Source organism: Phalacrocorax carbo, chromosome 3 (assembly GCF_963921805.1).
Source record: "Phalacrocorax carbo chromosome 3, bPhaCar2.1, whole genome shotgun sequence".
Taxonomy (NCBI): Eukaryota; Metazoa; Chordata; class Aves; order Suliformes; family Phalacrocoracidae; genus Phalacrocorax; species Phalacrocorax carbo.
In genome coordinates, this window is record NC_087515.1 from 6,738,715 (window position 1) to 6,966,033 (window position 227,319).

A 227,319-nucleotide genomic window follows, 5' to 3' on the forward strand; every position below is an offset into this window, starting at 1 on the left:
ATACCTTGTAGCCAGGGACTTAAATCCATGCATTAAAGCTCATACATGTAACTGTAGATAGCAACATGGTGAGCTGCTACTAGAAATGGAATGGGATTCAAACCAGGTAACTTCAGGACACCAAATTGGTGCAGGTCTCTTTAATCTCTGCTTGTAGTTGAGAGGGACTTCTCCAGGAGTTGATTCATAATTCACGCTGCATTCCTGTTCTGAGTTGCTGTCTGGAGGCATGTTATAGGTCTCTCCAAAGAGACAAGTTCTGTAATTTTTTGCTAAAACAAAGTTCAGTTCTTGTTCTACAAGCTATAATACCACTTCAGTTTTTTAAATTGCTTAAATAGTGCTTTAAAATTATGTATACAGACATCAAAATATAACTGGAACTGAGAGCTAGATTGAGGGGGGAGTGCTGGTAAGTGACAAACCCCCCTGTGCATCTCTGTGTGTGTGTATATATATGTAAAGGTGAACAAAATGTAAGCGGAGATGCTTGTTTTTTCTTGGCTGGGCTGGCTTTAATCAGGTTCAGTTCCCTTAGTCTTCCCAGCCACATAAAGCTTTGCTTTGGTGTAGGGAGGTAATGGTTTGGATCAAAGGTAGGTCTGGTGCTGTCAGAGGTGGTGTTAGCTTGAGCATATTGTCAAAAGAAATAGCCAGAAGTACTTGGCTTCTGACAGCTGAAGGATAGTTTTTTTGCAGGTGTTCATTTACTGTACTTGGAAAGCAGGGAGAGTCATGGTCTCAACCCACTGAGAAAACTAACTGGAGACGGTTGCTGTAATGTCTTCCCTGGGCAGCATTAAGATTCTTTTGAAAGTGATCAAGCGTGGAAAAAATTCAGGATGACTGCTTTCAGTCAGAGACATTATGTAGTTATGGATGATAGCCTATCCCTTTTATCTGCATGCTGAGGAGGAATCTTTGTCTGCTCTGTGATTAGGCACAGAATAACAGCCTTTTCACAGAATGGACCTGGTTGCCAGGACTGAATAGCTTAAAGTTGGTGAAAGGTGTCTTTTCTTTAATGATAATGACTGTGAATTGTAATTCCTTTTTTTAATAACTTGCAGCGCTTAGTAGTAAGCCTGTACATTTTTAATATTTTATGAGAAAATACTATCTGCAGCAAAGTACAACATTCATTTTGTGCCATGTCTTGGGAGTTTCTAAGCACTGTTGCAGTTGATGTTGAGTGGGGGAGGGCACTGGGAAAGCTATTGTTAGGAGAATCTCCAAGTCTTGCTGTAAGAGAGACCCTTGTGCCTAGTCAGATATTGTAACTAGCATATACAATGCAAAGTGCACTTAGTGCCATTTCACGTCTGCTCAGTTGCTGGATGTAAACAGTGCTGTGTAATCAAACTTCCCTAATGAGGTAGCTTTTCCTTATTTTTATATAAAACGTCTCTACCATCTGAGAATTGTTATGTTTTCACTTCTTTAATTCGTTCTGGCAACTCACCTCAGTATTTATTCTAATACCATATCTTGTAGAATGTGCCTCCATTAATTTAGAAAAAAGTACACTGGAAGTTTTCCAGCTGCAGGCCCTTTAAACTGCAAATGGGTATGAAGGGAAATATATCCCGGGAAAAAAAAGCTGGACCAACAAGAAACCATATAGCCCTGTCTTACCCTTTTGTCTTCAAGGCTTTTGATACCAGTATTCAAAGCATACCCTGAAGGTATGTCTTCAGAGGCCCAGAAGCAGAGTATCTTTGGTTAGGATGAACTGAGGTCTTTGACGGTTTTCTTTATGTATTTGGGAGTTGGAAGAGGCTGGGATCTTTCCCCTTCATCTCAAGCAGGTAGAGCATCTTTAAGTATTAAGCATCAGCAGTGATGACGCTTCATAGTCGAGGTCCTTTTATAATTGATGCCATAAGATGAGACTGCACATCCTCATCAATATTTTCCAATACTGGCTCTGGTACAAGCTTCTGGTGTAGGCCACATTAGGAAAATCACTTTCTTAAAGCAGTATGAGAGTTCTTGTGGCTGCAGAATTAGTTCAGTTGTGTTAGTGCTGCTCTCTGTTGCCATGCCTCCCACAACACAGGGAGCAGGGTTTTTCCTCGTCTTCACGAGAGATGCATTGCTGTGGAATGGAAGTCTGAGTTGAAGTGGCAATGCCCGTGGGGAAATAAAGGGGATGCTGATTTCAATGTCAGTCCCTTTGAGCCAGAACTGTTCCCCTTATTATCTTCCTAGCATTGCCAGCAAGTTCTACTCCAATCAGGTTACCAGTGCATTTCTTGGGGGTTTAGTCCTTGCAGTGCGTGTAAAGAGAAATGCAGATACTGACTAGTCTCCAGCATTTCCCCCTCCCCCAGTCTGTTTTCTGACTCTGTGCTTGCTTGGATGTAAATGAATGCTGTTGCCTGTCTTTGAGTGAGTGGCCAGCCATTGGATGGGACATCTGTCTCTGTTTCTTCAAAGGCTGATGTTATCCCCATCAATTATAGTGAAAATTGCAATCATTTCAGGACCTTCCTGAGGAGATAGCTTGTCTTCCACCTCTCCCCTTGAGCTTGGGCTGTTCAGGTACCCACTAAGGGCAACATTGTATGTGTTGGCCAGTTGTTGATACAAACAGCCTAAAAATCTTCAGGGCAGTGGGAAAGTAGCTGGTGATACTTCTTGTGCCTTCAACTTAATGGTTGATTTTGCTAATTATGAAATATCTAAATGCCTCCATGTGCTATGGAAATTTCCTGTATTAGTGGCTTCTTTTCCCAGTTATTGTTAAAATTCTAATAGGATATGAAAACATGGGATTCGTGTATTTTTTCTCACCTTCTTATATAAAACTGGTTTACACTCCAATGGATTGCTCTCTACAGCTGTTTTGCCCTCTACAGGTACCTGAAAGGAGGTTGTAGGGAGGTGGGGGTCGGACTCTTCTCCCTAGTAATGAGTGATAGTACAAAAGGAATCGGCCTCAGGCTGCGCCAGGGGAAGTTTAGGTTGGACATTAGAAAAATTCTTCACCAAAAGGGTTGTCAGGCATTGGCACAGGCTGCCCAGGGAGGTGGTTGAGTCTCCATCCCTGGAGGTATTTAAAAGAAGGGTAGATGTGGTGCTTGAGGATATGGTTTAGTGATGGACTTGGCAGTGGTAGGTTAGCAGTTGGACTCGATGATCTTAAGGGTCTTTTCCAGCCTTAACGATTCTATGTGTCTTTAGCACCAGATTGGCTCAGGGTTTTATTCATGTGCAAGAGCTATACAGGTGTCTATTGCTTCTGTTTGTTCTGTCCTAATCTTACCATTTTAAGTTTCAGGTTTGATATTTACTATGTTCTTTGCATTATTTGCTTAATACTTTCATTGTCATTCTTCTCTCTCTCAGCTATATTTCTATTCTGCTACCAAGACCATAGCACACAGAATACCATTAAATTCATTTCTGATCCTGGACAAGCAAAATCGTCTGGGTCCGCTTTTGAAACATTAAAACTTGGCTCATCGTATGCCTTCACAAAAGTAATCCAAGACTTTCTGCAGTCTTGAAATGCCAGAAACTTATTTTCCAAGAAGCTAAAGCCTGTAACATACTTTATATTGCCATAAATTACTTTTGTCCCATATAGCCTGAGCTCCTTTCCCTCTGCTACCCATTTGCTTTCAACACCTATTTTGCTTTGGTAGTAATGCTCGTTAGGCCTTTCTGTGAAACAACATAACTCACTAGCCCTGGGGGAGAGGAGTTAATTTTTGTCTGGGTTAATGAACTATCCCACTCAGCAGGAGTCTGACGAGTGTCAGAGCTGGCAGGTAGACAGAGGCAAGAGCAGTGCCAGGGAAAGGATTTGGGAGAATAAGAGAACCCATTTTAGGCTCCTGAGGCTGCCTCATGTAATTTCACCTCATTTTACAGCATCTCCTTCACTTTGTTAGAAAAGACTAAAGAGTGTGGTTAGTTTCCCTGAGCTTCCCTTCTTGCTTTCCAAATAGAAGGTAAGAGATATTAAAGTTAAAAATTATTTATTCTGATAGTTATTTAGATAAATCATCTTATGGTTTTGATTAAAGGTACAGATAAAGAGTACATTGTTTTATTACTGTATTTTTCTTTAACAATTTTCTATTCTTGAAGCCAGGGAAAAATAATCTGCCATGTGCCTACTTGACTTGATCGTTACCTCACATTAACACCCTTCCTGAATAACTTTCATCATAGCTGAGCACCAGTGTTCACCTTTCCTGCAGCATTTTTAAAATTATGTTAGAAGGTACCATTGTGAGGTTTGGCTGGGAGTAATTCACGATTCATTAATTCACTTCCATTCAAACATATTATCTGCAAAATTTGTAGTAAAGATGCTGGTTAAACCACATGAATCCCAATAGCGTTCCTCACCTGTCTGCTCCATAGAACAAATAAGTTCTCGCTTAACTCATTGAAAAGGCATTTACTGAGCATCTCGGTTTACTACAGTGTAGAAAACTCTGGGAGATGCCCCAGGAAGGCCTAACATCAGGTTTACAGGGAGAGCACTGCAAAACCTGACGTGAATTTCTGTGGAAGACTAACTCTGATGTGAAGGGAAATCGTAGATCATTTTCTGGTTTTGAACTCCAAGACAATCCATGAAAATAGTCTCTGCTCTGTTGGTGTATGAACTATATGCTGTCAGTAAACAGTTGCATCTTTTCTTAATCACAGTGGATTATTTTCACTCTCTTCATAATGTTTCAGTTGTTATTTCTGGAGCATATGGTATAAGTTAATCACTCAGTAGAATAATTATTGAAGTCTGTAAAAAGGAAGATGGGCTAATGCTTACATTTTTGGTTATGCTGTTTTGAAACGCACATAAAAGCTGGCCTGTTCTCTTGCCGTAATCTAGTATATGTTACTCTGCAGTGAACTTCTGTTAGCTGAGGGAGGCATAACAACTTTTCACCAACTTAAGTTATTAAAATCAGGTTGACACCAAGGCTGTGTGAATAAATTTAGAGGGGAAAAAAAGTGTTTGCAAGGAAAAAAATTACAAAGTTCTTTAGAATTTCAGATAATTGCAGAGTTAATACAGAAACATGGAACTAATTCCTGCAGTTTTTCTGTGGCTTTAACTCAAGAACCTACTACTACTTACGCTGTCTTCTATTTGGGGGTCAGATGGGGTCTACAGGTCAAAGTAAAATCATACAGAGGAATTGTTGCTATTCCCAGAAATGTAAAAACTGTGCTATAAACCTAATCTCTCATATTTCACACCAACCAAAATGAAAGTTCAATAAATGCTGAAGTTAAATCCTTTTTCACTATGGTGCTTATAAAATGCCGAAGTTGCAATTCTAGGTAACGAGTTGAAAATGTTCAGTTGGTCTAGTTGTTTCATTGGCATTGGGACTGTGCTGTTTCTCATCAAGTACATTGGATGAACTATAGCTACTTGTTGATTACAGTGCTGAAACAGTATAAACAAGAAAAACAAAGAAATAGAAAGAATAGAGTAAGTTATTCTCATAATTTCAGAAATACTAAATACATAAATTCAACAACATGCATGTAGATTCTGAGAATGGCTGAATTGCCTATCAGACATGCTGCTGGGGTCAGAAAGATAGCAAAAAGTATTTTGTGTCATGTTCCCCCCCTCCCTGTTCCTGACATGCAATCAAAGAAAATGGAGCATGCTCTTGGGTTTGTACTCGGGAACCACGACAGAGTCAGAGGACGGCAGAGGGGCTTACTGCCATTGTTTCTACCGTTGTAACGCTATCTACCTGTGTAGCTTCAGCATCACTCAGAACTGGAACAGATCGTTCGAAGGGTGCCCTCTGCGGGAGATGAATGGGCTCAGGAGCCCAGGTGAGACAGCACCTCCACCACCAAAGATGTGGAAGAAGGACTAGGGTAGCTCTTCTCCAAAGCCGTTAGTTTGCCTAAGAAAACATTACCTTTGGCAAAGCAAGACTCTAAGGTAAAGGCACAGAGATCTTCACTGGAAAACCCCTTTGGGGAGCAGCTGCTTTACATCAGACAGTAAAGCATGCCCTTGAAGCCTGTTGCTTGAAGATGCAAGCCATCGGCGTGCGTGCCAAAGGATTATCCAGATTACATTGATTGGAATATACTAGTGTTACCAAATACCTGTACTGGATTTCCGCAATCAATATCACGGACTCTGAACAGAGTACTAGTATGCTGCCTGCCAAAAGAGTGCATGGGATTATTTAATGTAATTAGAAGCAGGGACACAGCACTGAAAAAGCTTCTTGATTACTTACTGTTGTGATTGTTTCAGTCTTTATGGTCCCAAAATTCAAATTAAATTGTTTAAGTTACGAGACTCAGAAATATGAAGCACATCAGAGATGAACAAGAGTGGAAGATGTTAACTAGGATACTTTTGATTTTATAACCACAGAACTATGTGAAAGGTGTGTGATCTTGACAGACCTGTCCCTGAAACTTACATGCTTTTACTAAATTTCTGTTCCCCAGCAATTGCTACTTAATACAGTCAAGTCTTGCAGGTTTTGCTGTTAATCTGTGCCCATGGGACACATCAATTCTTTTTTTTAATAAGCTGTGTTCTCAAATTGTTATGGATTTTCTCCGGATCCTCTTTCAGTTAATTGATATTTTTCTCGAATTGTGGATGTTGTAATAAGTGCAGCAGCTGTAGCTGCCAAATGCGGAGGTAATACACCTTCTCCGAGCCCAAGCAGCACCAGTTCCGCTGGCCAGGCGCTGCACCGGCGGAACTGGCCGCCGCCCGCCGAGATGCCCGCGTTCTCCTCGGTCGCCCTCCCAGGAGAGCGCCCAGCCGTTAAATGTGGCCGTTCGTTCCACGCGCAGCCTGCGTTTAGGCGGAAAACCGGGTACTGCTTGCTCGCTCCTCGGCGTGCTCCGCGAGCCGCGTTAGCTGAACCGAACGAAGGGGTGGTCTGATCCCAGAGAGGCCCGGCCAGCGTACCCGCGCTGGATCAGGTCCTGTGAGGCCGTGCTGCTCGGCGCGGCGTCTATCGCTATTGCTCATCAGCCCCCTGCCGAGTCGGCTATCACGATATCTTGCTCGATGTCGGACTGACGGTTGTGTGGCTCGTCTGCCACACGCTGCTCTAAAGCATTAACACGGCAGCAGCGCCCTGGGGAAACGCCTCTGCCTCCTTGCAAGGCCGCGGCTGCCCCTCGGCCCCGCCACCCCGCGCTGGGCAGGCCGGATCCCCTCGGCCTTGCGCCGCGCCTCGGGCCCCGCTCGCCCAATCACAGCGCCCTCTCCTCGCCCCGCGGCACGCTGGGAGGTGTAGTCCGGGACGGTACGGCCTCGCGGCGCGCCCGCCCCGGCGAACTGCACTACCCAGAAAGCTCTTCGGCAGCGACGCTTGCCCGTGAAGGCGGTGACGAGCGGGTGTCGAAGACGGGGGCAAGCCAATAGCGGCCAAGCTGGGGCGGTGCTGGGGGATTGGGGCCAATGGGAGCGCGCCGATGGCCAGACGGGGCGGGATGACAGCTGTCAGTCGCGCAGGACGGAAGAGGGAGCTCGTGGGGCTGGTCGTTCCCGGGGCAGTGGGTGTCGGTGCGAGGAGGCGGTGGCTCGCTTTAACGGCTCTACCGGCCCGGCGGGCGGGGCAGGTCTGTGGGTTGGGAGCGGCCGCTCCGTACCGGGGGTGGGTCCTGCGGCGGGGGGGCGGGCGGTACCGGGAGCCGCAGGCGGGGCAGGCCGGGCGGCGGGGTCCGGCGTGCTGGGGGGCACTGAGGTACCCGCCCGGGGGCGTGGGGCGGGAGCGGCTTGGGGGCGTTACGGGGCGGCTGCTGCCCCGGCGGGCCTGCGGGCAGCCCCGGCCTTGGCCTTCCCGGGATGAGCGCCCCGGTGCCTGCCGATGCGCTGGGTCGGAGAGTCCTGTGTGGCGCGGAGTACGCAACGGTGCGCTACGTGGGCGGCGTCCCTCCTACGGCGGGTAAGTGTCTCAATAGCAAATAACCTTTATCTTTAGTGGTCGTTTTCAAAATTCTAATTGTTCTTAATTTAAAGAAAATTGCCAAGTCGAACGTGGCAATTTACAAATTATTTTTTTCCTCGTTGTTCTTGTGTAAATATGGCAATGTCTAATCTAGATAAGTTATTGGGGTTTTTTTTAGAAGTTGGTTGTCAAAAGGAGGGTAAGAAGTACTTTTGGTTAAAACGGGTTAATTATTTTCTTACAGATCTTAGAAAAGATCTTAGTGCCTTCCTTTTTCCGTTAGTTTTCGTGAGCAGTCTGTTCCCTGATCTCTGTGTCCTGGCACACTCTGAAGGAGAGAGGCAGGCAGCAGCAGCAGATCGACAGAGTAGGCACTCCTTTGATAACGTACTCAAATTCATGGGGACAAATAAGCCTTAGCCCAGTTTGCCGAAAGATCTGACCAGTCTGATTGTGGGAGCACTATATTTCATCTCTGAAAAGTTGTGGTGACAGGATGGGGAGATTGCTGATGCCTGGGAGGAGGCCGGCCTTGCATATAGTTCTGGAAGAGGCAAGAAGGATGACCAGGGAACTGCAGACTCATCAGCCTCACTTCGGCTCCTGGAAAGGTCATGTAGCATGTTCCCTTGGAGTCCATTTCCAAGCCTGTGAAGGACAAGACAGTAGTTGGGAATACTTGATACTTGTAAAGAGGAAGAAGTTGTGCTTAGCAAACCTAATTTCCTTCTGTGATGCCGTGACTGGGAATGTGGGCAAAGGGAAAACAGGGGATGTAATACTTCTTGACTTCAGTAAGTCTTTTAACAGTGTCTCTATAAAAAAATCTTATTTGGAAGCTGGAGGAATACAAGCCAGATAAATGCACTGTTACGTGGGTTGAAAGTCCACAGGTCTTGTCAAGTGGAAAAGTGGTCATCAATTACTTTATATCCGGTAATGCACTAGCATGACAGAAAGAAATGCCAGAGTCTGTACTGTTTAACATATTAATCAGTGTCTCGGATAATGAACAGCATTCACCCTCAACTGGCTGATGTGACAAAACATCGAATTGCAATCCAGAGCAAGCTTTACGAATTTTAGGTTTGGGCCTGAGAGGTTCAAGAAGGACAAATTTCTGCATGTAGTGTGAAATAAACCCGGGTACCAGTACAGACTGGGAAGCACTGGCAACCCACACGGTCTGTTGTGAAGGGCTTGGGAGTTAAGGTAGATACTGTCATGAACATGAGCCAACAGTGAGCTCTTGTCACAAGCAAGGTATGTGTTGTACTCGGTTACCTTAGAATGACGGACGTGACCAACAAATCAAAGGAAGCTGCTATCCCTCTCTGGGGGCAGGGGTTCTTGATAAGGTTGTGCTTGGAATTACGTATCTGGTGAGGGACCATCCTAATTCAAGGGGGATGTGGATAAACTCAAGAGGATCCAGCAGGGGCTGCCAGGGTGGTCAAAGGCACAAGGGCATAGACCACGTACGTGTGTTGTGAAGAGAGGTTGAGGGATCTGGGCTTGGTTAGCATGGTGAAGAGAAGATTTAAGTGGCATCTAATAGCTGCCTGCAGCTGGTTGACAAACAGTTACAAAGATGACAGAGCCACATTCTTATACTAGTATGATATAGGAAGGGACAACGGCCACAAATTGTGGCTGGAAAGGTCCAAATTGGACATCAGGAGAATTTTTTTTCTCTACAGAAGTAATGCAGCACTGGAGTAGGCTGTCCAGATAGGTTGGAATCTTTCTCTCCTTGGAGATTTTCAAGATCAGCTCAGCAAAGACTTACCTGGCCGACCTGTTTTAGTGCTGGTAATAAACTCCTGCTTTGAGAGAGAAGGTTAGGCTAGATTGACTTCAAGGGTTCCTTCCAGCCATGATTTCTATGGCTATGATACTTGAAATTTGTTCATAAATTTGAAAAGGTATCTACCATATTTTTCAGGGATTTGGCTTGGCGTGGAATGGGATGATCCTCAGAGAGGAAAGCATGATGGTACCTATGAAGGAACACAGTATTTCAAGTGCAGGTGAGTTGATTGCCAGTGTTGGCATGTCATGCTTATTGACAAGATGGTCATGGGAAAATGTCCTTTTTCAATTCTTAGGGCAAACCCTTTTGTTATCAGTTGGCCAATATTAAAAAGATAATAAATCTGAATGCTGTGACTAGCTGTGCCATAAAGGCTGTTGTGTTGTTATTAATCCAGTTACAGGGATTAGGATATGGTAAATACTTAGAAAATACAAGTCACGTTTTCAGAGGTGTGTAATAAAATGTGACTTTTGGATGTTATTAGTATTACCTTTAGTAGATTTACACCTTCTACTTTAGTAAAGAAATCGGTATTTCCTACTTACCTTCCTTAGGTAATTCTGAAGTGAAGTATCGGTCCATATGAACTGTCTCCAATATAGTTTAGATTTGGACTCAAGAGGACTTGCATGTATCATGTTAAGGGAAAATACCAAGTTCCTGACAATTATTTGGATTATATTTGTATCACCGAGGAATTGTTAAGTATGTTTGCTTGCATTTATTACACGCAAAATACTGCATAGCTTTGTGAGGTTTTTTAAGCATATACATGCATTATGTTTAAGTTTAAAGACTCCAGCACATAACATGTTTGAAATTGAGGAATACAGGACTCTAGAGTTGATGCACACAGCAGCAAGCTGTTGATTTCCATGTCAGAGGACACCGCAGCAGCTAAAAATTTGTGATTTAGAAAAACAGCTGGATGAATTCGTAGAAGAAAAGTCATCAATGGCTCTTAAATGCTAAGGGCTGCTAGCTCAGTAAGTTCCTGAGCACTGAAATGGAGAAGGGTGAGAGACTATTCTTGTCTATAAAATACTTGCCCTGTTGTCGTATTTTTCCCCGCTGTTTTCTATTGGCATCTTTTGGAGAAAGGATGTGGCATTACATGGATGTTTGTTTTGACCGCTGGATCGCAGCCAGTCTTACGTTAATGAGATGAAATGGAGAGATTTCTAGGTCTTTTTCCACCTCCTGCTTTCCAAGGCTGGTAATGGCTGTAAAAGGGTGGTTTGATTACAGTTTGTTCCTAACTGTTTAAGTGCTCATTGAAGTGAAATGAATCTAATATAAATCAAATCCTGTGACAGCGGACACTCAGAATTAATAGAAGACTTTTGAAAATATGAAAGAAAGTGATAAATCAAGAAAATAAATTAAAAATTGTCCACAGTCTTGCTTTTGGATGTGTTTTTGGTTTGGTTTGTTGGAAAATGTAAGAATACTTTTCTCTGAAATTAATTCCTCATGTTAATTATCTTGAAAAAGGAAAAGCCATCGATGAGAGGATAAGCAAATCATCTTTTTTTTTTCAGCTTGTGTGTAAATGAAAGTCGTAAGAATAGCTGGATGAAGTCAGTCCAAAGATTTGTCTTGCTTAGTTTCCTGATTCTGACATTGGTTAATAGCAGATAACTGGAGAAGTATGAAGGAACAAAAGAAGTACGTAGTGACAGTTTTCCAGAGTCCCACTAGCTTTGGCTAGTCATGGTTCAAAGGTGTTTCTAGAGCTGGAGTGTTGTATTTGTACATGTATTTTGTTTTGCTCTCAATGGATGATTCAACGGAGAAAACTTGTAATGAGAATTTCCTCCAAAAGAATAATTAACAGCATGTAGTAACGGTACATGTGTTTGCTAACCTTTGAGCATGTGTGTTCAGCTTGTGAAAATTGTGATCGTTTCCATTTTTATTGAGTAGATGAGTCTTGTCACTTTCTCCTGTCTGAATACAGGAATATGATATGGAAGGGACTTAGAACCGTTGCTGTAAAATGTCACATTGAAGGGAAAAAAAAGAGATTAAAATTATTCTTTCTATATTGTGGGGAAAGTAGGTCTAGTTCTGTATTTCCCAAAAGGTCTTCTGGAGACAAATGGAATTCCCAGAGGTAGCAAAGGAGGCTGCTGTATATGTATTGAGACCTGACAGCAGTTCAGGTCTTGTTAAAGAATATAATTCATTTAGCAGTTCATATCAAAGTTGTTCTCAAGCTAGCTGTTTGGTCTCAGACTGAATCAGCTGAAGAATTTATCTGTTAAGTAATTCAAAACAAAAAAGTAGCTATTTTGAAATGCTTTCTGGGAATACTGTCTCTTACCTGTAGCCAAACAGGCATAAGCAGGGAAGGGGTAGATTACGTTCAGGAGTGCAAATCAGAATTCTAAGTCTGTATCTTCTTAACTTCTACATTTGTGTAAGATGGAAGCCCTAGAGACCTCATTATCAGAAAATGAGATGATAAAACAAAATCTGTTCTTCAGAAAAGAAAAAAAAACCACCTCTGAAGACTGGATATGTTTTCCCTTGTACCTAATAATCATAATAATAGAGCAAGGCTTAAGGAGGATAAGCACACTTAATGCAAGAGGAAGAAATTCATCATTGCTGGATTTTTCTTAGCTAAAGAATTGGAAATTTTGATCTTAGAGCAGCCATGTTGTTTGAATTAATGTATTAGCAGAAGTTGCGTCTTAAATAGTTTGAATTTAATTGAAGCTAGTTATAGCCTGCTGTAGGAGAAATAATAAAGGTAGCTGGCTGGCCATCCGAATGTCTCTGGACAGAAGAAGCAACTGAACATGTTGTGGATGTTTTTTCAGAAACTTTGAGTGCTTTACATTTGTGTGTGTATAATACTTATACATATATATATATATTTTTAATATATATATATATGTATAGACTCTTGCTTTTCTAGCAAGCGTTAGTGTGCTCCCAGGAGATGTGATCTCAATTCTTGTTGTAAGAATCAACTTTTTAGGTGAAGCTGCATATACCCATAACATTTAAATGTAGAGTTCTTCAAACATGTTGTTCTTATGATACCTGTTCTTTGTACTCTGCCTCCAATCAGAGAAAGTCCTTCTGGAGTCTGACAATAATAATTCTAGCAGTCAGCCATGACTCACGGGCATAACTTCCTGTGTGCAGGCTGGTTTGTAGTTCATGTACCAATTGTGAAGATATAGGCAAACTTAAGTAAAAAAACGGTTACCTTATTTTATCAAAAAAGATGCTTAAAAAAATAAGAAATGCCACAACCTACAATGTCACCTCTTTAGTACTACTGTTGGGGAGGATGGGGAGATTGTTTCTTTATATGTGTATATACAGATATAAAAACAAATAAAATTTTTTTTTTTTTTTCCTCAAACCTTACCGGTAGTGCCCTTTGCTTACAAGCCTACTCTGCTCGCTCCCTGAATTCTGATAAGCAGAAGCAGCTGATGGAGTTGCTTGTACTGTAAACAAATGCAATGAAAGGAACTTTCAAAAAAAATTTTTAAGGTAATTTTGAAAAGTATGGTTTTTTTAAAAACAATAATAAACCTTTCAGAGTGAAATTTGAAAATGAGATCATAAGAGGGAAATAAAACTGAACTTGAGGTTGTCATTTCCAGAGGATCTTCTTTGTAGTCTTTATTTGGGTAAATCAATAGGTCTGCTTATAGCTATATGTGATCTTTGTACTAATTTTTTGGAAATATGACCTAAACTTCTATTTTTCATGGCAGTATGTTTATCTGGGTCATATAATATATGTTGCTAATTAAACTTCTAAAGAATGTGAGAACCAAAGAACAAAACAGCCATACTTCAAGATATGCTGACATCATGAGCATGTTCATCAACTCTGGATTAGCTGGAAATGGCAAGTCATACTCTAGTGCGTTTTTTGTGATTATTTCCCCCCCTCCCCCCCCCCCGACAATAAAGTCTTGTTTCCTAATAACTGAGGAAGCTATTAATTTAGCTGTCAGTTGCAGTATTTTATCATGTAATTAAAATAAGCTGTGTTCTACAATCCTTCAAGAGAAATGAGGTGTAATCAAACCTTAAAATAGTATAAAAATTTATCTTCAGCTTTTGAAACATGAATATCCTTTCAAATAAGTTCTTGTCCCACAGATCCGTTCACACAGCAATACTGTGTGAATAATAGTAATAAATGACTAATGAACATGTATACGCATGCACTGTCCTGCGAGATGTGGGTTAAAGCACACGCACCTCCCCTGGGAAGACGAGTGCCTTAGCGGCACACACCTCCTGTGGGAGAGGTGGGTGCTCCGGCTTCGGCATCCCCGCGCGGCTGCCTGCAGACTATTAGCACGCATGCTGCTAGAAAGCACCCCTGAGGCTGCAGGCACACGCTGAGATGTGAGGCCTATATGTTGCTCCCCACGATGTCTGTCCTTGCTGGGAGCAGGCTCACGTCGCCGTCTGGCCTAGGCAGAGACGGGCTGCTGGTGGGGTGACTTTTGATGGCATCAAACCAGTTTTTGACTGCTGCTCTGGTACCCTCTTCTTTCTCCCCACAGTTACAGATGTTCAAATTTCTTTTACACTTCCCATCAAGTGGAGTCCTTCCTGCCCCCCGTTTAATCTGGCAGAAGGGTCATCTCCTCCTTAGCCCTCCTCAGTCAGTTCTGGGTATGCCGGTCACACATAGTGTTTACACAGGCATTGCTATTTTAGCAGCTGTTTTCATCCTTGCTGTTTTGCTGGGGGAGATGTGTGGATTCCCTAGCAGTAGATGACATACTTCTCTGCTTACCTCACAAGATGGGAGTAACATTCTGCTGTATCATACATTTAAAGTACTTTGAGTCATAATCGAAAGGAACATGTTGCCCCCTGCTAAAGAATATATTTTGTTCTTCACAGATTACTTTCCAGAGGAATCCTGATACTTCAGCAGATACTGTTACTAGAAGTATTGACCACATTAAATTGCAATCTGTTTCCCCAGGTTTGGCTTTCACAGCAAGCCAGAGAAACGGAGGGAAGTATAGTAAAGCTTGTTCCTGTGATGTTTTCAGCCTGGCAGAATTGCAGTTGCTTCTCAGATCTTTGTGGCCTTTGTGTTACTAATTTTTCTTCTGGTGGGAACTTTGACTTTTGTATATTTGTGTAGTCCTGGAATGCCAAGTTATCCTGGCAAAGGCATTACATGTTTTCAGTTTTTCCTTCTTCAGCGAGTTTTATAAGTTGCGTATGGACATATTTTTAAATTTACAGACAGCAGTTGTGACCAATCTGAAGTTATTGTTTGCATGAAGTTTATGTTCCTGCCCAAAAGATGATCTGTTTATATTAAATTAGATGATCTCTCCTTCAAGAATGACAGAGTCACCTCTGGGAACATCTACTTAGAGCACAAAGAAACTCTTCAAATACAGGAAGATGTCAATATCGTTTTAGCGTCTAGGAAGAAAAAGTGATTGCCATTTAGCAAGGGGAGAATGCATTCCCAAGATTCGTTTTAGCCTCAGAAGGTCTCTGGGTCTCTGTTAGGAAGTTTTGATTGTTTCACTGTGTGTCACTGTACCCATCAGAGAATTCTGCTCTCTGCTGTCAATAGAACAGTGTTGAAACAGAACTGTTCTTTGAATAGTGGTTAGGGACGTGTCCTGTGCACCAGCAGAACCTTAAGGTAGCATCTGGAACTGCAGATGTCTGCCTTCTTGCCTTGTTTTGTGAAAGTTCAGACTCAGCTTTCATGTCTGTTTGGCTAAGGTAAACTTGCAAGAACTTGCAGCTATTTGCAAAGCTTCTGCTGTGCAGTCAGGAATTTGATACACCATAGCAGGTAAGTGTTAGGTGTCGCTTATAAGTGTGTTTGATGCCACGGCTGCTACAGGCTGTTCTAAAACTTGAAGGATTTTCATTAGTGCAGCATGTAGGTTCTTGTAAAAGAAGTCTGGTCTGTTGAGCACCTTCCCTGAAAAGGAAGAGATCTGTTTGGAGTGTATCTAGAAAGGATGAGCATGGATTCAACCGCCTGTATTTTAGGACACCTTATGAGCTTTGTAGTGTGTGTGCCCCAGTAATGATGATAATTGCCTTGAGGTGATCATTGTAAACAGCCAATACTGGACAAAGAAGCTTTTCCGTCCACCTTTACTATCTGGGCTGATAAAGCTGAGATCTCTCTCCTTGGCTCAGAAGCTTGCTTCTGCAGTCAGACAGCCCAAGTGCGTAACTGTTGGCAGAACACAGTTTATATACTACTGCATTATTCTTCAGGTACTGAGAAGTGTATGTGTGTGACATTTCTCTGGCATATGAAGAGCTGTCATGTATCTGTAATGATGAGCAGTGCTACCACTTTGTTTTACACTATCAAAGAAGAATGATGTCAAATCTCCTCTTTGTTCAGGGAAATCGTTAACCAGTGGAAGATGATAGCAAATCTAAATTTTAATAAATATCTTTGAAGGGCTCTGGGCACGCTAGCAGATGGGCCGTATTTCTTCAGGCTACTGAAGCATGAATAAGAGGTGTCCTGCAAGCTGACTTCTGAGATTGGGGTCAACCTCTCTATTTTAAAAGTCAGTAAGAAGTGTCAGTATTAACCAGAGCCAGCTGGTTGTCAGAGCCCCACTTGAGCATATTACAGATTTTCTGCTTAAGGAAATTGGGGCATATCTTCTACCGCTTCATTTCTCCACAGTATATTGTCCTGGCTGCAGGACCTTTTAAACACATGGGAGCAAAATCCCTGTTCTCAAACTTCTGAATGTTCAGATTAAGTCAGGTTGGTCAGGAGTCTGTAAATTCTTCCATGTCATGATATGCATGCTGGATGTCTCTTTGGATTAGGATTTATCTGTTTAGTTCCCACTTACGGAGACTGATGCTAATAGGTATGCTTTTTCATGAGTCCAGGTGCTGTACATTAGTTGTTTGATATGTACATACGGCTTGTACAGTTCATATTCCCTAGTGTGAAAGTTAATACAGGCAGGGTATTTTAGGGAAAACGAGTTACAGGTAAGTGACCTCTCTCCCTGAACACACAATCACTTTGCCTGAAAATAGGTTCCCATTGCAGTCTCCTTTTCTGTCCTTCTCTCTGACAGTTCTTGAAAAAGTAGATCAAATTAATAGAATGGAACTGAAAAAGAAACTGAGGCTGTGGAATGGATTTGAGCATACATTAGATATGATAGCGTGCATAGTGCTTGGAAGTGGTAGGAACAAGAGAGAGAAACCCTATGATCTTGCCATGATCAAAACAAAAAAATACAAGGGTCTTGAGAGAGAAATGCACCATGCTTTGCCTGTAGCTTCAAATGACAAGGGGCAAAGTAGCTAGTTTCCTTTGCATTTTTTCCTAGGGTTAGAACTGGCTCCTGCAAAGACGATGAGGAAGGAGATGCCAACAGAAATGGTGATCTGAGAGGACAGAAATGGGCTTAGGATCAGGTACGGTGATGGAGAGACACAAAGGGCTTGGCTACACCAGGGATAAATGGCATGATAGCAGGGATGCAGGCGTGGGGGTCTAGATCAGCTCTTGTGAGAGGGTTTGGGGGAGCTGAGGAAGAAAAGTAGCAGAACTGGTGAGTGCAGAGGGATGACGATGACAAAATGGGGAGAATCAAGGTGAAAGGAAAAAGGGCAGGAGATGTCCAAATTAACATACAGCAGGACCTAGGGTGAATTACAGGTGGACAAGACTAGAACTTTTCTTTCTAGAGCCCCAGGGAGAATCCTGTACTATCTGCCATCTGTGAAGCTTTTTGACTTAGTTAAATGCAAAAGTGCTATACTTCACAGGTAAGAGATGCTGTAGTTAAGATGGTGAAAATCACAGAATCACAGAATGGTGGGGGTTGGAAGGGACCTCTGGAGATCATCTTGTCCAACTGCCTGCTTGAGCAGGCACACCCAGAGCAGGGGGCACAGGAACACGTCCAGGCGGGGTTTGAATGTCTCCAGGGAAGGGACTCCACAGCCTCCCTGGGCAGCCTGTGCCCCTGCTCTGGCACCCTCACGGGAAAGAATTTTTTTCTCATGTTTAGCTGGAACATCCTGTGTTCTGGTTTGTGCCTGTTGCCCCTTGTTCTGTCATTGGGCACCACTGAAAAGAGTCTGGCCCCATCCTCTTGACACCCACCTTTCAGATATTTATAAGTATTGATAAGATCCCCCCCTCAGTCTTCTCCAGGCTGGACAAACCCAGGTCCCTCATCCTTTCCTTGTAAGAGAGAAGCCATTTACTGTTTTAAGAAGTGGTGTTAAGAAAGAGTCACGTAGTTTTTACATTTGTGTAGGTTTAACTTTTAAACTAGCCAAATGTTTGCAAGCTATGAAGAACTTCAAAGGAATGGAAGAAAAGACTTAAGAGAAGCCTACTGGATTAAAAATGTAGAGAATTGAAAATGCATATCAAACATGAAAGTGCACACTGGATTTGCATTCTCTAAGAGTACACCTTTCTGCTTGTTTTGTTATCATTGTGCTCTAAATTTAGTCACTGCAAAACTAGACTGTAAATATTTTGAAAGTATATCTAGTTTCTACCCAGATCTTTTGTTAGGATATGAGAGTACTTAAATAAGTATTAGAAATGTTAATGAATGAAACTGGCACAGGCAATTTCCAGTACTGATTTTTTTAACAAAAATGTGATTGTATGGTGCCCAAGCTATTCCATCTACTTGTAATAGGTCCATAGGATTCAGGATCTTTAGTTACTGTTTTTCTGAGAGAATTTTGAGCTCTGTAGGGCTGGTGGTTTATATTATGGTTTGCTAATTAGCCACTTGACGTTTACATGCTGTTTTGAAAAGAGAAGTTTTATTTACATAAGTGATTTCTTCCTCCTGGGTGCTTTCCAACCAAAGTCTGTACTCTTCTCAGCTGGAAGGCAGACAGGTAATCATAACCACCAATTTTCTTCCTGCTGTTTTCTGGCTGATCGTCCTATCAGACCCTCCATCTGCTCCGTGATACCATTCCCACAACTTGTCTCTGCCAGTTCCTCCTAGATACTGTGTTTCCTTGCTAACTTTGATAGAAATTGTCAAAGCAATTGCATGGCAAGGAATTGTCACGCAATGAAGTTTTTTCAGTGCTCAAGAAACCTAAGAACTTTCACAGGACGGTATAGAACATACATTAGCTGGATAAATCTGCTGAATATCAAATTTCAAAATTATTACTAAGTGTCAGAATTTTTAAAAGCTTGAGTTTGTATAAGAGTTCCAAGTGATACAGTTTGCATCTTGTTTCATTTGTGTGGATGGAAGGACAAGGCTGCGTTCTCTTAGAATTACAAGTGAATTATTCAAGTCAAATATAATGAGGCAATCACTGTTCTGAGTACTCCTATGAGCCTTAGGCTGTGGTAGGACTCCAGACACATTTGATGTATGATTTAGGTAACATCCATCTATGGATAGACACATCCATAGGTAGAAACTTAATTTTCTGGAAAAACTGAGTTCGTAATGAGTTTGGAAAGAACAGAGCAGTTATTTCTAATAATGGCACTGACGCTGTAATTTTTACGTGTAAGTACATTTGGAGATCTGGTGCTTCAGTTCTCGTGGCATCTCACAGTGGGAACTTGTTGGTCAAATGCTGTCACAGATACTTTGCAAGTCTTACCTGGTCTCACTCAGTGGGAACAGTGATGTCTAAAATACACCTGGAGAATTGTCTTTTGACTGCTTTGGTTCTCCGTATTTTAAAAAGGTAATAATTAGTACTTCTGAGACTAGTCACTCTTGTGATAAATTTTTATATTTCACCTTTTCCTGTCTGCTCTGTTCTAGGCATCCTAGAGGAGGGTCATTTATCCGGCCAAACAAGGCAAATTTTGGAGTAGATTTCCTTACTGCAGTAAAGGATCGGTATGGACTGAATGATGAGCACGATGTTCAACATGGGACAGACAATACATTAGTATTTGGAAAGAAGACTGTGGAATTTGTTGGCATGGATTCTATTGCAGAACAACAAAGGCAAGTGTAATATATGAAAATATACAGTCTTAGCAATTGACTAGTCAAGTAGTAGTTCAACTGTAAGGAAAGGGAGCTGGCTGCCTTGCATATAATATTGTTGTATCTCTAAAAGTAAGCCAAACTGCACTATGGTGGAAGAGACAAGAAATCTTCCTATTGTGACATCATAATTTACCAGTTTTACAGATAGGAACTGGAATTAAGTCGTGTTTGAGTGCTCACAATACTCATTTTGATGATATTTAGGGAGGAATGAGTGAGATAAATTATCATGACATCGGAAATCATTATACACTTGCATAGTCCTTTTTAAATAGATGTATTTTAATATTTTCTTAATATTGTACAGTATTATTTCATCGTTGTTTACTCATATCAGTAATGACTTTGTAACTAAGAGGGGGAAGGCAGAAAGTCACTGTACTGCTAGTGAAGAAGTTTTTCAGTCAGTTCATGTCACGTTCATTCATCTGGAAGGGTGAGAAAGGAAGTAACTTAATGATGTGTAATAGATTGCTGTTTTAATGACCTCCAGCAGTACAGAGGTATCAGTTCAGCAGGCGGCGGTCTCCTTCTGAGCTGATGTTCCACAACTATTCTCCCTTGGTCTCCCAGAATGTACCGAGCAGTCAAAAATATTCTTTTTTTGTCTTTTTTGATAAGCGATTTAAAGAATGCCCAAATAATTTGCAAAAAGTATTACAAGAAACCTGTTTAACTTGGAACCTCTATTTAATTCCAATTTGCGTAGCTGTATTTTGTCTCTTTTATCACTCTTTTTTTCAGTTGGATGTGGGTTGGTTGGGGTTTTTTGGGGGTGTGGGGGTTGTGGTTCAACCAGACCTATTTTGGTCTCAAAAATAAATCGTTCCGTAGCAATGTAAAGGCAAAAAATAGCAGAGATGTGTCTGTTTTCGAGGGAGAAAGACACTGCAATGTAGCAGTCTGCACGTTGCTAATTCAAAAGTAGATGGTATGTATGAAAAGGATATTATTTAGTTGTAACAGCCAGGTCTTTATATAATGTACCTATTTCTGTTTGAAGATTACTTAACAGAATGTTCTTTCTCATTTAGCCAACTGAACCAGCTGGTAGATATCTCAGTGCGTGAGTGTGCAGTGAGCCATGCTGGTCAGAAAGAGGAAATCAGCAGAACGTGTACTAGTATCCTTTTTTGGTCTATTGCATGGTACCGCAAATAAAGTACATATTTTAGCATTCCAAGTGTTCAGTTAATTATATTTGTATCCTTTTATTTAAAAAAATGCTGAAAACTGCAGTTTATATTTAGAAGCTTAATGGAATGTTTACATAGTTAAAAAGTAGACACCTACAGTTTTTGAGAGGGAATGCAAATTGTAGATAAAAATAGAGATACTGTCATAGGTTGCTGCTGCGACTGCGATTTCAGAAGGCTTCAGCAATGGGGTTTTTTTTAATTTAACTCTAGAATAGACAACCCCATAAAAATACAACTGATATGGTCTGTAGGCACTCGAGGTTTCCAATATATAATAAATAATGTATTCAATATACTGCGTGTTGCAGCAATGTTACAGAAATACAAAGCAGGTATTATTTGTTCATTTGTAAGGACTGGTAAGAGTTCCTGTCAATACAGAAATTAATCCACTTTAAGATTTGTAAAGTTAAGCTGTTTTGTAAAACTAGAAGGCATTTCCATACCATAAATGAAAATAAAATTTGCTGTAACTGAGCAGTAGTATCTCTTACCCCAAACAAGTGTAATCTATTTTTGTTTATTTGATTCAGAAACAAACCCTAATGCTAATTTCTGTAAAGGGAAGTTCAGATTTGAGATAAGTTTCTTTTTCCTAATGTGAAATTTCAGATATCAGGCATATAAATCTATCAAAAAATCTGATATCATCTTGGGAGACAGTAACAGCTATTGCTTCTCAAGTTCAAAATCTGGAAACACTTAATATCAGGTATAAATACTCATATTTGGGTTTCTGCTCCTTTGGGGTGGGGACAAAAAAGAAGAGGCTCTTTTAGATATGAGGTCAGCTTTCTGAAGGTACCTGGATGCCTCAATACTCATTTTAACGGGAGCTAAGCTTTTAAATGTTTTTTTTTTTTAAATCATGTCCTTAAACAACTTGTGTGTGTGCTATATTTTTCAGACATCCCTTTTCAAGTAAAGACTAGAACCCTAGGAGTTTAGCACCTATGTAAAACTAAATTCTGGAGAAGTGCTTAGGACAGATGGATGTCGACTGTAGTTTTGTAAAAATAGAAAAATCACAGTTGTCTGAAAAACAGAATACCGATTTCAGCCATTGAACACTTACAGGGATTTGGGCATTTGTCAGTGTGTTCTACATAACAGATTTTGTCATTTTTAGGCAAATTGGCTTGTTGGCTATGGAGACTGGGTTAAAAATAGCCTTGTAGTGTGCTGTAGTCTCTTTTAAGCAGTTACTCCGAGTAATTTTTTTACCTTCACTCTACTTTTATAGAAATGAGGAGACAGGGAGCATAGACAGCATTGTAAGATGCCCTTACACACTGCTGTGACCTCTATGACAATTAATTCTCCTGATTCTAAAGCTCAGTTTGCCCCAAGGCAGAACTGACTTAACGTGTGTATGCATCCACATTGCACCTGTGCAGTGATTCTGGTTCGCAGCAAGGAGACCACCTTCCCAGCAGACGTAGCCAAACTGCTGGGTGCAGGTGAGACGCTGGGTACTTGTGCGTAGGGTCTGCATGGCACTGGCGGGGTGTGGGACTCTGCTGGCAGACGGGCCCCTCAGAAGAAGCCACGTCCTTGAGGTGACACTGCTGCAGGAGTTTGCAGCCTCCCTGTGAAAGCACTAGTAACACATCCTTATCACTTGAAACTCTCCACTAGCATTTTTTAGTTAGATTTAGCAGTAGCTATCTGTTTGCCTTCTGAGTTTGCAAACCTGTTTGAGTTTTTTTGCGTAAGTTAGAAATGTTTTCTACATAGAAAAACTGTAAAGTTAAATATATTTTCATTTTCTTTTAAAGCCATTCCAAGTGTCTTAAGACTTTATCTCTGTTTTTTATTATTGCTGATATATTCTGATTGTCTAGGCAAATCTTTATGTAAGACCCCACTTTAGTTTAAGAGTGATGCTTTACCAACAGTCCCTTGACACCAAACTAAAGTATCCATATGGTTTAACCAAACCTTAAGGATCCCAAGACCCAGTCTATTCCTGTCCTGAAATGGTGCTGAAAAGAACTGTGGATCATGGTGACAGACCTAGGGGAAAATCTCTTGTACAGTGATGACATTGTAAAAGGAGGGAGGATGTTTCGATGCAGTTCCATCGGAACAAAAATCACAAAATAATTCCAAAATAAAGAACATGCTAGTACACACCTATACAGTGTAGCTGGCACATGCCAGAATAATTTTTTGGTGTAAATAGGTAGTAGCCTAAACCTTTAATTTTGAGAAGTTAATGTTACAGCTGCAACTTTAGGAAGCTTGTTTCATTGTCAAGATCGGCACCTTGAATGCTGACTCTTTCAGCAGAGTTGTTCAGCTGTTTCGGAGGTCGTACTTGTCATTGAAGGCAGCAGCAGGGCAATAGGGCTGAAGGCAGAAACCCAATATATGATTTATTTATTTTTTTAGAGTCTTGGGATCTGTGTTGAGATTAGAAGCTTCCAAAGCCTTTTTTGTACAGTACACAGAACGTAGCTAAAACAATTGAAAGTGATGCAAGCTAAATCGAAATAAATACCAAGTTACTTTAATAAAATACCAAGTTAATTTAATAAAAAATTTACACCATTTTTTTTATTTGTTCTTACAGTTAATGTGACAAAAATGTGTTTTTAAATAGTTGTAGGTGTTCCATTTTCTTCAATGTTTAGCACTGAACAGCTGTGTGCAACCTGGGTGCTATTTGTAAATCTAACTGCCTAGAGCATATGTTGTCATGATTTATTATTATCAGCATGCATGAGAATACCGAGAATTTATTTTAATTCACCTAGAAAAAATTTTTCAGTCTTTCATTGTTGAGAAGGATAGTCTAGACTGAAGGGTTTTCAGAAGTTATTTGTGATATAATTGGAAAGCAAATGGGATTGATGCTGGAATCTGACACTTATGACTACAAACTGAAATAGTCTGAATTTGGTTTTTATTGTTTTGACCTTCTGCTTACCTTAAAAAAGAAAGACATTAGCAGGTAAGTCTGTTACTGAATTTTTTGTGCAAGGAATGTTGGAGGAAGAAGAAAAGCAATTAGCCATCCACTAACTCTCTAAGAGCTTGTTTAAATGGGGAAATTTAACCAGTAAGTATGTACGTGTAATTACACTGAGGGTTTTTTACCCTAATATGCAGATAGATCAGACCTTAGGGAAGAAATAAAAACTTCTGTTTGGGGTTGAGTGATGAAAACTAATTTGAGGTCTGCAGATTTGAGAATCTTTTAACTATTTTGTAGAGATATTTTGCTGCTGAGAGTGGATTTTACGTCCTTTTGTTTTACTGGGGTCTGGATAGTCACGGAGGCTCTTTATTTTCAATTGACACTAAAGAGTTTAAGCCCAAAATCTGACTTAGTTTCATGTAATATTAATGAAAATCATTCTTTCCATATTCAAAAGTTAGGGGAAGAAAAGGTGGGAAGGAGGCCACTAAATATGCATTAATGAAGTAGGAAAGTAAATTAGGAAAGAATACATTTAAATATGACTAGAAGGATATTTTATAATATTTTAAAATATGTGACACCTTGGCAGTGACTTCTTAAAATTTTTTATGTAAATTATTTATGTCTTTAATGCGTAATTCCAAGTTAGTGACTTAAATCAATGCAATTGTTCTTTATGCTAATAAGTTTTATTTCTACACAGTGAAAACAAAATGAAATTTCCGTCTACATCAACATCTGTATCCAGTGTATTTCCAAAATTGAGGATTCTGGCACTTAATCAAACTGAGATAACTTGGACAGAGGTAATAACCATTCCTAGTTTTGTTTTTACTTAAAATTTTAGGGTTTTGAGGCAAAGAAACCACAATAAATATTTATGCATTGTATTATTCTACTGTAATGTAATCACCCTGAGACAAGGTGCAGTGGCGTAGCTATTAGTTACATAGCAACTGACGTAGTTCCTTTATAAAGGAGGAAGTTATATTGGCACAGGAGTCTAATAAGAAACATTTAACTTCATCTACAGTTGTACAGTAAGGCAAGATAAAGCATTTGGAGTATAATATAGCTGCATGTGCCAAAGGTTTGTGCGAATGAAAACTTTTTGTTTCCTGTAGTTATTAACGTTTTATCTGTATTTTTGTGCATGTAATAGGAATGAAAATGGAAAGAGCATATGTCATTATGACATGAAGTACCTGTTTTGGCATTGCTTTGCATCAGCAGGACGTTGGCTTAATGTCTTTGCACATACTGACGATTCTTGAAATGCCTGGTTATGTGCAATGGAGATATAGCACAGGAAGAACAAAGCTCTGACTTGTTTCAGGGACTGAAACCCACAAACATTTAAATGACTCTCCCCTAATATGATGTCGTATTAAGAATGAAGTCCTGTTGTCAAGTGTGTTAGAAGTGGGCCGTTTTTCAGAGATGGGGTTTCAGAAGCACATCTCAGTAGTGCCGCGTTACTTACAACAGCTTGTAAATTCCAGCCCATTATTTGGATTTCTCAGGGGAGCAGATTATATATGTATGTACTGCATAGTGAAATTACCTGAATTTTCAGATTTTTGTTGCCAGCCACTATGCAGTTATAGAGCGCTTACCAAAACTGGGGTTTTAAGTAGAGAGGAACATCTTCATTCTCTTCTCTTGCAGCAAGGCTAGAGGAGGATCATTGCTATATTTTTGTTTAGTGTCCATTCACTGTGCCATTAAACCATCAGTGGGGTTTATGCTAAGACAGTTGACAGTCCTTCCGTAACAGCAGCAATACAAATAGTGAAGTGAATGGAAGAATGAAGTGGCTACAAACGCTTTAAATGTCGTCTAGTGCTCATCAGAGTAAATCTGTGCATTGCGGTGTTTAAAATGTTGGCAGCTGCCAGCAGCTCCTCTCCATAGCAGAGTGGCCAAAAGGCTGGTCAGAGCCATTGCTTCGGGCACGTTACAGTTCTCCAGGGGTAACTAAGTTTCAGGGAGAAGCCCTGGGTTAATCAGAGCAGTTTAAAATTACATAGGTTTTACATTTGTTTTTGAAACTCTGCTCTAGCTGACAGTTCATCATAAGCGGTAAAGACATTTGTGGTTCAGAAATCTTTTTTATGAAATTAAAATTTGTTCAATTCATTCTCTTATAAGTGGGGAGACATAGGCATATGCTTAAAAGTGGTGTTCCAGGGCAGGCAAACAAAAGGGAAAAAATACAGGGACCTACCTGACATTAGTACTCTGTGAACAAACCACTTGAAAATGTTACTGCTTAAGCTATAATGGGAGTTACTTTGAAAAGTCAACTTTTAAACAGAAAATAATAATGAATATGATCCGGGCAAAAGAGAAATACAGTGATTGTCAATGGGAATGTAAGCAAAGTCTGAAAATCCTAGAAATGTCTTCATTAAAACAGTTTAACGGTGAACAGCATTTCGAAGTAACTTACTGCGGTATGTAAGAATGTATGGCATGGGGACAGTTTTAAAAAAGAAGAGACGACTTTTGGGATTTTTTCATTTGTTCCTCTGTTTTGAAATAGTTTTCACAGTAGAGGGACATGCTTAACTGTTACGCAATTAAGCATAACTCCACATTTACATGCTTTGAGCACCAGTTTTCCAAAAAGGTCTCTCATTAGTGTGTTGTATGTATACATCTCAATATATCTGAGATTTCTACTAATATGTAAGTAAAAGAGTTTATTACTGTATAATTGTCAATTGATTGTTCAAAATGTAACATGTAACTTTCAAGGGGGAAAGATGACTCATAAAATATCTTACAGTTAGAAACCATTGACTTAGAAATTGCATTAGTGCATTTGAGAGTAATGAATTCATATTTATGGCTCCAAAACCCTTTTTTCTTATTCAGCATTTAGGTCCTAATGTTATATTTGTCATTCTGGTTTCAAACTAAGATCTTATATTTATAAAATAAACTGTTATACAGCGGACAAGAAAAATCTGGGTTAGAGCAGAGGTGCAGGTTCATGTTTCTCACAGTGGCAAGGAGCAGGTAGCCACGCAAAATTCTAGGCAAAGGGCAAGCATAGGGTAAGAGCTTCTTATAAAGTAATCTGGAATTCTGCGGCTTCCTGAGCTGGAAACTATATATCTGTATGTAACTAATCTTTGTAGATTTTTTTTTTCCATGATTTATCTAACTGTATGAAGAGCCTACTTGAAAATTTTGATGTCCACATCTTTTAATATCAGTTCAATTATGTGCTGTATGAAGAAGTAGCCTTTTTTGGTTTTGAGCTTGCTGATCGTTTCATTTAATAATTCCCAATATTTTGTATGCAAGTGACTGAGAGCAGCTATTCTCTGTTTCGTAGCTTTCATGATCCTTGCCAAGCTTCTTTGTACCTTTCTCATTAATATTACTTGCTTGCTGGGATAAAGAGACTAAAAGTATAGGATCATCATGGACTTAAATGGTGACAATTGTTTCTTGTCTTTCTTTTGCAGTAGGTCTTGGGTTTCCATTTTTCTTTTTTGATCAGCAGTGGCTGCTCCACTGGCTATTCGTCCCAACCTCCCCACCAGCCATCCACAACAAGCCCCCGGTCTTCCCCGAGTGTTAATTCGGTGTCAGATCTATGAAATTCTGTTTCTGCATGGAAGATGTTTTAAGCAATAGTTAAAAATTCAGCAGTTTGAGTTTCTTAGAATTGTGACTGTCATTTGGTTTTGGCAATTTTCTACTCGTTTGGTCCATCTATTGAAAAGTCTTCTGATACTTCAGTTTTGTGCAGTTTTTCTATTCCATCCATCACCATGCAGGGCGTTTGTGGGGGAATCCCCCAAAGGTTCTCTGTAGTGAACATGCATCTAATTTCTCTCAACTCTGCAGGTTTCTTTCCATGCTTCCGTCACGCTTCCGTCACCAGTAAAGAAACTGTTTTGGTCTTTCTGGTGGACATAGGGAAACACTATCCAAATTAAAAAGATAAAATATTGGTGTTTCCTGTTCTTGCTCTGGAGGAGGAAAAGTTGTTATATCTGTATTTATATGTTTACATGTGTTGCAGATATGGCAGCAGGATAATATTTCATATTTTTAGGTGTGAAGCAGTTGCGCCCCCAGTCATATGCTGTTGCTTGAAGGGATCTATCTCACTGTTAATATTTCGTATTTTATATATAATGAGAGTTATATATAAATCCAGCTATATAACTTCATACAGCTGTAACAGAGAGAATTAATATTCAATATTCATTAAGAATATTTAATGAAAGGAGGCTTTTTGGTGTCTAGGATAGCAGACATTTATAGGAAAATCAGTTAGCTGATTTGTTAACATAACAAATGGAGTTTGATTGTCCAGATCTCTGAACTTCACGGCTTTGTAACCTTCATATCCTCCTGTAGACGCAAGCTGTAGGCGATTATGCCATGCGTGTGTATGTCTATGTTCTTGCACCTCAAATATGTTGAATCTGCTAGCCAATTTCAAACACATTTTGAAAAGAGGTGGGTCTTAAAAATAATTTATTACCTACAAGTTCCAAGAAAATTGGAATGTAGATGGAGAAAAGAGCCCCTTTAAGTTTCCTAACCAAGGAAGTGTGAGCAGATTGAGCTCACACTGAACTCGACTGGAGAATACACACAAGAAAAATCTCAGTGAAAAAAGTAATTTGCAACTCGCGGGCACAAATCTGTAGAAAACCAGTCAGTTCCAGTGCTTATGGAACTCCATTTGCTAAAACTGCAAATTTTTTGACGCCGTCACAATTGCATACAAACCTGGGGTTTATGCCAGCAGTTCCTGTTGCTTTGTTGTAAGTGTTTGTTTTTAAAAGTTGTGTTATCTGCTGAAGAAGTTTGGAAAAAATACATCTTTATAAAGTAAAATGATGTTTATGTAATTTCAGGACATAAGATTTAAAACAAGGGCATCTTTGTTAGATTTGTAGTCTTTCTGAACTAAGTACTTGAAAATGGCAGGATATGTGCTGGCTTAATGCAGTTCTTGGGTTTCAGTGGTTTCATGTGCTGGCACAGTCCCATGACACAGAAGCCTTCAAGCTCTCGTAAATTAAGGCATTTAAAAAGTCTGTCAGACCTGATGAGATGTGCAGAAGATACCGCCATTTCCTCATCTCATCATAGGGAAACTCTGATCGCTCCAACCCTGCTGAATAAAGTAAACTCAGTTTCTGGGTGACGCAGTCTGAGGTAGGGCAGCTACTAGCCTCGAGCCTGGAACTGTAAGTCCTGTGACTGTGCAGAACCCCCTGTGTCATCTGTGCTGGTAGATCCAGACACAGGAGAGGGCCAGCTGGGAGAAAGGAGGGGCTAGGCACTCCCTAACTCTTGTTTCGCTGGGTTTGGGAGCTGTGGCTTCTTCAGAATTTGTTCTGAGGAAATATGCATAAAGTGTAATTTCTGGAATGATTTTTCCCAACTTATGTTATATTAAATGAAGTTTTGCTCTTAGGCTCTTCTTTGTGCTCCAGGATGGCCAGCACTTGAAGAATTGTACCTCACTTCTAATAATATTACAGTTTTGGAAAGGTGAGTGATGTATTCAGTCGTTTGTGACTGATGTACTGCAAAGTTATGCAGCAACTAAAGTTACATTCCTGTCATGTTTACATCATCATGACATAATTTTACAATAAATTATGCAAACTTCCGGCGATGTACTTAAAAAAATTTATGAGCGTACATGATTATTTGCATGCAGTTATATACTTGGAAAACTAGTGTTTTTATTAACAAATAACTCTAAATGTTCCGCGTTTGTGTTTGTTTTTTTCCAATGTGGCAGGCCTGATAATGTCCTGCAGACCCTGAAGTCGTTAGACCTCTCAGACAACCAGTTACTGGATGGAAATCAGCTGCATCTAATAGCACATCTTCCCAGGTAGCTGTTAAACAAACTTCCTGGAAAAGCTTTGTCCTGGATATTCATCTCCGTAGTCTTTGTTGACTGGAATATGACAGTATTGATGTTGCATGGAAGATTTATGGAATCTTGAAATAGGGGCGTTTTGCCCTCTCAAGGAGCGTAACTGAATTATTTGAGCTATTTTAATATAATCTTATTTTTGTTGTATAGCAACACACTCTTAAGCTGTATGTTACTAGGTTTTCACTATATACTTACAAAATGAAAGTGATTTATCATGTTACTAAGTTCTTTATGTATTAGTACGCAGAGGGGTTTATCCGAGATGACAGGATTGTAGAGTTTGTGTGGAGTGGCAAAGCAAAGGAGCTATGGAAGTCTTTTCTTACGATCAGTTTTCTGACCATGACAGCGTAATGCAGGTTCCTCAGTAGCTGCACAGCCATCTCAGGGTCGCGTGAGCCTGCAGAAAGCCGTTGGGCGGCTTGTTGGAAGGTGTCACTCCTGAGGCTGACACGCTAAAGGTTGCTGGTGATGGGCGCTTGCCATGAGCGCCTTCTTCTTTGTCCTTTGTAAAGAAAGCAAAGCAAAGAGGGGTTGGAGGGAGGTAAAGAAGTGTGGTGATAATTCTTCCCTGTCTCTGTTACGCGCTCTTGATTATTAACCACAAGGAAGGTTACTGTTGTTACTCTGCTGGTAGAAGTGTGTGGCATGTCATCGCACAGGCAGTCTCTTGGAAATTTCAGTGCTTCTTTGGGGTAGCTTGAAGACTTTGAAAGAGACATGCTTCAAAATTGTTGTGGTTCAGCCTCAGGCGGCAACTAACCACCACGCAGCCGCTCGCTCGGCTGCGACATGACAAAAAATGACACGACAAAACCATGACAAAAATTTAAAAAACAAAAAACCCCATAACCCCAACCAGTGGAGTTCCCATACTGCATTGGGTAAATGTATTTCCACTCTCTCAAAAGAATGTCTGTGGTACTGCCCTTTATCCAGATTCTTCTGGTTTACTGTACTCTCAATAGCAGGGTCTTTATGGTAGTTACAGGCTTGAGCTGTGATTCCTTGCTTTGGGCTTACCATCCAGGGAAAGGAGGTGTGTGTTCCTTAAGCACTTCAGTTATGGTGACTGGAAAATTGTGGGACAAATTAGCAATAGTTTTGCTCATTTGTGGAATTATTATCTTGCACTGTACACCAAAAGAGCAGCCATGATTTTAAATAGCCACAAGCTATTTAAAGAAAAATCGTTTGGAAAATCACATCATTTAAATGCAGGTGCCATTTTGAAAGCTTGAAGTTAGTGCACTTATTGTCTGAAAAATTTATTCCCTTAACGCTCTGCTGAAGTCTGGGTACTCCCTGTGAAGCTGCTGTTCATTTGTCAGTGATTCTGCATCATGTCAGAAGTTTATTAGATCTTTATTTTTTTAAAAAATGAGCTAGTATTTCTTTACAAAAACTTTCTGTGCCGTGTACAGTAATCACTGTATCTATTAAATTTCAGATTAGAACAGCTAATACTTAGAAACACTGGAATATCTTCTATAAGCTTTCCTGATGCTGGATTTGGTACGTAAAAGAAGTAATTTCTTTATAGCTTTATAATTCTGTTTACTTAAAGTTTTCACTATTGTTTTGTAAATTTACTCTTTTTCCTAGGATGCAAGACTAAAATGTTTCCTTCACTAAAACGCCTTGCAATAAATGACAACAAAATATCACAGGTAGGTTAGACTGTGATAGTTTCACATTTTGTAAATACATGTATCTTTGTTAAGAGTAACTGGCAATTTGCTTTTTTAAAATTTCTTGGTATGCCTAAGGTCCTGAGGTAACTATTGAATCCTTTGATCAACACAGCGGCATAATTAAAAAATTTAAACACATTTCTTAATGTCTCAGTTAAATATGTTTATGTTAACTAGTCATATCCCTCTGCTACCTCATAATTCTTCTCACAGGATTCTAATGATCTAAAAAGCTGAGTAGTTCCTCATTTGTTTGTTGCTTGTGGGGTTTTTTATTTCAGTTAATGTAATGCAGTTTTTTCCTTAGCTAAACGAATAGGATAAAAGTACTTGGTTCTGCTGACAAAAAGAATAGTTTCAGTCACGGTCATTGTACAGGAGAAGTCACTGTTGGTGTGTATTGGTCTGAAATGAAGTATGTTTTACGATTCCTCAAAAGACTGTTCCCTTCCATTCAGTGGTCATCTATCAATGAGCTTGATAAACTGCCAAGTTTGCGGTCACTGCAGTGTCACAATAACCCTTTCATGGACACAGAGAAGAACCCAGAGACCCTGAGACAGCTGATTATTGCCAAGATAAGTCAACTGGAGGTTTTGAACAAGTCTGAGGTACATGATATTTCAACAAATGGCATGAGTCTGGGGAAACATTAAATTGTTGCCTGAGCAATTGTTTTCCATTTCCTTTAAGATTACCATTTGTTTGGGTGCAGGAAAAGTAAAGTGTGCCGACTATTCCATCACGTAGTGAACAGGGTGATGGAACAGTCGGCCTGTTTGTGAATGCAGCTAATGCTAGTGGGGGCTAGGACAAGGTGGAGGAATGAATGGACTTTTATTTCAAGTGCCCAAGTCGCCTTGAAGATGCAGGACTGTTAGCAAAAACCATACTCTGGCCAACAAAAAAAAAGAAACAGCAGCATAGTTGAATCTGTTTCAGTGACAGTAATACAGGTATTTGCCTTCTGTAATAGGAAAATAGCATTACCTAAACCAAATCAAACTTTCAGCAAATCTTTTATCATAAGAGAGAGCAGAAGCAGCATCTGTTCCATAGCTACAAAAAAACATCCTTGCGTCATCAAATACAGTGACATCTTTGCTTAGGTACTCATTTATGGCTTAGTCACTACTTGGAGATAGGGGTTGTGAGATTCCCGGTAGCATTAAAACATACTGAACACCTAAGTAGGAGCAAGGCGTCAGCGTCATTAATTAGATTTTCTTCTCTGGCAAGTTGTATAATTATATTATGTGCCATTGCTGTGTCAGTACAGATCCTTCCTGCTGAAAGAAAAGGAGCAGAGCTTGATTATCGCAAAATATTTGGAAATGACTGGTTAGCAGCTGGCGGGAATTGGAACCCAGAGAAAAACAAGCCAAGTGAAGAATTTCTTGCTGCCCATCCCAGATACCCATCACTTTGTCTTAGTAAGTACCAGTACAGTAAACTTGGCATTTCCTCACTTCTGGTAGTGCTGGGTCGGTCTCTCGCCAGTTACCCTTCCCCTTGATGCTTTTTCCATGTGCTTCTGCTGCCTTAGGAAAGCCCACCCTTGGCCAGCCTGACTGCAAATGGCTTTTGCTTCTGTGGGGCAGCCGCATAGTACTGCCCCCTTCCAGGCACTGCTGCCTCAGGGCTGACACCTGTGAGCGTCTGCCCCATAACTCTGCTGGGGAGCAGGCAGCGGTAGCCTCCACCTGGGGCTTTTTTTTAAAGTGGGAATGTTAAGCAGCATCTCCATGTGCCTGTCACCTGCTCCCCCATCCCATGTGCCTGCGCACCCTCCTAAATATGCTAGCATTGATCAAGGCGCGTGTCTGTGGCTCAGCGTTGCAGGAGCCTGCTGCTTTCTGTGCTCTGTATCCTAGCTGCTGAGGGAACCTCAGACACAGCAGGCTTGTGTCTGAGCCAACAGGCTCATGCCTGATCCAGCACCACGGTGCTGGTAGCTCCATGGCGGAGTTTTAGTCTTTGAAGGGTTCATGTCTACGTGCACTTTCCTTCACACAGAATATGGTGCACCTGAAGAAGGAGAACTGAAGGGACGACAGCCTTTGACGCTGAAGAATCAGCTGCTGAGTAAGAGGCCAGAAATGGTCAAAAATTATTCCTTCTGCATTTAAAATATTTTGAGCTTATTGTTTCTTGGCTGTATATGGAGACCAAAAGGTTCAAAAGCCTTTGAGCCATCACAGCGGTCCAACTTGTAATTCTGCTTCCCTGAACTCTGTATCAACACATTTGACTGGATACCTGCTTCTGTGTCCTCTGTCTCTTTTCCCCTCACCCTAAGCCAAATGATTTCTTAATTAAGACTTAATGGAGAATAGAGATAATAAATACTCTATTCTGACAGCATGAATGGCATCTCTACAGATTACATTTGAGATTTTAACCTCAACAGCTGCACTGTTTTATGATAATTTGGTTTTTATAGCTTCTTAACTTCAGGACAGCCAAGGAAAACATGGGTAGCTTTGATATTTGGGACTGCTAACATACTTAAACTAGGTTACATCCCAGACTTAAATTCACTCAGCTCTGTTTCCCAGTTGATAGAAGAACTGAACCTTTTTTATTCCATGGGAAAAACAGTATTTTATGGCATTATTCTAATGCATTTAGGTGGCAGACTAAATAGAACAAGAAAGCTAGTTGGCAAGACATAATAGAAACCTTTTTTAAGGATGGGTCTTCTAATCTCTTTAAAAGAATTAGGCTAATAACTTCCTTAAAATGGGCTTGTACGCTGCTTTTGAGATATTGAGGGTCAAAAACCTGCTTTAAACTGAGTAAGCGGTTTCCATTCTACTGCAGGTTACTTTAAAAAGTTAAATAGAAAATAAGCATTTTGGGTAACTACTCCTTTTGACCAAAAAAACACAGAAGTATTAGGGAGTTACTTTAAAAATATTTTCCCTAATTTAATAAAAATGCATAAAAACCTGATTATTTTAATGAAATTACTTGTATTTTTTCAGAGAATGACTAAATGCTGTCTTAGCTGCTCAGAGACAGGCTACATCCTAATTTTTTTTGAAAGATCAGGCTGAGGCAGGGGAAACAATTTGTAATAAAAACAGCCTAGAAAGCCCTGTTCTGTCAGGAGCACGTGGTCTTAATGTTCTTTCACTAATGCCTCACCGTTCTTTCTTAAGCTTTGACAATTAAATGTCCTGAGAAACCTGAACAGAAGCCTGTAGAGAAAAAGCTACCAGGTAAGGAGTCTTGGCTTGACTTAAAGCAGTTGATTGTAGCTCCTTTTCAAATAACTATATTAGGCATGGCAGCTGCCTCCGGCTTTGTGAGCTCCTGGAGGTTCTCCCCTGAGGACTCCGTCATATGAAGAAATTACGAAGGTGGAAAGTGTTTGAAAAAGTCATTATTTTTCTGACCTTCATACTTAATTTCAGTCTAGCTTGAAGATTGAAAGTTGATGCTTGTCTTACGCGATCTGCTGCTTGGTTTCATTGTTCATGTGTCTGAGGCACCCAAAGGCTAATTAACTGCTGTGAAATCTGGTGGGTGTATTAACCAAGTAACAAGAATGTGAAGTGGTAAGAGCCAACTCTGTAGTCTGCAGGTCTAGATATTGAGGTCTCATACCTAATAGATTAAGTCAGAAATCTAATTCTGACCTGTATCAAAATGGTCTTTTGAAGTTTTAGTGCCTGCAGTGAGACTAGACTGAACAGACTTTGTTCTCAATGAAACTGATGTTTCAGGAGGATGTGTCAGAATGGTGTCTGAGAGAAGAGACTTACTCAAGCTTTATTCTAAAATAAAAATCACATTTATTATCACAAGTTGCATAAAATTATTAGATACAGCTTTTACAAAAATGTTTGATAGAAAAATATTTGTCTAAGTACAATGTGTGGTATTACAGGAATAACTCACTATTGCTGTGCCTTTAAAGCTTCAAAAGAAGTCAAAGTTCAACCAAACTATTGAGTGTATCTATTGCAAACACAGGTATCGCCTCTGGAACAAATGACACTTACTCATTCAAGATCCATTACAAAAAAATACCCCTTTGTGTAACTGACTTCATAATATAAACCACTCTACAACTCTGCTGGCAATTTGCTTGGGACTAATGAATGTAATACCATTTCTAAGAATGGCACTAGTTCCACAGTGACATCCGTTTATTTGTGCCGGGAAAGCCAATTCCTGGTAATGAAAACTTCAAGGAACAGTCGCCAGATGCAAGTAGTCAGAACCCGACTGGTTTGTGTCCCAAAGGTCACTTAGTTTAGCACGTAGTGAACACAAACTCAAGAAAGGTAAATGATGAAGCTGTAATGCTTTAATTTGGTATATGGGATCAATGCGCTTAAACCGCAGTAGTGTATCCTGTCCTATCCACCAGATTAAACCATTTCCAATTTGATATTAGCAGTTACGGTTTCAGGTACAAAAGACGTTATTGCAGTGTTAGAAGTGAAGCAGCAGTACAGCCTTCTGCTGTTGCTATAAGCAAGTATAGTTGAAACAGTAGTACTTTGCTACAGCTCAGTGGTAGCAGCATTTTCCTAACAACTTTTCTTTCTTTCCCCTTGACAGACTCTATGACTATTCAGAGGGTCAAAGGATTGCTGTATCGCCTACTTAAAATTCCTGGTTCAGAACTGAAACTGTCCTACGAAAGTTCTAAAGTGAGTTAAAAATGGGTAATTCGACAATAAAATACTGCATGCTGCTAAAGGTCAATAGCATGTTCTAAACTACTACCTAATGAAATTGCTTTCACTTAAGGAGGGCAGTCTTCATGCTGTAATTTAGGACCTAATTTCATTCCTGTAATATGGCAGATGCTCCCTGACTGCAACTGCCTGATCTGTATTTGGTTTACATGAACAGATTTCAGTTTAAGTCTGATTGGGTTTTTTCCTTTCTCACTCTAGCTGGAAGGAAAAGAAGTTGAACTAGACAATGACCTAAAGCCTTTGCAGTTTTACTCAATAGAAAGTGGAGACTGTGTCTTAGTACGGTGGTAAGAAGGGACTCTCTTGATAGACCAAAGGAAAAGCCAGCGCTGGAGCAGCAGAAGAGTTACGGACTGCCCGCAGACAGCACGGACAGCCTGTGCCTGAACACACATGCAGGAGAACATGAATTTCATACGTGGCACCAGAGGGCTATGCAGAGCCTACGCAATAGGACTTTCAGCTCCTGAACTGAACCGTCAGTCTCCGTGAAAGCGTGTGGCTTTTGGCTGGATTGTCTTACTTGAGAGACACCAAATAGTGCTGAATGCTTCCATTAAATAAAACTCAAGGTAACCTTTGCCAAGATTTTATACCACCTTCCCATCACAGTGAGAATTTGTTGTACTGAACTGAGTACTTGATTTAGTTGTGATCTCTTTGCTTATAATAGGACAAAACTAGTGTTGCACTGAAAGAGGCTACTTGCTCTTTTGTTTTCACCTACGTCCAAAGACCTTAAAGCAAACAAAAGTGAAACAGCAGTAACTGTAGAAGTAGCTACACAGCCTTAGACTAGTTAAGGTCAAAATCTGACGGACCTTTATTCTACCCTACAGTGTTAACTTACCACCGTATAAATAAGTCCTCAGCATACTGCAAGGGATTGCTATTTGTTTGACATTCTTTAGTGCGCTGTTCCTCAACCTTATTTTAACTTTCACTTGTGTACCCTCAGATTCATATCTAATAACATATTGAGCTATCAGAAATCCTTCCTAATCAGGCCAAATTTGCAGTACTTCAAGATTTGGTATAAGCAAACTTTGAGGTTTTTTTTTTTAATCTAAAATGACAATGGTATGAACAAACTGCAGATAAATCCTAACCCCGAGCTGTCCCAGCCCCTGCACAGAGGAGGGCAACCCCTCGGACAGCACAGAGGCTGCTGCAGCAAGACTTACCAGATGCCCTGGTGCTGAGCACAGCTCCCCACTGCATCCTGGTACAGCTCTATACTGAGTTAAATCAGTAGTACTTTAATTTACAAAAGACAGGCTAGTTGGCATTCTTATGTGCATTTATTAATTACAAGTAGGTCTTTGACTTCATATAAAAAGAATTTTTTTGTCTTAAACATTTTGGTTTTTGTCAGATCAACATCTATACTATAGAAAATGAATAGTATCAATACACTTGTAGTTATCAAAAGGGATGTGCAAATATTGTTATAAGTTAGTTGAAACCCATCATTAAAAGATACCTCAATATTCCTTATTGTTCCAAGAATGAATCCAAATGTACACTCTTCCATGATCAGCATACGCAACCCTGTTTTCCAAGGCAAGTTCGTCATCTTTCCTCACATCTGCAAGGATCTCCACACAGTTCCTTTAATCTCCAGAGCTCTCTCAGTTCCTGTGGAGAATACTGGGGGGAAGAGAGCATGCCACTCTCGCACGTCTTCTCGCACAACCAGAGACTATCCTGTTAGAGAGAGAACCATTTCAGTACTTTTTCTTACAAAGAATTTAGTCTTCAGCAATCTTTACTTCCAAGATTCAGGTTTTCGTTGCCTCCAGCACAAACTCTGCACACAAAGGTCACCAGCTAGAGGTATATGCCCCTCTCTGATCTGCTAGCCCTATTCAGGGAACTTGGGGAGGGGAGACTGGTTTGTGGGGTTTTTCTTTTAAATACATTTTAACAAGTGTTTTCTGGATTTTAATCCAGTGGCTATTTTGGGATTTGGGGCGTGGCGGGGGTTGTGGGTTTTTTTGGTTGTATTCTGGGTTTTTGTTGTTGTTTGTTGTTTTTTAAGAAAAAGCATTTTCTCTATTTTATGCTACTTGGAGTAACAGGCATGTTCTCCTTGCATAAGATCAGAGAGTATCTTCAGACTTACTTGATATCGCTTGGGTCCTACAGCTGCCATCCAGATGCCCATACTCACATCTTCACCCTGAGACAACACATCAGAATAAAAACGGTCAGGTATTAGCACCAGGAAAGCAGGAAGGCATGACTCTGACTACAGTAATTTGCATCATCTACCAGCAGTAAAAATATGGTAACTACAAAAACCTATGTCTGACTGTTTTAGAGGTATTAAGTTAATCCTCCCAGCTTTCCTGTGATAATACATTGTTCTCAAAAGAAGACAGTACAAAAACCAAGGTTACAGCTCCAGACTTAGAACAGACACTAAGCATAGTGACCAAAAGCCCAGCAAAAAGCATCAACCAGGGGAACCCAACACTAACACATAAGCAATGTTCTTTCCAGCTCATCCAGTACACATGGTGCTCCCCAGGCCAGTTTAAGATAGTAAAACTGAACCAATGCTTTACTACCTGGTACGTCTTTAATCTTTCAGAGTTGCTTGCCAGCCACTGAACAATGTCTTTGGAGATGACGTAGCCGGACCCACAAGCAAAGGCTGGATACGCAGGACTTGGGTACTCCAGCTCTTGCCATTTCCCAGTTCGATCAACCGCCCAATTCAGTCTAAAACTGAAGACCATGTTAGATGTGAGATGTTTATACAAAGCTCTCTGTGAAACCTATGAACACTGCTAATAAGTAACACTGATAATAAACACTATTAAGAGGAAGAAGTAGGTGATCCTACTTATAGCTCCTAGCCTTATTTCTCTAGGGCGTGCATCTAATCCAACACAACAGCTGAAAGTGTAACTGTTGTTTCGTCTCACTCTTGGGTAATAAGAGAAAGTTCTCAGAACAGAACCAAACAACACTGACAGGTCTTCAGCACACCTGCACCACTGCTGGGTTTTGATACAGGTAAGCACAATCATCCTTAATTACCTTCTGGTAAGAGGCACATCTGGGTCCAACCCCCTTTTGTTTCTCAACGCGACAAAGCCCATGCCTCCAGCAGGCGTGCAGTTACAGCAATGTTGCGCAACCCATTTTCCTGATAAAACTAGTGGCTACTTAAAAACCATCTCTAAGCGCTTTTCCATATGAAATAGAACAAAGCAGATGTTCAACAAAGGCTTCCATCACTGAACTACAAAAACCCCTTCCTGGCTGTCATCTCTAGGGAAGATTGTACTTGCTACTAGAGGCCTGCGGGAAGCCAGCAGCGCTCTGCCCGCGCAGTCTCTGCGCACTGACTCCCATCCCCAGGCAGCGTGGCTTAGACCGCTTTAACACGCTGCCGCACGGTGTGGCGCTACGGACCCTGCTGAACCGCTGTGTCAGGCGGCGAGAAACGCCCTGTTTTTCCTGTTCAGGAACAGGCTGGCATGACACTCCCGTCACCTTACAAGTACTTCATGCACTCACAGCTAAGTGGCACAACTGTGTCAGTGCAGCAGGTTCTCCTCCTTTCTGCAAACAGGTTCAAGCGTTGCTGAATTCAGTCATGAGCACAAGCAGCTAAAAGCTTTAGTGAGCTGCTAAGAACTGTCACCTCAGACAACAGGCCCGTAAGGGAGGAATTACAGTTCAGTCGCAGATCTGTTATCAGACTCTTACACATTCACAGCTGAAGCTGACATGTTAAAGGACCAAGTAGATAAAAGTCACATCTGATACCTGAATTCATTTTAGACTCGGTATCTTCGACTCTAGCAAGTTACAGCAGGAAGAGTGCAACCCCCTCCAGGCTGAGGGGCACCTGCTTTGCTAATCATTTAATACTTCTGTAGTGTATTAGCATTATTCCCTACATCTCACACTTGCCTTACCTGTAAGCTGTGACTATTACAGAATTTACACTAGAAGATGTCACCCCTACATAAAGTTCTCCACAGACCTACAGAAAAGATGACATTTTGTCCAACTCTCCTCTCCCAGCATGACTTGTCTCTTCTGTCAGTAACCTAATAAAATTACTTCCTTGATACCTTAACACACCATTTCTAGAGCAGGACTCAGCAAAACTCATTCCTCAGTCTGCAGAAGAAAGTATCATCAATCTTCGTAATCTCACTCAAACAGCTTGGTACATTCTACCCTGTCATAAACTTGGTCATTTGCAGACGTGATCAGGGATCCATAAAAGACTTCTCTCGTGCCTGAGGGAGGCTAATCTTTTGACTGCAGTTATAAAAGAATAGAATAGCAGTCACTTCAGATAAGTATGTTCTCTCCAAGATGAGCCAAAGTTCTGAAGTAGGATCATTTGGTTTCCCAGCCTGCAGTCCTGAAATGCTCTAGATTAGCTAGATAAGCTTTTTAAATGGTGTTTTTAAATTAATGAACGAAATCACCACCCCATATGAAGTCAGAGATAGAAAAGGGCTATTAAATGACAGCACACATAAGCACTGCTCAATCCAAAGCATTCACTTCCCAGTTTCACTGAGACCTCAGCCTTGGCTTCTGCCAGAGGAAGCTGATAATTTCAGAATTCACAAGAGCACTAATAAGTTTCTTTAAGAATACAGAAATTAAGTATCAACAGATTATAAGGAACACTGGGAAACAAGAAACTTGAGAGTTTCATGAGGGAGCTTAATAACATGTAGATGAAGAAGGCAAAGTTTGAGTTCTCAGACACATGCTCCAAAGAGCAGAAAGAAGGGAGACCATCAATAAAGTCACCTCAAGGTCCCGATATATTGACCTTCTACTCAGGAAGTTAAGGTCTTCACACACCAGAACCAGCTCTCAGAGAAGCCTAACGACATTTCATTTGCACTTTCACCAGTGCTCAAGTCCAAGTATACAAGGTGTCACTCAGTCGAAAGGTGTAAGAGCTTGGAAAGATTCCCCAAAACCACTCGGAAGACTCCGCTACACTCAGTGGTTACCCACAAAGCTGAACACATAACCAGAAAGCTCTAGCCAAGGAGTAGGCCCATGGTAGGCAGCAACACAAAGGTAGGGACACCAAGGAGGAGGACTGCAATCTCTTTGGTATCACATCCTCAGCTCTTATAGCTGAGAATATGCTCCAGAAGAACTTTTCCTACAGCAGCTGGAACAGGAGCCCAGGCAGCTTATACATAGTGCTGTTTTTCCTTTTGCAAGTTGATTTCCATCTTGTTGTCAAGATCCTGACCTTTTACATCACTAGAATAAACCTATCTTACCTTCACTTAACAGTGAACAGCCTTGTCTTGCAGTAAAGATAGTCCCAAGAAAATTTAGCAGGCACTACGCAACCGGTGTTTTTGTACAGGCTAGAAAATGCAGGCGCAGGCCCAGGCCCACCACTCAGATCTCTGAGATCACCACAAGATAGCCAGCTATTCCACACGCTTACACACACAAACACTTCCACGCACTTTATTAAATCGCCTTAAGAGTAAGCAACAGTCAGTACCAGATCCCATGAAGCAAGACACCTTTAGCAGCAAAGGGCAGCTTTTCTTCAGTAAGCAGACGGCAACAGGAAGACACGTCAGTGTTTTCACGTTTTCTTTGCATATCCGCAAACAGGAAGATGCATCATGCCGTTGTGCTATTTGGAATGTTATAGCAGCATAGCATTTCTGCTGTAGTGGGTGTCACACCAATGCATTCCACGGATGGACTGTTTTGATCCTCCTAGTTATTCACAAGTGTAATGCAGGCTGGGGAACTTCATTCAAGAATTCGTGAATCGGACCTACCATTTCAGATGGCAGCAAAATGTGCAGCAATGCCTGTCATTCACAGGCTTCAAAATAAAGTGCATATTATGGAGACAATTTTGTTTCTCCCATTTACCTCATTTCCTCAAGCCCACCAGAAAAATCACAGTGGTTTCAAAAAAGTAACATTTGCAATTCTAGTATGTGCTTGCATTTTAACTTTACTGTACTGCTGGAATGCTTGTATTTACTTAAGTACCACGACAAAGACATATACAACACATTTTAAAACTAGGTAAGATATTCAGCAAGTTCAACTCATTGTAAAGGCACGCTCTGGAAAGCTATTGTAAAGTACTGATTTCTGTATTTTGAGATTCAAAGTTCTACACATACAAAAGTCCTGCTTTTTATCACTAACTTCCATAGGCAGAAAAGGGAACCCACAAGAAAACAGACTTAAAGCAGTAAACCATTCACTAAAGACATGGTATCGCTTAAAGACAAGGTGTAAAAAATAAATAAATAAATAAACACAACTCACTTTCCCCACCAAATGTTTGGCCTGTCCAATTTTTTCTGCATTATCCTGTTAAAAACAGCCTCCAAATCAATGTAACAGTCATCATCTGTCTTCAGCAACAAATCAAAACTCGTTGATTCAACTGTCCTGTAGCCAAAAAGAAAAGCGATGAGATGCTGAGCTGCAGCCCACAACAGAATGCTCTGCAAGGGTTTTTTGGGAAGCAGAGTGGGAAGGAAGAGGGAAGAAATGTCTTTCCTAGCCTTGACTTTTAGGTGTGTTCGCTATTGACTGAGGCTGACTGCTTGTCCTACAGAAAGGAGATGCAGCTGCGTCCTGTGGTGATCTTGCAACATGGGTTTGTGTACGAGCTGGAGAAAACAAACTTGGAAGTTTTGTTCTCCAGGACAGAACTCCACTGTCCATCTTAAACAGTGCTGACCTCAGAAGGACATGAATCCCTTCTGACAATGGTAGCACAGCTTTTTGTTAAAAGCCAGTGGCTACATGTCAGTAGCCTACTCTTCAGGACGAGACAGTCAGTTCAAGGGCAATAGAACTGTAGAAGGTTGTAAGAAACATCTGTGGAAACAACTTGGTACTTACTCTTCCTCAATAAAGCACCCTTCAGATATGAAAAAAGTAATCTAACTGTCTGAAATAGTTGAATATCTGTCACTTGTAAAATAACCTAAGCAGCTTAAAATTCTAGGGATTATTCTTTGGCTAATTAACAATCATTGTTTTTAAGGGTAATTTCTCTTCAGAAGAAAGGCATTTTCCTTAAGCCTTTTATTACTAAACCTTGAAAAATTTGCTAACCTGTAAGAGATTACCAAAAAGATCTAAGTCTTCATATTTAAACTCCCTTTTTAGAACTGAAAGCATGGTTCATTTTTTCAGTTCCACTCATAACCATGAAATTTGTTAAATAAGTGCATAATCTTGCAAGCAACTAGAACTGTCAGCTATATTTCTCACTCCAGAGCAACATCAATTAATTGAAACAGTTGTCTCGGAGTAACAGAAAGAATGGCAAATTAGAGGTAATAATTTACTAGATTAACCACAGACGGCGTAATACACTATGAAAATTCTTCCTCTCAACCTTCTGTCCCCCCTGTACACAAGCTTCCTATCCTTCCCCTCTACTCAGCACTGGCGAGGCCACGCCTGGAGCACGGTGTGCAGCCTTAGGCTCCACGGTTCAGGGAGACACAGACATATTGATGGAGCAAGTCCTGCGAAGGGCCACCAACATGACTAAGGGGTGGGAGTGTCTCTCCTATGAGGCTGAGAGAGCTGGGACTGTTCAGCCTGGAGAAGAGAAGACTCAGGGGGGGAGCTCAACGTGTATAGATATCTGAAGGGAAGGTGTAAAGAGAGCCAGGCTCTTTCCAGTGGTGGCCCGTGATAGGACAAGAGTCAATGGCCACAAAGTGAAACACTAAGTTTACACGCTGGCCAAAAGCCATCCTTTAAAAGACTGAAGCTGCTAGTTTTCAGTCAGAAAAAAATTTAAAGAAATTACAAGGAAACATGGAAATTTTCACACCTGGACTCTTGGAGCAGAAGCCTGTCTTGCCAACTCATGCCTATTTGAGGCACCAAAGGTCAGGATTCAAGAAATACAGATCCTGTTATTTTATTCATTAGATACACTACATGCCCCAAAAATTTTGAGAGAGAAATAGAACTTAATGAGGTAAATCATATAAGGTATATATTTCATGGAACCTGTCAGGTAACGTAACATGCTGGGTCAATCTTGCACTACAAACAGCAACATTCCTAAGAGAAAACGCTCTCTTTTCAACTTACCATCGGTAGAAGTTCAGCAGTTTGGCTGGAACATTTCTGTAAGTGTCAATAACATCTACAAAAACAATATCGTCATAGGTACTGCTTTCTTCCTTCAATAAAGCATCTTCTTTTTCAAGATTTTTTATGTGACTTGCAAACCTTTCTGGGCGAGTATGGAGGCTTTTTAAAAGAGCATCACCTTCTGAAAGAAGCAGCACCCATCATTAAACAAAGATGCATACCCACGTACTATTTCACATGTTTCTCTTGGATCAGACACGACATACTGACAAAATGAATCTGAAGTATTCAACTCAACAGGGTTATGAAAATCCTGCAATTAGTTTAAAAAATATCTATGAAATGTTAAAAGTTTCATAACAACAAATAAATATATTTTTGCATAAGGTCCAAGACAGGTTACACAAAGTTCAAAGTAAAAAAGTATTATCTTCCTTTTCAGTAATAAAAGGATCCAACTTTTTAAGGTTCTTTATATTAAAGAGCTGTCTGGGACTTCATTATTACTCTTTTTGGTAGAATAAAAAGGCTACAGTTATATCAATTACTTCTAAGCATATATATCTAGCATTTATAAATAAGACCCAAAACAAACAAAAAAAATCCTATGCTAAATATAATCAAACTGGCATTGCTTTGATGTAGCATAGGTAGTCGCTGCTGAATTTCATCATATAACTGACTAGATAAAAGCTAAAAAGATATTGCAAGAATGCTGAACTTCTTGCTAAGGACATAGTTTGTGGTACTAAGAACTTTTTGACAACAGGATAGAAGGGCTTTAGCCTAAACCTCAGTTTAGGCTCCTACACAGATGAGAAGACAACGGGACTGCCCAATTTATATCTGCCAGGCCTAACTACAAAAACACAGGGATAATGCTCTGAAAGTCACTGCTTATGTTGACTACGATGGACCGACAAAAACACATCAACTCTAGCGCTACGTGGCCAAAATCTTCGCCATTGGAAAGGACTCTTGCAGGGTCTGCAAACATTCCGCTGAAATAGGTGTAAGCAGGCAAAAATAGAGGTGGAAAAGCAAGCTATGTTAGGTAGGTAGTTACTGTTCGTCAGTAACTACAGTACTTCTAAAAGTAGCAGGACTGGAAAAAATGTGAAAATTATCAGGGAAAGATCTAACTTGGGTTTGAGTAACAAAGAACAAGGACAGAGAAGAGAGTCTAGATGAAAGTGGTATTTCTGTTAATAAAAAGACAAAGGGATGCAAGTCAATTGGAGTGGCTGACAAAGAGCAAGCAAAGAAATCATATCAGGACATTGACATTAGGCATAAAAAAACCCCAGAAATAGATCAATTGTTTCTACTAAAAGAAAACTTAAGTTGATCAAGTTCATAGAGATAGCATGAATTTTACCTCAGAAATGTAAAGTTCCCATTTTATCATAACATCAAAAGTGAGGCTATGATTTGCAGACGTACCTTGAATAGTGTAGATAAAACCACCTGCTATTCCCTCCACACCTTCTGTGAGTTCATGTGGCAGTGATCCTTCCCCTGCCTGCTAGAGACAGATTAATGGAAAGAAATAAATTAGTTCATCTCTTGTTCGTGATGTGTTTTTCCCTGTGACTTTAAGGTGTGACATTTTCCAGCAACGGAGAATGAAATTAATTTAAAGCCCTTCTGGTTTAGGTACCTGCATAATAAAAGACTAAGATTTTTAACTGTAATGTTTTGTGGCATTTTTTTGAAGTTTCACCTGAAACTAGTGGTACCACTGAAACTTCTAGAAAACTGGTTTTGAAGTTGAGAGCAAAATATAAGCTTATTCTGGCTAAATTACACCAGCACAGCATGTTTAAGCAAGCAACGTTTTGACAGGAAAAGAGACACACCGCCAAAAAGCAAAACAGGCTCAATCCCATCAATTGGGATTTAGCACAGGATTTCTGACCCACATTTTGTCATCTCTGATATACTGATACTGCTTCATATCTCACAAAGACAATAGGTGAACTCTACTCCCTTCAAAATAAAAGAAAATGCCACTTATTAGCACCATTTTTTGCATGCCCTTGTCTTTTTTCCAGGCAAAGCAAACTTCCCCTCTGAAATAACAGGAGATGCCCAACTGAATTAACAATTTACAGAGAAACACAGGAAAGCAAAATGCTAAATACCCAAGACTTACAGGAAAAACAGAAATATAGTGGAAGGGAAGGTGAGGTGACTCACTGTAATGACTCTAAAAACACCCCCTCCATCGTTCACCATCACTTTATGAAGATTTCTTGAAACAAGGCCCTGAAGATCCTGGCTTTCCCACACAATGGTACCTTCAAAACTCTGGTAAGAGAGCAAAACACTGTTATGCAGGTATTCAAAGACTTCAAAGGACAAAAATCAAAGAGTTTGGGGGTTTTTGTGTTAAAATAGACAACTTCACACAACATATAGCTTGAATGTACAACATGTTTTACTTATACTTCAATATAAGTAAGTTACACATAAAAGAAATACATCTGCAAAACTCAGTAACACAGAATCATTCTTTTAAGGCTCATCATTAATCCCTATATCAGGAACATTAAACTTTTAACAGAAGTCTAACATAAAGGGCTATGGCTTTCTAAATCATTAACATGGCATTTAAAGGTGACCTGAAGTGAATTTTTAGAAATCAACTATAAAATCCTGCATTACAAAGAGAATATGTTAAAACAGATTCGGAAATAAATGCTGCTTTTTAGTTATCTGCCAAAAGCAGAGATCAGAGACTCGATCCTCACATCAGCAAAACCCAGAGAAAAATACAGCCACCTTTATCCTGGCAAAGCTGTCTGAAGCCACTGTAGGAGAGTTGCAGAACTCTGACCTCACATCTTGGCTGGCAGCGAAAGGAGTAGAAAGACAAATGAATATCTTCAAAATTTTCTGGTTTTAACTGTCAATTTAAGTATGTCACTCCATGGTTTTTATATATGTGTGTGTGTGTGTATGCAAATTCCTGCATTTAAAAGCATTTCATCTCAACTTGAAACAATCCAAACTAAGACTTTCCTGAAGACCCCTGAGAACATGCAAAGGGACATTTTGTACAGTTAAGAGTACTGGTAGTATTGTATTTTTTTAAAGCAATTTCACCCTTATGACAAGGTAGTATAGAGTAGTTATAGGGTTGTTATACTCCTGACTGCTAGATTAGCGCATTCCATCTTGTTTTTCTCAATTTCATAGGAAAAACATCGGTAGCTAGTGTGGACCTAGGAACAGAGAAACAACTTGTTTCAACTATTTGTAGATGCATCTCTGTTGCTGTAGAAAGTCTGTTTACTTGTACTTAACTTCTCAGCTCTTCCCCATTTCAGCTTCCTTTTACTTCAGAAACTCTCCCGTTACTGGCACACTACTAAGTCTAGCTTAGAGTTCAGCTCAGTTCTTCGCTTTTCCCTAGAAGTAGGTCTTAACATCTGCAGCAGCCTCAGTATTTAATGACAGCTGTGTATTTTAGAAGTCTCCCATCTATTATTTATAATGCCAGCTTTATCATCTAATAATGGAGCTAGGATTTATTCAAGCCTGACTTGCATGCTCAAAACCTTCCCCTGGTTAGTTTAATTACCTGTCAGTTATCAAAACAAATGGACCACTGCTAAAACTTTTTTAGTGGCAGGACCCCTGGACACCCTGCACAGTAAAACTGACATACTCAGTTTATCTATTTGGGGTGGCTGCCATCTCCCATTCCAATTTTTTTTTTCTGTAGGGATTGGGCTCTAATCCCACTTCTGCATCTTGTTTACAGATGCAAACTTTGGTAAGTTGCTTGGTGAGCCTGAGAGTCCTTTCACTCCTCAGCAACCAGAGACATTGAAATTCTCACCACGGGCTATTACTGATACTGACTTCAAACATGTACCAAGAGTCTTAATCAGCCATTACCAGTGAACCTCAGCACAAGGTGTTCTAAAACAGCAAACTATCATTATTTTCCAGGTTGAGAGACTTGTAAGCAAATTTTCTAATGATTTCAGCCTTCAGCTATTCTTACTCTAAGCTGCTTAATGAAAGTTGAGGCCTGAAAACGCTTAAAGCAAAACACTAGTGGCACACCTGAGACTATATAATTTGTTTTTCCCCCATTTAAATTCTAGCCTTGTTGCTGCCAGAGCGCAGTGGCATTCACAGTGAATACCGAACAGGTGTACTGACATGATGCAGCCCTGCCAAACTCCTTTCCTAATGTTAAACAGTGCTGGGCTTTTTGTTTCTCCAATTACTCCCCATTAGTAATACAGAGTACGCATAGTACGAAGTCCCATTTTCATGCAAGCGGCCCATGGCTTTTTGACAAAACAAGTGCATTGCTAAGACGTGGCTGTAAGATCCCTGGGTGAGTTTGAGTTATCTGCTAGTGGTTCTGCTCTTCTGCGCTTTCAGCCGTTCCAAAGCTGAATGATCAATCCTGTCTTTGACAATCTGGCCTGCCAGATGCTTACTCTAATGCTGCATTTCCCTCCCTTTCCCCAGGACGAGCAGAAAGAGCAGCACTTCAGCTGGAAGACGAATGAAGCTCTTCAGCAGCCTGTACAATCCATTACTTCTTGAAGGTGGAAAGGCAGAGACTAGATACTGTCTCAGAAACCATCTTGCAACAATTAAACAGTTCACTAAATTTACTGCTCTCAAACAAGCAGATAGGAACATGTGGGCGTTATATCTCCTCTGAATCATCTTGCATGGTTCAGCATCCTAAGTATCACAGTACATGCTGTGCATAAATGCTATTAATCTACATTAGAAACACCATGTTATCCTGTAAGCATTCAGCGCATGACACGTATCAGATTAAGGAAGCCCACACAAAGAAATATATGAATACTAATACTCCCTTTCTAAATGAAATACTTCCCATCTGCCTTTCAGGAAAAACGCATTCATTTACAGGAAAATTACAACTGCCTAGAGTTTCAGTATCGCAGAACAGTGTCTTACAGGGAAAAGGCTTACACATTATACTACCAAATTACTGGCTAACCAATACTCCTTTTTACAAAGTAAAAAACACCTGAATCATTTTGCTGTCAAATTAGATCGTCAAAACATATGTAGAATATACTGCAAGAGGTCTTCTCACCCAAAAGGCCCCTGCCAGCATAACAAACTTGCATTGTGTTCAGTAAAAACTGTTTAAGATGATAAACCAATTAATCAGCTACAGATGCCCCTTAAGAGGAGCAGGTTTCCAAATGCATTCATTCTTATAGAGCCAGGGGAATAAATCAGGGATTAAACTGCCCTGTCCTCCCCCTTCAGTCTTCTCTTGCTCTATTCTTTCATAAAACAATTTCTTGACTAACAAAACAACCCAGACCCAAAGACAAATTACAGAAAGAGCAGCAAGGGTCCAGTCATATAGGATAATATTTAAATGAAGGGAAACAGCCTAAAATGGCAGCTGACATATCTAATGAGAGATCACTGGTCCACTGGGAACAATTCCTTGTACCTGGGAGAGTCTGCTGAACTAGAATTCTCATTCCGAGCCAACTTGTGTTCACTAAACCCTCACTATAATAATACCAGGTTTTTTGCTACCTATATTTTGCTCCTTCTGTGCTTAATCACCTTCCTTCCTAAGCAGCCACAGGTAGGTTCTATAGCCCTACACCAAAACCCTACTCTGCGATTAGGGGTGCAGTCCAAAAGAGGATTTTAAAAACAAACCAACCCACAAAACCCAAACACAGAAAAAAAAAAACAAACTCCAACCTGAGACCCTGTCTTTTTAGCTGAGCTAATGGTGTCTCAGGACAAGCAAGAATGCTAACGCTTTCATTACTGACCAAAAGCAGTTCTCTCCCAAATTTCTGAGGGGCACCCACTTAAAAAAAAAACAAAAAAACACCCCAACACTTCACACCTAAGATGGTGACAGGTTCTAAAAACCAAAATGTCAGTCTTCTCTGCATCACGTACTCCATCTAGTACATGACATACAGACTCTACTACAGATCTTCCTGAGGTTTTGATTCTTGTTTCATTGCGTGGCTCAGTGAATGAACAGTTCCTCAGTGGTGCTGCCAGGAAAGTAATAACCAAGATTTCAGTAACCCTCAAGTAAGTGCTTCTTGATTACAACTATTCAACTAAAACTGTCATTGCAAATGTAATACACAATATCTTGCCATTAAGTCCAAGACATCAGAAGCAGAAGCCTATTTTTCCTAGAAACCTGTGGCATCCTCCACTCCCTGTCTTGTGTACTAATGTCTGAAAAAGCAGGAAGGAGAAAGAAGTGTCTCATTCTCTGGTAAACTCTCCCACAGAATCAAAGCAGGTACAATTTTCACTCAAAAACTGAAAAGGTTTCTGAAATTGCTGCTATTTGCCAATGTAAATTTTAATCAGTTTGTATTTTTCTGGCTTTTACTTTATAACTACTGGTGATAATGAGATGGTGAAGAAGAAATTCTGCATTTCAGCATATCCCCCTCAACTAGACGTCTTCACCCGCCCTTTTCTGCCTCAAGCAAAGGCCAGTTTTATCAGTCTCTCCAGCTGACTTCAAAGAACAGTTCTAATACTGCACATACCTCTGGCAAAATGAACTGCTCTACTGGCTTGTACCACAATCTGTTCACTTGCACTCCACAGCTTGGTGGGCTAAAGCGAGCACTGAAAAGAGCTTCCTGTGAACAACAGAAATTAAAAAACATATAAAAACACCCAAGGATTAAACGTGCTGTGAGATTAGGCAAATCTTGATCATATCAGTTAGTTACAATGGAAAGAGGCTTATTTATTGTATAAAACTTCATGAAAATTTTATTCTCACAACAGTCTCACAGACTCCACAGAATTCAAGTGTTGGACTGATATGGTGGAAGCAAGCAATAATGGAATAAGAGTGCAAAAGTTCAACTAGAATCCATCCAACAGAGCACTTCCTTCTGGAAGACTGAGACTTATCTCCCAATCTACACATTTTCTACCTTCTGTTTACAATAGCTGACTACTATTGATCGCAACAGAGGATGCTGTCCCCTAAAACTTAATTGCTACTATATTACATAGGCCACCAAACAGCTCTTAGATAACAGAAGACAAAGATGCTGCATTGCCGGATTCCCAATCCTCAGAAAACAGTCTCCAAGCACTCTTATGATACTAATTTTTCTCCCTCACTGGAAGTAAAAAGCTAATGCAGATCAAGTTATTAGGCTCTCAACTTCTAGAACTCTACCATTTAGCAAACAAACCTGATTACGGTATATTTTTTTTTCTTGCTATCATAAACCCAATTCTTTGGAAGTTCATCATAAAAGCCATACTTCAATATATTTTTTGTACTTAATTTTAATTATTAGCTTTAAAGTTAAAATTCTTTCTACTGTAGCCAGAAGTCTTGAAATTGACCTACCAAGTTATTGGTAGAAATAAATGCAATATACCAAATGCAACAATCATGCTCAGAGATTATTTTCCTCCAGATTAAGCTATTCTATCAAACACATAACAGCTTAGGAGTGGGGGGAATGATAACTGAAGTCTGATTATTACCTGTAAATAATAAGTTTCTAGAAATCTCAAAATGTCTTGCCAGAAGACAAACAAGAAAAAATTACAGCTGTCCTGCACCTCTCTGCTTGAAGGCACCAAATGTCTCTTTCTGCCCATGTGTTTTAAATATATTCAACAGCTTATTTTTTATCCCTTAATACCTATCAATACTTTAGAACCTCAAATGCAATCAAAATTGTGTAATGGAATTAGATATAAGCGGTTTCAGAAGGACATTTAAATTAACACTCTGTGAATTTCACCTTGTGTGTGTGTATATATATATAAAAGAAGAATTTACAATGTAACAGAAGAAAAATATAATTCATATGCTTGTCAGTTAAGTACTTCTCTTCAAAATCATCAACACAGCATGTCACTATCTGTAAGAATTTAATCCGCAATAAAGAGAAAACATGCTTTAGTCCACTTTCAAAAGACAACTACAATACTCTACCTCATGTTCTGCCTGGTACAGTTTTACAGTGATGTTCCTCTGGAATCCCACCCCATCAGACTCATAAAATACCCCAAGACTGGTAATGACAATGGGGTAAAGTACACGGAAGTTCACACTGACAACTCTGTCTTCAGATAGCACAGAAGGTACGTCCTCAGGGAGGCTGAATGCTTCAATCTCCTGATTCAAAACTGCATGAAGAAGAGATGACAGAGGTAATGGAAGAAGTAGTCATAGTTCTTGAACTGGATACACACAAAGCACACAGAATACATGCAAAGCATTCCAATTGATTAGCATGGCTTGCAAGTGCGGAAGGATAATCAAACACTAGAGGAGAAAATATAACTGCAGCAAGGAGAAACTCGGAGAGATGCAGCAATCTGCCGGCTACCAGCAATTGCAAGCCAATGCCTACATATCCACAGAGAAAATAAAAGAAACACAATAAATCCAGAGTGAAGGCAAAAATACTATTTGATTGCATGTATATCTGTATATTAGCATATTAAAATAATTATTCATGTATCAAAATGGCATACACCTCAACTTAATTCAGCTGCCTGCTTTTTGGCATTATCTCCTCCCTAAGCCCTGAGGTACCATTTATTCGTGCGAGATTGGTTAAGCAGTGGATGTTGCCATTCAAAGAGAAAGAAACAGAAGTTTCATTTTATGGTGAATCATAGCTTAAGTGCTGAGCAGTCCTTAGTTAACATACAATTAAAGAACAAAAATTAAATAGGAAAAAAAAATGGTGACAGGAAGAATTTACAATTTTAGTTAGGAATTCTCATATGTCAGCAGTTCATTTCTTCCTCCATGGTACATTTCTTAATTGCTCCCTCTCAAGGGTGGAATCCGAAAAAAACCTATCAGCCAAACTTGCTTAGAATTCACTTTGCCACCAAAGTCGTCCACCTGGCACTCAGGACTCTGGTGCCTTCACACATGACACTGGATTGGGTCATTCCAGCTCTTTCCAACTTCATTTTACAGGCGGATCAACTAAAAACATATGTTATATGGGAAAGACTGTCCCCCAAAGCAAGGAAAATGCAAATCCATCAGAAGTCAATGGCCTCCCCTTCATATCCCCAAAGATACCTCACTTTCTTGCCCGGACATGGTACTTGAAGGTTATGGAACTGCTGAGACAGTAAGTTCTAGGTGGCATTTATTTTCAAGACCGACTGTCTCAGTTAACCACCCCGAACCACTCTCATAACAAAAGATGATTAGTTCTATTTCCGATCAGAGAATTTTTAAAAGTTTATTTCTGTACCTGGGTTACTGATATTCAGAAGTTTGCAGGAGTAGGGGTCTTCTCTGTCCTCCACTGGCACAGCACAACCATGCGCACCTATTATAAACTTCACAAGGACACTAAAATAATTTGGTTTTATTAACACCAGTTCTCTTCCCTCCTCCCTCCATCTTCAATAAACTTATTTCATCACAATGGTCTGTTTTTCACAGGATTAAGATTTTGAACCCCTTAAAAATCAGCAATGAGTGCCTCCATGTAGTGCAACCCTGTTAAATCCCCTCATAGGGGCTCAATTCCAAACCCACATTAGACTTTTACATTTCATAATGAGGGCACAGGAAGACTGGCAAGTAGGAATGGGATTCAAGACAGCCAGCATACTAAACAGAAAAAGATCTAAGGCAGCACTGAAGGATTCTGAAGCCCTGCCTTTCCCTGCCTGGGTTTGTTATTAATTCAAGATTGTTTCAATATTCTGCATTCAAAAGGCAATGAAAAAAATAATAAGAAAAAGACACATAGCACTGAAGGAGGAACAAGGACTCCACACTATCCATTATGATGAAATACCCCAACTTTGGGTTGTAGCAGAACAACAGGTTGCTCTTTCCAGCCCCAATTACGGCTGTGCCACAGTCAGGAGACAAGCAGTATGAAGAGCAAGAGCATTCACCTTAGCCCAGTCTTTCACCTAATAGCTAAATATCCTCCTGGCACTCCATATAAGCTATGAAAGGTCACATTTTTAGATGCCTGAAGTAGCTATGCTTCACTCCAAACTGCACGCTGACACCAAATTTGTGAACACTAAGTGGCTTTCAGTGCAAGGCAGGTACCAAATGTGAGGCCTATCAAGATGACAATGTTTCCAAGAATGAACTGCAGCAGAACTTTCTCAGCAAGAACAAGCTCTCTGGTCTATGCATGCAATCAGGAAGGGTTCTGCTCGTCACTCACACTGCAGCAGCTTGGTGTACCTGGTGCAGTGGGAAACAAACCTGAACTTCACAGCTGAGGCTGTTGTAAGAGGGTTTTTTGTGGTCTCTCACCAAACGTGATCCTGCCTGCTTTCAGGTATCCTGGATTACTAAGCATTTCAAGTTGCACACTGTACAAAGTGTACATTGGAACACAAAAAAGGGAAAGTCTTATACATCACTAATGAACAGTGGCAACTAATTGCAAAAACAAACAGCAGTGAACAGTCAGTTACATTTTATTCCTTGTATAAAAAATAGTTCCAGCCCAGAACAAGCAGTATTCTTATGTATTACTAAGCAGATTTTAAAAATTATCAGAGTACAAGATGCTTACAAATAAAGCAAAAAAATTAAATACTTTTTTTAAAAAAATTACATCAAGATATTTAAGCATCATAGTCCTTCCCCACTACCCCTCACAAAGCCCCAAATTACAAAACACTAGAAATTACCGTTGGCTCAGTGCGGAATGTTGTTTCAGGTGCTTGAACCAAGTGTTCCTTATAACACTGCGCAGTTCATGATTATGTCGAGCTGACAAAACACCTACAATAACATCGTAATGTTTCAGCTTCCACTGAGGAAAGAAGGCCAGTGGACCTACAAATACAAAGTGACAGAGATTTATTATATGCACATATTTCCACAAGCCTGAGTTGCAAGCAATAATTAAAATGCATCTCAAAAGCAAGAGTACTGTGAACCTGAAATGCTAAAAACAAAAGTAGAATTACTATTGCATTTTTTGTTCAGAATCAGGGAAACATTTTCAACATCTCAAAACCTTCACTAGCAATTTAGGAAAACTTTACTGCAATGAACTACACAAGTCACTGCAGGTAAACAAAACTAAAAAACTGCGACTCACAAAGCATGCAAGAACATAAGCCTTGGTTTTTGTCTGACAGTATCCTCCATTCTCTAAATATTTGCCTGCCTGTCTTATGAACAAACTGCCCCCTGAGAACATACTTTTGCTGAGCTTCTCTTCCCTATCAGCCACCAGCCACCTTGTGCACTAGACACAAGGTCCTACTGTTCCCTCTGCAAAACTCTTGAGACAGCCTGGACCTTCTGCTTGCTCGTTGATACCCCTCCAGCATGATTTACCCTACAGCCTGGGGGCTTGTCATCACCGGTACCAGGCTGTCACTATTAGAATTCACCATGATTCTACCTTAAAAAAATAAATATAATTTTAAAAAGGTCTGTTGGATTCAGAAACATGCCCATTTTCCCCCTTCTGTCTCACCATTTCAATCTAGTATGATCTATCTATCATTTCTAGCCTTTAGAAGTCGAACACCACTCTGTCTTCACGCCGGGTATTACATCCCTACACAGGGGAATGCTCTGGCTCTATTCATAGCTGGATGTCACCACCAGTGCCCGTAATCCATGATTTAGCTTGTGCTGTTCTAATTTAGAGATCATGGAAGGTGGACTTGATTTCAAGCAAGATTATGACCAGAGAAAGACCTGGCAAGCTCTGACTGAGCCTGCAAAGTCAGGCAAGTAGCTAAAGTGAATTTGCATAGTTGAATTTATCAGACATTCTACAGTTGAGGGATTTATATTTAGCTTTAGCAAAGGACTGCTCTCCTCTCACTTTTTTTGTCCATTAGGCTGCGGGTAAAGAAAACAAATGTAAATGTGAGGGCCCTCTAAACTACTGCATACATCTTAGCCAAGAGTTTTTTAAACCTAATTTTAAAAAGACAAAAAGTATCTCCAAATCTGTGTTGTAGACCCCCACTAGAAAGAACTAAATTATTATCTAGATACTACCTTCCGTACCAGCATCCCCTTTATCCACTTTGAAACTAAGAAGACAAATAGGTCTTGTTAAACTGCTCACTGACCTAGTACCTCCCAGCACCCGCCACAAGAACTGCTGTGACAAATCACACCAGACATCCATCTAGCCTTATATTCCACCTTCAGTGTGCAGTACGCAGTGGAGAGGCCTTGGCCTTGCTCTGCACTGAATCAACATCATGAGAATTCAGAACGTTGCTTTTTTTTTCCCTTCTTTAGGGGCCATTGATAATGGCTTGCACCTGACTCCCCAGTCCCAAAGCCAAATAAAACAGTGTTCTGCAACTGATTCTCAGAACAGTACAAGAGCAGGGAAAGCAGAGTGATGTACAAGCCTTTCCCAGACTATTTCTACTAAATATTTTTGTTCTAAGCGTGCAAGCACTGATTTTCAAGAAAAAGGTTAAGTCCCATAATTATTTAAATGAATCTGTACTGACAACATCTACAAGCTTATCAATAACTTAAGGTGAACATTAACCTATTAAGAAAGCTTGCATCAACTTATGCTCAGAACAACTTAAAAACCCAAGCAGCACGCCACTAGTTTCATTCCTCACTTTTTCAGTAAAGTCAACTATTACATCTCTAGTAACAACCATACACTGAATTGGTGGCAAGGTTCAGGAATATGATTTGTTTGCTGACAGAGCTAAACACAAACCTACTGCCCTATATAACATCTGAAGAAACTTGTAAATCAAACATATTGCTCAATCTGAATACAACTTTAGTTTTCCTTTATGCTGGTGAATACCAACTATCCAGAGGCTCTGTCTGTCTTCAGAGGCCATTACACAACCAAGATCCGCCAGGTCTCCACAACAGCAGAGGTGCATGAGACAGCCACACATTTATAAGACTACAACATTAAATTCCTCTATAGTCTCAGAATTCTTTCTCAAACATCCCTTTTCTTTCACGGCTTTTATTCCACCCTTTGACCCTTTGATTATTTTTTAAAAAGCCTCTGTAGCTTTACCTGCAAGCCTTCTGATATAAATCTCATTAGAGGTCTAACATGTTTGTAGACTGCATGTGAGGTATGATTTACACAGATTAGTTTTTTAAGATATCACTTTTAATTAGAAGCAGAACCATTTCATTAAACCAAATTAGAGAAAAACAAAACTAAGAGCAAAACTCTATGGAATGACTTGACTCAGAATAACATAAGTTGGCTTGAATCAGTTAAAAAAAAACAACTAAAAATGAGCTACTCAAATCAAATATACATACTTTTAATTAGTTTATATTCTAAAATAAGCAGAGCTTTTCCTTATGAACCATTCATGTGGGAACCATGTTAATGTAATGGATGCTTCAGAATTAGTATAATACTGCCTTTAGAACAGAAATCTCTCTCTTGTTTTAGGCAATCTTCAGGTTTAGTAAGGTAGCATTACAGCAGTCTATATTCAGAAGATTGTCTTCTCTGTCCCAAATGCCATTTTACTTTAAAAACCACTAAAAATTGGGGGGAAAAAAAGCTTACTTTTACAAAAACATAACAAATGAGCTCTCTGCTTGTGAGCAAAAAGTTTCTACTTACTATGGAAAAAACATTTGCTAAACTTTCAGGAGAAGAGATTCATATATGTCCCTCTGAACTAGCACTATTTTAAAAAGGGGAGATAAAGTCAGAGGCATGGGATAAAAAAAAGACTAAAGCTATCATTTATTTATAAGGATAATTCAGATATGTGCATATATATACTCTGATGCAGCATAAGTTGAGAAAACTCTGCTAACCTCCAAATTGCAATAACAAATTATTTATACAAGCAATCAATACTTGGCACTGAGGCCCGAACTTACTTATCGTACGTTTTATTTTGTGCATTCTTAGGCCAAAATTTTAAGTCTTGGTAATAGGCTTAAAAATACATACTATAATCGCTCCTATCTCACACTGGTTATGTAACATAATTAAGCCTTTAATTTTTCCATTTACAAAGACAAAAAAAACCCTGTACAATCTGTGGTTTCTGAGGGGGAAGAAAAGAAAAAAAGCCACATACCACATTCCATGATAAACCATAAAACTGTTGCTAACAGAAGGGGTGCAGAAGAGGAGGAAGCCTTTCCAATTCAAATGTCACATTATCACTAGTTGCATTGCTTTTGAATTCTTACTGTCTTAAAGCTGTATCACAGCTGCATCACGCAGCCCAAGCCTTGCCAGTGGAACGTAAGTAACCAAATGTGCAATGCCTACCCTACTCTTTTAGCATCAGGAACAAAATTGCTTTCACTTTGCTGTGATGCTTGAGGCTGTTAACCCACAGCAAAAGCTACAAAAACATGAAAGGAAGCAGCCCTCTCAGCTGCTGAGATCCATTTAATTCTGTACAGCAACTGCAAAGAGTACTTCTGTAAGATCTAAGACTACTGAAGTCCAGCCTGGCAGTCTTGTGTCACCTGGTGAATAACAAGCTCCTACTGAAGCTTTCTCAGCCTGGGGTATTTGTAAGGACAGGCCACCACATAATTCTCTGATGCCTGACCATGCACATATTTCTATTAGTACAGTTTTTCCACCTCAGTATGAGCCGCAGCAAACTTTCACAGGATTGCTGGTCACCAATTTTCATGAAACTTGGTGAAAATGCTGGTCTTTGGGACCTCCACCTGTCTGTCAAGCTTGTCTGAGAACTACCAACAGATCAAAGTTAGGGAGAGATGCAGAAAGAGGTAAACAGGTGCATGTACGGAGCGCAAAGCTGTGCCCACAAGGCTAAAGATGCAGAGGTGAGTCTCCTGCTGAGTTGGCCAGGGAAAGAGGCCACTGCTGACAGGCAGCCTGCTGGCCCTGGTCAGATTTCAATCGCCTCAGCAGTAGTCAATAGCTCTTGAAGTTTTTCAAAATTCCAAGCTACAAAGATTAACATGCATCATCATCTTCCTGTGAGACTGATTCTCAAGTAAAATGTCAAGTTAAGCTGTTAATTTACTGTCATTATAAGGAGATTAAAAGATTGAGATAATTTTTGCTTGATTTTGTCAGTAAACGGGGTAAATATGATCTTGCTGCACATATCTCCGAGTCCCCTACCAAATACTAAGTTTGCCAGTCATTTTCAGTCAAGTTTGACATAGTGTGCAATCCCCAAAGTGATTAAGTTCCCATGTTTCATGGAGCTGGGCAGAGAAAAGACTCCTTGTTAGTGCCCACACTGAGAAACACAGCAGTGTAGGCTTACCTGTGCTGACAGGCGCCAGAGAACCTCCACTGGAGACTGCTAGAATAAGTGAGCTCCACAGAAGGCTGAGCTTTGTATTTTCTGCTACCCATGCAGCTATTTTTTTTTTCTTAAATCAACAAATGGAACTAAGTAGGCCAAATGTAAGTTATTAAGAATATTCTCAACTAATCCACTTCATACCATAAAACTGAAAAGGAACAACATCCTCTCCCCCTCAAAAAAACTCACACTTTCCAGGTTGTTATCTCTACCTATCCTTGTGACTCTGCAACCATATTCCTGTTTTTAAATGCCTTTCCCTTTCTTCTGTGCTGCTCTGTGAAAGACCCAAACAAACACGAAGAAAGGAATTAACTGAATATAAAGAGAGTTTGTATTCACAGAATGCTGACACACAGAGAAAAAGAACAAACCAAAGAGCAAAAGCAGCTCTTTTCCTCTCTCTAATCTTCACTTTAAGTAATCTGCTATAGCTCATCTGCACTACAGGTTTCTCTGCAAGCAGAGCTACATGACCCCCCTGCAGTACCTACTTTATATGAGAGCTAAAATGCACCCCTGGTTGCTGCAGGAGCACAGTACTCCTTGGGACAGACAAGCCTTCAGACAAGCTTTTAAACAAGCTTTACAGATTCAGAGAGGAAAACCTCTGTAGGCAATTTTTTTTCCTTTTATTTTTTCTTTTTACATCAACAGCATTCCCTTAAAGAAATAGAACAGCAGGGCCCTTCTGAGTTGCAAAGTGACAGCCCAAATACTGGTGAGACGATGGTGCTCTAAACACCACTAATGATACAGCATTTCTACACAAATCTGGGAACAATGGCTAAAGCATCAGAAGCACAGACACAAAAGGAATATAGCAAATCCTTTCTGCAACACCAAAACTGATACTTTTTTTCCTTTTTGCGGGGGGGGGGGGGGGGGGGGGGAGCACAGCACCTTTATCCTTTGAAAAGTAGTTACCAATCCCTGATGCCATGGAAAAAAAGCTCCCAAGGAAGGCTTCTTGCTCCCTTCTGCTGTTCTACTCAGTGGGCAATTTAGAACCAGAGCATCAGTGAGGAGCTTCCTTCAGCAGCAAACCATGCTCTCCAATTCTGGCAGAACTGGTACTCCTTGCCCCCTGGTCCAAAGCCAAAGCACAAAAACGCAACTCCAGTGCTGCTGTTAGTAGGTTGCAATGTCTCAGACAGCAGAATAACTGCAAACTCTAAAAAAAAAAAATCCCCATTCAGTTGGAAAATACTGTCAGCTTTGTTGTGGATTCTTTGTCAATTATTTCACGCCCAAAGGTGAGGGGGTTGTTTTCGCTGAGGATGGCCCATCCCTGGAAAATAATGTTAAAGGAAGATCCCATAGATAAAGGCTGTGGAACAACTAGCACTCTAGGCAGAACTGCACAGCTACTGCCAAAGCCAAACCGGACCTGTTTTCAGAAGGTTTCAGTTTCCGAGGCCATCAGCCTATTAGCCTTTACATGCTTACGAAAGATGAAATAGCTTTGTGACCAAGCAACAGACTCCCTGACAGACAGGCTTGACAGATCTCAAAAAACATCTTAAGCACCACATTTTGCCAGAATTTTTCTCTAGGGAGCATGGCAATACTTATGACCTCAGAGGTTGATTCTACATGTTGTTATTTCAGTACCAAAAAGCCAACAGCAGGTTAAGTTCTCCCTCCTTCTCTCTCACCTGTCACGTACCCAGGCTAGTCCATGATGGGGACAGCCCTAATTCTGCAAAGCAGATCACTAAACGCTAGCCTAACCAACTCTGTATATGGTTCCTTCAGGCCAGTGCATGAAGTAGTACATGCTGAACCTCAGGACAACAGATGGCATTCAAGCAGTTTCTAGAAAATGGTGGGTTTTAATCTGTTGCATAATTATTCGCTCTAACAAAACCAAAAGGGCCCGTTCTTAGCTGCCACACGCCCCCAGGAATGAAAAAGGAATAACGTCTTAAAGGGCATTAGCATCAGCAAAGAAGCAGCATATTCCATTGAATGTGTGGGGCTTCCTGATTAGGCACTGTAACTGAAGCCCTACAATGAGTAATTTCCTACTCAGTAAGACTTGTGCCATCAATTAAAACACACAATTAGCAATGAATGCACCTGGAGTGCTGAAAGCAGGTCTGTCTGTTCTTTCTCAAGTTTCTGAGGTCATTTTATAATTAGCATTTATCTAAGATTTTTACAAAAATTAACTAAAGCTTCCTACCCACGAACTTCCTTTGGATAGCACTTGTTTGTAACCCGTTAGACAAGGACTTCAATTAAACTGAAAAGCACGTCCTTGCACAAGTCTTGCTCAGAAGAATGCATTACAGTCCCATTAACTGATAAACAAAAAGAAAGCAGTGAGGCACCAAAGTCAGGACACCAAAGCAAAGGCCAGTGCCTTCGGTCTTGGAAGCACTCCTTTTTTTTTCCTCCAATTAAAGAGTACTGCCTACAAGAAGTGTGCTCTATCTTCTGTGCCACCAAGGTGAAAGTGATCATGAACACAGAGAAAGTCAGAATACTGCACTGAAAGAGACACAACTGAGAGCCAAAGCATGCAGGCAGACTGCAGGCCTTTCACGTGAGGTAGTTAAGAACAAGGTTTTATTAAAGGCGGTACTTCCAATAGAGGAGGAGAAGCAGATGGAACCAGTGAAGACTGGAACACTGTTTACATTTAAAATCATCTGACCTATAGACAACAAAAATGCACTCCTCTCCAGAAACAGAAAGCCTGTTTTGCCAGTAAAAATTAGAAGTACCTGAATTGCTCAGCTTAAGAAAACAAAGGTTTAAAACAGATACCTTTGATCTCTATGGTTACATGATGGAGGTGTACCTGAAGGAGGAGAAAGACCCTTTTAACTGAAAGGCTTAAGAACATAAGGGCATAAACCAGTTGTAAGTTTAGGCCAGAAATAAGGAAATATTTCTAATCAGGACAACAAGCTTCTGGAACAGACTGTTCCTAAGTATCCAAGTGAACAAACAAAAAGCCACACCGACCCTATGCTAAATAAATGTAGGCTGCCCAGATGCCATTTTAAGACAGAGATCGAGAGCTGCTTATTAGAAAAAGTAAGCACCCTTGATGGCCAGAGATGTCTATTCCAGTCTTGTGCTAACAAGTCAATGATGTCAAGGTAAGTAATCACTAAAACAGGTTATCAACTTTTTAACAACTTTATTTGTGTGCATGTGGATACTACACAGAAATACCAATGAACACACAAATGATACATTTATGTCACAGCTCTTGTAAAACACTGTCCCATGATTAGATTTAATTTTTGTTCATACCCGTGATTTCAGGTAGTAGGTAATAAAGAGCAGCTGGAGTGGTAAACAAGGGGGGAAAAAAAAAAAAAGATTACTCAATAATCAAATGAAACAAGACTGGCTTTATCAGGCAGTACCAGAATCTCTTAAATAGTTTCAGATGCAAGAATCCTTTTAATAAATAGGAACTTTTCTTACTCTTACGTACGAAGTCATTAATGCTCCTAAACCACTCTGAATAATAAAAAATAACACAGAAGACATAGGAGATAACAAGAGGACCCTCAGCTCATCCTTCTTTCCTCTGCCAAGGCAGCCATATCTACAGCTCGTACATATTGTGGTACTTTGAAGGCTAAGAGGTAGGCTCTTCCTTAAATCATGATGCAAGGACCAGGCCTACAAAGAGACAGCACGTGTACTAGTACTGAGTATTTCTGTACGCATGATGGAAGTTCCCTTTTGAGGCATCAGTTTTTCTCTCCTCAGTGTACATTACTCAATAGATTATAACTAAATATTCCTTGCACAAACAAAATGTACACTTACTCTTTCAGTATTAAAAAGGCACTGTTTTTCATCCTAGTTATCCTAACATTATTCGATGCAACAATAGTTTCACAGTAACAGACACAAACTCCAATAATAACTGCTTGAAACAGTGAATCTCTGAAGAGCAAAGCTTCTTCCCTCCCTCCTCAACTGAGAAACTTCTAGATTTTCTTTAGAAATGTTTATTAGTGGAAAAACACGTTTCTGTGGGAAAGGTCATCGTGAGATCCCACACTGCCGCTTCCAACTCCAAATTAATGCTCTGAAGTTACAAAAGCAGCACCGTGAAAGACGAGGAACAAACCCCGCCGGACAATTCAAACGCACTTCAGGCCAACAACGACAGCCCCGGTTCTTTCACAACGCAAGGGTGACCGTCGCTCCTTCGGTAGGCGAGGGCCAGAACACAGACCCACCCGCACAAGCCCGCGGCCTTCCCGCTACCCAAACGCGCCCACCGCGCTCCTTTCACACCTGCGTTAGTCACCACGCCGGAAACCGGCGGGCTCTCGCTGCCTCACGCGTGGGCGCGTGCGCTCTGCACCGGGAACAGGCGCCGGTCGCAAAGCCCGCCTTTGCTCGCGAGCAGGCCACGGGGTCGCCAAACAAAGCTCTAAGCAGATCTCAAGAGGAAAAAAAACACCCACCATTTCTTCATACGTCCTGTAAAGTATTTCTTCGTGTTCTCCAACAGCACCTCCGGGGAGCTGACAAAAGTTTCTGTTCCGGCAGATGCCTGTTCCGACCAGGCACGCAGATCTGCAGCCTCAAAACGGCGCCTCCTTCCACGCGGGGCGCAGCGTGAGCCCCCGCGGGGGTGCTTTCACCTGCGCCGCGTCACGCCCGGCCCTACGAACAGCTTTTTGCACCACCGGCGGTTTTAGAGCCCGCCAAGGCAATCAGGGCGAGTGCAAAGAGCCATTCCCGGGGCTGGGGACGGCGCGACACGGGGAAATCGGTGGGGATTTGTTCCCCACGCCTCTCGGTGGGAACAGGGCGGAGGGGGATCAGGAGGGGCTGAAAATCACGGAAAGTGGCAATCGCGGTCGGTACCTTCAGTTCAAGCCGCAGAACCGGCGCTGCTCTCCGTGGCTCGGCGTAGCGAGCCGTGCCCTCACGGCGATCCCCACGCAGGCACCCCCCCGACCCCCGCGGGCAGACCCGCCGGCCAAAGCGCTGCCCACGGCTACAGAGACGCCGGCGCAGCCCCCCGACCCGTCCCCTCAGAACCCCTTCCCCGCTCCCCGGGGCCGCCGCCGAGGGGCTCCTCGCCTCCCGGCCCCGCTCCCTGCCCCGGCCACCCGAGGCGGCCCCGCCGCCCGGACCTCTCCTCAGCAGCCCCCGCTCCCGGGCAGCCCCAGCGCCTTCCCTACCTGCCGGCTGCCTGCCGGGGCCGCCGGGGCAGCTGAGCAGCAGCCAGAGGTGCAGCGCGACCCCGACCGCACAGGGGCACAGCAGCACCAGCCAGTTTCGCATTGGCCGCCGCCGCAGCCAGCCCCTTCCCCTCCGCGCCGGCCTCCCCCAGCGGCGCCGGAGCCAGGGGCCGACTCGGCCGCCCGCCGCTCCTCCCCGCGCCGCCGCTCGGCCCGGCCGGGCGGGCCGGGCTCCGCTGCCCCGCGGCCGCCGGGAGCTGCAGTCCCGCCCTGGCCCCGGCGGGCGGCGGCGGCGCGGGCGGCGGCGGCGGCCGCCTACAGCCCCCACAATGCCGCGGGGCGGCGCGGCGCGGCCCCGGGAGGCTGAGGGGAGCGGGGCGCCTCTGCCGCGCGCGGCGAGCCGGGGGGAGCCGAGGGGGCTTTTCCCCCCCCCTCAGGGAAATGCCGAGAAGGCGCGGGTTTACCTCACGGTTTGCATGGCGGGGGAGCGCAGGCGTCGGGGGAAGGGGGAGAGTCGCCGGGGGTGGTCGCAGCCCGCTGTCCGTGCGGGTCAGTCCCTTCCGGGGAGCCGCGGGGCTGCCCCGGCCCCCAGCTGCCGCCGGGTTGGCTCCCGTCTTCTTGTGTGCAAGGCTGGGGTCATCTGCTGGACGCCCCTTCTAGAAAGTCACCGCACGGTAACCGCACCGCTTTCCAGAACAATCCTAACCCAGTAGAGGAGAGAGTGCTTCGCCGTGGGACAGGACGGCAGCGGCGTTACAAACTCTTCCTGGAGTATTTTATTCCAGCAAAGAGCACGTTATGTGACTGAAATGCTAAGGGAGGGGGACTTTAGACAAAGAGTCCTTAACTGGGGTACGGCCAAGAATTGACGGCAGCATTTTTGCTTTTGCAGAAAGGATTTTATGAGATGTGGAAGAGCCCGAGCTCAGCTTCGCGCCTTTGCTGCAGCCACGGCTGCGAGAGGCTGGGTGGCTGCAGGCTGGCCCGCCGGGAGGGCCCCCTCTGCAGAGCGCCAGCCTGACCGAAGAGGTTTAAAGAAAGAGTATTGGGTGGAGGAGAGCGGAAGATTATCAGCAGCTTGAGAAGCTCCTTGTCTCTGGTCCCTCTGAACGCAGATAACAGAGAAATGTTTCCTGGGCTCCTGTAGGGTGAATCTACCTGAAAAAAAAGGTGACGTGTATAAATAAGCAGAGGCTTCTGAGAAGTTAATGTGTGAACTAGAAGTTTATGGGTAATAGCCATAAGGTTTAAATGAACACTTGCCAATGCTGTTCTAGCAGGAACATATAATTTAGTAAAGAACCTGATACGTATGAAGTATAATTGAAAGAAAGGATTGAGTTTTTTGGAACAGAAGACTAAAATCTGCTCTTGAAAATCCCCAAGCCATGAAAAGTGCTTGGAAAATGCTTAAAGTCCTTTGAAACAGCTTAATTAAGATACATTTTTCATCAACTGGAGAAGATATTAGAAGGAAAACCGATGACTTTAACCTTTATATATTTGATTTAAATAGCAAAAGGAAGATATTTTGGAAATACATGGAGTTTAGTTTGTTTGCATACTTACACATATTTAATACACAACTGAGCGTGTATTTGTCCTAGCAAATGACAGTGCTAGGAAAAGTATTTACACAAAAATGCTATTGTTATTAATCACTATTTACATTTGACTTGCCTTGCAGCAGGTTCAGCTGCAGAAATAAAAACTAGTCCAACTGCTAATATTATTCGATATTTGCCTATATTCCTTGTAGGCAGTATGTTAGGTTCTCTCCCCAGGCCTTACCCCAGGCCAGGTGAACTGATGGGCATTGTACTTATAAACATGTCTGGGAGTGATTACTTCCTTGCAGACAAAACAGAGGACCCGATTCCTTGACCTGTCGGTTTCTGTACAGTGGTATACTTACCTCACTGAAAGATAAGGGAATTTATACTGTACAAAACAGGAGAAATCCGTTCCTACTTTTATCTTCCACATTACAGAAACAGGGTGTCCTGGTCAAAAGGATAGTATATATGCATTTTTGTTAGTCATGCAGGAAATTATGTTGTTTTGTTTAGTTTAGTTGTAGAGGACTGGACTTCCCTACTCCATTTTCTGTCAGATTCTCTGCAACATTTTTAAAGCCAAAGATGTAACCCAACCCTCCCAACTTCACCATCTGTAGAAGATGCAAGCGGTGGTACCTCTCATGTTGTGAATAACATTGAAAGCGTGCACCTCTGTATAAATCGTGAGATGATCAGACCCAACCATTAACCTGGTTTTCAGAAGTTCCCATTAGCAAAGCAGTTGCAGTTTGCAATCTTGAGGGCTTTTATGAGGACTAGTATTTTGGGGAGGCAACCGGATATCGGAGTGTCTAAACATGGATTCCAGGCACCGAGTTTTAGGCACACTTTTTGAAAAGTCTTGGCCCATATGAAAATGAGATTTTTCCAAAGCTTTTAGAATCATGAATATATATACTATGAAAAGACAAATGGATCTGCTATGTAACTTCTAGATTATGTCAAATTACTTTCCTGAAAGACAGCAAATTTAGGTTTGGGTTATGCCAATTGGTATCATTTACCAAAACCACACCATTTCCATCTGCACTGTCTGAGCTGATTTACTGACATTTACTCTCCTGACGGGACAGACTCAGGTTGTACCTCCAGCACACGAAGTACAGTACAAGCACAACATGTTGGGCACAAGAGCTGGAGGTAGAAGAGACAGACATTTTAGTCCCCGGGCTCTTGCAAACTTAAGGTGCTGTTGTTAAATTTGCATTATGTCTCTGGATAAGCATCTCCTGTCTGACCCGGAGGAGACGCGCACCTTGATGGAGACCAGAGCTGTAGTTTTGTACCACAGCTAGCCAGTCGGTAGCATTCAATTTTTTAATGTTTGTTCACCTAATTATTGCCCCAAGTGGGTGACTGGGATTTTTTTAGGAGACTAGCAGCAGATGAGAGGAGCAAGAAGCAGAGTGGAGCTGCATGTGTTTTAGCAGAGTTTTCCCCCGGGGAGTTATATGTTTTGTTGAACTGTGTGTGCTCCATCCGAAAGCAGAGGAGGGACTGGTGAGAGATTCTGTTCTGGGGATTTGGAGCTTAACTTTCTCCACACCTTGCAGTAGTACTGATATATTGCATTCCACAAAATCATAGTGCCTTCAGTTATTTCAAGAAAAAATATTGAAAGAGATTACAGCTCAGGGTATGAAGCATTTTATTAGAGTTTAAAGGGTTGTAAACTTGCATCCCAAGAGTGTGTCTTATTTTTTTTCCAGTGTTCATAATCTAAACAGATTCACTGTCTGTACTGAGGAATTATCAATCCTTTCCTTACCTTCCCTTGGATCTTTAGAAGAAATAGATTTTGTTTATTTTCCCAAACAGAAGAGATGTCTCCCTCCTCCCCTTTCGGCTTTCCGATCCAGATGAAGTGCAGATGCAGAGGAATTCCCAGACTCCTCGGCTTAGGCTATTAATGCCGTCAGTGTTGCTGGGGTCTCCTGAGGACAGACAAAGGAATCCTGCGAAAACTGATCTCTGGAAAACAGGCTGTCTTGCTGACGGTTCTGCCAGCTCATATCATTAGCAGCAGCAAAGTCAATGGTATGTGACCAGCCAGCTCTAAGGACCGTGATGGATAGGCAAGAAGAGAGCCGCTATTAGAAAGCTTTGGGCAGCACGCAGCATGCAGCCCATGTGGCGCGAGGCCTGTGCTCATTTGTACACTGAATGGAGGCAAGAATCTAACAAGATTTTGCCTAAGGCTATATTCCTTAATGATCTCTTAAGGGAGACTTACTATTCACTTGAAAAAAATCCAGATACGGTATGACTACTAATTCTATTCTGTTCTCCTTTACTAAGAGATTCAAAGGACTAGAAAGGTCAAGGAGGCAATATTTCCTTTAGAGAAACCACGTTGATTTGACTCTTTCACAGTGGTTAAATGCTTCAGGGCATGGTTGCAATGGAACTTAATCTTGCATCCCCTTCATACCAGTTGATCATAAAATAGCCTGTAGCTGGCATCTGTAAGAAGCTCTGAACCTAGAGAACTGTGGGGTGTCGTAAGTTGCACTGAGGTTGTTTTTTGTTAAGGCTGCCCAGTGCTTCCCATTTGAAGAATAGACTCTCTTGAAGATATTCCACACTTTAGTTCTTTGGGCTAAGGGTTGCAGCGACAGCAACCTGTTTCACACTGCAACGTTTGGTAAGTTCCAGCTAAAATAATTTAATAATTTCTGAAAGAAATGAATAGAATAGAATAGAATAGAATAGAATAGAATAGAACTGTTTCAGTTGGAAGGGACCTACAACCATCACCTAGTCCAACCGCCTGACCAATTCAGGGCTCACCAAGTTAAAGCATGTTGTTAAGGGCATTGTCCAAATGCCTCTTAAACACTGACAGCCCTGGGGCATCGACCACCTCTCTAGGAAGCCAGTCCCAGTGTTTGACCACCCTCTCTGTAAAGGAATGCTTCCTAATGTCCAGTCTAAACCTCCCCTGGCAAAGCTTTGAACCATTCCCGTGGTGTCCTGTCACTGGATCCCAGGGAGAAGAGCGCAGCACCTCCCTCTCCACGTGCCCTCCTCAGGGAGCTGCAGAGAGCAATGAGGTCACCCCCGGCCTCCTCCTCTCCAAACTAGACAAGCCCAAAGTCCTCAGCTGCCCCTCTCCTCATAGGACATCCCTTCCAGCCCTTTCCCCAGCTGTGTTGCCCTCCTCTGGGTGTGTTCAAGGACCTTCACATCCTTCTGAAATTGTGGGGCCCAGAACTGCACGCAGTACTCCAGGTGAGGCTGCACCAACGCTGAATACAGCGGATCATCACCTCTTTCGACCGGCTGGTGACGCTGTTTGATGCACCCCAGGATGCGGTTTGCCCCCTTGGCTGCCGGGGCACACGGCTGACGCATGCTGAGCCCGCTGTCGGCCAGCACCCCCAGACCCCTTTCTGCAGGGCTGCTCTCCAGCCACTCCTCTCCCGGTTTATGCTTGTGCCTGGCATTACTCTGTCCCAGGCGCAGGATCCGGCATTTGGACTTGTTAACTTTCATCCCGTGAATCCTAGCCCAATGCTCCGATCTATCTAGATCCCTCTGCAAGGCCTCTTGTCCCTCAAGAGAGTCAGCAGCACCTCCCAGTTTGGTATCATCAGCAAACTTGCTAATGGTGCCTTCAACTCCTGCATCCAGATCATTCATAAATATATTGCACAGAACTGGCCATAGAACCGAGCCCTGAGGGATGCGGCTGGTGACCGGTCGCCAGCCAGATGTAGCCCCATTCACTAACCCTTTGAGCTCTGCCCTTCAGCCAGTTCTTCACCCAACACACCATGAACCCACTCATCCCAGCCAGACAGCTTGTCCAGATAGATGCTGTGAGGGACAGTATCAAAAGCCTTACTAAAGTCCAGGAAACCGACATCACCCACTAGGCAGGTGATATATTTGATATCATAGAAGGATACCAAATTAGTTAAACAGGACTTTCCTTTTGCAAACCCATGTTGACTGTGCCTGGTATTTGCATTATTCTTTAAATGCCTTTCAACAGTACCCAGGCTAATCTCAATAATTTTTCCAGTTAATTTTTCCAAATTAACTTCCAGGTAAGGAAGTTAGCTAAGAACATCAAGAAAACAATGTTCTTTCTCTGGCTAAAAAAATTATTTGTCTATTATTTTGCTGACCCTTTTTTTTTAATGGAGTTTTTGCATCATCGTGGGCCATTTGGAGCAGTGGCTTTAAGTTTTGCTGGATTAGGTCAGCAAAACAGTGTTGTAACTGGCTCTTCTTCCCTCATGTTTTCTGTGCAGAAGTTTTACCAGTTTTGGCACATGGCTTTGATTTGTGGCAGAAGCCACAGCTCAGACTGACTTCTCTGAGGTCCAAGAATATTCTGTAGGGTCTTCCCTTCACTGGCGTTACAAGAACCTAGCAACAAAAACAGCTGACATCATTGTATTCAGACAAAGATAATGCAACCTTCCTCAACTCACTTTCCTTCACAGAAAGGTGGAGCTTCAAGTTTCAAGTCCCCTCACAAAGTGGTCACTTGAGAATCCCAGTAGATGACCAAACCACCATCTCCTATTCTAGAGAGGGGTAAATTAGAATATCCTTGTTGTCTTCTGGGAAGGAGGTCTTGTTCAGTTTGGATTTTTTTTAAAAAAATCAGACCCAGCCTAACCTGCACAAGGGTTGATAACTACCATACAGGATTGGCTTGTGGGACCTCACAGTTGTCCAAACATACCAATACACCAATAATGAATTTCACGGTCTTAGTTGACTCCTTGTCGTATTCATGACAATCAGAAATAGGAATGAACTCAAAACCACTTATATGGTACAGCTAAATCTTGACAGGCACATCTTAGAGAGTGAACAGGGGAATGTCTTGCAGAGATGTGGACCACCACCAAATATCCAGTAATCAGGCAACAGCCAGCTGGTGGGGTTAGCTACCTTGTGTGCAGCTGATGTACAGCTATTTTTAACAAGTGGCACAAAGACTTCAGGATGTGGGTACAGAAGAAAATAAGGCTTATAGGAAGTCCTGCCGAGACCTATGACAGCATATACACTTTTTAATCACATGCCTGATACAGAGTTAAATTGCTGGGGGGATTACAAAGCAGATTGGCCACATATTAGGATATAAGGAAGTGTCCTGGTTTCAGCTGGGATAGAGTTAAATTTCTTCGTAGTAGCTAGTATGGGACTATGTTTTGGATTTTTGCTGGAAACAGCGGTGATAACGTGGAGATGTTTTAGTTGTTGCTAAGCAGTGCTTACACTGGTCAAGGACTTTTTCAGTTCCCCGTACTCTGCCGGGGGCCCAAGGAGCTGGGAGGGGGCACAGCCGGGACAGCTGACCCCAACTGACCAATGGGATATTCCATGCCATATGACGTCAGGCTCAGTATATAAAGCTGGGGAAGAAGAAGGAAGGGGGGACATTGGGAGTGATGGTGTTTGTCTTCCCAAGTAACCGCTACGCGTGATGGAGCCCTGCTTTCCTGGAGATGGCTGAGCACCTGCCTGCCCAAGGGAAGTAGTGAATGAATTCCTTGTTTTGCTTTGCTTGTGTGCACGGCTTGTGCTTTACCTGTTAAACTGTCTTTATCTCAAACCATGGGTTACCTCACTTTTACTCTTCTGATTCTCTCCCCCGTCCCACCGGGGGGGAGTGAGCAAGCAGCTGCGTGGGGCTTCGTTGCTGACTGGGGCTAAACCATGAGAGGATGAAAATTTTTACTATGATGGTGGTTGAAGCGTTGGAACAGGCTGCCCAGAGAGGTTGATTGAGGCCCTATACCTAGAGACATTCAAGGTCAGGTTGGATGGGGCTCTGAGCAACCTGATCTAGTTGAGGATGTCCCTGCTTACTGCAGGGCAGTTGGACTAGGTGACCTTTAAAGGTCCCTTCCAACCCAAACCATTCTATGGTTCTGTTTACCATTTCATTATAATCTATCATTGAATCAATAATATTGAGTCTATGTTTCATTAAAAAAAATTATATGACGTGGTGCTATTTTCCCCTCCTGGTGCTTACCCTGCTTTAGGATGGACGTGCTCTGCTGGAGGATGCACCAGCTGCCTGCCTCATTTGTCACAGAAGATGCAAGGTAGATGCGGTGGGACCACGAACTAGTGTTACAAGGCTAAGGGTTCTTGCTGCTCAGGAGAACTGGGTTCTGTGATCGCCTCTGCGCGATACCAGGAAAATCATGAAACTAAACATTTTGCACTTGCTTTTTTCCCCTTAGTTTCTGGGCATTTGACTTGCAAAAGTCACTCCGGTTTGTAGAGTTGAGGATTCGTAGCTGAAGCCTGAGCAAATGGGAACATTGTTTGAGATGCTGAAAGAGGTAAGGACTCTGAAGAGGCAGGTACTGACAATCTCACCTGTTCTGTTCAGACTCTGCCTCAGCTTCCCACTGTAAGATGGGAATAGTTCCACCCTTGCATTCCGCCAGGATACTGTGGAGACACGTTCTGAAGCAGCCCATGATAAGCAACACAGAGAAGCTCATCAGGGAATAGTTCTACACTGAAAGCAGAAATTTGTGAGTAAATCAGGCCCGGGGCTACACAATGAATAAAGACACCAAAATAGTATCGAGTAACTGCTCATTAACTGAGCATTGCCTATACTGTGCCTTGTGGGAATTCCTGCAATGGCAAGCTGGAATAGTAGTGCATACAAATGAGAGGCACATGGAAGATGCAGAAGCAAATTTAACTCTGTCATTTCTTAAACAAGGGCTTAACATAGCTTCTTTAATGATCTTTTAATATATTTTTTGCATTTATTCAAATTCTGTTTAAATAGCCTCAAATGTGCTCACATTGTTGTTGAAAGTATTGTTTAGCTAGTACGGGCAGAACTGTGAGGAAATATACTCACTTTTACGGCCTTCTAATTTCTCATTAATAGATATCTCATACTTGCTCTCTATAGTTATTTTCGAGAGTCTGAAGCAAACCCCCAGAACCAAACATGCACATCCTGTCTGAGAAAGAAGAAAAGGCCTCAGAAAGGTTATTATTTATGACATTTCTTATAACCTCAAAGTTTCCATTAGCTATTTTTTCACAAGAGTCTTATCATCTGAAGTTTTTTTCATCACTTGATCTTTTAAGGATATGACTAACTTACATATCAGCACATATCACACACCTGTGCTGTGTTCTGATGAGTAGGCTAAAACCTCTCAGACAATAAGCAGTACAAGAACCATCGTAGTGAACAGTCAAGAAAGTTAAGGATTGCTGTCCAGCCAAAAGCCGTGTGAGCCACACTTGGCAGAGAGAGGCTGTTACAGTGTAAAGATCTTTAAAGTTGCTGCTACTTGAAAGGTTTTTAGAAAGTCACAATGGTTCTTTTCTATAAAGTTTGGCTCATTCCTTCCCTTTACTGAAGGAAAAAAAAAGGTGCATCTCTTTAGAGCATACTGTACAAAGAATACAGGGCTCGGGTATGCGCCTAAAGGCAAAACAGGCTATGTACAGTGAGAGGCTATGCAACAAATAGATTTTGTGGATTGGGTGGTCTTTTGAAACACACCCATACACCATGCCTAGTGCTTTTTCCATAAAATGCTATTCTACGTGTAAGCCTAACCTCTGTTCTGGTTGTATACTTAAGCTGTGGCATATGAGGAAGTATTTGGCCTCCAGTAAGTGGAAAAATCTCCCACCCTAAAATAAAAAACCCGAGGAGCCAGGAGCAAACTTTGAATGCGAATGAAGAGCGCAGCGGTCATTCACGTGACAGCTCTTGCGCAGTTCTGTGAAGAGGAAGGCAACCAGGAGAGATCTTTGGTTTCTCACTGGGCTGGGGGCCCGCTCGGCCCGACAGCCAGGCCTTACGGCGCCTGCAGTCACATCGCCGGCTCAAGGGAGCAAAAGGCAAAGCGTAAGTGGTGGCACAACTGCTGGCATGGCGGCAATGGGGAGCCGGCATCTGAGTTACATGCAAAGCTGGAAAATGAAAATCAAGGAGTGAGTGCAGAGCAACTCCAACCGATAACCCCAAAGATTCCACAATTTTTAAAGTGTTTTTTAGCTAAACACCTGACGTATTTAACCAAATCGTCTATTTGACTTTCATCTTTTCCTAAACTGGGAAGCCTGGAACCAAAGCACGAGGTTGAATCGCACCCCAGCAGTACCACAGTGACAGGCCAGGCCTTACACAATGCAGACAGTGAAAACAGAATTGCTGGCTCTCCATTTCTGAGAGCACGCGTATTAATTTAAAATCCCCCTTTGCGGTCATTTCTAGTTGACGATATTTTTTCTGTTTCAGTCAGCTGTTTATCACTTTAACAGTAGGTGGCAGTAATACACGGTCCTGTGTTATTTCTGCTTGGAATTTGGGAAAGAAAAGACCCTGTTACAGGGTAAAGCTGCTCGGTTTGTTTGTTCACAAGTGTGAGTGGTGTAAATGTACTTGACAAACTCAGACATACGTCTTCCTCTAACAGACAGAAAAGTTGCTCGCATACCAGTTCTGGTATTTATGGCTGTACTTCATTTAATAGTGCTGTAAAGCTGAATTCAATTAGATGTAGATGTACAATATTTATTCCAAATATCATTCTCCTTAAGGATTAAATATGCAGGTGCCTGTGACATTTTATATAGCACTTATTCCAGTAATCTTGCCTACCATTTTTTACACATCTCAGTACTATTTAAGTCAGTCTAATGACTTTAAGTATTATTAGTTTTCATCTCTATTTCTTAGGAACCACTCCTCCCCCAAGTTTTCTTTAGTCTCCTTGAAGAAACAAATCCAGATTCTGATGCCAAACCAAAGGAGAACAAGAACTATGGCATTTTCTAGGACAATGATGTATACAGATTTTTACCCCTATACAATGAAGACGTAGGAAAACTATATAATCAGCTCCTCCCAAAGTACATCTTTTGTTACTCCGTTAATATCAGAAATCCGACTGGGTAAATGACTGCTATATTAGAGTTCCAGGCTTTAATAAGCCCTTTTACAGACTGTTGTTCTTTGTGTTCTTTCCTTCTGCTGGAGCTGATCCTATTGTAAGTCACTGCAAAAATGCTTTGTTACAATGTCCTTCCAAATCACCGGCAACTCCTCCTGTATTTACCTTTGTGTCACTGACAGCAAAGTTTTTATTTATTTAATCTATGGTGTGATCTAGAATAGCTTAATTTAAACTTCCTCCCATTTTTTCCCCCCTTTGACCATAACCTTGTAGAGGCTAGCTTAAAAATCTTGCCTATTAGCAGCCAAGCACCCTGCTGCTAATTTAATACACCGTGTAGGAAGCAAAGAAGGGGAATTTGGTACGTAATAGAGGAAGGAAATAGTTTTCAGTACTGCGATGATAACATTTTAAATTCAAGGTAAACCAAGGAGATTAATCTGAGGAATGCAAAACAGCCAGCCCCACAAGTGCTACTGATACTTTATAATCCATCATTAATCTACCACTGGGAAGTCTCATTTCATCAGAGCAGCAAGCACTAGGATATGAAGAAAAATTTGCTAATAATATGTCAAAAACTCCTTGAATTCAACTTCTGAAGTTCCCATTCCGTGAGATGACAGCACCAACAGTGACAGCACTGCTAGCAGCGAGCCTCCAGTATTTTCTGGGCCTGAAATAAAAAGTGACAAGCTTATTGGCATATGAAATAAAACTGAGGGAGAGAAGAGTAGGACGCTAGGAGGGTAACAGGCCTGGTCTTGTTCTCACTGAAGTTAGTGGGAATCAAACCAGGCAGTCTGATGAAAATAAAAACTCACTGCTTCAGCCTACAGGATACCTTACTGTGAGACACAGCCACATTTTGGAGGGCATTCTTTTTTTTAATCATGCTATACTTCATGGTATAATATGTATTTATTTTTAGAAAAACACCCAAGATTTTTCAGATCTTTTTGTGTAGAGTTTGAGGCAAGATCAGCATGAAACTCAACCTTCAGTCCAAAACAATTACGTTCACTTCTTCTGAAATAGCAGGTTATCTAAACTGCCTCAGAGGTCAAAGCAGCAAAAAATATATATTTTTTAAAATTGTATTCTTGTATCCAACAAAGACATTTTATGGTTTGGAGGGATTGGAGGAAAATGTTGATTTGTGGATCAAGCTGGCATTAAAAAACCAGATGAAGCCATTCTCTTCAGAGAGTCAGTATTTTGATGGTATTCTGGAATACAGTCATATGTTCTTATGTGATCCAAAGCTGTTACCATTGCGTTGAACTGCTGATTTTCCAGGTGTACACCCCCCCCTTCAAATTAATAATTTGCCAGTAGTATATATTAATTCAGGGAACTGGTAAATAAGACCCAATGGCATTAGAGAAAGCTGTCCTGTTTTCCACTAAGGAGTTATGCTCATACAGTTTAACCTCTTCAGATATGTTACAGACATCTGCTAAAATACATGTGCGGTACTTACATTTACGGTACTCTGTGTGTTTACTTTTTTAAAACTAGAAGCATGAAACCATCTTAACAATCTTTTTTTACCTGCTTAAGCTATGAACTGATGAAAGAAACCACAAATATGGGAGCCAGCTATTAAAGACATAAGAGGTCCAACACCTTCACTACTTCAGGAAAAATTCTGGATAAAAACCTTCAGTCCAAACAATGACGTTCACCTCTTCTGAAAAACAATACCGGATTTTTGTAACTGCAGCTCTTACAACTAGTGCTGCTGAAAACTACTGTGAAACATTTCAATCTCAGGACCTCAGCTGCTAACGCTAACTGAGAACAGAAAACAAGCTGTTTGCAATACTGTAATGAGCTGTGGCAATTTTGTTATTTTAGATGGGAATGTTAATGATGAGCCACAAACGCAAGTCGTAACAAAGCCGTTGAGAAGCAAGCTGTATGCCCTATATTCCCCTCCCTTGCTGTTCCAGTTAAAACCATACATGCGGAAGGGCAAATGAAAATGTTGCCATGGTGATCGGAGCAGTTACCAAATCATGTACAGTGTAGGAAGGATTCCCTAAAGAACCTTATTAAGCTTTTTGTTGCTCCTTTTTAACAAATATTTTCAGAAAGCCATTTTAATTTCACTGTCAATAAAATAGCTACTCAGTTAGCTGAAGCCTATTTCTCTACCCCCCAAAATAAAGCTGAACACTCCATGCATTAAGAAATATTCTTGTTAAAAGTGAGGGATGGGAATCTTAAGCTGAAAACTTCAAAATAGGAACCAAGGACAAACCTAGCCCAGACAAGACCTGGTCAAGACATTTGAGTGTTTTTCAGAATGGGTACTGCAAAGCCGTTCTGTGCCTTCAAGACAACGGGTGTCTGCAGCTGCCAAATTAACAACCAAACCTTTAAAGGAAAGGCATCCCAGAAGCTATCAATTAGAAAGAATATTGGTTTTTTACAATAACATTACAGGAAGTAAATGAACGTGCAGGTTCTCTGTTAGGCAGGTGTGGTGCATGAGCCGGCCTGCAGCACAGCCACAGCCCAAAGCCACCTGTCCCGTGTGACCGGACTGCCAGCTGAATGCAGCTGGGTGCGGTGCGTTATCCAAGCTGGTCGGCAAAGGGAACAAAACTTGTGCGACGCAGGCATCTTGTATTTCTACCGCTCAAAACAGTACAACAAACATGGGTGGAAACTGCTAAAAATAAGCTGGAGCAGGGATGTGCACTTTGGGCTAAATGCAAATGGCTTCATTCACCAAACTGCCCCTTTTTTAGCATCTAAATTCAGCATTTCAGTATATCCCAAGGCCCTCAGTTCCTCAGCTAGTCTTTGCCTTACAGCTATCAAAGATGCTTATGGAATACAAGTTTGTGCAGAGGAAGCACCCTCTGTTATGGGTGGCTGTTCAGAGCCTCAATCCAATCAGACTAGTGCAACTCTCCAAGGAAACTGCCTCCCCCCTTACCTGTGGGGCTGACTTGACTGGCGTTTCCGAGGAGTGACATTTCCATTTTACTGACACACTCCACATATAATGTACTGCAGTGAAAAATCATATATATCTGTATATATATAACACATATATCAGACCAGAGAGGAGTGTTAACTTTTTTTTGAAGAATTAAAAAAGTCAATAATGTAAGTTATTTCCATCAGATGCCTTGACTGAGCTTGATTTTACTTAATGAAGACGACAGATCAGTCATTCCATACCTCATTCTTTTCCTCTCACTGCACTTTAAACAAGCTCAAAACAAAAAACCTCCCAGAACCTCTACAAATTACTTGCTGATAACTTGTTTGTGACTAATTTGTGGCTTCAAAATATACAAACTTAGTGGCCATCGATGGCCCAGTGGTCTTGATGCATATTCCAGAACAACGTTCATTTACCGTTTCTCTCCATCCCCATAAAGTCTTGCTCTCATGAGCAAAAGCACATAGAGAGCTGCTCAGGAAGTGTAATCCCCCTCCCTGCACTGACCAGTGCAGATTTACACCCTCCACTAAGACCCTCAGGAACAGCTGATATATTACAGTTCAGTTTACTTTCTAAAATAATTTAAATCATTATCATTCAAAATAAGATAGAAGCAGCCACGTTTTTCTACAGTTTTATTGATGCAGTCCTGGTGCGTAACTATACATCTTCATTTTGCTTGTAGTTACAATGCTGCTTTACTAAGATTGGTTTTATAGTCAAGTTTATTACAGTCTTCACAAAACATATTTATAAACATCACTTACTGTATAAGACTGGTCGTTCCAAACATCGTAAATCACTGCCATTTTTTTCCTAAATAGTGCTACTTGAGGAAAGGTCACACTACTCTCGTTAGATAAAAATTTTTAAAAGCAAATGAATTAAATTCATCTTCCAAAGAAAATAAGAATGTTAAAAATAGCTTCAGAATTGGTATGACTCATTTAGGTCTCAGAAAAATCTATGACTGACAAAGACATCACAGCTAAGTTTTTCTCATTTTTAGGTGGAACTTCCCGCGTTCCAAACTTGTGCCCATCGCCCCCTGTCCTGTCACTGGGCACTATTGAAAAGAGCCTAGTCCCATCGTCCTGACACCCTCCCTTTAGATATTTATAGGCATTGATGAGATCCCCCCTCAGTCTTCTCTTCTCCAGGCTGAACAAACCCAGGTCTCAGCCTTTCCTCATACGGAAGATGCTCCAGTTCCCTGATCATCTTTGGTAGCTCTTCGCTGGGCTTGCTCAAGCAGTTCCCTGTCCTTCTTAAACTGGGGGGCCCAAAACTGGACACAGATTCACAGAATGGTGGGGGTTGGAATGGACCTCTAGAGAACATCCTGTCCCACCCACGTGCTTGAGCAGGCACACCCAGAGCAGGGGGCACAGGAACGCATCCAGGCAGAGTTTGAATGTCTCCAGGGAAGGGACTCCACAGCCTCCCTGGGCAGCCTGTGCCCCTGCTCTGGCACCTGCACAGGAAAGACGACATCTACAATTTGATACTGTAATCAATACTCTCATTAAGACCAAAAGAATCTTTATGAAGAACTGAAATTAAAGTTGTACATTGGTCTGAAAGATAAGGATTATCTTGCATTTTTTAGGACTTCTAAAATTTTTCTTTTTACCAGAAAATGCACTACCTCCTAAAAATATTGTACTTATAGGCTAAGTATTGACATCTGAAGAAAAAAAAGCTAAAACTAAAAGCATGCAACATTGATACCAAATTGTAGCAGAAGACATTTTTAATGGAAAACTGACTCAAAGGATAGTACAAAAGAGTTTCTTCTCCCTAAAGGGATTTTCGGATGCAGGCACTGGAATAATAAGGGGATCTTCTCCAATATGAGCATCACAATATGCCAATAAATCTGCTGCAGCCTTGGATACCTAATAGAAGAGAAGAGAGAACTACTGTAATACTTGATTCTGAACCAATCCGCATTGCACCAATATTCTTCACACAACATATGATAATCTATCACAAAATAGGAGTAGATTAGTAATTTAAAGGATAAACCAGAGACCAAACACTGAACTTACTCTTACTAGGCCTAGTAACCTTACATACATATTATTTAACATAGTGACATGAAATGGTATCAGTTTATATGATTCGTGTTCAGCTGTTCCTCTCCATCAGAAGGAAGGTCAGGAGCATATACTCATTAAAAACATGCATGTGCTAATGGCCCATAAGCAATAGGGACTCTCCCTGAAGCGTGTTTCCGCTGAGGCTGCCTGCTTCAGTGCCTATTTCCAGTCATTAGAGCAGCAAGGCTCTAAGGTCTTCCACCTTACACTTACACGCTCTCTCTACCCTGTGCTCCTCTGGATGCAAAACAAACAGTTCTTTAGGCACATGACCGTGGGATTAAAAAGAGAAAATAAATCAGGAGCAAAACTTGATCATCGTGTGTCATAGCTCTCATTTAAGCTAAATACTGCCCTTTTCAATGAAGTCAGACTAGTACCTTCTGCTTAGTATGTTGTTATAAGTAGTACTTTATTCATTGCATTAATTTAAACTTGAGCATTACCTTAATATTTTTATACTTCTAAAACAAACAATTCTATAGTCTCCAAATTCAGAACGTTTGTTTATGCTTAGTGAAAAGTCCTACAAGTGTGTTAGCATACAGGATATTTTGCATGAAATGAAAAATTAAATATTAAACCCTTTCAGCTGTAGCTGAAACCAGCCTTGTGCCATAAGAATACTGGTGACATTAGGCCACTGTGGCTCATTTATTTTTTCAAGAATTTAGAATGTATATATGAAATATTTTTGTTCTGCACCATTAGCAAGATATTTACAAGTATCTGTATGTCTTTGCTTTGTTTAATCATTATTAATATTATGACAGAGTTGAGAAAATGAGATAGGAAGTCTTTACAAAAAAGCCTTTTCTCTGAGCACCCTGAGAGCTTCTCCTGAGTCAAACACTGAGGTCAGTGTGTTTGCACAACTATAGTGAAGTGGAAAAAAAAAAACAAAACTCAGATTTCTGCTGTTTTCCTAGCAGGTGTGTCATCACTGTTGGCTTTAGCATCCCCACACCCTGCTTGCTTTGGCACACGTCCAGCCTGTAGTAGGCTTCAGATTAGACCTATGAAGTCAATGGATGTTGGATCAGGATTCACATGAAATTTAAATACACTTCTGGAAGAAAATAACTGACATTTTATGTTTTAAATATCCACTAAAACATGCCTTTGTAGGATGCTTAAACCCATAAAGTACCTATGGTTGGCATCCCAGTATAGACTAGCCTGCTAGCAGAGGAAGCAATGGTGTTTGGGTGTTCAGATTACTTAAACTTAGTTTGCCTTTGAATCGGCCTGTAAGACAAAAGTGTGGGCAGAGACATCACATGTGAACAACAGATTGCTGGGCCAACGCCAAGCAGAAGACTGAGCACTGGACTGAGCAGATCAGAGATATTCAGAAGGACCAGTGCTTCCCAAAAGAGAAGGAGGTCAAACAAAATATGTGTGGAATATGATGGACTTCAAAGTAAAAAGAAAGGATTGTAATTATTTTCAGACATAGTTCAATTAGCAACTTGCTAAACAATGACAAAAGAATGAGGCTTGGCGTGTGAGGGCACTGTCTCGAACAGAGAGGTAGAACTGTAATAGACAAACAGAAAACTTAGGAATCCTACCATATTCCCAAATTTCATTTAAATTTACTTGTGAATCTTTAAAAAGCAGAATCTCCAAAGAGAGGCACAATGGACATGGACTACAAAATTCCTATCAAGCCCAAGAAAGATCAAAAGACATCAAACACACTTTTCTCTGTTAATGACTGATGCTGTACCTCAGCAAAGTATAAGCTAGCATAGAATGCATCCACTGAAAAGGAGGTTAGCATGTTTCCGGTAATGTCAGGATGAATGTACCACCACAGCATTCTGGACAAGTATTTTCAATTAATGGCAATCACCAGTACATTCATAATTATTTAACGTACACATTTTCACTTTTCTATTGTCCTTCAAACTCAGCTGCATGTCTCAAATCAAAGCAGTTCTATGCTCTAACTAATTTATTAGCTGGTCCTGAACTCTTGTGTTCAAACCAAGCAAGTCAAGCTCAGAGCCACAGGTGCCCACGAAAAGCTCAGTGACATTTTCAGTGCTATGTCATAACAAATGTTACTGCCATAAAACCTAATGGAGAGCTAGTCTAATTCTCTGGGTCCCAAAGACAGGGTTTATTAAAGATGCCCAGCACATTTTGTCTTCAATTATTAAGCTACTGAATAAGTTATTTTATTCATGAAACCAACAATCTTTTTAAGTAGACTGACCCTACAGGAGCAGAGAACCAACGCTGCACTCAAACAGACCCGACCTTCCCATAACTACCTTGTTTGTTCCACATACGGATAAGTGGCATCAGACCAAGTACACTGCTTTTCATTCGATGGAAGAAAAGTACAATTTCAATCATTACTCTTAGCAGCGATAAACCCAGTAATATAATTTTCTGTTTCTCTACCCATTACTGTGCTTTGACATCATATAACAATGAAAAGGATATTCACTAGCAAAAGCACAACACAAATTTTTGTATCTAACTTGTCCTCCAGCGTGCTGGCAGGAATGCCAAACATCATGAACAGATCAAGCACTTTATTCAATGTCACAGTGTTTAATTCACAAATTAGTTTGCTTCTGGACAAACCATAATTCATAGTACAATTTAGTAGAAAACAAACCTGCAACTAGGAACCGAGGAACATGATCACATTTCGGCACATTGTCAAACTTCCCAGGCTGTACTAGGCCATGTATTTTCATCTTTTAAAAAAAATTAAAAGTCTGGGGAGGAGGAAGCCCCCCATTGGGGTTACAAAACTGAATTATGGCCCTTTCTTCACTTAAACTGGAGTAGCTTAGGCTTGTGCAGAGGAATAGTAACCATTTACTATGGGGAGTTAAGGTGCTGATGACATTCCAGTAGCACTGAAAACATTGGTTCCTGTGGCTGTGAGCAGCATTGGCGAAGTCAGAACTGTGGCCAAAAAAAGGGCAAAATACAACATTGCTTCCAGCAAGCTTCCTGCTCAGTGTTGTTATTCAGAACAACAGCGGCGGAAGCCCCCCGCATTGAGCATTGCATCAGGGCTACAAGCAGAAAGGTCAGCATGCAGAGGTCGCCTAACAGCCAATACTGTGGTTTGTTACTACAGAGTAACATGCTGATCATCCAGTTTGTGTCATGGAGGAAGTTAAATGAAGACCGCCCCATTACAGCTTTTATTCACTTTTAGGTTTATTTGTAGCTGAATGCTGCCGGACAGTTTCAGAATAGCTTTTATCAAGAATTAAAATAAACATGTGTAATTTGAATATTCAAATGAAGTTAACACATTTATCATGTCAGCTCTCCTACGCAAGACAGCTTGGTCTGCAGATTCAAAGTAATTCATACATATTGCAGAAGCAGCTAAAGAAAAAAAAACCAGACTTGTTTGATTGATGAATTCTAACACAAAGTTAACATTTCTTTTTTTTTAATCTTTTAAAGCCCATAGATAGAGGTGATAGAGTGTATATGTATCACGCCGGTCTTACATTTTATACAATTACTTTTATTCTGTGTAGTGAAAAATTCGTCTGGTTGTCAAATTACCAAAATGAAAAAAACCAACAAAACACGCAACCCCAATGCTTTAAAGAATTAGTCTCAGGACAACTGTGGAATTTTGCCATTATGTTTCAGAACAACAGAGGTGATAAAAACAGCTAAAGTTAGAATATAATCCTGTTAGCTGCGCTAATAATTATAACCTTCAATGACAGGGCAAAATGCTGCAATTACTGTGTCATCTGTCTTGTCATAGATTGTGACTAATTACCATCCTTGCTATGACACCCACTCTGCTTATCCTTTACATCTAAAACAAAGAGATTCACACATATTTATTGGCAGTCCCACTTCTTACCTCCCAACACTATTCAGAACCACTTAGGAATATTTTCTACCTTCTTAAGAAAAAAGAAAATGGAATAATAACTGATACACCACGATTCTTAAATGTCAGAGCACCCCTTGCTTTCCTGCTTGCAAAGAGAAGGTTAAATAGTGCTTTATTCTGGGGACAACTGTGAAAAAAGCACCAATATTATCTTTGCTTTCTCTACTTTACTGCTAACATCTTTGGAAGACACATTATTCTATACGTCATGAGGCTACTGTTTGTCTGATTTCATTTTTTATGTTTCCTAGCTTGAAACCAGCGCCTCCTGCTTTCTGCTGACTTCTCCATTATAATTCTAGCCATTCCTTCTGCAGGGAAGTAAGGCAGGTTCAATTTATGATTCTTCTGGGATTCTTACAGTTCACAAAAACCCACCACAGTCATACTCCTTCCAACAACGGATCAATACACCAATAACTTCATCCTCCCCTTTTAAGTTGTCCTGTTTCTTTTACACCTCAACAGCAAGTTGTCTTTGTGGAACCTCAAAACACTGCATTGCTTGCTGCTCTGACTGGTTATGGGACTTGATTTTTGAATCAGTTGAAAAATCCAGAACACAGCAGTGAATGGGCAACTATCATCATACTTCTAACTACAAGATTTTAACTGAGCAGGCCTAACTCTTGCTGGTTACAGCAGCAACTATGCACAGGAAACAAAATGGCTTTGTAGTAAAAAAGTGAGCTGGAACTTCTGATTACCTTAGTCAGCAATGCAGGCACCTTGAAAATTTCCTTTTTAATGTTAACAATGTGGTCTTGTCTATAATGGGAATAACTGCTTGCTTATAGCTACTTGCAAAACAGTGTTTAATTAAATTATTTGGAAAGCACTGACCTTTTGTTAAATGTCTAACTAGTTCAAGCACATGCAAAACACCAGAAAAAAAAGGACGTAAGTTCATTTCTCTACCTTTACAGTTATGATCTGGGAACTCAAAAGCTCCCACTGAAACCACTGGAAAGTCTCTTGGTAAAATCTGGCTACACTGAAACACACACTTAACTGTTTCCAAGATTAAAAGGCAAGGCAGATCTTGAGGGAATAAAAAGCCAACCAGTCTGTTCTCACAATTCCTCCTATAATTTCTAGATTTTCTTTGAACAATTAAGACATCTGGTTTATGTTTGTACAGTAACCCTCAGAATACTGAAACACATCAGATTCTCTTTGGTGTCCTTTTGGTCCCAAGCTGTTTTGAAAGGTGAAATAATTGCACTTTCAAGCAATCTGATTTTTAGGTCTGCCACAGTTGCTAATAACTGTGTTCTTTTTAATTAAACTAACTAAAAATAATTACATATGTAAGAAAGACATAGGTTAAGAACTTTATACATTTAACTAATCAAGCTGCCTGCATAACTGAGCTAACGATGTGGTATGTGACAGTTATCACTGACTCTATAAAAGCAAGTTTAAGACAATCTACTAAGTATCAACAATTTCAAATTCCAGTAATCTGGCTCATACTTTTCCAACCCCTTCCTCTGCTGCCCATGCACACCCACTCCTTCTTGTCAGTTCTGCTGTTCATGCAGCTGCAATATGACCTGAATAGGGGGAGTAACCCCACCGAACACTGAAAAGGCAGACCTTCCCTTACTGAAGGAAACAGAAATACCTGTCCCTGTGAACAGGCATCGACTACATGATGAATTTGTCAAAACACTATACAGGATGGAAACTACAGTTTTGCAAATTCAGTGCTCTTACAAGACATTGCTGTAAACTGCAACAAAATGAAACAACTGAAATTTGTTTTCATATAAGCAAGATTAACTACTCGTGAATTGCACTATTATTTCTGAATTATAAATACTATATTTCTAATCAGTGAGTTTATAATCTGATACTATTTTTAAATTGTAATTATATACTATTGTCCCCATGCTGACTGCATGCAGGATTTCCCCATGCAGGATGGATAGATGGACAGACTGAGTTAAGACTACATGAAGAATTTAATGTACAACATTTCTAAACTGTCTTACTGAGTTTGTAACCTCAGTTACAAACAGTTACAGTTTGTACAGCTGTTTGCAGAAAAACTGATTATTTAAATGCACTCCTTTTTCTAGTCTTTCCATCTCTAAACTTTTCTTAATTGTAGAAGCTAGATTTTTCATCCAAATAATTATTCCCTATTTTCAGAGGCGGAGAGAGTGTGCAAGAGATGAGCGCTGTTTTCTTAAAACTTTCTGTGACATTACTAGTTTCTAGGTGCTTGATTTAGTCACAAAATTTTAGCATAGTGGAAGGCAGAATGACAGGGAAGAATAACCCCACAGGCTTTTCTGGTTAAAAGTGTTGAGAACCTCTCTTTCTTAGTGCCTTTAGTTAAAACATTTAACCCACATATATTTAGAGGCGTGATAAAACAAAATCTTCACATACAACGGGCTATCAAGTGTGAAGAATCGTAACTGAGCACTGCAATCATACATTTTTTGTGCAATGCTGTCTGTGCTAAAACAAATAAAAGCCATTCAACTCGTCTCATCATTATTGAAAAGTATTGCAATCTCTTAAAGACTTATTCCAGTTCTTACAGGACAGCTTACCCTACACCAAGAAACCTGAGCTGCACTTACATTCAGCTACAGGTGACAAAGAAGAGCACCTGAAGTGCATGTGCCAGCTGATCTTACATATTTCACAAAATACCCCTTTTGACAGATGTAACAGGCAGACTAGAAGCCAGTCTTTGAAAATCACTTTGCTAGAGCCAAGGAGTTAGTATGTAACTAATTCACAGTACTGAATACCAGTTTATAGCTCAACACAGAATTCTGACTTCAGCTGATCGAGTCTTTCTGCAATATTAAAGGGAGGCTGTACCGCAAACTAGCGAGTGGATTCAAAATATCAACAAGTCTACATTTACCTTCATCCTATCCATGTATGCTTCCATTTTTAATTGTTCCACAGCTTTCCTGGCTTGAGATATATTGGTTGTACTGTTTGACACCAATTCCTTCATTTTGTTTTTCCTAGAAGAGACAAAGTTGACACAATTTAAAAGTACAGGTAGCAAACAGAGCAATTGGTGAGAAGACCGTTATCTGGAATCTAACCAACCCTCACCCACCACATTGACACTGCCAGGCTGTAGGTCACAAATACAAACCAAACACATTTCTATTCTCTTGTTCAATAGCACCTTGTTGCACTACATATTTGTGTCCTCAACTGCCAGTATTCAGTCTGAATTCTGCAAACAACGTACAAACGCAGAGCACATGGCATTATTTGAGCATAGAAATGGTTGCCCTGGTTCAGATTACCAATGCAGAACAGCTGTTTCACAAAGAGACCTTGCAGCCATTACACAGGATGGCTCTATACACCAGTTAACACATGAAAACAAGTTCAGAAATGTGTGCAATGGAAACGAATGCCAGACTGCTCTCACCAAGCATCAGAAAGAGAGAAACTTTAAGACAATGAGCCAAAATTCTGACTATAGATTTAGGGAGTTTAGAAATGAAGTAACAGATTAAGAAGTAGTAATGCAGTGGTTTCCCACTTTTTGCTTACACATCCCCAGTGATGTCTAAAGATGAGTACACACCAGTATAGTATACTATGCAGTATAGAAACACATTATGTTTTAAGAGATCTGCAGCTCTTGGGAAGGGACATCTAATTAAGGTATGTCAGTGTTTTGTTTTCTTGCATTGCTGCTCCCTGAGAGCTTGAGGGTAAGTCAACTTGTTATCATGCAGTCCTCAGCACTGTGACCAGATTAGTCAAGATTACTACATTTGAACCTTGAATAAACTTACAACATATATGCCCTAGGTGGTCTGCATGTTAGGAGACGTCACGGTGACACCAGTATGCAGCACCAGTCCAGCACAAGTAAGAGTTACTATTTTGAAGTCAGTGGAAGTTGAGCTCAGCCCATATGGAAAGAAAGATAAGATACAGATGACCTAGAGAGGTCCTGGACTAGTTATACTACTAAGTCTAGGTGCTGAGGTTTCGATCAGCCAAAACACTCGCCTATGGTCCTGTATATATGGTATACCCCAAATGCCAGCAAGATTAGTCTAGCAAGGAGTGTTATAAACCAATACAAAGTTAGGCAATGCAAAGCCAGGGTGTGAGAAGCAGCTGGGATGCAGGATAAAACACACAAAAGGAGGCATTTTTTATTGCTGCTAGAGGAGTTTTAGGCTCAGGTCTTTCAAAATGAATACTTCCGGCCTATTTCTGGACAAGAAGTGAAAACCTAGAACTACACAGACTTCCCTTCTTGAACCTCAATAGCTTACCTGATCCAGTCATGGGGGTATGAGATACAAACAGGAAATAAAGTAGGACACAGGAAACACCCTTTTAAAACAAATTATACATACAATGTCTTACGCATGTTAGAGTTAATAGAAGTACAGAATCCAGAGCACAAAAAGAATAGAGAAATAACATTTTAACTGCTTCGATTTCACAAAACACAGATGCTCAAAGACAAGGCAAAGATAGATGTTTCTTCTTTCTAAAACCAGTAACCTGTGCTGGAAAATGGCATAGTGGAATACAAATACAATGGTGAACCATGCTCAACAATAATTTGAAGAAGCAAAATAATATTTTTCAGCACTTTTATAAGACTAGGCAGGAAAAATGCTACCTTAAAATATATTAATTGTGCCAAATAAAACAAGAGGTTTAACATATGCCAAGATGAACAGGTTTTCTGTACATGTGTGTCATTTGAATGGAACACAAGTCTCCCCCTTGCACACACTCTGATGAATTAAGATCATGTCAGAACACAGTAGCTGCTTCTTTTTTTGTCTTGGTCTTTGTTTACAATCTTTTAACTCATATTCCTCACAAGGCACATGATTAAAGACATGCAGGGGAACTGGCTTTGCATAAAAATGCTCTGTATGGTACAGAACCCCACAACCAACCAACAGCCTCCAAACACTTTTCAGATGTGTTTTGACTTGCAGTGGACAAGTGGAAAGGATACGAGACCTTCACAAGAGCCAGAGTTCTGAATTACAGCTCATCTCTGGACTTTTTGTTCGACTCAACTCCCTAGCTTTTCAGTCTTGACCTATCCATAAAGATAAGAATAAACATACTTATCTTTGTTTACAGAATGATATCCCCACAAGTATGAATAATTTAAATTTTGTTACCATCTCCACAGCTAGACTACTAATGACGACAGAGCCAAAAAAGTCAAAGCTAAATGAAGTCACAGGGCAATTTCTACATCTGCCACAGCCCAAGTCCAAAGGCAAATTAGAAATTTAATTCTGAATAATACATTTAAATTGAGTTAAGCAACTGAAACTCCATGAACAGTCCAGAGAATTCCAGATCTCCCAAGGTTTTCTGACAATTCATTCACTCAAACCGTAAAAGTGATAAACGTTAGAGCTAGACAATTTGACCTGTCACTGGCTGCTTTGAAGTCGGCGAGAACACTGTTTCCAGTTCTTCCAGCTAGTTGTAAAGTATCTACTGAATAAGAGATTGAACTTAGACCATAATGGAATTTTGAAAAGGCTATTAGGCACAAAAATGCTTTAAAAAAAATCCAAATGTTTACAAAACAATGCCACAGACATAGTATGTCCTTACCTATATTCTGAAACAGCAAATGGGGACAAACTAAAAAAAGAAAATACATGTCTTCTCTGGTAAACTATTTCACTATATCAGAAAACAGAGTAAGAGGTTTCATAAAAAGAACTTTAAAAAAGAAAAAAGTCTGGAACTAGGTGTTTCAGACACTGGAGAAAATTTCCACTTATCCCAAGTAAGAGGTTTGTTTATACTCTGAAGCACAAACATTTGTTCTGTTTCAAATCCTGCTCTTACCCTGGCCTTTACACACACTTAAATATTTAACTACCTTATTTCTGGAAGTGCTTAGCATCCATTTAAGTATCTAATCTCTTTTTTCTCACAGGCAGTTCTGGTTCCAGAACTTTATAAGAGGGATTTCTCCTGTTTCACTTCTCACTTACCAAGCTACAAATACCTCTGCCTTCTCTCACTCTCTACAAATATAGTACATATTTGCACATCAGTTAAGGCCCTATTACACATGAATTCATGTTGACAATGAGAATTGTACTCACTTTCAAACCAGGCTGCGATGAACTGGTCCTCTTTGTAGCTCAGCTTTGGCTGAGGGCTGGTTCTGTTCTCCTTAGGACCTGTGATATTCTTTAATAACCTTAATATTCTTTAATGAAATAATATTGTTACTTAGAAATAAAGCTCTGGAGAGAAAAATTTTAATAACAAGAGAGTCTATTACACACCGTCTCCCTGAACGACCATCCCCTGGAAGGTGAGGAAGCCTCCTCCTTCAAACACCCTCTTATGGGATCTCTCTCAGTGGTTCCTTTGAGGCTGCAGCCTGACAAACAGCTCCAACCCTCTCTCCTAAGACAGCTCCTTTTAAAGTTGAGTATTCTCGAGGCCTTTAGACCCCTGGGATGGCACAAGAAGCTTTGTATTGTATCTGGGGGGCAGCCTAACAGGATCATAGAATCATAGAATGGTTTAGGGTGGGAAGGGACCTTTAGAGGCCATCTAGTCCAACCCCCCTGGAGTGAGCTGGGACATCTTCAACCAGACCAGGTTGCTCAGAGCCCCGTCCAGCCTGACCTTGAGTGTTTCCAGGGATGGGGCATCTACCACCTCTCTGGGGAACCCAGGACAGTGTTTCACTACACTCATCATAAAAAATTTCTTCCTTATATCCAGCCTAAATCTACTCCCTTTTAGTTTAAAACCACTTCTCCTTGACCAATTGCAACAGGCCCTGCTAAAAAGTTTGCCTCCCATCTTTCTTAGGGGTCCCCTTTAAGCACTGAAAGGCCACAATAAGGTCTCCCCCCAGCCTTCTCTTCTCCAGGCTGAACAACCCCAACTCTTTTAGCCTGTCTGCACAGGAGGGGTGCTCCAGCCCTCGGATCATTTTTGTGGCCACCTCTGGACGCACTCCAACAGGTCCATGTCCCTCCTGTGCTGAGGGCCCCAGAGCTGGATGCAGCGCTGCAGGGGGGCCTCACCAGAGCGGAGCAGAGGGGCAGAATCACCCCCCTTGACCTGCTGGCCACAGTTCTTTTGATGCTCAAAAGGCATAAGTTCTTCCTATCTTTTAAATTACCTAAACAGCCTTGAACCAGAAATTACCCAGCTGGGCTCAACTAATGTTCATTGCTGTTTGTTTTCCCAGCAGCCCCCTATTAAGTTAGATTGATACACACGTACACAGGTCCCGATAATCACCGTAGTTACAGTAACTATGTTAGCAATCAGACTATGTGCCGTCTACATGTTCTCAATACATGCCAGCAGACCTAGATTATACAGGAGCTCATTTATCCAGCATATTTTTATGCAGGGCACTGGGCTCATTAATCTAGTCCCTGTGACTCTTAGAGAAGAGGAACGCTGATCACGTTAACAAAGAACAGTGACAGCAGCTACACAGCCTTTTTCAGCCAAGTAGTTTCTGCTGACTGTCACACCACGCTAGTCAGCCGTTTCCTAAGCATTGCTCCTGAAAGCTGCATAGCGACAGCCTCCTAGCCAGCTGAATTTTCTGGGGTTTTGAGGTTTTTTACCTCACATGAACTTCATTCTTTTTTCTGGGTGCAGTGAACTCATTTGTGCCAAAGATCTTAACCTCCAGGGCTCATAAAAATGCTCATGAAGAGCAACTTCTCCTTATTTGTTTTTAGAATAGGTTAGCTTGTACCCAACAGCACTTCAAAGGCCAACTTATGATAACCCAGGAAGTTGCATAAATATTTGCAGGTACAGCTTTACCTTGCAAGGGATAAGGCGTGCAACCTACATTTACCAAACTTTATAAACACTTGTTAGTAAAATGCAGAAAAAGTCTGAAAAAATTAGTAATATAGAAGCAAAATAGAATTTAAGCTCTTCAGTACAGATTTCTACAAGCAACAGGGGTGAAAAGCTGGACTGCAAATTTTTGCCTCTCTGCTTCTAAGTACAACCTTAAAAAACCATACCAAAAGAGTGACCTGTAGAATTCATTCTAGAAAGCCCTAAACCCAATTGTTGCCTTCTATTTTCTTTCAGCAATCTAAAGTGATGGACCTGAAATTAGTAGGCAGAAGAACCCAGGGTTCACGACTCTGAAGAACACCTTCCACACAAGCTCTGTACTTCTTGAACCACGCAGCACCATAGAAAAGTTAACCCAACCAAGCAACTAAGTCCCAGTGACATTAGTGGGAATCATCCCTAAATAATGACCTGCAAATCACAGCCTAAATTGTGGAAAGATCCCCATGTTTAATTAGCCACTTGCAAACACAACAGGAATATAAACAGCAAAATTTATAGCCTCACAGCTGTTTCATGCCGGACTAGCGTGTTAAAGGAATTTCAGGGGAAGCTGCTATTAAGATATGAGAAACTTAAGAAACATCCCCATACTAAGAGCACTAGATAAGCTAGCATCACTGTCCACATGACACAGGGAATTTCGTGTTCATATGCATGGCACAAGGGGGACAGGAACAACTGCCTCTGTGACCTCACTCCAAGATTTACCGCACCTGGCATAGCTCTGTAAACAGAGAGGGAGGCTAAGGAATCCTTTTGCTTTCTCTATCCCATGGCTGCATGAAGAAATAATAGAAAATTACTACAACTTTATACTCCATCCACTAAGGAGAAGCTCAGTAGTATGAGCAGAAATGATTAGACTAAAGGCAAGACTATTGCTCACAATAAGAAGAGAATATAATTTTCATTCCATAAATCTGGTGACTTCAAAAAACAACTGCTCATCACGTAACTGCAAAAGAGCCAAACTTCAACAGCTTTCATCTAACATAGGTACTATACCCAGTCCAACCATTGAGTTCCAAAAATTCTTGCCACTGTGCCCAAATCTTTTAATGAAAAACATCATCTCACTTCTCAACATTTAAAAATCTAAGGAGGCAGTGGGTGAACCAATGTGACATTTCACAAGGACAATCTTTTTATGCAATATATTTATCACCAGCATACAGGTTATGGGCTTATGGGCACATACAGTCCAGCAAACCATCAGAGATCCAGAAAGTCTGAGCCAGAAGGATGAGACCTACCTACTCTTTTATCTCTTCCGCTAACTTTAAAAGATAGTTGTGGCATTTTAAAGAAATAGATGGGAAATTCAATTATTCTACTTAAATAATGTTTAAAACATGGCTGAACTGAATTGTAACATATAAAAGTAGAGAAAACGCCTCCGAGAAGCCTGGCACTTTATTACCTGCAGGACACAGCCGTTTGCCAGTTGTTATTCCAGTTTTCTGCCTCACTGCGCTACCTTAACCGTCTTGCTGTGCAGCAGTTTACAGCACCGCACGCTAACAACCACGGCCCGCAGCTGCCGGGCGGTAGGATTTGTCCCTCCACCGGCGCGAACCAGTCGACAGGAAAAGCCGCCCCTTCCCCGCGCCTTCACACCAGCGGCTGAAGGAAGAGGGGTGAGCAGGCTGGGCGGAGACCCCTCGCCCCCGTCCGCGGGAAGGGGTACCTGGGCACAAGGCAGGTTGTCGGAGCAGGGGGATTCCCCCACCGAAGACAACGACGGCCAGAGCCGAAGCCGACTTTTGGGGGTAACAGGGTAACTCCGCAGGGCGCGGCGTTGTTTACCGACAGCCCACGGGACCAACCGGGCTGCCGGCGCGGCGCTGGCGGCGGCCGAGGCCAGCCGGTCGCGCCCCGGGCGAGCGGAGGAAGCCGCGGGTTTCCCAGGACACCGGAGCCGCGACGGAGAAACCCCCGCGCCCAAGCGCCGCCACCGGCCGCCCCGCCCCGCGGCGTGTGCCCCCGCCGCCGCTCCACCTGCCCTCATCCCGCCTGCCCCCCACCCGGCGCCCCCTCCCGCCCCTCCGCCCCGCGGCGGGGTTTGGCCCGGCGGCGCCGGGGCACTCACCGTGCGGGGGCGGCAGCGGCGGCAGGGAGCGAGGGAGGCTGCTGGCAGCCCGGCTCGGCGCCCGGCGGCGGCGGCACATGGCGCGGCCGGCGCTGACGGGCGGGGCGAGGCGAGGCGAGGCGGCCAACGGCTGCCAACGGCTGCCGCCGCCCTCGCGCCTCCCGCCCCGCGGCCGAGGCGGCGCCCCCACCCGCTGGCAGCCCTCCGCCGCCCGCAAGGCGGGGAGCGGGCCGGGCCCTGAGGTGACCGTGAGGTGCAGGCAGGGCTCCGCACCCCGCCCGGACCCGCCTTCGGGCTCTGCCTGCCTCCGTCCCGGGCAGCGGCGTGCTGGCGAGCGCTCGCCGTCTTTCTACCGCTGCAGCCACCTACTTCTCCGATGGCGGCGAACGCTAGGGATCAGTCAGCCAGCCAGGTGTTTCTAATGCATCGAATGAGGAAAGCCTGTGAGACACAGGTTGGTTGGGCTGTCTGCCCCTTCCTCAGGCCCAGCAAAGGAAGGGTGAAGTTAAAAGCCCACCGCGAAAAATGGAGCACTAGGAGTGACCTTGTCAAGGCTAGTATGCCACAGTAAAACGCTTCAGCTTTATAGATCGATTTTTATATACTTCCCCATTACAAATTTGAGAGTCCAGCATAAAGGTCAGTAGCAGTTAAAGTGCCAATTAACATTAACTGAAAAATTAGTCTGCCAATAATTAATGCATTAGCAGGAATACCATCTGCACAATCTAATTTATTTTGTTCCCCAGTAAGGTGGCTGCTCCCTCTGGAAAGACATACATTTGTCACCCTTTTCTCTCACCCCACTATCAGCACTTTCTTTCATTCCATCTTAATAGAGCAGAAGCATTTCCAAGTCACATCTATTTTTTACACAGAACAGGGAAGAAGGTGCTTTGGAACAAGGGCAGCCTCTTCAAAAACTGAGTCAATGGCTTTTAGGGTAGTGGCTTGTGAGAAGGAAACGCAGCAGTAAGAAGGAAAACATTACTGAATATAAATAAGTTCATAAGCTTACTTTAAGTAGAGCTCCAGAAACTGATCAGAAACTTAACTGGCCCAGGGCTGCTGCTGTTTCATTCACATTTAATTGCATCATCATTCTACAAAAGGCTCTATTTATCAAAGGATTTACATGCTATTAGACAAAGAGCAGTTGCTTGATTATTTGAATCATCTGACAGTTGTCACTGATTTACACAATACTTCTACCACTGGATTCTAACAATTTTATTCTTTAAGCTAAGATGTAAGGGGCAAAATAGCTGTTTTAAAATGTATTTTCATTGTACATAAACAAGTTTTCTCTTTAATCTGCAAACTTATATGTTCCACCACAACCAGAAGTTTCCTACCAGAGTTGGCCTACAGGTTTTGAATGCAATGCCTATTAACAGCTAGCATGAATTTCTGTTCCTTAAATCTACATGAACTAACCCCTGACAAGGCTTACATAGGCTATATTCAATTGTGTTAGAGAATCTGGATTTCTTTTTCACTTTCTGAGAATGCTAGCTCAAAGCCCAAAACAGAAACAAAGATCATGTTCTCACTCAACTTCTTTCTGCTGGGTAGCCCAGGATAGTGTAAGAGTCTAATCAGACTAGTCACACAGTTAATCTTCTTTCAAAAGGGACCTGCCCAAATTGTGAAATACACAGCATAGCCTGTTACAGCAATCCAGATGCAAAATCAGTGTCTCTATGACCCCACTCCAGAGCAGTTACAGCAGGTAAATGTCTACCCCTCTTACTATCATGGAGGTCATTTGTCAGTAGCTTATAACTTACTACTGTAGCAAAGAAAACAGTGCTGTCTGTACCTCCAGCAGCCTAACTAATGTTCCAGTGGATATTTTTTCAAGGTAAGCAAGGCTCTTTTTTTTGTGTGTGTGACAGAGTAGCAGCATTTGGAAGTGTGCTTCTATGTGCATATGCAAGAAAAAAATAAGCCAATAAGCCAATACAGCTTTAAACAAAACAAAGCATTAAGAAAAACTAAGAGGTGAACTACAAGTTTGCTAGTAGCAAAGCAGGTGATATTTGCCCTGTTGCTCTTTGAAGTTCTATGCACAAAATGCTTAGTAAATACTGCAATCATAGTAAACACAAGAAATCCTGGAAGGGAGGGGATGCTTTTGCTCAGTATGAAGGAACTCATTTTTAACTCTCTCCAGAGCCAGATGTAGTTTAAATGCCAAGATAATACTTAAAGTTCATTTTTCAAAGGTGTATTTATTAGTCACAGAAACCATTTTTCCTGCAGAAAATTTTATCATTTAATTCAGTTCCATTACAGTTCTCTACTGATTTTTCTTTGTTTCTCCTGTCCCTTGCCATGGGTTTGGCTGAACAGCAGATGTCAATTTTTCAGTTACGGTTTGGAGACTCCTTCTCCTCTCCCTACCACAAGGGACTATCTCGCTATTCTTCCTTCCCTCCAAGAATGCAGAGGGGAACTGCTTTCCTGCCTTGCCGTAGCTCAGTCAGATTTTCAGAGAGGAGGCAGCTGGGAGGAAGGGAAACATCTTTGCTTTGAGAGTCATCACTTCATCCAAATAGCAGCCACACATCCTACGGGAAGGAAGGACACATGCACACATGTGCAAAGTGATATGTCTAGGGCTTCCCAATTCCAATTTTATACCCCCTATTCAGTTTGACAGCCACATCATGCAGTCCATGAACTGAACTTCCCCACTTCATGATTTTTAAAATATGTAAGACATGAGAACCAGCAGAAATTCATCCGGAGCAAGGTGTGCAAAAGATCCCTAAGAGAAGAGAAGTGAAACTAAGTCAAAACCATGTTTCTCAATCTCAAACAATTTGGTACAAAGGTCTGTTTATTACCCAACAATGTGGCAGTGTATACAAAGACAGTGTGGAATGTGACATTTACAGGGAATTTCAGTACATCATGCACAGATACTATTGCAGTGTTATTTTAATAGTTCCAGAATGTTATGCTGAATAAATACTCCTTGCTTCAAAAAATCATTTCTACTTTTACATAAAAATATAATATTGCACTCTTTACAAGGCCAGCAATTTTGCATATTGATTTGTAACAAGTGGAATTCTACTTTATAAAAATAAGCCTTTGTGAGCAACATCCCAAACCAGGGAGCACAAAAGCACCCCAAAACCACAATATTTATATTTCATCTCTTAAATAAAGCACACCACTTCAACACAAGCCAGGAAGCTTTTCAGTCTGTATGTGGACCTTCCATTAACATTTAGACAGTGAAAAACGTGACTAAAGCCATCCCATACAATGCTGCTACAATATACGCAGTTTAAAATTCAATTCATACGGTATCTAGCCACTTGCTTAATTGAATCAAACATCAGCGTTTGTGTCATGGACTACGAGAATATTTTTCTTCAGTTTTTCTAGTTTGAGAAGTTCTTCAGATTGGGAAGTTGCAAGATTTCCAAAGACGGATTGGAATTTTCAAGAGAAGTGTAAAGATTTGTGTGTGTCATCATCATCACAACTTGACAATTCCATATACAGGGTTTTGAAGGCAGATGAACCTTAAACACAAGATCTAGCAGTTCATCCATATGGCAACAGTGGAACATGTCAATGATGAAAAAGCAACGCTATTTAAAAGGAAAATACAACTATTAGACTTGTGTAACATTCCTGTTTTGCCATTCGCATGACTGGCAGGCACTCGGTCATGGTGGCAGGTTTAGAGTTCTTCAAATCCATCAACTGAAATGTTAATTTTTTCATCTGGCCTAAGAATTCAAATTTGTTAAGCCTTTCACAATGGAGGCTTATTTTAATTCCTCAAAAAATAGCACCTAGGAATAAATAACATATTTGCACAGTGTATCTGTGTAAACTCTTCCAAATCATCTGATGCCTATGAACATTGATCATTCAAGCAGTTAGATTCAAACATTTTACAGTGTATTGAACTTCAGTGACACTAGAACAGGCAGCACATCTGTGCCTTCTTTAATGCCTTTTTTAGAGCTCTGGAGGATAAGCTGTATATGTATACAATATATATTCTGCCACAGAATTGCAATAGCTAGGTGTTACAAAGTTCGGGAGTTAATACTACATTAAGAAACAAAACCAAAACGTGATCTAACTATTGCTTTGTGATGCCATGAGGTGTCTACCCACTGCTAAGACAAATATTTTGTCTGTTGTAAAGACTCACACTAACAGAAGATGGCAAAAGTTACAAATATAAAGATAACCAAAATTCAATTTTTAGCATTACAATACCATAAGGTGGTGCAAAAAGCACCTACTAAGTTCCTTGCTTCTCAAAAAAAGCAATTTTACATGATCTTGGATTTTTAAGTTTTGGGTTGCTTATCCCAGAGCTAACTATACTGCACTCAACTAACGAGATATACATATGCTGACATTTTAATAGATATTTACAGAAGTCTATGCTGCTAACATTTTACAACTTACAAGGGGGAATAAGCATTATCAATCAATTTTTTAAATACTTCTGTCCAAGAAGTGATTTAAAAAAATACTATTAGGTTTCGTATTGCAGCATTTTGACTTGTATGTTAGAGCATTTATGAGTCCCTTTGCTGGTATTGGAGTATATGACCAGAGCTTCCTGGTGACCTGGATATGCTTCAAGTTTGTGCATGCACACAAAATTTTACACCACCTTAGACAGCTCTTATTTAAATTTATTCAGTCATTCTAGAGAAACTACTTCAAAAATCCAGTTAAATAAGAAATTCTATTATCTATTTTGGATTTAAAGTGCATCAGAGACAAAGTTAGCAGCAAACGTAGTCATCACCCAGCCGCATAGCTGCTAAGGAATGAATAGAACATGGGTAACTTCAAGCGCTGCTGGTCCTTGCGACACCAAGCTATAACATTTCCATCACTATTAGCTGTGAACAAGTGATGACCATCACAGGAAAATGTAAGGCTGAAAAACAAGAAAACAATCTATTTTTACATCAGGTTTGGCTATTTAAAATGCTAGAAGACATTAAGAAACCCGTACGAGTATAGCCAACAAGAACTAGTTCTCAGGCAAGACCCAGTGCGTACATTAACCTAGTAATATGTTTACATATACCTGCTTACGCATTTTTTGTAGCCAGACTGAACTACAGCTTTGTCCAGCACTTCAGCGTGCTAGGCAGTTCAGTACTCCTTTCTTTGCAGCATCAAAGAACAGGGTAGGATCAGTAGCAGCATCCTACTCTTTCCCTGGGCTGCCCCTTCTACTTCTGAAAGGAAGGCTTTTCAGCTGCAGAACTCTGTGCCCTCTGAACTTGCTTGCTGACAAAGGCAGAAACTAAATCCATCAGATTTCATGGCACAGCACAGGGCTTTTGTTCAGCCGGGCATTTCTTGAGCTATAACAGTAGTAAAGCCCTTCAGTCATGCCACGGGTAATGTTAGAGAGCACAAAGGTCAGCATCCATTTTCTGTCTCATTTAAGCAGGAAACTTTAAATTATTAAACAGCTACTAAATCATTATCAACAAGCTTTGTGAAGTATGTTTCTTAAAGGAGCTAAACAAAAGGCAGTGACTGCTATCAGACAATGCTTTTAATTTCTAAAAAAAGGTGATTAGTGGTTTGGGTTTGAAAAAAGATATTTCAGCAATGGTCAAATAAAATTTTTCAGAGTAATTTGTTACTATGCTAACATTAAGTTTTGGCATAGCGTTAAGACCTCTGTGCAGGTTACTGTACCACTGGGGTATCAGAGACAATCCTTTGAATGTGTTCTAAAAAGATTTTGGCATTAGTATAATTCTGCTTATATAAATCAAGGGGACTCAAGAGAAAATTACACAAGCACTCCAAAATGGCAGCTTCCAGGCTCCTCTGTGTTTCCTTTACTCCCTTCTCCACTGTTTCCCTCCAGCATCAGAAGAAAAACAATGGTCAGCAAAAATGCAGTGTTTTCACTTATTTCTGAGCAAGAAAAAACCTGTCTAATTGGGTCTGACAAAGTTAAGATTATCTAATGATTTTACACAGGTTCTTGGGAAAAATATTATACTTAAGAATATGAAGAGTAGCCATTGTTCAGTTCCCAAGGGAATCCTGCTAATTTCTATCTGCCGGCAGCAGAACTAGTTATTACTGTCATTACAAATACAGTATGCTTGTGTTCATTTTGCTCTCACGAAAAATTAGTAGGATTGCATTGCTTGTTTTAGACATGGGTGTTTACCTCCTTTCCTCACGTCAAATCCATGTTCAGTACTCGCTGCTATTTTGTTGTGGTCCCCTCACCCCCACAAGAAAAATCCATTTATTGTATACTTAACATCTTTTTACCTTACGATAGGTTTGGCTGACTTTGAAAATGTTATTTCTCGTACTGGCTTCAAGTCCCACGTGCTCCACAGTCTGAAAGAAAGAGTAATTTTTTTCGCATTTAATTTCACAAATGATTCAGTGATAAACGTAACCTATTTAGCAACTACTAAGATTGGAAACTGAACAATAGCTTATCCACCTTCTTTAAAGCCAGATATCAGCATGATGTTTGGCTACATGCTCTCACACTGTGAGCCCAAGCTAAAGCATTTTAAGAATTAAAGTTTTAAACACTTACCTTACAACTCCATTTTCAAGTCCCCCTGCAATCACGTTGACAGACACTCCTTCAGGCTGGTTAGAGAAAGCAACAGAGCAAATACTTTCCCTGCAGTGTACATGTCCCACGAGGTCACCATTAACTGTCCAAAGTCTCAAATCACTACCCCCTCCAACTGCAACAGAACATAGCATAGCAGTATTCAAAAATAAATAGACAATAAATATTCAATAATAAATCTTTAAAAAATAGACTACAACTAGGTCTATGCAACAATCTTTCGGTGTTAAAGAATTCAACTTCTTGAAAGATCAGAAGGTTTAAATGACTTAGTGATGCGTGCTGCAGTAAACAATTAACTCTTCCCTCCTTTTGTGACAGGGAGCATGCAAACCACCAAGCCACTGCATTAGAAGACATGACTTCATGTTTATGGAACGTTGCTCTTACAAAATGGATTTACTTTTAATGACCAATTTTCACGTACTAACAGGGAAGCACTAAGAAGGAATTTATACTATCTGCTTTAAACAGCTAGTTCTTGTACCCTGGCTTGTGTTTTAAGCAAAATACTTAAAAGTAGCAAGCATACTTATCTTACCCAGTTATCTGGGATTATTTGATTCTATCAAAGAACAAAAGTCAGCTACTGCTTTCTCTTAAAAGGGATTGAAACTCATGTCTCTTACCAATTAAAGAATACAGTATTTTCTAGAAAAAAAACCCATTGGTTTGTGAGCTACAGAAGTGGAGTTCCAAGTCTCCATGTCAGTTTAAAAGCTGAATATTAGGTTTCTGAAGCTGCCACAATAACTTCCCCTTGTCCTTTAATACTACAGACTGTGCTGTTTTGCCTTTTTCCTCCCCCCACTCCCTGATTTGGAACAGCATTAGTTTCAGTTCAGTCTATAGAGAACTGCAGTAAGTGGCTAAAAGATACTTGAGTATGTAAGACCTACCTTACTCAAGGCAAAAAGAGAAAAAATTGGCCCAAAGTGAGAATTGGGTCGATAACTGTCTTCTAACAATATGGATAGAAAAAGTTAAGCTCTCTTCCTTCTTATCGTGTAACTCCTTGGATCAATGGAAAAATACTCCGTCTTTCAGAGAGAACCTATTTCTGCCCCAGTCTCAAGTTAGCACCATGCACACAGGTATCCTTATGGACAGCAAAACAGCGTGAGGACTCTGACTTGGCCCTGCTTTACCAATACACAGTCTTGTAGCACATAGTCGATCCTCAAGTCAGTGAGCATCTCTATGAAATACTTGGAATTCTCCTGCTCAAAAAGGTCTTAAGGCTCTCAGCCAGAAACAGGACTATCGGGAAAACAAGACAGTACAAACACCTGCTTTAAAATAAGATGACAGAGAATTATTTCCCTCTGTAGGGGCCCTAATACAAATATCTACTATTTCTTTATAGCTGTATAGTATAGCTGTAATTCCTCTTTGTTTTAACCTAGTGAATAGCTAAGCAAATCTGTTTGCTTCTGGGGATACGGAAGCATTTAAAGCGATAAAGTGAGTTAAAAAATTCTGTTGCTCTGTAATACACTGAAGAACTGTACGTTTGACAAGAAATCCCTGTTAAAAATGAAAGCGGCCAACTTCACAGAATTTAGGTCTCCCAGGATTCTGTTGAAATTTCAAGTCTTTATAAAAAGAGATCAAGCTGTTAGCTTTTATATCTCTACAGTTTACTCAAACACCTGCCGAATAACTTCTGGAGAAATATGTATGTTACCATGCAAAAAAGAAGAGCACTCCTATTTTTGGTCAACTGTGTCCTCAGATGATTAACACATACTCAGTAACTAATATAATAGCAAGTCTCCTGATTTATTTGGTCTGCAAGTCAAAACAGCTTTCTTGACTGCCAAATATACCTGAATCACAAACTGTTGCAATATCACCAGTTGTTTCGCTAGCTGAAACTGCAGTCACAGGACTCTTGTGCCCAGCCAGGCTCTGGACATAGCACAGCCTGAAGAAAATAAAAAGAAAACAAGCCTAAAGTTCAGACTCAAACACAGAAAAGGTTCTTTGAGGAAAATATCCAAGCGTTCTATTACTTTCAATCACATTTTGCATGATGATGGTATTTTTAATATTCATTCTAGAATGCCAACACTCTTTATGGGGGAAAAAAAAACCACATTAGGTGTGACTTCACTGTAAGATATGCATGGAACAAATTCAGTAACCTTTAAAAGGGTAAAGATACCCCGAAGTTGGAAAACAGGTATGTAAGAAAAAACATTGGAAAGAGTTCCATATATACTTGTACCTGTTCAAATCCCATATGATGCAGGTTCCATCTTTGCTGACACTTATCATTATACTGTATGGTTTGCATACAAACAAGCTTGTTATTTCTGCTGTGTGACCATACAGATGGACTTGTGATTCCATTTCTATCTCTGAAGTCTGAAAAACAGAAAGATAACACGTGAGCTCCTACAAAAAATTAACGTACTTTTTCTGAAAAGGATAATATACGGACAAGGTTAATTTTTAGATTACAAAAAAATGGTTCCTATTGCTTTTAATGTCATCAGTTTATCAACATTGTTAATGCTTTATGTTTAAAGCTTTATAACGTGATAAGCCATATATATTATTAATGTTCAACTTTTTGCTTCCAGTGCTTTAGTCTAAGCAAACATTTTGATGTAGCCCAGTGAATCGGAACAGAGAACTATTGTACTTCTGTCTCAGTTATACACCTTGAAATCAGCTGATTTGTTTTTCTGCAAGACTGCTATTTCCACATGACAGCAAAATGACAGTGCTCAATATTTTAGCATCTAGAGGAAGCACTTGGAAACACAGATGGAAAACTCAGCTCAGCAGTTATGACTCTGTATAATAAATTACTGGGAATTCCTCAAGTTGGTGCCAAGTCCTTCAGTGATACCAAGTTGGAAAAACATGCAGGAAGTCAAGTTTAAATATAGAAACTGCTAGATAAAAAAGCAGCAAATTTAACACCAAATAACACTCACTCAAGTTGTATCATTTGAAGTGATTCAAACATCTTGAAAACTGTCTAAGTCGAAGGAGCTGCTTAATCAGAATACTAATGCTTTAATTAAGACAACTTGCTGTACAGAGATTAGGATCATCATTGTAAAAGAAAGGAACAGTTTTCTGCTTGTTTCCTCACACGTCAGAGCACATTGTCTGCATTTTTTGTATGAGGCTACAGGATGCATGTAGCAGGTCCACAAGAAGTTTGCAAGTAGAAACAGACAAGATAAAAATATACATACACTTAACTCATTTTGTAGAAAATGTACATGTGTCTGTGCACTAAAAGGGGCAATATATTCTATGTAATACTGCAAAAGTCAATATACTTTTTGACAACAGAAAGACCTGCTATTTTGCTCTTGTTATTGAGCACCTCATCTGAGTAGACAAATGTATGAAAGGATCCAGTGGTCATTCTCAGAACACTGTGGTATCTCACATAGGCAGCTTCTTTAATCCTTGCTCAGTTAGAGGAAAAAAAAATGATACCAATTTTTTCCAGCAACAAAGACTTCTGGTTTTCTGAAGAACAACATATTTTGATAACCCTTTTACTGTGCTCCTCCCATGTCCTTTAAGTGCTTGCTGTTGATCTGCATTTCAACACCTGAACTGAAAGCAGGATTCATCTTTAGCAGCTTCTCTCTATAGCACTAATAGCAATGGTTTGTTGATTCTTCACTGGTTATTGCAAAAATGTTGTAATATTGTAAGGAGATAGGCTGGAATTTTAGCACCAACTATATTAAGGTCTAATAAGTTACTAAATAATTAACTCATACTGAAAATACCATCCCCTTTTTAATCCCTGCTTGCTTTTAGATGACAACCACTACAGCCATATCTAGATGTGGAAAAGCAGGCAGCTATGTATCTACATTTAAATAGCAGTTCTGTTGTTTACTCCAAGTGATCACCTTCAGCACTTGAGTGGAATTTAAATAATCACTGCCCAGTTTCACTCAAACAGATTATTAAAGTGCGCTCTCTGTTTGCAAGACAACCCTAATAGTCAAGAAGTGAAGGCTGGAATAATTTGTACAGCCAGAAAACCTTGGCTGAGGCTTTCCATGAAGGTATGACTTATTGTCAAGATAGATCAGTAATGAAGCACTGCTTTGAAACTAATTTTTTGACCATCTTAAAGACTAGGAAAAACAGAGCACCTGAAGTACAACATTGAGGTATTTTTGAATTCTGACACCACACCTTTGAATTCCCATATCCAATTAACAACATGGTATCTGTTTTACACCTATGCATTGAATGTATATAAATGTGAAACAGGGCAAAATATTCACATTTCAAGTACTGCATTATAACAGACTGCTCACTTTATCACCGAACAGCTGACAAGATGCATACAGTAGAACAGATGCTAGGAAGCACATTTGCATTCCCTGCAGCCCTGACTTTGGTAACTGGCTCAACAACAGGAGCTACAAAATTGGCACAAGGTCAGTCTGCCTGGGGCATGTAAAACTGTCACTGCTGAGAAATTCAGCAAAAATGTCTCAAAGACAACATCTGTACAGCTGAACAACAACAAAAAAAATCACTTATTTCTAGGAAATGCAGGGTAATTAAGAATCATAACCCTGCTACTAGAGTCTCTTTTTAGCATTGCAGAAGGCAAGTATATTGAATTTCTATTTCAGTAGAAATCTTGAAAAATTTTAACTGGTGTCCAAGTTTCAGTACAGGTCATTTATAAGCTCACTGTTCTGGTGAGCAGTTGAGGTGCCTAACTTAAGATCCAACAGACTGAAGCTTGCAGGCTTCAAGCTCTACTTAATATTTTAAACTCAAAGTGCTGCTGAGCTCAGGAAGCCTGAGTGGCAGATCACCAGAAACTAGAAGAAAGCCAGGGAAGAAATCACTATGTTTGTGTGTTTGCCACCGTTGAAAACAGGAAATTGGGTAGGCATAGCACATCATACCAAGGTTCCCTCTAGCCCATGCTAATGTAGGGATTCAAAAGCATCAAGAGTACAATATGACAAATATGTCTGCCAATACCACTATCTGTATCAAGCTAAATTTGAGAAGCTTAGTTTAGCTGTTGCTATGGGTAATCCTGTAGACAGATCTAAAATGACCTGTCAAGGAAGTTGCAAACTCTTTGTTAAAACTATGAAGAATAGAAATTACTGCTGGAGAAAGTCAGACAGAAGCTCAGAAACTCAGTCTGAACCAGAAGATGAATTTAGAGTTCTATTTGTGGTTTTATACAATGCTTTTTACCACATAGTATCAGGGCAATTTCTATTAGTATCTTGATATCTTCCACTAAACACATAAAATAATGCAAGTTACTTTTCTCCCTTACCTCCTCACAGCTTTTCCCCTTGGGGAATATGACAAAGTGAAGAGGCTTAGTGGTTAATACATACACTGCCAGAGATTTCATCCCAGCTCTCTGTAGTATAAGTGCCTTCTGCATTCTAAATGCTGTTTACTTTGGGGAAATGCATTCCACAGTGTGTTCAGGCTTTGAAAGGCTCTGTCCCCTTCACAGAAGGTACTCCTTAGTGTAGGGAGCTCCATTGTGCCAGAGAGCTTCAATTCCAAGCCCTAGCCTGAATAGTCAGAGCTGTATGTGTAATCATTTATGCACCCAGATGATGAGGGCTGACTAAAGGCTGGCAGTATGTGAACAACAAATTAAAAAAAGCCCACAAATAAACATGCTGACATAAATCTATTTAACAATGTCAAAGAGGATCCTTCAAAAATAAATACTAAACAAGCACTTGATCGTTTTAGCAATTGTCCTGAATATAACATGTTCCCCTTTTCTCACTTGTCCTTTAAAAGAGAGACTGTAATAGCGAACACAGCTAAATCCTTAAATATAAAATCCCATCCAATGGAACTTACCATATTGCTAGTGAATCTGTTCATATATGCTGTGATGACACCAGATTTACTACCTGTGAACAGCTGACAACTGTCTGGCACCCAAGCACAACTTGTTACCTCAGAAAGACAAAACAAAGCCAGAAAAATTAGAACAAAAACTATTCTAACTGCTATTTTCATTAGCCATAGCAATTGGTCAAACTGGTTCTTTATTGGTTAGCCTAAGAAAAGCTAAAGAAATCCAAGAATTAAAATATACCTGCTCTCGTTTATATTGGCTATTACTTCAGAAACAAAGTAAAGAGGGAAATTCTGCGTAGCCCAGAATTCACAGCCAAAGAGTAGTGAACTGCTGCAGACTTTTAGATCTACAGCCACATCAGCCAAAGTCTTTTTGGTAGAATCTCATCAACCATTGAAGTGTTACAGAGATTACGTAGTGTTCCTTAACAATCTTTTAGACAGTCTTTTTCAGAGGAATCCTAAACTATAGTCAAGTTCTGTTTCTGATGCAAAGCATCTATAATTTCTTCCTATAATCATTTTTCTTGATCCAGAACATAAGGTTTTATAAATCCACACCAATATTCCATAGGAGGGAAAAGCTGCAAAAATCAACTGCATTCAGAAGGGATCTTTACCTAGTACAGGAACACATCCAGGAGCAAGATACACTGGACCAATGGGGGACCAAAAGAGAATCAAACAGATTAAAACCAATTGTGTTTCAATGCTCATCTCCAAGAAAAACAAAAGCAGGAGTACCTATTGCCACTTAGACTAGCAATATTGAACTGAAGACCAAAAGATTGATTTTTTTCTTTTTACCTGATGGAACTGTGAACTCTGTATAAAATTTACTGGAGGTTCACTTTGCTTGCTTTTCAGTCGTAGAATGTTATCGGCGTATCCCCAGCTCAGGATAGCTGACCACTGAATATCAGTACTGTGCATGCTTCTCACACCTGAAGGAAGGCATATAATATTGTGTCACATATGCAACCGAAGAGTTGCTCACCTTGAGAGTCAACAACAAATATCTCAGGTCCATGTTCTACCACAAGCTAGGATATAAAAAACTCCAAAGTTTCAAAATAAGACATTTTCTGTTAGGCTATGGCTTAATCTGCAATGTACTTTAAACAAAGTTTTCAGAGACTATGTAAACATTCAGTGTTCTCCAAAGACAGTTTGCAACCTGGACAAAGCTTTTTTGCAGAAATGTTGTGTCTATTGGGAGTGGCTGCCAATACTTCTCAGCTAGAGAAATGATTGTTCATAACTTCAAGGAGAAAGTTACTTATTTTTGTTGACTAAATGTGAAGCTGTTTATTTTTAAGAAAAACTTTCACTAGTGCATGTTACAAACAAAAGAAGAACATGAGAAACTTTATACATTATCAGTAAGAATCCCTCAGAGAAGTTTATCTGAAAGCAGAAGACCCTTCACCTCTGCTTTTTACTGATAACTTCCCTCATTCTTTGCCTCTAAAAACCATTCCTTTAATTCTCCTTTCCACTGCCACATGTTCTTTTCACCTGTTCTTCAGTTTTTCTTTGACTCAATCTGCTGGAAGTAAAGTTAAACCCTCATGCTCTGGTCTCTAATTGCAAAAATCAACTTAATTACAACATGCCTCTAAGTAGTTTTAAAAATTAGAATACCCACCCCTCCAGATATGATATCACATGTGGAAGCTGTTACTAGGTTTATAAATCATTCTTTGGCAAAAGACTAAATTTGGGAAGTTTTCTGGAAAATTAGATTTAGCATTAAAATTGTAAATTAAACATAGCATTAGATTTAAATTTTTTATGGCTCATTTTCATATGTATTGTCCTCTACATGCACAAGCACAAATTCATACCTTGCTCCTTGCTATATATCATCAAAAGGCAAAACTTGCGGGACAAACCGCAGATAGCTTTAGTTGGTAAAGCCTGGAGGGAGCCAAACCTTTCTCCATGTGGTTGGCTAAAGCAGACAACAGGATCTGGAGCACTTGGGGAACCAACATATTCTCCCCACTTCAATCCTTTTATCCATGGTAATGGACTCTAAAACAAGTACAAATAAGATGGAAATTAAAAGCTGGTAAAAGGTTTTCAGAAAAATATTATTTCTTTAAGCAAGGGAGAATCATTCATATCACACTCCTGTAAGCAATCACATGGTAAGGACTGCTGAAGTATTCCAAAAATACTAGGAAGATACTACAGTGCTTCCTACTTGTCATCAGCTCAATTGTTGGCTTGAAGAAGTGCAAGAACTCCCTTAAAGGGCTGCGATGGAAGCTTGTAGCTCAGGTAGTTTAGTGAAAAATACAGATCTCTTCAAATGCAAGAATTCACTTTCTCACTGGACTTTAGGGAAAACAAGTGTTTAAGTGAAGAAAGTTGAACTGTCCTATGGACAATGAAAAGTTGAGAATGGAGGAAAGCACAGTACATCCTTACCTACTGTAGGTTTGCACACAGATTCCAGAATTCATAACTGAAAGTATGGAACTGGTTAAGTGAAATGCTTTCCAACACCTATTTGCTATGACCAAGATAAATTAAGATCTATCTTAGTTTGACACAAAATATATCACAAATGCATGAAAATAATTTTCAATATCACTTTTCTGATTTCATGTTTTTTCTTTACAGTACAATATGGGCAGTAAATTGCAGTTTTAAGAAGGAAACTAAACATGGGGTACAATAATTACAGCATATGAATATTAATTAAACCATCTTGCAAATCAAAATGACTTACTGGATAAATTATTTCTTTAGTGTGTTCTCTGGTTTCTCTGAAAGCAAACTGCACTAGTAATCCCATGGCAGCAGGGAGTTCTCCTTCCATGATAAGCCTGGATCCAGGTCTGCTAACATGTGCTGCATGGAACAGCTGGCGAGGTGTTTGACCATATGTTTTTATCATTGTTTCAAGGGCTCTTCTCTGAACAGGATCTTCAACAGCAGAAACATCCATCCCAAAATAGGTCTAGAGAGAAAAACCAGGAGGGGCAAGAATAAGCTTGTCCAAGCATATCTTTGGGAAAAGAGTTGTCAACACATGCACACAAATTGAGAGGCAGACTCTTCAGCTGTTTGGTTAAGACTTGGCCCAAAAGCCATCCCACAACGGCTGTGCTGACTAAAGAGCCACTGGGAACAGTAACCTCATCTCCAATAAAGAAGTGGTGACAACCACCACTTCAAGATTTATCACGTGAGCTGCTCCTGCCTGTATTCCGTGACTAATTTCTGTAGTACACCTTTACCAATCTGTGCAAAACCAGAAGGGTTGCCAATGATAAACAGTAACTTCAAAATGTTTGTCTTCTGTACCTCTTTTTGATCAAGCTATTAAACTCTGGTTTGGGGTGGAGAGGGAAGAACCACCTTCATACTTCAGGAGTGGAAATTCTTTCCTTTCTCTACTTGTCTTTTTCACATCTCACTGTGTACCACATACTTTTCCTCAGACACACTGACAAAGGCCTCAACTTTTCACTTTGAAAAACAATGCACACACTCAAACTTAATATTTGAAATTTAAGGTAACAACCACCATATCAATACTTAAGCACAAAAAATGGAAAAGAAAGGAAAGCATTTGGATGGCTACTTGAAAAGAAAAAAGCCACCACTGCCAAACACTAGTGTTGTATAGCTCTTCCAGCTATAGAATGCTATAGACCAGAACACATCTGAATGCATTTGACACCAGGACCGCCTGGCTGAGCAAACCTTGTGATAGTAGGGACTGAAGCTAAAGAATACAGTCCAAGATATCTGCGTTACAGTTTAGTGAAACTCTGCAATTCTTTATAATAATTGAAGCCTTATTTGAAATTAAATTTTCTGAAGGGTTAAGTGCTTATTAGAGGCATAGTACACAAGATGTATATGAAGGGAAGAACACAAATAAGGAGCTCAGGACAAACTGAACTATTTTAATCTGATCAAAAGCTGCAGCACAATCTACCTAAACGAAAGGCTTCTTTTGAATGAGATGGAAGCAAGTACACACAAAACAATACCCATGTGCCACTGCAAACAACTACCCAGAAAGCCTAAAGCCCACACTTGCTCAGCCCCATGCCCATTCTCAAGGCAAGAATGACAAACACAAATCCACAAGGTCTTACGACAGGCCCTGGGAGCTTATCAGTTCTGTATTGAACTAGTTAAAGCCTTTTCTTATTCTTCAAGACTTCACAAGCAAGGGATCTTGCTTCTTGCTGGATGATTTCCAAGCAAGTCAGACTGAACTTTGCCCCATTAAGTTACCAAGTACAATGAACACACACACTGGTTAACAAATACTTAATACTTACTGCAGGATGAAAGACGTTAATAGCCTGAACAGAGGCCTTGCCTTTTTGCTTATAACCGAACACCAAGTCAATCCAGTGACAGATTGTCTGGGAAACATGGTCAGACTCCAAAGCCTGACGATGAATCAAGATGAACAGACGAGGGTCGTTACGAGCCCAAGGTGGAAGGTTGACATGGTTAACTCTGTCACCATTTTGACGTACTCCAAAATCAAAACCTAGAAACAAGGGTGTGAACATTCCAACATTTTAGTTGACAGTAACTTCAGAAAGGTCTTTACAGGGCTCTACGAAAGCTAACCATTAAGCACAATGACTGATTGCTGATCAACAGGACAGCACCACTAACAAGCGCCCCCAACACATTCAAACTGTACACACTCAATCAAATAGAAAAATCAGACAATAGAAAACTCCTTTGCACCTCTGAAATAATTATGGAAAAACTTCCCTTAAGTCCTACATAACGGCTTTTGTAGTATATCCCACAAATTCGTGCCAGATTTCTCCCATACATCTACTGCTTGGCACATTCAGTCAAGGGATATAAGCATCTTCAGTTTCAACCCATAGGCTCAACTGTACAGCTGTTTTGGAGATACAGTTTTGGTATCCTCTTAGTATACCTTCTCTGTTAACCAGAAAGTCGGGGAGGTAGAAGAATTCTGGGATAAGCTCCTTGACATCAGTCATTGATTCATATGAAGAGAGTCGCCAGGTTGTATTAGTAGAGTGAAAAGTTCTGTCTGGGATGTCAAAACTTTGATCTGTAGAGAGATCCAAACTGAATTTGTTGCATTGATGATGGACACGATAACAGTTGCACATCTGCAGCTTCAAGTAGGTAACTGCTGAGATCATTTAGAAATCTTATATTTCAATTACTATGTGTTATATGTGGACTGCAAGTCAAATAGGTCAGCTTTTTATTCCACATACACTAAGGTATAAATACAAGATGTACAGCTTTATGGACCAGCTTGATAATTTCGGAATGGATCTGTTGTGTAAGCCTACCAGATTTACTTGTACTGAACTCTGCTATTTGGAATTTATAAACTGTGCTAAACAGAGTAACATACAGCATTCCTGGGTCACCAGGGCAAGGCCCAGATGTGAAAGACAAGTGCAAGCAAAAGTAGCCTTACCCTGATAGGCTAAAAACATTTTAGTAAAAGGTGGCAGCCTAACTAGGAAGTGAAGCACAGTTCCGCTGTTGGAATAATGAGATCCGTAGTGATACGGTTGTACTGGGGGCATTGGATCATCTTCTCGTGCTCCTTTACGGTACTCTTCTTCCAAATACTAGAAAAGTAGTACAAAAAAGATATCACAAGTCTCCTGCTTAGAGACTGCATTCGAGTAACAAAAATAAGAGCTTACTTAAGTTTTTTTTTAGGAATAAAACTTAATTTTTAGTGGAACATACATTTAAAAGTAATCAGGAACCAAATACATTTTAGTGTCTAGAGACATGTGATCACTTTTACAATCCAGTTAGGTATCAAAGTTTTAAACCAATTTAAATGACCTGTTTTCCGTTAGTTATTACTTTTGCTCCCCTGCCACCCCCACTCTTTTCTAACACTGCAGAGTCATTTTACAGGCTCTTCAATACTAAGTGGAAAACAATATTTGCAAATACACTAGACCATGATGATACAGACACAAGTTTGAAAGTCCAGCTGCAGACGCTTTCCATCCACAGCATGTTGTTGTTCCCTACAGCCTTTAAAACATTCTAAAAAGCAGAAATCAAAAGAGCACTGCAATCATAGTAGGGCATGTTAAAATAACAGAGTACTGGAGGGAAAACAGCTTTTCCATTATCAAATGGAAAGAATAGCTACAAAATCCACCAAAGCGGAACTCAAAGAGCAAAAAGTTATCTTCCTGATCCTTAGGGATCTTTAAATATATATATGTTCATATGTAGGAAGATATGAATTTAACCTCCCCAGCAATATCACATGGAAAGACTAAATTGATTTATGATTTCAGGTTACACGAACAGAAAAATACAGGTTCTGAGCATGTTAAAACAATTACCAGGAAAGATAACATACTGAAAATGAGAATTCCATAGACATAGAATACTGGATTTGTGGTTTCTTTTCCCCCATCAATATACATTAAAAAAAAAGCTCCATATCATTCATACACAGGAAAAAGGCAAGAAGCAAAGTTATCCAAATTACCTTATAAGTATCCACATAACGATCCTCTTTTTCTTTCGACTGCACAGCAATTGGTTTAATCAGATTTCTGTAACAAAAGTAGTACTGATATCTTGTCATTTTTATAAACATGTTGAGTCACACCATTTAATAACACGTTATTAAGAATAACACCTTTAGTGCCATGAAAAGGCCAAGCAAAATTTAATAGCCAGTGCTAAAGGCGAACTCAGATCCACAAGCTGCCCCATAGGACAGTAACAGGCAAGCAAACGCTAAGCACCTCTGTCAAATCAGAGGCATCATACAAAGGCAAACATTTGTGCGCACAAATGTTAAATTAGCTTAACAAATTTATTAGGGTGGGACAATTCACTTCAATCTAGTCACAGTGAACAGTGTGATTTTGTAACTGGCCATATAATTTACAACATTATCTCCTTATCTATTTCATTTTTGCTAATTGCCCTGGAAGTCTAATCACACAAATTTAAACATACAGCTTCTATTTAAATCTATGGACTATACATATCATATTAAGACAGGATCTAAGTCCAATTCACAGCATCCTTTGAATATACACACTCATAATAGTATGCATTTTATTTTAATGTCTGAGGTGAAGCAGCCACTTATAAAAAGCCCAAGTTACTGTGGATGAGGCTTGTCCCTGCATAGTTCCATTCATGTATGTGCGCAGCTTAGTACAACGAAGTTAAAAAGCTACACTGCACGATCAGTTCAAGTATTTGGAAATAACCAGTTCCAAACATTTCATATTACCTATATACCGATGGATCATTTAGGTCCAGCGTTTCACTGGTGTAGTCAGAAAGTATAAAAGGAAATACTGGATATTGCATGAGATCATTGAAGGAACGGCCCGCATGTTTGTTTAAATGAGTCAGATATTCAAAGTTAGTAATCTGTCCTGTGCACCACAGGTGGGTCAAAGCAGTAATGTTTCCATATTCCAAAAGGTTAGGCAAATTGTTAGTTAAGATGTTGTGGTACACATCATCACGGACCTAGAAGAAAACACCATAGATTTAATAATTTCAAAAGCTTCAAACTACCAAGACTTACTAAGTTTCTCTCATTTTACAGATTTCTGCTGTAATGGAATAATGCTTAGTAGTACTAAGATCCTTTAATGTCTTAGTACATCGGAGATGCGTTTTACATTATTGTAATTGCCCAGAAGTCTAGCTGGGCAATTTTTTTTCCAAAGGTATTAAGCAGAGTTTAATTAATCCATACAACAGGTCTCATTAAAAACTAATGCACAAATGCACAGGATAAAGACACAGCAAAATGCTTTGGTTTAGTATTATCCATCAGTGCCACGCTACCTTTGTATTATCAAAAGCCAAGAGTAAAGTTCTGCCGTTTGTTAGAAATATTTCCACAGCATTGTCTCTTAACTGCCACCAGCGCTTATGAACTTCCTTAATTTCCTCATAGGTCCAGGAAAATGATGCCGGTTCAGTTTCTCCATGAAAACTCTGCAGAATTTGCAATTGAAAAAGTGATTTTAAATGGTAGGTTCTTCCAAACAAGAAACCCTTCAATGGGGCCAGTTTATAACCATACAGCATAGAAGGCAAACTTCTATTTTGTTGTGATGCTTTAAGACATCGTTGTGATTTTCTTCATATATGTTTCCCACCCTCCACTGTCAAGGCTGTGGGCAGACAGCTGCTCTAGTTCCCTAGCCAATGCTGGCAAGCAATGCCAGACTTTCACTGGCTCTAAAGCTAAAAGTATTGGACAGCCAAACCAGAGCACGCAAAGCTTTGCCATGAGTCACAATTCTGACAGTTCTATGAAGGACAAAGCAGCAAAACAGCTGGTAACGTCTTAAGCCACAGGAGCTGCGTGCTTAGTGGATGCAAAGAAGGGCTGCCTGAAAATAATTTAAGACTTTCAATAGTATAACCCATATCTTGATTTTTTTTTTAAAAACATCTATCTGTAGTATGTATAAACTTAAATATGTCAGAGCCTTTATATATCAGAAGGATTAGGTCAGTTCCAGTTTCCTCCATGCAACAGTCCTCTCTTGTATAGGGTAAGGGAAGAGCTAGAACATCCTATATAATGGAAAATTCAAGAATCAGATGCTGTAGAGTACAGCACAATTCATACACTTGAGAGCTTCTGTACTTCCTAATGCTTCAGCTTCCAGTAAGGCAGGTTCTCAGGTACAGACCAAAGCAAGCTCTGTGCACTTATGCCAATGAACTCGGAGCAGTGGAGAGCAAGGTGCAGAAGCCTCCCCACATCACCCCCTCCTCATTCCCTCCCAGCCCCACAGATTTCCCATTTTCTGCTATCACCACCGATTTCACAGCCAGGGGCAAAAGAAGCAACACTGCACCCAAACTTATCAGTTTGGCTGGCCTTGTCCAGAGACCTCTAACTCTGGTACTCCAGTAATCTCAGTGACAGTAGAAAAAAGCTGCTCATGGTCATAGCATCGGAAAATTAAAGCTGGACAATACATTCTAATACTTACTGAATTTTCAATTGTATCTGAAGCATTGTCTTCAACAAAATACATGCCACATTTTCCTGCAGGAAAAAACAGTTGCAAAAAGGTGCATGATATTACTATTTGTATAATGCATCTTAATATACCATTAATAGTGTCTGGGTGTTAAGAATATTAAGACTAGTACCTGGGCAAGACAGTACTTGACAAATAGAATTTAGCATTCCACATCTTTGAGAAAGTGGTCTGAAACTTTAAAACTTAACTACAGTCCAGGTAACACTCATGCGAACAGTAGGGAAGAGAGGCAAAACTGATCTATAATGTATATAATCCAGAAGAAGTCAGGCAACAGCTCAATTACTTTAAAAAAAAAATCAGCCAAGTTTATATATACAGGAGAATCTTAGACAAAAAGGATATTTATGAGGACTGAAAAGTGTACTTACCCAGCAGCAGTTCACCAGCAGTCTCTCTAGAAGGTGCTACGCTTATACATCTTCGATTAACTCTGAAATATTTGAAGTGTATTATTGCTTATGGATTTGTGTACCTTTCCGCACATACCGAAAATGAACAGCCTCAAAAGCTACAGTTGACAGAAGACTTTTCAACACTATGAGTAATGGTTCAAATTTAAAGGAGGGAAAGAAAACAGAACCTCAACTTTCTAGACTTGCACATCAGTGTATTTGCGTTTGTTTATTTCTTTGTGTGTTCTCTGCAGTTATTTTAGGCAGTATTAGTGCCTGTAATAGGTAGCAAATTGACACAACTGCAGAGTTGAGTAACACAATGGTAAAAGCAGAGAGGATGAAAACGCAGTTTGCTTCTGAACACTGAAGGGAAGACCTACCAGATCTAGTAGCACTGACTGTCTTAGGTATCAAAGTGGCAAGTAAAGAAATACCATCAGGTTATCCCATGGAAGTGCCATCCCCATACCACACAAGATGGTATTTGCTTTTACTGATTTTTGAAGTCATGGAGGTAGACAGTTTTAAGACTTAGAAAACATACATGTTGGTTAGCTGTAATCTTTTGCTTATGAGTATAGCAAAACACCCTACCATTTCTGACATTTGTCTATCTATCCCACTTGATTTTTTTTAAATGCTTATTTAGACACAAAAAAGTGAGGAGGACTGTTTCTTTGGAATGGGAGGAAGTGGGAGAGAGGTAAATGTTACCCAAACCCTACCTTATATGTTCACTTGCAGCTTTGTCCTTCACAGTAGAAGAGTGAGAAGAATGTGTTTTGTCTTCAAATAGATAAGATAATGGAGTTTTTATCACACCTATAACAAAGGAAAACATGCACAAGTAAGGCACTAATAGTCATTACAATTCAGATATACTCCTAGAAGATACTGTAATTACCTTCCTGTTTCTGCCTGTCTGGGAGAAGGTACTTGTTTGGAATAGTTAGGTAGCACCTCTGCAAGCGGCGCCTCTCTCTGTTTGGGCCCTCTGTTGGATCCAGTTGCCAAGAAGTTGGGTAATAGACAGGGTCATACCAGAGTGCTCTGAAAAAAACCAATATATGTTAGAGATGGGCAGCAGAAGCAGTGTATGTTCTTAGTTATACTGGTTTTCTTTAAATAGTAGGAAGGCGGAAGTGTCACGGTACTATACTGGCTATACTATACTATATTTCTGAAATATATATACACACTATACTGTATTTCTGAAAAAGTATCAAAAGATTGAATTATGAAGTTTGTTTTCATGAGCTATCCCACTGACTTAGGAGCTACTGCTGTAAGACTGCTCTTGAAGTTACTAATTCCAATGAAAACAGCAATTCAAAGCGTCTAGTACTATATCTTGAAAACCCAGCTGCTGCAAACATGATATAATACTAGTCTTGCAGTGGCAAAAATACCATTGTTTGGTTCCTTGTCAAAACTTATCTTTTGCTCTATGCAGATTAGCGAACACAGTATCTGGATGCTAATGTAACATTAGCCTATTATGTTACTCCATCAATGTAATGCAAGATATTAAAACTCTGACATTCTGCATTTTATTAGGCACAGCAAAATGTATCTGACAAAGAAAACCTGTCTAAATGGCATAGACATACTATTTGGCTACTCACCCTAAAAAAATAGGAGAATAAATCAAGTATTTTACAAGTCTAACATCAGATGATTAGCAAAAATAATTCTGATTTTAATATCATCTACATTTCATGCGCCTCCAAGTAGAATGAAAAGCACATATCAGGCATTGAGTCTCTCTTGCTTTTTCACTGAGATGACAGAACAACTTACCGATCATGGGTAAGCTGCTGAACAAGTTCCTGCCAATGTCTGCTGGCACTTAGCTCTGCCTTATACATCCCCCTGATGTGCTGGATTACTTTCTTCCTTTCCATTCCTTGTGACAGAGACACAGCCTGCGTGATGTCTCCAGCTATTTTAGAAATGTCTTTAGACTTTGTATCCAGACGTTGAAAGAGACTGAGGAAAAAGTTGTGTTTTAAGATGTCAAACACACTGAAAAGGGAAGGCAAGACACCAAAACCCTTATAAAATTCAATCCATTTGGCAGCAGATATCCATAGTTCTTGTTACAGCAGACACAGAGGAATTTAGTCTACATAATCTTCATGATACTCATTAATACCTTCTGTTTCTTAGCCTTCTAAAAAAGCTATTACTTGCAGCCAAAGACACGCCAAGCCAATCAGAAGATCAATGGCTATATATTAGCATCCTTCACTGATTAGCGTATACTCATTACACTGAAAGTCTGAAGTAAGCAGAGTGATTTACCACTGCCCAAATCTCATAAGTTATTCAACATAAAGTCTTATCTCTTGTCTGGACAGACTTGACTAAACTGACCTTTACAGCTACTACAGTTGCCTGCACTGAAGCACGTGGTGTGTGCGCATCTCAGATCTGATTTTTATGGCAGAGCCTGAAATGTAAATTAATGAAAAGAACCTCTTAATCTACTACAACCTACCTAAATTTATATTAGGCCAAGTAGCAACAGTATGTAGCTCACAGAAGTGTTCAAATACTATGCTGAATATAATGATATTTTATTTGTTCAAGATCAGGGTTAGTTGCAGGGACATTTGCCTTACGTTCAGTTGCACAGGTCACAGCAACAGGAGACATGATCGGACAGATACAACAGCTGTAAAACTAAGGGCAAAATGGCAAATGTGCACAAACAGATTCAGTACTCTGAAATGCATGCGATGCCATTTATTATATAACCTATCAAAATGCATATACCTACAATCAAGCTGTTTTTATAATGGTAAAATAAAAACCAGAAAGCTAGCAGTGTTGTTAGTTTGAAGAAGCTTCTCTAATAATCATATAGGTGACTTTGCAATGGGGTGTGCTGAACAGAGAACATTCTTACAGAGTTCTTGCAGCCCCTTTTAGAAGGCACTTACTTTTGCCGATTATTAGCCATTGTCTTCTCCCAAGCAGCTTTGTTTACACCTTCTTCCATCTCATATTTCTTCTGATCCTGAGTGGAAGTTCAATACATTACTTTTTTTTTCCAGTTGTACAAAATAAGGAAGCAGAAGCTACAGGATATGCCAATTTAAAAAAGGAAGACTGACAAAACTGCTCAACTGAGATCTTCACGGCATTTAAAACCCTCAAGAATTCATTTCAGTTACTGTTTTATGTTTAGAGATTTTTTTTTTGCAAGGAACCATAAAATTTATTTTTCCTGACAGTGAGATACACTAGTAGCTTATTATGAACTCTCACTTTTGCCTGGGTTAAGTAATACGCTTAACCAAGAAGCATTAGCATGTGAACTTGCTGTGAAGCACTGAGTATGTGACAGAAATAATCAGAACCCAAAGAGAATCCCCAAAAGCTTAAGCCATGCACCAAGCAAACAAAACAGCTGTCTGCAGTAAAACTCTAACCCCCGTATAACAGACAATTGTCTCAAATATACCCAGTTTTTGAAGTAAAGTTTTTATTCACAAACCTCTTTCAAAGCTTTTATTAGATCAGGTTTTGGTCGTGGGCTCAGGGGAATGCATTTATAGCCACAACATTTTAATGTATTCACAAAGTCTCCTGCTGCTCTTTGTTCTTCTTTGGTCATTTCATTGCTGTGATTGTGCATTAGCTCATATAAATAGAGTGCTAATTTAGGTCCATGCTAAAAGATTAAAAGAAGGGAAGAGGGGAAAGAAGATGTATGGTCATTCTCATTTCCATAATACAACACAGAGCAGTTTTTTCCTCCAACTTTATTCCCTCTTCTGGTCAGCCTGGACAGGCTGCTTCTACTAATTTTTCTGGGATTTAAAGAAAATGGCTGCTTTAATGTTTGAAGATAAACTGTCATAAAACTAGAAACAACATGCTGGATTTAATCCTCCACATGATAAAGCTTCTCCCAGCATCGTCTGACTTTTAAAATAGCTTACAGGAAAGCTACGTTTCTTTTCCAAATACTCAGCTCCTGCAGCCTTGTTTGTACTTCAGGAAATATGCACCAGAGACTCCTAATTTTGCATGCCAAGATTGCTACACCTTGTTTGATTAACCAAAATAGAGCTGACAGATAATGAAGTTAAGCAGATACAGGCCATAAATGCACTCAACATGACACTCCCAAAGAAGCTATTGCTATTATATTAGCTCTTTTCTTACTGGTGGAAGCGTTAATTGAATAATGTATATGTGATCATAAATGCGTGTCATAGGGTCATCTAGTAAGTACTTTCTCTCCTTAGTATACAGTGATCCAAACAGTGGCATGTTTTGCATCATTTACTTCATTCTTGCAGTTCCTGAAGTTCTTAAACATTGACGTTCCTACCCAATTCCTGATCATGGCTCTAAAAAAATGCTCTCAAGCTTGCACCACCACTGAGTACTGTAAAAAAAAAAACTTTTCCTGACAAGCTGAGAAAAGCAAGGACAAACTATTCAACTATTTAAGAACGTGGAATACACAATCCTACTTTAAGAAATAAATAAAGGCTAAATTATGAAAGATAAAAGTACTACTTTGATCCAGGACTGATTGCCTGTCAAAATCAAGCAACAATCAGTTCTTACAAGTTTCAGGAAGTCTGCAGATAGGGTTCCACGGCAAGAGTAATTCCTTCGTTAACCTGATTTTTCAGGGTACCTTAACTTCAAGCATCTCCAGTACAATTCTTCATGTTAAAACTAGTACCACCTTCTGTTTCTGCACTACACAGACTATATGATGTTTGATGTGCTACAGGGTCAACATACCCAGATTTAATTCTGTCTTGCCTCTTACAAAACCATCCTCCCTCAGGATAATGTAGCAATCGCAGAGGTACACACAGGCATTTTGTAAGACACGACTTTGTCATTACACTAAACATTGCTAGAGCAGCAGCGAACAACTTTAGCCACCCCCCATTCCAAATAATGGTAAAATTTAGGCAAAAAAAATTGAATATAGGTTTCACAGAACTTCTCTCAAACACTTTTGAGCTTACTTGCAAAGTTGGGCTAAGACAGTCACGCATAATCTCTTGATGGTTTACTTCATGTACCATCTCCAAAGCCTGCTTTCGCTCTTGTAGTGGCCTTGCCGGAGATAAGTTGTGCACAAGAAGCCTGCCAAGTTGTGTACGGAACGTGTCCTTACATGACAAGAGGATTCTCTTCCACTGCTGCTTCGGTGTGTTTGTCCTGCTGGTGCCCTAAGCAAGAGAGGCAATTTTTTATTATTACAGGGATAGGGGTTCCTTTATCAAGTTTTTCACATTACAAAACATACACAGTTAATACGATCAAAATGTAAGACAATAAGATTTCTCCACCAAAACAGTGTTTTTGTTTACTGATTATTATTATGGGTTAAAAGGTGTTATATTAAAAGTGAAAGAAGGGTTTTTTCATTCTAATAAAATATGCATTTTTTCTTTTCCTCTCAGTCTGCCACAATATTAGGAATACAACTCCTACCTAAACTGCATATTCAGTTAGAGGGACTACGCAACAAGCCAAAAAGTGAAAATTGTGATGTGGAAGGTTCAAAAAAAAAAATCAAAGGGGTTTTTTGCTTGCTTATTTTAATGAATAGCCCCTCTACAGTAATCACTAGTTTCTCAATGGGTTACCTCAAAAGAATAGAAACCAGGCATTGGTGCTCACAAAAAGAAACCTGACGTCTTTGAAAAGTTCTACAAGTATGGCATGATGGAAAGATACAGACCTAACAAACTTAATTTTCCAGAGCTAGAAAGGAAATTAGGTTGAGCTACTTTTTATAAAGATGACCTAAGGGAAAGAGGCAAGAAGCAGTAAGTTAAGTTTTCCAATAACACCATTTCAAATTACCCAGGCGAAACAGGATCCCCTTGGAAAGGCTGACAAGCTAACTCCTGTATGCTAGAAAACTCTTAGCCCTTTGGCAACAACTGAAAGAAAGAGAAAGTTCCCCTTCCCCCCAGTTACATCACCAACTCTACATCATAGACACGAACTGCTCAGAAACCCTCCATCACCTGTGGTTGAACAGCACATCTTGTTTTATCAGCTCCAGCAAACCTAAACCTTGAGGTTTAAGAGACAAAGCAAAATTGTGGACTAGGCAGACATCTATAACTTGTGTGCTTGTTCAAGGAGCAGAAATTTGCTAAATGTTAAGGTAAAAAAAATCAGAACAGATGCATTTATTGTTTTACAACTGCAGAGTAACTGGGAAGCTGAACAAGAGTTTTTAATACCACAGCTGAATTGACAGAGGGAGTAAGAAAAGCACTTATGGACAGAAGACTTGACGCATAAAGTTCCTAATAAAGGAACCTTATGAAATATGCTTTAATGTGGACTACATCTGATTACTTACAATGGATACTTTGATTCCTTCTACCAACATTTTGAACATCTCTTTAAGAAAAGGATTTGTTCTGTTAGGTGGTTCTTGCTGGCTTTCCTCTTCAGGAACTTCCAGCTGGGATGCTGAAAGTCTGCTTTGACTTGTGGTTTCCGTTATACCCAGTACATCAAGGCACTCTTCAGTAGACGCTTAAAATTTAAGCAGCATATATTGATCAGTACCATCTCAAGCAAGACAATCCTGCGATCCTTTAGGTGGCATTAAATCTAATATTGCCTTTACTCCTATACTTACCATACTTTATTTTAAAAATCAAAAAGTATTCCTTATTTCAATTCCCTTACACACCAATTTATTCAGCATTTCTAGTTAATCACAGAGCCATTCAATTATTTGTCCCACATACTAAACTCTTTCTCTTGCTTCTGTGGAATCTGAACTAGCCCCCAGAGTCTTGTTAATAAATGTAGCCATTTCATAGAAACATGCAAACTGATCCATTTTAAGACAGCAGATGCTCCCTTTGGCAGAGTTAAATCTTCAGGTAATAATTCAGGCAGTTACCACATGAATGGACTAACATAGGATTAAAATAACTTGTTCAGTTCATTCAGATAAAAACTGTATCCAGATTGTCAGTTACATAATACCACAAGACGAATAACAAAATGATGCTTTATGGCTAAATCCATTGAACCAATGTCAATGGTATTACTTTCCTCTCAAACACTTCAGCACTCCAAAAGCAAGAATCCCTTTTTCATTTAGCACTACTTCGGCTCTGTCAAAACAGAAACAAAAAGAAATCCTACCTAAATAAATGAGTCTGTTAACAGCTAGAACAGTCAGCCTCTGTAACCTTTGCACAAACTCAGTCTCAGTGGCTTGGATCGGATTTTCTTGGCTCATTCTCCGTTGCATCATCATGTTGAATTCTTCACTTGCAAGTGAACGCATTTTCATCAGCAGAGCATCAGACTGAGCAAGTGAAAACTTCCTGGAGCCTTTAAGTAGAGAAACATTAATAGCATCCTACTAAAATGTACGAAAAATTAATCCTTCTGCAACTGCTTTCATCCTAAGATTTCACATCATTTAAGGAAAACATCTGAAATACATTAATGTTCGAAGGGAACATAAATGTCATTTGGGTGTTTGCCCAAATGTGTTCTTTTAAAAGCTTTCCTATTTGATAATAAATACATAAAATTCAAGAAGTGATACCATGAAAGGAGTTAGTCTCAGGATCAGATTTATTGTATAACTTGCATATTTTTTGCATAAAGCAGGTTCTAAAAAATTACTTTTATTCCTGACTTCACTGCATAATTAGGATAAAGGATTAAAAATTAATGATATAACAAAAAATTATTGCATATTGGTAACTAGCTTTATCAGCACAAATGACAAGGCAGTTATATTAACAGCTTATAAAAAAAACACATTTTGTATCCTACCTATTACCACTAATTTTGATAGAAGTACTATTTCTAGCTCATAAGAATAGTCCTTAAAACTTTCTTGAAATGAACTGGTAGGCCTTGACTGTACTTGCTTCTTTCCGAAATAACCATATTTTATCTTTAGGGTCTTACCAGATTCACCGATATAAAAATATTTTCACGCTATTTACTAGGCTGCTGAGAGTGGCCTTGAAAGCTGACCATATCAAGAGAGGGATTCCCAGAGTAAACCAGGAATAACAGTGTTGGGTTTTGGGTTTGTTTTGTTTGTTTTTAAACTGAAATACACATCAGGTTTTTAAATTATAACTTCTACAAAGTCGTAAATGCAGCTTCATTTATATGAGAGATACACAAAGTTTCCAGCCAGAAGACTCCAAAACCCTTACAGCATGATTCACAAGCTATGAAATACAGAGAAAGTATCACTGCTAGAGCTAGAAGTGCACAAATGTTTTACAAGCACAACCACAGTGGAATCTAGGAATCTCACATTCCCAACTATTAACTTGGAGTGCCAGGTATTTACTTCAGGATGATCACTAATTAAAAGTTGGGCAACAATGCAATGTCCACATCATATCTGTCTCAGAGTTACAAGCATTAACTTCATTTTGGTATTTCTTTACTGTGAAGATGGCTATTAAAACTACTATGAATTACTTTAAAAACACCTTTACTTAGCAACCTGTGAATTGAAGAGAATCCCAAAAGAAGGTAACAATGGCTTTAGACACTGCAGTGAGAATAAGGTGACTGATGTTCCGTTTTTGTACTCCGCTCCCTCCTCCTAATACAAAAACCCCACAAGTTTAAAATGGGTACAGGCTACGCTATTCTAGAATATACATATTGATTTATAAAGCCAATCCACAGAAAAAGGAAAACAGGACATAACATTTGTTGTATCACTGAAGCTACAGTTTAAGAGTAATACATGCAGGAGAAAGTACAAGAATACTATACTTTTGCTACTCACCAGCAATGCCTTTACGCTTTTGAAACATTGCACGATGGGGTGCAGATGGTGATGGGACTGAACTGGCCTGCTCCTGAGCATCTTGGTTTGCTGTAGTTTTTATTAATTCAATAGCTGCTTGAAGAACTCTTAGCTGCAGAACAACTGCCATATCTACAGAGAGGCATACAAAGGACATGTGACAGAATTTTTACCAAATGTTTGTAAGAAGTAAAAGGACACAGCAAAACGTGTTAAGAGCTGTAAAACTCGATTCCATGGAAGTCCCACAGGAAGTCACCTCACTATTCCACAGATACAGACAGTACACAAATGAGTTCTCATGGAAGAGCCATTGAATTTGATTACTCTGAAATAAGCTAAATGAAACTGTATAGTACGATTCCATTTAAATACTGTTAATGAACTTCTACGGTTAACTGTTCAGATTAGCAGTACACAATTCTTTACCACAAGGCAGGCTCCTGAGGAAAACTACTACTCTGAGAACCATTTAGAAGAGAAAGAAGATCCATCACCAGGAAACTCCCCCTCCTCCCTTGACAGGAATGTTAATTTAAACAAAAATCAGTGGAGAAGGGATTTACTTCTCTAGTCCCGTGACCCCAAAAATAAACAGATAACTTACTTTGCATCCTTGCATTTTTACTATTTTGAAGATGACCCAGCAGCACAATGAGGTCTTCAACAACACGAAAATATTGAGAACCTGAGGAGCTGCAGGCATGAATTGCAACTGCTACCAGCAGCTGTTGTATATCGCATGCAAGTAACTTGTAGTCATTCAAGGGAATGCTGCAAACAAAGTTGTAGTTACCAGAAACATGACAATTTTAGTAGATTGTAACCCATAACAAGACCCATTACTATTCCCCTTGCTACTTCTGCCAACCACAGCTAATATTTTGTGCTTCACATAAAAACGTTAGTACAGAAGGCTACAAATTGTAATCGAAACCACCTCTTTTTCCGTTAACTTCAGCAGATTGGATGCCTGCAAATCTTTGTTACAATCTTAATGTTAGAATGCCTCAAAGTTTTATTGGAAAAGCAACAATGTTTTATTACCAGATTTCCAAGTTAAAGAACAGATCCGAAATCCTGTATTTCTCAAAAAAATTCAGGATACTATCTCACTTTGTAGCCATTCTGAAATAAAACTATACTGGGGTGAAAAGGAAATCTATTTCTTCAGGAAACCAACTTACGAAATAAATTAACAAAGCCCCACCTCTTCTTCCTTCACTGTATAACCTTTCTTAAAGTACAGAATGTTTGTAATTAATGAAGTTGTTTAGTTACTGAAAGTCTCAAATATTAAATCACAGGCAGCACAGGTGAGACTTTTCCTGCAGTTTTGACATTTCCTATAGATAGAGTAGAATGCTGCCATCTCCTAGGCCTTTATCTTACTGTTTAGGTGAGTTTTATTAGGAAAAGCATCCAAAATGCTCACAGTGTGACAAACCTGAATTTTAAAATGTCATTTCACTTGGAAGTTTAAGGTATGGAAACAACATTTTCTATTCCATTCTTTGAACCGAGTTGTTCATTAACTGAACATTAACTTTCACTTACAGGTACAAATAAAGCTGAAAGCCTCAAAACCAGTGTTATGTTGTACATGGTGTATGATCATTTTAGAAAGTAGAATACAATACAGTAATTTTTGATAGACTTAAGGTTGTGTCTAGACTATTTTATAGCAACTGATACAATACTCACTTTGTTTCCAGTCCGTTGAGAGCAGCCAGTGTATTACACAACACATACAGCAAACCATTATCAAGCAGTAGGTCTGCAACTTTGGAGCAGGAATTCATGATTTGCAGCAGGAGACAGAAGCAGTTATGCAGCAGAACATTATCATAGAGAGAGTTCTCTATAAGACCCAGAACAGGAATGACACACCATTTTTGAAAGAGTCCAGCATTCTTGACATCTTCTAGATCAAATCTATTAACATAAATAAAAGTGAGTGACATCCTTAAAACAGCAGCCTGGTATACACAACTGGAATACCAGTCTATGCCAGTGTTTTGGCAAAGATGTAGATGGCAATTTCCTACATTTCACTGGAGTAACAATGCCTGTCTACTAAAGGAAATAAGAGCAAAATAAACACCTCAAAGAGCCATAAGGAAAGGAAATGCCTAAAAAGTGTATCTGAAGCTTCAGCTATCTACAATATAGATTTCATGAAAACAGGAGGGTATTTTTTTAATCCACGTAGAAAAATGACTCACCTTCCAGTAAAAAGTATTACAACTGGCACAGACACTATTAAGAAACCAGATACATCTTACTTTGATAAAATAATATACTGACTGACAGCAGGTTAGATATCCTATATCCATTACTGCTGAAGTTTAATTAGGTTTGGCAACTTCTGGCTTATTGTGACTGCGGAACTCAGAACAGTGCTTTAGACCCTGTATTACTTGTCCATGAATGAAATTGGATTACTTTTCTAAGGTTATCATCTGATCACATGACTATTATACACAATCCTAAAAGAATCTGAGCCATAAGAATTACCTTTCCAGCCCCATGATCAGTCCTGAAGAAATCACAGTTCTCTGCTTTGGGCTAGTTAAGCAGCCAGGTTTACATCTTGCAGTTAAATAGGAACTTTATTTCGGAGGTGAAGATCAAGCCAAAAGGCAGATCTTCAGAATCCTGCACAGGCAACAACTGAGAAGGAGCTTTTTGCAAGACTTTTGCACTGCCAACTATACTTAGATACACATTCTCCCTCCCTATCATTAAGTAGTCAGACAAATTCTAAAAAATATAATTTACTTAGATAATTGTCTGCTTAAAGGTAGTCTGCTTTCCTGTCAGTATGAGGTGGCTCTTTGGTTCAAGGAAATGGTCTGTCTGTGGGATTCTCCCTTAAGGAAATAGAGGTTTAAACTCAGTGCCAAGCCAAGGAAGCAGCTGTGACATCAAGCTTTTCCCTTAATCACCTACCAGAATCCAGCAGCAGAGGTTTAGTGACTACCGCTTAAAACTTCTAAAGATACACAAAACTCTGATGTGTAAGATCAGAGAGAATAGGAAGGGTTAAACTGATTACAGGACTTTCAGAGTGCAAAGGCCTCTGAGGCCCTCAGAAGGGCTGAGGGTTTAGAAGATCCCAGCTGACAGCACCCATCAGATGAAGCTGCTAAAACACACCTTAAGGGCCATACAATAGTCATAAGTTTAATACATTTAAATGTTAAAGCTACGAGCAAAGCATTTCAAAACAGTTTAAGGAATTTTTTAATGGTTATTGACTACTAGGAGAATAGGAATTAGAAAGCTATCACATCCTTGCCTCCAGAAGCAAAGTACACTGCTTGTAGTTTAAATATAAAGTTCAGGATACAAAAGCAAAGCATTACTTACTCTTCATCCAACCCAACAGAGCGACCAAAGAGCATTTCCAAAAAGCACTCTACAACTTCCTGAGTCCCCTGGTGAAGGTACAGCTGGTTGGCTAGCAAGGAGAAGCCACGATTCTTTAGGAATTTCTCCTTCTGCTCCCTCCTTGCTCTGTTGAAATATGCATCCAACAGCTAAAAATAAATGCATAATTGTGATGTAAAATTTAAACATTTAATGTAAATCCCTTGAAAGTCAAGTTGTTTTCTGACTCGAAGAATTTAAAGTAAAAATTTTTAAAATTCCAGATTAAAAACATCATCTGCAATCTACACTTCCCTTGTTACAACTGACACTATCCTCTGAATCTGAAGACTGTTAGGTTTTTAGTCAAGTTTGGCAAAGATGAAATCACATACATAACAGTTACAGAATGCATAAGTATAAGAAGTTTGAATGTGTTTAAATCCCACACTTCGGTGTGTATGCAAGTGCGTGCACAACTTTTTGGATTATTTTTAATGATAATTTTAAAGAATTTTTAATAAAGCCATATAATCTTCAAGTTAAAATTATAAATCTACTCAAAGTTCTTCATCTACAAAATGAACGTTATCATCCTTGTCAATACTACAAAAATCCCTGAAAACATTTTGAAGCCTCAAGTCCATGTTCAGGCCACAAACATGTGGATGACTCCCCAGAATAACTGAAAGTCAACTGTGTTAGAAGTCAAAACTTCACTTGCCCTTAAATTAATATAGAGCTTCATGCATTTAATTTTGAAGAGATGAATGGAAGCAACAATGTAGAAAGTCAGCAATCACATCAGTAATGCTGTCATATTTTCTTAAGCCCTCTGGCTTAGATCATAAATGATATTTATCTATTGAAAGATTCTACGTTTGTCAGGTTTTGTTCTGGTTTGGTTTTTTGTAGTTTTGTTTTTTAAATCTGTGGGGGCAGAAACATATCAAATTTTGGAAGTAAGCCTAGAAAACTGAAGAAAGCAAAATAAAAATACCAACAAAACATATTTCCAACACAGTAACTACACTAGTTTACAACTTTTTAGCTAAAAAAGTTTTATATAGGCCTACTTTAATGACGCCTTGCTGTATGAGAGGAGATGGGTGGTTCACAAGAACTATAAGATAATCTGGTTGGATAAGTTTGTCCATCACATCTTCTAGCATGATATCTGGTAGGATTAGGAGAACTCCACGCAAGAGGTCATATAATCCACAACAGATAAGCACAAGACAGTCTTCTGTACTTCTGAAAACAGAGGAATATGTTTCACCACAGATTATTGTCTATAACAGGAAACACTAAAAAATGCATAACTGTTAGCTACTCCTGGTAGGGGGCAGAGAGGAAGAAGAAATGTGGCAAGCATTTCTCCAATACTCCCATCACCACTCTTTATTAATACTTATTTTTAGATGGCAGATAGCAAAAAGGATAATCTGACCAGAACTGCTGGCCTGAGATTTTTTGTGAGCTAGCATAAGAAGTTCCCATTCCTACCACAGAAAGCAAAATTACTGATTTTTTAAGTTTGCTACGTAAATAATGCAAAAATAGAGAACACCAAAGTTTTATAGACTAAAAGCTTAATTAATTGGTTTATGACAGCCATTGAAAACATTCCCTTGATTTTCAGGCTTCCAATTTTTGTAGAATAGTAACCAAGATAGAGAACTGTGAAATTAAAGCTTATGGACTGAGCTGCTGCTATTTTATTAGTTTATTTATCTACTTACCTGTCATCAGGGCTTTCAGATGGTTTTTGGGTATTCTCATTAGCTGAAGAAAAAGCAAGACTCTCCCAGTCCTCAGGAAGTACATTCTTGTCAGCGAAGCTTGGCCAGCGAGCAATGGCTGACGATCCTCCATGAACAGAAAATGCTAAGCCCAGCCCTGCAAAATTACTCTGACTCTTCTGAAATGAAGGCAGTCCTTTCAGATTGTCTGGACGACACAGGGACAGCTCAGCTGCAGCACCACCTCCTTCATTACATTTCAGGTCTGCATCTGCTTCTTTACTCTCAGATGCATTTTCAGGTAACTCTTCCTCTTTTGCAATATCTTCAAATGTTTCAGCAGATGTTAACTCTGAGTCACAAACTGTTTTTGCAGACTCACAACTGCTAAGAAAGAGTTCTTCCTGTGCTCTCTTTATAGTTTCAGAACTTCCTACAAAACCAATTCTACCCTGGAGGTCAATGTAGTCACGCTTGCCAATGATCTGCAGGTCGTCAACGCTCCTTCCCATTCTTTCAGTTAGTCTTTTTTGATGAGCTTGAGGTGAGGAAGTAGGAGACGGTGGTAAGCTTTTGCAAAGCCTTTTAGGTGCCCAAGAGCTTATCTTCTGCTGTACACTACCCTTGGAAGTGTTCCCTAGAGAAATAAGGATATCTTTAGCATTCCTTTTATACTAGAAACAAGCTTTTCCCCTCAATGTTATGCTCCACATATATTTAACACAGTGATGACCCAAGCTAATTTCACATGGCAAAACTGATTCAACATCTGGCATAGTTCAGATTTGGCTGATCAAGCAGAGATACTAAACTATTATGCAGCCATATATTTAGCAAGTCACAAATCCAAAGAGATATATAAAAAGCAAAATTTTTGCACCTATACTGGAGTTTCTGGATTTACATTATGATCCTTCCAACTATCCGTCAGCAGGAACTAGTACAGAATTACAGAATCATTGAGGGTGGAAGGTACCTCTGGAGACTGTCTAGCCCAACCTCCTTGCTCAAAGCAGGGTCAAATAGAGCGGGTTGCTCTATTGGGAGCTCTTGCGTAAGAACTCCAATCTACCAACGTGTTTCAGTGGAAACTGAAATACTTTCACCAACCCTTTTTCACTAAGGTTTTATCTGTACTTCAGATTTATAACAAATCACTGCATATTTGATTTAACAGTGCTTCCTTTTAAACACACATTTTGACCTGAAACAGTACAACTTCAGAGCACATTAAAGATGTCTTTCATTAAATATATTTTTAAAAAGGGAAATCAGTCTGTAAAGCAGACTGGTGGAGGAAGCTTTCTGTTAGCCTAGGAAACGGAGACTTTGTTCATTCAGAAATATTCTGAAAACTATGCACCATTAGTACTAATGCAATGATGATGCATCAGGATTTTTTTTTAACTGAGTGAGATATATATAAAATATATAAATATACACACATACGTGCAAACATAGCCAGACCAAGCTGGCCTTCAGACGACAGGAAGGATCTATATAGCTGCAACCACCTTACAGCCAAGCTTGCACACACATTAGGAGGTAGAGCAATGAATTGCAAACCCACATGCAGGTAGCAAGTTATCTAACAAACATACCATTTCAAATACTTTATCTAAATTTAGAAATTCAAATTCAGAACCACAACACTCAAACACCTATTTCCACAAAAATTTATGTTGAATATTCCTCTGACACACATGAATAATCTTGATTAAAGAGCAACAGTTTGGTACTATTGATATAAAGTACTCTGTTTAGAAGAGTAAGATTTCATATTTAATCCATGGGAGAATGAGTAATTCCATACACAATTTAGTATTCTGGTCTGTTCTTCATATCACTGCTTTTAGTAAAAGACACTTGAACTAACACTCTTCCAACTGAAGTAGCACTTGAAGGTGCAATTGCTTTTTCTAAGCAAAATCTTAACGACAGCAATTGTAAAAGATATTACATTGGTGATACACAGAGTGTAGCTAAGTCATACATGATCTGAAATATATATCAACTAAGTTATAGAGCAGAGTAATTTGTTCCCACTCCTATTTTGTATATATTGGTAAACTTGCTTAGATTATGCATTTTTATTTAGCATTTATTTTTCACTGTCAACGAGATGAAATACGTATTTAGGCATAAATTATGTTTTAGCTTTTGTTTTACAGGTGATATTTGTTGATGGCCTATGCAAATCTGTAAAAAGTATGATTAAAAATCTAATTCAATAATGATGCAGCATGCCCACTGAAAAAAGTTACCTGCTTGAACTAACTTCACACTATTTCAGCATCTATAGCAGAGGAATTCAAAACTGATTAAAGCAGTTATCTTTATAGACCTCAATTTGTTTAGCATGCTATATAATGAGACTGCTTCTAGAAAGCCATTCAGTCTTAATTCATATAACCAAGGTATCTAACTTGTGCTTTATAAGATATACTTTCCCATCCTCTACCATGTCAGAACAGTATATATACCTACAGTATAACTAAATGCAAATACTTAAAAAATATATTTAGATCGATGTTAACAATCACACACAAATAAAGAAAACTATCAGCTTAATGCTTTTCTGCAGAGACAGGATAGCTGCTTATGGCTTACAGTTTCATCTATCGCCTGGTTAAGGCATTCTCATACATCTCTAGCAGGTCTGTTTAATGAATGCAACTGTTCAGCTCTCTGGTCCCCTTCACTGCCTGGGCCATCGATGTGGCAATTTGTCTCAACTTGAGACTGAAAAGCAGTTTCGGGAGCATGTTCAATTCCATCCTTCTTACTCTGCTGCTCAGGCATCAGGCTCCAAGGGGCAGGGGGAGCTCTGTAGTAACTATCTGTGAGAAAGCAACAATTTAAGGCACTCTAGTCATCTGCCAAAGGACTGTCTTAATGTGCTTGTTTTTCCAGCATGATTTTACCTCCCAGTGGTAAAGCTGTAAATCCAGTTGGAGTTGTAATCACAAATGCAGAACTGTCTACTGACTTCCCACCACTGCTGGAATTTCTCAGGTACATAAGTGATTCAACTTTCTCCTGAAAAATTTTGCCATCTAGAAAGAAAAGATAAGGGAAAAGTTACATAAAAGCTTCTTAAGTTTGCATTCTTGATGTATTTAGACACATAGTAGCCAGGTTACATTTCAAGCTGGTCACTGAAGGCTAACAAGAATTTCTCAACTCACAAGCATCTGAGGAAAAGTACCTGGGAACAATTTGTTATTTTAGTGATATATCGGTAAAATTTACTTCAGAGCACTGAAAATATTATGCTGTTCTAAAGTAATTATATTTCAAGATGGTCCTTCCATACAAGTAGTAATAACTTTGACTTTTTGCCATGTCAAAAACAGGTGACTGTTCTCAAACAGGTTCATCTAATAAAGCTCGAAGTATCAAAAAGTGCATTCTACTCTTAGTCAGTATTTTAGATCTATTCATATTACAGGGCAGAGACAGCTAAACCCAACTGTACTGCCCTTGAAACTGATTACTAAAACTGGAGGTGCACAGGCATCTGCAAAAGTAGAAAGCCTTTCAAACTTGGATGATGCTTTCCATGTTTACATAAGTTATGGCTAAGGTTCTACAATGCTAATATTAAAGCATAAACTATACATCTACCCATTTCTTATTTTTTTAAAATATCAAGAAATAATTTTTAAAGCTCATCATTCATTCTGCCAAAGTGATCATCTAGTACAGATATATTAAAGACAGCCACTGTCCTATATATGCTGCACCCCTCGAAGCACATAGCTGCTTTCGGGAACTCGTATGCAATGCACCGATAGTGCCTGCCAATGACGTCTTGCTGTGCAACTGATCATTTGCTAAAAGTGCTCCTCAGGCCTTTTTTTCTAGGAATTCAGTGACAGGAAACAAGAAAGCAGAGATGGAGACAGGACCATATACACATATTTCTGAAGAAGCTTTGTTTACGGGTAAGTTAAATGTTTTTCTCTAAGATGTGCCCACAGGCAAATGTGTCCATCCAGGCAGCTAACATTATGCACTCCATTTAGCAGCATCAAAATTCAGAGAGAGTTAAAGACATATCCATCAGAGATACTATCTATGGCTGTAGACAGAAGAAAGCCCTCCAAGGCAAGCAAACAAAGGCTAACTATAATGTCGTTTAATACTGTAAACTACTCTTACTTTGCTAAGTCCCAGTAGGTCAATACTTTTCATATTTAGTTATTACAATATAGCAAAGAACATATTTGTAGAGTAGTAATTTATAAGAGTGAAAGAAGTTTTTCCAATATTAATTTATGACTAGATCTTTTGTATATTTCTAGTTAAATGTGACATATATACCTATGTGCAGGGAAAAGTAGAAGTTGGTAGGATTGTGACAAACGTATGTATTAGTGGGAGGGTGAACTGCCAAGAGGAAATTGAAGACCAGTGTCAGCAATTCCAGGTCTGGGGGAGATCCAAGTACTTCTTCAATTATTTTCACAAATGACCTGCAAACCTCCCGAGGCAGCGATGCAAGGTGCCCTTCTTTATGCTCCTAGAAAGGAAGTGCAGTACAACTCTAAGTTATTTATATTTTTAATTTGAAAATTGTCTTTTTTAAAAAAATCTGTCATGCTGTAGTAGAAGACAAGAAAAAAGTTTAAGTAATAAAGCATGTATTCTTTAATTTGAGAGGAGCTACTGTACCTAATCAATGTTACTCAAGTCCAGCACACTCAGAATTCAGGCACAAATAAAATATTAAGGATGTTATGCAAGTTTATTTTCAGGAAATAAACATCATCTGCATACTATACTACGACTTGAAATGCTGGAGCCTTAGGACATGAGTCACCTTTGAAAGTGTAGTTTACTGTCATAGTATTACGTATTTGTAGCAAAATAAAAATAGTTGCTGAAACTAACCTGTCAAACGTATTAAGAACTTTCTGAACAGTGCCACATTGGGTCTTCTGTATTTCCTTTTCAATGGCCATTTTTATGAACATACCCCTTTGAGATATTTTTGTTAATTATATTTATAAATTCTGCTTGATCAAGCATTTGCTATAGTTTGGCAATGGCTATTTGCAACAAATCTATTAACTGAACAATGGTTTTAGATCAGGACTTCAAGAAACTTGTGGGAAACCTCACTAATGTGAGCACTGTGATTAACTCGTTTCTAACTTCTCTAAATTTCACCTCATGTTTTGGTTCCCAAGCACCCTCACTGAGACTGGTGTATGAATAGACTAAAAGTTAATTTCAGTGAGGTTTTTGAAGAGAATAGTTTATATAGTTTTATCTTCCATTCCATCATTCCCCAAAAATGGCCAAATCATTGCTGACCAATTTGAGTATTTTTTTCAACTAAGAAATTAATATTTTTTTTCCTAATAGGCATGTATATTAGTGTTTGTACTCATGTGCAAGAGACAGGGAAAAATACTGTGCAACATTCTGTATCTAGGCATTTGCATTAATATACAATTTAAAGAGTTAACTACACCACTAACAGGTTCCAAAAGTAGGAAATACAACATAAAAATGAAGAAATTCAAAATTTACTGCAATGAAAATTATTAAAGGACAAAAAAAATCATTACGAGAAGGAAAAACAATAAATGCATTTCATGTCTTAGAGAAACTCAGAATAAGAAGGAACGTAAGATTGAAAATACAGTGTAGAAAAAAGGATTACAATACATATTTTCACAAACATGTGTGCTACAAGCAGGAAACCGTTTCAAAATCACATTTCTAAGAAGTGGCTATATCAAAGGGCTGAAACACTTCCCCAAAGCCCTTTTTAGAACAGCTATCTCTGTGCCATGGATGAAGCTACTACTGAGTCACAATTATGAGATGAGCACTCAAACTGTGCTAGTTGCCCTATCAGCCCTGGTGAGACATAGGATAGACAGTTTCTGTTACTTGCACAGTAACTATGTTTTTCAGTAATGAAGATTTGAACTAGTAAGAGACATCTCAGGTCTTTCAAAAAGGGTCACAGTTCATTTCAGCTCCTACTCATGTATGGATTCTGCAAGTAACCTAGTGCCTAGGTTTTCAAATAGTACCAGGTGGTTAAAATCTCCTGCCCCTTCTGTCCAGGAGTAAACAGAGCACCTGGTAGGGGATCTGTATCAGTTTACAGCAACAATGCAGGTTGAAGATGAAAGGGGTCTGGAAACATAGAGAACAGAGTCTACTGAAGCAGTTTTTTTTCTACAACATTTAGTCTCCTTCCCTGCCCTTCCCCTGCTAAGTAAAACCGAGTATTTGCCAAGCACAAAGTAGGATTTCAGAGTGAAAGTACCTGCAGAACCTGACAAGTTAAGAGGAAGTGATGTACCACTTGAGCTTTCAATAGCTGTTTAATGTTAAACATCTGTTGATGATGGTTAGCTCTGATAAGGATTTCTAGAGCTGCTAACAGAGTTTCCCAAACACCTTGCTGAAAAACAAAACCAGAACAGGAACTTGGCTTCAAAAATGCATTTCTGAGTCTACACATCATAAATAAAAACAAAACAATTTACGAACATAACTGACTCAAGTTAGTTTTTGATCTAACAAAAAGACTAAGTGACTGCAAATGATAAGGTCAGAACTGGAAACTATCGGAAAAGTTATGCTCATACAAAATTACCACATTTTAATGATTAAGCTATAAAAAATTATTCCTTGTCTAAAACTAGTTTTGTATAGTCTTTGCTATATTAACACAGAGGGTTATTTTCAACAGTTTAACTCCATAGAGAAGTAGGTCTTTCAAGACTTAAGTTTCCCTAAAAAATTAAGCCATTCAGCTAAGTAGTCATTTACATAAATTACATTTACAGGACTTGATACACTAAGGCTACCAGCGTCATTGATAATGGGAACTTGATGCTACTACCAACTATTCAGAGAAGAATAAGGACCATTAATTTTAGAAAGTTTTAGTAATTACTGACATCTAACTGGAAAAATTAATTTCAGACCTCATAATACTTTACTTTTAATATTGAATTTTAGACTTAAAATCTTTCCAAAATAAAAGTAATTACCTTTGCTTTAGACCATATCTTCCAGTCAAGCAGCAGCTTTTCTAACAGTTGAACATCTTGGATAACTGCAGTAGAGTCTGTGTCAAGCATGAATTGCCCATTCTCATTTATATAGAGAATCTCATCACTGCAGCATCCTTCAAGGAGAGTCTTAAAGAGGGGGGAAGTTTTTTTTTAATGTCATAAGCACAAGGCAGTACAGTTACCCTACCCAATTGATCAGAATTTTAAAAAAATCTTTAAAGAGACAAACTCTTGATAGGGAAAGTATATATCTACCTGGTCAACTTTGACAATAGTTACTGAGTTTAGGAACCCCACTGAAGGCATTTAAGAGGCTTCATTCTAATAACAGCAGTACAAATTTTTTTTAAGATATTTTCAAGTGCAATCAAATCTTTTTATTAGTTGCTTAGGAATTTAAGCTTACTTGAAGATCTTTGCTCTCAGGGAAACAAAGTCGATTTATTGCCCCCCCCCATCTCCTCTGAAATCAGGGTCTCTCAACACTGGCTTTTTCTTCCCTTACCTATCTGCAGTTTCCAATTCAAGGCAAAACACTCCTAGACCAAACTTGCTCCAAGTCACTGTTCTGCCTTTGTGAAGACGGCTTCAAGCATAGAATTAAAATCACAGAAGTTTCTACATGCGTGTCAACATGGAACAAAACACTGAGTTTTAAAAAGCACTCTACCTTCAGCATGCAAAATCCAACAATGCATTTTGGTTTGATCAATGCTCGATGGATCATGGAATAACCATTACAATTGTCCATCTCCTGTATTCTCTGTTGGTTGTATTTTGTTAAAGATAGTATAAGTTGCAGTGCTAAAGCTTGAGTGTCTTCACAGCTGCTGATCTCTACAACCTGAAAAGGCAGATTTAATAAGAGTTTAAATGAGAAACATTTAGAAAAAAGCCTTTAAAATGCCTTGCTGCAGTCTTAAATCATAACATCTGTATTAAATCAGTTTTAAAGGTTTTGAGGTTAGGTACCTAGCCTTCATATTTGCCTCTGTGTGTACATTCAGATATTATATCTGAAGTGGTAATTCCCTACTGTGGTAAATGATGATCTCCTAAGAAAATTAAAGTCCCATTAAAAGAAACCCTTTTTAAGAAAAAAAATCTGTTCTAAATGAAGTCTAAGTAGATGGCACCAATTTATTCTTGCTATACTACGAAGTCACAAGCTCATGAAATACATAAGCCACTAGTAAGAATAAAATCTGTTGTTTGCCCTGGAAAAGTATTTTTCCTAGATGTTTAAGGAAAGCTTTAAATTAAGGTTCCTGAAGGTCTAGACTATCCCTAGCAGGCAGTATCAAGCATTAAAGTTTTATTCTGTCCATTAAGAAATAAGCAATTTGATAGATTAAGACCATGGACCATTCTTGACTTTCTACTTCCTACAGTTCTTGAATCCCAAGAGCAAAAGTATTTTTACCAAAAGTGTATATTCAGGAAGTCTCAAATGGAATTTCAGTTCCTATAGGTTCCCTTGCCGTGTACCCATTATTTCTGCTGCACTTAGTTACACACACGCATACTTGTATTTTCTGACAGCTGTTCCATTATTTACTCGCTTTACTGATGCAAATGAGCCTACAGCAGGATCTGTAGCACATATTTACATAAATTTACATAAATTTACATAATACAATAACACAAATAAGGATTTTCTCCTCAGATTTCACTCTCAATGTTGAAGTTAGAGCAGGTGGTGTCTTCATAACAGAAGACTGAACTGTCTCTAGTCTAATGTGCACTGGTTACTTTCCACACACTTTTCAGAACGCTACCATTCCCAGAGGCATACAAACCAGTTTTAGGCCTACATTAGTATTTTGAATTAACTGCAGTACTTCAGAGACTTCTAGCACAAATACTAGCCTCTTCATCTAAAGGTCACCGCTAAGTAGTAACTAAGTTAAGGCTTATAGACTTAATATTTTTGAAATTAAACTTTTCCTTAGACAGAAGACTTTGAACATGGCTGAGCAGTTCTCTCAAAAAAGCTTGCACTATTTATTAGATAAAATTAAAGCTCTGCACACTATGTAGTTTTACATTTATTCATACCCGCATTGTGAACATCCTGTGTTTAAAGTCTTGAAGGTGCACAATGAATTTAAGTCCTTTTAAAAATTAGATACCAAAAATACAATAAGTTCTACAACAGTCCTAAAAATAATCTCTTTTGACATTTAGAAGCTCCCTCTAAATCTGAACATAACACCACATCTTACATATTAGCAATATTATAAAAAACATTACATAGAATTAAAATTAAGTTTCTAATTTAAGACAAGCTGTATGGTGCAGTCTGTTATGCCACAGATTTTCCACAAATCTTCTTTAAGAAAAAAAAAGGAAGTCACATGTGGACTACAGCAAGGCAGACAGAATGTGATTTGCTACCCAAGACCCAAAGAAAATTTTATTTGGGAGAACAGACACATGCACCCCCCCACCTCCAGCCCCCTTACCCTAGCAAAGAGGAAAACAAATGCACCAGTTCCTCCGATTTCATGTAGTATACCCTGAAGAGTTTTATATTCAACTGGCTGAAGCGTTTTCAGGTGATGAGACTCCAGTACATTGCTCTGAACTTCTTTTGAACTGAAAGGTCTCTGAGAAGGTACAGTTTTCGTTTGACCTTTCAGTCTAATAACAGGTTCATATATGGTGTACTGACCAGGGCAGCATGTGGTATAAACAACAGCAAGACTCTCCTGAAACAAAAGAGGTTTATAAAATTTTTCAAGAAAGTTTAATACAAAAAAACCCCCAACCCTCAAAACAAAGAGCCACACACAAAAAGGCCACCTAACAGCAAGCAGCAGCAACTTCAGTGGTTCATTTCTACTTTACCATTAGGCATGCTCTTAAGTTTCATGTGGATGCACATGCACTAAAACGCAATGTGATTCCTAAATTTTAGCAAATGTATGCAATAGCTGCAGCACAGAAAGTTAAGAAAGCACTAAAAAATTCTACCAATGATCCCTTTATCACCTGAAGAATAATTACAGCTATTTTGCATAAAAACAAAGTTACTGACAAGTTTAAAGGAAAATGAACATATGAGGTATTGGGCAAATTGTTTCCCTTTCTAAAGCGGAGAGTCCAAAACAGAAAGGGATCTATTTTTTCAGAAATATCTCAAATATTATGTTTTAAGTCTATCCTTTAACCAGCTTTGCTGTAAGAAAAAGTATCTCAACAGAAGACGTTTCACTACTTATGAAGAGACTTAAAGCAAAACCAAAGCTCCTATGGAAAGTAACCAACACATTTTCACAGAAGATGTAAAGTGATCATATTTGGGACGTTATTTAAAATAGAGAAATAATTACATTTAAGGCACTTGCATTCTATGCAAAAGAGCAGAGATTAATTCTTCACTTGAGCACATAGTTCTTCTCTCCAGTTACTTGGTGTTTGGTAAGGCAAATTAGTCTTAGAAGTTGCATGGCTGATTTGTTAGGTTTTTTTTTTTTTACTTATTCCATTCCTTCCTTCCTAACCTATTCAATTTAGTACCATTGTTTACAAGGATCACATCCAGACAGAATAACCCTTTGCCTACAACTACAGAGCTGCTGTAGAACAAGATCAGAAATATCCCTCTAGTGGAAACAACTCATACAGCAGGAATTACCAGTGCATGAAGACAATTCCCCAAATATAGCAGGCTCCACTGATAAGAAAGTTCTATTTTATTCTTTTTCTTGTGTAACTGTATTTACACCAGCATCAAGCATGGTTATTTCAGTCAGGGAAGATGAGAAAAAGCTAAGGTCTCCCAGCTGGAAAGTGACTTTTCAACCAAACTTGATGCAAACCTACTGCCTCTCTAAATACACTTGTGGGTGCATCCCATCAGGGCCCATGGATTTGTGGGGATCCAGTTTGCCTAGGTGATCTCTGACCCAATCCTCCTCAACCAAGGGGAAGTCTTCCCTCTTCCAGATTTTTTCTCTTCTCTGCGGGCTGGGATGCCTGAGGGCCAGTCTTAGCAGTGAAGACTGAAGCAAAGGCAGCATTCAGTAACTCTGCCTTCTCTGTATCCTGTATCACCAGGGCACCCACCTTGTTCAGCAGCGAGCCCAGTTTCCCCAGCTTTTTACTACTGATGTATTTGAAGATGCCCTTCTTATCCTTAACATCCCTTGCCAGATTTAGTTCCAACAGCTACTATTCATTCTAGGGCAGGTACTTAATACACTTTTGGAGGTGGCTGCTTCTCTGACAGATGAAATATGCAGTATTATAGATGCTGGAACACCTAGAAGTAGTCAGAGTCCAACCTACAGCAAGATGAAATGGTTACCCTGTGTAGCATTCAACTCCCATTGAAATAAACGGGAAGAACCCTGCAGTGATTTTAATGAAAATTGCATTTGCTCTTGCCTGCTTTGAGCACTTTGGGAGACAGCAGGAAATACGTTCCCAGTGTCTTAATCAGTTCAAAGAGATTAAGAACCATTTTTCACTAGAAACTTACAATTAAAGGCCCAACATCCACTTCCTTTTTTGCCATGAAGAGCTCCTTAATTTGTTCACATTGTAGAATCTCTTTACTTATGTACTTAGAGCAATCAGTCAATGTTTTGCCATATTTACAAGGCATTACAGATGTGAAGTCTGGCCCACATGTGTATAAGTAAAATGCTTCCTCTGGTCCAATCTTTGCACCTAAAATCCAGAAAATAAGCTGTTAACTCTTTAGTATACAATGAAGCAGAATTCATACATTGGCTAGTACACTGCAGAGACTACAAGGAAGATCACTGGCTGTTTTTTGTTTCTTATCAGCAGGTCCTACAATCAGTACAGTCCAATGCTTTCTATTAGCTACTGTAGATCAGTGACTTCTGATACATCACAGGCCAGATCAATTCAGTGGCAGAGGCAACCGAAACATGATCAGGAGAATGATCTGCACGAACTGAAGACCAACAGCTCTGAATAATCAATTACACTTTTTTAAATTAGGAGGACATCTATTCAAGCCTCCGCAAAGTTTTCAAAGCATAGTAAGATTACAGAGAGCAACAACATGCTACAACATCATGGAGAATAGGGTAGAGCGACCAAGAAGGACACAACAACAATAAAAACTCAGTAGAACTAATAAGGAAGAAAAAAAATATGTGGGAAGTAGAAGGCCAGATGAACCTCCCTCCCCTTTCCAGGCAGCACATCACCTCAGGTCATGTGTTTGAGAATGCAAATTCCAAGAAGCATCCACAAGGACCCAAGTCTGTGATGTACGGGTGGATGACAACTGTACAGCAGTAAATCCAGTGCTCTCTGGATACATCAATTATTCTGCCTGTAGGCACAGGGCAATTGGACCCTGTAGATTCACTAGGTCAAGCTGACAGTTATGACAAGCATCTCACCAATAGCCTGCACAAATACGCTATATCTACGTGCACACACACACACACCCCCCACATACCCTGGCAAACCAATCTGACTTGTGTAGTAGTCCTGTCCGGGCTACTGCACGTGAAGAAATGCCAGATGATGACCAGCAGGGTTTCCAGCCTTCAGCACTAAGCAAACACCCAGAAGTCCTGAGCAAAACTTTCCAAGGAGGGAGGAGAACTACACATCTAAGAAAACCCTGAAGTAACTTCAAGCAGTTTCAGAAATAAACACTCTTAACTCAGTATTTTGTGGTTCAGATTTTGTTTACTTTTTAATGTGCTTTAAGTATTTTGAAATTAGGAGTTTAGAAGCAGGTAAGTGAAATTAAATTTTCCATCTGGGAGAGACTGAGTGCTCTAAAAAAAAACCAAACAGAGCAAGTACCACCATCTCTCCACCCCCGATCCCAAAGTATTATTTAAGGAAATTTAAAGAAACACTAAGGTAACTGGAATTGCCAATTACGGCACTAAAAAGAAAGCAAGAGAATAGCGGCAGAAGAACGCATTAGGAAGTACCCAATACTGAACCATTTGCCTACTTTCTCCCTCATATATCATGCTGGTAAAGAATGTATTGTTGCTTTTACTATAAAAGCTTGGCATGTTAAAGAAATCAAATTAAGCCTTTGATCTTGGAAGGGGAAGAAATGAAGACTTATTGAAGAAAAAAGTATACAAAAGTACCATTAAATAGAAGCAGATTTCCAAGATTCCATCTACCCGACAAGCGAAGCAATTCTTCTTGAGATGATGTACAATGGCCAATCATACAAAATGTTTTATTACTGTCAGATAAGCTTGATTTCCTTGGTAGTGCGTAATCTAAATTGATTTCACATTTCCTAAAAATACATACAAAGAAACAAGTTTAAGCAATTTTGATCACTTCTTGATGTTACCTAAGGCATTCAGTTTAGGCTTAAAATAGATTTTATTTAGTAGATGAGAAGCCATATAGTTAGATATTTAATTACTAAAGCCATCTTCAACTTCTAGGCACCTTCAAACTCAGTTACATAACAATGTGTATATTCGAATACCACTCAGAGCAGAGGAATACAGTCCCAACTAGGGCTGCCATACAGTCAATATTTACTAGATCTGAAATTCCTTCCTCCTTCCCCCCGACCTCAAAGAAGAAACTGCATATAACACTATACACACTTCTAAAATATCACAACTTTCAAGAATTTCTACTATTCCTAAAAAGTCAAAAGCCTTTGAATATGCTAATGCACATCATGAAAACTGGTTCACATATGCTGGAAAATAGCATGCTGAGTATTTCCTTATACCAGGGAACATTGTCAGAGCTAGTGTGCTGTACAGCCACGGGCAATAAGCCTGATGCTTTCAGAAAGCATCCAATTAACCTTATGTGCATTTACATAAGCAGACCAATTGGACTGTAAAGGTCATCCAAAGCTTCCTGGAAGAGCATAAGTATTAGCAAATTGGCAACTAACTATATAGCGGGGGCTCATTGACTGCACCTGTGCAGAACAGTCTTTTCAGTTTCCCCTATATCTTCATATTTGGACTTTATTGCATATCAGCATGCACAGACTGAACAATACAGGGAGGCAATCAAGTTGCTTAAAAATCTAACTCCATGTAGTTTGAAGAACAACATGAAACAAGTAGTATACTTTACAATTCCAGGTTTAACTACAGGAAGAAAAACTGTGCAACAGCTCTTTTTCTAGATAGTTTTAGGTATCTCTTTAATAGCATTGCTCATTGATCGACTGAATTCTAGAGGAATAGTAAAGAATTTTTGTGATACATCTAATTGTTTACAACACAGCAATTTGACCACCTGCTTTATATTTGGGATACAAAAGAAGTCTTCATACTCTGGACTTTAGGAAGAAAGGGTAAAAGCCTGTAATATTTGATAAATTCATTTTTCTCTAATCAATGAATATTTCATTCAGGTGCAGGCCCACCCAACTTAGCATCAGGTAACTCATTTAGGAGCTTGGAGCTTAAGTTTTCAGTGGAAGTAGTACTTCGCACTGCCAGTTCAGATCTCACCTGAAATATTTTTAATTTCTCCCCTCTCCATTCCTCTCAGTGGAGCAATGACTGCCTTCTCTCCATCTCCTCTTCGTTCCAACTTTCAACAATACTACAAGTACCTGAACTATACTTCCTCAGTTCAGATTTTAACTTAACCAGAGATGTTATGCCTACAGCTAACTTAATGCCATAGCTTTTTCAGATCTTACCCAACATCTTTTAGTACTTCCCACTTCCACTTATCCATGATGAAGAAAAACATTGATGTCTGCTTTGGTCCACAGTATGAACGGAAGATTCTCAAGGCAATCAAGACCTTTCTGGATATTTCTAGGGAATTCCTAGCAGTTTAAAGACACCTCTCCCACCCCTAGAAGACTACTCAACTCTAACTCCATCTTCTACCGAAGTAGTGCAGGTGTTTTCCTATCAGAGAACATCTTTTTAGTAAGATAAATATCTAGGAGCAACTAATATATACTTTACCTCTGACCAGAAATCCACAGAAACAGCTTTCCATGGATGTTTTTCTTGCCTTCTGGCTCCTGCAGATACGTCAGTGCTAAGTGCTGCCACCTGCCCACAATGAAAACATTCTCTGGGGATTCAGCCTGTGCCAGCAGACCAGCTTTCATCTCATCATTTGGATCCATGCACATACTATAAAAACAGAGAAGGAAAAACAAGTGTGCATGTTTGTTTTCAAATTTGTATTTTAAGCCCCAAATCTGCAATTTTTTGGCTTCAGTTACTTTGAGACTGCATTCCTTAAGTTTCACGGATAATTTTTTTGATCACAATTCAATATTTAGAGCACTCAACGTAAGCTAGAGAAACCAATGTGAGGATTTCAACTTAGTATTTAATCTGCTTACATTTAAGATAAAGATATTCTCTATTTTACAGAGACGTTGAGTTCAGTTTACTGAAAAAATGCAGGTGCTTTGAATGTCATGAAATAGTGTTCTAAAATCGCAGCTTTCGACCCATTTTAAGGATACATTACTTATGAGAACTAAATCAGGGCTGAAATGTGTTCAGAAGATTAATACCAAGATGGTTGTCATAAGCATTAAACAACAGCAATTCTCACACCTGAGGTGTGAAACCCTACAGCTACAAAAGCTTTTGCTTATCTTCACACATTTATTGTGTCGTTTCATCAATATTTGAATTGCTGCCTTGCATTACATTATGTTTATGACTGATCTTGCGTCTGTCTTTGGGCAATTACATATATATATGACTATGTAAGACATCCAAGATCAGACACTAACATTTTAAGCAAGTAATTCTGTAGATCTGTATGGAATAAACTTACTTAATGTTGCCATCAGTATGCAAGATGACTTTACTACAGAAATTAGTTCCCTACTCTCCACCAGTATTCTCTACAAGCTGCTACTGGAAGTAACAATACATGTGTTCGCCAGACTGCTTTTGGACTAATACACCATACCGAAATATGAATGCTCCAGTGTTCAAGTCTGCCCAGACTTGGATCATCAATGCTTTGGAACCCAGTGAAATTATATGAATACAGCCATCTTCAACAAGTTTATCTCCCAGACCTGGGTATTCCATTCCTATAGACTTCATTTCTTCTAGAAATATAAACATATTTATACATAATTACAATGCAACACAACAATGCCTGTACTACCAGCTGTCAAGTGTGACAAGAAATAGTTCAGGTACTGCAGAGAATTGGTTTTTGTTTAGTTGGGCCTTTTTGGTTGTGTTTTGTGGGTTTTTTGGGTTTTCTTTAATTTTATTTTGGTTTGGGGTTTGTTTGGGGTTTTTTTGGGGGGGAGGGGGTTGGCTGGTTGGGATTTTGTTTGGTTTTTTGTTAGGTTGTTTTTTAAGTGAGCTAATATGTGTGATTCTCTTCGGAGACCTAGGTCTCATACCGAAACAGATGAGTTGACATTAACTCAGCACATCACATGTTTTGTTTGTAATCATGTAAATCCACTCAGCATGAATACACTCGAATTCAATTATGCTCTCAATATGCCATATCATATTACATTCCTAGGTTGAACTGGCAAGTCTTAGTGTGCACCAAGAAATTTTTAGATTTTTCCTCACAAGTCATACTACCCTTTAAGCATGATCTTGCATTCAATATTTTTACTTTACCAAGCAAAAGCACAGACCTTCTAACAAAAGTCTAGTGAGTTCCAAGATTCAGACTTGGGTTTTCCCCCTTTTGTTCAAATACAGTAAAACGCAAAAATAAGTACATTAAAAGGTATTCCAAGTGTTGTGACTGGGAGGCATTTTAAATAACTTCAGGAATTTTTCTTCCTATAAATTATAATCCAAAAGATTCTGCTCTGAAGAGTTTGAGAGCAGGTGGATCTCTACAAAAGTAAACAGAGAAACATTGTACAGCTATGACATTTACAATGGTGCACACAAGGAAAGTTAGGGGATTTATACCAGGTCAGCCTCAAGCTCTGACCTGATGGATTCAGAGCATCTTTACCTAGGAGTTCCAATATTTAAATCCTATATCAAAGATTTACTAGCTCGCTATTAAAGAGAAAGAACACAGAAGCCACTTGCTTCATCAATACGAGACAAAATAAACTTGAGAGCAGTCTTCTCCCATGACCTTTTGTATATGGCACACCAATTAGTAATACTTGTAACCAGAATCCTTCAGTGCTACCTAAACAGAAACAGGAAGTCCTATATCCTCACCTGTGCTGTCAAAGCTGTTCTCTCTTACAGCTATCAGTCTGCTTCTTCTCTTGATTTTTTTCACCTTTTCTCTTGAATTTTCTTTTTCCTGAGCACACTCCAGATGAAACCACAGTGAGACACTGAAGCCTTCAGACATGTGTGGCCAACAGTTTTGTCCAACTAAAGGCAAGTGAATTGGGGCTACATGCCAAGAAGAAAGCAGCTGGTGACTCAAGTTTTCACCATCTGCCTCTTTCTTACTGTGTGAAAATTTTGCTCTTTTTAGTAGTCCAGCAGTTTTGCTATTAGAAGTGCTAGCAGATTTTTGTGAAGAACTACTACTCAAAGTTGTGCCATGTAGCAAAGGGAAGGCAAGGTACTGCAACGGGTTCATATAAATATTAGTTTCTATAATCTTCAATACACCCTTGAGTAGTATCTCCTAGAAGAAATAAACCAAACAAGTGAGGAAATAAAAGATCAAACTTTTTACACCATGTAGTCAAGTGTCATCTAACTAAACAGAATGCACTCTTCATTTAAATTTGGATTCATGTTTTCCCAGAGATAAACTTCCATATCCAAACTGACACACATTTTAAAAGCATGAAGTAGTAACTTGAACAGACTATGGCCAAATAGTTTTGGAGATTTAGTCACAGAAGAGTTACAGTCGGCCAAGTTACCACACTTAGGAATCAGGTGAACCACAGCAGGTGGTCATTGCACAATTTTATCTCATATTTCTTAAGTGCTAACATATTCACTTTACCTCAACAAAATACCACACTTTTTACCCCATGTTTGAGGCTGATTAAGAATGTACACACACGCCACCACTTTGTTATTGCATAGTTAGTAGCAAAACTAGCTGAGCCCTTAAGCCAAAAAGTTTCTCCGGTGACTTAAGTAATTATTGCAAGCTACCTTTGAAAAACAAAATTGTTTCTCCTTGTTTGGTTTGGTACTATTTCAGACTCCACAGTATTTTTATTTCCTTCTATTTGACTTTCTACAGACTCCCACACAAACAAACAGTATTTCAGCAGTATATCCCACACAAGCAGTAGATTCCAGACTTACACAAACCAACTTAAGACAGTTTTGAAAGTAATCCCTGCTGCTATAGCATTCCTGAAATAGTGAGCTGCATTATAACCTTAAAGGAATGAGTTCAAATTTTACAGTATTAGTGTTCTGTCATCCATAACCACAATGTCAGTCTCCTCAAGAGGAATCTTGTTTTCTTGTGCTGAAGAGAGTTCCCAGGACTCTAACATGCACTTCAAAACCCTCTCTTCTTATCTCCTATTTCTTTTTCATGTTTTGAGAATAAATTATTTCAATATTTATTGGACACTAAAGGATTTTCTTTTTGCTTCATTTCTCTCATTTAACATCTGAATTTTGCTATGTGCTACTCCATACATACCGTACAAGGTGTCTTCTCCAAAAATATCCTCAGAAGAAGAGTTAGCTCTTCTGAACATGTCTGTGAACTCATCAAGGAAACTAACAAGTCTACCAGCACCATCTGACATGCTAAAATTAGGAGACAAAATAATATTCTTGAAGAGAATTTTTAAAAAGTTTTAAAAATTCATATTCCATTCTACGAGGAAAGATTAACTCAGAAATCAGAGTGTTCTGCAAAAAAATTTCAAATTGAGGAAGCAGTAATGATTGCAAGATGAATTCTAGAGATCCAACAGTACTTCCTGACACCATCATTCGAAGTTTCATTGAACAAATCTAGATGGCTACAGCAAGTCTAGCTCCTAGGTTTGCAAAGTGGAGTCTGAAAGTCTGGGAACTAGCATCTACATTGCAAAGGCTCTCCCCACAAAGCCAGAGATTAAAGTCCTGGGATGGGTTTACATCATCTCCTGCTGTGGAACCACCTAATTATTTGAATCTATCTTAGGGCAAGCATTTAATTTGCTTCTACATTCTTGGATTAGCTAGCTATTTTCCAATTAGAAATAAAACTCAAGACATTGCTAAGACTTGAGTTATAAAGAAATTTCAAATAAAAACTTATGTTTTGATGGAGTCTGACTCAATCAGTAAGATAACAAAAACTGCTCAGAAAAATAGTTAACACTGTCACCCTAGGCTTATGATTGTCAGATCTGCCAGTATGTATTTAAATAACAGGTTCCCACTAGCTCAGAAATAACCCTGTATTTACACATTAGATACTTGCCACAAGTTAAAGCAGCTGCATAAATTCACACATGCAAATGAATTTGCTTTGTCATTTTTGCATTTGAGTGTGTATACACTGAGTTATAAAAAGAAATATTGAAGTTACTTAAGACCTTGAACTCACCATGAAAACTAGGTTCCGTTTGTGTCAGTATGTTCAGAAACCCTCCCAAAAGATGTTTAACAGCTCCCTGTTAAAAAACATACAGGGAAAATTGATACATGAACAACATACACCAGCTCCAAGAACTAAAATTATTTCTTTCAATCAATTCTTGTCTACTATTGATTTTTAAAGACAATTCCAATTACTTTAAATTTTAGAAGTATTTTTTATACTTGTTAATGAACATTGTTCCATGTTCTGTACAGTTCAGCTGCAGAAGAGACTTTGAAATACAAATGATTCTAGAAACCTTTGAGCCATTATCAGTTCAGCAGCTGAGATCTCCCTTGTCTTCTCCCCCATAACAGAATTACCGGATTTGACAGATTGTGACAAAATACAGCATGTTAGTATACAGTGATGCAATACTGAAAGCCAATTCCACCTTTTACTCAAGACTAAAGAGTAATTACAAATAAAAATTAAAGCCATTGACTTACAAGCATCATTTACAAATGCGTCTTAGATAAGGGTAACTTGAAAAATCTCTAAAGATATCAGAAATCTCTAAATTGATTAGTCCAATAGATTGCTTCAATGATATTGAAGAGTAATGAAAATGAGATTTTGAATTATAAGTAATTTCACATGTCGAAGTTCAGAGAAAAATACATGCGCTACTGATTTAAAGATAACAATTCACACAAACAATTGGAGTACTGAAATAAAACAATGTCTTTTTCTTGCTTTTGGTTTAATCCGTAAAGCACTAACTTTGCTTCTTAATCAAATGATTGTAAACCAGCACTTTAAGCTTAGATTACTGAACTGTATTTTCTTCTTTTGCAAAAGAGACATACTCAATTTAGTTACTAAAAAAGCAAAAAACAAGCTACCCATTAGAAATCCAAAAAGATCATGAGGGCATCAACATGTGCATAACTAATTTCTAATATAAACTATTAAGAATAAAAGCATGAAATATTTTTGAGGTACATCACTGAAAATTTCTAAAAGTACATATTGAATATATATATTCAGAATGTTTACATATATACCTATATACAAGAAAATATTTGCCTTTTTTCCCCTCATCGGCCTGATAGTCATTAAATCTGTATCTATAGCTCTAGGGATTGAACAGTCTTGATAAAATAAGGCAACTGTGAAACTCAGTCTTTGTAGGTCAAATACATTTGTAGGTATAATACATTATAGTTTCTATAGTTTCTGTTAACTTAAATGCAATGCAGCTGGCGATAACAGTCATTTACATCGTTCCAGGTCTTATCAAATGCTGTAACAAGTGTGACTATTTCTGAGATCACTCGATTAGGTATACTGGTACTATAACACTGAAGAAAGATACAAATGCTAAGCTCTTGCCTTTGTTTAATAACATTTTTACCTGCTCTATAAGTAGAGTGGCATTCCTCTCCTTCTGGCTGATGATTTTCAGGCAGCTTTGGAATACATGAGCAAGCACATCTAAACTTGCATTACCAGCTGAGAGCAAGTTTAATTCCAACATGCAGATTTGAGGATACATTAATTCTCCTTGATTGATGTTTTCAGCTAGGTCAGTAAAATAACCTGAAGGACCAGTACATCCTGGTTCTGCCTTTGCATCTGCTCCTGAAAGAAAAACACCTGTTTTACTGAAGCTTACTCAGCTGAATACAGTTTGCATGATTTAAACAGAACATCCGGGGACATATTTTCTCCAACCTTCTCATAGGTACAAAGCAAAAATAGTCACTAGCTTATAAACTGTTTTCAGAAGTTAGTATAATCTTCTATTCTGCTTCAGATTTTCTTATTTTCCTGCCAATACAGAAGGGCATGGATTAGTTTCTCCCATTAGACACTCTTAAAACTCTGTGCCTTCATTTCCTGGGAACTGGACACATGTAGTAATGACAAAATATGCAATTCATTAAACATGACAGTAATATTGTAACAAAGCCTCAAGCTTCTATACAGAACTCTGGTGTCTGCCAAGGAAGGAGATAAGTTTAAGTTATTTTATTTCATTTTAAAAGGTTGGGGGAAGCAGTTTAGTTACTTAGAAAATGCACATGACAGCACATCACAGAATATCTACATGGCAATCAAAAAAAGTAAAAAATTTCCCCCAAATCCCCACATTTAAACCTCTCCTCTTACACCTTGGAGAGACTTTAAAAAAACATTACTTATTTGGTACAGACATAGGTTTCATGCAAATGTTTCATGGAAATATTTCAACTTAAATTTTTAATTCAGAAATTATTTTTAAAATGTTGTATATCATTGATAAAGCCTAGTCACACAGGTAAACAACAGGTGAATTGAGTCCTATTAAAGGCTGTTACTGCTCATGCTGACCTCATACAAGAATGCAAGCACCCAGATGTTCAGCACAAAGGAAAAAAATTGTTCAAAATTAAACAGAATACAGCAAGAGATGTGCACATCAGTCATTGAATTAATATGAAGAGATATAATTACACTATCTAATTTTTACCAGACTTATAATACTAAGTGAAAAATAGTTTGTCTGAAAATCAGTGCTCTATTGATAAGCATCTCTGAAGAAAACTGCTTCTAGACCATGATAATACATTTGAGCAACAGGACTTTAGAGCAAGAGTCACAAACCAAGGAAACCAAGACAGAACAGTTCTTATAACACTCAGTAAGAATATTCGTCATCTCTCCATCTGTAATGGGCATCCTACTAGAAGTAAAAAAGTTAAACTACTTTTGTCTGTTAAAGGTCTCCAATGTTTACCTTATTTTTGTACATCTCAAAAGACAAGCAAGCTTTGCTATGCCATAAAGACTGCTTGTCTAGTCAGAAAGTTCACATTTACCGTCATTCTTGGTTTCACTATCATCGGGATTACTTTCGCTATCTGCTTCATATCCTTCTTCTTCAGCAAAAAGTTTAAGACTACAGCACTGTGATTCTTCAGTTTCTTCAGAAATATCTCCAGGTTGTGACACAGGCTCCTTTTCAGTGTAATGGGTCTATATAACACAAATTTACCATCTTTGATCAGAAAAGCAAGTAATTTAGAACCTTCCAGATGTCTATTTTCTCCAAGCCCACTGGCAAAAACTAATCATACACTTTCAAGAAACTTGTGATACTTTTTATGGATACTTCTTCATTCTTACATAGAAAATGGATTCTGCAAAGATGGATTTTTCTTACCAAATACCTGACCAAAGCTTTGATAAGCAGTTGGCCAATGCATTAAGAATAACTGTGTTTCCAAAATCACAGTTACCATAAACATGCAATTGACATTCACTCTAAGGTGAAGATAAGTCTGCAGCCACTAAGGTCAGTCAACATCCCTGTTTGAAGGTCTCCCTTACAGTTTGTCACACACTGTTGTGGGATGGAAGAATGAAGAGAACAACAGGTTTCATATATGTCCATAAAGCATAGCACAGCTTGCTCCTTTCTGGGGCATGACTCATTTCTGAGCAGTAAATGTGGGAGCATATCAATAACGAGCATTCAGCTTACACATTTACATATGAGAATCAGGGAATTAATCTTCAACAGCTACAATAACCAAGCACATTTAAACACGCCCTATTGACTTTAAAAAAAAATCAACTCAAACAATATAAACCTGACTGAGCAAACCTTGCAGTATTTAGAATTAGACTACTTTGTTGGTGTTTCATACCTTTTCATTTTTTTCTTCAGAATGATCCAGATCCACAGAAAAAGTGCCCAACGCAACACGAAGCAGTGAATCAAATAGAGGCTTTGCCAAGTCAGTTTCTATCACTTTTGATTGAGCGAGCTGCTCTCTTATTTGAAATAAGATATCATCCACACAGGTATTCTGTGGTTTGGGGGAGACAAACACTTTGATTCACTTTACTCTGTTTTGGCTAACAAAAACAGGCTAGTACTTTCATTTAAGAACTTCCCCTTCCACCTACACTAATCTGACTTCTCAACTAAAACCAGAATTCATGCAGTCGCTTGCACTAAGATTCATCCTGTTTGTCATTACAGAGATTTAGTTAGTTAAGCAGTCTGCACACTGAAAAAATCTGGCATCATGCTGTTTCCCAAACATTGCAAGTGAAAGCACTGTTTCAAAAATAAACATCTCTGAAACAGTTTGAAGTACATAGTGCATTCAGATCACACTACAATATTACTAGAGATTAACAAGACAACAGGTGACATGTCCAAGTTCACAAAAATAGCCAGTTTTCTCCTGTACCTAATATCTCCTCCTTTTGTAATGAACTGCCAAGCAAAATTCAAAACAGCAACTAAATCATTAAAGCATAGTGAAGGTGTTTTCTGTGTATTAACAACTTTGTGGAACACTGAATAGGTTTACCTCTAAAGCTTAGCTAAGAGTTTTTTCAGGTGTCCTTTCAGAACCTGTGCCCTCTAATAATAATCTTTCAAGCATCGTGCTCTGCTCAGAACCATCATCAAAAACACCATGTGTGAGTCATTATGCTCACGTCTTGCCTATGCAGCTCTCCTTCAGTCCCACCTCTAGCACACATTCTCCAATGAATACCCTTTAAAAAAACCCAAGAATTTTGGTTCTCTGGAATCCCACAATTCAAAACCCATCAACTCAGACAAGCCTCTGGAGAATGTGGGACTAGACAAAAGGACTACAGGGGAAAAACCAGAAAAAGCAGGCCATAACTGACCAGAAAAAAAAAATACAAGTATAGCCAGCCAGCAATTCAGTTGTCAACATCCACTACTGCCTTTGTAGTCAGAGGAAACCATCCCTTTCATGTAGTCAGGACCATTTTAGACAGAAAAACAAAATCTTCATCTGCCAGGATCACGGTCTTCCCTAAGACTTAAGATACATTAACCCAGAAAACAGGATTTAATGTTGAGTTCAGCCTTTAGCTATATTGACCATGCTGGCCCAAACTCTAACAGATATGTGAAAAATAAACCAGAAAAACAATTCAAAAAAGCAAGCAAGGCAAAAATCTCATCCAGAGCCTGGATAAGTCTGCTGTTCTGGAAGGCGCCCTCCCAGCCCTCAAGAAGCAGACAATTGGCACGGACAGAGATCCAACCAGAAGAGTGGAGGACAAAGATCACGTTGGAGATCAAGCAACACAGTGTAGGGTCCTTATCATCATCTTACTGAATACAAGAAGTGACAAGCTGACATGTCACTCAGTTGACATACTTCCTCAGAAACAGCAGCTGCCACTTTGTTCATCCACCCACTCCCATTCTTTCATGCCTGCTGACCACTACCCCTGACTACTAAGCACATCATTTAGCTGTATGCTTGCAGTACTACACAAAAATATGATACCATAATAAAAGCACAGGTTTTTTTCATGTCTAAAAACTTTTGACTAAATTTCTGTTAAAATACTGTATGTAACAAATATGAGTAAGGTAATCTATAGGAAGTTGCACAGTACCTGGTGAAACATCTCCACTTCCATCTTCTGCTGCATGGTGCTTGCACCATGTAGACAGATTGTCAGCAGAGCTTCTAGAAGTCTGATACCTTGAAGTGCCCACTCAGTTTCTTCTCTTACAGAAGTCTTTATCCCTTCAAGATTGGCAACTGAAGTGTCTTCCGTACTCAAAGAGCTGTCACAGGAGACCCATTCAGGCACCAGCTGGTCTGCACCAGCAAGACTGTCAGAACTATCAATCTCCAATTGCACCACCTCTCTGCTTTTAACCAGCTGAACAGAGCCATCCCTGTTGAGAAGCTCACCACAAGGACTCACATGCAAATTTCTGCTACTTTCAGTCAATACTCTCTCCCTTTTTTCTTGCTCCTTTTCCTTATTTTTTGCAAGTTTCTGAATGATCAGGATTAGCAATCTATGGCATGCTTCAAAGCCTCCAAGTCTATGGAACTGTCTCTGGAAAACGGAACTATATAAATATATGCAACGACACATGGACCAAATATCTGCAGCCCTGTGAATATGTTCCAGAGAGGGCAAAGTAAGGCTTTCCAGTGACAGATAGGGTAATTTGTGGCTTAATGGCTCACTAGCTGTACTATCATATCCTGATGTATCTTCAGAGTCATTAGCTGAATCCAGATCACCATCTGCTTCTTTACTTACACATAAAAAAGCAACACAGAGGAATAGGTTTATTGTGTTGATGTGAATGTCTTGGCTTACAAACTTTTTCTTTTTTGGGTAAGCCTCCCTCAGGCCAGCATAAAACTTGCTTAGGCTTTGAGGAACTTCTGAAACAGCATGCTGGCTGCAAAGAGGAGCAGACAAGTCAGATGTACACTCCTTTTGTTCACTGTTTAGGCCTTCCAGTTCTAGCATTGCTTGGTCTTTCTGCTGATCACCAAGGCAGAGTATCAAAGTCTCTAACACTTTCAAAGAATGGCTTCTTAAAGTATCCAAGTAATTTAACTCAGTCATTTGATTCACTCCATTACAACTCAGAAACAAGTCTCTAATTACCCTGCAAGAAAAAGCATAAGAGTTACCTTATAAATCAGCCACAAATTCATGTAGTTCAGACGACACATCCAAGAATAACCCTCTGTTCTACACACTGGAGTAACAGCAAGGACTGATCATGTTTACTTTAATTACTATAAATTTCTCTAAACTGTACATTAAAGAGAAGAAGAACTTATTTGCAGTACTCCAGAATCCCAAGTAAGCATCATCCATCTGGTAGTAGAAAATTCAACTTTTTTGTGAGATACAATGTAGAAAATATTGATTAGCCTCTAAAATGTAGACCACAAAGATGTATGATGTTCAAAACATTACAGGTGTTTACCTTTATGACATTTGCTCTTTAGTGGTACTTCCTCCCCCTAACATTTTATTGGCAATTGGAGCTAGTAAATATATTTCTCTTGGTTCTGTGACTTCACAAGAAATTAGAGATCCCTTCAAGTAAACTTGAGGTTTTAAGGCAGTTTACTAGCTATGTCTATCTAGTTGCATGGACAACATATTTCAGGTAGAATTCAGCAATACCTTTCAAGCACAACTTTTTGTGCAATTGTTAGGCCAGGATCTCCAATGTTAAAAACCTTTCAGTATAGTTGTTTCCAAGTATATTTTCCCCTTCTTTCTATTCCAGGTATTACAGTGAATTCATACAGAATTTGGGGTAAGGATGTCTAAGCTTCTTAGCATACTATGTTTGCTTGTAGACATCCACCTTCCTTGCCCTCCCACCTCCTTCCCCAGGGTCAGCTTCTACTTCAGCAGTTACACACTCTAGAAGCAGATGAATCCTGTACTTACTTGTATATTCCCATCTCTAAGCCAGCAGGAAATAGGATATCAAACATTTTAAAATCTGAACTCTACTTCTCTTGGCTCTTTGCCACTAAGTGCACTTCCAAAAATTAATACCTTCTGATACAGCTTAGGTTAGGATAAAAGTTAAAAATGTATTAGACAATCCTTTACATAAACTGGAATCCTAGTCTATTCTTTGTAATTGTCTCTGATAACCCTACTACATTCACTTCAGTCTATCAGGACTCCAACAAAAAAAATTAGAGTCTTTCCTGGATGAACAGACACATTCATATTCTGAATGAACTACTTTATATCGTATTAAACTAGTATTTAATCAATTCAACAAGAAATAGAAAAGTTTCTATTTACACCTTGGAAGAATATTTGTGGGTTTTCAGGGTTTTTTTGTTTAAGAAAAAACTGTTTGAATGAACAGGATTTTGTAAATTAGGAAACAGTTATTTCAGGACAAGTAAACATCTCAAACCTTATTTTTGAAAGGTGGTTTCTATGAAGGCCAAAGGGAAACAGATAAAAAACCTAAGTAGTCTATTTCCCACAGAAAAAGTGGCATGTCAATCTGTTCAACATTCCTGACTCACATTAACATGAGGAATGAAGAGGCAAAGAGCATATCACATTGGACAAAGATTTTATTTGTTTCTACATACTTTGGCTTGTTAAAGGCCGTAACTCGTTGGTAGAGAGCCCTCACCTTCTGTGGTTTATGAATCTAGGATTAAATCTTATATTACTCAGGCATTTATCTTACTGCCACCCCTACAATATCCAAGTGCAGTCTGCAGTCCAAATAAAAAAAACTTCTGCTCTGATCAGTAACAAATATATAAAGCTCTGTACATAATTAGCATGCTTTCCATTAATAAACAGAAAATCAACCAACCTGGATTTAAGCAACACAGGGAGTGTCTGCAAATAAACCTGAAGTACTTCAGAAGACAAACATTGGCTATGGTAACTGCATGTGTGTTTATCAGCTGTAGTTAGTCCAAGCTGTTGAGCGTGGCAAGCTAGCTCAACCCCTCTCTGAAGCACGGGATTATAAACACAGTTATATAGTTTCCATTGGACCACTGCATTTCCCTTTTGAATTAAGTTGCAAATGTGGCTTGCAATCTGCATGCCGCGTAGTTTGTCTTCTTCAAAAACAATGTCCTGATAAGTCTCCAGTGCATCCCATCTCAACAACATATCTTCAGATCCACTGCTAGGCAGAATTCCCTCAACTCTGCAAGAGGAACTAGATGCAAGACCAGCATCACTAGAGTTGCCCTGCAAGGCATCTTCCAGCTGAGCAAGTTGTTCGCAGTCAACAGTACAGATGTTGCATGATGCCTGTACAACTTTTGGAGAAACTTCTGCTCCACCCAGCTGATCCAATATAAACTTGTTAAGGATATTAAATACATGCTGTTGAAAGTTTTTTAATATTGGTAACTTGGAAGCATGAAGCAATGGGACAATCACAGACTTTGGATCCATACAACAACATATTCCTACATTATGTACACCCGAGAGAATCTGAACACAAGTACTGCTCAGAGAAACTTGTTGCAGCAAGCGTAAACACTGATGTGCACAAACAGCAATGCAACAGCATCTGTCAGGATAATGAACTTCTCCATCGGCAGTTTCAAAGGGGTTTCTGGAAGCTTGGTTTTTAAAAGCAGATACAGAGAGCCCAGAGAGGTCTCTGTGGTGATGCATGAAGTGGGAGTACTCACACCGTCTGTGCCGCTTTCTTGTACACATCAATTGATGGAGCTGCTCCGATTTCACTTTTTTGACAGTGCTGATTATTTTCATGATGCTGTTGATCAGGGCTTTCAGATGTTCTGAGGTTTCCCCATTTACTCCCTCATTCTTCATACACAGCCATTCCATTTGAAGCACTGTTACTTCAAACAGCTTAAATCCCTGATGCTGTATGAACTCATGAACCAGATCTATAGCTTGGCTAAAGTAAAAGAGATTGGAGGCTGCACTTTGTAGGCAGCAGATCAAAATCTGCAAGACCCCTTCTATAACTTCAGGTAGAAGCAAGGCTCTGTGACGGTATCTAGAAAATACAAAGTCATCCTGAACAGGCTGCTGTAGTGTTTTCTTGTATCCTGGAGCAAAAGGATCAGGTTGCTTTTCCAAGCAAATTCTGATTTTTAATGCTGCTTTAAGTAAGTCTGTTAAATTTCTTCGTAAGTTGTCAGGCATTGTTTCTGTATTGCTAATGTCTAAAGACATAAGATGCAGCACTGTTCGAAAAAGCATCCTTTGGATCAGAGCCACAGGTTCTTCTGTCCACCCTGCAGAAACCACTTCATTTTCTGTGTTACTATTTACATTGCAACAGTCTCCAAATCCTGATAAGAACTCAGTCAATGTGGGCACCACACTAGCTGAAAGAGCAGAACCGTGATTCAAAGTAATATCAAATTTGCACACTTTCTCTAGGAGTGACAATAAGACATGGCATAAATCAAAAGGAGAGTTATCCATATGGCTCTCAGCAACTCCTGCAGCAGGCTCATTCAAAATCTCTGCATTTAGCTCATGTGCTGGAATAATTTGACTAGAATTTTCTAGATTAGGGACATCAGGATTAGAATTTGGTATCACTTCGACAGGTAGGAAATCACTTCTACCTACAAGGTAGCTGTCCCTAACTGGATGTGTTAATAAAGGCTGCAGTAACTGGGAGCGTCTGTATTTCGTTATTACAGTAGCCTTGTCATCAGAATTTCCTTCTGAATCTGAAGTAGACAGCTGAGATCTTCTTGCATCTCGCACAGAATAACGATGGGTGGTTTTACGCAGACGTCCACTTTTTCGGGATCGAGGGTTCAGTTGTACAGATGTCTGAAGTGATGAACGAGTGCTTCCATCTAAGCCTAGTTTTTCCTGAGTAGGTTTCACAGAAATGGAGTTGTTCTCTTTGGTCAGGCATATATCTACTGTAAAGGGTATATTAAAATCTGTTAAAACAGAAAGATAAAAAAGGAACATTAAAGGAACATTATAATATGTAAAGCATTTTCCCTAATTTTACAGTTTAACACTTTCAGCTTAAAAATATGAAATAAATTCGTATCCTAATAGGTCATGGTTTTGCATACACCTATGTCTAACATTTTAGGTGTAAAAGTCAGCAACAGTTCATGTTTAGGAACTGCACTGGCTATTTTCAAAGTCTAGACAAATTAGTTCATTTTCTAACTAGGGTTAGACAAAAACATGCTAGAGATTCCAAAAACTTTTGTAGGCTTTCCATTTGTAGCTATTCCACTCTCTTCAGAAAAGATGTCATCAAGGTAGATGAAAGGACTTTTTGGTAAGCAAAGGGAAGAAAGCTTAGTCTGAAAATCTTTTGGCCTATTTCAAATGGGATATAAAGGAATAACATAGTCACAAGCCTCTAGTTATATTTGATTTAAATTTGGGTAAATTAGACATACTAATACAGGAGAAATAAATTGATCAGCAGGATACCAACTGAGGTCTCCTCTGTTACTTAGCTATGGAAGCAGTTTTAGCCAGTTACTCAAGCCATATTTATTCCACATATACCATTTGATATATTTGAAGTCTCACTATAAGCATTGCCTCACAGTCCTATCTCACAGTATGCGAAGAAAAACTCTAAGGGGAGGAAAAAAGGCCTTTCTCAACTTGATGACCCATTGTCACTGTTTGCTACTCAGCTGCTATAGGAACTGGGTATGTTAACTCAGTCCTCTTAGAATGCATGAAGAGGTTGTTAGCATAGTAGTGGTAATAGAAAAAAAATTCTCTACTTAGAAACAGCACAGATCTTCAAGTATACAGACCTCAGTCTCTACTTCAGCATTAATTGTTCCAAACAAAAAGCAGAAATAGAAGTATTTTAAAAAGGTCAGGGACAAGCAGGAGATTGGAAAAGAACAACGTTTTAGGGTTCTAAATATTCCCACAAAAGCCGAGACAAGACAAAGCAAACTTTGAAGTACGCAGTATAAAATAGCAAGTATAAAATTTAAATCTGACTCAATGGGCAAGAAGATTTTGAAGAATAAAATGCAAGTACCACCATTGGTAAATGCAGATCATAAACTGTCAAAAAAGCAGGCAGAGAAAAAAGTCTGTATGTTCTTGGATAAAAATAAATGGTCATTTTTAAGTAGTGACAGAACCGCACCTGGTTGCTTTGGCTAGTAAAATACCTAGCCTAAAACAACAGCAAGTACCCACCATCCAGTAAGTTTAATATTTACAAAGTGTGATAGTTAACAACAGCCCCAACCCCCAAAAGCCCATGCAATAAATATAATCATTAATCAAACTGAAAGAAAAGATGCTTCCATGTGCAAGCATGACTGTGCCTTGCTGTTTCATAAAGTCATAGTTGTGATGCTTAAGGAAGAAACATCATCTGCTTTGGAGGCAGGAAATTAACCAGGAGTGCTTCATCAAACAAAGGATATTTCCTGCACGGAAAGAAAAAAGCTGCCTAACACAGGTGAGTTTTTCAGTCCAAGAAAAAGTGCACAACTGGATATACATCATGGTTACTGCATCAGTACTAAGCGAGGAAAATTTATAGAAGGCAAAAACTGTACATTATGCAGAGTGCAAAACCAGAACACCTTAAAACCTATTTATACAACAGCATTTTAAACTAACCCTGGAAAAGACAAAGCTTTCATAAGACAACCAAAGTGTTTTTTTTTAAATTCAATCATGCTTACGGGAGCATGATAGAATGATGCACCTGAGCAAGCAGGAAAGTTTATTATATGGAAGTGCTACAAAATTGGCACTTTAAATACTTCAAGCCTACAAACATTAACAGAAGCCTTCAGTTTGCAGGAGATTAAAATAACAAAACCATTGGGAAAGCTTCAAGCGAGAATCCTTAGGAACTCTCTCAAACAGACAGATAACTTCATTTGTTTTATCCTCCAATAGGGAAAAGAATGTATCAGACGTGCAAGAGCCCAAAAACAAATTGCTGCCATTTCCTGGTTCAGTTTTTGTGGAGTTTATTTTGTACCACCCCTTTCATTTCTGTAATTCACTTCAAACTATCTCTTTGTCAGTTGAACCCTTGTGATTTGATTCCACAATTAGCACATCAGTTTCTGACACAGAACATCACCTTTTCTAAGGAATGGAGCAACACTATTTTGCAGGGCCTGTCTCCCTGATATCGCACTTTAATACTCTGTCCGCTGTTTGGCTTTAAGCTTATTGTCTACTTCCCGATTCTTTAATTTCAGAAGAAAAAGTCTGTCTCATTCTCTCTAGTGTCCATGTAACACTGGTTTTAAAATTATTCAGTATGTTTTCCCCTTCTACTCATCATGAAACTCTTCACATTAGCAAAAATATCATATACTCTTTCAAATCTCTTTCCCTCCCAAATCACCTGGAAAGAAGAAAACAATCCTACCACCACCAAGTTCAGCTACACAATAATGTGAGCACTGCCTTTGACACTGACCAAGAGCTTTTACCTTCTCTGTACAATTTCAGTCTTCCTTGTACACTGATAGAATATTAGTATTTTGAGTTTAAATTCTCTGCAGAATCCACATCCTTGTTCTGTGTTAAGATAATAAGTATTACAATGAACTACTACTCCTTAGTCAGGAGTCCTAGGCTCCGTAGTAATACACAGACCACTTCTTTTAAGTCATTAATCTTTAAGTGATAAAACATACCCATTGCTTTTTCTTCTTGGACAGGGATTTTCCACACCAATGGCAGAAGTGACAGGAGGAGGGTCAGAAGTTCTTCCCGACATGTCAGCTCCTATGTTAGAAGCAAAATAGAAACAACAGGTTTTTGTACTTTTAAAAAATAGATTAGCCTTCTTTATTTTACAAAGCTGTTCAACACTCAGTTCCCTATGCCTTTCTGCTGTTTTATGCACTGAAAAAGAATGACCTAACTGCTGAGTGCTACAATCATTAACTAGAGCCAATCAGAAAGCATCCAAGATATTACACCTCTGCAACTGTTTCTATATTAGTATCTCCTAATCCCTCTTGCTGAAGGAATTTTTCACCCGAAGAACAAACCAGAAAAGTCAGAAGCAAAGAACTTGCTGATTTAAACAAAGCCAACATGAGGCCCAAGTTTGAAACTTAAGTAGTTCCAAAAAATGTAAATTTTAAGAACTTTACAGAAAACTTTCTACCTTCATCAAAATCACACCTTAAAGCAAATGAAAAAAGCTTACACTTATCAAGTGATGTTATTGACTCACAACAGAAAGGTAAAGTTTTATGGGAAGAAAGAGGGAAGGTTACTCTTAATTAAAAAAACCCACACACAAAATCCAAAAACCAGAATAGCCACTAGAAAACCCCTCATTCCTACAGGGATTCTAAGCCTTACACACTAAGAATTTCAATGCAGAGAGGAACAGTAGAAGGCACAGAATTCAAAATTCCTTTACTGGGTGCTACACAGCACTATCAAAATGGTTTCAGCCCTAAAGATCAAAAACTTCTAATACACAAAAAGTTGACTTGAGCATTTTGGCAGCTGACACCATTCAGGGATATGCAGCTGAAGCAAAATCCTTCTCCAAAAATTCAAGGTAGCAATGAAATTAAAAAGTATGGAGATAAGCAACTTAAATAGTTACTGTAATATATAAAAATATACAGTTATATATACAGAGCTGTATGTATAACAAAAAGTTAATATTTGTCTGATACTATCAATTTAAATGAAAGTTAAAAATCTAAAACTATTGATACAATACCATTAGACCTGAAAACTAAGCTTTTTCAAAGACATTCTTCCAACTCTCTTCCGCTATTAAAGGTATTCTCAGCAAAGCAAATGAATTAGGAATGGGAATGAGCAATACAGCATTCAAAGCACAATCGTAAGACTGGAAAAAGCAAAATATTAACGTTTCAAATTTCAGCAGTATGCTTCCAGATTTTGACTTTCATCAATAATCAAGTTCTTCTTCCCCCCACCTTTCTTAAACATTCTGTCAACCAATAATTCCTGACTTGTTTATGTTGCGTGAAGAATGACACAAGCTTTTTTCCCCTTCTACTTCAGAAGTCGGTTTCTATTGGAGAGGAGGCACATGGAATCCCTCATTTCCTTCTTACATGGAAGCCAGCTGTTTTTCCAGCAGCCCTAGCCTGAGGCCTCTATTAACAGCAACCATGCAGTACTCAAGTGACATTTAAAAAACCCACAGCTCTAGAAGCGGTAAGGATTCTTCTTAGAAATTATGATTGCAGTCTTGTGGATTTACTGTTTAGCCCGTGCACCTACTGGAATCCAGAACCAAGCCAGAAGACCTGGCTGGAGTCTTATCACAAGTCACCTCATGAAGGAAAGGCAAACCTCCACAATGAATTTGACCAGCATTAACAGCTCACCTGACTTAAGACAACGACTGAATAAACTCAACCAGAATTCACTTGGTTCATTATTTTTAAACACTGGGATCTGCAGTTTCAAAGCACAAAGACTTAATGCACATCTTGTCCTACCCATTGCTTAGTATATATCCAGTAGTGTTGAAGAGGAAGGAGAAGATAATGAAATTGACATCTGCAGCTAGAGGGATGTGTGCTAGACTTTTTATATTGAAGAATAATATAAACTAATCACCTCTTCTAAAATGTTTTCTCTTTTGAGCTAAAGTTAAAAAATATTTACTTTCTATTAGGTTCAAGAGCAAGTTAAAGAGCAAAAATATACCTCATAGTCCATATAAAAAAGTGTATATTTTGATTTTATTTTATTGCCTTAAACCGGAGGACCTTATCAAATTAAGAACTTCCAGTTTGTACTGCAGGTTCAGTAAACATTCATCTTGAAAATACTAACCTATTGCCTCTCACCACCCAGCTACTGCACTTGAGCTTTACACAAGCCTTAACTAGTCAAAAGTTTAGCAATCATCAATATCAGCTGGCAAACAGGTACACAATTAGCTATTTTTTCTTTTTCTATTCTTGCTGAAGGACAGAATGCAACTGCAACATACCCTTTTAAACTTCTAGTCTTCACAACTCACTCATACTCTACCATAAAAAGGCAAGAAAACCAGCACCAAGAACATGAGCCAGACAAATCCAGGGTCAAAGCTCGATACAAAAATTACAACCAGGTAAGAAAAACTATTACCTGATCAATAGTCGAGTTCAGAGTGTTAAGCAAAATAAACCCACGGCCTTGAACCAAATATTGTCCCAGTGCTGCCATATGTGTTTCTTCTTCTTCATCTTCCTTGGCCTCTGCCCGCTGTACCACTGCATTGCACAGTCTGTTGACATCTGTCAAGAATTCCCGTGCCAGTGAGTTACTGGCACTGCTCATGTCTGAGCTGTAAGTAGATGAAAGTACAGAAATTAAGTTCATTGGAAAAATACATTCCTTATGGAAAACAGACTAGGGGAAGAGAAGAATGTTTCTTCCCTGTATCCCGACCCCCAAAGGGTAGAGTGTCTGCAGAACTGAGGAATTGATATACCAATGTAGGGTGGGAGGGAGTGGGAAGGATGAGCTTAGAGAATTTCATTTATTTCAGTGGAACTTTAGCTAACAGCTCATAACCCCAAACATTAATTTTATAAATCTATCAGGTAAAAGCCCATGACATAAGCATTCCCTTCTGCTGCATAAACAAAAACTAATGACACTTTCAGCTTTTCTTTGTAACCCAGATGTGAGCTTCAGCCTTCATCTGCTTCTAAAAGTATTTGACATGAAGCATAAGGCGAAAACAGGCAGTTTTTAACACAGCATTTTACAGAAAACATGTCCTTTAATAGTTTATTTGAACACATTATCTTCTACCATGTTATGTGTTCCAATATCATGCAGATTTTTTCAAGGGGGAAGAAAAATAATGATTTAAGATAAACATGGGAGTTTCAGAAACAAAATGCTTTAGACTTGCCAGCTCTCACAGTGTTTTCCTTCAAGCAAGACTGAGTGGGTGGCAGTCACTACTACAGTGTACTTAATTCAAGATACAATTCTACTGCACATGTTCAGGAGAAAATACCAAAAGCTTTGGCACCGATTCCTAAACTGATTAATTTTACTTTAGAGAATGCACACAAGGCACTCACACACTTCATCTATTCATGCTATCTTATAAAAACACTTTGTTTTCTCTTATGCCACAGCATTCTTTTGTTGGTCAACACTAGTACATGTTGAAACATTTAAAACAAAACATTAAATCAAACAACACAAGAAGCACAAGACTGGGCCACAGAAAACTCTCAAGAGGATCACTGAGGAAGCAAAAAATCCATGATGGCAGCTAAACAAACAAGAACAGTGAATCCACATAAAACCCACTTAATGAATAATATTGCATATTTAACTCCTTTTATTTCTATATAAACAGCTTAAGTAAAGTCTTCGACAGTAAAATATTTTAATCATGTCCAAGCATAGAACGTGCAAAAAGAGAGCCAAATAACTTTCAATATACCATTTAAATGTAACAGGTAGATGAATACTGCTTGATCAAGTAACATCTACAGGCAGTTATTAGGTAAAAAATAAGACCTTGTAAGAAAGAGCAAGTTTGCTAGTACTAATGGTACAGAAAGCTCCTTTTAGTGGCGAGACTGAATACTTGTACATATAACAACATTCATTGTAGAATTAACATGAAAATTCTTACCAGAATTACTTTGCCAGCTTAACACATTTATCTTCTATCTGGAAGAAAAAGCAAATATATTCTGGAAATACCACCCCTGGCTCACCTATTTATAAAAGAGAAATACATCATGGTTCATAAGCAATTTCTTTGTTTTTAAAACTCATTTTCTGATAGCTATTTGAAGTTTAAGAAAAGTCCTTGAGGGGTTTTTGAGCTTTAAGTTCTAGTTTTCACTTTTAGCTTATGATTATGCATAACCAAAATCCTATTACAGGGAAAATAATTGGTGCATGTAAGGTAAGTTAACGTAAAGTTCATTAGTTTTCAAAATTTAAAATGGGCTAGGTATGCAAATTCAAACGCTTGCCTCTAGAAACAGTATGAATTTTTAATGATCACTACCTGCATACATAATACTTGAAGCACTTGCAGCTCTAGGTACAAGTGATGGATAGTATGAGAAACAATTGTGCAGTCAGTTGCTGACGTAAATGCATTTTAAGCCTGGCCTTTCTTTCGTCCTGACAGATAGCCAGTCTTCATTAATTTAGCACTGGGGAAGATGTAGTTAATAAAAGTGGAAAGGAACAGTATTGTATCTGCTCTGTACAGTCCACTAAAACAATTTAAGAGTTACTTCTCTCCTACCCCTTTAACTCCCTTCAGTCCTAACAGGATCAGAACAGGCAATGCATTTCCCCCCACCCGCAAGAGGAGTACTTTAAACTACACCTGGTTTAGCTGTAATTAGTCAAAGAAAAGACTAAGGTAACAATACAGAGCAGCAATCTCTGGATTCACTTCAGAATGGCCAGAAACAGCATGACAGTTACCCCTAGTATATGCTGTAGCAAAAAAGTCAAAACAACACAACCACCAGCCCTGTCTCTGTGAGCTCTGCACAAAGAGCAAAAAGATTATAGCAATCACTTTGAGTTGTTACAGAGACTATTGCATTCATAAAGCCCCAATATCCCATAGTCCTTGCTGTAAGCTAAATCGTCAAAGGGTTTATTAATTTTTCATTTTAAAACTTCAAGTTTCTCATTATCACAATTCCCCTCACATCTGTAGAGTGTATTTAGTCTTAGAAAAGTAAAAAGCTATTTTAATCCTCCTGAAATACTCTTATTTACTAAAACACAGTTGAAGACCTCCTTAAATATGCTTTAAATCCTAATGTATGGTTTCATCTGACTGCATAATACTTCCTCTGCCATTTCCTAGAAGACAGACACCAATAATTGCAGAGGCAATGTTTATTTCTGCAACCTCTCAGGATTTTTTTTTGCTACCATTTTCAAATCTTGAACCCAGTTTCTAACAAAACCCTAGAATTATCAGAAGTTACATCCACTGGCGCATCAAGATTATAAACTGTCCAAACCCACATTTATGGAAGCATCCACAAATTGGGGTGCTCCAGTTGTAAGCTAGCCTAGAAGTTAAATACTCATTCTCTAGACAGTGAAAAGCCAAAAATGCACGTGCTATCAATAGGATTGCAAAGGGTAGTAACCAAGAAAAGCCTCAAAGATATTTAACGACAAAGGTCTCTAGGTGAGCACTCAAGAGACATTTATTACATACACGATTAATTAATTGGGAGAGGGGAAAGATGGGGATAGGAAAAGAAAGAAAAGAATACTAAAATAATGAATTTAGACTTTAGGTGGCAGGTAAAAAAAACTTCACCTTTCAACTTAAAATTGTTATGAGCATGATCATTACATGAAAGACCTCCTTAAGGAAGGAGAGACAAACTGTAGGTTCTCTAGGCAAGCTCCTAATAATTGTACACCCCCTGCTTCTCCCCTTTGAGGGCTTGGGGAAAACGTTTCGTCCACAGCCCCACAGAAAACCAACTTATCTGTACAGCTAATATTCACAATTCATTACAACTTAATAGCTTAAGAAGCTAGTGGTTTTGCAGCTGTACCAGACTATTAGAAGATGTAAAAATACACTGTCCATCATGTTTTAGTGTCCTTCCATCTGAAACTTCGTTCTCCAGGTTTCCAGCACTGCTTGCACTGTTACATGGATTTAACATATATATTGCCATGTTCTAGCAAAAGGGTGAATTCTCAACATCAGTTGATGTGATCAGTGATAGATAAAGTACTATTTTGTTGATGGTAATGCAAAATGACATCAAGCATGTATTCTTAACGCAAAAATTTAATATAGAATTGGCAAGGAATTAAGATGCCCTCATTCCACATTGCAGAAAAAAATGGAAAGATACCATGCTGGAAAATTAAGCTCTTTTAGAAGTACTCGTTCCAACAACTGAGAAGTAGCTAGCACTTGTACCTATTTCTTTTTCTGCAATTACGTTCTGAAACAGACTGACAGCACAAACTTGTCTTTGGAAACAGTTTCAGATATAACCTCATTCATCCCATCTTGAAGCTAGAGGCAGAGAGCAATACAAAGAGAACAGAGAAATTTTAAGAAGCTTTCAGGAAAAAGTTGCATGTGCACAGACAACCTTCTTCACTTCGTATTTGTTTCCTGACAAGTGATTTGAGCACTTGAAGTAGATTGCTTTTCAAAGAACTCCGTGAACAACTTTCCCTGCTGATGCTGTAACATAGCAAACACACTGCAGAGGTGGTTTTTGGGGGGTTGTTTTGTTTTCAAAAATAAAAAAATCCACCCCCACTTTAAGGTTTCAGCTTACTTGTCACCTTCTTTCTGTTGCAGCTTGTCGTATGCTGATACTACACCCTAGCAGCACATCATTTCATCTTACTCCAAGAAAATACGTGAGCCAATTTGCTTTAAGTAAGAACTCTACTGCAGAATTCTTCTTTTGTTTCAAGTGTCACATCTTTAACTGCTGTGGTACCTGGTAATATGGAAGCAGATGCTACACAAAACACCTGTGCTGAGGTAGAGTGCCTTGACCTCTCTTTAGACTTCAGAGGGGATCATATCTAGGGAAAAATCTCAAAACCTAAAACATAACACATGATATAAGCCATAAGAGAGCAGAAAGAAACCTACCAGAATCTCAGTTCACCACTGCTGTGTGCAGTCCCAATGGAATGTCTGCAGCTTTGGAATACACAATGTGTCAGGGCTTCACACAGTAAGCTCTGAAAAAAATAATCACATTCTTAAATTCCATTTCACCCTCTAGAAGAATACGATCATCATATTTCATAAAATCTACCTCTACTAGATAGTATTTATTTCTAAAAGGAAAAAATCCACAAGGTTTAAAAATAAATCACTTAGCCATGAATGATCAGACATTCACATATAATCTGCCTTCTTCATGCCCATCTTTCTATCACCTTCATAATTCAGCCCATTTCATGTCTGCCCTCCGGCCCTGTCTGCACCAGCTCTCAAGGGACTGATTTTCTATTTGCTGTTGTGGTGTAAATTTATTTCCTGCACTTGAAACTTGTATTTTCTCTGAACTTCTTTCCATTTTTATGAAGTTACTCATCAGCTGAGCACCTTAAAGTATAGGAATGCTTTGTACTTACTTCAGTGGACTTTAAGCCTTTAGAAGAAAATACCAAGTGTTCTTTAAATAATTTAAAGGATGGAACTTAAAAATAAGACCAATTTAACAGTCTTGAATACCAAGTAATTAATATACTAACTTTATGTAGTGCTAATGATTAGACGGTATTATCTCTAACATCAGTGCAATTTGGGGAATGAGGAAAATGCAACAAAAACTCAGAGTCAGAGCTAGTACCCTGTATATGAGAGTGAACTAGGCCTTTTACTTGGGTAGGTTTTCAGCAAAGCATTGCCCAGAAAAGCTGGAATGTCCAGTAAAACAATAAAAAGTAGGAATTACTAAGTGAATACAGCAGCATTGTAGTACAGTATTAAGCCAAATGAAGTCAAAATCCCGTAATACTAATTTAAGCTATTACTTTCAGTAACAGTTGTCTAACAACTACAGCAAGAGTAAGGGAGAGGCACAACTTCTGGTGGTGGGCTCCAAATCACACAACATCCTAAAGTAGTGCTCTAATAAGCCTACCTCCCCACAGCCTTTTATTTTTTAAAAAAAGATTTTTAAAATGTTAGTTTTAGAGTACTAGCAAAAAAGGAACTATCCAAACCACCTCTATATGTTGTGCAGTAGATGTCAATAAATTTCTTCAAATTGCTCATCAGTAAATAGTTGTATCAGCCTAAAATGAACGTGCTACTGAGTACTGCTCATACAGCTGCATAGTCAGGCTTGACTGCTTGAGTAAAACAAAGTGATAACATACCTAAGAAGGTACACATGGCAGATACCAGCCACCTGCAAGCCATAAGTTCCTGTAGCTCACTTATTTTCAATAAAAGCAGCCTTATCTACCAGTTTATGAGTACTTTACTGCACTAGAGCAGTGACAGCCAGTCTCATAAGAAAAATAAACTTATAAGAAGCTATTTTACAGATCATGCAGAGATGAGTAGAGAGCATACAGCTACATGAAATTGTTAAATTTAATTACCTTCCCTAGTTTTCTGTTTCAGATAAGAGACAAATGTGGACCAGGCATGACTGCAAGTCCTTCTGGGTACAGAGCACAATGATGCCTTTTTAGTCAGTATTAGAATTAACACTTTGAAAAAAATGTATTTTCTATAAGCCATTGTACAATCCAGTTATTTCTGACCTCCAGTTCAAAACTTGTAGCCCTTCTACCCATTCTCTAGATTAAAGAATATGGGAATATGAGTCGCCACCGGCCAATAAACACTGCATTTACTTCATACAGCATTAATTCCATTTAGCAAATACTTGTTGCAGCCTCATTGCTTGTACTTGACATTTACACTCTGGAGAACATGCTTGTAGCCTCTTCAATGGTTTTAACATTCATATGATTATATCAACAGTGATTTCAATCACATTTACTTTGGCCTTAAACTTTAAATTTAAGTTCAAGCGTCTGTTAGCAGAGGACAACAGGCATAATGAAGAGCATTATTGGCACATTAACACTAAGACACTCCATAGTAGGCTTTTGCAATTGTAGCACAGATTGCCAGGTTTATTATAGAAAGTCAGTTTATCTTGTTAGTAGCAGGCACCAAATCTGACTGCCTTCTTCAAGAAATTTGTCAACATTAAAACTAAGCAAATACTACAATTAACTCCTCTGTGCAAACTGCAGAAGGAAAGGAAAGTAGAGCATGAGAAAGCGCAACAGAGAAATACATATCTAGCATGGCCTGGAACAAAACTGGAACATGTCCTACAGTGTTGTCTTGAGGTCTGTACTTGATGGTGAAATGCAAGTAAAGCCTCAAACTAATGCGTTGCCGAAATCAGCATTCTTCCTTTTCCATCCTTCTAATGTCATTCAAAGCTTTAAACAGGCTAGAAACAAATACCCAGCTGACACTGCCAAAATAGGTTACACAGCAGGAGCAACACACAAGCCTTTAAGAAAACAGGAACCTGCAATTCAAGCAGAGCATCAACAGAAAGCTTGAGACACTTTGATGCCTTGTTTTACCAATGCAAAGCTAACAGCCAAAAAGGTAGCTTATAAAAGGCAGTAAACATTTGCTAACCATCCAACAACTCCGATATTCAAAAACATGAGCAAATGAGCAAAAACAAGACACTTCAAGTTTGGTTCATTCTCAAAACAGACACACCAGATAACACTCCAGCTCCACAGAAGACCTACTTACTCTTCATTTACAACCATTTTCTGCTCTGTCCTTTGCTATTGTTTATTAACTATTTGGGGTTATAGAAGCAGCCAACCTATTAAAACATACTAAGGCAGTGATGCTCCAGCCATTAGGTTGCATATGAAAAACAAGCTCTTAACATACAGAATTTATCATAAGACTGCAGGCAGACATCAATTTTCTTGGCACAGTTCTACTTCTGACAGTCCTTGATTTCACCAAGGAGTTCAGTAACAAGCTGTTAGTCTTCTGTATTATCCACTAGATCAATACTATCTCTAAACAAGTTATTCAGAATCTCTCTCCCCAGAATAAAGAAAAAAGTAAAAAATAAAGACAGTACTTTTTAATGACGCACTGTCCTTTTAACTGCCAGGGAAAAGTGGGTCAAGTTCACAAGATGGTGCACATGTATTATTTTAATGAACACCAGAAAGCATGTTGACACCTTCAGAGCAACTGTGGTGTGGTATATACAAATGTGTTTAAGTATGTATAATCTTACTAATGCCACTTTTATGTAAAGTCAAAAGTATATGTAACTCCCACTTCACCTATGTGGGATGCTTGTCTCGCAACACCCAAAATCTGAGTTTCCTGCCTCTAGAAGCTTAAGCCTCTTTTTAAGTATATAGTCTACTTATGTTCTGCTGCTGAGGTATTAAAATTTAATCCATGAAGCTCAGTGTTTATACAACCCGAGAATTGGAAAATTTCTGCCTCTAAGTGGATGTGAAAGCATTATATCTTACACTGAAAAAAAGACAGAATTTAAGGAATTATATTATCTGTGCTTTCTGAAAAAATAGTCCTTAACAAAATAAAAATACTCATTTTCATATTCTGTATGGTCAGGAAACACTGTTACATGGGTGGCTAAACTAGCCATTCCTGTTGTAGAATAGGAAAGCCAAGGAAAAAAGCAAAAAAGATCAGACAAATGCTATGCTAGATCTGGCCAAATTAAAGAAACAGACACTTTGCAAAATACCTATCAGATATATATAAACAAGTTAAATCTATAATTAGCAAGCATAGGCAGGGCTACAGACACCTAGACATACAAAGTGGCATTACAAATACAGGCTAGTTAACTTCTCAGAAACAGTTTCAGAGATGTCATTTTTCTGATCAAGACCCAGACCTGTGGTGCATCACACTGAATGTGAGGTAAGTGAAGGAAAAAACCTCCTTACTCCCAAATTATTATTTGCCATGTATTTTCAGGCCTCAGTGGTTTTTTGACAGAAGTAAAAACTCACAGGTAATTTCTTTGGGTGCAAAGTTTGTTCCAGACTATACTTCCCAATCTTGGGCAGTCTATTTTTTCACAGGTAACTTAAAGTTTATTTGCTAGAGTTTAATCTGGTTCCTGTGATATATTCTGACCCATAAGTGTTTTAAGTCTGCTCTCCCCAACATGACTTTCTAGAATCTCACTTTTTTCTACCATAGTTATTGCTAACAGCAGCACTGAACAATGACAGAAGTACAACTCAGAAAGGTGTAACAGATTAACATGTATACAATATTCTTGTTTACATACCACTAAAAATCCTATTTACCCACAATTCAGTTGTCCCGTTCAACAGTTTCCAAAGTGTGATCTTCAGACATTACTTCCACTGAATGAACTCTGATTTACATCTCTAGTGTTTCCACTGTATAGTGTCATTTCATTATTCTGTGTATCTGACAAGATGTCAGCCCCTTAAATGGAAGAACTACTAATGGCCCTAAAGTGCATAAGACAGTCTCCATTGCCCTCGTAGGACAAGCAACTCAAACCAGCAAGTGTCTCATTTATTAGCTGCCACCGACTATGAAAAGACTAACTAGTAGCAGCACATAGGTGACAGGAAACCAAAGCAAGAACAACATTAAGATATAATAAACTGCATTAAAAAGGTTGACCAAACAGGGACTACCAAAACCAGAAGAGAGAACGTGACAAGAAAAGAGCGATACAGGATCTGAGTGCCCCAAAAGGAAGCCATCTCACAGGCAAACTAGCTGCAGATGTTTCTACATAAGCAATGCACCCAAGATCTACAAATAAAGTTGACCATATGCAGCTTGTATGATTTGAGGTCTGTAATTCTAAAGGTTAAAACTATAATCATTGTGGTGGGTGTCAGAAGCAGAATATTCGTTATATGCACAATGAAGCTACTGGCAAAACTCAGGATTTCAACAGCAGCCCTAGCCTACCAGGGCCTCACAACTCAGGGAGAGAAGACACAGTACACAAAGGCTGTACTAGAGTAAGGTAGAGACCAAACTGCATATTACTCAAACATAGCAAGCTTTAGAGATTGAGAAGGCTAACATCCCTACCTCATCCAAGTTTCTCTTGGGTGTTAGTGTTCCTTGCTCACACAGCATCAACAGCATAATACCTTCTGGAACTTGGACAACAGCTTTCATGTCTTACATGAAATACCTAGCATAATTCTGTGTAGCAACTTTAATTTAGTTAATTGGTCTACTTTGTCAGGAGAGTTGTTTTTAAGAATGTCTCACTAAGGTCAATTCAGTGATTTTTGATGCAGCTTTTGGTGCATCATAAGCTACTAAAACACTCACAGTAGTGAAACACAAACAGCATTTAATAAACATTTAAACTACAACTTCCTATCTTACTTGATTGTGAAGTATGGACATCATGATTTGTTCTTCATCATTTTAAAGTCTACTTACAAATTCAATTTGTATTACCTGTTTAACTCATGACAGGGCTTTTACAAGTAGAGTTTACTATGTTGCACTAATTTCAGGATGCTTAAAAAGTTAATTTCTCAAACTTAATACATGTAGCACCATCAAACCCTATTCATGCTTCAATTTTACTTCTTGGAAAGTACTACTACCTTGGGGACTAGAATTAAGGACCAACTATCTGCTCCTACAACACACTAGCAAAAACTTTGACTACATGTGCCATCCTGTAAGAAATGGGAAGGGAAGATCTGTTGGCAGAAAAATAGCATATTTAATATTTTAGTTTTATGTCATCCTAGATTTTCCACATATAAATACCTACTTGACATCTGACCTTTATTTGGAAAAGTGTTAGATTAACATTTTTAGGAGCGTTTAGTGCAAAGTTTTAAGAAGTGCTCACTGTAACAATGACCAATGCAAGCTGTCACAAAGGAACAGAGCAATGCAATACCAACTGCATGCTAAGAAGGTGGCACCAGAGATTAAGCGATCAATGCCAGGAAAGCCCTTCTTGCTAAAATTCAGCAGGTTATCAGCTTCTGCCTTGAGCTATGAAGCTCTGTATCCCCTTTACAAGTTAGCAGATTATCAACAATTTCCTCCTTTTGAGTCTGGATGAAATATCATCAAGACAGAGTTAATGGCAAAGAATCTCACAAGCCAGCTGCATGTTACACAAGGGCTTTGGGACAGCTTCTCAATTTAACATGGAATTTTATTTAGCCATCAATGTGAACACCTGTGAATGGATTCTTGTTGAGCCTTAAATCAGGTTAAAAGATGAGAGGTGATTAATCTACAAGATAAAAGTACAGCACTAATGAAAGGCTCTCAGAGAACCACCTACACTCAAGTAATGCATTAATCCTGTACATATGCTACACTCAAGTTTATGCTTAGCTTGTGGCTTATACTACCCAAAGTCAGTAACTACAATATAGTAGTTAGCCACATTAAATCCATTCCAGCTCATTTAAAATTTGCATATTTCAGACCAGTGCATGCAGGCACGAAGAATAAACATTCCTTAGAACAGGGATGGGGAAAGCTGGGGGCCTTCAAAGACAATCGTTGCAACATTGATAGTGTTAGAAACAAATACGCTTGCTATCATGGAAACCAGCTGAAATGCACTGAACACCACCACTATGAAAATGCTAGAGACAAGCTTCTGCAGTATGGCAGATCCTGTGGTCTCTGGTAGAACTGGGAAAAACACTGTAGTTGTGACCACAGTACAAGTATGCAGGCCACAATGCATCTACCTAGAGATTATTTTAAACAACAAATGTACCACTCAAATCGTGATCTGGAGGACCATACAAATCTTTTTGTAGTTTATAAGATTATACATTTTGATTGCACCAATACTCAGAGAGATAGAAGAGGCAAAAAAGTTGAGCAGTATCTTGAGGCACTTCTGCTGAAGGGATATAAGTGAGTAAAGGCTATTCCCAGAACTGAAAGCTTGGTAGTTAGAGGATTAAAACTAGAAAGTGCTTAAGATAAATTTTGGTGTTGTGTCTAAAGAGCAATTCAGTAAGACAGGAAGGTCAATGACCAGAGTTAAAGAGGTAGTTAACGGTCAGAAGACTAATTCTCCTTCTAGGACTTTAAAACTGGTCAGTAAAGTCTGTATTTTCTATTAGTAATCAGATGCAGACAAGAGAGCAGGTAGCAATTCTGAAGGTGGTGTTAAATAAAGTAATTTACCTAAATATCCGAGTTTCATACACTCTTATTTCTGTTAAGCTCAGTCTGACAGCTTCTTTACAAAGTGCTGACAGCTTTGGTTGCTTTAGGGAAGCAGACCCTGTACCTCTCCCAGGCCTTCCAGTAATGAGGCATTTGTTCCAGCTGTGCTGACCCCTCTTGCACTGAACTGGCCCCAGAAGACCCAGTCAACAATCAAGAAACTACAGGCAAAATGACTCACATAACATCTCACTTCAGGTAGCTTTTCTCCAGTGGGAATGCAAATAAGGAACAGCTAAGTTTTTTATTTTATTCTTGAAGTTTAAACAGTACTCAAAATTAGTCAAGCAGTATAGAGTCCAACAGAGAAACTAGAATCAATAATTATACTTAATTTCACATAATAAACACTAGGAATATGAAGTCTCCCAGTATATCCATTACTAGATAGACAAATATTTAAGAAAATCCTGAACCACTGGAGAAAACCCTAAATCCAACCACAATGCAAAAACCAGACATCTCTAGTTTGGGGACTTTTTAAATGCAAAGTTTGGCTGTCACACATGCACACAACGAAGATTTTACACTGGTGAGAGATAGTTGGGGAGATGAATGAAGTGTGCCAGATGAAGGCTACATACATAGCCAAGTAGTATTTCCAGTAACTAAACATTATATGATCATTTTTTTCTGCAAATGCTAAGGATTTTGCAGTACTCCAATAATCTAATTGACTTTGTAACTGAAGTAATTTAGGCTTCCAAAAATAGTTCTAGATTAATTAGGAGTACCTTCAGGAGCATTTCATCTATATATCCAGACATATAAAGGAAATTCTGTTTTCCTTCTATCTTTTGTTAACTGAAACTTACAAATCAAGAATGAAACCACACACTCTCCAGTGACTCCAATCTCCCCTTATAATTGAAAGATGCAAGTAACACAAAGACAAATATGTACCTCAGGTAGCACTCAGAGTTTTACAGTGGGGCTTTTGTTTTGTTTTCTCTACAGCAAGTCCTAAGAATGTTTGCTCTCAATTCTTAGAAATTAAGATTGTTAAACTCTTGCATTCCAATAGAAAGGGAACAGGAAGGCGGAAGACTTGCACTTTTTGGTTAATTTTAAGACTCAGACACTGAAATAATTACGGAATCAAAACTCAAATTTCAGCTCTTGATATATTATAGTGAATCTATATTGCTGGACTTTTACCAGTTCCTGCAACACAATTATGGACTACCAGGAATATTTCCTTAAGTCTTAAATACTTTCCTTGCTGATTCACTCTTTTCCATTGAGAGCTATTCATCCCTTCAGATGGCTGTTTCTGTTACTCATTCCTCATCTTTTAGTTAATACACCAAAGCCTAACCAAGTCACTTGCTTAGTGAGGTTAAGAGATCTAGTCAGATGCTTTTTGCCATGTATCATCATCCCCCCCCCCCCCCCCCCCAAAAAAAAAATAATCTTCAGTAAATGCCTCCACAATACTGAAGAGGAATAGATGAAGTCAGGCATTTGCTGAAATAAAACTGGACAAAGCTAACATCAGTTTTAATGCTTCCAATGAAACCTTGTGTTTGGTGCTACCCAACAGTAATTCCTTCTGATATTTCATCTTCCCAATTCTCTCTTGGGAAAGCAGAAAGGTTTTTTTCTTTACCATCAGAAATTTGAAGAACCAGGAACTCTCTCCTCCCACCTCACATTTAGTACTTCATGCTCCCATACTTTTCCATAGAGCATGGTGATGCTTTTAACTGGAGTCTATGAGCTCAACTGTCTGGGTGCAGGAAAAAAGGGCAAAGAATACACAAATGTGAGGATTAGCTAAGATTGTCAGATGCTTGCTCAACCACTCTAACACAGACGCTAGTCTTCATCTTTTGCAAACCACCATTCATCACTTTCGTCCTCCACTTCCCACGTTTCAAATTATCCAGAAAGCGTAGAAAAGCTCTTTCACAATGTAAGTAAGAGTAATTCTTGCAGTGCCTCAGTTCCACATGGCTCAAGAACCCCATACAAACACAAGTGTCACAGGGCAAGCCCCAGATGCCTGCAGTGAACTACACAAGCTCAAAACTGCAGAAGACAATCATTTTGGTGCTTATCCACCAGGTGGCCACTGCAAAATCCCACCCACAGTAACAGCAGGCAGCAGTGAGTTATTTATGGAGAGAAAAGGCTTAAGAAATAGTCAGAGAGGCTGAAGAGTGGAAGCCCTGCTCTTCTGTAACACACCAAAACCACAAAATACCTCAGCTACAGAATATGAAAGATGATGAAACGTGCAGTGGTGACTAAAAAAACTAGTGAAACTTAAGAGAAATATCCAGAATAAAGATACAGTGACAGTTCCAGCACTAACATGTACCAAGATATAGCCCTATTCCAGGACTTCACCACATTGATCAAAGCATTACATACCAATCCCTTCTTCAACATACGTAAGCTAATGAATTTTGTTCTGTCTCACACTCAGCATCAGATTTAAGCTGTATCTTCACAGAACACAGCATAGTTACCTAAAAATCTCACTAGTAAAACTCACACTTCTACTTTAATAGTACAAAAAAACCCCCTGATTTCTCAGAAAAATGGGATTTTATTCAGATCCCAGCCTGCAAACATGAAGCATAAAGAGCCTATAGTTTATACAAGAGAAACCTCAAGACTGGACATGGCATCTTTTTCTCCTTTCCCTTCCTCTTCACAGAATCCCTTCAGTACAGAGTGTTTTATCTGGAAGCAAGACATTTCCACGCACTAATTTCAACAAGTCACTGCAACACATGTTCAACTGCAAGATCTGACTCTGAACAGGGGAAAAGAAAATCTTTCTCATGCATATTGTGCTGCTTTATTAGCTCTTCTCAAAAGACCTGGACAGCTGAAACAGGCACCCTGCTGAGTCTGTGCAAAAGCCCCCACCTCCTGAGGAGCAGGTAGGGTACCATTAAACAAGGCAGCTCAGCCCACCTGACAACTCATTACTAGCAATAAGGTGTCTGTTCCCCCCCAGCAACTCTTCCCTTCCTCTTTCTCCAGCACTGCGCTCATCCAGTTCCTTCTCGATCTGACTCATCTCCACAGGTTTGCAGAAAACTTGTTTTTTCAGCTGATTTTTTTTGTTGTTGAATTGCCACATTGAGGGATCAGGCAGTTGTCACTGCCAGCAAAGGGAGGAAGGGAGGAGGGAGATCTCCCCCTTCAGCAGTAACAAGCTGCTCGATCAGCTCAGCCAAATCAGTCCAGGAGACAGAACAGAAGCAACCACAGATCTCTTCTACCAGATCTTGTGCCAATCTAAAAACAGGTATATCATCTCCAGATCAGTGCTATCGCTGGAACTGATAGCTCTGATGACAACAGCTCAATTACTTGATACTATCTAAAGGCCTATGAATCTTCATCTAACACTAATTTGCCAGAGTAACTGAATCTCACAACCCTCTCTGGACTGGAAAAGAAAGGAGGAGTCAAAGTAATCCCAGACATATATACATAGAGCTCTCCCCACACTGCATACCACAATCCTTTTCCAACATTATAATCCAATTTTCCAACAAATAGAACAAAAAAAAGACCTTAAAGTTGAATCAACAATACCAAGTAGTGACATCTCAGGCAACAGCTACTACAGTTCTTCACTAAGAAATCCCAAGGAGCCTGACATCTCCTCAAAACGGAATAACACAGATATTAGTGAGGTCTTGCCAATGACGGCTGTTCACTCCAAAGAACTTAAATTCACCCGCAGAGGACAAGCAAGCATGTTCTGGACAGCAATCACTTCCTGGCGCACCAGAATCCTCTTACAAAATAATCATTTCACCCTACATTCCCTCTGCTCCCTTCTGCTCACAAGAGACAGGTATTAAAACCAGTGCAACATTATCTTGTTTGAAAAGAGACCACCACGACAGTGGCAAAATTCTTCAAATACAAAGGAAATTAGATCCCTGCACAAACTGCAAGGGTGTACAATTGTATATTAATAAGGACACATATGGCCTATTAAGGAAGTCACTGACAATAAAAATACAGAACTGATAGATTCACACAGCATTTGTTCATATTTCACAGTATTTCCTTACACTCTTTGAGCTTAACTGTAAAGAGAACTATATAAAAGCCGCAACTTTTATTAAGCATTAAGAATGTAGTTTCTCTTTTCTAATGTTTACATATTAAATGTCTTACTTTCCAACAGATTCTATGCTATTGTTTAAGGTGCTTACAGTCTCTTTTCTCATTATCTTAAACTGCACTAAAAAATGATGTGGAGGCACATGAAGAACCTACTACGGATTAAGAGAAAGGAGGAAGCAAAAGAAACACATTTAAGAAAAATCTTAATTAAATGGTTACTAACCTAACAGAAAAGCTTCTTACAATTAAACATTTTTAATGGAAAGATGTCTTTGAGCACAGTAAAAAAACTAATGGGGGAAGAAGAGAGGGAAAGCAGGAAGGGAGTGACATTTAAAAAGCTCCTCTTAAGAAATCTCTATACAGTCTTACAAACCAAGTGACAACTGACTTCCGGAGGTCTCATTTACTATTAACTCTGGTTTTAGAAGTAAGCAATTGAAAGCTACTTGTGCTCTTAGCTTGCAAGCTTCTCTGTCCAAAGCACAATGAGGAAGAAGAAGAGTAAAATTAAAATACCCTAGAAAAAGCTGGTTTCTTTTTCTTATCTGTGACAATATATGAAAGCATTCTCATTCTTCACTCACCACCAGAGTCCACCAGAAACTCTCAGAGCTACTATACCACAGCTTTTCTAAGGTATCTAGGAGGGTACTTTCTTCTTTGCACTACTGGTCTGTAAGCCTACAATTAAAAGCAAAGTATTTTCCTTACCATGCTATAGCCTCATTACGATAAAAGCTCCATGCGGACATGGTCTCTCGTCCAAGCAAGCAAACTTAGATCCTTCTTTCAGGAAGGGTTAAGTCTTCCAGACATCTCTTTTCTGCTACCTAGCATAAGATGACCATACACATGACTAAAACACATCTCCTGGTTGTTTTTTCTGCCAAAGGTTGTCCCACCACTTCACAGGCAACCGTAGGGTTCCTTAGTGACACAAGTTTGTGTCACTAACTCCAAGTTTCTCTAGATCCTTATACTGAAGTCCAACTGATTCATGCGGCAATACAACTAAAAAGGAAAAAGCCTTCCCCCATCCAGATTTTCTTCTCTAGCCAGTTCCCATTTATAACCACATCAGACACATTTCCAGCACCTAGGCCACCACATTCAGTCATCTGATCCTCCTTCTGAATTTCTTCAGTTGCTCTCCTTTCTCTTATACAAGAAGTTTTATTCTTATTTCTAGGGAGGCACCTGCTTTCCCAGCCTTCCCTCTCACTGTGTAGGTAAGTAAAAAGCAGCTTTTTAGTTCATCTGGGGATACCAGGTAATGACTGATTCCTAGATTTGGTTTTTTTTCCTACAGAAGACTATCTTCACACATTCACGCCATGCTCAGGGAATACCTAGAAGAGTTCTCATTGCTCCTCTAGCCACTCCTTTTAGTGGACAAAAAAAAGTAGTTCAGGTGCTGAAGTGCTGCGACTGTTGCATTCCACGTCCACCAACGATATCGTGTTTCCGTAAACGGCCCACATTGGCTTTTCCTCAATTGTTATCTCCTATCTCCAACAAACGCCTCGCTGACAGGGAGGCTTCGCGCCCCGGCTTTGCACGGACGCAGCGCAGAGCCCAGCCCGCCGCCGGGCCGAGCCCACGGCACCCCGGCGAGGCGGGAAGGGACGGAAAAGCCCGTATCTGCACACCGAGTATTGAAGCGTCGCCTCTCGGTAAGAGCGGAGGCCCCGAGTTCGGAAGCGCCGCGGCCGAGACCCCGCCTCACAAAGAGGCGCCAAACGCCAGGAAGCCCTCAGAAACAGGAGGGCCCCGAGTGCCCACCCTCCCCACGCCCCCCCCCGCCGCCCGGCCCCTGCCCCGGAGAGCCTGTGGACGGGCAGGGCCCCGCCTGCGCCACCGGCGGCTGCTGCTGCTTCTTCCGCCTCGAGCCACCAACGGGCATCCTCACCCCACCGAGGCGGCCGGCGCCGCCTGACAGCCCGCCCCGGCCCACGCACCGCGGCTCCCGGCCCGCCCCCATGCCGAAACCGGCCGCGGGGCCTCCGCCCGCCGAGCTACTGGCCTCCCCCACCTGGCCCTGCGCCGCGCCGCGCCGCCAGGCGGGATCCCCCAGCCCCGCAACCCCAGGCCGGAGGTGGCGGTGCCCTGCCCTGCCCGCCCCGCCCTTACCCGCTCCTCGCCCCGCCGGAGCCAGCGCGCCCGGCCGCCTGCTCCGCTCTTATCCCGCTGACAGCGTCCGGGCAGCCCATGGCGGGAGGGCCCGGCCCGGCCCGGCCCCGCCGCGCCGCCCGCCCCCGTCGCCCGGGCAACGCAGCGCCCGCCCCGCCCCGCCCCGCCCCGCCCCACCTGACCCCTCCGCTCCCGCCTCCGCTCCGCCAGCACCGCCGCGCGGGTGGGCGGCGGGCGGTGTCACGCGCGCACCCCCAGCCAATCGACGCCGCCTGGGGGCGCGGGGCCCCTCCCACTGCAGCCACGCTCCGCCCCCAGCGGCCCGCGCGGCGGCTGACTGGCGGCGGGGCCGGCAGCGGAAGGGCGACCCAGGCAGCGGCGGGGTGTGCCCGGGGCCGGCGGCGGAAGGGCGACCCTGGGAACGCCGGGGTGTGCCTCAGGCAGGCGGCTCCGCTTGCTGCGGGGGTCGGGTCGTGACAGCGCGCGCGCCCGGCGGGTGCCACATGGGCGGGCACCGTGGCCGCCTGCAGCTGCGGCGCCCACCGGGCAGGCGCTGCCCACCTAACGGGCCCAGCCGGTTCAGACCACCGCCGCCGCCCCCAGCTCTAACGTCAACATTTAAAAACGCTCGTCACATACGCGTCACGTGTTTATACACGTCGGCATCAGCGCCGGCACTGCCGCAGCACCTATCTGCTGCCTGGTTGCTGCAGCCCGCTCCCCGAGTTAGGCTGTGTTGCGTTACTCGATTCACGATGAAGGGCTCTGCAAGCAGCGGGGGGGTTTGCGCTCTCCTGTGGTGTTTGCTCGGAGTAAATTCTTGGCTCAGGTTTACAACCGCGGAGCTGGGCTTTGGCACTTGGCTGAGACGCCTGGAAGACAGGATTGCCCTGAATGCTGCTCGATCAACTCCCTGGCAGAGCTGGTTCACGTGTGCAAATAAATCGATAATGTGCCCTGACTCCATGTCACTGCTCTCGCTCTCTCTCCGTGAATTCACCTCGCACAGCCAGGGCACTTAGTAATTTTTTTTAAATGGCAGCGATACATTACAGGTCATGTTAACAAGCACACGCTTCATATAGTCATACACGCCCAAGGCCTTGCTTCAGCTCTGTGACTGCATTTCAGTTACCATCCCAGGGCCCGCTGGCTACCTCAGTGGCATGTTGGATTTGTAAAACTTAAGCCAGGCTGCCTGCAAGGATTACACGGATGGACAGAGCCCGATCTTGGGAACGCTTCGGGCAGCAGGATCCCAGGACCCACCTGCCAAAGCAAGTTTAGATACACATGAGGTAACTGCAGTTAAGTCTTTTGCAAATACAAACTCCCACCTGCCCGTACACCCTGCTTCTTGTACTCTTTCTCATGGCATCTATTTGTGGCCATGTTTCTTATTTTTTTCTTCAGCCCCTGCTTTGGCTGTTGTTCATGCTGGTCCTCACCTTACCGACAGGAAGCAACCTGTCCCTGTCAGATGAATACTGGGTCAGATGGATACTGGGCTAAATGGACCTCTGGTCCAAGCCAAGAGAGCAACTTCCCTCGGAGGGCCAGCTGTGCAGACCCCAAGACAGCACCTTTCTCTGGAAGTTAGGTATCTAGGCAACGCTTCCGCACTTGAAAATGTCTTAAATTCCTGAAAAATAAAAGCCCCAGGCCAGCGACACTGGTATTTCACTAAAACCAGAAGGGCAAGGAGCCCGACGTGCTGCTCTGCTGCTGCCTGAGGTTACAGAGCACAGCCACAGAGCTGCAGGCCTGGGAGACCCTGGTTCGGTGCCCACCCTTGGGAAGGCCACATCTCAGCTCAGAGAGACAAGTGGCCTTCAAGGGCACCCAGCTCTTTCCAGTGGCCGCAGAGAACTTAGGGACTTTGGGAAAACTGGTTCATGTGATGCCCTGGAGTTTAGATGCCAGTTAGCTGCTAATTCAGGCAGACTAAATCCTACTTTTAAGCCAGTTTATTTTAAACTCCTGGAGGACATGGTAGGATTTGGTCCAGACTATCCCAGCAGGCACTTCAGCTACCGGAAAGGAAAGTGAGCCAAGATTCCCAGCCCTGGGCTAGGGGAGTCCTTGCCCTGAAGCAAACTCCCTAATGCTCGCATGAAGCCGCTCCACTTCCTGCAGCTGAGAAGAAAGAGAAGTCTCTGTTACCTCTGAACCAGGGCTTCCTGTTTACCAAAAAGAAAAGATAGCAGAGATAGCACTATTTTATCTTTCTTTCAGATCTTCCAGGTGCCAAAGGATGACTACATCTGTGTCCCTCCTCGGTGCTGACAGCGGCAGGAAGACAGCGGTTTCTGCTGGCCTCTCCCATCAAACTCCTGCGTGCCAGTAACTCCAAGGCTCTTTGCTGGTACCTCTGCTGCTGCCCAGTTCTCCTCAGCAGCAGATGCAGGGCAGAGGCAGCACAATGCTTGACATTTACACGCTGACTACGGTTTTCTCAAGGAGGCCAGTGAAACTAAGGAGCCCATACGCTTCCTAGTGGGGTTGTGTGGCAGAACTGAAACAGTAGCAATGAAGATTAAGTTGATGGACGACAGTACATCAACTCACCCTTGGAATATTAGCTTTTAAAGTGCAAATAATAGGAGCATTTCAGATTGGTAACATAAATTTTACTGAAACTAAGAGTTTTTAGGTGAGATTTGGCCTCCACATACAAACATGTGAGTCAATTTTTGCAAGGTGTCTATTAAAATCTTTGGAAGGGAAGTTAGCCATACCCTAAACTGAAATGCACTGAAGCCATTGTCATGTGCATGCTAAAAAAAGATAATAAACCGAACTAAAAAAAATTGTTGAGAATGGTAAGTAGCTGCAATTAAAGGTTTTATCAGCACAGTAATGTTCTTCTCAATTGACTGTTTCAAAGTGCAACCTACCCTTCAGCTCACACAGATTTTCTTTAATTATAGTAATTAAAGCTCCTGCTACATATATGACAGTATGCCTGCTGTTCAGTATTAAATCTGAGTTTTTCAGTAAAGTACTATGCATTCTAAATTAGCCTATGTCAATAAAAATTTGCAGCAGCTCCATGAAAGTGAGTAGAATGACACCAGATCATGCCAGAAATTTGGTTCTTCACATCAACATTGGTTCACTGATAACTCCCTCTATTCTACAAACAGTATCTGAATCTCACTTGAAATCTGTAAAGTTTTTCAGCAGAATTCTCCCTGAATGTTCATGATAACCCTCTCTCTCCTGCATTCATGCAGAAGGTAGTAAGATGGAAAACAAGCAAGAAACAAGAATACGAGTGGTATTTCCCTAGTGTTCTCCTGGACAATAGAACAAGCCCACAGCACTGAGACTTGCAGGTCATGTTGGTACTCAGATTCTTCTGTATGTGGTATTAATGCTCACAAACAGTGAATTTAGATCAATGGTTCCAAAATTTTAGGGGTCAATGAGCCACTGTCTGTTCCCAGAACTTAAGTACCCACTACACACTTTTCATAAGGCTCCACCTACTCTCATCATCAAAGTTTCAGCTGAAAGCATCACAAAGATAATGTAAGGCCTAGATTTTGTGGGCCATTGACTGTAGACAGTCTCATTCTCTCTCCCTCCTTTCCAATGAATATTTTCCTGTCTAGCAAAATTTACTTACTTAACGGTGTAATAGTCACTAATAAAAACTGTGGAGTGGTACATATAATATGTAAGCTGTCTTGAATTCGGGATCCTAAATCAGAGAGGTATGTGGAAAGGGTGTCTTTTGTCAGCTGAGATGAGCAGCCTTTCAGCAGGGAATGAATAAGGGTCTGTTTTCCCAAGGAAGCACATTACTCCATTTTTTCCCTATGCTACTGTAAAAAAAGAATCTGAAAGAGTGAAAAAAATAGCAAAATAGTTTTGTGCTTAGGGAATCAATGAATGGTCTGAGGGATTCATTAAAAAAGCATACTAGTTTAGATGTGGGTCTGTCAAAATCATGAGGAGAAACAGCCTGTGAGTAGATGCACTTCCAGATCAACGTTGGAGGAGATAGCTGTTGAATAAATTCAAGGACAAACGAATCCAGGCTGGTCACATTTCATGTCTGCGCTCTCCATGTTTGACTAGTTGACTACAGTGGTATAGAAAGACCAGAGAGAAAAGGAAAACATCATTCAGTGGGTAGAAAGCAAAGGTGGAATTAAATGCTCCCAAAAGCAGCTTAAAGCACAGGAGCTCGGGAAGCCTTCCCTAGTTGTTTGTAACCCTTGTTTAGGCTTGCCTACTGCAAGCAGGGCTTGATTCCCAGTGAAGCTTAGGTTTTCATTGCAGTAATTGCTGGTCAGCCCACACTGACGTAAGGATGTATGTACTGATGGTTCCAGTTCCTGTTTCCAGAATAGAAGAGCCAGGTAGCCTGGCTGTAAGCCATTGTATGACCCCTATAGTTGTCCAATGGCTAATCCAGATGAAAGAATTAAAAAAGGCTTGCATTATCAGTTTTGAGTCAGTGAGTCTACTTTGACCAGCCTTGGCTTTCCCATTGAGAAGGTGTTCATCCAGTTTAAAGTTTACTCAAAAACAGTTGAGGTAAATCACAGGTTGCAATGCATGCTGAACTAGAATTAAATTACCTTTAATGCAGTGAGTTTGGATGATGTAACAAAACTTGATTGAAATGAATTTCTATAGAAATGATTGAAGCTAGAATAATTTCCACTATGAAGACTGAGAGAGACCTAATGAGAAATGCAAATGGTATAAAAACCTATACAGAGCACTTTGAGCTTTAATTTGCACCTTCTCATGGCTCTCAAATGTACGAATGGCACCAGACACAGTCTCTTACAGTGACACATTGTCATGCGTCTGTAACAATGCCTAAGGATGTGTCCCTGTTCTACATTAAATAGTCAGGCAAGGATGTGTTCTTGACCTGTCTCAGTTCAAGAAGTGAAACCGAGGTGAAATCTCAATAAAGGTATGTTGGGCTGCAGTTTTCACATGCCCTTATTAGGTCCATCTTTGTCCTTAGCTGGATCTACAACCCATGCAAAAATACTAGACCTCCTTATGTTCCTAATTCACTGCAAAAAGCATATCTGCAGCTCACAATAACAAATACTTTATCTTTTCCTGATAAACACTACGAAATTAGCTAGCTCATAGAAAGAAATATTATTATTTTTCCAAATTTCTTGTTAGTAGTGTTTCATAGGAAAAGTCCTAGTAGATTTTCATTTTCACCACTTATACACCATTCCTGAGTTTTTGCCTTCCTCTTAAAATACTAAATTAAGATTGGACTGAAAAGTTTATGCTGGGCGGATATTTTATACAGAGAAAGCAAAACCAAAATTAGGTAATTCACAAAAACACAAGGACGCCCTTGAAAATGACCTTGTTGCAATACACACATTTTTGTCATAACTTGCTGATCCATTCATATCATAATAAAGGTTATCCCCAAGAATTTTTCAGGATAACAATCTGCCTTTTAAAGGAGCATATAATCAGAGGGGTGGATCTGGGAACTGCAGGTCCCAACACCATCGACTGTATGGTAGGGGCGATTGGAGTTTATATTTGTCTGGATAAAGCTTAGGCAAGCTTTCATGTTGAATCCTTTCACCCTGTTCCTCCCACTCCTGGTGTAACTTTCCTTTTCCCCTTTGCAAGAAAACAAAATTACTCATTTTGCCTGGACGCAGTTGAAGCAGTCTGATACTGCTTATTATTCTTATGACAGTTAACCTTTCCTTTTACAAACATATTAACTCTACATAGCAGCAAACCAACCAACCTGTTTAAAACATTTCTGCTCCTGCTAGAGACTCATATTGCATTTCTCCCTGTGATTTCTGATTAGGAATTGAATAGTTTTGTTTCCAGTCCAGCTGTTACTTTCTTAGTGAATTATCTTTGCTGGAAATGGAAAGGTAATTCAGCAAAGGTAAATGTTAAATGTTTGCAAACACTTTTTCTGGTTAGAGCGCTGGATGCCTCCATCTTCAGAAGCAGTAACCCACCTCCCTGCGTGGAATGCCAAGGAGCATTCAGGGTGCTCCTTAGCTGCAGGTAAAGCAGACACAGAGCAATCACGGGGCTGCTCTCAAATACTCCTCTGATGCTGGGGGGCTCATGGCTGCCTGTGCCCCCGTGCAGGAGGTACAGGTGTGGTGTCAGGGGGAGGTGAGGGGCTGTTTCAGCGTTTCCCACCTGTCACAGTGTTCACGGGAGCTCATGTCAGCATTGCAAATGGGACATTTCCTTAGGGCTGCTCTGACAGGGACAAACTGCTCCCCCCAGCCCGGCAGCTCCAGAGAATGGACCTTTAGAGGCATTTGGTTCCCTGTTGGTACATATACCAGCTTCAGCTCTGGCACAGTGGGGGGATCTGACAAGAAGAATTATTATGCTGAGCAAGCAAAAGGGTGCAAGAGAGCCAGCATGGATGGTACACAGGGTTTGCATCGCCTGCTTTGGAATAAACCCAGCACATGAAGTAGTGACTGTAACAACACTCAGCCCTTGTGCTTTTCTGCTTTTCTTTAGGTGGTGCTGTCTCCAGATTAGCGTTTTGGGGCAGGCACTAACTCTGAAGACACAATGGGGCACAAAGCATGCTCTATTGCAGACACTGTGATTTCCCCAACACCAGCAGCAGTCTGTGCTTCAGCCTGAACCTTTCTGACAGTGTTATGTCAGCTTCCCTCCATGCTCGTCTTACTGTGTTTTCTGTTCTTTCTCCAAGTGTCTTGAGCGTTGCTCCAAGCCGCCCATTTGATGCTATCATATAGCATTCAGAAAGAGAAAACAGCATTGATTCCAGGCAAGGGAGAGAGCCAGTTTTTCCGTTTTAAGTAACTCGGTGGAGCTCTGTAGTTATTTAGTTGCATTGAATAATTCAGTGGGGAGTCTGTATAAAACGCAACAGACTCTTTGTTTCCTATGAAAGGTGATGCATGCTCGTAGGGCTTCAGACATCTATCCAGCAACCAGCACAGACTTTTTTAGAAACACATGCATTTATACATTCAGAGACTAGCTCCCAGCACCCCTCCAGGCCCTCTGCCAAATCTTCTCATTTTTGCATTTTAAGGTCAAATTCTGTTCATGATTTTGTCAGCATTGCTCTACTGCTTTCAGCAGAGTCAGCCGAGTCACACTGGTGCAGATGGGTTTGCTATAATCTTCAGTGTTTCCCTAATCCAGCTGACCTGACACACAAGCTGACGCACAGATACCAAACCATAAATATCAGTCCCCAGTTCCGATCAGTGCCCAGACAAGCACCAAAATGTGTGACAGCTGCTACTCACCCCTTAGCCCTCATGCCAGACCTGGCCAAAACCTCCCTGCCAACCTGCACCCCAGGCAAATGCCCCAGCCACTTCTGCTCAGGCTAATTTCCTGGCACCTCCTCCCACAATAAACCTGACTACCAACACTCCGCGGCAAGGGAAATGACCCTCCTTGGGGATCTTTCTTTCCCTCATCAATTTTCCATGCAGCTTACCCTTCCCTTGGAAATTAGGCATCATCTTAAGGAATAAAAACTGTTTAAAAACCGGTAGAGCATACCTGGTTTCCTCAGAGAGTTGCAACTAAAAAGCAAGGGGGCAGTGACACAGAATTACATGGGCATCCTCCTTCTGGGGACTCCTCTGCTAGCATTTGACATGGACCCGGTCAGAGAGATGCTGCTGCATCTGCACAAACTGCTGCAGTGAAGCCTTGGAGTTTCTGTCAGGCTCCTGGATGAAATCACAGCTTCCTTGCTGGTACGCTCTGGCTCCTTTTCAGCTTCACACAAGCAGCCTGTCCTGCAGAGGTTTGGAATTTGGAGGTTGCTTTGGTTTGTTTTTCCCTGAGTTGGTTGTGCTACTGTGTCTGCAGTGCTGCTGGAGGGGGAAAAAAAAGAAGGGAAAGAAAGACAAAAAAAGAAGGGAAAGAAAGACAAAAAGAAACTCATGCAGGCTTTTACTGTCAGTGGTGAGGGAGGATGAGTAAACAATGCAGACAGCTAAAAAGATTGTGCTAAGTGGTGCAAGAAGCTAAAAGCTTTCCAATATGCCATTCCATTGTGTTTGCTTGTGTATTGTATATAGGCATATAAAAAGGGAACAGTTCAGCCTTACGGCCATAATCATGAACTGAGATGCCTGTGTGCAGAACTCAAAACTCTGTCCTGTTCTGCCAAAAAAATTTCAATGAGAAAATCTGAGCTGATTAAAAAAAAAAAAAGTTTCTGGTCTCCAACTGATGTTATTTCTCTAAGCACGATATCAAAAAAACAAAAAGGGTGATCAAACCATGCAATTCAAAATCTGCACATATGTCTCTGAGCCTTCAATTTTAGATGTCTCCCTTTGAATTTCCATCTGCAAGGACAGCAAGTCCAGGATCCCCTTATTCTAGTCACAATAAAGAAATTTTATTTGTTCTAAAATACCAAATTTTCCAAATTACTTAAAAATTTGAGTAATCCCATCTGCATAGGCATTGACTCTCTTATGGCTAATACTGGTGTGCTGGTTTCAGCTAAATGGGAAGAGATCCAGAGCCACGAAGCCTTTAAGACAGTGATCTGCCTTTGCACTGTGAACGGACTGGCAGCAGCCAGGGGCCAAAAGCACAGCCAGAACTGAGAAATCACTAGTTCTTGATGCAAGTCCCTGAGCACCGAGCTGGGTTATCAATGTAATATTTGTTTCTCATGAAGAATTTATGGTTTAGACTGCTGCTCTGAGCTTTCCTGCAACATATCACCATGCCAATTTACCCGTTAATCTTAATATACTGAATTACCTTCCTGGCTTTTCCTGTCAGTACAATATGGTCTTGGGATTCACCTCAAATATTTGCTGGGCACATTAATTTTTTTACTTTCTGCATAGTCACAGCTACATCTCAGCCTAGGTGCTGGAAAGGGAGTGCTCGTGCTTGTCTAATCTTGCAGGCAGCTGGATCAGCCCCACTGACCCAGCTGAAAAACAATCTGCTTTTTTTCTAGGCCAAGTTTTTAACCAGATCAGCTTGCTGACCTGTTTGATGGCATAGTCACGAGCACTGTGCTAACATAAGGGAGGAGGGGGACATGCATCTGCAAGATGAAGGGCAGCGCCATCTATTTTGATTTCAGTCTGCACGTCAGTCTCTTAAGCCTCACCACGAAGGCAAAGTTTACCACACACTCGCTGAACACCGCAGGTGCTGACTAAGCACCGTTGTATTGTGCTTGAGTCTGCATTTATGGTTGCCAGACCTACACCACCTTAACTTCAGAGGATTCCCTCCAAATGTGTAGTTGTCTGAGGGGTGACTCGGGCAGCCTCTGTGCAAGGAGCAGCTTGTATGAAGGAAGAAGATACAGATCATCTCCAGTGCAATACTGCTGAAAACATGTAAGCACTACCTAATTTGACTTCTCAGTTTTGGCAAGCTTTTGGAAATTCTCCAGAAGTAAAAGTCCTTCCTATTCTTATACCAAGAGAAAGCTGCTTCTCAATTTCAAGGAGACAAAACCAGGCACAGGAGGCTATGAAATACAGTAGCAGAATTTTCTGTCAGACACAGAAACCTAGAACAATTCCTGCACTGGTGCTGTAGTATCTCCATGTCATAACGTGACCAGGAAATCTGTTTGTACATCTGCCTGAGTATTTATAAAAATTTTGATGGCTCTTTAGGATTTCGCATGGAATTTGCACATCTGCAATAGGCAGATAAGACATGAAGTTTGTCCCATCTAACTTTTCCCCTCAATACATTAGGCATGCAGTCTAAAACAAAATTCTTATATTGCCAGCAGGGAGAGAGAGGAACCTCCAGAAGACAATCAATCCTAATACAGGTATGCTACATAAGTGGGGTGAACTGGCCCCTGAAAATGCCCCTCTCCCCACTGGCAATAGAAGCAAGCCAAGCAACTGCCTTAAACTGAGGAAGGAAAGGAACTCCCCGGGGCTCACTAAAGGACTGGTATGAATGAAAGAAAACCCAGATTCATGAGGATGAAGTGGACCTTGAGGGTAATCTAGAACTGTGTGTGTCAGGTGCTGTCTAAACTATGCACAAGTCTGTCAGAAACTTGTGCAAGCTTTTTCTTCTGACTTCCTGAGCTATCATTTGCCTATGGAGTGGGAAACCAGAGCATCCATAGGTTGAAGGTCTTAGGGTGGACTTAGGCCACGAGGAAGTCCCAGGGCCCATGTGGTTGTCGGTCCCACCATGTAGGGGTGGGAAGGGGGCTCTCCTCTCTCAGGTAGGGCAGAGGAACCACATGCTGAGCAGGAGTGCAGAGGGCCAAAGGTGGGGTTGAGTTTAGATCCTGCTCACCTTGAGGGTGTGCCCAACATACTGAGAGACGAGCACAACCACCTGATGAGGGTCCAGAAGTCTGCAGCACCTTAAAGTCTGAAAATGTGCTTCTGACAGAAGTGAGAGCATCAGGCTTTCAAGTCTATATGCATGTTTTCCAAAGTCAGATTGTCACTTGTAGGACGTAAATCTTACCATGAGTACAATTTTAAACAGACACTTCTGCTCAGACCAGCTTGCAAGTATGTGTAATTTGGGAACAGAAAAGCCTAAATGCTGCACGCACATGGCACTGGAACAGTCCCATTTCCATGGCCTGCGTGTGTCACAGCTGACGGCAATGGAGCCCAAGTGATGGAAATGGCTTCCTCCAGGCAGAGCAGGTTTGTTGCTGTGTTATTTCCAAGCCCTCTGCTTACTTCTGTTCCTGGAAATGACTTAGGTTTGTTTCTAAGTCTGTCTCTATTGATTAGCACTTAGTAAGTGGCTGCATGGCTTAATATAACAATCAGAGCTCTCGCTTCTTTTGTTATTCCTGATGCGCAGAAGACTGTTCTTGCTTTTTTTAGTTGCAGGATGTTCTCATTAGCTCAGCTTAGCACTGTGCATACTTCACAGCCCAGGGTATTCAGAATTTTCTTTTGAATTATTTTACACTGGCAACAAATAGAAAACAAAGTGCATATTACTCATTTTGAATGAAGCTATGATTATTTACCAAAACATTGATGAGGTATAAAATACCACATAGTTCACCAGTTTTTATTGCACTAGGTATTTTGTTGGCTCTTTATTGTGGAAAATGCTTGTTTTTCCCACAAGTATATTAATTACACTCACAAATAATTGCAGTTTACAGTCCTTGTAAGTCTATGCTTCAACTGAAAAATAAAGTTGATATTTTATCAGAGGAGTTCATTAATATTTGCCTTTAAATGCATTCATTGCAAATATCACATTATACAATTACCATTACCTGACAAGCTTCTGGATTCTCTCTGTACTGATTTCCTGACTGTAGCATTACACTTTTTGTCATTATACCGCTAAATAACTTTTACTTATCTCATGCATTCCAGCTCCTTTCCTGAGAAAAACTTGGAATCAGTTGTCAATTATTTGTTACAGAAATTTATTCAGCCATTTTCTTCAGCACTTTCTACTAATTTTCAGCCTAGTAAGAGAGTTAGTTGAAAACACAAAATTATATGTGGTTACACATGCGACCAGATGTAATTCTCATCAATGTTTGTTGTATACATTCAGTCAGATGCTCAGCAAGATGGTAACAATAGCTCCAGTGTAGTTCAGTGGAAAGAGAGTATATGGACTATTATTTTATGCTGTGTGTCCAGCCATGTGATATTCATGTCCTCCTAGCCCTTTCCACAATAGCCCTCTAACATCTGCATCACCACAGATCAGTATAAGTTATGGTTCTCCAGGGTTTTGGAGGGGAAGAGGATCAAACACATGATTTAAGTTCCTGTTGAGGTTTCTTGGGAGGCTCGTCTACCTGCATTTCCCAGGAGTGCTGCTGTACCATTCGCCTCTGCCTCCAAACACTGCAGCAGTACCCACTGCAGGTCTCCCAGCCACAAGCCACTGTCTGAGCAATACTGCCCAGGGGAAAATAGAAGTTTCCAGGTGGCCACCACCATGCTACTTTTCAATCTAGCAGACCTGTGGTGCAGTAATGCCAAGCTCCTGATGGAGACACAGATATGCTCCTTTCCCCGTCCAGCAGTTCTGCAGTTGCTATTCTTCATTTTGGGACCCAGGAACACATGTTTATAGTCAGAGTCTGGATCTAAAAGAGGTTGCAAAGAGCTGTTTCAGGTGCAGCATGGAGCCATCCCGTCAGGCTGCCACTTGAAGTTGTCTGACAACAACATCATGGATCTTGGGAGCCATCTTTGAGCCTCTGGCTCTGCCTACACAGTTGCGGTGTGTCCTGAAATCAACTCAGCTATGTCTCAGCTGTTCATGACCAGTAGGAAATGAAAGCTGATCATTCACCTTCATCTCTTTTCTGAGAAAAGGACTTTGAACTGGTGCTGACACAGGGGGACTGAGTGGAGTCCAGCAGATTATAATAGTACTCCATCCTCTCCCATTTTACAACAAGGGTCCCATTTGAAATCTTACAAGAAGCTACTGCTTCAGGCAGCTGGGACTGGTGTCTACAGGCAGAATTGGTATGAACACAGTGGAGACAGAAGGAAGACCCTTGCATCTGGAATGATGCCTTTACAGTGCATAAGCAAGGTCAGTTTTCTTATGCTGGTGCTGATTTACCAGGTCAGTTCTTGAATAGGTATTTTTCACAAGGCAATACTGGTGACCAGAGGCACCCCTGTGGCGTGCACTCTGCATCCCAGCTGCTTTAACACATCCTATTCGTACTGAACACACTCAGGAAATCATGGTCTAACACTTTGGATGTCACAAGAAGTGTCACCTCAGTAGCTCTAAGGCTGTCCCGGCCAGTCATAGCAATGCTAGGCCCTTTAAGAAAGCTAGGTGTCTGTTTCTGTTAATGCAAAATCTCTGAGATGGATGAGGAAGATTACAAAAATTAGAAGACAATACTAATGTAGACAGCTGATGCTGATTTAGCTGCAATACAGGACAATTTTTAGTTATCCTTCAGAGGATGCTAATCTTTATCTTGGCAGGCTAATAAACAAAACCACAATCACAGGACACACAAATGACTCATCCCAGGCAGCACCACTCCTTCAGTGCCAGTGTGATGTTCCATCTAAACCGCATAAATGCGGAATGTCATTTAAGAGTCAAAAAAGGCTGGGGGTGTTATCCTTGGATGTATGCTCCACTGCTCTCGCAACAGCCTCCCTCCAGACCCTGTGAACAGTCTAACCGCTCCTATATTCTGCCCAAGGACTGTAAGAGAAGCACGGTGGAACTCAGTCACAGATGGAGGCTGTTGTTTTGATAAAATGGCCAGAATCAAATCATGCACTTACATTCAGGGAGATATCCATTTTGAAAGGAGATGCTAAGGAAGTTCCCTTCACCCTGAACTAAAATAAAAATAAACAGCAAGCCACATCCCTATTCCTAATATTTAAGGACTTTCCAAAGAGAGAGAGACATTTATGTCTCATTTCATTCAGGTTTTTTTTTGCTGCTTTTAATTACTAAAATGGGAGGAAGGATGGTCTTGTGATTACAGTTGCAGGCTACAAGTCAGGAGATCAACATTCAGCTTTTCAAAATTTTCCTCAGTAGCTTTGGTCTCTGTTCACTCTAGGAAAGAGTGAGTGATGTGCTGCCTTAGCTTACAGGATTGTGAGAACGTTTAAGATGTGAAAAAATGCTTTCAAGGTCTCTGTCCACAATGACAAGCCTTTAATGTGGCAAGGCCCTTGATTTCACAAGCAAAATTTTTACAAACTACTTTGGTCTGAAAAGGCAGGCCTACAATACAGAAATGAAAGCCAGAAAAGTGTATGTTAGTGATCCAAGGGAAAGGGAAAGCCTGTTGTTCTTTGACTGGCACAGATGTTCCAGGAGAGTTAGTCGGTGGAAACATCATCAGTGATTCTACCACCAAAATCAGTGTCAGAGGTGATGGAGACAGGCCACACTGTGATCAATACTAGGGAGAAGTAGTTTACATACAGGACCTATCCAGAAGCCATTTGGAGTCAGCATGGTGTAATGTCGTTGCCTGTCATTAATCTGATCAGTCAAGCCAAGACCTGCCATGTGTTTGGAGGCACACATTTCCCATGGAAACATGGCATCATTTCCTCTTCCCTGTCCTTCATGCCCGGAAGAAGGATGAATTGGGGTTAGTACTCTAACTTCACTACATGCCCTTACCCTCCAAGGTTTGGCTCACAGACTTACAAAGAAATGTACACCATCATGCAGGTTCTCCTCTTGCCCATCCCTGCCTGGTCCCCTGCTGTATGCGCAGTGAGCCTTCACTGTTGACAAACGGCAGTTTCACATAACCAGGTGACTCTGGTGCATAAACCTAATGTAAAATAAGGAGTCACTGCACACTGTCCTACACAAAACAAACATTTAAAATTAGGGACCCAACAGTGTGGTTTTTTTCCTGCTTTCTGTAATGTTCCCCCATTGTTGGCCAAATTGTTCTTTGACTAAATCTTTGTATCGTTCTTTCAGTAGAGCTGCAAAAGATCAGGAGCACCTTTGATATAAAAAATGGTGGTGATTGGATCAAATTTTGGGTAACTAGGTCTAGTTACATTTCCTGCAGAAAATTTGACCAAGTGAATGCTCTATATGCATCTAAATCACTATGGCTGCCCATCTTGCAAGCAAGCTTGTGGTAAGTGCATGGCTTACCTAAGAGATGCCATTTTCAGGTCACGGCTGTGTAAATACAAAAACGCCAGTTCCCAAATATATTACAGGCTGAGCTTTTCCGTCGCAACATGACAGGGAAGCACCAAGTCGTTTTACTCATGCAATCTTGCCAATCTATTGAAATTTACACTGTGTTACTGCCTAAAGACTAGCCCGTTCAGGGTCCCATTGTGCCATGTGTGGTACAAATAAACGGCCTCCTTCCTTAAAACATGTTGCAATGTTTAGAAGCAGGGGAGATCTTGCTGCATTCATTGTGGAATTACATGCTCCATCTGACAATGCTCACCACTTTGTGGGAAGATTGCAAGGAGAGAAGCAAACACAGCAAGCTAAAGCGGAAAGGTCTGATCCTTATAAAAGCATTGCCAGTCAGAAAGGAGACAGCCCCGAGAGTGAATTCAACTGCCTTGAGCTGTTGGAAACTTCTGAGAGGGCAGGCCGTGGCAGGAAATAAAAAAGCACATTGAATAAATCACTTGATACTCTGATTAAGAGGCATGGGACTGTGTATCATGTGATAGTTAAAGCCGTAAGCTCCAGCCTTCAAGATATTATTTGGTGCATGAGCAGTCTGAATGGGCAGATGGTATTCATGAGCAGGATTACTACTTCTAGAAAAACGGGTCAAACCAAGTCACTTAGAAATGGAATTAAAATATAAAGATCGTTATCTCTGAAACTGTATGACTTTTTAAAGAGAGCTAATGAATCGGGCTCATTATAGTTGCATCATTTTAAACAATAAAATGATTCTGTGTAATAAAGAAAAGCTTTACTTTTGTTTCCTTTCTGTCAGCTAACTACACATGCATTTTCCAGCATGAAATTTGCCTCCAAATGGGAATGGATCAGCTGGTTGGTACTGACCAAAAGTATTCATTTTCCTAAACTACCCAATAAGGCCACAGGCTGAGTGACACCGTGTCATGAGTAAAAGCAAACACCACAAATGAAGCATGGTTCACTTACAGCAATGCCTGCTTTCCTGAGCAGTACCCAGCCCCGCTTTCCTAGGGCATTTCTGCAAGCAGACTCCTCGGTGGGCGGCTGACTGCTCTGAGCCAGGGGATAAAGCAGGCTGCAAAGGCAGCGCAGGGTCCAGACTCTCTGCCCCGCAAGGGTAGGGAATCATTAAAAGCAACCATGTGGCAGAGGTGCAAGGCTGGCGTAGGGCTCACATTTCTTCTTATGACAACAAGGGCACAACTTTGCTACTGCCGGTTGTTGGCTAGTGTGGAGCGGAGGATAGGAGGAGCTGCTTTTGCAAACACAGGTTCCAGTAGCCCCTCAAAAAAACCCTCATCTCCCCACACCAAAGGAGGGGAAGTGATGGAGATCCCAGGGTAACAGCAAAAGCCAGGCAGCTGGTTATAGGGGCAGGATGACAAACTGGTGCAAAGTCCTGCAAAGGATTGGAAGGTGTTTTGGGAAGGGCCTCAGGGAAGGAGGCAACGTTCTACCTTTTCTGTGTGAGCATCAGCCCTCTGGAACTATTTCTCACAGACCCCTACCCAGCATTTTGTTTTGCTGTAAGGCTCCTGAAACCCCAGGACATTAGCAGAGTATTAGCAGGAAAACAGTATCTTGGTTAATTTTAATGGACACCAAACGCCTGGGAATCTCAAGTGCTCTGCTTTGTCTTCCTGAGCCTGGGTAAATGAGACCCTGCTCCGCTCCTGAGGCAGCCTCCAACTCGCCTCGGCACCTGCTGCCATCAGGCTCCCGAGGCAAGCCTGGGAAGTACCACCGGAGCCCGTGAGTTGGCCCAGAAGCCTGCAAACAGGGGACGAGCAGCAGCCAGCGCCAGCACGCAGTGCTGTGTGGTGAGAGGCAGAGCTGGCCCCGCAGCTCACAGCGGCCGGGGAAGGGGCTGCCAGCCCACGTCCCCCAGCGCTGCTCTGGCAGGCTGGGCCAGCCGGGGCTGCTGCAGGAGGCAGGCAGCTCCCTCTCCTCAGGCAGGGGAGGAGGCAGCAGGCAACAGCCTCACAAGCTGGAGCAGAAAGAGGCCACCAGCCTGGGACAGCTCTGCTCGCTTGTGAGAAACAGGGTGGCTCTTCCCTGCTCCTCCTGTGCCACTTCTGCACTGGCAGTCCTAGCAGCATGAGGAAATTACACCTGGCGCTGCCACCAGGGCCGTAAAGGCTTGGGCAAGAAAACAGAGAGTGCCTTGCTCCACTGGTTGTTGGAGGTACGGCATGGAAAAGCTCTGCAGGAGGGCAGAGGTGGGTTAAAAGAGAGAGATGAAGGCTTAAGGGAGTTGTCACAGAATTAATTACTGCTTGAAGAAGATGGTCATCACCAGGCAGCTCCTGTATGAGCTGTGATTTCAGCTGGGCCTTCAGAGACAGCACCTGCAGCAGGGGCCAAAATCACCTTATTACATCCATGCAGGAGGGAAGGCAGTGCTGTCCCTATGCAGAGGCTGGGCTGGTTAAGCAACACCAAGGGGGCTCAGACTGCATTGGGATGTTTGTGTGGTGGGCACTGCCCAAACTCACAGTAAGGCAGGCTTTGCTCCAAGGGGCTTTCGCTGCAGATGGGTTCACTGGTAAAAAGTAGGAGGAGAGAGGAGACAACAGACCATTACAATTTTATCTGGGGGAGGAAAGGAAGTACAGTGGGAAACAAAGGCTGAAGGTCGTAAACCATGGATGAAGGACAAGTGGAAGAACAGGCAGTGAAGCTGGCTGGAAATGAAGGGACTAGAAGGAAGGGATGGCAAAGAGTTTGGCTTGATAGCTGATCTGTAGAAGTGGTAACAAAGTACGCAGCATAGTCCAAGCCCAATGGCAGCCTGGTTTGCTTCCCTGCTTTTGCTTAAATGAGGTTCCTGCATCAGCCAGCTCTGCCTCTGGTGCCAGACAGAGAGGCTACTATGCACAGAGCAGGTGTCGAGCAGCATGACCCTGAAGAGAAAGATTGTGTTAGATCAATATCACACCAGTTTCTGTGCCAGAAGGTGCAAAGCAAACAACTATGTATTTTGGCTGATCACTATATATAAAAGATACAACCTTGGTCCCAAAGCAGGAGTATAACTCATTCTGCAATGATACTTCTATTCCAAGCCTCAGACTGTTCTGCAACTAAGCAAAACGTGCTTTGTGTTTCTTCAACCCATGCCCACATATGAATTTAATGTGTGACCGTAACACTTGTGAGAAATACCAAACCAAGGCTTTGGAAAGTAAAGCCGTGCATTTAACCACAAGACACATACAGTGTAAGCAGGGCCTTTAGTGTGCCTTGTTCAGCTACGGGAGCCACGGAGCATGGGGGCGGAGGCGCTGCAGCAGTTTGCCTCTCACAGGGAAGTGTTTCTTCTTCTCTCTGCTGAGTCTTTCAGCAAAAGTGGCAATTCCTGGCAGCTCTGGTGGTGCGCCTGCAGCGTGCATTCGTCAATGGCTGCTCTTTTTAAAGTTTCAGCTAAGGGACATTTATTGATTTTCTGTCTCTTATATTCTTATATCTTCCTATTTTTCTTTCTTTCCTTTTTTTTTTTTTTTTTTTTTTGAATAGGCTGGAGAGCAAGAACTAGCAAAGGGAAACAGTGACATTCCTTTCTGGCTCACAAAAACCTGAAAGGTTGCCAATTTGTAGGCAACTATGCAAAGAACTTAATCTAAGCACCCCCATTTAAAGTTGTAAACAGGATTTAAATGCTGCATTGGCCTTGTGACTTCTCTTTTGACTTCTACTGTCCATAATTCATTATTTGTTGCATGTGACTCGTCAGTTAAATCACATCCGTTATTTCTGCTATGCACTCGCCTACTAGTGAGTTTTTCTAAAACTGGTCCATGAAAAAAAGCTCCCTGGAATTTCAGGAAAAATAAATTTCTTATGCATATGTTGGTAGAAAATAAAAGGAAACCAGAAGTAGGGTAAGTTTGAGCAAAGATTAATATTGAATAGGTAAAAGATTTGGAAATAGTTTATCTCCTTTTTCATGCACACCTCAAGCTACGCCAATTCACCCAGAGAGAGAATAGGGACTAAAGATACAAAGGTTATGTCTGACACAGATAATCTCCTGTTTTATCACATTATGTGGTCAGCTTCTGAGCTGCAATTTGAACCGTGGATCAAGTAAACGTAACAAAGACACAAAGCATTAGTAAGACTTGGGTAGGCATAGGTCCTGCGATTCAGTTTCCAGACTTTCCAGTTTGTGGAGAGCATCAGATATCATAAGCCTTACATCTATTCTTTTAGAAGGATTCAGTTGTCTGAAGGGAATATAAGCATGTCAGTGACCAATTACAGTATGCAGGTAATTAGGTTTGCTTGCTCTCTTTTTGCCTCTTTCCTCCATTTATCAGATTTTTATTGCAAATTCTAGGTTGTCACTTCACGAGCACCTTTATTTGACAGCGCCCAGCAAAGGAGCAGTATGTGATGGTTTGGCCCCAGCCTTTCAGAACAATAAAGAGTAGTTTGGGCTTTGCAGACCATATGCTTACTACACAGGTGCACCTTCATTTAGACTGAGGTGCCTTCACCACATCTTAATGCTGGAGTGATTCGGAAAAGCCTTAGTATAAGGAAGCACCAGGCTCCATTCAACAAGATGGCCAACATGCAAATGAAAAATAAATAAATGACAACCTGCTACAGCTTCACCTTGCAAAGTGTCAAGTAACTCTTGGAAAGTGTTTAGCACTTTCCACTTCAGTTAATTTCTATGGAAGCTGAGAGATTTCAGCATGGCCAGAGTTGATCCGTCACTTTGTAATACTGAGCCTTGGTGAACAAGAGGAGAGAGGAGCTGCAGAGCCCCGGGACTGCGGGAGCTTTGCCTGTGTGACAGCCACACGCTCAGCAAACACGGCTTTGGCCATGACTCCCACAGCCCACTGTTTTTATGTGACAGATAAGTGGAGGTCCCAGGCACTCCAGCCTCTGAAGCATTACTGAATAAATCCAAGGCCATTCTGTCTTGTTTAAGGATTACATTCTCAATTTTAAGTGTAACTGTCCTGAGAAAAACCCTCCTTTTCTCCATCTCCACAGTGCAGGCAGTGTGTTAGCCTATAGAGCACTTAAGGTATAGATATCACGATCATGGCAAAGGTGACAAGTTTACAGGCATCTACTGTAGACGCAAAGGGAGAAATTTTTACTTATTATCTCTGCTTTTAATATCCATACTGATTATGCTAGCTGGTCAGGTTCATTGAGAAGAGGTACATTTATCAAAGCTGGTGTGTATATTTTAGTGAATATTTACATATGTACTCCCATAGCAGCTGTGTCCCTAATAGACTAAGTATAATCAGCCTAACAGCCCAAACAGAGCACAAGAGGCAGCAAAAATACTTCTCCAGGCTGTTCTGCCTTGCCCCAGCAGAACCCACATCACCTCCTTTAGTTGCTCTGATACCCAGTAACTTTCTAACTTTGTTACGTGAATAATTTACAAAGAGGTTGGTGCTTTTTTGTTGGTTCTCTTCAAACGGTTTATGTCAGTATGTTTCTCTCAGGCTGGGGCTCACCCATGTGTTGCCATGCCCTCAGATCCCTGGGGGTGTGCAAAGCCTCCAGTGGCTGCGACGGTCATTTACTTGCATAGGAGCCACTGAGGGATCTGGATTCACGTATGGAAGTAATGGGCTTTGGGTCAACCTCTGATTAGGACATTGATCTCCCCTGCACTATTATCGCATGTTTTGCACTGACTGTGTGCTACACTTCAGGCTGAGATGCTTGGGATTTCACCAAGTGGAGTTGCACAGACAGGAGAAACTAGTCACTAAGCAGGAGGAGTGCTGCTCAAGAGAGGCAGATTTAACAGCACCCAGTGGAGATGCCTCATTAAACTGGTACAAACCTAATAAACAGAAGAGCTACTAATTGTCAAAAGGAGTTAAGCAGTGAAAACTGGCAGCAATATTGAGTCTTCTGAATATAAAGGGAAACTACCCAGCGGATTCGCAGTTTGCAATACAAGAGGGAGGAAGAGACAGATACCTTTAAGATGATGATTTGCATTGTATTAGTAACCATTTGTGTATTTTTTTTACTGAAGCTATTTATATAAATCCAGTGGGTGGTCACAGAAGTGATGTGATTTTAAAAATATACTTTGGAAGCCAAGTTATTCTCCTTTGGAAATAAAAATGAGGCTCTAAAAGTATTTTAAAAATGACAAGGGGAACTACTTTCCATAAGTCTGCTGTACTCCATGACTATAGTATGAGGAGAATGTACATGTATTTTCAGGAAAGGGAGACGATACCTCAGAAGAGAAACATTACACATGCACTTGCATTTCTAGGCCCTGGAAACCCAAAACACCACTGGTCACTGTGGTTACAGACAGATGCAAAGGCTCCCTTTGAACAGCCCATCAGCTGCTGTTGCTGAGTGAGACCCACAGACAGGAGGTGAAAGATGGGAGAGAGCGGCAGCCCTTCCCCAGCATGCAGAAGAGGGTGCCCATGGTGGTTCAGAGGTCTCTCAAGACAGTGCCCTGCTAAGATGGGGCTAGAAGTAGCAGAAATACTGCTGTCATGTACAGACTGTGGCAGGGCTAGCACAAATGCAGCACAGGTAGTGGGATTGTTTCTAAGAAGGTGAGCTGCCGCTCTGATGCAAAGGCAGGGAACAAAGTGGGCATTAATATGCAGCCACCGGCACTTAGGCAGTGGCCACAAGCAAAGCAGACATCTTCTTCAGAGGTGCAGCTGAAATGGAGGTAATGACTCAATGCCATAGGGGCACATCCCAGTGCAAACCAGTTCTCTTCTTTGCCTGTACACCATATGATTTACTGTTTGCATAACAACAGTGTCCAGTCAACACAAGAACATGCAAGGACCTGGATGTTCCTGAGTCAAGGACTCTCTGGCACAAGTTATTGCTCTCACTCTAAGTGTGGGTAGGCAAAGATGAAATCAAACCTACCACGACTAGAGTGAAATTTGTCCTCATATAACACTTTTTTTGAAGGAATCATTCCAAGTGATACTGCCCTGACTGTGTTATTTGTGCCGTGAGCCAGGAAGCCTTGCACACCGCTTGTGATACTCTGCCCAATTCTCCTTGGGATATGTCTGTGTACATGTGTGGATATCACGCATCATTTTACAAATTGCTATAGCTGCACTCTCAGGGAACTATATCATTAACAGTTTTCCCAGTCTTGTTTTTGACTTGGTTAATCATTAACAGAATCACCCTTTTTACAAAGTCCTCACAAAGTCCATAAAGTGTAGGTAAGCACAAGGGGCAACATTCTTCCCCTCAGCACACCAGGCTCGGGTCTTCAAGGATGCAGGTGATCAGTTGCAGGCTACTGAAATGTTGTTCCATTTGCACATGTGAACTAGAAATACTTAACTTGTTGCTTTATGCCCAACTTCAGGAGCCCTTGGGCAACTCTTTTGTACCCCTGCATAAACTCTCAGTAAGGAATGAGGGACTTTGGGTACTATTTTTATGAACTATTTTTGTGCTTCTCTAGCTTGCTGTGTCCTGCTGGACAGGGGAGAGATGGGAAAATATTTAATCACTAGCCCTGACTGTAGAAAGTGAAATGTGGGCAAACAGTACCCAGGGCAGGCTGGTGTGAAATGATCTGTCAAGAGCTGAATGGGCTGTTTTCCTGAGAGAAAAGCACCATGGTGGAGATAACAGAAGGTCCAATAACTAGTAAGTTCAGTAATAAAAATTTTAAAAGGACATAGCATAGTAGGCAAAGATGCGTACAAGAGACACAAAGAGGGAGAGAAAGCAGCGAGATGTTTCCTGGGAAAAGCAAAGCCTGTTGTGTGGCTACTCCTGCATCTGTAGGCATAATCTGAATTTTGACTCAGCCCTCTAATCAAAGGACACTGCTAACTACATCCAGTGAACTAACAAATGCTGGCTTGTTTTGAAGAGAGAGATGCGTCACTACAACTATTTCTGATGGCGCTACTTGCCTGGAAGGTATGTGCCTTAAAAACAGACGCCTTAGCATGTCTGTGGAAATGAGTAAGAGCTTGACTCACAGACCTTGTCTTGAGGGATCTGTTGGACCCACCCCATGAAGGAGCTACATTGTCTCTTGCTTTAGGATATATTTGGGGAGACTGTAAAAAAGACTGGGATCTTGAGGAGAAACTGCGACAACTTTGTCCTTGAGGTGGAACCTATCATGTGCCTTCAAAGCTCATTATCATCCAGTTGCGTTTCCCAAGTCTTCAAAAGGTGTTTTTCTGTATTGTGTGGCAACGTGAAAGGCTCATCAATAACCACCCATGGGATGGGAAAAGTGTAACTTTGGGTGAAGTTACACACCTCACGGCTTTGGCAAGAGCTGATCTCAGAACCATCAAAAGGATATGGCATCTTCCCCCCTGCCCCAGCTTTTCCTTCCTTCCTCCTGACCCTGTACTGTCAAGCCAGCACCTGGCTGCCCTGGCTTCCTAACCGGTCCCATAAGTAGCAGCGGGCAGAAGGGAGAGCTGGGGACTGGGCAGTGGCAGGGATGTGCAGAGGAAAGAAGACCTCTCCTTCTGCTGTCAGGGACGTGTTGTAACAGCTTAGTCACAATGTGCAGCTTTGGGTGCTGAGAAACGTACAAATGCATTGGCAAGTGTGTGAAATAAATAGTTGGGGTCACAGGGAAATAACTTCTTTCTCTAGCTGCCTTCAGTTGCCACACTCCAAAGTAGCGTATGAATTGTTGTGAGAGAAGGTTGACCTTTAAGCTGCAGGCTCTGTGTCAAGCCCAAGGTGATAAACCTCCATAAAAAGACTTATAATTCAGAAACTGAAATTATGCCTTCAAGAGAGGAGGACGTTCTGCCACTAAGAGACCATACCACACATGCTTCTCCCTGGCTCTGCTCTGACGCGCTGCCAGCAGCAGCCAGACCCCCTTGACTCCAGGGGTGCTCTCCCTGCTTTGTAAGATGTGAGCCACTCTGAGACCTGGTGAGAAATGCCAAGAAAGACTCTTTCTGCATTAAACAAAATGTATACTGAAGCCATACTAACAACTTGCTCATAAGGAAAAAAGAGTGAGGTTTCGCAGGTAGTAATGAGCAAACAGTTAAAAATGCAGACTAAACCCAGAGAGAAAGCAGGTGCCTTCTTCATACAGTATGTCCTCCTAGCCATAAAATAGATGAGGCATCTGTCACTCAGAACAGAATAAAGAAGGTTGGAGGCAAAAAAAAAAAGCCACAGAGATCCGTTTTACATCTAGAAGATGCAGGCAATAAAGTCATGACTCACCCTTAACAAGTTCATGTTATTTTGTGACTAATGCATTAAATTATATAATTCATGAATGTCCTACTCTTTAGGATTTTACTAAAAGCTATTTGCTGAATTAGAGTTAGAGATAGCAGAATGAAGTGAAAAGCAGGGCCTTTTAGAGAAAGGGAAGCAATTAGCACTAATGGATTTATTGTGCAAAAGCCCACGTGGTTGAAAAACCACGCACGTACACACACATCTGGCTGCTTCAGCTGTTGGTAGTCGTGAATATAGCTTGCTGATACCAAACAAAAATCCATATCAATACAATCATTTATGCATTCATTTTTATAATGTAGATCTCAAGATATTAGCCACAACCGTAGCAACAACAAAAAAACAGCTAGGTTTTCCATGAGAAAGTTAAATTTGAACGAAATTAATCAAAGTCCATGTTAAACAACTTAACTAATAGATTGGCAGGGCTTACCTACTGAGTTGCAGAGGCACCGCTCCAACATTTGCAATGGCAACAGCTGGGATATTACCTCCAAAAGAAAGGAAAAGGTCTTTCCCTTTCTGATCCATGACTCTAACCCCTGCACTTAGGTCAGAAGCACATGTACCTTTGCTACTGCATATACTTGGCATATTGTCACACCACCAGCATATTTGAAGAAAATGTAACCTTAGAGTTAGAGACAGATATGTACCAAATCCTTACCTAAAAGATCATAAAAAGAAAAGTTTTGAGAAGGGTACAGCTAGTAAGTGGATAGAAATTGTCAGACTCACCTTAGGTAAATAAACTAAATCTCTGCCCAGCGATATAGACAAGCCAACCACGTTTAAAAGGGTGCATGTAGGAAAAAATTTGCTTGGTGCCTGCAAGGAAAAGCAACAATTAAGCTGAACTCTGGATGCAGGTACTTGGCTTTCAGGATGTACTGACAGAGCTCAAAATTATTTATCTTCCCTTCGCTCTTTTCATTAGCACCTGGTACTTCTCATGCTCTAGATCTGTCATCTCAGCCATGCCAATTCTGATGGGTTAATCACTAGTTTCATAATATCCAATTATCTTTCATAAAAGCCCAGCTGTTGCATTTATGTGGTCAATGAAGAAACTCCACTTCCCCTTTAAGAATTACTCATATCCTCAGAGTTGCAGATCAAAACATGGAAAATGAAAGTGGTAAAGTATCAGAAAACACAAGGCTAAAAAATAAAATAATATTTAGCATTTTCAGAAACATAATGAATTCTAAAGCTAATGTCATTATCTTCTATAGGGAGACTGATTTGCGGCTTGTGGGGCCCTGCTATATAGGCAGAAGCTTGAGCAGCCTTCCTCCCCCAGCAGTAAACAGGCGCTAAGTCATTCTCTGTATTCTGAGGCCAGTTAACATCACACAAAATCCAGCAGGACTTTTCCACCAGAAAGACAGCTGATGACACATGTCCATTTTCTTTAAAAATGGAAATTTACCGTAAGTATTTATTTTTTAAAAACATCCACATTACTGAAGAAATTAGGTTCATCTACCCTTCAAGTTTAGCTCTGCTTTAAAAACCTGCCAGGTTTCCTTTTTTTTGTTCGGACATTTTTTCCCCCTATTTGCCAGCACTGCTTGGCAGAGGTGATCAGAAGAAGGCTTTCAGAAGGTTTCAGTCTCTGGTTAGTGCTTCTTAAATATAGCACTTTATCTTTAAAAATCACCTTCTTAAAAAAGCCCACAATTTTCAGGGAAACCCCTTGAAAAAATGAATGTGCTTCCAAAATGAATGTTCAGAAGTGACCCTGAACAACGGTTTTTAAAAGTAATGATTTCCGACTAATTGTTAAAATTCCTTACAGATTGCACAGTTATTCCCTGACTATCTGTGACCACACCATGAATAAACCAGGAAACTGTATGGAAAAAATAATAACAGATTGTCAACTTTAATGGGAAAATTGTATTTTCAATGGTTTCTTTGAAAGGAAATAGATTAGAAACCTGTTTTGAAAGGACAAGTGACATCACTTTACACATTTCTTCTTCTTCAAACTAGAGGAGCTGTGCGGAGGCATGTCTTACAAGCATGCAGTGTCTGGTTCTGATAACAACTCTGGCCACCCACAGAATTTGCCACTTTTAGATCAGTATGGTACATTTAACACAACAGGACACATCAAATGAAAAGCAGGATATATTCATTTCAGCACAGAGTGCGTAGGTTGACATGAGTTAAATGAAGCTGATTCTATCCGTGGTACATTTTAATTGTGTGCTATGCTTGACTAGAAAGGAAGACCTAGTTTACCCAACATTTATATAACATTCTTCCTCATTAACAATTTATTAACAATGTCATCGACACTGAAATCACAAGAAGGAGAGGGGGAAAAAAAGCCCAAGTCCATTTAAAACCACTAATTAGCTGGGCATTCTGCTTATACATTCACAACAGCTGTTGCCTTCTTGGGGTTTCAGTGATCAGCTGTGGAAGCAAATGCACACTGGAACACATAAAAAGAAGGAAGAAGCTTTTTTATGATTAAGAAAACCCTTCAAAGGTGGAAAAATTCCACTGAATGTATGGAGTACATAAACCTGCACAGTTAAAATTGTGTTGTTTTCCTGAGGAGCTTTTAAAACATTGACAATGTCTCCTGCTGCTGGAGGATTTACTTCCCAGATGAAGAGCACTGAGTGCTTTCCTGAATCACAGCCACGTAGGGTTTTACTGCACACTGCAACTCTTTGTTTCATGTACAATTATCCAATGGGATTTGCAGCTTTGGCCTCTGTTCCCCCCTGAAGACAACAGGAGTCATGTTATTGATTTCAAGCAGATGTTAGCGTCAGCAGCTTTTCCATCTATAGCAAATACATAAATGCAAGAACATGCCATCTTAGGCTCCAGTTACTTATTTAAAAGTTAAATGTACAGGAAAATAGTACATCTTTAACTACTCCTTACTTCCTGCTCTGAGTGAAAGGGCAGCTGCTGATAACACTGATTGCAATTTCCCTCGTTGTCTTAAGACACCAGCTCTTGTGCCACTACTACCTCTACAGAGAATGAGGTACTGTTACAGGGCCTGTGCTACTGCCCAGACTGGGAGGACGTTTCAAACCTGAGGTCCTCTGAAGGACAACAAACTTCATTCCTTTTCCCTTGAATAGAGGGTGACGGATTCAATGCCTTTGTACACCACAGTTGGGGAAAAGTTGTAACTTCAGCCAAAAAGCTATAGCCAGCTAGTATAAATCACACAACACCGATATCATATGCTGCTTTTAATGTCATTCTAAAAGTGGTCTGTTCATGCTGTACTAGCATTTGTGTCTTAGCTGGTGCAGGAGGCAGCACCTCATAGATAGTTTCATGTCAGTTCCAGAGGGAGCACAAGTCACTATAAGATACCTTCCGTCCCTTCAGGTGATCACAGTTTCCAGGAAATCTTTTTCATGTCATCCCTTAGTAGTAACTGGAGATCATCCACTGAAAAATTCTGAAATCCTATCTCTTCAGGCAAAACCATACAGCTAGAGAATCACATTTACTACAAGCATCTCTAATTAATAAATAGGTTTGGAAAACAGTAAATATATTAGAAGGTAAAATAAGTTCCAAAATCACAACCCTAACCACTGACCTAACTTTTGTGGCAACTTCCACAGGGAAGATGTGTCCACTCCTTCCTCATTCACCACAGAGAAGACAGAAAGAACTGTGTTTTGGCATTCAAAAGAGCAAGGTTTTGTCCCCAGAGTTAGGAACTTCAGCTTTTAAAAGTAAGCTTGTGAAAGAGTTTGATGTTTACCGATATTATCTGATTTGTTACATGCTAAAATCAGAGGCTCAGAGAGCTTATCAATCTGTGGGGTTTTTTTGAACTCTTGGTTGCAAATTACTCATTCTACAGGCTGAAAAGTATTCAATTAGTAGTTTTTAATATAAAAATTTTCCTAATTATTTTTGGAATGAAAGTGTAAGACCTGAGTATACCATTTGGTTTCTTTTCAGACAGAGAACAGAAATACCTGTGAGCACTATTATACATTCTGTTCCTGACAGATTTAGCATCCTTGTCCAATAATGCAAACGATTTGACTTCGATCTCTTTTACCTTCTGTTGCTCTATAGGTAAAGATGTTGCATGCTTTCGCTGGTACTGTATGAAATCTGCAAGTCTGTTTTTGCAAAGCAAAGCAGCTAATTAGGATTTTTCTGCCTTTCATATTTGCTTGGAATTTGCAGTTCTGAATTTTCAATTTACTTGAAAGGAGACATCCTGGGACACCCCTACTCTGTACAGGGAAAAGCCACAGACTGGCTCCCTGTACGTGACTGTCCCGATCCTGAGACATTCTGGAACAACGGCCTCATCTCCAGTCCCGTTATTTTGTGTTATTAGTGGAGAGAAAGGACACCTACACTTTATTCAAGAGGGAAAGAAGCTAATCTAAAATGCTTCATAAACTGTTGCTGCTTTCTGTTGTGAAGAACTCAAGGTTATTGCAGTTGTTCCTCGTGCTCTGACAGAACTGCTTATGTTGGTACCATGCTTCTGTTACAAACTCAGCGGATTTTAGGATTTGCTTTATAAACACATTTGCTTCCAACTGCCAGCCTGGTCTGGGAAAGAAGAGGATATTCTGCAAGTGCAACTTCAAAAATAAAAAAAAACCAGCAAGCAAGGAAAGAGAGCATCTTGCAGTCATACAAAAACCCCCAATATGCATTAACTGGTGTGCGAAATTTTGTCATTTAAAAATTAGTTAGCTGTTCAAAGTAAAATGAATAAAATTTATTCACAAGAGGGGTTAAAATTCTTTGCGACATTGAAGAGAAGAAACCAGACATATTATTTTGTCAAGAAGACTGGCTCCTGATTGTGCCAGTAACTTCTTGCTAGTGGAGGTGCCTTAGGACTGATAAATACAGGCAGGTGCACTAATAAGTCCTGCTGTATTTTTAATGTGTTAGACTGAACTTTCACCACTTACCAGGTCAAACTATGTCGACCCTGCCTGGCTCATCTGAGACCACCATGGACCAATGAGAGCACAGAAATTACTCAGGCAGGCAGTTAATCTTGCCATCTAAACCAAACCCCCCAAAGGTTTGAATCCAGAGCTGGCTATCAACAGCAACTGAGAGGAAATCTAGGCCGTAGGAAAGCCATTGTGAAATGCAAGGTTTTCTCTTCATTAAACCTTCACAACAGTGAACATTTTAATATATCCCCTTGAACAATTTGATATATCCCCTAACAAGAAGGAATAAAAATCATATCATTTTAGTAAAAAAGACAATCACAGAGCAGTTTTCAATGAATGAAGCAATAAACACCTGCTCCAGAGGTGCAAGCCTGTAATGGTGCAATTGCTATGTTATGTTGTATAACGGAAAAAACAAAACAAGGAGGTTAGAGTGAGCACAAGATTTTATCAGCCAGAGTTTCTAGAAGATTGTTAATGAGGTATGAAGACCTTTGACTGTGAATTGTTCCTTTAAGCCCAGCATGAGTAATGGGCACAACTCTGCTTTTCTGTGTACCAGATAAACAGTAAGTCACTAGCTTCATTTCATTTGACTGATTTAGACCATCCCTGCAAAGAGCAGGTGTTGCTCAAATGTGAGTCGCTGTGTTTGTCTGCTGCTCCCAGCCCCAGAGGGAAAGCCTCATAGATGCTGAACTACCTGGAGCTTCTGAAGAGCCATGTTTGGTAGAAAATGTTGAACCTTAGAGACACAAGATGGTTGATCCTGGGATTTCCCACAAGACAGGGGAAGAGTGGAAATATACTCCAGAGGGGCCTTTGAGAAGCAAAGATACAGATGTGCTGGTAATGGTCTTCCCACCAGGGCAAGGGCAGCCTGTCAGCCCAGAGTATAGAAGCTTATTTTGCAATTATCTATGAGCTCCCAGGCTTGTCCTCACTGACCCTCCAGGCAGTGATGCCATGATACTACTCCATCACCAGAAGATCCAGCTGAAGAGGTTCCTACACCCAGACAGTCATCCCTTCCTCTCCTGTAGAAGGTGAAGCCGTGTCACCAGTACAGGTTCTCTCAGACACAGTTCAGAGCCCAATCACACAACTAGTTGAATCAGCAAGGAGGGAGAGAGGAATATTTTAAGGCAGATTTGTCATCACGTTTGTAGCATGACGGTACGATCTTAGCTACTCTGCAGTATAACTGTGCAGCTCTGGAGTCTTACTGCGTTGACACTCACACTTGACAAGCTGGCTCAAGGTGAGTTTGCCTGGGTAGCAGTTTATCTGAATTAGTGCTACAATGAAAGCAAGCACTCTGGTGCTGTCAATGAGCTTTCATTCTCGAGCACGATGTACACTGTGAGGAGTACACATATTTTGTTAAAGCTTAAGACTCCTTCTTTCTCTTCCTGTGTTCCATGGAAAGTATTTGTTTAATCCACAGGCTTTGGACTATATTTTTATTTACTGTGGGCTACTAACTCTTCAAGTTTTACTCACTGCACAACAGATGATACTACTAAATGTGTTATGCCTAACAGCCTAACCACCATTAAATCAAATCACAAAGACCTCAGAAAGAAACCCTTTTTTTTCTTTTCTCATGGTAGCTAGTGCTATTAAACTATTGGACATGGACTGACCACTACAAATGGAGTTACATAGTTAAAACATTTAAGGAAGTAGAACAATAACCTGCTAATCACTCAATTTCCATTTCGTATGAAGTGGCTGCAGTTTTGTACTCCTGCTTTATAAAAGAATCTCTTTGCAAGATGGACTGGAACTAAAAATATTATACATAATGTTGCAAAAGGGGGAAGTGTCATGATATACCACCTATGGCACCACATATAACCTGTCATTCATTAGGGGACATGGCCTGCATCTAAAATGAATAGCTTCTATGCATGATGTGTGTGTGAACAGCACTTGAAATCATCACGCAGACTGCTCCAACATACATGAAATCCAACACCAGCTTCTAAGAGGTGCCTTCTGTCTCATTTCAAACAAACAAATGTCAGGCCATTAGAAATCACTGTTCCTCTATTCTGGTGAAAGCACACAGGGGCCATGGCTCAAGTGAAGAACAAAAGAAACCTTCTTCAAGCTCTCTACTGTATGTTACAACGTAGACAGAAAAAAACAAATCACAAATGCTGAAAAAATATGAACAAAGCCTATGCTCAGAGACACTGCTTCTGCATGTGTGATGTGTTATACCTGTAACCGTAGCCCCGGAGTACTACTTAGCTAGATCTCCATGAGAAGGTGTAGTGAAGCTGGAGAAGTCTGAAGGGTCTGAACAGGTTGCAAGGGCTAAAGAGTCCTTTATGTGTCTGGTTGTAGGTAGGGGTGCCCAAGTTAAGAAGTACAGCCAGAGGCCAGTGCTTTGTCCCTGTCTGGATTCAGTAGGTCTTTTAACCCATGAAATAGAGACAGTGAACCTGTGAGCATGGCATGCAAGGGCACCTTCCAGGACACTTCAGGCTTCTGCATGCGAGAAGTCTTGCTGTGCTGCTCAGCAGTTCTGCCAGCTGACAACCAGACTGCTTCCAGTTACCTGTGCGACAGCCATGTGTGTAGAAACAGGTGGGTTGCAAAGGTCTCAGCTTGTGAGTCCCCTGCAAGAGCCATGGGACTTAATGATTTGGCAGGTGGAGCTTCACATGCCTTCATTACTGCTTAGATGTTGAATAAAATAGATACTTTTCAGCAAGGAAAAAAATTTCACTTTTGTGTTCTTTCATAGAGAGCTTGGCCCAACCATCCTTGCTGAAGTTGGATGCTGAAGTTGGATACTGAAGTCCTCCTTCTACAAATGCAGAGTCAAAAGAGAGAAAGAGAAAGGATGAGCAGTGCAGTGTGTCCTGCATAGAGGAGAGCTGCAGCAACGCTTCCCTCAAGGGCTGCCAAGGGTCTGCTCTGCTGGTGAGCGACAAGCCTACAACAGCTCAGTAGACTTCATTGTGTAATTTTCTTCTGGCCATAATGTGTCTGTGGTGTGCACATCTGCACATTAACCACTAACGCAAGAAGCAGATAACAACCCTCTTCTTTTTCACTCTTTATCTCTACTAATGGGAATGCAGAGTTGGACTATCCATGAACCAGCTTGTTTTCAGCCACAAGAGGAAGCAGAAGAAACGGTCTTAGACTCCAAAGCAGGAACAGGGAACATATATATAGCCAACCTCTCCACGTGCTATAAGCAAACAGTGCCTTGAGATAAGAGTATATTTCTGAAGAAATCCCACAAGACCATTTTTGAAATGAAGAGGTGTGAGTTCACAAAGTGTAACTTTTCTTCCTCTCTCTGTTTGCCCCATAACTGTGTATACCACTGCTGCCATTTCCTGACTATCTGCAAGTGGATTTGCATGCAGAGCGCTTTTTAAATTGAGGTTTCAGATGCATATCATAGGAAATGTAATTTTTTTAGATCAGAAGCAATAAACCAGATCAGAAGCAATGTATGAGAAATCCAAAAGCATCAGTAATTAGCAAAACGCAATAGTAGTCAAAAGGAAGTTTTCCTATAAGGAATTGAGGCCAATTTGTAATGACATACACAGATGAAGGGAAGAACCTGATGCAATTCAGTACATCAATATCACATTTATAATGTATCTGACAGCATATATGCAGACAGACCTGTTATATGTATTGTTCAAAACCAATGTTTTCTGTTCAGTTTTGTTGCTTTCCCTAAGAAAAACAAATTTTAAAATATGTGATAATTGTTGCAAACTCCAATTCTAAATAGTCTAGTTAGTAAAAAAATCCAAAGCCAATAAAACTCATTAACTGTTTTTCTCCCTAAAAATAATAAGCGATCTGTTAATATTTGGGAGAGTACAAGGTAAAAGTTATCTGATTTCTTTTAAATATTAGAAGTACATCAGAAGCTCTGAAGACTTGTCTTTATAAAGCTAGTGGTGACTTAAACCATTCATTTTTTCATCACATCTCACAGTTTATTAGGGACATAGAAAGGGTTTTCCCTATTCTTTCATCATCAGGATGACAGTGGGCTGCAATATGAACAGTCCACACTCCTAGCTGCAGTGGAGCAGGCTGTAAACAGAGCAGAGGAAGCTGTTGGCAGTGGCTGACGTCACCAGAGGTGAAAGCTCATGAGTCATGGAGTTTTTTTTGTATTTGGAGATTAAGTCTGTACCCCTGACAAGAAGGATTCTCCCCTGTTCTTTGCCCCAGTCTGAAAAGTAAAACATGAGCCTGATGGAGCAGTGAGAGAATTCCAAGAAGAAAAGAAACTGTGTGAAAGTGGTCGATCACAACGAACATTTCATTAAATTAGAACTTGCTTTTTGGTGCTCAGTACCATGGCCAGTTTTAGTTTGACACCTCCATTCACTTTTAGAAACTTAAATATAGAGATTTACATTTTCATACTTGCATTCTACATCTTGACCAACAGCTGCTTGTATTTTTTTGGACGGAAAATTCCCCAGTTTCATTCTCACTGAAAATTACAAGCTCAGTAAAATATCTATAACTCCACAGTTTAGAAGGCAGAACAGAAGGGCTTTCTGATCCTTCCCAGGTGGTAGGAGTAAAGATGTTCTGAGTTTGTCTTCCTGAGAATTTCCTATCATATCAGCCTGGGGTTCGGTAGCTCCAGCAGACAAAGCAGAAAAAGGCAGAACAAGGGGAACCCTCAACTATCCAGACTAAGAAGTGCTGAAATTCATCACCCTTTCCAGAATTTTACTGGAAAAGAAGCAATTAGAATCAGACAGCAAAAAGGAAGTGATGATGGCAGGTCTCTTCAAAGACTATCAACAACTGCAGCTGTAGACTGCCTAGAGATATAGGTCTTTGCAGGATGTACCCTTCCTTCGTGCTTCAGGGGTACAAAAGAGATTGCTGTGTGATTTAGCTTCAGTCAGCTCTTAGGATGAAACCTTAATAAGAGGAATCATGTTGCTTCTACCCAGACAGGAAATATCTGGTGATATTTCCACAACTGCTAAAGGTTTTTCAGTACCCCACAGTAAACATTTTGCTGTGCCCTCTACCACAGGATGACTTCAGAAAGGTTGTGGATAAACAGACTGTACTACCTTTGAAGTAATGTTAGCATTTCCATTTGTTGCTGTAGAAATAACAGCCAATTTCTAGCAAAACACTTCACCCCCTCCAAGTTGAATGTTTTAAAAAATGAATGATAAAATGTGAAAAGGTCAAAAAGCCACATGTTTTAGGGACTAAACCAGTCCCAGTTCCCAATGTTTAAGAGAGAAGATTGCAACAGAAATGGGTTACCCCACATCTATCTATTGCTGCTTTGCCACTTATAGCCACCACTGTCAGGGATGAAATATTGGAATAAGGGTGTGACAGGACTGGACTCAGTATGGCAACGCTCAGGAAAGGCTTTGCAGGCATGTGAAGTATTGTTTCACTCATGATTGCTGTAAATCAGTGCCAATGGCATCATACAGCCATAAATGATGTCCATCAGGCTGCCTGCTTTCCTGTAGACACACCATCTGATTCAGTCAAGGGTGCTGGAGGCTTGAGTTACTGGAACGATTCCCATGAATCTTTGACTCGGTGACTCATCTGTAGCTTATACAATGCACAAAATGCCAGGCTCACAAACTGCACTGTGCAAGCATGATAGCTAAGGCTTAAATAAAACACAAAGCAGCAATCAGCTCTCTCACACCAATGTATGCCAGGATTTGATCTGCTGAAACTATCACAGCTGCAGTAATATGCAGCAGGAGTAGGCAAGAGGGGGAGAAAACTCTGAACTGATACCTTTTACTGGGATGACTTTAGGAGACGAGAACTCTCTCAGAGCCGGAGGAACCAGTTCTGTTTTCATATCTCTGGGTTACTACCATCAGCGGGGATGATGCGCCTAAAAGGAAAAACATGGGCCACAATGCCTGAGGAAATCAAACACCACAGGAGATGTGGGAGGAAAGAATCTCTGAAAGACCATTAAGAGTAGGCAGAATTCAATGGCAGCACGTAAAATGGGAGGATGACATAAAATTAGCCAGCTTTTCTTTCCCATGATTATATAAAGGGACCCAGTTCCCTGCATGGAGCTCCCACTGAAGTCTGCGTGAGTCACTTGTGCAGGCTGCTGGGAGATACATCCTCAGGAGAGCTAATTATTGCATATATTATAACAAGCTTGCAGAAGAGGTTTTATAAACACCTGCCACTCTTTCATTATCTCCAGTTCAGGAAACAGAGCAACCATCAGCCTAAATGACATGGTTTGGTATTTTCCACTAATTCTGAAAGTAAAGAAGTGGAGAGCAAGTACTGACAACACCTTCTGTTTCAAAGTTATTTTCTGGTAAAATGTGTATTTTCAAAAGTATGCTCCAGCCCCCCATAGGAACACGCAGCAGTTAGGACCTCTTCTCTCTCTTTATGGACAAGAAGAAGAGAGAGCCAAAAGGCCCCCAAGTGCCTGATTTCACTCTTGGCCTTGCATAAAACAAAACACTCACCAGTGCTAACTGTTCAGCAGAACTCAGGCGGGTGAGAAATATAAAATTTGATTGTATAAAGCCAGCAGAACAGAAAGGAGGTTTTATTAAGGATAATGCTTATGTGTTGCTCTCTGAAGATTAAAAAATCTATTGACCTAAAATTGAACATGGCTGGAAAACAAGTTTATGGCTACAACCTGTCCTGCCTACAAACACTTATTTATATTTTTATTTATATTTATGGACCTTTAAAACACAAGTCTGCTTGTGATTTAATCAAGAGCTTTGGGTGATCAAATCCTTTTATTGATCAGATACTGAACATGAGCCTCATGTATGGAAACTGAGATCTCTGTCCCAGCATTAGTAACAGCAGAGGCTGTACGGCAATAAAGAGAATTTAGCTCTTTCCTCAAGAAACTGCAGTGAAGGGCACCAACTCTTGTCTTGTTTTGCACTTTCTCCTGAGTAGCAGAGACATAAAGTAGATGATACAAAAAGTTTGTTCTTACTTTCTTATTACAGGAGAAAAACTGAGAGGCTAGAGGCAGGCAGAAGGAAAAGGACTTTAGAAGTCAGGGAGATGGAAGTGAGGGGAACATCTCAAGCAGAACACCTAATCCCAAACCAACACTGTGGGATTGGCAGCAGAATTTTTCAGGATTAGTGGTTATTTATGTTCCTTATACTCAAGAAATCCCTTCTTCTGAGGGACTTACCCTAGGTGGGTAAGTGAGAAGGTGTCGTGTGAAGCTGCTTATCCCCATATGATCTGCAACACACCAAGATGACCACATCTCCCACTGGGTACAGCCTACTGAAAAATATGGTTGCAATAAATACTTGCACTCATCTTCGTTATCTTGTAACAGACAACGGGGGATGAAGAACAATAATAATTAATAATATATAATAAACAAAAAATAAAAAAGGGAATAGGGATCATGTGATTTTTCCCAGGCTAACAATGTTTCTCTGACTCTGTCAGCTGTTCTGTGCAGACCCTTCTTTCATATCATTTCCTCAAAATGTGTCAGAGGAAGATGCAGCTACATACCTGTCCCCCGTACACCTTGCCTTCTAGGCAGTATAGTGCCGCCCATGCAAAGGGGTGCTCATTCAGCAGAGCAAGGCAGCAGAACAGATTGACTACCTCAATACTTATTTAAAAAAAATCAAGCTGATCTATTAAGTTGTCATGAGCTTTAACATCCGGACAGTTTTATCTTTTTAACATGTCATTGACTTTCATAGAGTAGCAAAACAATTAAAAAAAATAAATGCAGCAAAACTGGAACTTGGTAGGTAAACGGAACAGAAAATATAGCCAAGGACTAGGGTGGCTGTGCATACCACCTGTTACTTATCATCGCTTTAGACAGAGCCACATTAGCTTGAAAACACTGAACTGAACAAAATACACTATTGCTTTTTGGTTTGTCCGGATGCTCTTTGGAATCTTTCTTATATCCCTATATTCTGACCATATACTAGTGTAAATGAGAAACTACTTCAAAGAAATCAACGGATATTAACTGCAATAGGCAAAATGAGAATTAAGTTTCAAAAAGCAGGAGCTGCATATACCCTTAGAGCATCTCTAACACAGAAACATATGATGTCCTTCCAAACAGCATTCAGGGACAAGAGTTACACTCGACTTCCATTTTCTCACAGGCTCAAAATCCAGCAAATACAGAAAAGGATTTTGCCAGTTCCAGGAAACTCATTGATTAGAGCAGGTTTGGGTACAATTCAGATCTGTCTTTCTCTTTTAAATAACATTAGTAGGGCTAAAATGTTCTAATTCAAAAATATTCCAGAAAAAAAGTTTCGTTCTGCACTGGGTAGCAGGGATCTCGGACCCTTTGTTATATTTGTTACTGCTTACCCAATCCACATGCCTCAAAATTACCTGGGAAAGCGTTGGCATCAGCCATTATCTGCCCGAACTGGAAGAACTCCAAGCCCTATCAAACATACAGCACTGGCCGCACCTAGTATTTTGTGACTGTATTTATAGAGCAGGGATATGGAAACATTTAATAAAGGAAAAAAAACCCTCTTATTATGGCTTGACCAATTTAGAAATTGTAGAGTCTCTGCTCACAGTGCTCGAAGGATTGTCTGACGTGGCCTGTCTCAGGAAGATGCCTGAGGCTTAATTTCCCCCTTAGTCCCAGTTCTTTTAAATTTTTTTTTTTTTTTTGCCTCCAGCGTACTTCCTCAGCGGAAGGGATGTAATGACACAGGACACTCAGTTGAGCTGGGCTGGGCATGCCTGGGATGATGGATGATGGGACTACTTGCCAAAAGCTTGCACGCACTGCAGCCATCTTGCAGAAAAGCCTTGTGCATTAATGCCATAGTACGAGGCGTTGCCTGGATGAGGCTTTTCCAGAACAAAGCACAACATTCTGGCCCTCCATGTTCAGGAAAAATGAATTTGTGTTGGAAAGGATGCAGAGAAAGATGTCGGGAATCTAAAACTATCTTATAAGAGGAAACTAAAACAGCTAAGCTTGTTTCTAACAGAGTGAATATGGTTTCTTTTTGTAAAAACACTGGAAAGAAAGACAAGGAAGGGGAAAGATCAGTTTAAGCAACAGGGTAATGTTGGCACAAGAACATAAGGCTGTGAACAAGCCACAAAAAAAAATTTAGACTGGAGTTGGATGATTATTTCTACCCATCAATAAAGTAATGCTCTGGAACAGAATTCCAGGCAGGAACAGTGGCTGCAAGAGGCCTAATCAGTTTTAGGATGAAGCTTGATAAAGCTGATAAAGGGAAAATAGGACAAGGCTGCCTGCAACAGCAGACAACCAGTCTCCCCGTTTTGGAAGATCCCTCCAAGCACTAAGCTCCCAGACAAATGCGTCAGTAATTTCTCATGCTATGAATATTTGCTAAACAGTATATTGAGTCCACTAAACTCTAAGTATCCGTTTCTAGGCCAAATACTGCACAATTCGGGTCTTGGCTTACAAATATTGCTATTTCAAAGTGCCATATATAAAAGGCCTTTTGCATAGAGAAGAAAATTGAATGGCACGTTAATGCTGAGACAGAATTATCTCAGATTTTCTCCATTTGTATCATCCCTTATTTTCAGATACGTAGATGATGCTATTATTGTGTTTGTGCTTCCATTATTTATTTGCGAGGTACAAATTAAGTAACTACCCCCATTATTTTGTGACTTTAATACAAAACATTTAAAACCTTTCCTACAAAGGGGGTCAATTTATTTAATAACACATGCTGTAATGTCCAGAACTACTCCATACGAAAGATCTTTTAAATCAGGGATAGAGTATTACACTCATAATGTGGAACCTCTCCCTGAAACACTGTAGTGGGAAACAGCTAGGCCAGCTATCTCAGTGTTTTTCAGCCCCTGGCTCAAGGACCAGGGATGATCCTCCAGAAGAAGAAAACGTTTTCAAATTCTCATTTTTTTGAACTACATTCCCATTCAGTTGGCCTAGCTACTTCAATAGCCTGATAGAGTCCCTGCCTGATAGAGGACGGCAGCTGAAAATCTCAGGAGACTTCAAATGCCAAGGTGAGCTAAGGTGGGACAGTGCTCGTTACAACGGCTTCCTGATAAGCGTGCCGGTCAGTCCTGAACGGGTACCACAATTCTTCTCCTAAGGAAGATTTTGGATTTTTTTTCTTTTTTTCAGAACTGGAACAAACAGTTGGAGATGGGAGGTTTAGCATGTGAAAAATATCTTTACAAAGGTTCAGTGTCAGCTGAGCCACAGATCGGGACCTTCTCCCACAGTCTGTTCCAGTGGCTTCACTGTGCGCCGAGGTGGCCAGTGGCTAGGTACTCCCTGCTTGACCAAGGCTGTGGGACATGTTGGTAACCCAGGTCACTGACTGCCTGGCATGGCAGCTGGTCCCTGGTTTTGGGGAGATTTGCTGTGAAGCATAGTACTGCCCAGGAACCCATAAACTAAAGATTGCACAGGGCCTAGATGCCTTAATACAGAGTCATCTCAGTAGCACGATAGCAGCTAAGAACTCTAAGATAACTCAATAAAATGATAGCAGCTTCCTTAGAATAGCTGTTTTCTAGTAACTCAGGAAGCCTGTTTGGCACAGCGCCATCTCAATGGGTGCATCTCACTGTGTTTGGTCAGATTACAGCTCACCTTTTTTGTTTTGCTCTTTTATTTTTAATAGGTGGAAAAGGGTTCCACTCCCAAGGCTGGCCACTCGTCTTTTTTGTTCCATTTTTGGCTAACATTTTACTTTCTGAACCTTCTGTACTTCCCGGTGCTACTGTTCAAACCCCCAGCCACCACAGGTTTTGCAAACTTGCAAAGTTAAATTCCTTTGCAGTCTAGGCACCACAGCAGGAGTTCTGCAGGTCCAAACCCTGCCCAGCCTCTCCCTGCCCCAAGCCCATCCTGGCTGCCCCTCTTCAGGTTTTGCAGGCTCACAGCTGGGGGAAAAGACGAAAAAGAGATGCTGTATTGATACACTACCACCTAGTGGTATGTGCTGCTGCCAGACTTCCACGGGACAATTCCCTATAGCATGCTTGGTTCTCAGACTCCTCTGAATTTCATCTTATGGTTTCAGGGTGAAGCCCTGAGAAATATCATTGCTCATGCTCTGCCCAGGCGTTGCTCATGCAGCACCTTCGGGCTGCTGCTTTCTTGCTGATACGGCTCTTTCACTAGGCCACCGTGAACAGGAGCATCAATTCTCACCATCGCTTTTTTTGCAAATTGGCTGTCCTCCCCACAGAGAGCTCTTCCTTCCCTGACAGACCTGCAGCAGCAGACAGGGCTAAATCTGTGTTTGAGCAGAGGTATAAGTACTGCCTCAGTAGGAAGTGTTGCTGTCCAGAGCTCAGTTCTCCCTTCTCAGGGTTAAGTAGGCACCTGGGCTGTTGATCTGCAAGATGGATCCAACCTTTCAAAGTGACTCTGGTTCTTTTGGGCAAACTCCATCTGTGGGCACCGGCTTCGCAGGCGGACACCCTGTGCCTGCCCCCAGCCACTGGCTGCAGAAGCAGCACCACCCAGCCTCAGAAGGCAAAAGCAGACACTAGAAAACACGTTCAGCTGAAGAAGCGCTCCTTGCCTATCACAGTGCTCTCAAAAGCAGTTCTCTCTCTGCTCTTCAGGCCTTGCTCCAGAAGGCCTGGGAAACATATTAAGCTAAAAACACTGTAACATTTAATCCATTACAAATTTTTGTAGATTTGAGAACGCTATGCCTTACTCTGATGCTGTACGGGCCCTGAGAAACCAGAGAATAAGGGGTGTATGAAAAATGCCTCCCCCCTGGCCAAATACAGAAGTGAAGGACATGCCACAAAACCCCAAGTGTAAAAGGGGGACAAAACATGAGAGAAGATTCTTCTCCCCTGATTTATCAGCATGAATCCACAGTTGCAGAGCTCTCACATTTGGTACTGAGAGGAGGCATTTGAGTACTGGCCTTAAATATTTCCTCTCTGACTCAAATTCAACCTCTTTGCTTTTTGTTTGCTAGTTAGCAGATTTTAAAACTGAAAGCGCAAAAGAAGTGTTAACTCTCCCACCAGCTAAAATATGTGGTGAAAACATGCAATAGCACAGAGCTCTAACCTCAACATTCCTTGGAAGGGAGATTGAGAAGTTTTTGCAAAAGCTCTTGACATTTTGTTTCAGCTGATTTTGCAACTTGGCAATTTTTCTTCATCCTTCATCCAAGGATCACAGCCCGCTACTTGGGGATTGCAGTGAAGTATGGGACAATTATTGGTTAGCAGTTCTTTACGTAAAGTATTTCTGAAACTGATGGACTGCCTTTTGCATACACCACACAGGAAGGTTTCCACTTGTGGAACCCTTTACAAAGGTGAACCCTTTTCAAATTCCCGGAGATTGGTTGCACAGGAGTGGCGGAGAAGAGAAACATCACTTCACATACGAAATGCTGTACTGACTTTAATCACAATGCATTCTAATCACATTAACAGACAGCTTTCTCTGTTGCTTATACTGGATTATGTCAAATAAACTACTTGAATTTCTAGACTGAACCTATTATTTATGTCTTTGTCCCATGGCTACTATATATGTCATCTTTTAAGCCTTTTGTTCTTCCTCTTGTATGACTCTCCCACTTATTTCACTTTCTTACTGTTGCATTTGGGTAATCTCACAATGCTTAGCCTTGTCTGCTACAAAAACCATGTCTGCAGACCGTCACACAAAAAGCAAAACATCAGTTATGGAGAAGTGTTGTTGTTGTTGAGCCCTTTCACTCCGTCCTACAGGGTCAGAACACAACACCCAACCTCCCTTGTGAAACCTCCCTTTTCTTCTATCGAAACACTCCCCCCAGCCAGCCACATCACCGCCCAAGTCCATAACTGGCACTGCTAAACTTGTCGTCCAAATCATTAACCCCATGCTTTGGCCACTCGTCTATTCCTTGCTGACCCAGATGACTCTTCCCCTGCGTCATCCAAACTGTCATGGGTAGTCCTCTTGATTCTTCCTCTTATCATCCTCAATTTTATCCCTTTCCTATTATCTCTGGTACTGATTTCTTGTCCTTTCTTCAAAAACTTTCACAGTCTAGTTCTACCCTAGCAAAAGGCTCATTTTCTACTTCTCTTCCTGCACTTTCACATTGCCTCCCATGTTACCTCAGAAAAATCTTCTCGCAAGTCACTAAACCCACCACTGGTACACTACTGAGCTCCTCCTCAAAAGCATGCCCTTCCCTAAAGTATCCTGGTAACTCCAACCCAATAACAGAGTTAAGCCGTGAGGCCTATGGACACAATTTTTACCTGGTTGTTTCTGTTCATTTGCCCCAGATCCAGCCTGCTCTTGGGGCTCACCTACCTACTGCACATCCTGTCTCAGCCTGTAACCCTCCGTGAGTGGGGCTGCTGTTTTTCTGATGTATTTGTTTTCTCTCACATGTGTATACACACGGGGTGGAATTTAGATTAGAAAGCAAATAAGAAAAAGCTCCTCATTGCCTTAAGTTTGATAACCTTTTTTATAGGCAGCAAAGATATGCTGACACAGCATTTTTCCAGCATCTTTACTTTAGAGAAGGACTGTGAAGAGCTACATGTTTAAAAATGCATAAAGGCCCAAAATTTCCATCATCTGCCCCTCCTTCATCTCCATTAATCTGGCATTAACATCCACCTAAGATATCTTAGTGAACAGCTCATGCACAGGAGGAAAGGTCTTGCACTGTGGTGTAAGTGAGGAACAGACGGACTCACTGAGCGGGCAGCAGGGCTGTGGCTGGTTACTGTCGCTGTCAGTGGGGCAGCAAACACGGCCAGACCTACGCAGCCTTCCCCCTCATCCACCTCCCCACATGAGCCCAAGGCTGCATCTGCCCTGGTTCTGTCAAATGGCAACTCTGTAAACCTTCTCACACTCAGGGTCTAAAGCTGATGCTGACAGCAGAACCATGAGGTGAGAAGCTATTATCACCCCAATTTTAAAGCAAAAGAACGGAGCAAGTCATATTGTCTTTCTGTCGCACAACTGCCAACAGAAAAGGTTTGAACACAAAGCCTTGTCTTCAAGCTTTGAAGATGGGATACTCAGCACTTTCTTACTCACTTGACTTACACAAGAACTAAGACATGTAATATTTCCAAAACTGCATATCATTTCTTCTCAGGCCTGTAAAAGTTCTACCTGCTCAGCTTGCAGCTCTGCAGACTATTCAAGCAGAACACGCACCCACAGAAGACTGCTGAGCAAAGCAGGCCCCCATGCCAACCAGCAGCAAGTGCTATAAAACTTTAACCAACTCAGTGATGCCCTGGCCTTTCACTGTAACAGGCACTAGCCACTAAACCTCTCACCTTTCTCCTCTCTAACCTCTGCCCAGTAGGTGCCAAATACTCTTTTAAATTCAGAGCGGTTGCTTCCAATCCATAGTTGAAGTATGGTACTTCCATTTCACACCTGTGTCTTACAACTATTTCCCCGCAAGCTGTTTGCTCTAATAAATCACAGCTTCCCACTAATCTGGCTGCTTTCAAACAACAGGGACATCAGTGATTTAATTCCTGTATCAGAACACTCCGTTCATCAAGTTCCTCAGCCAAAAGTAGCGTCAAAGACAACTTGCTGGAGCTGTGCAAAACCAGGCAGCTGCCAGCGAGATTATGAAGGGACAAGGGGTCCTGGGCAAGCTTTGGATGTTGAGCAAGAAAGAGAGCTGGTGGCTGCTGGGTGGGTGAAAACATGCAGCTGTTGGGGTTGTGTAAGGCTGATGGTGATTTGGTGCTCATTTCCTAAGAAGGTAGAAAAGGTAATTCAAAGTGCTGGCAGCAAGTCTGGGTGCAGTGTTGAAGTGGACACAAGGACTGGCCGAGGACAGGCTTTCATGGGTGCTTCTTAGGAAAAAGTAAGAGAGCACGGTATCAGCACTGGGCTCTTTGCTACTTGATGCTTCAGATATTTTTCCTAGTTGTAGCAGGACAGATTAATAGTAGGATTTAAGATAACCCATTTATGCTTCCCATATCAAGGCATGTAGAGGCTGTATTTTAAGAGTTTTTTAGTAAAGATGTGCTTTAGCTATACTGAATAAAGGTTTTAAACTTACTGTACTAGTTACATGGATTTCAATGTTTCATGTGGTTCATTAGAGACACTGGAAAAAGCAGGATTATATCTACTGGGTTTTCTCATATACAACTGTTGGTGCAAGATCTCTCATTTCTTCTGCTTTTAGGTGTATGACCTGCCTGTTTTAACACATTCACTTCAAGACAGAGGTTCATGTCTCCAGCTTTCTGTGCATAGCCTAAGGCTCTGGTAAAGTATAAGGGACTTTTCATAAAAGAGAATGCGACCCAGCTGCAAAGTTTCGAATTTCAGCCCAGCTCCAAACTTGCAATTCTACTGGAGTTCACAGTTCCTAAACTCCACGTTCCTATTTGGATGCTGTAAATTAACAGCTGGTCTGTTCTTTGGGACAGCTCTTTGTTGTTGTCAGCAGCTCAGCAACTCTGATATTAGATGCCAGTTTAAGACCTTCGGGCTTCAAAACCTTGTCTTTCACTTAGCTATTGAA

The 227,319-nt window shown here is 40.4% G+C and overlaps 4 protein-coding genes across 11 annotated transcripts; 1 reads left to right on the forward strand and 3 right to left on the reverse strand.

The window, feature by feature from the left end:
- The first annotated feature begins 7,475 nt into the window (after positions 1-7,475).
- TBCE (tubulin folding cofactor E) lies at positions 7,476-36,823 on the forward strand. The gene is made up of 16 exons (XM_064445733.1): positions 7,476-7,916; positions 9,865-9,949; positions 19,533-19,721; positions 20,801-20,889; positions 21,578-21,677; positions 24,595-24,697; positions 29,347-29,423; positions 29,680-29,775; positions 31,274-31,338; positions 31,429-31,493; positions 31,976-32,128; positions 32,797-32,950; positions 33,534-33,602; positions 34,682-34,741; positions 36,093-36,184; positions 36,434-36,823. Exons 1-16 carry the CDS (start codon positions 7,817-7,819, stop codon positions 36,524-36,526), a joined length of 1,590 nt encoding a protein of 529 aa, XP_064301803.1. The 5' UTR covers positions 7,476-7,816; the 3' UTR covers positions 36,527-36,823.
- Positions 35,294-65,104, reverse strand: B3GALNT2 (beta-1,3-N-acetylgalactosaminyltransferase 2). Of its 5 annotated transcripts, none has more exons than XM_064445736.1 (12): positions 64,825-65,104; positions 55,040-55,187; positions 53,623-53,723; positions 52,335-52,528; positions 50,911-51,006; positions 46,550-46,660; positions 45,794-45,875; positions 44,348-44,528; positions 42,548-42,673; positions 38,809-38,968; positions 38,361-38,417; positions 35,294-37,942 (listed from the first exon to the last, which is right to left on the reverse strand). In XM_064445736.1, the coding sequence occupies exons 1-12, from the start codon at positions 64,925-64,927 to the stop codon at positions 37,808-37,810; spliced, it is 1,494 nt and encodes a 497-aa protein (XP_064301806.1). In that variant the 5' UTR covers positions 64,928-65,104; the 3' UTR covers positions 35,294-37,807. The 5 variants fall into 5 exon arrangements, with proteins under 5 accessions (XP_064301806.1, XP_064301807.1, XP_064301809.1 ...); XM_064445737.1 differs by having other exon boundaries at positions 45,794-45,872; positions 64,825-65,103; XM_064445739.1 differs by having other exon boundaries at positions 44,348-44,531; positions 55,040-55,133; positions 64,825-65,102.
- A 14,921-nt stretch (positions 65,105-80,025) lies between these two features.
- On the reverse strand, positions 80,026-94,376 carry GNG4 (G protein subunit gamma 4). Of its 3 annotated transcripts, none has more exons than XM_064445740.1 (4): positions 94,243-94,333; positions 90,401-90,507; positions 87,181-87,286; positions 80,026-80,188 (listed from the first exon to the last, which is right to left on the reverse strand). In XM_064445740.1, exons 3-4 carry the CDS (start codon positions 87,274-87,276, stop codon positions 80,060-80,062), a joined length of 225 nt encoding a protein of 74 aa, XP_064301810.1. In that variant the 5' UTR covers positions 87,277-87,286; positions 90,401-90,507; positions 94,243-94,333; the 3' UTR covers positions 80,026-80,059. The 3 variants fall into 3 exon arrangements, with proteins under 3 accessions (XP_064301810.1, XP_064301811.1, XP_064301812.1); XM_064445741.1 differs by having other exon boundaries at positions 90,401-90,478; positions 94,243-94,306; XM_064445742.1 differs by lacking the exon at positions 90,401-90,507 and having other exon boundaries at positions 94,243-94,376.
- Positions 94,377-97,069: 2,693 nt separating this feature from the next.
- On the reverse strand, positions 97,070-183,048 carry LYST (lysosomal trafficking regulator). Of its 2 annotated transcripts, XM_064445743.1 has the most exons (54): positions 182,922-183,048; positions 169,545-169,636; positions 166,551-166,588; positions 165,035-165,233; positions 162,589-162,679; positions 157,779-159,864; positions 155,048-156,071; positions 153,298-153,459; positions 152,467-152,623; positions 151,020-151,246; positions 149,630-149,696; positions 148,730-148,839; positions 147,316-147,739; positions 146,066-146,210; positions 145,093-145,266; positions 143,269-143,426; positions 141,651-141,841; positions 139,630-139,875; positions 137,835-138,008; positions 137,141-137,290; positions 136,408-136,545; positions 134,442-134,640; positions 133,040-133,171; positions 130,116-130,752; positions 129,450-129,627; positions 128,374-128,543; positions 126,706-126,936; positions 125,609-125,775; positions 124,981-125,133; positions 123,351-123,542; positions 122,548-122,726; positions 121,190-121,396; positions 119,689-119,865; positions 119,132-119,208; positions 117,987-118,175; positions 117,091-117,236; positions 116,912-117,008; positions 116,160-116,221; positions 115,735-115,790; positions 114,569-114,721; positions 114,000-114,244; positions 113,238-113,304; positions 112,188-112,344; positions 111,666-111,806; positions 111,040-111,257; positions 109,470-109,700; positions 108,577-108,766; positions 107,537-107,673; positions 106,727-106,825; positions 103,101-103,240; positions 102,700-102,797; positions 100,829-100,985; positions 100,549-100,620; positions 97,070-99,175 (listed from the first exon to the last, which is right to left on the reverse strand). In XM_064445743.1, exons 4-54 carry the CDS (start codon positions 165,224-165,226, stop codon positions 99,037-99,039), a joined length of 11,409 nt encoding a protein of 3,802 aa, XP_064301813.1. In that variant the 5' UTR covers positions 165,227-165,233; positions 166,551-166,588; positions 169,545-169,636; positions 182,922-183,048; the 3' UTR covers positions 97,070-99,036. The 2 variants fall into 2 exon arrangements, with proteins under 2 accessions (XP_064301813.1, XP_064301814.1); XM_064445744.1 differs by lacking the exon at positions 166,551-166,588 and having other exon boundaries at positions 182,922-183,042.
- Between the last annotated feature and the right edge of the window lie 44,271 nt (positions 183,049-227,319).

Coding starts and splice junctions, on each gene's coding strand:
- TBCE (XM_064445733.1), top strand. CDS start 7,817: ATGAGCGCCCCGGTGCCTGCCGATGCGCTGGGTCGGAGAGTCCTGTGT. Junction 29,424..29,679: donor AATATTACAGTTTTGGAAAG/GTGAGTGATGTA, acceptor CCAATGTGGCAG/GCCTGATAATGTCCTGCAGA. Junction 31,339..31,428: donor CTTTCCTGATGCTGGATTTG/GTACGTAAAAGA, acceptor TCTTTTTCCTAG/GATGCAAGACTAAAATGTTT.
- B3GALNT2 (XM_064445734.1), bottom strand. CDS start 64,927: ATGCGAAACTGGCTGGTGCTGCTGTGCCCCTGTGCGGTCGGGGTCGCG. Junction 46,661..50,910: donor AGCAGTTCATTTTGCCAGAG/GTATGTGCAGTA, acceptor CTCTCTTACCAG/AGTTTTGAAGGTACCATTGT. Junction 44,532..45,793: donor TTTTATCTACACTATTCAAG/GTACGTCTGCAA, acceptor TGCTTCTTTCAG/AAGGTGATGCTCTTTTAAAA.
- GNG4 (XM_064445742.1), bottom strand. CDS start 87,276: ATGAAGGAATTGGTGTCAAACAGTACAACCAATATATCTCAAGCCAGG. Junction 80,189..87,180: donor CATACATGGATAGGATGAAG/GTAAATGTAGAC, acceptor CTCTTCTATTAG/GTATCCAAGGCTGCAGCAGA.
- LYST (XM_064445743.1), bottom strand. CDS start 165,226: ATGAGCAGTGCCAGTAACTCACTGGCACGGGAATTCTTGACAGATGTC. Junction 137,291..137,834: donor TTGGATTTTGCATGCTGAAG/GTAGAGTGCTTT, acceptor CCCCTCTTTAAG/ACTCTCCTTGAAGGATGCTG. Junction 136,546..137,140: donor AGATATGGTCTAAAGCAAAG/GTAATTACTTTT, acceptor TTTGTTTTTCAG/CAAGGTGTTTGGGAAACTCT.